General features: G+C 40.2%; 2 protein-coding genes across 5 annotated transcripts; one reads left to right on the forward strand and one right to left on the reverse strand.

Moving 5' to 3' along the window:
* Positions 1–417: 417 nt before the first annotated feature.
* Positions 418–72537, reverse strand: brd9 (bromodomain containing 9). Of its 4 annotated transcripts, none has more exons than XM_059945344.1 (17): positions 72256–72537; positions 54259–54473; positions 51053–51188; positions 47599–47659; positions 46670–46814; positions 41343–41453; positions 39338–39453; positions 37314–37446; positions 34971–35046; positions 32952–33056; positions 29007–29139; positions 27266–27377; positions 26413–26472; positions 25220–25291; positions 23796–23904; positions 22206–22376; positions 418–2819 (listed from the first exon to the last, which is right to left on the reverse strand). In XM_059945344.1, exons 1-17 carry the CDS (start codon positions 72302–72304, stop codon positions 2698–2700), a joined length of 1926 nt encoding a protein of 641 aa, XP_059801327.1. In that variant the 5' UTR covers positions 72305–72537; the 3' UTR covers positions 418–2697. The 4 variants fall into 4 exon arrangements, with proteins under 4 accessions (XP_059801327.1, XP_059801326.1, XP_059801325.1 ...); XM_059945343.1 differs by having other exon boundaries at positions 39338–39456; XM_059945342.1 differs by having other exon boundaries at positions 39338–39516.
* Positions 72538–72752: 215 nt separating this feature from the next.
* Positions 72753–131250, forward strand: trip13 (thyroid hormone receptor interactor 13). Its single transcript, XM_059945788.1, has 14 exons — positions 72753–72821; positions 73793–73890; positions 75600–75765; positions 110910–111039; positions 114674–114729; positions 115408–115498; positions 117297–117369; positions 118228–118291; positions 119259–119345; positions 120143–120249; positions 126615–126768; positions 126897–127009; positions 127743–127812; positions 128802–131250. Exons 2-14 carry the CDS (start codon positions 73802–73804, stop codon positions 128904–128906), a joined length of 1305 nt encoding a protein of 434 aa, XP_059801771.1. The 5' UTR covers positions 72753–72821; positions 73793–73801; the 3' UTR covers positions 128907–131250.
* The last annotated feature ends 157108 nt before the right edge of the window (positions 131251–288358 follow it).

The following is a 288358-nucleotide window of genomic DNA, read 5'->3' on the forward strand; positions in this document are numbered from 1 at the left end:
CAGTTCTATTAGCAGCCTTCTTTCAGCCAAACAGTAGACAGCAATGTAATTTAGACATATTCAGATATTTTTTGATTAAACTGCTTCCTTAAGAAAGTGGAAATTTATTGTATGCTTAAAAACAGTAAAATACTAATCCACATCTGTTGTAAAAAGAGTAGAGAGAAAAGGAAGAAATAAATGCACAAAAAGATGAGCATTTTTCAGTAACATGTTATTGAACTGAAAACAAGTCATGATCATTATGAATCTAATTTAGAAACATCTGCATTTATACAATGTCATTCATACCTTCAAGGCACCCGAAAGTGCTTTATGCCCAATTACGTATTTTTGAAAAGGAGTAACTGATGTTAATCAAGCAAATGTGGATGAAAACTTGTGCATTGGAGGTCTTTCAAATAGCAATGAGAGAAATGAGCAACAATTTTTCTTTATTGTTTGGTGAAGGATAATTGTTGGGACAATTGCGAAGAGAATTCAAATAGCGCCAGGGAATCTTTACACACACCATTTAACAGAAGCAGTTTAATAACTCAGCTCAAAGATGACACCTCTGACAACACATCAATCCCTTAATAATTCAATGACTATAGGTCTGACTAGATGATATGCTTCGTTCCCAGAGTGGGGCTTGAGCTCTCAATGTTCTGATTCATCAGCATAACGATTAAAAAAAAGCAAGAATTTGAAAGAATGCATCCTGCAATGATGAAAGTTCTTGCTCAGTTTTAAATTAATTTGGATTGGAACATTTAATTCTAAAGTTTGCATAAAATTCTATTCATCAGATAATTTCAATAAAAATTAAATTTTTATCAAATATAAAACCACAGTAATAAGAGAAAGCAGGTGTGAATAGTAATTCAAAGTAAACTTATAATTTAACAGCAAGGACAATGACTGAATCATTTTTAAAGATATCTTTGCTGAATCAAATACTTACAAAATCAGCCTAACTGGCACAAATCAGATGTAAAGAACAGATAAATTAGAAAGTCTATACCCTGACCACATGACCCAAAAGAAAACAACATTTCAAGGAAGAAAATCTCAAATTTCATAATCAAAGCAATTTGGTCATTGTCAAAATGTTAAGATAAAATTCAATGCTTTATTGCATAGCTTTCTGGTTCAATTTAACTGTGGTTTTGTTCTGGTTTATTGCTCAGTGGTAACTGTCTTTAGATACTGATAAAACAGTAAAATTCATATTAGGAATATAATGTACACATCAACAGAATCTAATTGATTATATTTATTCAATAAAAAATATTACTTGTAAGTACTCTTTATATTATTGTCAGCAAATCTTTGAAACCTGTGCTCCAATGTTTGTGCTTCCTTTCTTGGACTGAATCTAAAATATTTTGTGTATACTGCTCACTGGAATAAGGAAAGGAATAAATTAGCACAGCCCAAGAAAACAAAAACTATGGAAGAGACATTAAGCTGCATGTGAATTTTCCCAAACAATACAAAATATCACCAGTATGTTAAGCCAGCCCAGTATTAAATGTCTACTTCATTAAAAATACAGGTAATTGTGAAACCAGTAGCAGTGCTGGGGATCTGAAATACAGATAAAAAGGATGATGTTTCTTGGACTGAATGAAAGCAAATATAATGTCAAAAGACATCCTTGTAAAAGGCTGTTCCCAATTATTTCCATTTAAATTAAGGACAGAAAATTGGAAAGGTCTGTTGAGGGTACTGCTGTCAGTTTCTTACAATTGCTGTCTGTAGGAGATCCACTGCACAAATCTGGGACAGCCTCCCTTTATTATGCATAGTTTTATGACCACATACTCCACGCAAAGTTAGATCTTCAAATGACTGGTAAATGTTGGTTGATGGGGTGCATCACAACAATTACAATCTTAGATCAGCACCTTGTAGAAGTGGGAGTTTACATAAGAAGTCACAAGATTGGTATAAAATCTGTTATTAACAATATTTGAAAAATCCATCACTGCTTCAATAAATCAATTTAGATTTTCTGTTAAAATGATTTGTTCTCTACAAATAGCACACCCAGTGGTATACTCTTTAAAAATTACAATAAATACATAGTGAAACAAACTTCTACAGAATCTGTAAATTAGTTTAACTCTTTGGGTGTCATTATTTTTCAGACTTACCTTTTAAAGATATTTGCAAGTACTGACATAGTTTGCACTAGCACTCCAGAATACTATCTGGAATATAGGGGTGTGCAGACAAGAATCAAAGGAAATGATGTACAAATTTACATTCTTCATCGTGATGTATTATCCTCAAGTATGGTTTTGAAAAAGGTAAGCAGACATATGATAATGCATACTATTGCTAACAACAAGATTAAGGCAAGACCATTCTATATACAAATTTTTTTTCTAAAGTCTATACATATTTTGAAAACTGCTAAACATATACCAACTAGACCAAACCAAGCGAAAATTCTGGAATCCATGTAGCCTGAATATCTTTGTTCTGTACAAACTGGACAAGATCACGACTATACAATTCAATAAACTTTGCCCATTCAATTCACGCTAAACCAGAAAACAGGAGACAACCTGAGTTCAGTAGATTTCAGACTACATTAGAAAGACACTTGAAGGTCAGTTTCCTCTTATAAGAGTCTTTGTGGGAAAAAAGAAGAAAAATCCATTTTTTCATTCAACAAAGTGGCTCACTTCCACTATTGTGAATGCTCTAGGAGTTTTCAGCACTTCGACTCAGGCTGCCTGCAGCTGTATTACTTGGAGACTGAAGAAATTCACGGAAGTCTTGCACTATATCCCGTTGCTCTCCAACATTCAGGTTATGAGGACTCCCTAAGGGCAGAACACAAAAAATCAGTTTTCCATTCTAATAAAAGCCAGCCAAAAATCTATAACCAGCAGGTCAAATACAACTCAAAAACAAGAGAAAATCTGCAGATGCTGGAAATCCAAGTGACACACACAAAATGCTGGAGGAACTCAGCAGGCCAGGCAGTATCTGTCTTGCTGAACGGTTTTGGCCCGAAATATCGACTGTACTCTTTTCCATAGATGTTGCCAGGCTGCTGAGTACCTCCAGCACCTTTTGTGTGTTGCTCAGTCAAATACAAATACTGATTTTGGAAAAGCATAATCAGGTGTAACTGCTTAAGCAACCCTACAACAAAAGCTTTTGTAAAACTTCCTTAATTTAGCAAAATATGGAAAGGTGTTTCACAAAAACATTAACAAATAGAAGTTTGAAATCAAGTGATTGCAAAAGTTTTGGTCAGAAGTAAAGGAATAGTGGGAAGAATTCAGTAAAGTGTTGGTAGTGAAACATCAGTGCTTGAATTCATAATGAGTAAGAACAACAGTGGAGTTGGAATAATTTGTAAGACAGAGTCAGTAGGGATGGTGAAAGTGAAACCATGGAGGGCTTTAAAGTTGAGAGGAAGAACCTATTTAATTGAGAGCAATGGTAAGCAAATAGAGCTGCTGTACATTAGGTCATGTTCAGCAGAGTTATGAAGACCTCAAGCTTACAGAGGGTATACCTTGGTTTAGTGTAATCATAAACAGTACTGTGCTTTCTTAATTCTGTTCTTAAACATTTATGACTCCAGATCCTCTGTAGAGTAACAGAACACCCTATTAATATTTAAGCACAATCCATGGAAGGTCTGTAACCCAAATAAAAATAATTCTAGTTCATACACAATAGCGAAGATATTGCTGAAAAATTGCATGTAAACAATGCACAACATCATAAATGTTTATTAGCTAGCAACATAATGATGAAAAGACAGCCCTTGAACTATAAACCATTTGTCACTTGGCCATTTACACCACTCCAGTCAGCTTTGTGAAAATGCATCCCAGTCCTTAAACTCCCAATGATTTTCAGGACATTGAATTTCTGTTTAAACTCACAAAATGATGACCAATTAATAATATAAGTATACTTTTGATAATGTGCTAGATATTAACTGACTGACCTAACAACTAACTGACCTCTCCTGCCTTGAAAATAATTATAAATATGGAGTTTCATACCTTTCAGTCATGAATTAACCTAGAATTTTTCTTTTTTCCCCCTTTTGTTTCTTACTTTCCTTCCTACTTTTTACTTTCCTATCACTCACACTTTCATGATTAAATCTTTTTTTTCTTTCTATTCCAATTACCAACAATAATTTCAGCCAGTCCTTTTCACCTTAATTTTCATCCATACTAAACTTTCTGTTCCTGTCTCTCATTGGTCAGAGAGGCCATTCACCAAGATGGCAGATGCCCCATGCAGTTATTCACTTGCAAGTTTAAATGCAAATATTCTTAAAAACCAAACACTTAGGAACAAGTCTAATTAATACTACAATGTAATGCTCTGGAGAAATTAAGTTTCTAATCAAACAACAGGCAGGATGATGTCACATTATACTGAATCTTCCCATTCAAAAGTTAAGGGAGAAAATAGTACAGATTTCAGCTGCAAGAGTACTCAGAAGGGCAGCAACTCATAATTTATCAATTTCAACGTAATGTGCTAACCAGCTGTAACTTCACACAGGATCTCTCCTGCTGCCTTTTCCCATCAAGCATTTAACCAATTTTCATGCAAACATTATTACAGACTATGTTTCAATCAACATACAAAAATTGCTGGAGATCAGGCAGTGTCTATGGAAAAGAGTAAACAGTCAATGTTTCAGGCCAAGATAGAACGGATGGGGGAAGATGTCTGAATAAAGAGGTGGGGGAGGGGAAAGAAGCTGGCTGGAAGGTGATAGTGACAGGTAGGCGGGAAAGGTCAAGGGCTGACGAAGAAAGAATCTGACAGAATAGGAGAGAGCACAATAAGAGAAAGGGAAGGAGGAGGGGACCCAGGAGAAAGCAAGACAGGTGAGAGAAGTCAAATGTCAGAGTGGGAATAGAGGAAGTGAGGGTCAGTGGGAGGAGGGGCAAAATTGGTTCACTGGAAGGAGAAATCGATATTCATTCCATCAGGTTGGAGGGTACCCAAAGGGAATATAAGGTATTGTCCTCCACCTTGAGGGTGGTGTCATCATGGCACACAAGGAGGCCATGGATTGACATGTTGCCACAGGAATGGGTATCAGAATTAACATGTTTGGCCACTGGGATGTCATGCTTGTGGCAGATGGAGTGGAAGTGCTCGACATAGTGGTTGCCCAATTTACAGCGGGTCTCACCAATGTAAACCAGGCCTCTTTGGGAACACTGGACACAACAGATGACCCTAGCAGGTTTACATGTGAAATGCTACCTCTCCTGGAAAGACCGTTTGGGACTCTGAATCGAGGTGAGGGAGGAATGCATGGGCAGGTATAGCATAATAAATGCTTGGAGGAAGATTAGGGGAAGGGATGATTGAACAACAGAATCGCGAAGAGAGTGATCCTTGCGGAAAGCCGGTGGGGGGGGGGGGGGGTGGGTGGAGGAGAGGTAAAGATATGCTCAGTGTTAGGATCCTTTTAGAGATGGCTGAAGTTGCAGAGGGTAATGGGATTGTAGGTAAGGACATGAGAGACTCTACCACTATTGCAACTGCAGTAAGTTGGGGTGAGGACAGCGTTAATAACAGAGGGAGAGAAACCAAATTCTTTGAAGAAGGACACCTCTGATGTTCTGGAATGGAAAGCTGCATCTTGGGATCAGATGTGGTGGAGGTGAAGAAAATATGAAAAGAGATAGCATTTTTACAGGAGATAGGATGCAAAGAGGTATAGTCGAGGTAGCATAGGAATCAGTAGGTTTATAAAAGATGTTGGATGACAGTTTGTCTCCAGAGATGGCAACAGAGATATCAATAAAAGGCAGTGAGGTGTCAGAGATAGACCAAGTGAATCTAAGGGCAAGGTGGAAGTTAAGAATAAAAAATTGATAAAATTGACAACCTCAACGTGGTTGCTTGAAGCACAGCAATGTCAATGTAGCTGAGGAAGAGTTGGGAAGTATAAATGGGGAAGGCTTTGAACATAGATTGTTCTACATTGCCGATGAAGAGATGAGCATAGCTTGGGTTGGGTTGATTTGGTTCTGGAGCAGGGTAGTAGTCGGGGGGGGGGGGGGGGGAAATTGGTTGCTTCCTTTCTCAGAAAAGAAGCAGAGGACTTTGAGGCCTTCCTGATGGGGGACAGAAGTGTATAGGGACTGAACATCCATGGTGAAGATGAGGTGGTTAGGGTCAAGCAATTAAAGTTACTAAGAAAATTGAGGGTATGAGAAGTGTCACGGATGTAGGTGGGAAGGGACTGAACCAAGCAGGATAGAATAGAATTCAGATATGAGGACATCAGTTCAGTAGGGTAGGAGCAGGCAGAGACAATAGGCCTTCCAGGACAGTGTGCTTAATAGATCTTGGGTAGAAGGTAATCATCCTTTCCAATGTATTTTAAATCATAACACAAACTCAAGGGATAATTTCACTTTAACTATTTTGTTCTTTAAGCAATTATCCTAAGCCTGTATCCTCTTGAAAATAGCTTTCTATAACTTGTTCATTTCATTAGAACCTTTACTGATTTTGAGCACATCTCTGTACTATGAATTCCACTTGTCTCCAGCATCATTCCATGAATTCTCCCAATATTTTGGAACTTATCTAAATTGCAATGCCCAGAATCACTGGAGGCAGAGTGAAGTCGCAATGGTGCTAACTGGCGACACTTCTGTTTCTATCTTCGGAAATAGAGCCATTTCTATCTTTGATATCTATGTTTTCATTTTCTGGGTGTCGGGGGGGGGGGAGGGGGGTTATTCTGAAGACCCTGACCTGGAGTTACACTCTGACTTGGGTTCTTTGCGGCAATGGGACCTGCTCTCAGGGCCTCGAGACTAGTCACGTTTTGATATCCCATGGATGCGGCCTGGAAGACAAACGCGCCTTCAGGGTTCCGGGATTTCATGGTTCTGGGGCGTGCTGATTCTAGGCTGGTGCCCCTGACTGAAGCATCACGGGAGAACACAGACATCAGGAGCAGTGGGTTAGCTACCGAGAGCTGCGTGTCCAGAGAGCTGCACCCTTCTGGTGCGGACTCTCTGGGCACCAAGCTCGGAAACAGTGACTCAACAGACTTTTAACATCAAAGATCAGCCAGCTGTTTGTTACGTCTCCCCTCTCACTGTGAAACAGGGACACCTCTTTTTCCCTTATTAGAGAGTGAGAGAGTCTGTGGTATGTCAAATTACTGGGTGAATGAGTTGTCTTTGGGGTATGGCAAGTCTGTGTCTTTACTGATGCTTTGCTGCAAGTTTGAGTGCTTGGTGGAAGGTGCTGATGCTTTTTTGATGGTGGGGGGGGCTGTTGCCTTGCTGCTGCTCATGTGTGAGAGGGGAAGATGGGGAGGCAGGCATTGGGGTTCTAACATTTAACTGTCATTCATTCTTTGGGGCACCTCTGTTTTGTGGATGTTTGCAAAGAAAAAGAATTTCAGGATGTATATTGTATATGTTTCTGATATCAAATGTACCTACTGAATCCTATTGATCTGTCAACCTCTACATAATTTCTGTACTATGAATTCCACTTGTCTCCAGCATCATTCTATGCATTCTCCCAATATCCTGGAACTTTTCTAAATTGCAACGGCCAAAATTAAACAGATTGCTCTAGATGTCATTGACTAACGCTGAACTACTGCATTTAGCTACTTCAATGGAAGTTTCGGACTTCTACACTTGCACTGTCTTAGACAAATCAGCAGATTTGAAGTGTTTAATTTGTTAGTTCATTCAGCTACTTAACGCCACTTGGGAAGTGGATCCTGCATCAGGTTAAACTTTCAATGTTTAGTGATCTCAGTGATTTCAAAGGGCAGTGGAATTAGAGGTTATGAGGAAGATATTTTTAAAAATATGTTTCAGATTTTTGAATTTTAAGGGCGGAGCTAAGACGGCACCAAATGGCTGCTTCTTCAAGCTCATCTGCGGAAACAACTTAATTTCCTCTCTTCAGTGTCTCTTTATTTTCTTTTTAAGGTGGCTGGGGTTCTATTGAAGTCCCTGATCTGCAAGCACTCAAATAGCAGATGAGTTCCTGCTCTTGCTCACTGACCGGCATTTTCTGACATTCTCCAGCAGCAGCCTGGAAAACACCGGTGTGCCACCCCGTAGACAACCGATTAAAGGTGGATGCTGCTAATTGAGGCATTGGGGATGGAACAACAAGATTTAGGGAACTGCATGCTGCAGATGGACGTCTCTAGTTTCTCTCTCTCTCTTTCTCACACACTTGAGTTTGCTGCCGATTCTTTATTCAGAGAATTTTAGAATAAAAGTGATTTGGCAGACTTCAACATCGTAACAGCGACTGTTTGTTGGTCTCTTCTTTTTCTGTGAAATGGGTGATATCTCTGTGTCCCTTGTTAGAGAGAGAGAACCTGTGGCATGCCGAACTGTCAGGTAAACAAGTTTTTTTTGGACCGCAGATCATGATCTCTCTTTGGAGGCTTTGCTGTTGTTTGGTGGGTGGTAAAGCTTTCTGCTGGAATGAGTGGGAGGGAGGGGGAGGTCGATGCATTGCTGCTGCTTGTGCAGGAGGAGGAGAGGGGGCTTGTGGGTTCTATCATTTTCTATTCATTCCTCAGGGATCTCTTCTGGTTTTTTTTTGTGGATGCCTGCGAAGAGCAAGAACTTCAGGTCATATACTGTATATATTCTCCAATGATAATAAAACAAAACCATTTAAACCATTTGAAACAGGCTAATTTCTAAATGTTATCGGGTGTTTTGTTAAATACAACTTTATTTTAAAAGTCATTTAAACAATGTAGCTTTAAAATTATCTACTTCGATCTAGTACTTCATGAACTGTTTTAAAATACCAGAGATGTAAAAAAAAATCAACTTTTACAAGATGACAAAATTGGAGGCAAGGCTTTGCTGTCTGCAAAACATTCAAGGCAAGTTTATGAGATGAAGTCATCTGATTGCACTGCAGGCATTAGCTCAGACCAAAAGACTAACATAAAGAAACCTTCAAGCTTGGAAAGTATGGATCTTGCATTCATATTAGATATTCCCAACACTGAACAATTACAAATGTTAATTCTGGGCAGGGAAACCAGCTGAACAAGATCTAGACTAATATTCTAGTTGAGGCTCAGCTGGGAATTCTTGAAGGTTTTGGAAAACAAAATACAAAATCATTAAGATCTATGAAGCTGAAAAAAATCTAGATGTTATCTTCTACAATTTTTCAATTTTCTGGAGCCATCTTTAAGGACCCCATCACCCAGCACATTTCCACTTCTCATTGCAACTATCAGGTAAGAAATACAGGAGCCTCAAGACACACACTCAACGCTTTAGGAATAGCTTCTTCCCATCCACCTTCAGATTTCTGAATGGACAATTGAACAACCCACGTATACAATCTCACTACTTTTGGTCACGTATTGTAATATTTAAATAAATTATTTTTAAAAATATATATTTTTATTGCAATTTATATTTTTTTAATATATTGCATGCAGTGCTGTTGCAAACCAACAAATTTTACGACGTATGTTAGTGATATTAAACCTGATTCAATGCAGCTCCAACAGCTCTCATGCAACTTTGATGCTTTCAAGGACATGATTGCTGACTTCACTGGTATACTATCTGCCATTATTGTTATAGCGGCTGCTGTATATGCCATCTCAAAGTTCAAAGTAAATTTATTAAAATACATACATGCTTGAGATTCATTGTCTTGCAGGCATTTACAGGAAAAAGAACAACAAAACTTTATAAACAATTAAACCAGTTCAGGAGCCTAACTCTCTACCAAATGGACTGCATTATTCCTCCTGGCTTCTCTGACAGCACATACTAAGGACAAGGGCCTGCAGTGCATGGGGACACCACCAGCAACCTTTTAGGCCCCAAGTTGCATGCCATCTTGCCTTGGAAGTATTGTCTTACTTTCAAAGTCACTAGATCTAAATCTTGGAATTCCGCCTTCAAGACCAATGTGGGAGTACTTTAATCAGAATGACTGTTCTGTTCAAAAAGGTGGATCATCAACAAATTTTCAAGGGCAATCAGAGATTGATAATAAATGCTAGCTTTTCCAGTGATACACTGATTCCAAAAAAAATAGGAAAATATTATCTTTTCAAAGGATATCATTCTGAATTTGTTACAATTTAAATACCATAGGGATAAACTATCATTTCACCTTACTTTAAAAAAAAATTCCAGTCATATATTCATGTGAATTTAAAATTTTAATCAGATTTCCCATTGTAATCTGAAGACAACCATATAATTCAGTGATTGTGTTGAGGACATATCATTGAAAGGGATGGAATACATTGCATTGCACTTAACAACTGAGAATTAATGCTACAAATTTGGAATAATGAATTCACATGTTTAATGCATTGCTGAGAAACTAAAAAGCTCTTCATGGGAGAAGAAAAAAATGCACATTACACAAAGTACTAAATTTGCAAATAAACAAAAGTACAATGAAAGCAGATGCAAACTGCATGGAGACCTCAGGATGTTACTCAAATACACTACATAATCCATTAACCATGGCAATAACAAGTAAACGAGAGCAAATTATCAAGTAATTTATCCTAGTTCACTCTTCAGATACCATAGTAACGTAATTACTTAGTAGCCATCTGCTGGACCAGAATATGTTTAAAGTAAGAATTCAGATTCATTTTAATTGTCACATGCACATTGAAACATACAGTGAAATGTGTTATTTGCATTAACAATCATATCAACCTAAGGATGTGCTGAGGGCAGTCCACAAGAGTTGCCACACATTCTGGTTCCAACATAGCATGCCCACAATGTTCAGAAGAACATCATGGAACACAATAAGCAACAACAAAAATAGCAAAACAAGCCTTGTTCCTTCTTCCCAATGTACATACATTGTCCTCCAACCCCAGGGCAGGCCGTCTCTGCCTCGAGCAGACTCGCGGATTCATAGACAATAATGTTCGACGTATTGTGCAACAAAACCAGAGATAGTCACAGAAAAACATAAGCCACACAAGTTTAAGCCCATCAAAAAAACCCTCCCTACTACAATATTTTAGATAGCAATTTTATCTGGTGATCTTTGCATGAAGAACTTGCCAATATTAATTTTTAAAACATATTTATTAACTGGAAGCTGTTTTTCATCTTACTCCAACTGTTTATTATCTAATATTTCAGGATTTTCTTTACAAATTCACTTACTATTGTAAACAACTGATCTTGACAACATCTCTGGTTCCTCACTTCTAAGCTGAAAAGTTCAAATCTCTCTTAATCAATAGCTGACAGTGTACACGCCCAGTGTAGTGGAATAGAAAAAAAACCAACTGACCACAAAATGCCAGATGGAGTGCATCTGGCTTTCTAATGCAGCACTACAACATCTACAGTAATTCCACTACAGCACAAATATAAAGGATCATGTAATTTTTAAAAATGCAAATAGGATTAATTGTTGTGCTCATAATTAAACAGGAACATAGAACTAATATCCAATAGCCTATTCAAATTGAACAGAAAAGAAGTTTTACAACATTGGAGCACAGGCAAATCTTGAATTAATTGAAGAGATGAGGCATATTATAATAAAAAGGAAGATACTACACAAGGTAGTTAAGGAAGAATAAAATAAAGTGGGCTATTCACAGAATCTCAGAAATAAGAGAAGCAGCACCTGGAAGTTATTTTGTTAGCTGACAGACTCTATTCACTGCATACCATGAACAATTCAGTTATAGGAATGAAACTGATGAATGGCTCAGCATTTGCAATAAGGCTGTGGAATGCGCAAAAAATGCAGAATTCAATGGCAGTAAATGTGTGGTGGTCTTTATTACTTGCATAAAAATATATAAGGATTTATAACAAGACTGCTTGAGAAATAAAAGAGGGTGGTTTACAAGAACTAAAGGATTTAGGCATTCAGGCTCACACGTCATTCAAACCAATTCCTTATGCTGATAACGTGATAAAAATACAACAATTAAGGGAATTCTGAGTTCTATGACAAAGATATTTAAACAATTTGAAATATAAAGATGTTTCCTACCATTGGTCTTTAGTTTTAGTTCTATGATGATGTCAATGAAATTAATAGACCATAAAGCAAATATTGTTGGTATCAAGAAAATGAAAATAGAAACCAGGACCGCCTTTAAATATCTGGGTTGGCTATTTGCATTTAAACAAAGGTAATGGATTAAGAGTATAGACTGTGTGGAGGATAACCACTAATATGGATAGATTGGCTCAATAACCTTTCACATTTCAATTTCTTTGTAATTTCAAGTTGAGCAGAGAGATAGGAGCTACAGTATCTGTCATCAGAAAGCAGGAATAATATTACAGCATCACATCTTTATACTAAAATTACGTGGGAAACATTAATGATAGTTTATATTCAAACAGCAATTAGAAGTATAAAAATTGTACAACTGCTTTCTGTTCTGGCAGGTTTTCATCATGCTCAATTACAATCTGCAAAATGATGTGACTCTCACGTTTAACAATCTGCTACTCAGTGATTTAGGAGAACTGAAATTGGACCTTTACTCGAGGGGGATGATGTACATAAATAAAGAATATAGCAAGTCCTTGAACTATTCAGTTTAGTAGAAACAAAACAGAAATGCTGGAAGAACTCAGCCAGTCAGTGGAAAGAGGATCTATTTAATGTTTTGTGTCTCAAAGACCTTTCAGAAGAACTGATGGCAAACTGGTTATAATTGACTATGAACATACAATTTCATAAATTTCAGTTTAGCTACCCATGGAGTCAGTAAGACACGAAAGAGAGATAATACCAAAAGAAAAATGCGGAAAAAAGTCAACTGAACTAAAACAAAACGGGAAAATTTAAGCACTGGGAATATCCAAGGCTGAGATGCATTTTTGGATAATGAGGAAAACAAAGGTTTGGAGCAAAAATAAATAAATCTGGGCAAAAAAAAAGTTGAATTGATGAATTAGATCACTCAATATTTTAATGAACAGAACAGGTTTAAAACTCCGCCACGGATGGCCCCAAGCCTAGCTGTTTAAGGAGAAGGGTTGGGCATGGGGCAATCAACTCCATCCTGTAAAAGTTTAAAGTCTCAGAAAGTTTCAGAAGACAGAAGTTTCAGGACAGAAGACTCTGGCAATCCGCTGTTGGCAACCTTTTAAGCCCCAGTCGGAGGAACCGGCTTAAGTATGTAACTACACTTGGCAAGAACAGATTTAAGGGGATATATGGCCTCCTCATACTCTCATGTATTATTTACTATCAGAAATAATTGCAAAATAAATCTGCTAGTAACTAGCACAATTTAATTTTAAATTTGAGTTTTCCATGAGTAGCTTCAATCTATTACACTAACAAGAATTTTTAGAGCCTTCCTCTCTAAGCACTCCCAGCTAAAGGTGGTGTTATACATTGGCAGGGACCATCAGTTCTTTGCCAATGGGCCCAGCTATTCAATACTGGATGTCAAGCCCGTCCTTGTCCTCAGCCCTTGGCTACCCATGCCAATTACACATTGTCTATACACACCTCCTCCCAATAAAATAAAAATAATCAGAAACTAAATACATTAATATTTTTTGGCACTGTCATAAAGACAATGGATCTAGCAGCCTTAGAAGATAATGAAAACTGCTTCCATTTGAAGAACCTCTATACAACTTAAGACAAATTAAAGCTGTATTTTGACTTCATGTAACACAGAGTTAGGTGTGGCATTACAATCTCAAAAAATGATTGCCCCTTTGAAGGATTAAACTAGCAACAGGAAGAGATCTTTGATTTTTTTTTAGGACTACCAAAAGATGCTGCCCTGGACATTGAACATTCCTACTTTTCATGTACTAAATAAAAATCACCTGTAAGCTCAACACAGATCTTAGCCAAATAGCCTACAATTTTTCTCTCACCCTCAAGTAAATCTGAAGTCTAATTTCACGTGACTTTTTTTGACATCAATAATTTAAGAAGTACTTATGGACAGAAGAGAAGTCCACTACTTTTGGCTTGTAACTTCACAAACTCAATGGAGGATCTCTGAATTCACATTTTTTTGTAGTCCTGATGAAGGGTCTCAGCCTGAAAAGACGACTTTTTACTCTTTTCAACAGATGCTACCTGGCCTGCTGAGATTCTTCAGCATTTTGTGTGTGTTGATCTGGATTTCCAGCATCTCCAGATTTTATTGTGTTTGGAGGAAAATCAATGTCACTTTTGAAGCTGGTCAAATTATGTCTTCCCAATAATCTTGAGATGTAGTAGCTTAGATTTTTCACTTTTCCTGGTGACAAATAAGTGGCCATTTGGCCCCTATTCCTCTGCTTAGTTTCCCTGTAGCCTATTTTCTCTCAAAGGGAATGTTGGATGATAAGACGTTTACGATATAAACTTGAGTTTACTGATGCTATAAAGAGCGTTAATATCTTAACACCTTTTATGCTCGAATAATTATCAAGCAGTTTATTCAGGTTCTCACTTAAACTGAGAACAAACTCCTTTATTAACTACAGAGGGAGCATTTAACAGTCCGATAAATTTTGTCAATACAACTTGTCACTAAATGTTTGCACAGCCAAGTGTCTAAATCACAACTATCAAATACAGGGTGATCCTGCCCTTATGTACCCGAATTTGCATTATGAAGTGTGTATAGACAAAATATAGACAGTTTCAGGAAACAAATACCTCTTTAATCCAAAAACTGCTCGACATATTGGTAACTATGTTTTATAATTAACAACTACAGTTACTAATTTTCACAACTATTTTCTTTTACATTGGGCAATACTTGAATGGCGAGTTTTATCTCAAGGCACACCAAATGAATTTGCAACTGGAGCTCATTAACACTGACATTACTATTGAGCTGGGAAAGGAAATGTCAGTGTCCTAAATATCCCTCCTCTTGGGAATTGGGTGATTCCTCTAATATTTTATTAGTTTACCAGTTTAACTCTGTGTTGCTGCTTTGATGGATCCACTCTTTCTTATAAAATATTAATTTATAGCCTGGATTTGATTTGCACCTAAGCCAGCATGCAACTTTCAATGGACTTCACGGTTCAGGTTTAGACTTTCATCCACGATTTCAATGCTACCTCCAAAATGACATGATCCAATTTATAATTCATACAAAATTTATCAAAATTTTTATATTTATTTCAGAATATTCCTGTTTTTTTGACTAAGAAGTTTTTTGATCAGATTGATTTTATTATTCTATCTTTTATTTGGGATAATAAAAGACCAAGAATTGGTAAATGTCATTTGCAAAAGTTGAAAAAGGACGGAGGTCTTGCTTTGCCTAATCTAAGAATGTATTATTGGGCTGTTAATTTGCGGTATATGTCCTTTTGATTATACTGGGGTGATAGGAATGATCGGTGTTGGCGTGTGGCATAGTGGATAAAGGCATCGAACTAGTACCCTGAAGGTCATTGGTTCGAGCCTCAGCTGAGGCAGTGTGTTTGTGTCCTTGAGCAAGGCACTTAACAACACATTGCTCTGCGACAACACTGGTGCCAAGCTGCTTGGGTCCTAGCACCCTGGGCAACTGCCAGTCTCCCATACAACCCTGCCCAGGCCTGCGCACTGGAAACCTTCCAAGGCACAAATCCATGGTCTCATGAGACTAACGGATGCCTAAGAAGAGGAATGATCGGCCAATTTGAGTAGACCTAGAACTGAGAGCTGTGAAACAGTTTTATTTAACTTCGTTATTAGGAGTTGCTCTACCTATACAATTAGCTAAAGTTGCTAATTTCAACCTACATCCTGTGGTTAAGCACTCTTTACAAATTTGGCTCCAGTTCCGCAATTTTTTTTAATCTTAAAAAATTTAAACTTTGTACTATAATTATCGTAATTACTTTTTTAAACCTTCTTGGATCCAATTTTCTTACTTTGGAAAAATAAAAGTATTAATTCTTTTTTGGATTTATTTAAAGAAGGCAGATTGACATCTTTTGAATAATTAGTCGATAAATATTCTCTCTCATATTCACACTATTTTACAATATCTTTGAGTTAGACATTTTTTTTACAAAAATATTTAAGTACTTTTCCTTACATATTGGAGGCTGACTTATTAGATACTATTATGAATATGAAGGTTCTATTGGAAGAATTTATAATTTATTATTACAATGGGATAAGTGTCCTTTACTTAAAATTAAACAGGAGTGGGAGAAGGAACTCAATTTGACTTTTATATGGAAGGATTGGATGTGGATTTTGAAGCTGGTTAACTCTTCTTCGATCTGTGCTAGTCATTTACTGATCCAATTTAAAATTGTACATCGTTACCATTTGACAAAGGAGAAACTTTCTGAAATATTTCCCAATGTTGACAAGTATTGTGATAGATGTAAAACTGAGATAGCCACACTGACACATATGTTCTGGTCATGTTCTATATATTGGAAGTCAGTCTTTTCGACAATTTCTAAAGCACTCAGAATCAACTTACAACCTAATAAATTGACTGCTTTTTAGAATAATTCCTCAAAATATCCATGGTATTTCTGTGTCTATTGGAGAATAAAGTTGCATCATTTGTTGTGTGGCCAGAACTATGTGGCCAGCCTTGTGTTTGCTATTTGCTATGTATCCAATTTATTAGCCAGAATGTAATCTCTGTATTGTCTCTGTACTATTGAACGCATCAGTGCCTTAAGAATGTAGCTAACAGTGAAAGTAAGCATCTAGAGATAACAGTGGTAGACGGGATCATGGAGTAGTGTGATGGTATGAAAACCAGTCAAAGCCGGGAAGGGGGACACGTGTTCCAAGGAGTAGACTAGAACAAGTATAAGCTACTGAACAAAATGTTGGTGGCGAATCGAGAAGCTAATGTGCTGGTGATAAGCGTTGCAAGCGGATAGGGTATGCTAATATAACTGAGATAGGAGTCAAGGTGAATACTGTGTACTAGGCTCGGCGGGCAATTAGTGACACGTTCATTAATTGTCTCAGCTTTTGTTTGCAAATAAAGGCTTAAATTTCTCTAAGAATCTTCTGCGTCTCCTAGTTATTTCAAGAAACCACGACATGTCTGACCAACATGTTATTGTGTTTGTTACATTGATAGCCAGGAGGGCCATCTTGTTGAAATGGAAGGATGTATTAGCTCCTACTTTGTCTTTCTTTCTTTCTTTCTTTCTTTCTAAATCTTTTTATTAATATTAGTAATATGGACAGAATACAGATGATATATTGATAAAGAAATTACCAACATACACATTCCATTACATATGAAAAAAAACATACATAATAGTTACAATATAAATGAGTTTACCAAGACATAAGCCATAAGATATATGTATGGACATAGTAAATCTAAATATTTCATAATGTATAATATAAAAAAAACAGAAAAAAGAAAGAAAAAAAACAAAAAAAAAATTATATAATGCAGAACCAGCTAATCTAATCTAATAACTATAACTAATAAGTAATATAAAAGAAAAAAAAACAAAAGAGAAGGAAAAAAAAAGCGGGCTGTTTATAATATCTCACAAAAATAAGTATTCATCAATGCCGTCACTTCCGGTCCTCTCAAAATACATAAGCTGAAAGCTGGGAAATCAAATGAACTTGGCACAGGGTCATATTACATCATATGAAAATGTTGAATAAATGGTCTCCATAACTTTTCAAATTTAATAGAGGTCTCAAAAGTACCACTTCTAATTTTTTCTAAATTTAAACATAACATAGTTTGAGACCTACTTTGTCACAATGCTTCTCTCAAGTGATGCTATGTCTTAGCTTGGAGAAAATTAGAAGTCGAACCTTTGAACCTTTATTTGATTTTGAGAAGAAATGGGGCTCATTTGCTCGTTATTATCATTTCAGTTAACTGATAGATTTCTTCTGTGATCTAAATGTAAATTTTTTTTGATACATCTTTCTTTCTTGTTGGCGGTTTGATGTTTATTTTTAGAAGCTTTCTGTATGACGTATGGCTCTGGGGTTGTGCCCCCAGTGGGTTTCTTTTTTTCTTCTCACTTTTCTTGCTCAGTAGGGTTTTTATTTATTCACAAAAATTTTCAATCTTTAAGATAACTTCTTTTTTTTTGAGGCATTGTAAGTGTTGTTACTTCGATGTACTGGCACTATTTTTGAATATTTTTGTATAATAGTATAATTTTGTATAATTGTATAATTTGTATAATTTTTGAATAATAATAATAGTAAAATGATTCAAAAAGAATAATTCATACAAATACAACAGGAATATTTTTTAAAATGTTATTACTATTATTATCCTCATTAATCTTAGTTTCATCCAAACCAGTGAGTCAATCTGTTGCACACAAGTCTGCCTCCATCCCTCATTATCCAATCCTATCAGCATTACCTTCTATTCCTTTCTCTTCTGTGTAACCATCTACCTTCTCCTTGACTGGAACAAAAGCAATGGATCAAATGCTTAGATAGATATTTTAGTTTCGATACCTGAAGCTGAAACTGGACTAAAAACAACACACTGCAAAAGAGGCATGTGAGGTCATCAAAGGACTGAGAAAAGGCAACTAAAGATCTGGTGCAGGAACATTAGATCTTTGTATTGCACCCACTGCTACTACTCCTTTAGGGTTTGGAGTTATTAACAAAATATAGATTGACAACAGTTTACAATAATATACCTGCAATTCCCAAACTAACAGCATAAATTCAAAATGCAGATGTTAGCATTAATTTCTGTGTGTGCTTTACTTGCAAAGCAATACTACCAGGATAAGGTTATAATTAATCTTATCAGTGCCAATGCTACCTTGCTTAGGGCTCTGGATGCATTACCAGGAAGGAGAGTGATAATGAAATTAGTCCGAAACAGGGTTATTAGAGCACTATACATAGGGTCTCATTACCGACAACACTGCTGTGCTGGAACCTGGTGAGAACCCTTCTACCCCTGCTGCTGTATTGAGAACAGGACATGAAGCCCTCCTTTCCTGCTGGTAGGATGGCTCCAGCAGATGACTTCTCCCAGCTCATCAGCGGAACAGTAAAAATCTTCCTATTCTAATGTCTCTATTTTCCCTTTCAGAGTGGTTGGGGTCCTACCAGGATCTTCGATCTACAGCGACACTCAAAAACTGCTTGTTCGTCAATGGAACTACGTTAGAAAATTCACTACGTAATTAATCAAAGATTGCACTTTATTATCTCTGAACAAACAGCAACGTAACTATGTTGACCTCGGGCCAACAATGGTTCTGCACGACGGCACTTTCCCATTCCTGGAGCTCGCCAATCGGCTGCATTTCAGTATGTCCAGGTTCAGCCTGAAGTCAGGTGACTTCGGGGCCTGCGTGGCCCTGGGGACGCAAATTCTTGCCAGTGTCATGCACTAAAGCGTAGCGGGAGTCAGAACATCGAAGACAAGGCTCTGCACTCATTAATCAATTTGCTGATTCTTGAGTTGGAGAACTTGAAATAAAGAGCAACGTTTCAGACTGCATTAAAACAGCGACTGTTGTCTTCCCTATCAATGTGGAAGGAGTGATATCTCCCTTGTGAAAGTGAGAATGAGAGCGGGGGAATGAGGGAGGGCGCAGGGGGGAGATGGGGAGGGTGAGAGAGAGTGCATGCGCGTGTGGGATGTCAAAAACGTTGGAGTGGACAGTTAGTTTCTGACGTACTGTAGAGTATGGTCTCTCTTTGAGGACTTTCCTGTTGCTGGCATATTGGGTGGTGGGAATATTAATGCCTTACGCTAGAATAAGTGGGGGGAGGGGTTGATGCTGCTTGTGTGTGGGAGGGGTTCTTACATCTTTTTTCTATTATTCATTCTTTGTTTATTTGTTTATTATTTGTCTGAAGAGAGTAAGAATTTCAGGTCATATATTGTAAACATTCTCTGATATTAAATGGAACTATCGTAATTCCTGCCCTCTATTGTGCTCCAGCAACAATGCATTGTTCCAAAGCTCAGCGTGAACAATGACATTCCAAGATGGTGGCACGACGCAGCTTGCAGCGGCCACTCCGGAACTGATTATCTGTTATTTGTGAAGTGGGGTGCCGTGCGCAATCATAATCAATTGAAAACGGATGTGGGAGCACGGAGGAACATCGGGAAATTCCAGGAAGACCGTCTTCGTTGCTGCTGCTGCTGCGAGGTCTGGGACTCTGCTGGGAAGAATAGGCTCCCAGTCCTCGGGGTCGTGTTGCTGATGGCCCTTTGCGGGGCCGTCATAATATGCTTGGCAGAGGATGGTGCTCGGAGAAGCTGTGCCGGAGGGGATGGTCGTTGGCTCGGAGGTTCGACGGACTCAGGTCGCTTTCAGTGTGTGCTGCGTCTGCGAGGCTGGTTTCGACGGAGCTTCCATTGTGTGCTGCGTCTGCGAGGCTGAGTCGGGCAGCGCCTTGGAAGTCCATAGTGGGGGTATTCCCTTCTGCCGCCGGCGTGGGATGGCGAGTCTGCCGGGACCCTGGGGACTTGTGGAAACTGTGGTGATTCCTTTTGAACTTACAGTCCTTTAACATCTTGGACTATTTTTACTTTGCCCATAGTCTGCTTTTTTTTTTAATCAATTATGCTATTGTGTGCACTGTTGGAACTATATGTTGTAATTATGTGGTTTTGTTCAGGTCTTGTAGCTTTAGTTTTTGGTCTTGTTTTTGTCTGGTGGATTTGGAGCTCCTTTCCGGGGAACTCCCTAGACTGTAGCGCGATATTAATACGCAGCAGCCTCTCCGGACTCTGGATTGGGGATTGCCAAACGTTACGTGGATTTTCTGGTGTAGTCTGTTTTGTCGTATGCTTTTGTAATATCATTCTGGGGGAATGTTGTCTCATTTTTTAACTGCATTGCATTTGTGGTTTCTAAATGACAATAAACTGAATCTGAAGAGACCAATCTGTGAGGGGTGATGAGAATGTCTGCTGGATCCAAGCGACCTGTCAACACATGAAATAAGTGCTGCTGGTCCCATGCAAAGGCTTCTACTCCTCTTGCCAACTCAAGAGGAGTTGTACTGCTCCATGTGGCTTGCCCAAGACCAGCCCTCAGCAATTCATTACTCGTATGCCATTGAAAAACATGGGTCTTTCAATGATTCTTGGCACAGCTCTGCATAGCCGGTGTAACAGGCAGGAGCTAGATACCCAACACAGCTGCGCTTTTCCTAAACAGAGACCCTTTTTTAAAAAAATGGAGTAGACATACATATCTGGAGGGCCAAGTGTACTACAACACATCAGTGGTGTGAGTAGCATTAAGCAAGGTGACAGGAAACTAACAAATAATTTTTACTCATTCGCTTCCATGTCATTGTGGTTTTGATGAGAGGAAATGTTTTTTTTAATCTAAAGTTCAAACATCTTTTAAAATATGCTACAATAATAACCAGAAAACAACTTACTTGTACACCAAGTTGTCCTATTAAACTTTTGAAACAGCATATATAATAGATATAAATAGATAGATATAAACAAAAATGAACCAGAGGAAAATACTTTAGACTTTTAGAAATGCATCTCAGACAAAGGTGATCTTATATTTTATACAAATATGATTTTTTAAAATCCGTAATATCTCTCATGTGGGAACAGGGCTTTGTGCAAGTATAGCGTAGACAAAATGAGTTAAATAATATAACATGAATTGCACTGGACAGAAGACATAGAGAATATAAATGGAGTATTAAACCCTAAGATTTGGCAGAAACATTACTAGCAGCAAAGGTTTGACTCCTACTGACAAAAGTATTTCAACAGGCAAACTCCACTTCTTCAATCATTAAAGTAATTGAGAATGACCTTAAAGAATCAGAAATTTTAAATTCAATCTCCACAGCAAAGTTAAGCGAGAGAGGTGTACAAGGCAATTTCAGAAATGATACCTGAATACATTTCTTCACAGAAATTAATAATGCATGGAATAATCTTCTGTGCTGGTTAGTGGAGACATTAGCTCTGGAATCATTCAAATATCAACTGAATTAGTGAGGAAGCAGAAGAGTGGGGTGAAGAACAGAAAGAATAAATAGCAATAGGATTCAAAAGGAAGAGTATCAAGTTTAAATAGCCTCCATCATCTGCATTTTATCTTCAACTTTTAAGTCTACAGTAGGGCAGAACATGCTGAGACACAAATATTGCATACTTTTCCCCAAACAGCTAAAGAGGGTTTTGTTGAAACATTACTGAAGAATAATCTATTTATATTCATCAGGTGCAGACTGGACCAAAATTATTTTAACTTAGCTTATACCTAGGTGGTGCTGCTCACGGTCGGAGTTGCTGGAGATTGAGCTGAGATTTGAAGAAGGTCGGGAACCGACACGTTCTGTCTGAGCCTCATGCAAATCCTGCAACAATTTGGTGGTCTCATCTAGATTTCTCTGGTTATCATCGTGATCAGGCTCCTTCTTCACTACTTTCCCTAAAATGTGACAAATTTTAAATTAAAGTACAGTTTAAGTAGCTTTAGAAAGCTGGTTAAACTCTCAAGGGATAAGGTAAATAAAATTCTGACTGCACAAATGAGCAAAATATAAAAGCTTTTTTTCCCAGAAAACCAGGAATTTTTCTGCTCATTAGAACAGGTTGTTAGAAGTGAGAAATAAAACATTTCTCATTTCAGTAACCACCATTACTATAAGAAACCAGTTATTATCTGGCCTAATGAGGAACATCGCTCAGTTAATAAACAAATTACAGATCCCAGATCAATCTACAAATCAAACGCATCAGCAACATGATTGCCAGCTCAATTTTTTTTAATGGAAACAATGCAGACATGAAGAGAATGACTTTCAACTCAACTGTGTCAACTGGTTTCAAAGTTGTATTCCAGGGTAACTTAATGAGCTAATCAAATAACTAAACAATTTACAGAAGTCACAGTATTTCACTGTTTGGATTTTGTTAGGTAAATATTTTATCTATATTCATATAAAATTTGCCAATGTTGGACATTACTTTTTGCTGAAATGATTGAGAACAAGAAGTTTTCAACCTACTGAAGCACAGAAATTATTTAGTATTGGATCTGCAGTGCTGTGAAAACTAAGATGAATATTAGCTCTACTGTTCAAGAAATAATACAGGAAAGCAACAACAAAAAATCAAGCAAGAAATTCTCATTTGAGAAGACCTGAAAATTCCATAGATCAGAAAAAGGTGTGCCTGTAAGAAACAGCAATTCCAACAGACATCAAAAGGTATTAATTTTGCAATTTAACTATGAAGGCCAAAATTAAAACAACTCAGAGAAACTGCTTTGAATTTACTGTTCGGTATTGGTAATTTTTACGCAGTCAATAAAAACTCCATTTTGCGTTCTTGACACAAATTGCAAGTAAACAGAGTGTATGCTACATCCTTAAGAAACTTAATAGCTCAATGTTTACAGCCGGCAAGTTGGAAAGTCAGCAAATCATAGTTTTGCTAATTAAAAAAAAATACTATTGCAACATAAATACCTTCATGCTTCTATTAGTTGACCTGCTTGCATTACTGAAGTTGTTAGATTATATAAAGGCCAAGATGACACTGTTGAGAAACTTCCATCAAGCCCTGTTGACAGCATCCCTCAGAAGTTGAACAAAGTTTAAATATACTCCAGTCCATCATATGTGACAATGAAAAGCAAAAGTTAATTCTGGCAATCCCAATTAAGACTTTGCAACAAGATGATCTACTTTTGGTTTCATAAGATTAATTCCCCTAAGGAAAAGGTTTGGATATTCATGACTCTTATGAAAAAGTATTTCTTTATTTGATGGTTGCTGTTTACATTAGGATTAAGATGGAACCAACCAACATGAAAGGCCATGTTCCAAGTGCAGCATGCACTTACCTAGTGAGTTCAGTAAAGAAATATCTAAGGAAACATCAGAATAAGACTTCACAGGAATGAAATCCAGACCAGGCCGGTTGTCGCCTGCACTCCCATTTGCCTCTCCGGCCTATAGAAAAGAACAAAGTACAATTTTTAAAATCACAGCATGGAACCTTGATTATTAACCAGTAACTCTCATAAGTTCTAGATAAATATACCACTTTCCAGTTTGAAAATATTCTACACAATACTGAAGATCCATTTGCATTAACCCACTAATACAGATAAACTTTTGTTAAGTAGTCTCAATTCAGGAAGATGAAGATCTTTCCAAAACCAGGTAATACGTGCAAATATAGTTACATATTTCTCACAAGCCTGCTTTTGAAACACTCTGCTGGTTCGCCATTATTAAAAGAATTGGCCCAAATTGGCCTTTTTGATCAATAATGTATATTAGAATGCAGAATAAAAATCATCAACTAAATAATGGATAACTGAAAAGTGAAACACTGAATTCTATTGAAGTGACATATTGACTTTGCTGAGCTGCTAATCGGCCAACTGTGAGTTAATTTTTTCTTAAAAATTAACTTTTGCAGATATGTAGGTGGCAAATATATAATCCTATTTAAATTTGTGCTTAAATATTTCATACAAGGTGCAAGTCCGACATTCATGATAAAGTTTTGCATTTCAGCTTCCTAAACTGCCTATCCTTCACCTGAATTTTATGTGCACAGTTCTCAAAAAATATTTTTGTACTTTCTGAAGGTATTTTTTCTTCCAAACTATTAAACATTTTGATCAAGACATTTATAGATATATAAACAGCTTTGGCCCAACCCATCCCTCTCCATTCATTTCCCAGTTGCTGCTGAAACATTCAGTGGTTGTTGGGCACTTCACCAGTGTGACATTTTTTTTTGCTCAGCAGCTTCTAAACAAATAACCACAGTCATGGTCACAGGATTGGCCAGCACGTCTGATATCATTAGCTCAACAGCCACAGAATGTTGTACATGTTGAGCGTTATAGATGATGGGATGAAATAATTTCCATGCTACATCAGCTTAATTCTCAAACTAAAGTACCAGACAGTTCCACCATCTTCACAAGACCTACCCAAATATGCCTAAAAACAAAAAAATCCACCTCTTCAAAAATTAAACATTTTGGACAAATGTGTGTTGTACGTAATGGAATTGAATGATTTCACTGTTCTGTATTATAGCATCATCCTACCTTCTGTTCATTATGAGAGCTTATTCCAAGCAAACTGGCCACTAAATACACCCGTCACTTTTTAAAGTACTTAATGTGATCTAAAGTGGGTTCAGTAGTCTTGAACTTGTGAAAGGCATGAATAAGCTAAGTCTTTTAGTCAAATTTATTACTTGTGGTGTTTTTATTATAGTTACTGTACATTCTAATTCTCTTACCATTATTGGCTTTGATATCTCTGTACAGACAGGTTGCATCTTGGGTTCCTCTTTTATAAAAATAGCTGGAGCCTACAAAAAACATAGTTGAGGCATTGAAGCAGTAGCAGAAAAGATAAATACACTTGAATTAGAAAACAGAGGCAGTGAAAGACTGAAATAGAGATTCATTGCTTTGTAAAGCTGGAATAATGCCAGGGATGTTACCACCGTATGACAACAGCTGCAGGAAAAGCTGGCACAATTGAATCTACACCTACTATCCACAACTACGTGTTTAGCCTCTGCCAGAAATGGCTGCTTATGTAGGTAGTGTTCTACAATAGAGTTACCATCAATATAGATTAATTTTTCCTGCATCTGATCAGGTAGGCTGGTGAAGAACTGTTTTGCTGATGTTTAGGGCTTGCTTGGGATAGTGAACCTCGAAGTAATAGTTAAAAGCTGCTTGTAGATCTTCTTTTGATGTGCAACTAAAAACAATTGTCTGCATACCAGAGTTCAATCAATCAGCACCAAAGTTACTTTGGTTCTTGCACAGAGATGACAATAGCATCAGTCTAATATTATAAGCTATTACCCTGTTGTGCCCCATTTCCATTGGCAACTGGCTTACACGGAGATCTGTTGCATAGGATGGAAGCAGTCACCTGATTTGTAGAAGAATCTTGAAACTGAGATAAATTTGTTTGGTACTCTTAAGGATATTCAATTGACTCTCATTTTATGAAAGACAGTCAAAGGCTTTAGTCATATCAAGGAAGGCTAAACAGAGCTTCAGGTGTTCTCGATGTTTTTTCCCCCGAATGTGCCTGGCTGAGAAAAAATCATGTCGCTGTTGCTTCATGACACTCTGAGTACTTCCTACACTGGGGGGGGGGGGGGGGGGGCAGCTTGCAGGAAACTACACAAGTTTCTAAAAATAATCTTCCCAGTGAAGAACAGAGGTGTCAAAGTCTCAACGGTTGTAACCCTTCGACCCATTTATCTTGTGAAAACAGTGGCAATGTTAGTCAGTGGGAATATCTTCAGATTTTCAGGAGCAACAAAAGGAGGTGTTTACCAGAGCTTCTACCTACTCAATTTCAGTGTTTTAACTAGTTTGCCATCATGACTTAATTTGCATCTCATGGTTAGTATTGATATCAAATTTTTAGTTTCCTGTAAAGAAAATCTTACGGCAAGCCACGCACCTGCACTTCATCAAGATTCATTTTGGTATCTTTATTTGTTTTTTGCTCAATATTTCTTTTCTGAAAAAGAAAGGATTCAAACACTGTTAAAATATTATAAAGTTTTTGTAGTTCATACAGCTCAATTGCTTTTTGCAATATTTATGCTACACATCAGTTTTTACTTCCTAATCTGCCAGCATAATCTTCTGTCTCTTTCTTTCATAGGTTCTGGGATAGGCCTGTCCAGGTCGGATCAATACTTTTCATTCCAATCAATGCAAATGGCAGCAAACTACATGTTCTAATTACTGCCTGCATATATTAAAAAAACAGGATTTCCTGGTCTCAGCTATGAAGTGCAGCCATTTGTTAAAGGGGTCTCTGAGTGGCACGAACCTCGATCCTTCAAAATAGATCTGTGGCGTCAAATGCTCAGAAGAGCAGGGCCTGCAGAGCATGGGAATGCAAGCTGTTCCATAAAACATAAGGTATATTACCCTTTTTGGCAAATTATTCATTTCCTTTCATTGTCAGTGTTTCTGAGTAATAGAACTGCACTACGGGAGTGTCTTTCTCAAAAGACAGTGGCAATCCAACTGGGCAGCGCCACATTCTCAAATGCAATTGGGAATGGGGAATAAATGCTGACCCTGCCTGCCATAAGGATCATTATAGATATTTGTCCAAATGTAAATGGCTACGCTTAGTTGCGCAACTTGAATCCACTCTGGAGCTGTGCTAGAAAGGTGGATATTCCAATGCCCTATTAAATCAAACAAATTTTGCACTCTTTCTAGAGATGTTGCATGATCCACTAGATAACCTGCAGTCCTTATCAATGTCTATTACAGCCCCGCAAAGTTGTTCTTACCTGTGATAAGTGGTAGATGGTCTTGGAATGTTCCCCTGCTGTGATTTGATTCAATAAATCATCAACCATTTTCTTCGTGGAGCTTCCACAATCTTTAACAAACTCTTGCAAACTGCAGAAATTTTTTTTAAATACACAATGGAAAGGAAATTTAGACTCTCCTTTAAAAAACCTGAAAAATTACATTCAAAACTTAAAATGTCATAGTACAATTTTCTGCTGTTTCTGAATTTTGACGTTGTAGAATCTTAAGAGTATTTACTAAAATAAATGTAAAATCTAGCAGTAAACATACATAGTGAAATTTAGTCAAGACTATCTTCTATATGTTAACTGTTGCTGCCATCTGCTGGACATTTTTTACATTTTAGGAATATACTGCACAGCAGCACCATTTGTGATTCATGAATAAGAATCAGAATCAGGTTTATTATCACTGGCATGCGTCGTGAAATTTGTTAACTCATCAGCAGCAGTTCAACGCAATACATAATATAGAAGAAAAAAATAGTAAGTAAATTACAGTAATACTGAATAGATTAAAAATCATGCAAAAACCAGAATATATATTAAAAAAGATAGTGTTCGTGGGTTCAATGTCCATTTAGGAAATGGATGGCAGAGGGAAAGAAGTGTTCCTGAATCACTGAGTGTGTGCCTTCAGGCTTCTATATCTCCTACCTGATAATAATAGTGAGAAAAGGGCATGTCCTGGGTGCTGGAGGTCCTTAATAATGGACACTGCCTTTCTGAGACACTGCTCCTTGAATATGTCCTGGATACTTTGTAGGCTAGTACCCAAGATGGAGCTGACTAGATTTACAACTCTCTGCAGCCTCTTTCGGTCTTGTGCAGTAGCCCCTCCATACCAGACAGTGATGCAGCCTGTCAGAATGATCTCTACAGTACATGACCATCCACATTCAAATAAGGTAGGATGTGAAGTTGATAGGTGGCAAGTAACATACGCATACATGTAGCAGGCAATGGCAACATGCAACAAGAGCCTCCTCTTAACAGTCCTTTCGCAATGCTGAGTGGGCAGCAAGTGGTAATAAGGCTTCATTGATGTGGCTTCACTCCCAATATACACTGGTAGTTTTTGACAATTCAAAGTCGTTCAAGATAATTTCACCATTTTAAAATATCTTGCATATTTAGGTATTAAGGAACAACTAAAGTGGTTAAATTTCATAAATTAACAATGGTCAATTGTGTATAGTTTATGTTTTTGCTGCTTATATACTATGTACCTGTGATGCTGCAAGTAAGCTTTTCACTTCAGCTGTGCATACATTTAAGTGCATATGACAATAAACTTGACTCAGACGTGATTTACTTGTGTTTACAACTTGATTGTAAGTATTTTTCTACACGCAATATTAAAGTAATCAACCATCAGGCTCTTTAATCAAAGTGAATAACTACGCTCATTTGATGCCTGATTGAAATGTTCCCACAACCAATGATCTCACCATTAAGGACTCTTTATCTCATGTTCTTGTAATTGATTGCTATTTATTTATATTTGCATTTGCACAGTTGGTTTGTCTTCTGCACTCTGATTGATATTTCACTGATACTGTTATAGTTACTATTCTCTAGACTTGCTGAGTATACCCCACAGGAAAATTAATCCTAGGGCTGTATATGGTGACATAAGTACTTCGATAATAAAATTTACTTTGAACTTTGAAAACTAAATGCTTACTCAATAGCATGTATCTATGACTTGTATTACCTTAAGGCACACTGAACCCCAGTTTCTTCTCCATATGTGGAATACAGCAATTCTGTCTCCTCTGGAGTCAAATTTGGGAAGATGGTGTTGTTTTGGATGGACTGTGCAGTGTACACACAGTTGAGATAAGTAACTGCAGTGGATAAAGATAAGTCTTAATGCTGTTGCATTCAATATGTTTCATATTAAACATGAAAGCAAGAAACACTTGTATTACCACTTGCACTGGCTGCTTGTTTCACACTCTCACCACCCTAAGTAAAGAAGTTTCCCATAATGTTCCCCTTAAACACTTCACTTTTCACCCTTAAACCATGGCGTCTATTTGTAGTTTCACCCAACTTAGTGAAAAAAGCCTGCTTGTGTTTAACCTATCTATACTGCTCGTTATTTTGTATCCTGCTATCGAATATCCCCTCAATCTTCTATGTTCAAGGTAATAAAGTCCTAACCTATTCAACATTTCCCTGTAACTGAGGTCAAGCACCAGCGACATCCTAGTAAATTTTCACTGCACTCTTTCAATCTTATTTATGTCCTTCCTATAGGTAGGTGACCAAAACTGCACACAATACAAAACTTCCCAACTCCTGTACTCAGTATATTGATTTATGAAGGCTAATGTGCTAAAAGCTTTCTTTGTGATCCCATCTATCTGTGACCCCTTTCACCTACTCTAGTTGGTCCTCCCTTCATGCAACTTGTCTGCATTAAATTCCATTTGCCATTTTCCCAACTAGTGCAGATCCTACTGCAAGCTTTGACAGACCTCTTGATGCTCACTTACACCCCTGACCTTGGCATCATGCACAAATCTGCTGATCCACTTTACCACATTATCATCCAGATTGTTGCACAGATGATAAACAACAAACCCAACACCGATCCCTGTGGCACACCACTAGTCACAGACCTTCAGTCAGAAGGGCAATCATCTACTACCACTCTTTGACTTCTCCTGCGAAGCCAATGTCTAATCCAATTTACTACTCCATCTTGAATGCCAAGGGCCTTGTGTTTTCTTTTAGCCCTCCAGATCAACCTTTTGACCGACCTCCTAACGACCTCCTAACCTCTCAATGGTCTCACCAAAGTCCAAGCAGACAACAGCCACTGCCTTACCTTCAACTTTTCTGGTAACTTCCTCGAAAACTCTGTAAGATATGACCTACCACAAAGCCATGTTGACTATTCCTAATCAGTTCCTGTCTATACAAGTACTTACGTGTCCAGTCCCTTAGAATACCTTCCCTTCCAATAACTTTTCCACTACTGACGTCAGACTCACCAGCCTATAAATCCTGGCTTATTCCTAGAGCCTTTCTTAAAAGATCAAACATTAACTATCCTCCAATCCTCTGGCACTTCACTGGTGGCTAAGGATTTTTTAAACAATTCTGTTAGGGTCCCTGCAATTTTTTTTTTTTACTTGCGCCCCACAGGGTGTAAGGGAACACCCTGATTGGTCCTATGGATTTATCAACCCTGATTTGACCTCACGACAGCAAACAGCTCCTCCTCTATAACTTGTATAGGTTCCATGACCTCAGTGCTGCTTTGCTTCACTACTTACAGACTCTGTGTCCATCTCTCAAGTAAATATAGTTGCAAAACTTCCATTTAAGATCTCCCCATCTCTTTTGGCTCCATGCACAGATTACCACTCTGATTTTCCAGAGAGCCAATTTTGTCCCTTGCTATCCTTTTGCTCTTAGTAGGACCCCTTAGAATTCTCCATCACCTTGTCTACTAGAGCAACCTCATGCCTTCTTTAAGCCTTCCTGATTTCCTTAAGTGTTCTCTTGCATTTCTTATACTCCTCAAGTATCTCACTTGTTCCTACCTGCTTATTCCTGCTATGCACCTCCTACTTTTTCTTAACTGGTGCCTCAATATCTCTCGAAAACCAAGATTCCCTAAATCCATTATCCTTGCTTTTTTACTCTGACAAGAACGTACAAACTATACTCTCAGAATTTCACTTTGGATGACCCACTTACCAAGTAGATCTTTGCCAGAAAACAATATGTCTCAATCCACATTTGCTAGGTTCTTTCTGATACCCAAAACTGTCCTTTCTTCAATTTAGGACCTCAACCTGAGGACCAGTCCCATCCTTTTCCATAATTACATTGAAACTAATGGCACTATGATCACTAGATGCAAAGCGTTCCCCTACAAATTTGCATTACCTGCCCTGTCTCATTCTCTAAAAGGACATCTAATATTGCTTCCTCTCATTGGGACTTCTGTGTACTGATTAAGAAAACTTCCCTGAACACATTTGACAAACTTTCCCATCCAGATCTTTTACAGTATGGATGCCTCAGTCAATGTGTGGAAAGTTAAAATCAGCTACCAACCCAGTCTTGTTTCTTGCAACAGACTGTGACCTTTCTACAAACTTCTTTCTCTAAATCCCATGAACTGTTGTGTGATGTTTAATATAATCTCATTAATGTGGACATAAATTTCTTATTCCTCAATTCTACCTATAAAGTCTTACTAGACGAGCTCTCCAGCCTGAGCACTGCCATGACATTTTCCCTGACTAGTAATGTCACCCCTTCTGCCTTTAACCCCACCTGCTCTATCACATATAAAACAATGGAGCCCTGGTACATTGAGTTGCCTGCTCCGCCCCTCCTGGAACCAAGTCTCACTAATGTCTACGAAGTCATAATTCCACGTGCTAATCCATGCTCTAAGCTTATCCACCTTTCCTACAATACTCCTTGCATTGAAATATACGCAGTTTACACCACAAGCCTCAGCATTCTCAACCTTATGATTCCTGACATTGTATATAAGCTGAACAACATCTTTCTCCACAACCACTCCACTATCTGTTCCAGCACTCTGGTTCCCATTCCCTTACAACTCTAGTTTAAACCTCTCTGTGCAGCCCTAGCAAGTCTTTCCACTACAATAGTAGTCCCCCTCCAGTTCAGGTGCCAAATGTCCCTACTGTACAGGTCCCACCTTCTCTGGAAGAGAGCGCAATGATACAAAAATCTGAAGCCCTCCTACCTGCACTATTGCCACGTATTTCTAGCCTCACTGGTACATGGCATAGGTAGCAATTGTGGGATCATGTCCCTGGAGGTCCTATCCTTTAACTTTAACACACAAGTCTCTGAACTCACTTTGCAGGACCTCGTCACCCCTCCTCCCCATAAGACATATGGGGCATTGCTGATCTGATAGGAATAGAATAAATGGATGCATGGACCACAACCTCTGATTGCTCACCCTCTCAATTTAAGAGTGCTATGGAATCGATCTAAGATGTCCCTGACCCTGGTGCAAGGGAGGCCAGATACCATCAGGAAATCTCATTCTCATCCACAGAATCTCCTTTCTGTTCCCCTAACTAACAAATCACCTATCACTACAACTTGCTTCTTCTACCCCCCCCCCCCCCCAAACCCATTCCCTTCTAAGGCAAAGAGCCAGGCTCACTGCCAAAAGCCTAACTAACATCTATGGCTTTCGTGTGGTTGTTTCTGGCAATGGCCCCAAGATACTCTCCACTGGCTGCCTATCTCTTTTACCCCTCCTGACGGTCACCTAGTTACCTGTGTCCTGCATCTGGGGTGTAACTACCTCTCTGTATGTCCTGTCTATCAACCCCTCAGCCTCCCAAATGATGTGGAGGTCACCCAGTTTCAGCTCCAACTCTTTAACATCCACTAATTTTCCTTTCCTATCTTGCTGTATACGTTCCATAAAATAGATTAATTAAAGACTAGGCTGATCTTTTAAACAGGCTAACATGAAGTCCACCATTTTGCTGACTGCTGATGTGAGGCTGACTATTCAACATATTTCCATACTCTCTCCTCCCTTTTATTCAAAGCACCTCCCAATCTATCAGCCTATTCCAGAAACTAGAACAGCCATTCACAAAAATTAGTTCAGGATGCAGCAGGGGAGAGGTCTTACCAGATAACGCTTTGTTTCTCCGATCATCTTTAAATCCCATTGTATTGATGCCTGGTTGGAGTTTAGTTGTAAGGGAACTCAGATCCACTGGGTGAACCTCTTCCTCTGCAATGTTAACAGGAACATTTAATCACATTTTCAACCCAGATACATATATATTACAAGTGATAAATCAGAAGAGGTTCTCAAGACATGAACAGTCAATGGCCACTTCATTAGGGACACCTACTCATTAATGTAAATATCTAATTAGCTAATCATCTGGCAGTAACTCAATGCATAAGAGCATGCAGATATGGGCAAGTGGTTCATTTGCTGTTCAGACCACACATCAGAATGGAGAAGAGAGATAAACTAAGTGACTTTGGCTGTGGAATGATTGTTGGTGCCAGACAGGTGATCTGAGTATCTCAGAAAAGGCTAATCTCAACAGTGATGTGCAGAAGAGCATCACTGAATGCACAACACATTGAACTTTGAAGTGGATGAGCTACAGCAGAACCACACTGTGTTCCACTACTACTTAGCGTACATCCACATTACAACCCTGTGCTAATTTCCCCATGGCAAATTGATTACGGTTGATGTGGAGTTGCATTTACCATGGCAGCAGTGAAGTAGAAGTACTAACCTTCAGTGAAACTCAACTAAAACAGCAATACAGTGGTTAAAAATATTTGAAACTAGGCTTTCTGTGGCATGCAATTCATCATGACCCTTGAGCACTTTCAACAATATGCAAGGTACAGCAGGTGTGAGGTAAAGTGGTCTCCATGATAAAATAGTAAGAATACTAGTTAACATCGTAGTATCACAGATAGCTGGATGAAAACAGGACATGAATCAGGAGTTCCTTAGGGTAATGGCTTAGGTACAATCATTTTCAGCTGCTTCATCAATGACCTTCCTTCAATTGCAAGGTAAGAGGTTCACTGACGGTTGCACAGCATTTAAGACCATCTGTGACTCATCATATAACAAAGCAGACAATATCCAAGTGGAGCAAGACCTGGACTATATCTATGGCTGGGTTGCTAGGTGGCAAGTAACATTCACACCCAAGTGCCAGGCAATAACAATATCCAAAAAGAAGATTTCCAGCTTTTATCCCCTGACATTTAACAGCATTACCATCAATCAATTCCCAACTCAAAATATTCCTGGGTAGGTTACCATTCACCAGGAACTATATACTCAATGTAGCTACAGAGTCAAAAGACAAAGGACCTGAGGAAAATAATTCACTTCCTAACTTACTAAACCCAAAACAACAATTACATAGCTCAAATCAGGATTAAGATGGAATATCCTCCAATTGCCTGGATAAGTGCAATTTCAAAAACATTTTTTTGAACATTTTGATCACCAGGTCAAAATCCTGGAACTCCTTAAAAGCTTTTTGGGTTTACTCACACTTACCTGATCCAACAATCTGGCTGATAACTGAATTACCAAGCAAGTAATTGAATTCAAAAGAAATTAGAATTAAAGAATAATTACTGGTCTTACAAGCATTGCCCAATTCATTGTAAGGATCAATTAAATCAATTTAGTTAACAGCCTATCCACCAATCTCAGCCTTCACTTTGTGGCGACCATATGTTCCATCTACAAAGTTAACTGCAGCAAATTTACCAAGACCTTTTGAAGAGTACTAGCCACCTGTCCCACTGAAAAGGGCAAAAAACACTTGGAAATGCCAACCTACAAATTCTCCACCAAGCTGCACAATCCTGAATTTGAAGTATGGGTCTTGTTCCTTGGCTGAAAATAATGGAATTCTTTGCAATATACAGATTTATAGAAGATCCTTCACCAAAAGACTACAATAGTTCATGGTGACTGTCAGCTTCTCAATTAGGTATGGGCATTAAAGGATGACCTTTTCAGTAATAACCCCACCAATGAGTGAATGAAAAGAAAATTAGACATGGTGTCAAAATTGCTGTCAATTCAAAATCTCTTGCTTTATGGCACTCTGGATCATTTTAAGAATTGCAAGCACCAGAGGCAACTTGCCTTCAGTCTCTGGATCGGACTGGTTTACGACAGCAAAGAGTAAAGGACCATCACCATCCTTTTTGAGGTAGCCAATCTGGAATGAAATACAAACATAGTTAGATCAAATACATTTATTTCAGTTATCAACAAAGTGTACTAAAGCTAACAATCCATTTTGTCGATTAAAATTTGCATGAAACAAGAACTTTCATGTCAAAACATTGTTGGTTTCCTAAATTCTAAAGGATCAGTAGATTCTCTCAATTAATGATAACCAAGGTTTTTAATATCATGAATCCTTACAAGAATGCCCCATTTAAAATCTAATGCAGATTGTTTATGCAACTTTTTCATTTTAAATTGTTAATTATTGAAAGCAATCTTATCTGAAGACTGGGTCACATATGCTCCTCTCCCTACTGCCCTCCCATCTCACAAAAACGTGAAACTCCCATGACAACTATTTTTCGCAGCTTTGTGGGATTAACAATCTGAAAACCTTATTCTGTAGCTGTCTTGCAAGACAGAACGTAATAGAAGTAGTGACATTGCCTCAGCTTGTGCATCCCAAGGTAGTGCTTTTGGAAAGTCTTGGCATCTGACCCTCCCCCGCCCATAAAATTTTGACTTTAGCAATCAAATACCAGAAGTCAGATTCAGCCTGACTCACAAACAGCTGGACACCATCCACACTCGATGAAGGCAAATAAGTTTTAGCCCACTTCACTGATGAAGATGCAGTCTACTGAATCAATATAAATCTCAAAACAATATCAAAGAGCAAATTAGGTTTGCATTGTTTCCACAGAAATAAACAATTATCAATTACTGAGCTGGCAGAAGGACCTAGACATATTAGGACAATGGGCAAAGAAGTGGCAGATGGAACACTGTGTAGGGAAGTGTATGATTATACACCTTGGTAGAAGGAATAAAGACGTAGACTATTTTCTAAATGGGGAGAAAATTCAGAAATCAGGCATGTAAAGAGACTTGGGAATCCCCTGTAGGATTCCCTAAAGGTTAATTTCCAGGTTGAATCGGTGATAAGAAAGGCAAGTGCAATGTTAGTATTCATTTCAAGAGGTCTAGATTATAAAAACAAGATGTAATGCCAAGGTCATGACTGAATGGTCAGACTGCTCTAGGGAGTATTCACAGTTTTGGGCTGCTTTCTATGAAAGGATGGGCTGGTATTGGAGCAGGTCCAGAGAGATTTACAAGACCAATCACAGGGAAAGAGATCCTGGAAAGGTGTAATAATAACAGAGTTGTCGTGATGGGAGATTTTAATTTCCCAAATATAGATTGGCATCTCCCTAGAGCAAGGGATTTAGATGGGGTGGAGTTTGTTAGGCATGTTCAGGAAGGTGTCTTGAAACAATATGTAGTTAAGTCTACAAGAGGAAAGGCTGTACTTGATTTGGTATTGGGAAATGAACCTGGTCAGGTGTCAGATCTCTCAGTGGGAGAGCATTTTGGAGATAATGATCATAATTCTATTTCCTTTACCAAAACATCGGAGAAAGATAGGAACAGATAAGTTAGAAAAGCGTTTAATTGGAGTAAGGGGAATTATGAGGCTATCGGGCAAGAAATTGGAAGCTTAAATTGGAAACAGATGTTCTCAAGGAAAAGTACGGAAGAAATGTGGCAAATGTTCAGGGAGTATTTGTACGAAGTTCTGCATAGGTAATGTTAGAGATCTAGAAGATTATAAGGCTAAAAGGAAGGAGCTTAAGAAGGAAATTAGGAGAACCAGAAGGGGCCATGAGAAGGCCTTGGTGGGCAGAATTGAGGAAAACCCTCAAGGCATTTAAGCCATGATAGTATGGCAGACAGACTTGATGTGCCGAATGGCCTAGTTCTGCCTGTCTTATGGCCTAAGCCATCCACACCTAAAGGGTGTTTGTTCCTCTGCAGAGATTTATCAAGACATAAAATATCTACAATGACAGAGGGAGGTTTGTTCCTCTGCAGAGATTTATCAAGACATAAAATATCTACAATGACAGAGGGAGGTTTGTTCCTCTGCAGAGATTTATCAAGACATAAAATATCTACAATGACAGATGGAGGATCCACAGCAGTTTTTACAATGGAAACAAACAACTAGATGGGAGGAAGAATGGAAATGTTAAACTGTGTGATGAAGAGGAGGTATGAGACCATTCTGATTTTTTTTTTTGCACAGGAATTCAGGTGCAGATACTTTCCTTCTGTACTGTTTATGAATCATCTTACAAATATATATGGTTCCAGTCAGAAGACATAGAGATGCAGTCAGGAATGCTTTCACACCATTTCAAATTGTATTCTCAGGCACAGTATATCCTTTATCCAACTGACTTACTGATATACCTTAGAATTAGCAGCACTTCTGCTAATTCTATCTCGGGCTTCATCCGCTGCATGTTCCACCAATGCCAAGACGTGTTCCTCAGCAGTGCTGTCAGTTGAACTGCATGCATTTCCTTCTGGCTCATATAAGTAACTGAAATATTATAAAAAGGGAGGTAATAGGAAGCGAGAAATCTAATAAATCAGCTCCACCAACACTATGCAACTATTAGTACATAAGTTCTATTTAGGACTAAAGATAGGATCAAGATATTACAAGATAAGATTTCAAAATGTAAATTATAATCTCTTAAAAATATAATGCAATTGGATAAAGGTGATCGGTACTATGCAACCATAGTATACAAGGAATCACTGGGCTGGATCTTACTGAACTGCTTACATATTTACAGCTGTGGTCCTTAACCATTTGGGCTCATCTGTACTAGATGTGAAATGTCACTCCTGCTAATTCCAAGCACTCAAGGATGAGGCAGTGAGATGGAGTGAGACCTCAAGAGGTATTGCTGTTTTACCATTACCCTGGAATACTCTCACAGCAACAGGCAAAGCAGTGAAAAGCACTTCATCTCCTGTCAAAGTCAGAACTGTAATTGCAAGTTTACATGTCTCCAGAAGACCATAAGACATAGGAGCAGAATTAGGCCATTCAGTTCATCAAGATTTTTTATTCCCTCTCAACCCTATTCTCCAGTATTCTCACTGCAACACTTGACACCCTTACTAATAAAGAACTTATCAACCTCGCTTTAAGTATACCTAATGACTTGGCTTTTAAAGACATCTGTGGCATGATTTCCACAGATATACCACCCTCTTGCTTCCTCATCTTTCTGAAGGGATGTCCTTTTATTCCAAAGCTGTACCTCAAGTCCTAGATTCATCCACTATAGAAAACATCCTCTCCACAACTGCTCTATTTAGGCCTTTCAATATTAAGTTAACTTCAATGAGAAACCCCCTCGCGCTTCTAAATTCCAGAGCCACTAAATGTTCCTCAAAAAACATGTAAATCCTTTCATTCCTCAGGAGTGTTCTTGTAAACTTACTATGCATCATTTCTTTGGCAAGCAGATCCATCCTTAGATATGGGGCCCAAAACTGCTCACAGTACCCAAATGTGTTCTGACCAATGCCATATAAAGTCTCAGCATTGCATCCTTGCTCTTACATTCTTGTCCTCTAGAAATGAATGCTAACATTGTCATTGCCTTCATTACTACTGACTGAAACTGCAAGTTAACCCATTGCGAATCTTGCACTAGGACGCTCAAGTCCCTCTGCACTTTCTCTGAATTCTCTCCCCATTTAGAAAACAGTATATCCCTCCATTCTTTCCATCAAAGTGCATAATACACTTCCCTGAACTGCATTCTGACAGATCTAGGAGAGACGGGATGTTCATTTAGTTTAGAGATACAGCTGCACCGCCCAGCAACCCAGCTATTAACATTGGCCTAATCACAGGACAATATACAGTGACCAATTATCCTACGGTTTTGGACTGTGGGAGGAAACCCATGTGATCATGGAAAGGACATACTCTTCTTACAGAGGACGTCGGAATTAAACTCCAAGGACCTGAGCTGTAATAGAATTGCACTAACCGCTACGTTACTCTGGCACCCCACAGATAGAAAGACAAGGGTCTTAGAGAAAAAAGAATAATTATTTGTGGCTGCTAAGAAGTCATTAGGAAGAATAATCTCAATAAAACACAATACAAGAAACCTGAATCATCACTTCTTTGGCATTCTTATCAAATTATCAGGCTATCCAATGCTAGAAGATCATTCTGAGATAATGTTACAGAACAAAATAAAATGTTGTGGGATATATAAATTTACTACCAACCATTCAAGTGTCCCTAATATTTCAGTGACTCTTTGTTAAGGGCTTTTAAAAATAAATCTAACATATTTCTAACTTGGATCTTTGAAAAGTTCATTGTCCAGAAACTTTCTTTAAAAGAGACCACCCAATTTACAAAGTGCCAAAGTGCAGCAATTTCAAACTGAACTTACCTGATGACCTCTTTACTTTGCTTCTTGGATTTTTTGGTTGTTGTTTCGACAGGTACTATAGTAACTTCTGTAACAGTTTCTTCTTGTGCTACATCTTCATCGCCTAACAGTGCTGCCTGCTGAGAAAAATCGATCTCCTGCATGAATGTCATGCTGCGCTTCAAAGCTAACAGACGCTCCTGTAAGCAAAGAACATAGAAGGGCACGCTTTTTACTTCTCCCCAAGTCCTGGGGTGAACTGCATGCACATGCACAGCATTTAGTAGTTGCTGGTCATTGATGTTTGTTCAGTTTAATGACTGACACTCTTGTGAATGAGAGTGATTACAGATGAGCATTGTTAGGGCTCAATGGTGAAGGATACTAGAAGTGACAAAGTAAATGGATCATAAACTATGGTGTGCCCTGTGACAAAGACATGACAACCATCAACACAATAAGGCACAGCCACAGAAATACAATGATGGAAATAGTTAATGATGCAAAATAAACTAAATAACATTCTATCTCTCCCAAATGAGAAAATGCATAATAAATGAATAGTGCATAAACACAATGAGATCATCTAATTTTAACTTACTTTAATTTTGCATTGTAATAAAATGCAACTGAAGTATACTTTGTTCATATTTGTTCTCTTTTGTTATTCCTAGCAACACAAACTGTGGTCGATTAAATCAATACCTTCGAGGAGCATTCCTTAAACTGGTGAAAGCTTATCAATTCTTTAATCTCATTGAAGTGCACTTAGGACAGTCCTAAATGGAAGGATCTGTTATGCGCAAAGCCTATTCTAAAACTGTTGTAATACCAGAGAAAAGTCGTGATTCATAATCATCCTTTCTCTTTATTTAGACCATAAGATATAGTTGCAGAATTAGGCCATTTGGCCCATCAAGTCTGATCCACTATTTCATCATCGCTAATCCGTTTTCCCCCTCAGCCCTAATCTCCTGTCTTCTTCCCGTATCCCTTTATGCCCTGGCCAATCAAGAATCTATCAACCTCTGCCTTAAATATATGTAAAGATTTGGCCACCAGAGATTCACCACTCTCTGACTAAAGAAATTCCTCCTCATCTCTGTTCTAAAAGGATGCCCCTCTTCTGGTCCTAGTTTCTCCCAGCATAGGACACATCCTCTCCACATCCACTCTATCGAGGCCTTTCAACATTCGATAGGTTTCAATGAGGTCATCCCCCATTTTTCTGAATTTCAGTGAATACAAGCCCAGATCCATCAAACATTCTTCATATGATGAGCTGTTCAACCCTGGAATAATTTTCGTGAACCTCCTTTGAACCCTCTCCAGTTTCAGCACATCCTTTCTAAGATAAGGGGCCCAAAACTGCTCATAAGGCCTCAAGTGAGGCCTCACCAGTGCTTTATAAAGCTTCAACATTACACCTTTGCTTTTATTTTCTAGTCCTCTTCAAATGAATGCTAACATTGCATTTGCCTTCTTCAACACTACTCAACCAACAAAAATAACTTTCAGGGAACCCTGCACAACCACTCCCAAGTCCCTTTGCACCTCAGGTTATTGAACTTTCTCTCCATTTAGAAAATAGTTAACCCGTTTACTTCTTCTATCAAAACGTATGACTATATACTTCCTGATACTTATTCCATCTGCCATAGTTAGCATATCTCTCAGCACTCAACATAAGCTACTTCACTGAATTAATCATTTAATCACCAGATGTTCAAAATCTAGGAAATTCCTGCCTAACAGCTTTGCCAGAAGAAAATCTGTGATTCAGAAAGGAATCTTATTTTGAGCTACCTATCACATGCAGATTGAGCTACTTACAGACACTGATCTTGTTGGCAATGCCCACAAGCCAAAATATGAGTAAGTTAATAAAAATCAGTTATGGGACCAATATTAACAAGAAGCAAAATGGAGCACGCAATTTATGTCTGTTTTAGTAAAATACTATACTGATCCACCACTAGACACACCTTCTATCAGATAACCAGATGAAGAAAATAAATCATCTTACTTTACTCATCATCTTAAATCCTGTGTGAAGCAGCTTTTTTGCAGCTTTGTAGTACACAGTTTCAGGTCGGTTGTAAGTCATTGCATTATCGCACATCAGCTTGAAGTCACCCTTGGAGAAGAAAAAGAATCAAAATTACTTCAAGTTAATGCATATACCTCCCTGGGTTTTGACTGCAGTTCTGTATGGAACTGCCAACCTTTGTCAGCAATTTGGTACAACCACACAAATACAAAAGATCCATAATCTGCTGACAATTTCTTAAATCAAGAAGTGGACAAGAACATACTGAAATTCCTTAACTTTACACTGGAGAACCTACTTCTGGATCTGTGAACCCATTAGTTTGAATTGAGATATTAGACTCATTTGAAAGCCAAAAGTACAGGTTTTTGCCTTTGCACGAAGAAATCTTTAAAGTGCTTTTTCATATAAGGTCTTTTAAAAATGATTTCATTTATTTCTTTAAAAAGATAAATTAAGGTCAGACTGCTTGAGGCTCTATTAGCCTTGGGATTTCTGTTCAACTGAAGCAGCCTGCTGACAACAATATATTGAGCTTCTTAAGTATTATCAGAACAATGGTCATCAAGTCAAGTATTAGCTATTCCATTATATTCCCGATCTATGTTGTGATGACGGATCAGGAGTTAATAACTGTATCACTTGCTGCTGGATACTTAACCTAGGAAGCTGAGCTGGGTTGAGGTGCTCTGTACAAAGAGGATGGATTGCATCTAAACCTGATGGGGCCAAAATCCTAGCAGAGGGATTTGCTTGTACTATTTGAGAGGGTTTAAGCTAGATTGACGAGGGTGGAATGCTGATCAGAGCAGAAGCCAATGGGAAGTCAGAGAAATATACAATAGTCAATGAGAGGAGGTTTAGAAGCAAGGATTGCGAGGAGCTTAATATACAGAATGGAAAGACCACTGGTTTAAACTGCTTTAATTTAACTATGAGACATTAACAGGTAAAGTAGATGATCCTGTTAAGTTCCAGGTGAGCAACTACTGTCTGTAACAGCAGCAGACATAAGAAGAACTCTGCAGAGAGTCAACCCCAAATGGTGGCTGGGCCAGACCACATCACAGGCCAAGTACTCAGGGAGTGTGCACACCAGCTCACTGATGTCTTTATGGGCATCTTCAAGCCTTCGCTCATCCAGGCTACTGCTCCCACATGCTTCAAATCAGCAATCATCATCCCTGTACCAAAGCACTCTGCACCTTCAGAGCTAAATACTACCACCAAGTGGCACTGATGTCTATCATCGTGAAGTAATTTGAGCAGATGATAATGGCACATATCAAAAACTACATTTCTGCCACACTGGACACTTGCCAATATGCTTAATGTTATTTATCAGGCACTGGCCCTATCATATCTAGAAAACAAGGACAGTTATTTCAGAATGCTGTTTCCGGGTTTCAGTTCGGCATTCGACAATAGTCTCAAGGACCTTGGTCAACAAACTCCTTCGCCTCTGTTTAAATACATCACTGCAACTAGTGAACAGATCCCAGATAGTTAGGATGCAGAACCACTCCACCCTCTCCATCATCCTCAAAACAAGTGCCTCCCAGGACAGTATGCTGAGCTCATTGCCAAACACAGGAGCAATCATATTGTGAAATTCAACAATGACATGACTGTGGCAGGCTTTATCACCAACAATGATGAGACAGCCCACAGAGAGGAGGAGGAAGACCTTGATGCCTAGGGCCAGGCAAATAATTGCTTCCTTAATGTCAACAAGACAAAGGAGATGTTTATTGACTTCAGGAGAACTCACACCACTTACATCCCCTTTTATCCTTGTGGTGGAAACTGCAAGAAGTTTCAAACTCCTGGAAATGCACATCACACACAATCTCTCATGGTCCCAAAACAGGAAAGCTCACCAATGTCTCTATTTTCTGAGGAGGCAGAAGAGAGCTGGACTTCATACATCCATACTCCTGTGACATTCTACAGATGTGCAGCAGAGAGAATCCTAACAGTCATCAAAACTACCCAACACATCACCAGCACGAGCCTGGAGGAACTCAGCAGGTTGGGCAGTCAACGTTTTGGGCTGAGACCCTTCGTCATGACTGAAGACGGAGAGGGCAGGGGCCCTTTAAAGAAGGTGAGGGGAAGGTGGGAAGGAGAAGGCTAGTGGGTGCCATGTGAAAAACCATTAAGAGGAAAGATCAAGGGGTGGGGAAGGGGAAGCAGGGAGGGGGATAGGCAGGAAAGATGAAGGAACGTGAGGGGAAAGCACTATGTATAGTAGAAGAAGGTGGAATCATGAGAGAGGTGAAAGGCAGCTGAAAGAGGAAGCAGAGTGAAACTGGGATTGGGGAAGGGAGAGGGAGGGAGTTACCAGAAGTTGGAGAACTCGATGTTCATACGAAGGGGCTGGAGACTACCCAGACGGTATATGAGGTGTTGTTCCTCCAACCTGAGTTTGATCTCATCATGGCAGTAGAGGAGGCCATGTATGTACATATCCAAATGGGAATGTGAAGCAGAGTTGAAGTGGGTGGCAACCGGGAGATCCTGTCTGTTGTGGCGGACAGAGCGGAGGTGCTCGATGAAGCGGTCCCCAGCATCTAATTGTGTTTACCAGCACCAGCCTACCTCCTATCAAGGATATATGTACAGAAAAGTACTGGAAAAGGGCCAGTAACATTATGTAGGATCCCCCACACCCCGCTTATGGACTGTTTGTCTCACTCCCATCAGAAAGGAGGCTTTGTAGCATCCACGCCAGGACCACTAGTCTCAAAAACAGATACTTCCTCTAAGCAGAAAGGCTGATCAACACCTTCGCCCACTAACCCCACCGTTAGTTTATTATTTTGTGTCAGTCACCTTATGTACAGCCTAGCCTCACTTTATGGACATACAATCAATCTATGTGTATAAGTTACCTTATGTATTTATATCCATTGTGGGTTTTTTTTTCATTATTATTGTTCTTTATTTTTTGTGTTTTCTTTGTGCTACATCAGATCTGGAGTAACAATTATTTTGGTCTCCTTACACTTGTGTACTGGAAATAACGTTAAGCAATCTTGAATACTGAACTCAGAGCATGGGTTGGTTCTGGGAATCAGATTGCTATTGCCATAACAGAAACATGCCTAAGAAAAGGGCAAGACTTGCAGCTCAGTGTTCCAGGATACCAATGCTGTAGTCATGACAGAGATTCAGGTAGAAAGGTGAATTAACTTTTTGTTGAGGGAGTACATAACAAAATATCTTTGACAGGATATTCCCTAAGTAACCACCCGGTGAGGCCTTTTGGGTAGAACTTAGAAGCAATGGGATGGTCACATTGATGGGACTGTAATAGAATAGTCAGCAGTAATTAGAGGAGCAGATCTGTGAAGACTGCAGGTAGTTGTGATAATAACTGGGTAGTATTAGTGGAGTGGGAAATCTAAATTTTCCTGATGTTGGCTGCACTATCTATAATATAAAGGGCTTGGATAGGGTTGAATTTGTTAAATGTGTTCAATAAAGTATCCTTCATCAATATATAGAGGGTTCTACTAGAGAGACAGAGTGCAGCACTGGCCCCCTCAGAGAACAAGGTGGGGCAATTTTCTTAAATGTCCTTTGGGGAACACTTTGGATCCAGAGATCATAATAATATCACATTTTAAATAGTTATAGAGAAAGATAGGACTGCTCCACTGGTTAAGGTCCTACATTGGGACAGGGCCAATTTTCGAGGCATTAAGGAGGATTTTACAGAGGTCGACTGGGTTAAACTGTTTGCTGATAAAGCGATGATTAGCAAGTGGGAGGCTTTTAAAATGTGATATCAAGAGTCCAGATGCAGTATAGGGTGAAGGTCAAGGCTGGCAACACTGACTGATGAGAGATACTGAAGCTATGGTGTATAAGGTGATGACAGGTATTGATCATGTAGATAGCCAGAGGCTTTTACCCAGGGCTGAAATGGCTAGCACAAGAGGGCACAGTTTTAAGGTGCTTGGAAGTAGGTATAGAGGAGTTGTCAGGGGTATATTTTTTATGCAGAGAGTGGAGTGCATGGAATGGGCTGCCAGCAACAGTGGTGGAGACGGATTTGATAGGATTTTTTAAGAGACTGCTGGACAGGTACATGGAACTAAGAAAAATAGATGGCTATGGGTAAGCCAAGGTAATTTCTAAGGTAAGGACATGTTCGGCACAGCTTTGTGGGCTGAAGGGCCTGTATTGTACTGTAGATTTTCTATGTTTCTATGGTCAGTAAAAAGGAGTATTGATTTTAGGCTATAAGAAACAAAGGAATTATTTGAAGACTAGAATGTGTAGGAGTACAGTTAGGAGGGAAATTTGAAGGGTAATAAGAGGGTATGTAATGGATCAGGCAGGCAGAGTTGAGAAAAATCCCAAGATATATTCTCTAGGTACAGTATATTGAGTGTAACTCAAGTACATAGCTCCCTGAAAGTGGTATGGCAGTTAGATAGGTGGTGAAGAAGACATTTGGCACACTGGCCTTCTGTAATCAGGACACTTGAGTTTAGGAGTTGGGACATTAGGGTGCAGTTGTTTTGCTTTTCTAATTATAGCAAAGACAGGATGCATGAAAGAAAGGCATGAAGTCCAAAGTCCAGATTTTGGTAAGATGAAGAGGGAAATGCATTGTCAGACCTTTCTCTCTCCACCTCCTCCACTAAAACCTTTGTGTCATGTTTGGAAGAGCACTCCAGATATGCACAATTTATCAGTGTCTCTCAAGTCTAAAACTACCAGCATCTGATCCTGCCAAAATACCTTTCATACTTAAAGCACTTAGAAGTTATATATTTAGTAGTCTACAACAAAATTATGCTTCTCAATCATAAAAGAGGCATGCTCTTTGCAACAGTGCAGGTTAATAATGCATTCCAATTGACAAGCATATTTTGAACTTCATCTAATTTAGCCTCTTCAATTTTATAAAACCAAGTTCTGATACAAATCCTCTCAAAGTACATTTGATTATCTGAGAGACTCAATTACCCACATCCCCAGTCCAGAAATGGAGCAAATCTAGTCTGTTTGAATCAGAATCAGATTTATTATCAGTTACATGACATGAAATGTGTTGTTTTACAGAAACAGTACATGCAAAAACATAAAATTGCTATTGGATTGTTCATTCAGATTCTATTAACAAAATACTTTTAAAGTAAGTATGTCAAAACTAAGAGGCCGTAACTGACAGTATTTAAAAGAAAAACCATTAACTGTAAAATTATGGAAACACAGCATTCTTCAAACATTTCTTTCCACTTTCTCAGTATTTACAGGTACTCATATATAGCCAATATCAATCTTACCTTGAATTCTGTAATGGAGTTATATTCATTTGCCAGAATTTTATCCTTCATAGTACTGAAATCCATTGGATGTTTTATTATCATAGAATAACCAGGTGCAATACTATCCGTAACAGGGAATGCAAAAAATCCATGAGGATCTTTCCTAAAAGTAAAAATCAGTGATTTTCTTTTGGTAAGTGTTTAAGTATCATCAATTTCATTTATTCTTTCCTTATCTTCAAGTACTTCTTCAATGTCTAAAAGTAGAAACTTAGAAGAAAATTGTATGTTGTTTACACTATACAATATCATTGATCTCTGCTGGTTAGCTGATCTCCTTAAGCCCAGTGATAATTTTATTGTGGTTGGTTTAATGGTTTATACCATGGTAGACAAAAATAATTAACCAGGATTCACTACTTCTGGGTAAGATTTCCTCAGGTTTTAATATGTTCCCAAAAGTTTAAACATGAAGGGAATTATCTATTAGAATGCAGTTATGATAGAATGAATGCAGCCTGATTGTTCTGTTTGCACCGTCTTAGCAAATTAAATCAACTAAACAGACTGTAATTTAGAGTATCAAAATCACAAGCATGGTTACAACTGTGGGGTTGAGGAGAGAAATATTCTTGACTGCAATTGCGAAATTCCAGCAAACTACACTAGAAACAATACACTAGACTAAAATTACTGCCTACTATACATATTGAAAAAATCCTTCCTGAAGGTGAATATAATTGACAAATAAAAGCTACATTCTGCCTCAAAGAGAAGGAAGTGAAAATTCTCATGAACATTTTAACATAACACTGAAGCCCATTTATCCTCCTAAGCACGTAAGAACATATATAGTTGAAGGTGTTGCAAAAATGAAAGTTATCCATTATTACTGTACTGTGGTAAATTTTTATATTACATGGTGGTTAGTTATGACTGAAACTTACCGCTGTAACTGGCGTAAAAAGTGCTCTAATAATTGCTGCAGGGGTGTATTCTCACTTTCAGCTTTTAATACAAAGAAAATTTTCCATTAGCAGAGACATATGACAATCTGTATCACATAAATCATTACATTATAAATATAATGCATTACATTAAGTGCTTTTAACTATATATAGTCTACGATATACAGGTGAACCCCATTTTTCAAATGTTCACTTTATGACAGCTTGCTGTTATGAAAGATCTACATTAATACCTGTTTTCACTAACGAAAGAGGATTTTCACTTTTACGAAAAAAGACGCCTGCTTTATACGTGTGTTTACCCTGAAAAAACTACCATGACCGTGAAGCCTTGCACAGGCAGTTGTGTGCGCATGTACGTGTGTATGCTTGTACGTGCCGATTTTTTTTCTCCAAATTGATTTTGACTCACTGTCTTCCCAATTTTGATAAGTGAAACTACACCGTAAATACAATATTTCTAATTTATATAGGCTGTATATTTCCTGCTTTTACTATATGTTTGTGTTATTTTGGATTTTATGTGTTATTTGGTATGATTTGGTAGGTTATTTTCTGTATCTGGGAAAGCTCAAAAAATTTTCCCATATAAATTAATGGTAATTGCTTCTTCGCTTTACGGCATTTCAGCTTACAAACGGTTTCATAGGAGCGCTCTACGTTCAGATAGCGGGGAAAATCTGTAAACACACGTAAAGTTAACTGAAAAACTTCAAGCAATTAGTGATAATTTGGTGGTCTGAATGTATTTTGGCCTATGCATATTGAAGCAAATAAAAACTAAAGACAGGTTAAGTTTGTGAGTTATCCGCCTAATAAACTGACCAACAAAAAATACAATATAAATTTAGTGTCCTCCTAAAGAGTCAGAATGTAATTGCGAATGCTATGTCATTCTTACCATCTCCAATGTCAGTGTGGTGACATCCTTGCCAAAGGTCGCAAAGCATTTGAATATAATTAATAACAGCTTTTAAAGACCTATGATTAATACTGTGAAGTAATTTGACATCACACTTTTGTTCAGTATATCACAAGACATAGGAGCAGAAGTAGGCCATTCGGCCCATCAAGTCTGCTCCACCACTCCACCATGAGCTAAACTATTCTCCCGTCTAGGTCCAATTTCTGGCTTTTTTCCCATATCCCTTGATACCCTGACTAATTAGATACTTGTCAATCTCCTCCTTAAAAACCCTCAATGATTGGGCCTTCACAGCTGTATGTGGCAATGAATTCCATAAATCCATGACCCTCTGGATAAAAAAATTTCTCCTCATAAAGCAGTATCATTAGATCTTTCAAATCAATCTACATTATTATAATCGCATCAAGGATTTGTTAACAAACTACACATTTACATTATGTCATTAAATTCTGCTTGTAGTTAGTCAAAAAACAGTGGAATGGTGAAATAACATCTTTCTACCAATATTTCTTTATTATCATAAGATAATTCACAAAATTAACATATTTTGTGGTCACACGAGAAAATCTGCAGATGCTGGAAATCCAAGCAACACACACAAGATGCTGGAGGAACTCAGCAGACCAGGCAGCATCTACGGAAAAGAGTATAGTCGACGTTTCAGTCCAAGGCCCTTCATCAGGACTGGAGAAAAAAAAGTGGAGGAGTCAGAGTAAGAAGGTGGGGGGAGGGTGAAGTAAAGAGCTAGGAAGTTAATTGATGCAAGAGATACAGGGCTGGAGAAGGGGGATAATAGGAGAAGACAGAAGGCCATGGAAGAAAAGGAAGATGAGCACCAGAAGGAGGTGATGGGCAGGCAAGAAGAAAGGAAAATGGTAATGGGGAATGGGTCATTACTGGAAATTTGAGAAATCGATGTTCATGCCATCAGGTTGGAGGTTACCCAGTTGGAATACCAAGTGTTGCCTCATCGTGACAGTAGAGGAGGCCATGGATTGACGTGTTGGAATGGGAATGGGAAGTGGAATTAAAATGGGTGGCCACTGGGAGATCCCACTTTTTCTGGTGGATGTAGCATAGGTGATTGACAAAGTGGTCTCACAATCTGTGTCGGGTCTCACTGATATACAAGTCACCACACCAGGAGCGCCAGATACAGTAGATGACCCCAACAGACTCACAGGTGAAGTGTTGCCTCACCTGGGAGGACTGTTTAGGGCGCTGAATGGTCGTGAGGAGTAGGTGCAGGGGCAGGTGTAGCACTTGTTCCCCTTGCTAGGATAAGTGCCAGGAGAGGAATCAATGGGGAGGAATGAATGCACAAGGGAGTTGTGTACGGAAAGATTCCTGTGGAAAGCAGAAAGTAGGTTGGGGGGGGAAGGTGGGCGCAGAAAGTGTGTGGGGGGGGGGGAAGATGCAGAAAGTGTGGGGGGGAAGACGCATAAAGTGGGGGGAATGTGGGCGCAGGAAGTAGGGGGAAGGTGGGTGCAGAAAGTGTGTGGGGGGATGATGCAGACAGTGTGGGGTGGAAGAGGGAAAGACACAGAAAGTGGTACTTTCTGCATCCTGTAGGGATCTCCATTCGTCCCTCCCCACTGAACTCCCTCCTAACACCTACCCTTGCAAGCGGAACAAAAGCACTACACCTGCCCCCACACCTCCTCTCTCACTACCATTCAGGGTCCCAAATAGCCCTTCCAGGTCAAGTGATACTTTACCTGTGAGTCTGTTGTAGCCATCTACTGCATCTGGAGCTTGCAGTGCGACCTCCTGTATATTGGCAAGACCCGACGAAGATAGGAAGATCACTTTGCTGGGCACCTACACTCCACTCTGCCAGAAAAAGCGGGACCTCCTAGTGGCCACCCATTTTAATTTTTTAATTCCATGTCAGTCCATGGCTCCTCTACTGTCGCGGCGAGGCCAAGTTGAGGTTGGAGGAGCAACACCTTATACTCCATCTGGGTAACTTCCAACCTGATGGCGTGAACATTGATTTCTCAAATTTCCAGTAATGCCCCACTCCCCCCTTCTCCATCAGCATTCCCCATTCCCATTTCTCCTTCACCTTATCTCCTTACCCGCCCATCACCTCCCTCTGGCTGTGTTTTCTACCATGACCTTCTATTCTCTCCTATCAGATTGCCCCTTCTCCAGCCCTGTATCTTGTTCACCAATCAACTTCCCAGCCCCTTGTGTTTCTTTCTCCCCTCCCCCACCTTCTTCCTCTGACCCCTCATCTTTTTTTCTCCTATCCTGATGAAGGGTCTTGGCCCGAAACTCCGACTGAACTCTTTTTCACAGATGCTGCCTGGCTTGCTGAGCATTTTGTGTGTGTTGCATGTATTACTGGTATTGTTGAAAATGATAAATTGAGTCTTCTATACCAATAATAATGAATTGCACTGTCGTTCCTGTCTGCGTTCGTCTTCTGTGACACACTTCTCGCATATGACTCTTATCAGTACAGCCAGGATAACTAAATTAAAACCAAGTTTCTCCTACCTTGTTCTTTTGTTCTACAGGATCGTACTGGTCGATCTGTAGGGGGCTCAACTTCAATCCTTTTCCCTGGGTCAAACTCATCAGCATCAGCCTCACTATCTAAATGTTCTTTCTCACGTTTTCGCTTCTTCTCTTCCTGTTATGAGACAACAAACGCCATCTAACAAATGCCGTATTTCCAATATCATCAATGGCAAACAGAGTACAATTAGATGTTCAGCCTCAAAGTCAGAAGGCCATAATTTTGTCACAAAAATGCAACAAGAGTCATCATTCTAAAACAAGATTTTCAAAAGCACATAGAAAATTCTGCTCATTTTAATTTAGAAGTATGTGATACTTTATTTCAAGATAATTTATTAAACCTATTCCATTACACAACACCAGATCCAAAACATCCCATTCCCTGGTTGGCTCCATAACGTATTACTTCAGGAAATTATCCCCAAGCAGTCTGTGAATTCAACCTAATGAATGCCATTTCCAATTTGGTAAACATAAAGTTTAAAGTAACCAATAATGAATACATTATTTTCTATATGCCCCCTTCTTTCTTGAGAAATACTCTTTCCTATAATGTGACTATTGTTTTGGGGCTGATATACTTTCATTCTCATTTACACACACATTCTTCAGTGAACAGTTATCTTGCCTTATCCAAGATGCCTCCTTCAAATCAAGTCCCAGATGTACCAAACTCATTCATTCAGATTCAGATTATTATCATTTAGAAACCACAAGTGCAATGCAGTTAAAAAATGAGACAATGTTCCTCCAGAATGATATCACAAAAGCATATGACAAAACAGACTACACCAGAAAATCCACATAATGTTTGGCAATCCCCAATCCAGAGTCCGGAGAGGCTGCTGCGTATTAGTATCATGCTACTGTCTAGCGAGTTCCCCGGAAAGGAGCTCCAAATCCACCAGACAAAAACAAGATCAAAAACTAAAGCTTCAAGACCTGCACAAAAACACAGTTACAACAGTGCAAACAATAGCATAATTGATTAAAAAAAACAGACCATGGGCACAGTAAAAATAGTCCAAAGATGTTAAAAGACTATAAGTTCAAAAGAAATCACCACACAGTTTCCACAAATCCCCAGGGTCCCGACAGACTCGCCATCCCACGCCAGCGGCAGAAGGGAATACCACCCCCCCCCGCTATGAACTTCCATGGCGCTGCCCGACTCAGCCTTGCAAATGCAGCACACACCAAAAGCAACCTGACCGCAGCGGACTCTCAGTCCGTCGAACCTCCAAGCCGACGACCATCCCCTCCAGCACAGCTTCTCCGAGCACCATCATCAGCCGAGCGTATTAAGATGGCCCCGCCATCGGCAACGCAACCCCAAGGACTGGGGGCCTGTTCTTCCCAGCAGAGTCCCGGACCTTACAGCAGCAGCAGCAACGAAGGAGGTCATCCTAGAGATTTCCCGATGTTCCTCCGTGTTCCCGCAACTGTTTTCAATCGATTATGATTGTGCATGGCACCCCACTTCACAAATAACAGATGATCAGCTCCGGAGTGGCCACTGCAAGCTGCATCGCGCCGCCGTCTTGGAATGTCATTATTGTAATATTACTGAATGCAGGTCACAGAATCATATATCATAAAAAATAGCCCTCAGTCCACAGTCCACATAATCTCAAACACCTACATTAATCTTATTTTATTCTTCTCATGTTACCTTTGATTTACCCAAGTTAACACCTGACAGGGATGTGGGAGGACACTAGAGCATATGAAGGAAATGAGGCAATCACAGGGAGAATACTCAGACTCCATATACTCAGCACAGTTTAGAAATGAACCTCAGTCAATGAAGCTGTGAGACAACAGTTCTAGTAGCAGCACCTCTAGGACACTGTGATTCTAGAATTATGTCTCAATGAGGTATTCATTTCCTCACTCCTCCCAAATATGAGCCAGGAGCAAATAGCTAGAAACCTGTCATTAAAGATTGCTTTAACCACCTCTACTGTTAACTCAACACTTTGTTCTTAGATCCAGAAGTAACTGAACTATTAAAGAGGATGAAAAAGTTTGCTCAAATTAAGGGAACAAAAAAAATAAGGTGACTTATCCACAAGAGGCATTAACAACATAAATAAAGACAATCAAAGTTAAGAAAAGAGCTTCATGGGTTGATATCTCACGATTATTTCACCAGCAGTAGACCAGAAAAGAAAAAAAAGGGAAATCAATTGACTAGATCAAGGTACTGTCAAAAACATCACAGTCTTTAGAAAAATCAAGATTCAAATAAGAAAATTAAAGTAACACATTTTCCACTTTGGAAAATAAACAATTGAGGAAAGGGAGTTGAGGTACACAAGATTATTCTCTCTATTATTTCTCCATCCTTGATGTGCAGAGTTTTATTTTTGTTAAATTTTCAAAGCAGAATAAACAAGAGTGTGCAAGGAAATAGGGGTATGAGCTGCTACTTTGTCCCTCAATCAAATCTGCTCACCTAAGACTATAGCTGATTGATGCTGGCCTCAAACGTGAGAATAACTGTGTCACTTCTTCATAATTCCCAATTCCTCAGTCATTTAAATATTTATCTCATCTTAAATATATCTAATAATCTAACCTCTACAGTTCTCGGGGCAGAGAATTCCATCCAGACAACACTCTAAGAGAAGAAATATACCCATATGTTAAGTTATAAATGATAGATTTCTTACTTTGTAACTATGGCCCTTTGTGACTCTCGCTTATGAAAATATCTCAATATCCATCCTGACAAGTCCCTCAATAATTTCATTCTTCTGAGCTCCAAGGAATGTAGATCCAATGTCAAGCTTCTCTTGACAAAACACTATCATCCAAGGAAATAGCCAGGTGAATCTTCTTTGAACTGCCTCCATCCTAATGTACCTTCTTTTAAATAAAGGGAACAAAACTAAGGCATCACCAACACCCTGTATTATGGTAACAAAACCTCCCTATTCTTAAACTCCAGCCTTTTCATAACAAATGTCAAAATTCCATTTGCCTCATCTATATGTTGGGCCTGCTTACTAATATCTAGTGATTCATCCATTAGAGCACCTAGATTCTCCCAGAACATCACCCATTTGCGATCTCTTGAATTAATAATCTGCTTTGTGATTCTTCTTACTGAAGTTTATGATGTCACACTTCCCCACATAAACACCAGCCTTGATCAAGCAAATAGATTATCATCTTACCTTTCTCCTTCTACGCTCTTCATCTGAAATATGTTTTTCTTTCTCAGATTTCTTTTTCTTCTTCTTTTTCTTGTCTTTGTGCCGTTCTCGCTCATGATCAGATCGATCGTCATAATAACTGGAATCATGGCCTGAGCCAGAAAGCTCAGTTACTTCACTTCCTCCGACTTTCAGCACAAGCTTAAGTGGTTTTTCAGAGGGTTTATCAATAAATCCTAAAATGAACATCACACACACAAGAATTAGGAAAAAACTAATGCAACATCTAAGCAAACATTTCCTCGAAAGAGAAGAAAGTAAAACTAAAGGTCAGTTCTAACAAGATCAATCATTCTATGAAAAATTTAATTTTTAAATTTATATTGTTCTTTTTAATCAAGATAAATGTGTTTTGATTTTTTCTTTATTTACTTAGAATAAAAGGATTCAGAGAAACAACATGGGAGTTTACCACAAACACGAGAAAGTATGCAGATGCTGGAAATCCAGAGCCACACACACAAAACGCTGGAGGAACAAAGCTGGTCAGGCAGCATGTATGGAAAAAGAGTAAGCAGTCAACATTTCGGGCTCAGACTTGAAGGCGGCTCTTGGGCCAAAACATTGACTGTTCATCCTTTTCCATGGAGTTTACTAGATTCCTTCATAACCATTACTTTGTTATAGGAAAATACAGCAGACAGTCTACTTTCAGCAAGATTATTATTTGCAACAATAATATAAGCAACTCAAAGTAATCTGATTGTGCTGTCTTTACGACAGTTATTTAGTTTATAATATTTTCGCTTAGTAATTCATTCAATAGTATTTTCTAGTTAGAATTAGGAGTGTTTAAAGTATATTCATTGCATGTAAAATATATCGGCATGCGATGACGTCACATCCGGTTTCGCCGCGTCTTGTGGGAAAACACCGGTTTGAAATTAGCGCGAGGATGGGGGCTTTCCACGAGGCTCACCTGAGCAGAAGCAGTTTTGCAGGCATGAGAAATCACAGTGAGAGCAACGCTGTAAGTTAATAGATAATTGATATGTTGAACTAAGATGTTAATGCCGATCCTGTTAGAAGTAACGACGGTAGATAATGTTTATGCTTTCGTTAGTTAAAGAGTCGCGGATAGTTGCATGGAAGTGTATTTAAAGTAGTCAATGGAGCAGGTAAACTCTCCCTGTATACTGCACCTTAGTGTAATGTAGTTATAGTCACCTTTGCAAGTATTTACACTTGAAATGTGATATTAAGGAAGGAACAAATACTGTATCAATCTTGTATTGTTTTATCAACAGTTTTCACCATATGTTAATGTGAAGAGTGAACAGTAAATGGTTAATCTTACTGCGATCTGGTTCTTATTAACTGTGGTTTATCCGGACGTTAAATTCGGCGTTTGTTACACCCGAAGGAGAACGTTACACTGATTGTAATGCGTTAGTGAAAGGTAAATATAGTCAGACTGACAACACTTGCTTTTCCCCTTGAAGAGCAGTACCATATAAACAGCGCAATACACTGCACACCAGGGAAGCAGTACCTCAGATTAAAATTGAGAGCAGAATCTCCGATAATGCAAAATTCCTTTATCATTTTGAGAGTGAACAAAAAGAGACAAATCCTGAGATCTACAAAATGATGACATAAAAATAAACCTGAAAAAAACCTTATTAAAAAAAAATAACAAGAACAGTTCTGTAGGCAGAACTGAGTTTTAAAGTAGGGTAGAATATTACAGATGCTCCAACTATAATCAAAGTTCACATAATTTCCAAAATGTTGGAAATACATAACCGGTCCAACAGTATCTGTGACGAAAGACAAGCTAATATTTTAACATGTTCAAACAAGCTGGATGGACTCAGCAGGTCGGGCAGCATTTGTTGAAACGTTGACTGCTTGTTTCAATGGATGCTGCCCGACCTGCTGAGTTCATCCAGCTTGTTTGTACGTGTTGATTTGACCACAGCATCGGCAGTGTACTTTGTGTAAGCTAATATTTTAGAATGGTGTGGTCAGTTCTGATGATAGGTCAACAACAGAAATGTTACATTTGTTCTATCCTTTAAGCTGCTGGGTATTTCAGCCAGTTTTTCTTTTAGATTTCCAGAATCTGTAGTGTTGTGGTTTTCATTTTATTCTTTTGATTAGAAAAGTATGCATATTACCTGTACCACACAATAAAATATGGAAATTCACATAAGTGTAAATATAAGATAATGAACAGGAGCTGGACAAAACCTGCTCTACTACTTGATGCGGTCATAGATGATCATAGACCTCACCTCCACGTTCTTGTTCATATCCTTGATCTAGCAGTCTTGGTTTAGTACAGAAACTCTGATCACCCCAATGTCCCTGGCCCAGAGAATTTCAATACTCTAATATCTATTAAGATATTTACAGTAATCTGTAAATAAAAATGAAGCAACAAAGAGTATTGAAATTTTTTAGCTATTACAGACTGCCAGCTTAGATTGTTTGTGCTAGTTAAACACAAATATGTTTTTCAGTGAATCTGCAGCATAATTTGAGAATTTTAAAAAAACATATTGTGGATTAATCTAGATTAAAATGTTTTTAATATTATCAGATTAATATTAAATTTGATAATATTAGATCATTATATTAATAATATAATAATATATTAATATTATCAATATATTGGTGTAGCTTTTCCCTCATCATTGTGGGGGATTTCTACCAGGCTATCTTGAAGAAGTCTCTGAACAACTGCCACCAACATATCACCTGTGGAACAGAGGTGCTGACACACTTGACGACTGTTACACACAATCGAGTACACTGAATGAGCCATCGCACACCACATTTTGGAAAGTCCAAATACCTGGCTTTACTTCTATTCTCGGCATACAGATTAAAGACCACTGCACTAGTGGTGAAGACCAAGGTATGGTCAAGGGAGGAAGAGGAGCACTTACAGGACTGTTTTGTGTCGGTAGACTGGATAACATTCAGGGATTTGTCTTCAAATCTGAATGAATACACCCCAGTTGAAACCAACTTCAACAAGTTCTGTGTGAATTCAGTGTAGTTTCAAGGACATACCAGACATAACCAAACCAAAAGCTACGGTTCCACATTTATCATCAGCTGAGGACTAAATCTGTGGTATCAAAGAACAGTGATACAGATTGATATAAAAAGTTCAGATGTAACCTACAGAAACCTATTTTAAGAGTGAAGCAACAGCTCTGACTGAAGTTAGAGATGGAACTTCCCCTCAAAACTAATCAGCAAACTTTAAGACCAAGGCCTCAGTAACCTCTCATGATTAAAATCATGGATTTCCTCACTTGCAGACACCAGTCAGTTCGGAATTACAAAAACATCTCCACAACCTCCAAAGCACCACAGGGATGTGTGCTTAGCCCCCTGTTCTATTCGCTTTACACCTATGACTGTGTGGCTAAGTACACCTCCAATACCATATGGAAATTTGCTGATGACACCACTGTTGTGGGCCATGTAAAAGGTGGTGATGAATCAATGTAAAGAAGGGAGATTGAAAATTTGGTTTAATGGTGTAATAACAACTTCTTACAATGTCAATAAGACCAAGGAACTGATTGTAGACTTCAAGAGAGAAAACCAGAGGCCAATAAGCCAGTAATCATTGGCAGATCAGAGTTGGAGAGGGTCCGTAACTCTAAATTACTGGGTGTAACTATCTCAGAGGACATTCCTGGACATATCATATAAATGTAATTGCAAAGGAAAGGCACAGGAAAAGCAAAGCAGCCGATAACATACTACAGTACGAGACTAGATGAGGTGGCTCAGGGTATCCACCCTGTTATCAGGGATTGGCGGCGCTGTACTATGCATATGAAAAGGCATCATCTATAACCCTGGGCTATCCCGTGACTCTGTACACACACCACAAAGTAGCAGAGTTGTTGGAAAGAGGAAAATTTGTGTTGACGCCAGCTAGGATAGCAGCGTATCAGATGCTATTGACATTTCCAGATATAACTATACAGAGATGCACTACCAGTAATATAGCCGATTATGTCCCTTTAGACTATGAAGGAGAACCCCATGATTGTGTAGGGAAGACGATGGCATTTGCCAAATTAAGAGCAGATTTACGGTCAGAACCACTAGAGGATGCAGATAAAAAGGTTCTGTTCGTAGATGGCTCTTGTTATAGGGACTATGATGGAAATCATGCAGGGTTCTCAGTCGTGCAGCAGGATCAGTCGAGCTATAAGATTATTAGGATGGAATCCTGTCCCCAACCGTGTTCCGCCCAACTAGCGGAAATCAAAGCCCTGACAGCTGCATGTGAAATGATGGAAGGTGAGAAAGTAGACATCTATACTGATTCGGCATATGCTCATGAAGTATGTCATTTGTTCGGGGCAGTGTGGAAGCAGAAAGGTTTAAAAAAAAGTAGCAGAGATCCCATACAACATTGTCAGCAAATTCTAGACTTAATAAAAGCCATTATGAAACCTAAAGCATTGGCTATAGTAAAATGCCAGGCACATAAAAAGGGAAACGATGTAATAACAAAGGGAAATCAAGCTGCGGACGAGGCAGCCAGAAAAGCGTCTGGGTGTACGTCAGCTGTCATTGCCCCCCAGGTAAGCCTACCTCCAGAACCTAACGTAGAGGACCTAATTGAAATACAAAGTAAGGCAACTTCGGCAGAACAGACAATGTGGAGAAAAAGGGGGGCCAAGCAGAAGGCTTGTGGAGCACGGAGAAGGTTTGTTGGTAGTGCCCACCCCTCTCCTGACGATTCTGATTTCAGAAGCGCATGGGATGGACCATTGTGCAAGGGGGGAAGTGATAAAGAAAATAAAGAAGGATGGTTTTTGGTCACCTTATTTACAGGCTTCAGTGGACTTTTTCTTGTCACAGTGTGAGGTATGCGCACAGAATAATGTTGGAAAGGGAATTACAACCCCAATAGGCCACATTCCTGTACCTGAAGGACCATTTAAACATCTAGTGATCGATTACGTAGACATGATAAAGACAGTGAGAGGGAAAAGATACATGCTGGTAGTAATTGATCGACTTAGCAGATGGGTGGAGGCGATACCTTCAAAAGGTCAAGGGGCAAATACAGTGGTAAAATTTCTGACAAATGAAGTGATCCCAAGGTTTGGAATACCTACAGAAGTTAGCTCAGACAATGGTTCAGCTTTTATCCAGAAAGTGGTCAAACTGGTACTACAGGCCCTGAGGATAAAGCAAAGATTTGGATGTGTACACCACCCTCAGTCGCAGGGCATGGTAGAGAGAATTAATGGAACCCGGAAAGCCAAACTAAACAAAATTTGTGCAGACACTAAACTTAATTGGGTTGATGCTTTACCATTAGCATTGATGAGTTACCGCATGCAAACTAATCGAATGACATGCCTGACACTGCATGAGATTGCTGCAGGCTGGGAAGCTATCATACCTGTGATAGGGGTGAGCAAAAATGTTGAATGGATAAACTATATTTACCATTGTAACCCTTACCCAACAGGCTGGTATATGTCTAGGGGAAAAAGGGGATCCAGCCACTCTCCAACCCACCTCCCGTACACGCAGGTGCTGTGAGAATCGAGTTAATGCCTCACGCCCGCCAACAGGATCAAATCCACAACAAATACCGTTATGAAATACACTTTAAAGAGTTTACTAAAATTAAAAAGAGTAGTAAGCAATACAATATATATACACAAGGAAAGAAAAAAAAGGCGCCACTTATCAAAGTTCAGTCTGTTTAGTGCACTCGTTGGAGCTCAATCAACGAACCAATCGACCCATCTGGCCGTCGCACCTGGGACCACCCCGGTGATCTTACGAGCAGTCCAGCACACGTCCACCTTCTTCAGTCTCTTCCTCGGCCTCTCCCAAAAAACCCGCGAAAACCCCTCCCCCAAGTTCCCAGCACCACAAGACACAATGACATTCCCCATTGATTAACAAATGAATACAATTACCATATCAGCCATTCTAAAGTGAAACAACGGCTAGAGAAACACTTATCCGACAAAGAAACATTCCTACTTGTAACAAACCAGAGGCCATTTTGAGTAACATACCCAGGACATTGTACATTCTCTCCCCACCAGCAAATGTCATGCCCTCATGGCATTACTAGAGGTCCCCAAAGCTTCTTGCAACACACAAAACCCAACCCAGGTGCAGAAGGCAATGACATAACTACCCAGAGCAGTAGAAATCACACTCGGTTCTCCTGGTACCACATATGTCAACCGCTCCGGGGGGCGCCTAATCCTCTGAGATCTCCATACCCCTTCTGCCCCACTGGGCTCCCTCGTTTACACTCCGGGTCCAGCCCTTGGGAGGCAACCCCTTCTGCGAACACTGCTCGAAACACTGGATGCACCGAGAGGGTCTCCAGAAAGTCTTCCCCCCCTTTCTCCTTACAAGCTCCCAGGAGCCGTCGCACAACTGGGGAGTTAGTCCCCACCAGGAGGGCAGCACCACCGGTTTCCACCGGGTCAGGACACACCAACACCAACGTCTCAATAGCTTCCGACACTCCCACGTCGCCCTCCGAGAACTCCAATCTCACCGATAGGTACCCATCGTACGGGTAGTCACCCTCGCTCACACCCCAAATCTGCAGGGCGTCAAATGGTGTTACGGGCAAATGCTTTAGATGTTGATTGTAGAAAGACCGGTACAATAAGGTCACCTGCGATCCCGTATCAAGAACGGCTTTTGCGTAAATTCCCTCTATCCGTAGACCCACACTGGCACGGGGTCCTACCAGCCCATCCGGAACAGAGGCGTGGGCACCTGGTGGTCTTCCGGCTGATCTCTGGGAACTTGTTCTTCCAGAGGCTCCAGTCCGTTCCCTCACTGAGCCTCTCCTAAGTTTCCCGACACCTCTCCCTTTTTAGTCATAGGGGGGCTTGTCCTCCGCGGGACTCCTTGTCTCTCACAATCCCACCTAAAGTGACCCTCCTCTCCACAGTTATAGCACACCCTCGGCCTTCCACAATCCCGCCTGAAATGCCCCTCTTTCCCACAGTTAAAGCACACACTGCCGGCCGCCCCTCCTCTCCCAGGACGGCTCCTGCTCCCAATCCACTGCACTGATCGCCCCTGAGAGTAGGTACCTCCCCTGTCCCTCCCCTCCAAAGGGGGTTCCCTACTCCCCGGGGGATTGTCATTCCTCCACTCAGCCACCACTTCCTGTATCGCTGAGGATTGCTCCCGTAGGCCCGTGCCCCTTTTCCGCCCCAACGCTCTCTCTTCCTCTCGCACCTCTCTAATCAGTTGCCCGAAGGATGGATGGGGACCTTTCCTATAAGCTTGCCGGATAGTCCACGCCACCTTGTCCTCCTCCAGAGACCCACTGAATAGCTGACTCATCCTCACGCTAGCCACGTCAATTGCCTTCACTACCCCTCGGCGCCGCAGCCCCAAGAGCATCCCCTCCATCCTAAATATGTACTCGGAGAGCTTTTCCCCTCTCCGTTGTTCCAGGCGTTGAAACTCTGCTAAAAGCAGCCAGGGTTCCCCTGACAACCCAAACGCTCCCTCCAAAACTTCTAGGCAGTCCTCCACTGAGGCCCCAGGCTTCTCAGCTTTCAACTCCCGGACGGTTTTGGCTGCTAAACCCCTCAAACTTCCCACCAATCGCTGCCTCTTCTCCTCCTCTGAGCCTGGCCACTCCTCTAACATCAAAGACGTATGCTCGATCCAGGTCTCATAGTCCACCTCCCCGTCTGGAGTAGGCTTGGCTCCAGAGAACACCCCCAGCTTCAGCCGTGGCCTCTCGGCCACCCCCACTAGGGAATTAAGTGCGGCTGCCAGCTCCGAGACTTCCACCCTACCTGGGGAGCGGGGCTTAGTCACGACTCCCTCCTCCCACCTCCCTTTACTAGTGCCGGGCACCTCTCTGGGGTCCACCTCTGGCTCTAACTCCTCCTCCGATGTCTCCTCAGCCTCATCCTTGTAGGAGTGGAGCCCCCACGGCCCCTCCTCCCCCGGTACACTGACCGTCGCCGGCAGTTCCCCCGTCCTGACTTCAGCACTCGTACGAACCAACACCCAGCTAGACTCTACCTCTTTACCACACCGTCTAGCTACCAATTCTACCTGCCCAATACCCTTCACCGAACTTAAACCCCGCACTATCGCGTCTCCCGAAACTCGAAAATCCACTCCGCTCACTACGCATGCGTACTGTACCGGTACATCTTCAAACTGGCACCAACAAACAAACTTGTCTCTGTCCATCTCCGCTCTGCTGCCTGCGCGATTCCACAGCCCCTGACAATCCAATCCGGGACGAGCACCCCACAAATGTAACCCTTACCCAACAGGCTGGTATATGTCTAGGGGAAAAAGGGGATCCAGCCACTCTCCAACCCACCTCCCGTACACGCAGGTGCTGTGAGAATCGAGTTAATGCCTCGCGCCCGCCAACAGGATCAAATCCACAACAAATACCGTTATGAAATACACTTTAAAGAGTTTACTAAAATTAAAAAGAGTAGTAAGCAATACAATATATATACACAAGGAAAGAAAAAAAAGGCGCCACTTATCAAAGTTCAGTCTGTTTAGTGCACTCGTTGGAGCTCAATCAACGAACCAATCGACCCATCTGGCCGTCGCACCTGGGACCACCCCGGTGATCTTACGAGCAGTCCAGCACACGTCCACCTTCTTCAGTCTCTTCCTCGGCCTCTCCCAAAAAACCCGCGAAAACCCCTCCCCCAAGTTCCCAGCACCACAAGACACAATGACATTCCCCATTGATTAACAAATGAATACAATTACCATATCAGCCATTCTAAAGTGAAACAACGGCTAGAGAAACACTTATCCGACAAAGAAACATTCCTACTTGTAACAAACCAGAGGCCATTTTGAGTAACATACCCAGGACATTGTACACCATAATCAGCAGAGATTCATCAACTACACCGATGATGCACTGGAGGCCTTAGGGCAACAGCTGGATGCAACTAGCAGGATGGCGTGGCAAAACAGACAGGTACTGGATTGGCTTTTGGCAGAAAAAGGGGGTGTGTGTTTAATGTTTGGAGAACAATGCTGCACTTTCATACCGAACAATACTAGCCCAGAAGGATCATTTACTAAAGCAATGAATAAATTAAAGAATCTGCGGACGGAGGTCAAACAGAATGCAGGCTTCGGACATCAGTTTTTTGATTGGTTAGAAAGTAGACTCGGAGGATGGGGAGCATGGCTGACTAAAATAGCAATAACTGTCAGTATTGTATTGTTGAGCTGTGCGTTTGTGCTGTGCTGTTTTCTTCCTTGTCTCAAATCTCTTGTAGTGCGTGCTGCAACCAAACAATTTCCGATGCTTGTGGCAATTACTGAAGCAAGCTTAGTGGAGAAAGAAACACTGAAAATGTATCGTTACAGCCTACAACACCTGCAGGATGAACAAGAGCAAAACGACAGTGTGGGAGTAGATTGTAAGGGCTTATGAGTCTTTTTCCCTGACTCAGGTACAAAGGGACAGGTTTTTGGCTCAGCGGCCCAGGGTAACAGGGAGAGAATACTTTGAGGTCTTGGCGCAGAAAATTATAGTTTTGGGAATAAATGCTTGAGTTTATTGAGGCTTTTGTGCGCGGACTCTTAGTCTTTCTCTGTGTCAAAGGGGGGATATATTGGAGTATAAAAATATTATGGAGTATAAAACTTGTATCATTTGCTGTGTAAACAAAACTATGTAGTCAGTTTGCTATGCATGTACTCAATTTAGTAGAATGAAATCTTAGAATGGTGTGTTAATGAGAGGTAGCTAAAGAGCTAAAGAAATGTAGATTAGAACATTGCTCAGTTCTGAGTTTATTATTTGCTATGCAAGTACCCAATTCGGTAGGAGACTGAAGTCTTAAAAATGTAGAAGACACTGGTATGTTAATGAGAGGTAGCTAAGAGATGTAGATTAGAACATGATTAAGTCAGGAAGTAATAAGAATGTAAACTTGCTATTTGCTAGAGAATGAAATCTTGGAATGTAAAAGACAATGGTGTGTTAATGGAAGGTAGCTAAAGAGGTGTGTGTGTGTGTGTGTGTGTCTCTGTGTGTGTGTGTGTGTGTGTGTGTGTGTGTGTGTGTGTGTGTGTGTGACAGAGAGAGAGACCAGACCAGGATTTTGCTATAAAAAATCCTGTGTCCGAGGATCGGTGGGCAATCATCGACTAGCTCACTGACTGTCTCAGCTTTGATTTGCCAATTAAAGTTCAACCCTTCTTCAAGAATCTTCTGTGTCTCCTAGTCATTTGTGAGGCATGAAAAACCAGGACAATCTCAGCACAGGAGCCCATCAGGGCTGTGTACAAAGTCTACTCCTTAACTTCCTGTTTCCCCATGACTGTGTCATCACCCACAGCTCTAATCTGCTAATTAAATTTGCTGATGACACTACATTGCCTTATCTCAAACAATAACATGGTAGCCTACAGGGAAGAAGTCATCTCTCTGACACAATGATGTTAAGAAAATAACCTCCCCCTCAAAAACAAAGGAGCTGGTTGTGGATTACAGGAGGAATTGATACGGTGACATCACCCATTGACATCAATAGATCTGGGGTTGAGAGGATGAACAGCTTTAAGTTCTTCTGCATCCACATCACTGAGGGCCTCATGTGGTCTGTACATACTGGCTGAGTGGTGAAAAAGGCACAACAGCACCTCTTTCACCTCAGACAGTTGAGTAAGTTTGGTATGGGCCCCCAAATCCTAAGAACTTTCTACAGAGGTACAATTGACAGCATCCTGACTGGCTGCATCACTGCCTGGTATGGGAACTGTACCTCCCTTAATCACAGGATAGCCCAGAGCATCTGTAGTTGCGAATTTCCCATGATTCAGGACATTTGCAAAGACGAGTGTGTAAAAAGGGCCGGTAGGATCATGGGTGATCTGTGTCACCCCCACCACAATCTATTCCAGATGCTACCATTTGAGAAATGGTACTGCAGCATAAAAGCCAGGACCAACAGGCTCTGGTACAGCTTTCTTCAGCAAACCATCAGACTGACTAACTCACCCTGATTGAGTGTATTTCTGTATTATGCTGATTATTCTATTTATTATAAATTACTATGATTGCACATTAGACATTTAGACAGACACATAAGAGTTTTAACTCCCCATGTACGTCAAGGATCTAAGAAATAAAGTCAATTTGATTCAATGAGCTGGATGAGTGGTGTTGCAACAACCACCTTGCACTCAATGTCAATAAAGCCAAGGAATTGATTGTCAATTCAAGAAGGAGAAGTTGAGGGAACACACACCAGTCCTCATTGATAGACCAGCAGTGAAAAGTGTGAGCAGTTTCAAGTTCCTGCGTGTCAGCATCTATCCTGGACCCAACCTATTGATGCAATTTTAAAGAAGGCAAGACAGTGGCTATGTCTTATTAGGAGTTTCAGGAGACTTGGTATGTCAACAAAGACTCTCAAATATTTACAGTGGACTGCAGCAAGCATTCTAACTGATTTTATCACTGTCTGGTGTGGAGGGGCCACTGCACAGGTTTGGATGAAGTTGCAAACTCAGTCAGTTCCATCATGGGCATTATTCTCCCCAGCATCAAGGGCATCTTCCAAAGGCAGCATCCGTCATTACGGACCCCACCACTATAGAAATGTCCCCTTCTCATTACTACCATCAAGGAACCTGAAGCCACACATTTGATGTTTTAGGAATAACTTTTTTTCCCATCGCCATCAGATTTCTGAATGGACAATGACCCCATGTACACTATCCCACTTTTTTTCCATTTCTGTTTCTTTTTGCATGATTAATTTTTTTATAAATGTATTTTTATTGTAATATATAGTTTCTATTATGTATTGCAATGTACTGCTGCCACAAAACGACATACTTCACAACAGATGACAGTGATATTAAACCTGATTATGATCCTTTCCATTTTAATATTTGTCTAGGCTGGCAAGCTTTCATGTTATCCCAGTATTTCTCTCAAATTGTAGTGTCAATGCTGCTCTGAAACTGCTTTCAGTACACAGCAGATTTCAAGGTATGTCAGCTCTAAAACTTCAAAGGTGTTTACTAGTGTTTACGTGAGTTTTTATGGCACATCTCATGTTACCACAATATTTTTATTACTGATTTTACAATCAAATTAACCTAAAACTAAATTGAAACAAAGATTTTTAAGACACTGACCTCAATTACAAGACAGTGAGCAATGAATCTAGTAGTGAATATGGATGGAATTGAAGATGAAGGGCAATCACTATAAAATTGGACAGCAAAAAAAATTAAGTATAATTTTTGTTGACGTTAAGTATCTGCAAAGCACTAGTGTTCACAGGGACTTGCTTCTGCTGAATACAAATCACCAAAGGCACAACAAATGAATATGAAAGCAAACATAGAAGATTAAAATACAAAAGTTCCAATGGAACTTGAAAAGATAAGAGGGTGGAATCAGCAATGACAAACTTAGGTCACCTCTAAATGACAGCAAGAGAGCATATCAACTCAGGAAACAAGAACTGGACCAAGTCATTTGCTCCCTTATACCTGCTCAGCCATTCAAAAGAATTGTGGCCAATCTTTTACTTAAATACTATTTTCCCACCCTATTCCCATTTGATTCCTCTGATGTCTAAACCTTGTGATCTCAGTATTGAATGAAATCACTGACTGGTCCACCATAAGTTAGAGAATTCTAAAGACTTACTACTCTTTCCATGAAGGATTTTCTCCACATTTCAATCTGAAATGACCCAGTTATTTTGGGACAGCGAACACTAGTACTAGAATCCTTAGCAAAAAGAAACACCTTTTCTAAATCCACCTCTTGTCAGAATCAGTCAGGCTCCGTATCACCGGCATATGTCATGAAAATTGTTTTTTTTTCCTTCTTTTTTTCTTTTTTTTTCCCCGGGCCCCCCACCACTCGAAAATTGTTAACTTTGCAGCAGCAGTACAATGAATGATATAGAAAAAAAACCTGAATTATAGTAAGTGCACGTATATTAGTTAAAACAAATAGTGCAAAAAACAGAAATAAATAAAGGTAGAAATAAGTAGAAGCAGAAAGAAATAAAACTAGTGAGGTAGTGTTCATGGGTTCAATGTCCACTTAGAAATTAGATGGCAGAGGGGAAGAAGCTATTACTGAATCATGGAGAGTGTGTCTTCAGGCTTCTGTACCTCTTCCCTGATGGTAACAATGAAAAGAACGCATGTTCTGGGTAGTAGTAGTTCTTAATAACGAACGCAGCCTTCCTGAGACACAGCTCCTTGAAGATGTCTTGGATACTACAGAGGCTCATACTCATGATGGAACTGACTAACTTTACAACTTACTTCTATCCTATGCAGTAGCAACCCCTCCCCCAAACCAGCCACCGATACATCTGTGTAAGTTTTTGACTGCTTCAGGTGACAAACCAAATCTTCTCAAAATCCTAATGAAATATAGCTGCAAACCCTCTCAGAACTTAGTACTTTTCAGTCAGCTCAAATTTTATTTTCCTGATGTAAAGGGGGTTTCTTCTTTTTTTTCTTTGTTACTGTATATGTAATAAAAAGGGCTTTTTTGTTTAGTTAAAAGCAGGAATGCTTCTTTGTTGCGAGAGAGTGCTGGAAGCTTGTTTGGGTTAAAATTTACTGATAACGAGAATTGTATTCCTTTGTAAACCAAATGGGGATTAATGTTGTTCTTCTGAGTCTGTAAGCTTTTGGGCAGATCGGCGCGAGGGGGTTGAGAGAGAGGACGCAATGCTGTAAGCTGGGCGAGGAACGGACCCCAAGCGGGGGTCCGAGGCCAGGAGGTACTCCGAGGAGGGGGGATGAAGCTAGATGTGCTTGGTTGACCACTTCGGAGGGTCCTGAGCTGCTAGTCGAGGAGTTCGGAGGGGATTGAATGGTGGCCAGAAGACTTCAGTAATTTAGCTCCAACGGTTGTGCACTAAGTGGTTTGGACTTTGATAAGTTTGGCGCCTTTTCTTTAGTTTTTTCTTCATATATACTGTATCATTATTAATCACTTAGTTATAGTAACCTTTATAAATTGTACTCATTTAATCGCATATGGTGTACTGTCTGTTTTTGGGCGAGGCGGGGACATCACACAGCATCCACACCAGCTGATTACCCAGTTTGGCGGGGCCGAAGGCTGCTCCCCCTAGATGAGAACGAGCTGAGCGAGCCTGAGGTGACCCAGGGGGTTACACTGAATTCTAAATAGAGGCCTAGACAAATCCACCATTCAAGGAATCAGTTTTGCTGCCCTCTCTCAACAGCAACAATAGGTCTTATTAGTTAAGGAGAACAAGAATATAGACTGTTCCAGGTATAGTCTCATCAAAACCCTCAAGAACCCACATGTAACCTTCACTATTTCACTTAATTTTTATCTTCCATTGTACACTGTAGTTCTTCCTGATGGCACAAAGTAAGCAAGGATTGCAACCTTTTTGGATTTATTTTGACTAGAATACTCATTCACTGAGTATATTCTGGTCAAACAGATAAGATTTCCTTAATGAAGAAATCCAGAGATATGGGATTAATGCAGAAAAGTGAGATCAGCCGCCATGATTTTATTAAACGGAAAAGCAGCATCAAGGTGCTGAGTACAGTCGGCCCTCCTTATCCATGAGGGATTGGTTCCGGGAGCTCCCGTGGATCCAAAAAACGCGGATGCTCAAGTCCCTTATATAAAATGGCTTAGTATTTGCATATAACCTACACACATCCTCCCGTATACTTTAAATCATCTCTAGATTACTTACAATACCTAATACAATGTAAATAGTTGTTATACTGTATTTTTTAGGGAATATGAACAAGAATCTGTACATGTTCCTCTCGCTCACAACACAAGCAGCCAACAAACGAGACGCAAGGCGAACAATGATCAAATGATGAGTAAAACTTCTCATCTCTAGATTACAGAACTTATAACACCTAATACAATGGAAATGCTATGTAAATAGTTGTTATACTGTAATGTTTAGGGAATATTGACAAGAAAAAACTACATATTCCTCTCGGTCACAACACAAGCAGCAAACGAACGAGACGTGAGGCGAACAATGATCAAACAACAAGTAAAACTTGTAATACCTGTACAGTAGTTGTTACACTGTCTTGTTTAGGGAATAAGGACGCTTTGGAGGAGGCTCAATAACACTAAAGGTCAGGAACTGTGGAGCTTGAGGGCTGAGGATCTTCAAGTGTTGTACGTTGAGACTTCAGAATTGCAGATGCTTTAGTTAGAAACATTGTTATAGGAAGCTGTCTCTTTTTCCTTGCATCGTCAAACAAATCTTGCAGTGGTTGTAGGCATGTTGTTATCCCTTGGGTGACACAGAAGCTTCATTCCATCGAAGGATCGTAGTCGAGGATCACATCCTTTAACACTTGCGCCTGCTGAAAAACTGCTGCAAATTTTTCAAGTGTCCAAATTGATGGCTCTGCCTCCTCTAAATCTTCATCATCATCTTCTGTAGAGGATTTCAGACCTTCGAGTTCCTTGTTGGTAAGGGTTTCTCTATGCTCTTCTGTGTTCCTTGACGTTGTCCTCGATCATGTCAGAGAAGCCTTCCCTGCCAACCTACCATGCAACATTCAAGAAAACCCTGACTTCTGCATCACTAGTGGGGAAGCCCCTGAAATCATTGACTGCCTCAGGCTTTACGGAATCTAAGCCTCTGCAATTGTGAATTTCTTCCATAAATCCATAATGCTGCAGTCAGGGGTAGCATCAAGGGCAGCACGAATCCTCCCGAAGGTGAGGCGCCTTAATGCAATTGATGATGCCTTAATCAAGTGTCTGCAGCAGTGACGTAGTGTTAGGAGGCAGGAACATCACTTCCACGTTATTGTTGGCGAAGAGAGAGACTGGGGCTGGCTGGGAGCATTGTCAATTATGAGGGCCTTGAATGGCAGCCCCTTCTCTTCGAGATATTTCTTCACTTCAGGAATGAAGCACTGGGTGGAAATGTTCCAAGAACAGGATCACCGTCACCCAAGCCTTCTTGTTGTGTTGCCAGAACATGGGTAGGCAATTTTTGTTTTTGTTCTTAAGGGCCTGGAGATTGTATGCTCAGTAGATGAGTCCTGGCTTGATCATGTGACCAGCTGTGTTGCCACACAGCACCAGAGTAAGGCAATCTTTCCAGTCCTTGAACCCTGGGGCCTGCTGGGCACTCTTATGGACGTAGGTACGATTGGGCATGTTCTTCCAGAACAAGCCCGTTTCATCACAATTGAAGACTTGCTCTGAAACTTAGCCTTTGTCTTCTATGAGTTCCTCACTGCTGATTCTCCCGTGATCTTTAAGTTCTTGAGGCTGTAGCACTTTACATAGCCAGCCAGCATCCCTTACTAGCCTTAAACTCTTTTCACTCGCTCAGATCAACCCCGTCACAGTAGTGCTCATAAAGACTAAGAGCATGTATAATTTCATGTCCTCTAGCCACACACTTAATGCTTTCTCACTCTTCGCAAGCACTTTATCATGAACCAGAGAGACCATTTTTGCCGTTGTAGGGGCAGCACTAACACTTCCATGAATTTCAGCTCCTTTCTGCTTTATTGTGTGAATGCTCGATTCATGCTTACTGACCTTACTGCCCACTTCGGAAAGCGACGTTCCACTTTTCAAAAGACCTAATATTTCTACTTTCTCGGTGAGAGATAGCACTTTACGCTCCCTCTTAGCCTTTGAGAAATTGCTTTGACCACCTAATTGCTTTTTTGGAGCCATTTTTACACAGGACTAAAGTAGCAAACGAATGAGATGCGAGGCAACAATGCTCAAGCAACGAGTGCTGGAACAGCACTTCCAGGTTTTCTCGATTCAAGGTTGGTTGAATTCACACATGCAGAACTCGCGGATAAGGAGGGCTGACTGTACTTCCATCCTATATTACTCTATGCAGTAAAAGGTTTACCAGGATATCACATGGATTTGGGGGTTTGAGTTACAAAGTGAGGTTGCATAGACTAGAACCTTGTTTTCGGAACATAAAAGATTACGGCATGTCCTGATAGAGATAGATAAGATCACAAGCAATTATTTTTCCAGGACAGGGGAATTGAAAATTAGAGAACATAGTTTTAAGATTAGAGGTGATTGAGAAACATCAGGACCGGCTTCTTCACACAGAGGTAGTAGTATCTGGAACGAGCTGCTAAAAGTAGCGGTTGAAGAGGGCACATTAGCAACATTTAAAAGCAATCTAGTAGATGGATAGGGGAGGTTTCCAGATTGTGAGCTAAATGAGGGCAGATGGGACTAGTTTACTGGCAACACAGTTGGTATAGACTAAGCTGAAGGGCCTTTTCTGTTCTGTACGACGCTCTCGTAGAGTTATTATTGATAAAATAGATAGGTTCCCAAATTGATTTTTTTAAAAAAAACTAGAAATTAAAGCGGACTAAAGTTCTGTTAGTGTGAACGGGCATAATGGTCCTTTTTGTGCCTTGACTTGTTAGGTGATTCTATAAATTTAGGAGAAACCTTCTAACGCTCTGCAACAATGATTGATTGGGGATAATGTTATGTATGATTTTAACGGGGAAACTGACCCAGTACGTAACAGAGAAGGTTACGACGATGGGGTGAGAGGGAAAGAGGGGTGATAAAAGGCTCCTGGTTGGGGAAGGTGTGGAAAGGCTCTTTCCCGCGCTGAAAATATGCTTCTTAGTGTATACGGATTAACAACTATTAGGCTTAAGCAATTGAAGCAAAATAAATAAGCAAATGATCCTGCATAAACGAGCAGGCGGAGATTTGCCCTGGTCTGCTCAGCTGGTGCAGGCTCCTTCAGAGATGCCGAGTGTCCACTAAGCTCCGAGTTCAGTAAACAGGAGCCCTTCCCCCCACCCCGCTCCCCAACCTCCGGGCCAGCTCATCCCAAGGAAGTGTTTTGACGGGACGCTGACCCTCCCAAGCTTTCTCGGGAGGGATCTCATCACGTCGCAGCAGGACGGGCCGAGAAAGCCGGCCTCACTCACCGTCGTACGAGCGCCACTCGCACTTCAGCTTCTTGTGTTTCTTCCCCATGTCCGGCCCTGGCGTCGCGCAGGCGCACAAGGCCTGGCGCCCGATCGACCCAACGGCACCAGGCCGGGGAGCTGAGTCAAACGCGCGGGTCTTCTCTCCGATCTACCCAATCCCAGTACGAAAATTAAACAAAATAATTCACAGATCTTGCATCTGCCGGTACTTTGGAATCACATTGCCCTTTCCTCCAACTATGCAGAAGACCCGCCTCTACCTGACCATCAGCCAAGGGGACCAATCAGACTGCAAACCTAGAGCCATTGCCCAATCCAGAATTGAGGAGGGAAAGGAAGACGGTCCGGTGATAATTGATGTAGAGCAAAACCAATAACATCACAGTATTATTTGATCCACATTTTCCTAACCAATGGAAAGAAAGCACTGGGTTGCGACCCCTCCTCCTTTACCTTGCTCCGCCTGCTTGACGTCGAGCGCGATTCTGCCGAGCCGGTGGCGGCGGATTTGACTTGGTGAAGAAAGGAATCGCTCTGAGTGAAGAGCAGTCTGGCAATCGAGTGTGAGTAGGCAGTGACTGAGGGGGTGTTAATGGTGGGGTGAGTGGAACAGACCTTTCTGCAAGTTACCTCGAATCAGGGAGTTGCGAGTTTGTCTTGTTCCCGAAGCTTGAGGCAAAATCTAGGCCGGCGCAACTGGTTTCACGGTTAACCTGCGAGTCCAATCTAATACATCCACAGGTCCTGGACAAGGGTGAGGAGACTTTTCCAGGTTACTTAGCTGATGTTTCTTACTCAGATAAAATCACTAAAGCACTTTGACGAAAAATCATGATGATTTGTAATAATTGTTTTTTTAATTGAGTTGATGGAAGTAAATTTAATATCGAAGTATAATATGTCACTATATACACCCGTTTTCTTGTGGAAAACTCAGTTAATCCAAGAAATATAATATGAAAGGCCGAACTCAATAGGATGGACAAGCAATCAATGAACAAAAGACAACAAGCGGTGCAAATGCAAAAGAGGAAAATAATAAATAAATTACGAAAACATAAGATGATTTGCTCAGGAATGTGAGTCCATAAGTTGTGGGAACAGTTCAGTGATGGGGCGAGTGAGGTGATCCCTACTAGTTCAAGAGCCTGAATATTTGTAACATTTTCTGTATTTTACTGGTTTGCAAATTCTTTAAAGGAAGGTTACTTATCTGGTCAGGCACTTTTAGAATCTAATATGTTTAAATCACCTGTCATTTTCAGTACCAAAGGAGCTTAGTCCCAACCTAGTCGATAAGTTTCTCTGTCCTGCTTTAAATAAAGAAATAAAGACTATATGCAATACTTTGAGAGCAGGCTTGTGCAATTGTGAGAAAACTACATCTTTGCTTTAAAATGGTCAGTTAATTGTGCATATTTAGGTCGTAACAGATTTTTCTGAATGAATGGCTTGTTTTTGAAATGCTGAAATTGAATCTGGGAGTATGTTTTTGTCGGTTGATTGAATAACTTTAAAAAAATATATATTTTAGTAACTGCAAATGGATTCAGCAGCTGGAGAATTAAAGCAGGCTCTACCATCATTTGAATCAATGCAAATACATGTGGAAGTCTGTGTTAAACAGAACAGGTAAGTCATTTTATTTTGCAAAGTAAAATGAGTAATTTTGAGCTTAAACAATTCTGGTGATGAGGCTCAATTGCTTCTATCACTAAGTGCAATTCTTACCCTATTTCTCATGATGTAATAGGATAGAAAAGTGAAGCAGGGAAAGTAAAAATGTACTTAAACATGATACAGAAGTCGATAGAGCACTAATTCAAATCAGAGTGAACCTGGGCCTTCAAATCTGCGGGTGTTGAATATCTCGGCCATGTTACAGAATGTAAAGGAATACTGAGTTTAAAATTTTAGAGGAAAATGGGAAGAATATACAGCAAAGCAATTTGCACTTCAGCCTGTCCTGCCAATGTTTTGGCTGCCCTTTTGGGATCCATATCCAACCTTTTCCCCATAGAGAGAACTTGAGCCTTATTCAGGTGACAGTTGGGAGTACAAGTACACGCTTTGCTGAAAGCAGCTGCACCAGCAGTCAGGATGGTGAGGGGGGCATTTAACAGGCTGGCCTTCAGTCAGGCCATCAAATTGAGGAGCAGGGACATTATATTGCAGTTATCCAAGTTAATGGTGAGACCATGTTTAGAGAGTTATGTACGGATTTGGACACCCTGTTATAAGAAAGATGTCAAGCTGCAAAGAGTGCAGAAGAGATGAGCAAGGATGCTATCTGGGCTTGAGGGCGTACGTTCCTTTGGAGGGGGGGGGGTTGGTTACACTGGATCTTTATTCTTTGAAGCATCAGAAGATTGAGAGGTCGGTTATAAAATCAATAGGGGATATGGATAAAGTAACAGTCATAGTCTTTTCCTCTGGTAGGGGAGTCCAAAACTAGAGAACACAGGTATAAGATAAGAGGGGAGAAATTTTTAAAAAATCTGAGAGGTAACTTTATGCAGAGGGTAATGATTATCTGAAATGAGCTGCCAGAGGAACTGGTTAAGGTGAGTACAATTGTAACATTTAAGAAGCATTTGGATTGGTATAAGCAGGGAAATGTCATGGAGGATAATGGGTTGAATGTAGGTTACTGGTACTAGCAGTGAGGAGGACTAGTGACTAGTCAACGTGGACCGGTTGGTCCAAAGAGCCAGTTTCTGTGTTGACTCTACAATCAGTAGAAACTGCATTTAACAAGAAGTGTTCTATGGATGATGCATCTCCAAACAGAAACTGGTTTTCAGCTAAGCCACAGCACCTGATATCAGTGAACAGTTAAGAGAGAAGAGCAATGCGAAGAGACACAATCTAAAGTGTCATTTATAAGACTTGAGTTGCACAACAAACCACACCTCTAGTCAAGCTTTAGGATACAATTATAACTTTACCACCTACCTGACCATGTAGAATATTGCCCAAGAAACTCCTGTTTGCAAAAAAAGCAGGACAAATCCAATCCAGCTAATTGCTTCTCAGTCATCAGGAAGGTGATTTCTCATGTTTTTAAAAGTGCCACCAAGCAGCATTGTTTATCAATAATCATTAATTTCTGTTTTGGGTTTTACGAGCTCTCATCACAGTTTTGTTTCAAGCATTACATCAGAGAAGTGAACTTGAAAGTGACTGCCTTTAACATCAAGGTGCCATTTGATCAAGTGTTGTGTCAATGTGCTATGATAAAGTCCATTTTAATTTAGCAAGAGAAACAAGCTAAATATCTTGTCTAATAAAAGTATATGTAGTAAATGCAGGTGATTATTTTTACATGGTTTCTATTATAGTACTGTGAAGCATGAAGATGTGCGTTTGAGTGTACTGCAGTTACTAAGTAGGCATCAAGTCGTGTTTGGAGATTACGTATGGATGCAATTTGATGATGAATTTCTGGCAAGGAATGTAAATTCTGTGAGCATTGTGGACACAGACCTTACAGTTAAGGAAAAACAGGTAAGGCAAAACAGTAAGATACTGTAAAAATCCTAATGGAATTTTTTGTAAAATTGAATTTTTTTTACTACATGTGATATGCTTAATATTCTAGAAGGGCTTCTCTTTACTAACCAGCAAGCATGGAGGGAAAGGAAACTTGCTCTTTAATAATCATTTTTATTTCTTTGGTTACTTCTATTTTTGTTCATTATATGCATTGCTAGTTTTGTAAACAATTATTGTGTCACCTTTGAATCGGGGTGCATATTTATGGACAGTGTGTTACTGGGATACTGGAAGTATGATTAGATTAGAAAGATACAATATTTCATAGATCTCTTGAACAGGTAGAGCTGCAATGATTGAACTTTGTGGTGTTTTAATTGCAGTTTGAGAAGCTGCCTAGAAAATTGGATTTTCCTGGATTTTATTGCTAATTTGATATTCAAAAGGAGGCATCTTGGCCATAACTTTTCAATGTTAGTGGATGGTCTTTTACAGTCATTCATTTGTATTTATACCTGAACATTCAAGCAAAACATTTGATGTATGTGTGACAACTGAAGATAATCTTTAATCTTTGAATACTTAGAACAAATGCTTATTTCCAGAAATGCCTTTTGTGAGACATGTTGCACTTGGTACTGGTAAAGTTCTTTTGTGAAATTGTCTTAAGATGGTTCAAGGGCAGGATTAAGGTTGTATCAAAATTTGTTCTCATTCCACTTTGGAGGGAAGTTTTGTTGAGACAGATACATTAATGTGGGTATCAACGACATTTTTAAGTATTGTTTATTAAAAGGAAGACATGCTACCCCTTTTAAAAAGAACATTCTCTGCATTAGACATTGTGTTGTTACAGCTTTCTAGCTTGTATATTTGCAAAAACATATCTTGCAGAACAACAATACAGTATGTATGTCATGCTTCATCTGTTTACAGTGAATCTTATGTTTTGATAATTCCAGAAATGTAAGAAAAACATGGAGCTGCAATAACTTGTGTATGTTCTTAGTTTTACTTTACTGAGATGCATGTATGACGTGGCAGTGCAATGACGTACACTTTCATGTTCTATTACGTATAACCCATAATGAATTATTTGAACAAATAATAAGGAGATTTTTGATTTGCATAAGGGAGAATATATCAAGAGTGTCACCTTTTGTGTATTTCCCTGGTATTTCCTTTTCCAAAGGTAAATGGGACAATCCGTCAGCATTTCCATGATTAGTCATCATCTTGAATTCCATCTTGTAATTGTGTCCTCCAAGAAACAGAGCCCATCTCTGCATTTATGCTGCTACTTTTAATGGAACACCCTTCTGTTGAAAATGGACACTGGTGGCTAATGATCAGTAATGAGGGTAAACTCTCTCCCATACAATTAATCTGGTTTTACACCCCAAACCAGACTCAAGGCCTCTCTGTCAATCTGTGCATAATTTTTCTCTGTAGTGATAAGGGAACATGATACAAAGGCTATGGGGTGTTCACTATCATCACTCGTAACATGTGACATGACTGCACCTGAACCATAAAGTGAGGCATCACAGGCAAGTTTAGTGGATGGTGTGGATCGCAATATGTGAGTACAGTGTCTAATGTCACCATTTCCTCTACTTTTTTGAAAGGCACCTCGCATTGCTTTGTCCATTTAAGTAATCGACAAACCCTGAAAAGGACTGCAAATATGACATGTCCTTTGGCTTTGGGACATCCACCACTAGAATTTTCACAGCACACTTGTGTGTCAGTGTTGTGACCACAGTGAGTGATGCTTGCTCTGAGACTATAAGCTTCTAACCTTTTTAACACTGTTTTCAGATTTTGGAGATGTTCCTCGTCATCTCCAAACATAGATGGCAACGTGCGTATTTCCAGCAGCTTCAAACTCCAAATCAGGCATTTGTTCTACCATACAGCCAACAGGGCCTTCTGAATACTAATATGAGATGTATTAAAAGTAGTAAAAACTCTCAGCTCACTCTCTGAACGCATACCATCAGAGATTGCTGTAATACTGAGGATTGTCACCAGCCCTAACTGGGAGGCATTACAGACGATGCAACAAGAGGAAGCTGAAGGTGATAAGTGAGCTGGGATCCATGCTAGGCTAGACTAAAAGCTACACTTATCAAGCCCCCGCTTCCATTTGTCTTCACTGTAAACAGTTGATCGATCGCTTATAAAATGGATGAAATCTGACTGAGACTTATCACACAAAGGAATTTATTCGACTCCTATGTAATGATCTTCACTGAAATCTGGCTGGATCATAAAGCGTCCAACACAGTTATTGAACTATCAGGCTGCATGGCCTATTGGAGCAACAGAACATGAAATTCTGATAAGAAATCATGCGGTGGCTGATGCATTCATGTTAACAATGACTGGTGTATGAACTGTGTCTCATTGTTGATGGTCACTGCTGTCCCAACCTGGAATATCTCATGCTGAGGTGCAGGCCTCTCCATCTGACAAGAGGAATCACAGTTGTTCACTTCACGGTGGTCTTCATTCCACCTCAAGCCACCGATAAAGTTAGCATTAACACAAGTGTGTGATGTTATTAATAAGCAACTGTCCACCCTGACAGCACCTTCATCGTAGCAGGTGATTTCAACTCAGCCAACTTTAAGACAATATTCCCTAAATTTTGCTGGACTATGAAATGCACCACAAGAGACAACGATACATTGGAGCAGGTTTACACAAATATTGCAGGTGCATACAGGGCTTATCTGTGCCCTCATCTGGGTTTGTTTGACCACCTGTCTTTTATTTCTAATTCGGGCCTAAAGGCCAGTTATAAGCAAGTTAAAACCAATTACTAAGTCAGTTGCATAAGGTCTAAGGGAGCTTCACGACTTTAGGACAGCTTCAACTGCAGCAGCTGGAACTTGTTTGCATGCGAAGCAATGCATGATTTGGAAATTGACATGGGGGAATATATCGCTACAGTCATGTACTATCTCAGATACTGTTCAGGCAATGTCGCCAGCAATAAAAACATCCGTGTATTCACAATTCAGAAGCCATGGATGAACAACATTGTCCAGCACCTGTTCAGGGCTCAGGATATTGCTTACAGTTGCAGCAACGCTGCGGCATACAACATCACAGAGGACCACCAACACCGCCTTGAGAAAGAAAGGCTCAGCAGTGCCTATAGTATCTTTGGAGTTTAAAGAGAGCAAATCTGCCCCAAAACCTGCTGTTAAACCTTTCTCAATGTGTAAGTGAGAGCATACTGACCTACTGCATGTCATTCTGGTTCATTAGCTGCAACAAGATCAACCAAAAGCACTTCAATGAATGATCAGGACTGCACCTAATGTCATTGGGTCACGACTACCAGTTATGAAAGCCATCTACAACTCTCAAATATCTGTGGCAGGCTTGCAAAACTGTGATGGACTCACCCACCCCGGGAAACATCTGTTCAATCTTTACCATGCAGCTGCAGATACAGAAACGTCTCTGTATGTGTAGTGGTTTTTCGTGCCTCACAAATGACTAGGAGACGCAGAAGATACTTCAAGAAGGGTTAAATTTTAATTTGCAAATCAAAGCTGAGACAGTCATTGGTCTAGTTTCACAGGTACCACACATACAGTTCTAATCTACATCTCTTTAGCTACCTTCCATTAACACACCATTGTCTTTTACATTCCAAGATTTCATTCTCTAGCAAATAGCAAGTTTACATTCTTATTACTTCCTGACTTAATCATGTTCTAATCTACATCTCTTAGCTACCTCTCATTAACATACCAGTGTCTTCTACATTTTTAAGACTTCAGTCTCCTACCAAATTGGGTACTTGCATAGCAAATAATAAACTCAGAACTGAGCAATGTTCCAATCTACATTTCTTTAGCTCTTTAGCTACCTCTCATTAACACACCATTCTAAGATTTCATTCTACTAAATTGAGTACATGCATAGCAAACTGACTACATAGCTTTGGTTACACAGCAAATGATACAAGTTTTATACTCCATAATATTTTTATACTCCAATATATCCCCCCTTTGACACAGAGAAAGAAGACTAAGAGTCCGTGCACAAAAGCCCCAATAAGCTCAAGCATTTATTCCCAAAACTATAATTTTCTGCGCCAAGACCTCAAAGTATTTTCTCCCTGTTACCCTGGGCCGCTGAGCCAAAAACCTGACCCTTTGTACCTGAGACAGGGAAAATGACTCATAAGCCCTTACAATCTACTCCCACACTGTCGTTTTGCTCTTGTTCATCCTGCAGGTGTTGTAGGCTGTAACGATACATTTTCGGTGTTTCTTTCTCCACTAAGCTTGCTTCAGTATTTGCCACGAGCATCGGAAATTGTTTGGTTGCAGCACGCACTACAAGAGATTTGAGACAAGGAAGAAAACAGCACAGCACAAACGCACAGCTCAACAATACAATACTGACAGTTATTGCTATTTTAGTCAGCCATGCTCCCCATCCTCCGAGTCTACTTTCTAACCAATCAAAAAACTGATGTTCAAATCCTGCATTCTGTTTGACCTCCGTCCGCAGATTCTTTAATTTATTCATTGCTTTAGTAAATGATCCTTCTGGGCTAGTATTGTTCGGTATGAAAGTGCAGCATTGTTCTCCAAACATTACACACACACCCCCTTTTTCTGCCAAAAGCCAATCCAGTACCTGTCTGTTTTGCCACGCCATCCTGCTAGTTGCATCCAGCTGTTGCCCTAAGGCCTCCAGTGCATCATCAGTGTAGTTGATGAATCTCTGCTGATTATAGTATATATAGTTTATCCATTCAACAGTTTTGCTTACCCCTAACACAGGTATGATAGCTTCCCAGCCTGCAGCAATCTCATTTCATGCCTTGAATTCGTTAGGTGTACCTCTCGGCTGCCCTATACTGTCAATCCGGATTGTCGGGTCCGGGTCATATTTTCTCTTCTGCCGTAGCAGAGTCCGCTGCTCAGGGAAGTTAGCATTGGACTGTACTTCAGGGGACATTATAATTTCCTGAAGCAGCATGACATGCGTACATGTTCCTTCCTACCTGAGGGGGAGCGTAGATCTCAGACCTCCTTCCTGTCCATACAGCCACCAAGGCTCTGCTAATGGGATAGTCTGAGAGTCCATTGCACCCTCAGGAGGAGGGGAACCCATCAAGTGTCTTTTACCTGGGGTTATATCCCACGTCTGAGTGCAGTTGCCTCGGAAGTGGCCAACCGGGTGAGTGCCCACCCGCATGAAACACTCGTAATTCAGATGGTCCTCCTTTATAAGCTGTTACAGTGTAGGTGTCTGGCTTCTTTTATTTATAGCCCATGGTCTGCTGTAATTGCATTCAGAGGCAATCTTGCTTTGATCAAACTGCGAGGAAGCCTGATATAGCATACAGCAATAGGGGCACATTGGTGCATTGTTCAGACAGTTTTGATAGCTGGGATCTGCTTTAACGCAAATCCTCATGAAACAAGCCCTAACCGGACCTGGACACTTGTCGTTCGCATTGTTCCCTGTGCTCTCTTCGCCACTGCATGCAAGTGGAGGAGTTATAAGGCATGGGAACTACATGCTGAGTGGGGCTTTCCCTTGAGCACAGGTAACAATTCTGTCTCTTCATCATTCCTGCCATGTAAGTTGCCCATTGATACCACTGATTAGTACGTGTCTTTAACCATGGCGAGGAGGTAAGTGTCGTGCTCCTCTTACTTCTTTTCTGCAGGTTATTAGTCCCATTCCATATCTGCCCCACTAATGGTTCCCAAGTCTGCACTGGAGTATGTGGGTGCTTTGTCCCCAGGGGCACAACTGGTCATTCCCAGCTCATCTCCATTATCTGAAGAAGCCCTACTATCGACCACCACATCCTGAGGGTCTTGAGGCCCGTCCTCAGAATCAAAAATTTCCCATCCTAATTGATCAAACTCCTGCGGTGCAGTGTCAGCTTCTTGTTCCCCCTGTCTGACTCCCGCTAGCTGCTCTTCCGCATCATTTACCTTGGACACTTCACCTGATTGCCCTTGCAGGACTGCCCTCATGCAATGGTTCAGATGGTATCAGGTGGAGTGGCCTTCTACCTGAACTGCGGTGGGTGATGCCTTGGTTACCGTAAAGGGTCCTTCTCTTCTTGGCTCGTTCCACTTTCTCCGAAAAACTTGCACGTAAACCTGGTCTCCTGTTTTAATCGGTCCTTCCCCTTGTATGGTCTCCGGCTCTTTCTGTTTTTCCTGGGCATAAATAGACCTATGTATCATAGTTAGCTGCTGCATGTATTGTTTCAATTCTATTTCCAATTGTTCCAAACTAGGTCCCTTATACGGCCCTCTCCACTGGGGCACTGGCATGGGCCTCCCAGTGAGCATCTCATGCGGTGTCAAGCATGTCATTCGATTAGTTTGCATGTGGTAACTCATCAATGCTAATGGTAGAGCATCGACCCAATTAAGTTTAGTGTCTGCACAAATTTTGTTTAGTTTGGCGTTTAGGGTTCCATTAATTCTCTCTACCATGCCCTGTGACTGAGGGTGGTATACACATCCAAATCTTTGCTTTATCCTCAGCGTCTGTAGTACCAGTTTGACCACTTTCTGGATAAAAGCTGAACCATTGTCTGAGCTAACTTCTGTAGGTATTCCAAACCTTGGAATCACTTCATTTGTCAGAAATTTTACCACTGTCTTTGCCCCTTGATCTTTTGAAGGTACTGCCTCCACCCATCTGCTAAATCGATCAATTACTACCAGCATGTATCTTTTCCCTTGCACTGTCTTTATCATGTCTACGTAATTGATCACTAGATGTTTAAATGGTCCTTCAGGTACAGGAATGTGGCCTATTGGGGTTGTAATTCCCTTTACAACATTATTCTGTGCGCATACCTCACACTGTGACAAGAAAAAGTCCACTGAAGCCTGTAAATAAGGTGACCAAAAACCATCCTTTATTTTCTTTATCACTTCCCCCCTTGCACAATGGTCCATCCCATGCGCTTCTGAAATCAGAATCGTCAGGAGAGGGGTGGGTGCTACCAACAAACCGTCTTCCGTGCTCCACAAGCCTTCCGGGTTCTGGTTGGCCCCCCTTTTTCTCCACATTGTCTGTTCTGCCAAAGTTGCCTTACCTTGTATTTCAATTAGGTCCTCTACGTTAGGTTCTGGAGTTAGGATGACCTGGGGGGTAATGACAGCTGACGTACACCCAGACGCTTTGCTGGCTGCCTTGTCCGCAGCTTGATTTCCCTTTGTTATTACATCGTTTACCTTTTTATGTGTCTGGCATTTTACTATAGCCAATGCTTTAGGTTTCATTACGGCTTTTATTAAGTCTAGAATTTGCTGACAATGTTGTATGGGATCTCCGCTACTTTTTTTAAAACCTCTCTGCTTCTACACTGCCCTGAACAAATGGCATACTCCATGAGCATATGCCGAATCAGTATAGATGTCTACTTTCTCACCTTCCATCATTTCACACGCAGCTGTCAGGGCTTTGATTTCCGCTAGTTGGGCGGAACACGGTTGGGGACAGGATTCCATCCTAATAATCTTATAGCTCGACTGATCCTGCTGCACGACTGAGAACGCTGCATGATTTCCATCATAGTCCCTATAACAAGAGCCATCTACGAACAGAACCTTTTTATCTGCATCCTCTAGTGGTTCTGACCGTAAATCTGCTCTTAATTTGGCAAATGCCATCGTCTTCCCTACACAATCATGGGGTTCTCCTTCATAGTCTAAAGGGACATAATCGGCTATATTACTGGTAGTGCATCTCTGTATAGTTATATCTGGAAATGTCAATAGCATCTGATACGCTGCTATCCTGGCTGGTGTCAACACAATTTCCCTCTTTCCAGCAATTCTGCTACTTTGTGGTGTGTGTACAGAGTTACGGGATAGCCCAGGGTTAAAGATGATGCCTTTTCATATGCATAGTACAGCGCCGCCAATCCCTGATAACAGGGTGGATACCCCTGAGCCACCTCATCTAGTCTCGTACTGTAGTATGCTATCGGCTAATTTGCTTTTCCTGTGCCTGTCTCTTGTGTTAGAACTGCTGTACCATAACCCTCTTGTCGGTTGGATACATACAAATGAAAAACCTTCTCGTAGTCAGGCAAAGCTAATGCTGGTGCTGACTGCAATTCCTGCTTAAAAGTATTGAAAGCTGTCTCAGCCTCTCCATTCCACTGTAAGCCGTTTTTCAAATTTTTATGTCCTGCTTCTTTCATTATCTTTCTTAAAGGTGCCACAATCTCAGCATATTCTCCTATCCAATCTTAGCTTTACCCTGCCATTCCCAAAAACGTCATCATCTGCCCTACAGTCTGGGGTTTGGGGGCCTTAGTTATTGCCTCAATCTGATCTGGTGCTATTGCCTTCACTCCCTTGGATATTACCCTGCCTAAGTATTCCACTTGTTGAGTGCAAAATTGCAGTTTCTTTTTGGATACTTTATGTCCTCCGTGCGCTAGCTTCTCTAACAATTATAGTGTCCTGCTCACACTGTTCCTTGCTGTGGGAGCAAATCAACAGGTCATCCACATACTGTAACAATGTACTTTCCAATGGCATACCCTCTAGGGCTGCCTTCAATACGATTAAAAACATGTGGTGAATGTTTAAATCAGGGGTGTCAAACTCATTTTAGGTCATGGGCCGGATTGGGCAAAATGCAGCTTCATGCGGGCCGGATCAGTTGGGCGCGTGCGAACGCAGCTTTCATTGCCTCCGTTTTTTCAGCCTGTTCTCATGTGTCTCAGTCTCTGCTATAACTACAAAGTGTTTCACTTCACAAATTCCGTTTCTTATGAAGAAGACTGCTGGGGGATGTCACGTGATGACGTAGGATCGAGACGCTGGAACTCAGCCCTCCCGTAAAAAAGTTAATAAATTAATGTTTAAGTGAAGAAAAGTCAATCAATACTTTTTTAAGGTTACTCATAAACTACTCTGGATTGTTTTAAGCTATGCCTCATAAACAGAGGATGAAGAAAACTACTTCCGCGAAGACCGCTCAAGTTGGAACAGAATCAAGGCCTACTTCTACCGAAGAACCGCGGACTCAGGTACAACACACCACCGGTGAAACAGAAAAGGAGACCGCGGCAGCATCGGCCATTTCTAAAGGAAAGGATCAATGAGAACTGCGCATGCATAAAGGAATGAGCATGCGCAAACGAGTGCAACCAGAACTACAAAACCCAGCAACGACTGAAACCGACAGTGAAAGTGAGTCTGAGAGAGAGCCGGACTCTCTGGAAAAATCAGACGAAGATGGAGATGAAAGTTCCTCTGAAAATACAAAAAAGACTTTGAGGCAAATAATGCATAAATTAGAAAAATTAAATGCATTAAAAGTAATTAAAGAAAAAATAACAAAAATGGAGGCTATGTTTGATAAAATGACAAAGAAACAGGAAAAAATGGAAAAGAAAATTACAGATTTGGAAGTCAAAGTGGAAGAAATGGATGGAAGAATGAAGAAGATGGAAGATGATAATGATGCCTGGACATCAGAAAGAAAACAACTCGTGGGAAAAATTGATAAGCTCGAAAATTTTAGTAGACGCAACAATATTAAAATTGTTGGACTTAAAGAAGGTACCGAAGGAGAAGACCCAATAAATTTTTTTCAAAAATGGATACCTGAAAAATTGGAAATGGGAGAAGAAACTTCAATTGAGATTGAAAGGGTGCACAGAGCCTTAAGACCAAGATCTCAAGATGATCAAAATCCGCAATCAATTTTGATAAGATGTTTAAGATACCAGGATAAAGAAAAGATTTTGAAGGCAGCTGCCCAAGGTGCTAAAAGAAGAAAAGTTCCATTGATGATAGCAGAGAAACCAGTTCTTTTTTATCCTGATATAAGTTATAACCTTTTGAAGAGAAAGAAAGAATTCAATCCAGCTAAAAATGTTTTATGGAAAAAAGGTTATAAGTTTTTAATGCGTCACCCAGCAACACTGATAATTTTTTTGGAGGAGGGAAAAAGATTTTTTTCTGATTATCGAGAAGCGGAGGTGTTCGCACAAAAACTCCCATCTCTTTGCTAATTAAACGTAGAGACTTTTAAATGTAATGGTTAAAGATGAAGACAGAGTTAGCGAATGGAACTGATGGACATTTAAGGATGATATAAGGGAGAAAAGTAAAATTTTAGAAATAATAACTGAGAATAGTATGTTTTTTTATATATATATACTTTTTATGTTGGGGGGGGGCTGGGGAACTTTGAATCGGTTACTATGGGATTCACATGTGTAATCATGGCGATTGCCATGACCCGTACAATAGAGGGGGGTAATGTTGTGTTTTTTTTTCTTTCACATTAGTAGGGGGGTATTTTGTTTTTTTCTTTATTTTCTATTTTTCTTCTATTCTTTTGCCTGGATGATTGGTGGGGACACACATAGCAACATGGAGACTTCTAAAAAGATTTCCCAGGATACAATGAAAGTTGAAAGATTAGATATTATTATAGATTGGAGTAACAATTAAAAATAATGACTAATCTATTGAATTTTTTAAGTTTTAATGTTAATGGGCTTAATGGACCAATAAAAAGAAAAAGAATTTTAACATATTAAAAAAATGAAAATAGATATAGCTTTCTTACAAGAAACTCATTTAACGGATATAGAACATCAGAAATTAAAAAGAGACTGGGTTGGAAATGTTATTGCAGCTTCATTTAACTCAAAGGCGAGAGGAGTTGCAATTTTGGTTAATAAAAATTTACCAATTAAAATACAAAATGTATTAACTGATTCGGCAGGAAGATATTTAATTATACGTTGTCAAATTTTTTCAGAACTATGGACTCTTATGAATATTTATGCACCAAATGAAAATGATGTAAAATTTATACAGGAGGTCTTTTTGAATTTGGCTAACGCACATGATAAAATATTAATAGGTGGAGATTTTAATTTTTGTTTAGATCCAGTTTTAGATAGATCAACAAAGGCTATTACAAAATCAAAAGTAGCAAAATTAACTCTATTATTGATGAAAGATTTAAATTTGATTGATATATGGAGAAGAATCAATCCAAAAGAAGGGGATTATTCATTCTATTCAAATAGACATAAAACATACTCAAGGATAGATTTTTTCCTATTATCAACAAATACTCAAGATAGAGTGAAAAATGTGGAATATAAAGCAAGAATATTGTCTGATCACTCTCCTTTAATAATGACAATGACAATGGTAGATAAAGAGGAATCAATTTATAGATGGAGATTTAATTCAATTCTACTAAAACATCAAGATTTTTGTGATTTTATGAAAAAGCAGATTCAGTTCTTTTTAGATACAAATTTACATTCAGTTGATGATAAATTTATGTTGTGGGAAGCAATGAAAGCATATTTGAGAGGCCAGATAATAAGTTATACTTCTAAAATTAAGAAGGAATATATGATAGAAATAGATCAATTGGAAAAAGAGATTATAAAATTAGAAAAAGAATCTCAAAGAAATATGACAGAAGAAAAATGAAGACAACTTATTAATAAGAAGTTAAAATATAATACACTCCAGACATATCGAACAGAAAAAGCAATTATGAGAACTAAACAGAGATATTATGAACTAGGTGAAAGATCACATAAAGTTCTTGCATGGCAGTTAAAAACAGATCAGATTTCCAAAGCAATAAATGCAATTTGAACAAAAGTGAATGAAATTACTTATAAGCCTCTAGAAATTAATGAGGCTTTTAAGAATTTTTATTCTGAGTTGTATAAATCAGAATCAAAGAATGATGATGTTAAGATAGAAGAATTTTTATCAGAAATAACTCTTCCAAAATTAAATACAGAAGAATAGAAGGGATTAGATACACCTTTTACATTGAAGGAAGTTGAGGAAGCTTTGGGATCACTTCAAAGTAATAAATCTCCAGGAGAAGATGGTTTTCCACCTGCATTTTATAAAAAGTTTAAAGATTTATTAATTCCTCCTTTTATGGAGTTAATATATCAAGCGGAAAGAACGCATAAACTTCCAGAATCTTTTTCAACAGCTATTTTAATAGTATTGCCAAAAAAAGATAGAGACCTTTTAAAACCAGCATCATATAGACCTATTTCTTTATTAAACACTGATTATAAAATAATAGCAAAAATCTTATCTAATAGATTATCTAAATGCTTACCAAAATTAGTGCATATGGATCAAACAGGATTTATCAAAAATAGACAATCGGCAGATAATGTAACCCGGTTATTTAGTATAATCCATTTAGCGCAAAAGAGGGAGGAAATGAGTGTGGCAGTTGCTTTAGATGCAGAAAAAGCATTTGATAGATTGGAATGGGATTTTTTATTTAAGGTATTGGAAAAATATGGATTAGGAACATCATTTATAAAATGGATTAAAACCTTAAATACTAATCCCAAAGCTAAAGTAGTGACAAATGGTCAAATTTCAACATCATTTCAGTTAACAAGATCAACTAGGCAAGGTTGCCCATTATCACCTGCTTTGTTTGTGTTGGCAATAGAACCACTAGCTGAATTAATTAGAATGGATCCAGATATTAAGGGTTTCAGAGTTAATCAGGAAGAATACAGGATTAACTTATTTGCTGATGATGTTCTACTTTATTTAACAGATCCATTACATTCACTACGCAAATTATCCTATAGATTAGAAGAATATGGGAAAATAACGGGTTATAAAATAAATTGGGATAAAAGTGAAATTTTACCTCTTACTAAAGGAGATTATAATCAATGTCGATTAATAACTCAATTTAGATGGCCAGCAAATGGTATAAAATATTTAGGTACAAGAGTTGATAATGACATAAAAAACTTATACAAATTAAATTATTTACCACTTTTGAAAAAAATTCAAGAAGATCTTGATAAATGGATGGCATTACCAATAACATTAGTAGGTAGAGTAAATACTATAAAAATGAATATTGTAACGTTCTCCTTCGCGTGTACTAATAACGCCGAATTCAACGTCAAGATAAACCAGTCAATGAGACCAGATCGCAGTAAGAATAACCATTTACTGTTCACTCTTCACATTAACATATGGTGAAAACTGTTGATAAAACAATACAAGATTGATACAGTATTTGTTCCTTAATATCACATTTCAATTGTAAATACTTGCAAAGGTGACTATAACTACATTACACTAAGGTGCAGTATACAGGGAGAGTTTACCTGCTCCATTGACTACTTTAAATGCACTTCCATGCAAACTATCCGCAACTCTTTAACTAACGAAAGCATAAACATTATCGACCGTCGTTACTTCTAACAGGATCGGCATTAACATCTTAGTTCAATATATCGATTATCTATTAACTTACAGCGTTGCTCTCACTGTGATTTCTCATGCCTGCAAAACAACTTCTGTTCAGGTGTGCCTCGTGGTGAGCCCCCACCCTCGCGCTAATTTCAAACCGGTACTTTCCCACAAGACGCGGCGAAACCGGATGTGACGTCATCGCATGCCGATATATTTTACATGCAATGAATATACTTTAAACACTTCTAATTCTAACTAGAAAATACTATCGAATGAATTACTAAGCAAAAATATTATAAACTAACTGTCGTAAAGACCGCACAAATATATTCCCTAGACTACAATATTTATTTCAATCATTACCAATACAATTACCCCAGAAGTTTTTTCAAGAGTTAAACAAATATGTGAGGAAATTTCTCTGGAAAGGTAAGATGTCAAGAATATCGTTGGAAAAATTGACATGGAAATTTGATCTAGGAGGATTACAACTTCCAAATTTTAAGAATTATTATAAAGCAAATCAACTTAGATTTATTGCATCTTTTTTCGAGAAAGATAAACCGGCATGGGTTAGAATAGAACTAGATAAAATAGGAGAAAACGTACCAGAAGATTTTATATACAAATGGGAATCTAAATGGATACGGGAAAAGAAAGAATCTCCTATATTAAAACATTTGATTGATTTATGGAATAAGATAAATGTTGATGATGAGACAAAAAAATCTTTATTAGCAAAGAGATCTTTAATTCAAAATAGACTTATTCCTTTCACAATGGACAATCAACTTTTATATAATTGGATTCAAAAAGGGATTAGATATATAGGGAATTGTTTTGAAGGAGGTATATTAATGTCATTTGATCAATTAAAGAATAAATATAAAGTATCAAATAATACTTTATTTTGTTACTTTCAATTAAGGGCTTATTTAAGAGAAAAATTAGGTCAAACAATGTTATTGCTGAAACCTAATGAAATAGAAATTTTAATTCAAAAAGGAAATATTAAAAAATTTGTATCTTGTATGTATAATTTGATTCAAAAACAGGCAATTAAACAAGGAGTTCATAAGTGAAGACAAAAATGGGAAAGTGATTTGAATATTAAAATTGAAGAAACAAATTGGTCAAGACTATGTCTTGATAGTATGACAAATACAATAAATGTTAGGTTAAGATTAGTGCAGTATAATTTTCTACATCAATTATATATTACACCACAAAAAATAAATAAATTAAATCCAAACTTATCGGATCAGTGTTTCCGATGTAACCAGGAAACTGGTACTTTTTTACATTCTACATGGTCTTGTTCTAAAATTCAACCTTTTTGGACAAATTTAAGACTTTTACTGGAACAAATTACAGGAACATAATTTCCTCATAATCCAATATTACTCTTATTAGGTGATATTGAAGGGATAAAACCAAAACTCAAGCTAAATAAATACCAGAAAGAATTTATAAAAATTGCACTGGCAGTAGCCAAAAAAGCTATTGCAGTTACTTGGAAATCGGATACATATTTAAGTATAGACTCTTGGAAGAAAGAAATCTATGGTTGTATTCCATTAGAAAAAATTACTTATAATTTAAGAGATAAATATGAAACATTTCTGAAAATTTGGAGCCCTTATTTACAAAAGACAGGATTAAATCTATAAATGTTCTGAAGATGAAACAATTGGTTATTTGGGGAAAGAAATAAATATACATATTAAAGTTATTACGAATTCCATGGAGCATGTGGAGATCTTCCAACAACCAGGCAATCTTTCTGTCTTTTTTTTTCTATAGGGCAGTTAGGGGGGAGGGGATAAGGGGAGGGGGGAAGGGTTATATACATTGTTTTTCCATACTTCATTTTGTAACTACTTAAAAATGCAATAAAAAAAGTTTAAAAAAAGAAGACTGCTGAGCAAGCATTATTTTTATGATTGGTATTAACTTACAATCATAGGCTTCATATCGCTGGGCCATTAATAATTAAAATAATAGATCTATCTAAAATGATCCATCCGGCCCGTGGGCCTTGAGATTGACACCTATGGTTTAAATCCTTGCGGCATTCTGGTATAGGTATACTGAGCACCTCTGTAAGTAAATGCAAACAAATACTGACACTGATTGGCTAGAGGAATGCTGAAGAAAGCTGAACACAAATCAATCACTGAAAAGTAACTTGCTTCTGGTGGAACATTAGTCAAAAGCGTGTGTGGGTTGGGGACTACCGCTGGCTAGTCCTCTACCACATCATTTACCGCTTGCAAGTCATGCACCAATCTCCACTTAGATTTATCTGCTTTTAAGACCGGCAGCAATGGGGTATTGCATGGACTGTTTGTTCTTTTAAGCACTCCTATTTCAAGCAACCCTGCACTGTCGATGCTATTCCCTCTTCCGCTTCTGGTCTTAGAGGGTATTGTGGTCTCCTGGGTGGAATTGCTCCCCTTTTCAGCCTTATTTCCACCAGACTCACTGTTTTTATTTTCCCTACGTCCGTGTCATGCTGTGACCACAGAATAGACGGCAACTCATCTAATCTTTTATCTTTCTGCTGGCCTCTTTCCTTTGCCAGCAAGGGCAGGTGTGGTTGGGGAGTTATTTTGACCTTTCTCACTGTCCCTACCATATCTACACTTACCATTATTTTAATGCAATTGTTGTCTTCTGATATCCACACCTCTGGCGTGATTTTCCTCCACACTGTTACGGTTTCAGCATTCTTAACTAAGGGTCCTAAGTCTTTAGACTGATATCCTATGTTTACCAACAACGTTACGTGGGGCGCAGCCTCCGGTATCCTGTACCATTTTTCTAAAAAGATGTTCCATTTAACTTGTAAAGCTGCCCATTGCTTTCCAATTATCACAGCCTCCCCTTCCAGGCGCTGCTGGGTACATGCCTCTAGGTGCCATTTCTCCTCTAACTCCCTGTTATGAGTCTCGTCAAAAATCACTGTACAATGTAGCTCAGATTTGGGCATTACAGCCCTGGGTAAAATAGCCTGCACGCCCTTTTTTCATTTCTCCCAGGTTTCCTGAACCTGATCTGTGATGTCTCCTATCCAAAAGACATTAGCCTTCTTGTCTTCTCGCACTATCAATTGAGCCCCTGCTCTTTCCACACTCAGCCCATTTCTGGTGCATTCTAATTTTAATTCCAATTTCAATAAGGCATCTCTGCATAACAAATTAATTGGAGTTCCTTTAAATACTAGCACCGGCAAAACAATTTCTTTATTTCCCATTCTCAACCGCACTGGAGCCGTGCGCTGTGTCAACTGTGTTTTCCCCGAGAACCCTACTGTCTTAATAAACTTCCCTGACATGGGAAGGTGAAGGGCATACTGTGGCTGTACACAAGTGTACGTGGCTCCAGTATCTATCATCATTGGTGTCAGTTGCTCTGAACAATGGGTTCCTCATCTACCTCCCTTGTTATCATTGGGTAATGTCCCTTCCCACTCAAGTTCTCCGGGCACCCCTAATACCTCGCATAGGGGTTCACAGGTCTGCTTGGGCCTGTGGGGGCTGGTCCTTGGCTAAACTTTAGTTCCCTTCTTATTGGTTCCTGCTGGTGTATGACAGGCTATAGTGTAAACGGACAATCTCTTCTCATGTGACCTGGCTGATTACATTCCCAGCACAATCTCTGTACTTCTCTTTCCCCGTTTCCTCACTGGTCCCCTTTGCCCATAGCTTCTCTGACCCCTCCTTGGAACTTCCAGTCCTGTCTGGGCTGTTTGAATTTAGTCTGTTCCTGATAGGGCATTTGTGGGAATGCTCCCTCAAAGACAATTATTGGCATGGGATTTTCCAGCCCCTGTCTTACAGTTTGATCGGTCCCTCCATATAGCAGTGCTTTGTCCAGTTCGATGGCTGTACTTGGACTGGTGGTTGCTGGGAACATCTTTTTGCTTTTCTCTTTTTCCTTCTTTTTGAGTTCTTCGAGCTGCATTTGTCTTAACTTTCTTTGCACTTCTTCCTGCTGCTCAGCCAACCTTCGTTTGTCTTTCTGGTATTTCTCAACCGCATGGACTACGTGGTCTCTAAATTCTTGTGGGATCATTGACATTAGCCCAACCACTACCTCCAGTTTGGATTTTACTTGTGGAGGCATTGCATCCAAAATGCTATGTTGGAACATTGAGGTCATAAATAAGCTATTCTTCATCTCTTGCTCAGTCTCCAGTCTCCACCTTTTTAACTGGTTTTCTACGTAGGCTGCTGTGTTTTCAGTGTCTCCCAGTGGATCCCCTTTTAAGGCTTTGGGGTCCACTTTGGGTGGATAAAGCTTTCTGAGGGCCTGCCATACCCTCTGCCTCACTCTGTCAAACCCATCTCCATCAGTTCTTGGGTCGTTTGAGTTTACTATGCCAGCCATTTTCATTAGTTCATTAAATTTGGAGGTTCCCATCAACCTTATCAACAGTGCCTTCAAATCTCCCATAGCCAATAATCGTCCCGCTGTTTCTTCTTCAAAGGGTCTAATCCGTTTCCCTGCTCCTTCATGTAGATTCAGCCCTTCTAGGTCCTGGGATCCCCAAGGGATGTACTGCTCTTGTCCTGATCCTTTTACTAACAACGGCATCATTCTTCCTCCTTCTTCCCAACTGCCCTGGCTCTCCTCCTCACCTGACCCCCCATCTGTCTCAGGGTTTGTCTTTACTGCCTCCCACACAAATGTCTCCGGGGTTCTCTTCTTCCCTCGGTCTCCCTGTGGAGTCCTTCCTTTCTGTCTTAATTCAATACTTGGCTGGCCCCTGGAGTATTTTTCGCATCTCTTCTGGCAACCCCCTCTCAGTAACTTATCTGGCTCTCTCTCTACTTCCGCAAGTCGCTCCCCTACCGCCTCCTTCTGTTCTTCTAGGCTTCTGCCTCCTACCTCTTCCCCACAAATTCTCACATCCTCTCTCTCTCCACTTAACTCTTGCTCCTCCAATGAGTCACCTTCTTTTCTAGTCTGTTTATTTCTATGGTATAATCGATACTCCTCATATTCCTTTTCCTCTCTCAAGTATTTCATCCGTTCAATCTGTTCTTGCATTTCTCTCTGTACCTGTTCTATCTTTATCCTTTCTGCCTGTATCTCCTTCCATATTGCCGCTTTTTCCTTCTCATATTGTTTTTTTTCCTCATTATCCCAAACTTGGACTTCTCCCTGCATGTTTACTGTTCCCATCAGCAGGGGGCACTGCTTAGGGGTTCCTTCCTCATTATAGGGAGGGGGTTTTTCTGTTTCTTTCGCATCCGGGTACGGAGCTGAAGCCAGCTTCTCACCGTATCCTTCTCTCTCTTTAACAGGCTGTTTCTCCATCACCTTAGTGTCTTCCTCACTTGTAATCAATATTCTACCTGTCCTCCTCAGCCTTTCTCCCTCCGTTCTGAAGAGTTTTAGCACTTCCATTTCTCGTTCTCTTTTTTGCTCTCTTTTCTTAGATTTATCTTTTGGTTTGTAATTTTTAATTAGTCCCTCCATTTCTTCGCACAAACTTACATCAAACGTTCCTTCTCTTGGCCACTTTGTGACCAGGTTATTGGTTCTTTTTTTCCCATTTTTCTGAAGTTTTTGTGATCTCATTATTAATTAACGGGAATTTTTTGCTCAGAATCTCTACTGCCGTTCCTTTACCTGTCATGTTATTCTCTCTTTTTAAGGTATTTCAGAGATTCACAGTTCGTTTACTGGATAATATTATTTACTCTAATTCTATGCCTAGTCTATTGGCTATCTACCAGCACTTTAAACTATATATTGGACTGTCCTTGTTTCCTATTCTGTTCTGCCCATGCAGACCTCTATTCAGAGCGGTATCCACAGAACTTTCTCTTTGCACCTCGCCTATTCAGACCCTTATCTCTTAAGGCGGTATCCACGAGGATTTTCTACTCTAATTCTATTCTATTTTCCTTTCCCTGTCTGTTCAGCCCTTCGTTTCATACGAAGCGGTACCTACAGGGATTTACCAACACCACGTGGACCTTTTCTTAACTTAACTTCTTATTAACTTATTTGTACTTACCTTCACTGCAGTGTTCTTGATCAATCCTCTGAGCCTCCTCTGTTAACCCCCAATTCTGCCAGATTCTTTGGACCGGAGAGACCCTTCGGCAGTGGTTCCACACTTCTGAGACTCCAAGACCTCCCCAAAGCCAACAGAATTCTTAGTCCAAATTGTCGCAAAAGTGCTTACCTTTTGTTTGGGTGCACCCTTAACTCTGTTAGCTTTGTGGGGGTCCCGGAGGACTGGGAAGCATCCCCAATCTGCCGTTTCCTTTCCGCGGGTCTTTCCGGTCCTGCCGCGGTCGCCAATTATGTTGTGGTTTTTCTTGCCTCACAAATGACTAGGAGACACAGAAGATTCTTCAAGAAGGGTTAAACTTTAATTTGCAAATCAAAGCTGAGACAATCATTGAGCTAGTCGCTGATTGCCCACCGATCCTCGGACACGGCATTTTTTATAGCAAAAATTCTGTTCTGAGAGGCGGGACTGCGCAGGCGCGTGAAGGAGGCCCGGGAAGGAGGGAAGATATATAAAGAACGCCGCCTTAAGAAGCAGGCAGCGGAGTGAGCCGGGCGCAGAGTGTAGGGCTTGGGCTCAGAGGGCTTAGGCGGAAGAGGACACAGTAGGCTTATCTTTTAGTTCTTGTATTTTCAGTTATTTGGGAGGTATGAGTGTGAGGGCAGCTTGTTGTTCTCGGTGTCGGATGTGGGAGATCCTGGAGTCTTCGAGCCTCCCGGACGTCCACATCTGCGCCAGGTGCGCCGAACTGCAGCTCCTGAGGGACCGAGTTAGGGAACTGGAGCTGCAGCTCGATGACCTACGCCTGGTCAGGGAGAGTGAGGAGGTGATAGAGAGGAGTTGGAGTCAGCTGGAGACGCTCATGGAGTGAGTACCGTTTTGGATTCGCTCCATAACCTTTACTTTTTTTAACCTTTGATCACCCTTATTCAGCTTATTTTTACCTATATCGAAAGTTTCTTTATTCTTTTTTTTGGATTTACTGCCAAGAGTTTGTTGTGAACTTTTGAAGATATGCAAACAGAAATGTCTCTCAGGTCTAAGGGACGGGATCCCGGACGTAATCCGAACGGTAACGGAAAAAAGCAGGCTCCGACACAACAAACACAATTAACTTTTGAATTGTTTATGGAGGTTTTGGATGAAAAATTTGCTGAACTAAAACAATTTTTTAAAGAAGATATAAAGGCTTTTCAAGAGTACATGGTTAAGACGGATTCAGTAATTAAACAGCAACAAGCTCTTACTGCGTCTCTGCAAGAAGAAGCTCGGAAGCGAGATTTGACTATTGGAAAACTGCAACAGGATTTAATTTCGACCATTAAGCTGATGGAAGCCCTTAAAGCCAAGAGTGACGATTTTGAGAATCGGTCCAGAAGACAGAACTTACGTATACTTGGTCTTCCAGACGGCATAGAAAAAGATGACCCTTCGAAATATTTTGCTCAACTTTTAAAAGAAGCGTTTCCGACGATTTTCCCGAATAACCCCCCTTTATTGGATCGGGCACATAGAATTCGGCGTCGATCACCGAGTGTTACAGACAAACCTTCGGTGGTAATTGTCCGGTTCCATTATGTACATGACAAAGAACAAGTTATAAGAGCAGCTCGTCGGGTAGGAATGATTAAAATCAAAGATTTTTGCTTCCGCCTGATCAAAGATTTTAGTTCAGATCTTTTAAAAAGAAGGCTTCTTTTTAAACCGTTGATGGCTGAATGTTATGAGAAAAATCTGAAACCTGCGAAGCTTCGAATTTCTCCGTCGAATGCTCCACGACAGGTTTTCATTTCAACTTCAGAAGCGAGAAAATATCTGGAGGAGAACTTCCCTACTGCTACAGACACTAGTCTTTAATAAATGAATGATTTTGATCGTGTAAGATGGTTCTCGATCTCTTAAACCAGAATTAAAATCTGGTTATTGGTGTAGGTTCGTCCTACACTTCATACTCAAGTTAAAGTGTGTTTGCGTCATGTTAATTGTTTTGCCTTATACACTTTAATCGTTTAACTACATACTTGTCTATTAATTTTGTTCCTTCGAAGGTATATTTTAATTCTTTGAAGGTAAATTTTTCCTTGATTAAGATGGTGGTTTTTTGGTAGAGATTTTTGGTTTTGCTTAAGATGGCATTATGTTTATATTTTTCGCGTTTCTTCCGTACAATGCGTCGCTTATCTTAGCTTAAATATTTTTTGTTTTGTCTGGGCCAGAGCCCGAGTTATAATTGTTTTTTAGTGATTATATTTTTATTCTTTTTACAACTAACTATACTTAGAAATATGGTTTTTATTATAGCGATTTTATTTTTAAAGTTGGGGTGATTCTTTTATATATATCCTTTTTATATGGAGTGTTCTTTAGCTGACATGGGGGTAGGATTAGTCTTACTTTTTCTCTTTTTAAGTCATATTTTGGCTTTTTCTCTTTTTCTCGGGGGGTGGGGGGATGGTCTGTTTTCTAACTCTATTTTTTTTGTACCAGTTTGTGTTAGTTTTTTTATTCGGGCTGTTTTTGAACTTCAAATATGTCTGTGTTGTCGTCACTTCCGGGTTTTCTCACTACTTTTATTCCTCTTCCGGGTGCATGAGTTTATAAGTTGGTTAACCCTTTCTATACCAAAGGGTTGATTTTAGAATTATGGCTCAGACCATTAATTTTGTGTCTTGGAATACTAATGGTTTAAATCATCTAATTAAACGAAAGAAGATTTTCAAAGTATTCCAAAGACTTAATGCTCATATCATTTTTGTACAAAAAACTCATGTGAGGAGGGAGGACAAATTTCATTTTTTTAGATTTTGGCGGGGTCAACAGTATCACGCAAATTCGAATGCTAAAGTAGAAGGAGTTTCAATTTTTATTGACTCCTCTATTTCATTTGTTCAACGTGATATTTTTTCGGATCCGAATGGCAGATTTTTGTTAATTACGGGTTTACTTTGTAATAAAAAGGTTGCTTTGGTTAATGTTTATGCTCCAAATGTGGATTGTCCTGACTTTTTTAAGTCCTTATTTACTTCTTTACCCAATCTAAACGAATATAAGTTAATAATGGGTGGTGACTTTAATTGTTGTTTAAATCCTCTGATGGATAAATCTTTATCTATTCAGACTTTACCTAATAAGTCGGCCACTTGTATTAACTCTTTTTTGACTGACAATGGAGTTTTTGATATTTGGAGATTCCGGTATCCTAAAGACAAAGAGTTTTCTTTTTTCTCACATGTTTATCACTCTTATTCAAGAATTGATTATTTTTTTGTAGACTCTTGTTTTATTCCATTGGTAATCGGTTGTAACTATGATATTATAGCTATCTCTGATCATGCTATTACTTTCTATGAAATTTACGGATACAGCTTCTAATGCTAGACAATGGCGACTTGACTCTACCTTGTTGCAAGACTCTGACTTTATAAAATTTATGGAGGAGCAGATCGACTTCTTCTTCTCAACTAATTCTACAGATGATATTTCCTGCGGAACACTTTGGGACACTTTTAAAGCTTATATACGTGGACAGATTATTTCTTATTCTGCTGGTTTGAGGAAACGTATCAAGATGGAAACTCTTTTATTGGTTGATAAAATTAAAGAGATTGATAAGAAATATTCGATTGCTCCTAGTAAGGAGCTTTACAAACAAAGGATTGAACTTCAAATGGAACATAGTTTATTACTTACATCCTCGATTGAAAATCAATTAATGAAAACTAAATCTGATTTTTATATACATAGTGATAAATCTGGTAAACTGTTAGCTAGTCAATTGAAGAATGCTCTGGTTAAACGTCAAATCACTAAGATTGGTCAGCAGAATGTGAATCTGACAGTTAATCATGATGAGATAAATAAGGCATTTCAAGATTTCTATACCTCCCTGTATCAATCTGAATTTCCTCAAGATTATAATACCATGTCTGATTTTCTTGGAAAATTAAATTTTCCAAGGTTATCATCTGATGATCTTTTAATATTGAATACTCCTATTACGGATGTAGAAATTAAGGGGGCTATTTCCTCAATGGATTCTGGGAAAGCACCGGGTCCAGATGGTTATACAGTTGAATTTTTTAAATTTTTTTCCGCTACTCTTTCCCCTTGGTTAGGTAAGGTTTTTGAGGAGGCCATTAGATTAGGGAATTTGCCACAATCTTTTTATAGAGCTTCCATTTCTCTAATAATTGAAGAAAGATAAGGACCCTACTAATTGTGCTTCTTATAGACCTATATCTTTATTGAATGTAGACTCCAAGATTTTTTCTAAGTTACTGGCATCTAGATTGGAGAAGGTATTACCCAAAATTATTTCAGATGATCAAACTGGCTTTATTAAAAATCGTTATTCTTTTTTTTAACATTAGGAGATTGTTGAATATTGTTTATACTCCCTCACATGATACTTCAGAATGCGTGATTTCATTAGTTGCGGAGAAAGCATTTGACAGAGTTGAATGGCTTTACTTAATGTGTTGGAGAAGTTTAATTTTAGTCCGATATTTATATCATGGATTAAATTGATTTATCATACTCCAGTAGCCTCAGTGGTTACCAATAATCAAAGATCTCCCTTTTTTCGCCTATTTCGGGGCACTAGACAGGGATGTCCTCTTAGTCCATTACTATTTAACATTGCCTTAGAACCTTTGGCAATTGCCATCAGACAATCACAGGATATTTTGGGTATTAATCGTAGGACAGATATTCATAAGTTATCTTTGTATGCAGATGATTTATTATTATTCATTTCTAACCCGGAGAAATCCATTCCAGTAGTTTTATCATTATTGGCTCAATTTAGTGAGTTTTCTGGGTATAAGTTAAATCTTAATAAAAGTGAATTGTTTCCATTGAATAAACGGGTCCCAATTTATGGAAATTTACCCTTTAAATTAGTTAATGACTCTTTTACTTATTTAGGGATCAAAATCACAAAAAACCATAAAGATTTGTTTAGATTTAATTTTTTACCCTTAATTGATCAGATTAAAGGTTTGTTTACTAAGTGGTCACCTTTGTCTCTATCCCTAATAGGTAGGATTAATGCTATTAAGATGGTTATTTTACCTAAGTTTTTATATATTTTTCAAGCGATACCAATTTTTATCCCGAAATCTTTTTTTACTAATGTTGACTCTAAAATTTCTTCATATATATGGCAGTATAAAAATCCCAGGTTAGGTAAAACATATTTACAGAAGACAAAAAAGGAAGGCGGGTTAGCATTACCTAATTTTCGATTTTACTATTGGGCAGTTAATATTAGATATTTGTTATGTTGGTTGAAAGATGGGGGTGGATCTTTTGGCCCTTGTTGGGTGAGTTTAGAAACTAAATCGGTATCAGCTTATGCTTTGGGTTCTATTTTAGGGACTTCTCTCCCTTTTGCTCTTTCTAAATTGCCGAAACGAATTGACAACCCGATAGTTAAACATACATTGCGTATATGGTTTCAATTTCGGAGATTTTTTGGGTTGACTCAATTCGTTTTAAATAGTCCTATTGTATCTAATTGTTTTTTTCACCCTTCCATTATAGATCAAGCTTATTCAGCTTGGAAAACTAAGGGATTACTAAGATTTTCTGATTTATTTTTAGATAATTGTTTCATGTCTTTTGAACAATTATCCAACAAATATAATTTGCCGAGATTTCATTTTTTTAGATATTTACAGATTAGACATTTTTAAGTTCTGTACTCACTACGTTTCCAAATTTTTTGCCTTCAGATACTTTGGAGAGTTTATTTGAATTAGACCCTTTTCAAAAAGGGCTTATTTCAAAACTTTATAATATAATTATGAAGATACGTTCAGAGCCCCTTTATAAGACTAAACAGGATTGGGAAAGAGAGCTTAGTTTTAGTATTTCTAGTGAGAATTGGGATAGAATTCTTCAATTAGTTAATACATCATCGTTATGTGCCAAACATTCACTAATACAATTTAAGGTCGTACATATGTACGTAGGTCGTACATATGTCCAAGGATAAATTAGCTCATTTTTACTCTCATACAAGTCCTATTTGTGATAGATGTCATTCTGAAATTGCGTCTTTAACTCACATGTTTTGGTCGTGTTCATTTTTGGAGAAATATTGGAAAGATATTTTTGATATTATTTCTGTGGTTTTGAATATTGATTTACAACCTCTTCCTATTACCGCAATTTTTGGTTTACCAATGTTAGATTCACTGCATTTATCTTCTTCAGCCTGTCAAATGATTGCATTTCTAACTCTGATAGCTAGAAGATCTATATTGTTGAATTGGAAAGAAATTGATCCTCCCACTGTATTTAATTGGTTCTCTCAAACTATGTTATGTTTAAATTTAGAAAAAATTAGAAGTGGTACTTTTGAGACTTCTATTAAATTTGAAAAGTTATGGAGACCATTTATTCAACATTTTCATATGATGTAATATGACCCTGTGCCAAGTTCATTTGATTTCCCAGTTTTCAGCTTATGTATTTTGAGAGGACCGGAAGTGACGGCATTGATGAATACTTATTTTTGTGAGATATTATAAACAGCCCGTTTTTTTTCCCTTCTTTTTTGTTTTTTTTTCTTTTATATTACTTATTAGTTATAGTTATTAGATTAGATTAGCTAGTTCTGCATTATATAAATTTTTTTTGTTTTTTTTTCTTTCTTTTTTCTGTTTTTTTTTATATTATACATTATGAAATATTTAGATTTACTATGTCCATACATATATCTTATGGCTTATGTCTTGGTAAACTCATTTATATTGTAACTATTATGTATGTTTTTTTTTCATATGTAATGGAATGTCTATGTTGGTAATTTCTTTATCAATATATCATCTGTATTCTGTCCATATTACTAATATTAATAAAAAGATTTAGAAAGAAAGAGAGGAGTTACAGGCAGGTGGTCACTCCGGGACCACGGGAGGCAGATAGGTGGGTTACAGTCAGGAAGGGGAAGAGGCAGGTACTAGAGAGTACCCCAGTGGCTGTACCCCTTGACAATAAGTACTCATGTTTGAGTACTGTTGGGGGGGACAGCCTACCTGGTGGGAGTGACAGTGGCCGAGCCTCCGGCACAGAGGACGGCCCTGTAGCTCAGAAGGGTAGGGTTAGAAGAAAGAGGTCCATAGTAATAGAGGACTCAATAGTCAGGGGCTCAGACAGGTGTTTCTGTGGAGGTGACCGGATGGTAATTTGCCTCCCTGGTGCCAGGGTTCAGGATGTTTCTGATCGCGTCCAAGATATCCTGAAGTGGGAGGGTGAAGAGCCAGAGGTCGTGGTACATGTAGGTACCAATGACATAGGAAGGAAAGGGGAAGAGGTCCTGAAACGTGAGTATAGGGAGTTAGGAAGGCAGTTAAGAAGAAGGACCGCAAAGGTAGTAATCTCGGGATTACTGCCTGTGCCACGCGACAGTGAGAGTAGGAATAGAATTAGGTGGAGGATGAATGCGTGGCTGTGGGATTGGAGCAGGGGGCAGGGATTCAAGTTTCTGGATCATTGGGACCTCTTCTGGGGCAGGAGTGACCTGTTCAAGAAGGACGGGTTACACTTGAATCTTGGGGGGACCAATATCCTAGCGGGGAGGTTTGCTAGGGCTACAGGGCGGACTTTAAACTAGTAAGATGGGGGGGTGGGGGCGGGAGACTATTTGAGGAGACTATGGGAGAGGAGGTTAGTTCACCTGTGGAGCAAGTAAATAGTGTGTGAGGGAGGAAAGGCAGGTGATGGAGAAGGGATGCGCTCAGCCCAAAGATGTAGGGGAGAAGAAAGAAAAAGATAATAAATTTGAATGCATTGTTAGGGATGGAAAGAGAGGAGGAGATGGAGAGTATCTTAAATGTATCTATTTTAATGCTAGGAGCATTGTAAGAAAGGTGGATGAGCTTAAAGCGTGGATTGATACCTGGAATTATGATGTTGTAGCTATTAGTGAAACATGGTTGCAGGAAGGGTGTGATTGGCAACTAAATATTCCTGGATTTAGTTGCTTCAGGTGTGATAGAGTAGGAGTGGCCAGAGGAGGAGGTGTTGCATTGCTTGTCCGAGAAAATCTTATGGCGGTGCTTTGGAAGGATAGATTAGAGAGCTCCTCTAGGGAGGCCATTTGGGTGGAATTGAAGAATGGGAAAGGTGCAGTAACACTGATAGGGGTGTATTATAGGCTACCTAATGGGGCGCGTGAGTTGGAAGAGCAAATGTGTAAGGAGATAGCAGATATTTGTAGTAAACACAAGGTGGTGATTGTGGGAGATTTTAATTTTCCACATGTAGACTGGGAAGCACATTCTGTAAAAGGGCTGGATGGTTTAGAGTTTGTGAAATGTGTGCAGGATAGTTTTTTGCAACAATACATAGAGGTACCGACTAGAGATGGGGCAGTGTTGGATCTCCTGTTAGGGAATGCGATAGGTCAGCTGACAGATGTATGTGTTGGGGAGCACTTCGGGTCCAGTGATCACAATAGCATTAGCTTCAATATAATTATGGAGAAGGACAGGACTGGACCTAGAGTTGAGATTTTTGATTGGAGAAAGGCTAACTTTGAGGGGATGCGAAGGGATTTAGAGAGAGTGGATTGGGCCAAGTTGTTTTATGGGAAGGATGTTGTAACGTTCTCCTTCGCGTGTCACGAACGCCGAATTTAACGTCGAGATAAACCAGTTAATAAGAACCAGATCGCAGTAAGATTAACCATTTACTGTTCACTCTTCACATTAACATATGGTGAAAACTGTTGATAAAACAATACAAGATTGATACAGTATTTGTTCCTTCCTTAATATCACATTTCAAGTGTAAATACTTGCAAAGGTGACTATAACTACATTACACTAAGGTGAAGTATACAGGGAGAGTTTACCTGCTCCATTGACTACTTTAAATACACTTCCATGCAAACTATCCGTGACTCTTTAACTAACGAAAGCATAAACATTATCTACCGTCGTTACTTCTAACAGGATCGGCATTAACATCTTAGTTCAATATATCGATTATCTATTAACTTACAGCGTTGCTCTCACTGTGATTTCTCATGCCTGCAAAACAACTTCTGCAGGTGAGCCTCGTGGTAAGCCCCCACCCTCGCGCTAATTTCAAACCGGTATTTTCCCACAAGACGCGGCGAAACTGGATGTGACGTCATCGCATGCCGATATATTTTACATGCAATGAATATACTTTAAACACTTCTAATTCTAACTAGAAAATTACTATCGAATGAATTACTAAGCAAAAATATTATAAACTAAATAACTGTCGTAAAGACAGCACAGATGTAATAGAGAAATGGAGGTAATTTAAGGGTGAAATTATGAGGGTACAGAATCTTTATGTTCCTGTTAGGGTGAAAGGAAAGGTTAAAGGTTTGAGAGCACCATGGTTTTCAAGGGATATTAGAAATTTGGTTCAGAAAAAGAGGGATGTCTACAATAGATATAGGCAGCATGGAGTAAAGGAATTGCTCGAGGAATACAAAGAATGTAAAAGGAATCTTAAGAAAGAGATTAGAAAAGCTAAAAGAAGATACGAGGTTGGTTTGGCAAATAAGGTGAAAGTAAATCCGAAAGGTTTCTACAGTTATATTAAAAGCAAGAGGATAGTGAGGGATAAAATTGGCCCCTTAGAGAATAGAGGTCAGCTATGTGTGGAGCCGAGGGAGATGGGAGAGATTTTGAACGATTTCTTCTCTTCGGTATTCACTAAGAAGAAGGATATTGAATTGTCTAAGGTGTGGGAAACAAGTAAGGAAGTTATGGAACCTATGACAATTAAAGAGGTGGAGGTACTGGCGCTTTTCAGAAATTTAAAAGTGGATAAATCTCTGGGTCCTGACAGGATATTCCCCAGGACCTTGAGGGAAGTTTGTGTAGAAACAGCAGGAGCTCTGACGGAGATCTTTAATATGTCATTAGAAACGTGGATTGTGCCGGAGGATTGGCGTATTGCTCATGTGGTTCCATTGTTTAAAAAGGGTTCTAGAAGGAAGCCTAACAATTATAGACCTGTCAGTTTGACATCAGTGGTGGGTAAACTAATGGAAAGTATCCTTAGAGATAGTATTTATAATTAGCTGGATAGACGGGATCTGATTAGAAGTAGCCAGCATGGATTTGTGCGTGGAAGGTCATGTTTGACAAACCTTATTGAATTTTTTGAAGAAGTTACGAGGAATGTTGACGAGGGTAAGGCAGTGGATGTAGTCTATATGGACTTCAGCAAAGCCTTTGACAAAGTTCCACATGGAAGGTTAGTTAAGAAGGTTCAGTCTTTAGGTATTAATGCTGGAGTAATAAAATGGATTCAACAGTGGCTAGATGGGAGATGCCAGAGAGTAGTGGTGGATAATTGTTTATCGGGATGGAGGCCGGTGACTAGCGGGGTGCCTCAGGGATCTGTTTTGGGCCCAATGTTGTTTGTAATATACATAAATGATCTGGATGTTGGGGTGGTAAATTGGATTAGTAAGTATGCCGATGATACTAAGGTAGGAGGTGTTGCGGATAATGAGGTGGATTTTCAAAGCTTGCAGGGAGATTTATGCCGGTTAGAAGAATGGGCTTAACGTTGGCAGATGGAGTTTAATGCTGAGAAGTGTGAGGTTCTACATTTTGGCAGGAATAATCTAAATAGAACATACAGAGTAAATGGTAGGGCATTGAGGAATGCAGAGGAACAGAGAGATCTAGGAATAACTGTGCATAGTTCCCTGAAAGTGGAGTCTCATGTAGATAGGGTGGTGAAGAGGGCTTTTGGAACGCTGGCCTTTATAAATCAAAGCATTGAGTACAGAAGTTGGGATGTAATGCTAAAGTTGTACAAGGCATTGGTAAGGCCAAATTTGGAATATTGTGTGCAGTTCTGGTCACCGAATTATAGGAAAGGTATCAATAAATTAGAGAGAGTGCAGAGACGATTTACTAGGATGTTACCTGGGTTTCAGCAATTAAGTTACAGAGAAAAGTTGAACAAGTTAGGTCTCTATTCATTGGAGCGTAGAAGGTTGAGGGGGGATTTGATCGAGGTATTTAAAATTTTGAGAGGGATGGATAGAGTTGATGTGAACAGGCAGTTTCCATTGAGAGTAGGGGAGATTCAAACTAGAGGACATGATTTGAGAGTTAGGGGGCAGAAGTTTAAGGGAAACACGAGGGAGTATTTCTTTACTCAAAGAGTGATAGCTGTGTGGAATGAGCTTCCTGTAGAAGTATAGGAAAGGCCAGTTCAGTTGTGTCATTTAAGGTAAAATTGGATAGGTATATGGACAGGAAAGGAGTGGAGGGTTATGGGCTGAGTGCAGGTAGGTGGGACTAGGTGAGATTAAGGGTTCGGCACGGACTAGGAGGGCCAAGATGGCCTGTTTCCGTGCTGTGATTGTTATATGGTTATAAAAATCCTGGTGTAGTTTCACAGGTACCACATGTACAGTTCTAATCTACATCTCTTTAGCTACCTTCCATTAACACAACATTGTCTTTTACATTCTTAATATTTCATTCTCTTGCTAAATTGGGTACATGCATAGCAAATAGCAAGTTTCAAAGCTGACTACATCTCTTGGCTACCTCTCATTAACATATATTAACACACCATTGTCTTCTACATTCCTAAGATTTCATCTTGGGTACATGCATAGCAAACTGACTACATAGTTTTGGTTACAAAGCAAATGATACAAGTTTTATACTCCATAATATTTTTATACTCCGATACATGCACATCTAGACTGAAAAACAGCTTTTTCTCCAGGGCTGTTGTGTAACTGAACAATAGGTGCTATGTACAATACAGAAACATAATTCTTGATGCTATTTTATATTTAATGTATTTTACAACATTTTCATGGGTGAGCCACTGTTTCTTTTAATTTCAGAGTTGTTTATTTTAATTCATTTGTAACATAAATGTCATTCTAAATAACTGATGTTATTTTAAATCTAGTCATTAGAGTTTTTAGTAATTGATTTGCCAGTCTGCACTGTTCAGTTTTGCACTGAATGGAGTAGCATTGCAATCTTATTGTCCTTAGCAATGACAATAAAGCTCTAACTAACTTGCAATCCTTACCTGTATATATGTCATTCAGGTAGCACTGAGTGCCAGGACAACCTTGCAGCACCTGGTCCATAGCTTTCTGCCACAGCGCAGATCAGATGCTACCCCAAAATTAAGCCTATTATAGTGATAAAGTTCTTTTTGAGTACTGTATTTATGGTGAGAAACACTTTGGACTCTTCCATCTCCATCTGTAGGTAGGTCTCAGTTAAGTCCACTTCGCACTCAGTTAAGTGTTTTCCTCCAGAAAGATTTGCAAAGACATCCTCTATCCTGGGAAACAGGTATTTATCTACTTTCAGTACTGGATTGTGTTACGACTGTGCCCCAACTCTGAGGGGCTGAATGGTACAAAGTAGCCCCCTCCTTTTTGAGAATCGCAAGATCGCTGTTAATTCGGGTCTGGGACCCAGGAAATGAGAAAGAGACATGCAGAATCCTCAAGGTTTGGAATGTGTCCTGGGCCTCTGAAAGACAAAGCCACGGATAACGGCCATTGTCTCTTGGAGACGGAATTGTGTATTGAGTACTGTACTATTTATTTGAAGCCCTCAGGGAATGACCAAAGTGGGCTGGTTGAGGGATGGCATCATTCCAACCTGATTGACATCTGAGACCCTGTGAGTAAGGATAAAAGAAGGTCTGGGGAACAACCCCTTTAGATGCACCAGGAGATTCGCTAGAAATCCCGTGACAGCGTTTAATAGCGACAGCCGGTGGGGCCCGCGTGCGTCCTTTCCCGTTGCCTGGGATTGGCGGGACTGACCACGGAAGAACGGCTTAGCTAAAAGGAAAAGGACACCAACGACATTTCGAAGGATCGACATCATAATAAAGGAAACTGGCAAGTTCCAAAATCTCTCTCTCTTGACTCCAACCAAAGGCTGCAGCCTGAATGAACTTGAGTGACTTTTATATTTCCATCGTACAATACATTATCCTCTAGACAACGATAGAGCTTATTTCTTATTGATTATTATTATACCCGCACTTTTAGATTTAGTATTGACGACATATATTTGTATGTTTGCATTGATATTATTTTTGTGTATTTTTATCAATAAGTACTGTTAAAAATAGTACCATCAGACTTCAACGGACCTCTTTATCTTTGCTGGTAAGTTACCCAGTTACAGGGTACATAACAGTTGATGGTGACCTTAAAGTCACCACAGGTCTAGACAGATCCATTCTCTTTGGCTCCTCTCAGTCTTGGAAAGAATTCCTTCAACCTCCATACAATCTAGCTCACTCGCTACTTTATCATGGGTGGTATAAGGAACTGAAAGGGCTTTGTAAAACTTGGGTGTGGTATTTTCATTCATCAATATTTTACCCTTGATATGTTTGAGTTTTCCAGTGCCATTTTGAACACTGCTGTGGCATCATCTAGTACCTTTCTTAATTTGCTTTCAGTTGACTCTATTACAGGGGATGTGGCATGCACATTGTGAATGGATCTTCAATCAAGTTGTCATTGTCTCAGCCATTCACAGCCCCACTATGTTGGCCCTCCCATTTGTTTTTACCCAATGTGACTTATTGGTTGTTGTATTTAACTGTTACAAATACCATTCCCACATGAGTTATCTTTTCTCCAGTATAGTTTCTTAGTTGGATATCTGTAGGCTTCAGTTTAGTATCTTTGAAATGCCGTTCAAATTCATTTTGTAGAATGACTGAAAACAGCTGAGCCAGTGTCCAATTCCATTTCAATTAAATTTCCTTTCACTTCTGGTATAAGCCATATTGTCCTTTGTTAGTTTTCACATTGTAAATCTCAAGCATAAGCAGCACTGTGTCATTCTCATCATCATAATTATCTTCAACAGCATGCTGATTAGTGCTCTTTTTGAAACTGCAACTTGACTTTTCATCTTTTTCTCTTCCCCGTGCAATGAATGACATGTTCTCTGTACATGTCTTATTTTGTTGCATTTTCTGCAAGTTTCACCCTTAAACCTGCATTGGTCTGGTATATGTGAGCTCCTGCAACAATGATAATGCAATTTGTTTGTTTAGGCCAGTTTCTGTTTAGATGTTGCAATTTTGTTTGTGCTCACTTTCATTCCTGACTCCAACTCAGATATGTCTCTGTCTGCTGTTTCTATTGATACAACCATTTCAACTCTCTCAAATGTAAGTTGTACTTCAGTTAGGAGGAGTTTTTGAATGCTTTCTTGAAAAATTCTACGAAGTAAGTGAACTCTTGGTGCATCATTAAGTCCAACATTAAACTGGCAATGCTCAATCTCTTCAATTCAGTCACATAAGCTTAAATGGACTCCCCTGCCTTCTGATTCTGCGTACGAAGTCTAGAGGGTATTGTAGTCAACAGTAGTTTGGGTTCTAAATGTTCCTGTATTACTTTCACAATATCAGCAAAGTTCATTTCAGCTGGTTTGCTTGAAGCAGTCAAACGTCTAAGTAAACTATGCCTTTCAACCCAATGCACTCAGCATATATGGCACACACTTCTCATTGGCTATTTCATTTGCTTTAAAATACTGCTTAATATGTTCAGTATACATATTTTAGCTAATCTTTTGTGCAATTGAACATGTCTTATCTTTACGATGTAGGCAACCATTTCTGCTTTGTTTTCCAAATTTAAGATTATTTCATCCGGGACTCACTGTTTATGAACCTGCAAATTTGTCAGTTTTCTGCCCTTTCTTTAAACTCTGTCTCACTGAGCTTTTTAAAAAAAAACAACTTGAATGCCTTACTGTGATTTAACAGGTAGGTATTCCTCTCTGATTTGTTTAAAACTTCCTTGTCACTACTGTTATGTTTTGATAACTCCAGACATTAATCAAAAGAAAAACACCAAGTTGGGATAACTCATGTACATTCTTAATTTTACATTTAGCACAAAACACTTATGACGTATGTCATTCATGCACTATTACATAAACCTGTGATAAATTATTTGAACAAAGAATGCTTAATCAAACAATATATTTACAATATTACTCAAATAGTACTGAAATATTAAATGCACAAGTCTGACTGTCATGGAGATGATTGAACCCATTTCAGTTCTTAGTGTTTTGGACACTTAAGAGCTTTTGTGTCTTCCATGTCTGAAACATAATTTATTTACTGAATCTGACAAGTAAAATGTACAGACAGGCACTCTCTAGTGAGAATCAACTCCCTGCTGAACTGATAGAAATCAGGGCAAAAAATTAGCTCCTAGAGGTACTCAGGAGGTCAGGCAGCATATGTAGGGGGAAATAGACAGTTGGTGCTTCAGGTAATGAACCTTCATCTGGACTGGAATTCGAGGGCAGGGCAGAAGTTACAAATCAGGCATTGAATGAAATAGATGAGCATAAACTTTACCACTGCTTTATATCAGAAAATATTATTTTTAATCATGTTTCCTTTTCTGTGATTTATTACCCCATAATGTGAGTGCTGATGACTGTCAGCAGTGCTTAAAATTAAAATAACTATATCTTAACAGATTGATTCCAGAAAAAAAAACTTAGATAATAAATTTTAAATATAACCCATGAATACTATTTTGTGGAGACTTCTAAAAATAATTTATGTTCTATAAATTAATTTAAGAAATATTAGTACAGTATTACCCATGTACATAGGTTAAATGTAAATTAAGTGCAATTTTTAAATTAAAAATAAGTTATTTCTTCATGGGGGGGGGGAGTCATCTTTCGGCAGTGCTAATTTTTTGAGTTATTTCTACTTGCATACAAAACCACAACATTTATCTTTACTTATTAAATATCTCATTGCTCTTATATCATTTTGTTATGTGTCTCTTGCAGCCTATTGACCTGACAAAATCCAATCTTTCAATTTATATATTCCATCTGAATGAAGAAGGTCCATCTGCTGAGGTTCTGGAAGGGGAAGAGGAGAATATGCCTGCATCAAATAACTGGCTCTTACCTGCTGGTATGTACCTCAATACCCAAAGCAATCTCCCAGTTAATACTTGTACAGTGACCGTCAGAGATCCTGATTTGAACAATTTTCAAAAAATATTCAAGCAGCCTATCATAATTCTGCATTTTATTTTAGTAGAACTTATAAATTATAGCAATCCTCATAGAGGGATCAGAAGTGCAGAGAGTGAGCAGCTTCAAGTTCCTGGGTGTCAAGATCTCTGAGGATTTAACGTGGTCCCAACATATTGATGTAGTTCTAAACAAGTCAAGACAGTGGCTATACTTTAATAGGAGTTTGAAGAGATTTGATATGTCAACAAATACACTCAAAAACTTCTATAATTGTACCGTGGAGAGCGTTCTGACAGGCTGCATCACTGTCTGGTATGAAGGGGCTACTTCGGAGTACTGAAAGAAGCTGCAGAAGGTTGTAAATCTAGTCAGCTGCATCCTGGGTACTAGCCTACAAAGTACCCAGGACATCTTCAGGGAGTGATGTCTCAGAAAGGCAGCATCCATTATTAAGGATCTCTAGCACCCAGGGCATGCTCTTTTCTCACTGTTACCATCAGGTAAGAGGTATAGAAGCCTGAAGACACACATTCAGCGATTCAGGAACAGCTTCTTCCCCTCTGCCATCCGATTCTTAAATGAACATTGAATCTTTGGACTCTACCTCACTTTTTAAAAAAATACAGTATTTCTGTTTTTACATGTTTTTAAAATCTATTCAATATATGTAATTGATGTACTTGTTTATTTTTTATATTATTTATTATTGGTATTGTTATTTTTTTCTCTGCTAGATTATTTTTTTCTTCTATATTATGTATTGCATTGAATTGCTGCTGGTAATTTAATAAATTTCACACCACATGCTGGTGATAATAAACCTGATTCTGATTTGAACACTAAATGTATAATGCTGGAAACATTCAACATGTGTATAGAAAAAAAAAGCAATTTAGTACTTCAGATTGTTAAACTTGCATTATTTGTGATCATGTTTATTTATTAGTTATGACCAAACTGTAGTGTTGTCTTGTTCAAAGGTTCTAAAATTCTCCACATGAAAGAGTTAAAAATTAGTTTTGGTACTATCTTTCAAAAGTGTTTGTAACTGGGATTAATATCACTGGAGTGAATTGCGCAATAGTTAATAGAAAACAAAGAATAAACTTGCCATTTTCAGGTTGAGAAGCTGTGTCCAGTGGTTGCCACAGAGACCGATATTTGGGCCTCAGTGGTTAACAATTTATAGCAATGATTTGGATGAGGATACCAGGTGGAATACACTCATTGGCCACTTTATTAGGTACACCGGTACACCTGATTGTTAATGCAAATAGCTACTCAGCCAATCACGTGAAATTGACTAAATACATGAAAACATGCAGGTAAGGTCGAGAGGTTCAGTTATTGTTCAGACCAAATATCAGAATGAGGAAAATGTGATTTAAGTGACTGACCATGGAATGGATGTACGTGTCTGATGGGATGGTTTGAGTATGTCAGAAACTGTTGATCTCCTGGGATTTTAACAGTCTCTAGTTTACAGAAAAAGGTGTGAGAAACAAAAACATGCTGTAAACTTCAGTTCTGTGGGTGGGGGGAAAAAAGGAAATAATAATTAGGCAATCAATATTGAGAACATATGAAGATTAATTGACAGTGAGCCCATAGGTTGTGGGAACAATTCATTGACGTGGCAAGTGAAGTTGAGTAAAGTTATTTATCCCCTCTGATTCAAGGGCCTGATGGTTGAGGGGTAATAACTGTTCCTGAAAATGATAAGAGTCCTAAGACTCCTGTACCACCTTCCTGATGGTAGCAGAAGAGAGCATGACATGGCCGGTGGGGGTTCCTGATGACACATGCTGCTTTGTGTCAACGCTCTGTAGATTTGCTCAATGATGGAGATGGCTTTGCCCATGATGGACTGGGCTGTATCCACTATTTTTTTTTGTAGGATTTTCTGTTCAAGGGCATTGGTGTTTCCACACTAGGCTGTGATGCAGGCATCGCACATCTCTAGAAATTTGTCAAAGTTTTAGATGTCATGCTGAATCTTCACAAACCTCTAAGGAAGTAGAAGTGTGCCAGGCCCAGGACAGTCCTCTGAAGTGATAATACCAAGGAATTTAAAGTTGCTGACTCTTTCCACCTCAGATTTCCCCGATGACTTGGCTCATGGACCTTCGGTTTCCTCCTTCTGAAGTCAATAATTAGCACCTTGATCTTGCTGACATTAACTAAGGGGTTGCTGTTGTGGCACCACTTAGCCAGATTTTCAGTACCTTCAATTCAGGAACGGAAGGGTTATCATATATGGTACATTTGATAGTTCTGGGTCTGTCTTGCTGGAATTCAGAAGTATGAGGGGAGATCTCGTTGAAACCTTTTGGATGTTGAAAGGCCTAGACAGAGTAGATGGAAAGGATGTTTCCCATGGTGGGAAAGTAGGACAGGAGGGCATAGCCTCAGGATAGAGGGGCGCCTTTTCAAAACAGATGTGGGGAAATTTCTTTAGCCAAAGGGTAGTGAATTTGTGGAATTTGTTGCCATATGCAGCTGTGGAGGCCAGGTCGTTGGGTGTATTTAAAGCAGAGGTTGATAGTTTCTTGATTGGACATGGCATTAGAGGTTACAGGGCGAAGGCCAGGAACTGGGGTTGAGGAGGAGATGGATCAGCCATGATTGAATGGCAGAGCAGATCAGATGGGCCAGATGGCCTAAGTCTGCTCCTATGTTTTATGGTCTAATTCCCTCCTATATGCTCTGATTCTGCCTATTTACAGTGGTGTTGTCAACGAACTTGAATATGGCATTGGAGCTGCACTTACCTACACAGTCGAAAGTGTAAAGTGAGTAGAGTACAGGGCTAAGCACACAGCCTTGAGATGCACCTGTGCTGATGGAAATTGTGGAGGAGATGTTGTTGCCAAATGAGGGCATCGAGGATCTAATAACACAAAGAAGTGCTGAGGCCAAGGTCTTAAAAGCTTAATGCAAAACTTTACTACTATTTGGGACAGACTCAATTGATAAGACATCTGTGTTACATGATTCTGTGATTTAGGAACAGTGCCTTTAGTTTATCTCTTTTTCTGCTTTTAGTACCTTGTTAGATCCTTTGCAAGCCTTTCAAATTAATCTTTTGTTGCAATCAGCCATTTTTTCAAGGTAGCAGAACACATTTTGAGGAACAGAATCAAATTGCTTCTTGGTAAAAATAATTAATTATTTATATATTATCTATATATAATTTTTGACGCTCTTAGTTTAAAGATAATTATTAAAATCAAAAATCTTTACAAGATTTTATGAAACTGTTGAAGGTATCCTTCAATTCATATCTGGAAGATGTACAGCACTGACTGTTCAGGCTATTTTTGAATCTAATTGGATTATGCTGACCTGTCTGCAAAGAATAATGGTCAAATTTACTTTAGCTATTTATAAGAATCATGGTATGCATGTTATCTGACTGGTAATTTATTGTGCTAATAATGTGTTATAAAGGAATTTTCCATCATATACAGGAGTACTTATAGAAAAACAGCTATATGTTTTAGAAATTTATGCACTGAAGTTATTGCTATATGTCACTAAATATACTTTTTAAAATCCCATCTTTATAGGTGAATTTCATGGACTCTGGGAGAGTTTGGTATATGATAGTGAAGTTAAATCACAAGTAAGTGATTCCAAAAGTTACAACACTACATTGGTTTTGTAGAGTTTATTTATAGTGTTACTGTTTTAGACTTGTAGATGCATTTAGGAATATTTATTTGGAATACCCTCAAAAATATTAATTTCATTCAAATTGCTTTCTGATATATTTCTAATATTCTATATCAGTCCTTCATGTTGCTATCAATCTCCCCTCATTTCTTTAAAAATAACCTTCGATGCTTCAGTGCCATCAGGAATACTCACTTGCAAAATAATTCCCTGGAAAGTTATCGTTGGTCATGAATTGTAAAGCTCTATTGGGTATTGATAATCATTGGAACAATATCTCAAAAGTGGTCAAATGTGCAGCTGTATAATTGTAGAAATGCAGAGACTGAGAAGAGGACAATAGTTTTAAACTTGAGCCAAAGAACGTCAAGAAGCCAGGAATAATGATATTGATAGGATAAGAAATGGTTAGGGTGGCGGGGCAGCATAGAATTTTCTACATGTACAGTAGGAGCAGGAAGGTGTTTAATAATCAGTACTGTGGATGTTTAAATGCAATAAAACAATTGTTTTTGGCAGTTTTCTCTATTTTTTTAAAAGTCTGATTGAATTTATCTACTTTTTTTTTAAGTATGCTTGAACTGGATATTCTTTTACATGCTAACCTACAATAACTAATTTCTTCCAGTTACTTGACTACGTCTCAACCACCTTGCTGTTTTCTGACAGAAATGTTGACAGCAATCTGATTACATGGAATCGAGTGGTGCTGCTCCATGGTTAGTTAGTCTTGGCGCGTTTGCTGTTATTAATATATTTTGTTTTGGTACCCCAGTCAATTTGACATGCTCCATCTCCTAATATTACTGCCATCAGTGGATCCTCTATGCATCCGGGTATTTGTTCATGTAGATATCGATTTCCTCCAGATTTTAAAACCATTTTGGTAAGGATAATGTATCTAAATTGGAACTTTCAAAATGCAGTGGTTTGTGAGATTAGAAATTATAGTGCATACTACCACATTTAATCTGATATTTTTTAAGTATTTTCTCAGCTTTAGAACCACTATAAAATTGGGTAAAAGAACAGGGTCAAAACTGATGTTTCTTTTCTTTTCAACACTCCAGTCAGTAAAGGGTAAAACTGTTAGGTTTCCTGCTCTTTGTACTTGTCAATGTTTTGTATGGAAAAATATGCCAATGTGACTCCCTCTACACTGAGACCTGATATAAATTGCCAAAAGCAGAACTTTACTGTGGCCAACCATGTTAATTCCCATACCTATTCCTGTTCTGACATGTTGGTCCATGGTCGCTTCTTCCATCACAATGATGCCATTCTGAGGGTGGAAGAGCAACACCTCACATTCTGTCTAGGTAGCCTCCAACCTGATGGCATGCACATCAATTTCTCTTTCTGGTAATTTTTTCCCTCCACCCCCTTCCCTCTTCTTCTTGCCGCCTCTTCTCATTTGCCTATGACCTCCTCCTTGCCTTTTTCTCATGATCCACTCTCCTATCAAATTCTCTTTTCTCCAGCCCTTTACCTTTCCCGCCTGACTTCATTTATCACCTTCTAGCTTGTCCTCCTTCTCCTCGCCCCACCTTTTTATTCTGGTATCTTCCCCTTCCTTTCTAGTCCTGAAGAAGGGTCTCAGCCCAGAATGTCGACTATTCATTTCCATAGATGGTGCCTGACCTGCGTTTCTCCAGCATTTTGTATCTGCTGTGGATTTCCTCATATCTGCAGAATCTCTTGTATTTAGTGTAGATATTTGGTGAACAATGAGTCTGCACTCTGGAAATCATTAGAAAGCGATGATGTAAAACAGGAGTCGAAAATAGAATGCTAGGTAGTTAAGAACACTGCATGTTGGTGTCAAGCACTTTGAGACAGTTAGATTTGAACAACAATGTTATCTTCTGTTTTACAACCATACTATTTGATTTGAGCAACATACACAAAATCTGCTTGACCGATCTGCTTTAGAAACAGTTTAAGATTCTGCATGGATAATGCAGAAAATATTTTCCAGCTGTACAAAGAGCTTTTTAAAAAAAAATTAAAGATTGTCTTTTAAAGGTGAAAAGAAAATGATGAAAATAGAACAGCCAAGTGTATTCTTTGCTTTATTAGATCGTGACCCAAAGGAAATGGACAAATTGTTTAAAGGAACTTAGCTTACAGAAAAATACTTAAGCTTTTTCACAGAGGTACAGAATTTGCGTTCATGACTGCTGCATAAAATCTACACTTTAAGTTGAAATGAGGAAATTTTTTGCGGATTATATGGGCTATTGTGGTTCCTTCTGTGGAAATGAGCTAGCTGGGAGGGAAGTGAAAAAAGTCATTCCAAGATTGATTGCCTCACGCTTCCCTGAGGGTTGGTTACCTGGGTCCTCTGCTCTTAAGAGCCTCATCCTCTCCTATCTTTACCTTTTCTTTCAATTATGCCTCCACTTCCCATTTGAAATTTGCTATTAAATCTGCTTTGTGCAGCGCATTCCTGATCACAATGCAGTAATCACAACAAGATAAGTGTTAATATGATACTGTTTTGTCTCTTTAAAATAGGTCCTCCAGGAACTGGGAAAACGTCTTTATGTAAGGCACTGGCTCAAAAGCTCACTATTCGATTTTCTCACCGGTGAGAGTTCACAAAATTAATGTTATATTGAATTAAGCTATTTCAATAAACTTGAGTGTTCTATGTTTATTTGCTGGCATTTAACAAAAAAAAACTACTGTAAGTGAAGAGCACAACTGGTATTTTTAAGATTCAAGATTCATTTATTATCAAAGAATATATAAATTATAGAAGCTTGAGATTTGTTTGCTCACAGGTAGCCACGAGGCTAGAGACCCGAAAGAGCCTAATTAAAAGGAAAAAATAATAAAAATAAAAGACCAACACTCAATGCACAAGAGAAAGATAAAAATACTAATCATGCAAACAACAGCATTCCAAATGAAAAATTAGTCCTTGGATCTGAACTCAAGAGCAGACCCAAAGCCTAGCTGATCAGTTCATGATATAATCAAGCATGGAACACAGCAGCTGGGGTAGTCTTCATGGCCTCAGTGCCATGGAGATGACCTTTGCAGAGATATGAGTGAAATTGGCTCTCATCTTGACCGACGCCCTGTCTTTTCAGTCTATCTGGGCTGGTGTTTAAGTTGACCCAATGACAAAAAGCGAATGACTCCACGCCTTAGAGAGAGGAGTGAAGATTGTGGAGAGTGAGTGAAATTGGCTCTCACCTCCGATCTGGGCCAGTATTTAAATTGTATAAACAGTGTATAGTACCTCACATTTAGACCCAGTTACCGCTGCTACAAAAGGCACTGGGCCTAGATTGCACTACCCAGCGATTTTATTGAGCCATATTTAATTTAAAGTTGTTAGTGTGAATGACATGAGAAATATGGAGACTTTTCATCAGTAATTGAAAATAATTGAGGAGGCTAATAAAATCAAATATGTTATTGCAACTGTGTCTTTCAGGTACCGGTATGGACAACTAATTGAAATCAACAGCCACAGTCTCTTCTCCAAATGGTTTTCAGAGGTAAATATGTCCAGTACTTTTTCACATTTTTGTGATTATTTTCTTGTAAAACAAAAATGAACTTCCAAACAAGAAATTGCAATCTTACAAGCCTTGCCTTTTACACCCCAGAATCTTGCTTTAAATTGCTCTTGCTAAATATTTTCAGTTTTGATCACTAAAGCTAATTATTTAAGATAATTATGGACTGAAGTTTAGTAAATCTATCATGCCTGCTGGTTATTTTATCAATTCTAAGCTGATATTTGTGTCTAATTTCTCTTTCATATGTCCTAGATGAGTGGAGAAAAAATTAGGCTTCGCAATAGTTGAGCCTAATTATTCATAAGATCATTAGCAGTACTGTCAAGCACATTAAACAAATATATGCAAATGAGCTGCCAGAAATTTAGGAAAATGTCCCATTACTCTCTTTGCCATCCACAAGCTTAGATTTTGCATTCTGTGACTAGTATATTATTGTCAGGGTTTGTACTTGCTGTGTTATCAGCCATGAGTGAACTGTAGCCAATGTTTCTGCTTTGAAGGATTTGATAAAGAATGGAGGGTGATTAGCATAAATCTTGGGTCACTTGCAAGGCCATCTTGAAAGGCTGTGCTCTGAAAAACAGTGAGGGGAGTGCATCCTGATCCTTGCACTCAGATCTGCATAGAACCATACCTTCCAGTGTGGAAACAGTGGAACATTATACCATCTGCGTCACGTGAATTGATATTAATTTTATGTATTTTGGACGTATGCACAAATGTTTGTGATTTAGTGAGGAGTTATCACAGGTATGTTATATTTGGGCATGAGACTAGATCAGAATTGTGCACAAATGAGGGTGTGGAACACATACAGATGCACTGCATAATTTAACTTCTAACCCTGAATTGTTTTATTCCGTGAAACCATTGCTTTCATTTTGCAACAGTGATGTAGTTTCCTACTAACTGAATTTTGATTAAAATATCATTTAAACAGAGTGGAAAACTTGTTTCAAAGATGTTTCAAACTATTCGGGACTTAATAATGGATGCAGAATCCCTTGTATTTGTTTTAATTGATGAGGTAAGATGATTCAACAGTACTACTGAAAATTTCAGATTACCTTGGGTAGATATTTTCTAGATTGTTTTTGCTTTGAATGCAATGATATAAAGTAGAAAGAAAATTCAACAAGAGCACAAGTTCCACCACAGAACATAATTGTCCAAGTACTTCTGTGCTACAAGTTCTGAGTTGTCTTCTAAATCTTATTTATGCAGATATGGCTTAAACTGATTATCTGCCCTTGTACCAACAAAGGGCCAGTTTTACAGTAATTTTATTTCATTCTAATTCACCAGAAATTTACCATTACCATTGAATATTTAGTAACTTGCTTTTGCTTTCCACTTTTCATGTTTGTATTGCTAATCCTTGATTTGTGCTGTTTATCATCATTGGGAACAACAAAAGTGGAGAAAATTCTTTTAATAAATCTAGGTGATTCATTCTAGGTCATGAGTTTCAAAGTTGAATTTGCAATCCTTGGAAATATGAAGAGATCTAAACAGGCTGTCGAATTAATTTTTCTTTCATATTTCAGAGTAACTTCCTCCATTATCCACAGAGGCAGTGCATTGGTAACTTGTAATGTGTTGTTCAATATGCTTTTTTTAAAAAAAGAAGTGATATTCCTGCCCTTCTCTAGTGAAATGTCATTAAAAGCAGAACTTATCAAAGGATGTAAAAATTAAATCTATTATCACAATTATGCTAAAGTTCCTGTGACATTTTTATTTTAACTGAAGGAGAAATTTGATTATAACTTTATTTTTGGAAGAGCAACTGTTTCATGATCTTTGCTGTCTCTTGTGCTGCAGGTTGAAAGTTTGACAGCTGCCAGGAATATTTCAAAGGCTGGCACAGAGCCATCTGATGCCATTCGAGTAGTTAATGCTGTATTGACACAAATAGACCAGATCAAAAGGTAAACATAATTCCTATAGTTTAACTAGATGACTAACCACATATAGTATAACCGCCTCTGCAGTCTCTAATTATTAGTTTTAAAGGTTTTCTCTTTTGTTCTAGTGGTTATATGCTTTGCAGCAGAGTAATCAATCCTCTGGTAGCAGTACAGATAAGCATGCCAACAGTGGCCTAACCTCCTGTTTTGACCTGCAATGCAGCATCACTTACTGTGATGCAGAAGGAGGTTGTACAGTCCATTGGACCTATTTTGGTTCCAAGCAGAACAATCCCATCAGTCTCATTCCTATACCCATCAACAGTTTAGAGTCTCAAGTATGATAACTGATGCCAGGGCAACTGAAGACCGGTTGAAAACATTCATATACAATGGTTTATGAACTTGTAATACTTAAGGCATATGTTGATATTTCTGAGTGTTCAGAATTTAAGTGCCAGCATTGAAAGCCTCATGGTGCATGGGGCCTCTCTTCAGGTGTGAATTCCATGAATTAGTATATTACACTCCTGGTTGGTGAATCTGGGGGCATGCTTCTAACACTCCCTACACATTTGTCATCCCTGGCATCACATCCTTTTTTAGAGTCTGACAAGGTTCAATGCCAACTGCCTTTTTAAATACTGAAGTCCTGCTCAATTAGTTGAAATTGATTATTGGGAAGCTTTGTAACCATAACTGCAAAGTGGTTGTATCTAAACATTCGTATCTGAATGCTTCCAACAAAAACTACAGAATTCTACTTCAACAGTTCTATTAATCAGTTAACAGATACCATTTCCAGGTAGTTTTCTATCTTTTAAATTTATAGGGTTTTAATTGTACTTTTATTTGTATGGTATTTTACACCATATAAGCTTGATAATTATAAATATGATAAAATTGTACTCTTAAGAAACTGAGTTCAATTCATTGCTAGGCTAAAAAGTGTGACAAGTTTATGTATTCAAGCACTGAACTTGATTTTATTTCCATTTTAATTTAAATGTCCCTTACTTGTACATTATCTAGCTTTATCAGTAATAGTTTAAAACAAATGACTTGCTGTATGGTTTTGACTGGAAAGGGACATTTTGCAGGAAGGACAGCAGAGCAGCAATGGCTGGAGTTTCTGCGAAAAATGAGGGAAGTGCAAGACAGATATATTCCAAATAAGAAATTTTTAAAGGGAAGAAAGACACTACTGTGGCAGACAAGTGAAGTCAGAGCCAAAATAAAAGCAAAAGAGAGAGCATACTAGGAAGCCAGAGCTAGTGGGAAGACAGAGGATTGGGAAGCTTTAAAAACTTGGAGAAGGAAACTAAGAAAGGAAGGAAAAGATGAATTATGAAAGGAAGCTGGCGACTTATATCAAAGAAGATACTAAAAGCTTTTTTAAGTATATAAAGGGTAAGAGTAGAGGGTAGATATAGGACCAATACAAAATGACGCTGGAGATATTGTAATGAGAGATGGCAGAGGAAATGAATGCATATTTTGCATCAGTCTTCGCAGTGGAAGATATCTGCAGTATACTGGACATTCAAGAGTGTCAGGGAAGTGAAGTTTGTGTAGTGAGAATTACGACTGAGAAAGTGCTTAGGAAGCTTAATGCTTTGAGGGTGGATAAATCTCCTGGAATGCACCCTCGGGTTCTGAAGGAAGTAGCTGGAGAGACTGTGGAGGCATTAACGGTGATCTTTCAAGCATCGATAGAATCTGGCATTGTACTGGATGACTGAAAAATTGCAAATATTACTCCACTATTTAAGAAGGGTGGGAGGCAGCAGAAAGGAAACTATAGACCTGTTAGCCTGACATCAGTGGTTAGGAAGTTGTTGGAATTGATTGTTAGGGATAAGATTATGGTGTACCTGGAGGTACTTGACAAGATATGACAAGATAGTCCAAAGCCAGCATGGTTTCCTGAAAGGAAAATCCTTCCTGACAAACCTAATGCAATTCTTTTGAGGAAATTAAAAGCAGGGTAGACAAAGGAATACTTGGATTTTCAGAAGGTTTTTGACAAGGTGCCGCACATGAGGCTGCTTAGCAAGATAAGATCTCAAGGAATTACAGGGAAGTTACTAGCATGAGTGGAGCATTGGCTGATTGGCAGAAAACAGAGAGTAGGAATAAACAGATCCTATTCTGGCTTGCTGCCGGTTACCAGTGAAGTTCCACAGGGGGCAGTGTTGGGACCGCTGCTTTTTACGATGTATGCCAATGATTTGGGCTATGAGATGAATGGATTTGTGGCTAAATTTGTCAATGAGATAAAGATAGGTGGAGGAGCGGGTAGTGTTGAGGAAACAGAGTCAGCAAAGAGACTTGGATAGTTTAGGGGAATGGGTAAAGAAGTGGCAAATAAAATACAGTGTTGGAAAGTGTATGGTCATGCACTTTGGTAGAAGAAATTAATGGGCAAACTATTAATTAACTGGGGAGAGAATTCAAAAAGCAAAGGGACTTGGGAGTCCTTGTACAAGGTACCCTAAAGGTTAATCTCCAGGTTGAGTCGGTTGTGAAGAAGGCGAATGCAATGTTGGCATTCATTTCTCAAGAATATAAGAGCAGGGATGTGATGTTGAGGTTCTGTAAGGCACTCGTGAGATGACACTTGGAGTATTGTGTGCAGTTTTGGGCTCCTTATTTTAGAAAGGATATACTGACATTGGAGAGGGTTCAGAGAAGTTTCACGAGAATGTTTCTAGGAATGAAAGGGTTACCTATGAGGAATGTCTGGCAGCTCTTGGGCTGTATTCCCTGGAGTTCAAGAGAATGGGGGGGGGGAGGATCTCATAGAAACATTCTGAATGTTATAAGGCCTGAACTGATTAGATATGGCAAAGTTATTTCCCATGGTAGGGCATTCTAGGACAAGAGGGCACGACTTCAGGATTGAAGGGACGTCCATTTAGAACAGAGATGCGGAGAAATACACTATTCAGAAGGTGGTAAATCTGTGGAATTTGTTGCCACAAACAGCCGTGGAGGCCAAGTTATTGAGTGTATTTAAGGCAGAGATAGATAAGTTCTTGATTTGCCAAGGTATCAAAGGGTATGGGGAGAAGACAGGGGAGTGGGGATGACTGGAAGAATTGGATGGTTGAATGGCGGAGAAGACTCGATGGGCTGAATGGCCTACTTCTATATCTTATGGTCTTAATGTCATATCCATTTTAATAGGAAGTCCACGATTAAGTATTTGAAGAACCAATTACAGTACTTGCTGAATGACATCCTCAAAACTGAATCAAATTAATTTAACTTTAATGTTTGATTAACAGATATTGCCAATTTCTGGTGAGAGGATTTTGAAGCAATGAATAGATGATACTCTAGGAGTTGACTAGAGGAGTTGAAAAATGTATTTTTACTACATCTGACCATTAGACTACGCACATACAAAGCTTATTGACTTGATAGAGAATGCTGGCAGGCATATTGAAATGATTTGTTTACAGTAAGAAAATGTAGTTCACTCAGTTTGCTAATTAATTTTGGTTTCTGAACAATGTTCCCTCTAAGGTGAGCCAATCATTTGCTACTAGCGCACAAAGGAATTTAAACAGTGCACAAAAGGTTGTCACCCTCTATCTCATTGGCATGTTAAGTACATTTTGCGATCATACACAGTCACATTTTCTTTTCTGGTTTCTTTCATGGATGGTGTTGACAATGTGGAGTTTGTGCTGATTTGTCTGCAGATTTCAGAACTGGTTTATTTATACTGTTTTTATTGAAGAAAATATTGATTCACTCTGAATTCCAAAGAAGCAAACGGTGTGAAGCACAGAAGAACTGCTTGTTCATTTAAAGTGGAATGGCTTAATGAAAGAGTAGAAACTGCTACACCGATGACACCTGAGATCAGGAACGTGCAGCTACGAGAAATATTTATATACAATACAGAAACTGGTGTTACCTGTGTGTATTGTCATGATGCAGAAGTTGCTGGAGAAATTGCAAGTGGGAAGAAGTGAAGTGATATTTGGAAACTTTTTAAAGTGTTATTTATCAAGCAAATCTATATGGATAGTGTGTAAAAGTTCCAGCGAGGAAATCCTTCATTACCTGCTACAGGCCTGCTGTTGTGAGAGTGCAGATGAACAAGAGTGAAAACGATGAAACAAAGAGGAGATCGAAGGTCTTGGTGACAGTGCTTTGCTAGTTGTTAGAATGAATACCTCTATATATAAAATTCATGCACACATGTCACTGGGCAAAAAAATTGCACAGCACAGGATTTTTGTGCAGATTGGTGAACTACATATACCCGTCTGGACACGCCCATCTGCTGACTGCTCCTGTGGCTCCTCCCACAGACCCCTGTATAAAGGTGATTGGAGGCACTGCTCCTCCCTCAGTCTCCAAGATGTTGTGTGGTGGTCTCTTGCTACTAATCGTGGTCTCTTGCAGCTAATAAAATTGATGCACCATCAATAACTCAGGACCACGAGCTATAATCCCCGGGGAAATGGACAGGTGGAGAGGGAGAATGCCATGGTGTGGAAGGCCACACTCTTAGCACTTCAGTCAACGGGATTGCTGGTGTCTTGCTGGCAGGCGGTCCTCCCTGAGGCACTCCACTCCATCCGCTCCCTGTTATGCACATCCACCAATGCCACCCCTCATGAGCGACTCTTTTCTTTTCCCAGGAAGTCTGCCACTGGGACCACCCTACCGGTTTGGCTGATGTCCCCAGGGCCAGTGCTGCTCCGGAAACATGCAAGGAGCAATAAATACCCTCCGAAGGTCGAGAGGGTTCACCTCCTTCATGCGAACCCCCAGAATGCCTACATTGTCTTACCTGATGGGCGGGAGGACACGGTCTCCATCCGTGACCTGGCGCCCGCAGGAGCACCAGACCCCTACCCCGAACACTCCGCAGTGACTATGAACCCCGTAACCACCGAGGTGTATACCCACGAGACACTGCGCACACCAAGCTCTACACAGACTCCTCACGACACTCCCATACCGGGTGCCTCGCACACGCATGAGGGATTACTGACGCCTAATGGGCTGACACCTGAAGTCAGGCCGCAGCCAGCATAACCACCGTCACCGGTGCAATCACCACCCACACTGGTGCTACATAGATCGCAACGACAGATTCGACCGCCTGATAGACTTAACCTGTAAACATACTTGTAAGAAACTTCGCTCCATGGGGACTCTCTTTTAAAACAGGGGGGGGGGGATGAATGTGGTGAACTACGTATACCTGTCTGGACACGCCCCTCTGCTGACTGCTCTTGTGGCTCCTCCCACAGACCCCTGTATAAAGGCGGTTGGAGGCACAGCTCCTCCCTCAGTCTCCAGGATGTTGTGTGGTGGTCTTTTGCTACTAATCATGGTCTCTTGCAGCTAATAAAAGCCTATTGTTTGCCTCTTGTCTCCGAGAGCTATTGATGGTGCATCACATTGGTCATTTAAAAATTAGAGGGAACATTGCTTTTAAACTGTACTACCTGGCTTCTTTGGTGACTGGGCAGAGGTTGCAAACTTGTCATGTAAAAATTGCTGCATGATCCTACAGCCCATCATTTTTTAGCATATGACAAGAGTGGTGTAGTGGAGGGAAATTAAGAATAGGAAATAAATTATTTGCCAGATTGTTTTTTAAAAAAGGTGGTAGTGGTTAAGTTTTAAGGACTGAATGATCTGAATTGGATTACCAACTTTAGTATCATGACCCTTGTATTAGCTCCTCTGGGCACATATATTTAAGTCAATGAAAATCTTATTTTCTGAAATAAAAATAGTGAAGTGGTCAGGTATAATGAATTTTGGCACAAAACCAGATTGTGTGAGTGAGGAACTGTCAGAGCAACAAGTTGAATGGCAAAAAGTTGCTTGAGTTATTTGCCAATGAAGAAAAATTAAACACAAACCAGGCCCATGTGAGAATGTAGGTATGAAGTTACTTATGAATAAATCCTTTTGTAGATGAACTAATCTTTCTGATAATTGTGATGATGAATTTTAATTTTATAGAAGTTGCTATTAGTGTTTTAAGCTTTCTAATTAGAAAAATATAGAAACTATGGAAAGTGTAATTACAAAGTAAAATTTATCAATTGCTTTGTAACTAAGTTAAACATGATATCTCCAGTCAATTAAAAATTAACAAATTTGGTAATGATTGACCCATTATGTGCATTTCGCCCTCTATCAGCTTACTTGGGGATGGAGGCAAATAATGGTAAAATTGTTCTGATGCATGATCTTTGTGGTGTAACCACAAACTCAACACTTCAGGATGTAACTCTCTTCCATTTAAATTCTCTGTCTGTGCTATTAAACTAACAAAGCTTTTGTTCACAAGTTGTTAATTTCTCTCTAAAAGATTCCACATTTTTCTCCATTCTGTTGCTTAGATTTCCTAATGTGGTAATTCTAACAACATCAAATATCACAGAAAAAATAGATTTGGCTTTTGTGGACCGAGCAGATATCAAGCAATACATTGGGCCACCATCTGCTGCTGCCATCTTTAAAATTTACCTTGGTTGTCTAGAAGAATTGATGAAGGTATGGTACTGACTGCTAATGTGAAGTATGCATGTCATTTCATGTTTAGATTGTAAAGTGAATTTCTTTTGTGAGGCTAGACCATAACAGCAAGATGAACTACCTTACAGAGTTTTATTTATTTTTAGCGTCAAATCATCTATCCCAGACAGCAACTGCTGACGCTGAGAGAATTGCAGATGATCAGTTTCTTGGAAAATGATGTATCAAGGTTGAGTTTGGCACTCAGGAATATTGCAGCGTGAGTTCCATGTACTGATATTTCCTCATTGGGTATTATTCACAACTTAGTTGCCATGTAACAAATCTGTGAAGACTACATAAATCTTCAATCTATTTTGTTTTCAATATGCTTGATAATAGAAGAAAAATAAGGTACTGCATGGTAATAGTTATATTACTGGATAATTCAAAACTAATTGGTGGTTCTTGATTGATTTCCAAAAGCTATCAAATAATTAGTATTTCCCCTGCCTTCTGTTCCTTGTTATCATTTGTGCATGACAGCAGAAATGCTTCATTTTAAAAACAGTGTTGTAAGGCTAAGTAGCTGGACATTCTTTGCAATTGTCCTGTGAATTTCCCCACACCACCGAATATGAAAATAGCTGACATCTGCTCCTCACTGCTTATGCTGGAAGATTCAGGGGATGTGACTTAACCCTATATCACTCTATCGAACACTTTGTCATGTTGTGATTGAAGCTTCATAGCAGAGTAGTTTTCAGTTTTTTGACCTGAAACATTGAGATTAAATTATCCATTAGTTTGAAGGCAAATGTTAGAGCTGTTGCCCTTCCATTATTAAATAAGCCACAAAAAGATACTGTTATATGATCTTGATACTGTGTCTCATTAGGAATGTACAACCAGGTTCTAGCTGTGACTAACGTGCTATCAACACTTACATAAGATCTGATGTGTGAATTAAAATTTTCATCGTGGTGATTTTTCCATATTTTTGTGAAATTCAGGAAAAGTGAAGGACTTAGCGGACGAGTTTTGCGAAAGCTACCATTTCTAGCTCATGCGCTGTTCATTCGGGTAGGTTTCTTTAGCCATTTGTGATAGATGGATGGATACATGATGTGTAAATATTTTATGTACACTCACCTGAAATGTGGGTGTAGCTAGATACAGTTGACTCTGGTGTTACTTGGCCAGGAAGTGATTCCTTTTAGTTAAATTTGTATAAGCAAAATATTTTGGGTTCTATAGGATGATGGGTGGGGAATATCAAGATGCATTGTCATTGCTCAGCAGTTCTCGGGTAACATCCTTGAAGAGTGACACAGTTTATGGTTCGAATTTGGATAATAGATCTGCAACTTGTAATACTGAACTCCTCACTCTGTAAGTTCTGCTTGTCATGCAGAATTCTTCTGATATTCTGGTAACCCTTCTCTGATATTTTGTTTGATTACTACTGAAGTTCTGCTTTAACATGAAATTTTATTAAGTTGATCAGATTATGCAATGAAAAATATTGCTATGATTCATTGTTCTTAAACACAAGCGTATCAAGAATTCTCAGCTTCTCAGTATTGTCAGTTTTGGTGTGAAATCCTTTATTTGGTGTGACTGCCTTGCAGAAGCATTACTGAGAATTGCGATGTGCCCTCATGAGTTTCATAATTTTCCTTCTACTCCCTTTGTATGGAGTCGTCATATCCACCTCAACTACTTCAATGGATGCTCCATTTGCTTTCTGGTTCAATGAAAGCTGCCAATCAGTATACAATGGCATGTCTGCAATTTTCTGTCCGTAGCAAGTGCTTGCTTCAGATTTTAAAATTCGACCATTGGTATGGGGGTGAGTTTCACTTCAAAATTTCCAGGGTCAGCATTTGCACACAACCATTTAAAATTATCAGAATACATGCATTATTCTTCTGCCAGACAAAAACTAAACAAAATTATGACATTCTGAAAATAATTAGTCTCTCATTCCATTCGTAATTATATTTGTTATATTAATATGTACTGAATTGAACTGCTCTGTATTTTTATCTTATTTTACACTATATTTTCAGTCATCATCTGTAACAGTGGAGAAGTTCCTAGAAGCTCTATCCATGGTGGTGGACAGACAATTTGAAGAAAAGAAAAAACTAAATAATATTAACGGCAAGATTTAGTGCTGCTCTTGACAAGATAGTTGTGTGGCATAAAAACCTATCTTTAAGTATTGATAATATTGCCTTCAATATGCACCATTTTATTTTTTATTACAGTAGAGGTAACTGATATGTATGTTGTTTCTTTCCATGTTAGTAAACAATGTTTCTGTGAAATTACATGTTCTAATCTTTCAATCTCATAGCCCAAAACCCAGAGATATCCCTTTAATCATTGTTTCACCTGCCCCTCCTGCTAAACCTACATGGAATCTACAATGCATAAACAGGCCATTTGGCCACGGTAATGTATTGCATTGGTGCTTGTCCTCTGTACGAGCTTGCCCAATCCAGCAACTATCAGATTTCATTTTATCACTTTCTGCTTAAAGTACTTATTTACATTAATTCAGGAATGATATATAGAAACTATTACCTAAAATATAAAGTAACAGAATTTCTTGATTATGACTACTCAGGCCACATTGATATTTGGAAAAGGATTTTTTTAAATAAGCGCTACGGTATTTTCAGGTAATGGCAGTGCAAGATGTATTTACACACATTAACTCTCCTACTTTTGGAAAAATTCTTGTGGTTTTTAGAATAGTTTTTTTCTCTATTAATTACCTTCTTCAAGCATTAGCCATTGACAGCTATTAGTTGATAATAGATTTACTCATATGGTAGGACCATGGCATGCAGTTATCTCAAATTATTTGCCAGTCACATTTCAGTATGTATGATTGCATGTCTCACCTACCTAGGAAATTAATCTTAAGATTATATACTTATTTCTGAGAAGTGCTGCAGCATAATGAATTTATGTAGAAACAAATTAATCACACTAATTTATGCTGATGGTATTTATGGTGATATTTGTGCTCTGCATGAGTTTTTTTTTGCAACGCATCAGTTTATCCCATTTTTTTAAAGACAGTGCCATCCTGTTAAGTGTCTACTGTACCCATCACAGCAGCTCATTGTCACGTTAAGTTCCACATTTCAGTCTTTTTCTGAGTAAAGACATTTCTTTTGCATTTCCTATTGACATTTCTGAGATTGCTCTTCTGGCCTCCAAAAGATTGGCTGCCCCATTTTCCCCATTAGCAAAAAGATTCTTTAATGTTAAATTGTAGGGATGTGCTAACATTATTAACAGCACGTAATTGTTGAGCTGTGCACAAAATTTCCCCTACATTCAAAGCAAAGGAAATCCCAAGTGATTTCTGTAGTTGAACTTAATGACTTTTTTCAAGAATTTGAGCACCTTGGATCAAGAGGCAGATTCCATTCCTTTTATATTTGAGTAGTTATCTCATTACCATAACACTTAAAATAGAAACATTGACGCTTGGAGTGTTAGGAGATATTTTTTAATTATATCAATAACTCTGTGTTCATTCGCTTGTGCTGTGCAAAATTTGAATTTTGCATATGATTAAGATTCTGTTCTGTAGTTTTGAACTTGGGAATATGTTTGAGGGAAAACTAATGTAACAATGTAACTTTTATAACAAAGTTAAGGTGAATTTTCTGTATGTTTTACCATACTGACTGGATTTAAGTATTTGTGGTGTAATAGTTGAAGTCTTAAGAACTAAAAACAAAAGACTCCAACAAATTCTTCATGTAATTTAATTGTTGGTTTTGGTAACTGGGGCATTGATTTTAAGAAGGGATTTCCCAGTTATTTGGTTAAACAAATGTTCATTGTATCTTATTATGTACATTGTTACTTTGTAAAATACAATGCAGTAATCACTCTTAATTAGTCAATAGATAATCTTGAGGATAAGCATTAGAATTATCCCAAGCCTTGTGTACATCTCATAGTTAATCTTTAAATTGTTGCCAAAAATATTGATATGTTACTTGAATATTGTACTAAGTAAATTAATTATTGATACACGTTATACTGTCTAATCATATTGCTGCACCATGATTAGAAATGTAATTAAAGATGATAAAGTGAAACTACATAAAACTGTATTTATCTACGCAGTATTATGTTGGAGAACCAGACCAGCATTCAAAAAACAAATTAGAAATTTAATTTTACTTTCCACAACTGAATATTTTGTGTTTGTGAAATTTGATTTTTCACAAGCTATATGGTGTGTAAAGAAAGTAATGCTTGTTTAACAAGTTAACTTTAATTTTTTATGTGCAATGTTAAGGAAATTAACTTCCATCTGTTGTCTTATTCCATTAAAACACTTGTTTTCAAAATGTTCCGCAGTATTTTTTCACAGAACATTAGTAGGTGTTGAAATGATTGTTCTTGGCATGTTTCTGATTGTATGTTTTGTATTTGACTGTTTTCTAATATTTTTGATAAATTAAGAATGTTAATAAAAAAAAGTCAAACACAGCGTATGTTTATTTAGCCTAGCATACCTCTGGTGACTGGTTAGAATTGCCTGTCCAATCTGATCTGGCTGCAGTGAAGTTCACAAATTTTCTGTTGGTAATTATGTATTTAGGGCAGCTCAATATCCAGTGCGTATCTGTTTGGGTTCCAGGTATTCTTAATGTTTCTTTAAATGTAGGAGTAGATCACTCTGCTCTTGCCTGTTACACCACTGTCATTGCATGATTGACCAAAATCCCAATTCTGTTTGTGTTGTATTGCCACTGTTGCCTAACATTAACGCCGTTCTCTAATTTTATGCATATGCAGGTTCCTATTAAAAGTTCCAGAGAGGCAGTATTTTCATTGTGGAAAGTTAACTTGCTAATCTAAATGTGGCTTAGCTATGACTTTTATGCATTTTGTGCATACAATATTAAAGGAAAATCTGATTTGTTATTCCAAAACCTTTCAAAATTCCAAGGTCATAAGAAAGATGTTGGCTGGAGGAAACTGAAATGAATTATCTTCAGTGACAATACAAACTTGTTTCAAATGCATTGGGCTAATGGTGCAAAGATTCACAGCTCCAGCTACCTACAAGAAGTCTCTTGACTATTAGATAATGAATGGCGGACACATTTGGAATGGATTATGTTTGACATGGCCTGACTCTTTATGCCATGGCCAAAACTATGGTTCCAAAATTAAATGCCTGGTGTATTTGATAGTGCAATCATGGGCTGTAATCTAAATTGGAAGCCTCACTGTTACAGCCATCTTGCAAAGCAGAGTAATCTTAGTGGCAACTTGCCTCTGTGGATTAATTTCAGAGATAAAACCCATATGTGTTTTGGTACTGAGAGCTCATAATATCAATGCATGTTCTAGTTCTCTAAAATGTCTAAAATTCAGGGGTATTTAGAAAACATTTGTATTAAAAGATTTCATTTTCTACCTTGCAAATTGATCAAAAATATTAACCAATAAATAAACGATCCTTTTAAATGAAGGATTTTAATTAATTCAAATGAAAAGGTTGGTGTTTATTTGAGGAGTTAAGTACAAAGGTTGAGTGTCCTCACAACAATTAGGAAATGCACTGGACCTGGGACAGAATCAAGTGATATCACAGCCGATCAGTTGCACATATAGCTGTAACTGCATCTGAACTTCAGCAAATCCTGCAATTATGTATTGTAGTACATGTCTCTGTAAGTCCAGGTTGTCCTGATATTTGCACTGATTGGTAGTTTGAATGCAATCTAGCCCAAAGTTAAGGATTTGCAAGGCTGGAATATACTTTTCTAAATATTTGCTGGAAATGCTCCTCTACCCATTGTGTGTTAAATAGGTCCAGTAAGCCATGTGCCTGAGAGGCATTTGTTTCTCTTCGTTGTATTCTTGTGTTAGATTTTTGGCAACTGGGTCTCCAAACAGGTAAAACAATTCACCCAACTGAGAAGCTACAATTCAAGGAGAGTTCCCAGAGGAAGCAGGATGGCTGGAAAGAAAATTAGTTTTTGATTTTTTTTTTAAGTACAAAAGTAAACCTTAAATGGGAAATGCTTGATTTTTTCCCCCCTCTGGTGGAACAACCACCAATAGAAAACTGGATAATTTAATTTGGAGTCTAAAGATGAAATTAAGAATGCTGTCAATATTGCTCCACTAGAGGGAGTCTTGAGGTTGGAAATGTATAGGAACTTCTGTTCCACATTGTAGTTTTAGTTTGTGTCAAAAGAAAAGGGTTTTGCATGTTTACTTCCATGAGTGCAAAGCAGTAAGACATTTGTAAAGTTAGACTGAGCAGTCGAAACACTTCTGAAGGCCAGTCATGCTTTATTTAATCATAATCAAATGACTAAAATCTTATCTACAATCACATCTGCAAGGTCATCCCTCAGTCTCCAATGCACTAATCAATACAATTCTAGCCTACCCACCTTCTTCCTATAGCTCAGCCTTTCAAATCCTGGCAATACTTGAATTTATAAACATTTGAAGTCATTTTCTTTATTAAAAAAATTGAAATATAAAAATATTAAAATGCTTGTAAGTAATTGAATAGATTAAAATCAAATCACAACAAAACAGCTGAGTAACTAGCAGACAATAACTGTTGCTGATTGAGTGCTCCAATAAATAAGAACCTTGGGTGTGAAACGAATGTGTGTATGTATGTGTATATATCTTTTTATATTTTTTATTCATTAACTCACCTGAGGTGTGAACTTCTCCTGGTGCTGTCACTCCAGGGATGCATCTATTCCAGTATGCCTTTAATAGATGCTGCAATGGGCAGTGTAACCTCCCCAGTGATTGCCTGTGGAAAGGCATATTTCATCGCCCTGTCTTAGGCTTTGCTGTGCCAATGATGAGAAATGGGTTTTATGTGGCAATTGCTCCACCTGTCTTTGCCCACTCTGCTCCTCATTCCACTCTTGTCAGCAAAGTCTTGGCATGGTCATTGGAGAATCCACACAGGGTAAGTGCAGGTAGCATGTAGGCTACCTCCTGCTTGCCACTGATCAGAAAACCACAGCCAAATGTATTGTTACATTTTGTTAACATGGGCAAAGGGTACATTTAAAAACATAATGAGTTAATTTGGCAATCTAAAAGGGCTAATACCCAATTAGGGTTATATACTGGTAACAGGTTCATAACTAGTATTTCATGTGGTGTATTTATAGCATGATAGTCAATTATCTATTTGGCCAAGGTACAAAAATAAAAGCTAGCAGAAAATAAATGTGGAAGAAAAGGATACAAACTGGGATCCCAGGAATGAAAGGGTTAGCATGAAGTGTTTGATGGCTCTGGGCCTCTATTCAGTGGAGTTTAGAATAATGAAGGGGGATCTCATTGTCACCTATTGAATATTGAAAGTCCTAGGCAGAGGAGGGAGTGGCGGGGGGGGGGGGGGTGGTCTGGGACCACAAAGTACAGTCTCAGAAACGATTTTCCCTCTACAGTCCAAATTCCTACCAGTTTGTAGTTTAATCATTGTAAATTGTCCTGTGATTAGACTAGAATTAAATTAGGAGATTGCCTTAGAACAGAGATGAGAAGAAATTTCTTTAGCCAGGGGTTGGTTTGGTGAATCTGTGGATTTCATTGCCACAGATGGCTGTGGAGGACAAGTCATTAGATATATTTAAAGTGATGATTGATAGGTTCTTGATCAATAAGGATGTCATAGGTTATGAGGAAAATTGAGAGGATGGGAATAATAAATCAGCCATTATATAATGGCAGAGCAGACTCGGTGGGCAGAATGTCCTAATTCTGCTCTTTATGTTTTATAGACTAAACAAAAGCCTGCCAAATTGCAATGAAATTTTAGTTTATCTAATGCATTTCTTTTGTACTCAGCTTCTCTATGAGTTTGCATGTACCACACTGAAGCCACCTAACTTTCAGTGGAGGGGCAGAGACAGGATATTTACATATGATCCGCAGAGCAATTGCTATCCTAGTAATATTCTGTGGGATGATTGCCTGACTGTTGCAACATTCCATGTAGTCATGTAGTCCTTCGAACATTTGTTTTGACAATCAGATTGGCAACAATCTGACATGAATGATTGAAGTTTGATCTTCTGTTATAACACTGAGACACTGATGTATTGGATGCTGGGAAATTCTGTTTTATGCAACATGCACAATATGTTTGATAGCAGGTCGGACACCATCTATGGAGGGAAATGGATAGTTGACATTTTAGACTGAGACCCTTTATCAGAACTGGAAAGGAGGTGGGGAACCAGAGGGATGAAAGTTTAAGTCATGGACAGGTCATGAGGTCAGGGGATTGGAAAGAGAAGAGGTAAAGAGGCCAGAAGGATAAGCCAAAACAAAGGGCAGAGGAGAGTGGTCCCCAGAAGTGTTAGGGGAATCAATGTTGATGCCATCAGATTTGATACTGCGAAGATGGAATACCAAGTGTTGCTCCTCCAAATGCAGCAATAGCGGAGGCTGAGGGTAGACATGTCAAAATGGGAATGGAATGTGGAATTAAGTAGCTGGCCTCTGGTAGAGCCTGGTTGTTTTGGCAGACAGCATAGGTTCTTGACAGAAATCCCCCGGTCTGCATCAGGTCTCACCATTGTAGTGGAGGCCTCACCAGAAACACTGTAAACAATAAATGACTCCGATGGATTCACATGCGAAATACTGCTTCACCTGGCTGAATTGTTTAGGGTCCTGAACTATGATGCTGGTTTCTCCCCTATTTCTTTCCATTCCTGCTGAAGGTTCTCAATCCAAAAATTGACTGTCCATTTCCTTCCACTGAAGCTGCCTGACTTACTGAGCTCCTTCAGCATTTTGTGTGTTTGCTCCAACATCTATAGTCTCTCTTATGTCTAAATTTTGTTTTATGATTGGATGCACAGATGCACTAGTAATGTTCCTCACTTCCATGCTTGCAAGAATAGACCAAGCTCTCTGCAAAGTTGGTGCTGTTCTCCTCCATATTTATTAATACATGGAAGCTTTCTGGTGAACCTGCCAATGCATCAGGCATTTCATAATGCATAACCATCAGTTTTATTCTATTGGCTGACTTATTGAAGTCCTCATCTTGGTCTTCTACTTTGAGGAGCAGGCCACACATGCTTGTAACTTACTATAGGCATATCCTTCTTGTAAGATGGTTGTTTAGTTTCCATAATGAAGTTGATGAGTCAGAGTGCTGATTCAGCAGGTTATATATCAGGAAAGATTGTGTGATAAGAAGTTACTAAGATATGCAGAGGAAGATTGGGTATTCTTCTTGATTTCAGCTCTACATTGGCAGCGTTCTCTGAATGGCAGCACTCTTACCAAACTATCACCAAATAATGTAATGCAGCTGGGATCTCTCTCAAAACTCAGAATGTTGTCTCTTACCTACTGAAGCCCGTTGCACACGTCCAAGAAAGTAGCATTGCCAAGAGCATTCACATCCAGCATACTAAGGAAGCCAAGTGGCCCAAGGCAGTAGTTGAAGTCCATCATCACAACCTGAAGTGTTCAATTAATTGAATCAAAGCACAGAACTAATAAGTAAAACCCATAAATAGCAATTGGCAAGAGATACATACCAAGGTCACTGGAATGAGGGTTCTGAATAAATTGAGGTATTTTAATGAATGGCTTTTTATTCTAAAAGCTATAAATATTTATTAGGAACTTGGCTCATTGTGAGTTACTTTTCATTTCATTTACTGATGAGTTTTAATGTTTTTCCTTTTATTTCCTGCTCTAACAATATTACAAAGAAAATATGTTCATTAAGAAAATCAAATCTGAAAAGTATGATAGATTTATATTGCTTTTTAAGCAACCTCCCCCCCCACCCCCCCCCCCCCCCGTTGAATCCTGTTACAGGTCGTTCAGACAGATGGAAGCAAGATCTTCATCTCTGACTTCTGACAACTGACAGCCATTTCTGATAGGGTCAGTTATCAGAAACGATGGACGAAGATAGGATGTGACGTATACCACAGTGATATAACACCAGCAGGAAAGGAGTGGAGGCCACAAGTGTCACAAACAACAAAGCTGCATTTTAAAGACTGGTTGCAATCAAGAGGACAAATGAATCCAAGAAAAGCCTATTTATTTATTTATTGAAATACTGCATGGAATAGGGCTTTCTGCCCTTTGAGCCATGCAATCTCCTGATTTAATTCTGGCCTAATCGCAGGACAATTTACAATGATTAAACTACCAACTGGTAGGTATTTGGACTATGGGGGGAAACTGGAGCACCCGGAGGAAAGCCATTCAGTCATGGGGAGAACTTACAAACTATTTGCAGAAAGTGCTGGGAATTGAACCCATGTTATGCTCACCACTAAACCCCATTGTATGACCAGATAGGAGTGATAGAGATGATAGATAGAACAGAAGTAGATTCATGAAAGGCATGATAGCAAGTAATTGGAGATCAGATCCAAAGTGAGGGGCATTTTTGCTGTTCCACTTAATTTAATCTTCCTGAAAATTTGGGACTATGGAATTACAGATAGCATAAGTATGGATCAACTAAAATGAGAACCAATCTTCAGGAAATAAAATCTGTACACAATTTAACTTTTAACTGATACTTTGTGGCTGGTGAAACCAATCATGTGGGTATAGGCAACACACACAAATTGCTGGAGGAATTCAGCAGGCCCAACAGCATCTATGGAAAAGAGTAAACAGTTGACATTTCAGGGTGAGATCTTTAATGAGGATTGGAGAAAACTGATGAGAAGTCAGAGTAAGAAAGTGGGGGAAGGGGAAGAAGAAATACAAGATAGTGGGTGATAGGTGAAACTGGGAGAGGGGAGGGGTGAAGTAGAGAGCTGGGAGATCAATTGGTGAAAGAGATAAATGGCTGGAAAAGGGGAATCTGATAGGAGAGGACAGAAAGCCATGGAAGACAGGGAAGGGGGAGGTAATGGGCAAGTAAGGAGATAAGGTGATCAAGGGAAATGTGAATGGGGAATGGTGAAGGGGGGAGGCATTACCAGAAGTTCAGAGAAATTGATGTTCATGCATTAGGTTGGAGGTTACACAGATGAAATTTAAGGAGTTGCACCTCCAACTTGAGTGTGGCCTCATTGCAGCAGTAGAGGAGGCCACGGACTGACAAGTTGAAATGGGAAGTGGAATTAAAATGAGTGGCCACTGGGAGATCCTGCTTTTTCTGGCGGATGGAGCATAGGTGCTCACTGAAGTGCCAAGCTATATTGGGTCTCACTGATATACCGGAGGCCACTCCGGGAGCACCGGATGCAGTAGACTCACAGGTGAAGTGTTGCCTCACCTGTAAGGACTGTTCAGGATCCTGAAGGGTAGTGAGGAAGGAGGTGTGGGGGCAGGAGTAGCGATTGTTCCGCTTGCAAGGATAGTGCCAGGAGGGAGATCATTGGAGAGGGACGAATGGATGAGGGAGTCACATAGGGAGTGATCCCTGTGGAAAGCAGAAAGTGGGGGGAGGGAAAGATGTGCTTGGTGGTGGGATCCTGTTGGAGGTGGTGGAAGTTACAGAAAATTATGTGCTGGACACGGGGGCTGGTGGGGTGCTAGGTGAGGACAAGAGGAACCCCCTATCCCTTGTAGAGTGGCAGGAAGATGGGGTAAGAGCAGACGTGCATGAAATGGAAGAGATATGGTTGAGGCAGTGTTGATGGTGGAGGAAGGGAATCCACTTTCTTTGAAAAAGGAGGACATCTCCTTCATTCTAGAATGAAAAGCCTCATCTGGAGAGATGGAGGAATTGAGAGAAAGAGAGGGCATTTTTACAAGTAACAGGGTGGGAAGAGGTATAGTCCAGTCACTGGGTTTATTAAAGCTATCAGTAAATAAACTGCCTCCAGAGATAAAGACAGTGAGATTGAGAACGGGGGGGGGGGGGGGGGGGGGTGTCAGAAATGGACCAGGTAAATTTGAGGGCAGGGTGGAAACATTTTAGCATTTTGTGTGTGTGTGTCACTTGGATTTCCAATATCTACAGATTTTCTCTTGTATGTGTATATGGGGCATTCTCTGTCCATTGAAACTACATAGGGGAAAAATAATAGATGAATTTTCCTGCTATTAGCATATTGTTAAAGGTATATCCCTGCTATTTAAGGCATAGTTCAGGACAGATTTGTTTTATCACCTAATCTTCTGGTTAGTTGAATATTTACAGAAACATCTTCAATCAAAAGGATATAGTTTGGGTGTTTGTCTTTTGGACAGACACCAATATTGAATACTCAAAGGGGTTCTGCTAGTTGGGATGTAGTACTACTATTGCAAATATGTAATTCTGCAAATTTACCTGACTACATTCCAAATGTTAAAGTTAATAGGTGATTATTACAACTGAAGCTGTAGTTAGTCACTTATTACAAACAAGAGAGAATCTGCAGATGCTGGAAATCCAACCAAAACACACAAAATGCTGGAGGAACTCAGCAGACCAGGCAGCACCTGTGGCAAAAAGTACAGTCGATATTCCGAGCTGAGACCTGCCAAAGGGTCTTGATCTGAACCGTCAACTTTTTACTTTTTCCATGGATGCTACCTGGCTTGCTGAGTCCCTCTAGCATCTAGTGTCTGTTGCTTAGTCTCTTATTATTACCTTTGTATTGAAAAGGCATAAAACATTGCATTAGGAGAGTGAGATTATCTTGGATTCTCCTGGACTCTCTCTTCTAGAGGGTTGATGTGTGAATAAAGACTTTTATATTTCCCAGTTACAGCTTCCGTGTGGCTCAAAAGTCACAATAGACAGTTATGTAGAAATAGTCTTACTTGTGTAGTTGATTCTACTTACTACCCACCATGAAACTGAGGACAGGAGGCTTTTAGTTGCTCAGATAGTTCCGTTTATTATCAGAGAATGTATACAAGCCCAAATACTTAGTGTTCACAGACATCCACGAGAAGTTTTCAAGTGTTTAGGTAACAAACCAAATCTCGTCAAAATCCTAATGAAAACATAGTGGCTGTCTTGTCTTCTTTATAGCTGCATCTACTGTATATGTTGGGACCAGGTTAGATCCTTAGAAATCTTGTCTCCCAGGAACTTGAAATTGCTCACTCTCCCCACTTCAGGATTGCTTCGTGTTCCCCTGTCTTCCCTGTCTGGAAGTATAGGAAACAAAGTATAGCAGGAAATATTTGGATAGGAGACTAAAAGGTTGATCAAATAGACAAGTTTTAAGGAGGTTCTGAAGGAAAGAGAGAAGAGGGAAAAATGAAGGTTACATTGTCAATCACTCTCCCTGTAGGGAAGCATTCGATCTCCATATAGCTCCGAGAAGGACACACTCAGGTTCCTCAACTCTTAGTTTCTTACTCTCAACAGAAGGGAAGTTTTCAAATGATCTAGCAGGGGGATAGCATTGGCCATCACAAAGACCTATGTTGAAATGGAAATCTGCAACTGGAGGGGGTGCATAAGATATTTCCTAAGGAAAACTATCGGAATCCTCCCAAGAAATCTTCAACATGGAAACCTTAGGAAGCAATGTGAACCACTGTAAATATATATTGGTTATAGCAATGTGCATAAGAAAAACTTAGTGTGAGCTATTTTTGCACAATGATTACACTGCCTGATACATGAAACTTTACCAGATCAGCTGTAGGAGTCAGCTTTGGTTCATTGGATAGCAGTCTCGACTCTAAATCAAAAAGATAGGGATACTAATTCTGCCACAGAGACTTGAGCACATAATCCAAACTGTTCTTTTACAGAATTTAGGAAACCCTGCACTACAAAAAAATCGTATTTTGATATGATGTTAAACCAAAGCCCTTAGGTGTTTACTTAATCACTTGATGATGACAAGATTTGCGCTGTTATGTTGTGTCAGACAGCTTGATTGGACTTTAAGCATGATTTCAGGGATTGAAATAATAAAATTGCATCCTATCGCATTAAGGTTTGATTTAAAATAAAATGAAGTAGCTGGGCATTTGTTAAACATTGCGTGAAACTTAATGCATTCCATTTATTACATATACCCAAAGGTATGTTAGGATGTTTTGCACTTGGGAACAAAAATATAATCTTGGTAGCCATAGACTTCTTCAATCCATATAAATGCTATACCTTCACACACAGTACGTAGACTTACAAACTTGATTAGTTTATAAGAAAAATGATCTTCTAATGATCTGTACATGATAACTTTCACGTTTATTAATTTTCTTTCCAAGTATGATGGGAAAAATGTAAAACTATGACATTTATATTAAAATTATGGACAGTTTTGCTTTAAATCCAGCTTTGGACATAAAAGTAAAACATTAGGTGATATGGCAGCTGGCTTCAGTGCACCTTGGTTGCATAAAATGAGCAATAAAATGGAGATCAATAAAACCTAAGACACATGTTTTGCAAGGATGCACAATGAAACCTGAGCACTTAGATGAAAGTAACCTGTAATATAATACACGACTGTGCTAGCAGCTGAAGCAGGGTACCATACACTGAACTGACAGACCAAGTAATGTGCATTGTTTTCAATAATGCTGATTAAAATAATATTTGTCAAGTGTAACCAGAACAAGGGTTCCTTTTTATCAGGACTTTCTCAGAACTGGAAAGCAATTATGGAACCATGGAGTGGAATATTAGGCTTCAACACCAGAAATAACTCTTAGCTTTCCCTATAGCGCCCTTTATATGTGTGTCACTTTTAAATTAAAATCTCTCTTATTTAATGGGGCTGGCATTTAATAAGATCTCACACAATAAAAGCTGTTTTCAAGTATTTAATAATTTTTTGGGAGTTACTATTGAGATCACTCTTGCCCTTTTTGCCCACTCCCATCCAAAATGTCATAGAATAAACCAGAGAGTTAGATCTCTCAGGTCTCCAACCCTGCAAGACGCATCTCTGAATTTCATTCAGATACACCAGAAAATCTTGATAGAGCCACCATAGTTGGGAACAGAGGTCGTCTGATGACACAATGTTCAAGTTCCCCGTGATGGATTGGTGTGATTGTTATCAGGAAGGCAGGCTTCATTGATCAGCCAGTTCCTTCTGGAAAAGTATGGTGCATTCTTCCAACTGGCCTACTCAAGTTGACTCCACCAAATTATTCTTGATTTGTTTACTTTTTCAATTTTCTTTTTCATTCTGAAATTCTTGTTCTGTGTGATGGGGTGTTGATCTTGTAGAGGGCATTGAAATCATACAGGATGGTCTGAGTAGTCCAGTTAAGATAAGGCCATAAGATCATAAAAGATAGGATCAGATTTAGGCCATTTAGCCTATTAAATCTGCTCTGCCAGTTAATCACAGCTGATTTTTTTTTCAGGTTGGGAATTAAATATTGGCCGCTAATGATGGAAAATTTCAAGGTTCTTCTTCAAATAGTGTTATGGGACCTTTTGTCAGAAGTGGCCTCAGTTTAACTTCCAGCAAAGCATTATCTTTTCAAGGTTTGAACTCACAATTTATGCACTTGAGGTAAGAACTAATTCAAACAGATATGGGTTCTCATTTAATTGAGAACATTATGCTTAGGCTTTTAAGCCCCTGAGCATAATATCTTTATAGCTCAAGTTTTAGTCCTGAGTTTTCCTTTGTCAGGCCTGCTCCCTCTGACACCTCCTCCTCCGCCCATCCAATAAGATTCACTTGCCGCTCCTTCCAGTCTCATCACCTGCAGTCTGTTTAACCCCAGTTCTCATCCATAGTTTTTGTTCACTCATTGAACCAACCAGTCTCAACCAGTTGCTCCTAGCTTTCATTCTTCCTGCCTAAAGTTTACTGCGTTGCCTGTTGTGTTTAGTTTCTGTTCTCTCATTCTGTGTCCCCTCATGGCTCGTTATTTTGTGGTCTTTTTATTAATGTTATCATTCACCACTGAATCATCTCCATTGCTCTGCTTTTGGGTTAAGGCTTCTCTACATTTCTTTACATCCTTCCTTTCATTCTATATTTTACATACACTTCATAAATTTTTTTGTTGCTAAAATAGTTACCAACTATTGTAGGTACAAATAGAAGAACAACGATCAGCTTCTTTCTGTTATATAGCCAACATAATATCTTTAGCGGGCGCATGCCTCGGGCAGAACATTATGACATCACTGTCTTCCAATGGGCAGCCCACTGCTGGAGCAGCTCTGTGGACAGTACAGAGTAGGTTCTGATTGACAGGCCAAGCGGCCTCAGCATCACCACTCTGAGCAGTAGCATGTCTGCAGTGGAAACAGACTGATAGGAGTGGTAGGTGATGGAGCACAAAAAGGGAATTTGAAACTAGGTGAGAGACAGTTCACACACATTCAGAGATAGAGATGATAAAACTAGTCTTTATTTCCCTTAGCCTTAGAAGGGCTGACAGAAAAGAAAGCTGGAAACCTAACAACTAGGAGGAACCCATTGCTACTGCCTGTCTTCCCTCTGTTTCCATGGATTCTGGAAGGATTGTCAGGATCCTGCAGAATTCCTAGATTAATACCATCCACAGACATGTAAAGAAGCTCAGATTATAGCTTATACAGGTCAAAGATGACCTGGGATTCAGGTTGGCTGGCTTTTACAAGATTCCCTTTGAATGCTGAGCAGCATATATTGACCAGATGGGGCGCATGGTGGAAACCATGCTGACGACACTACACTGATTAGCCTAATCTCAAATAACAATGAGGCAACCTACAGAGAAGAAGTCATCACCCTGACACAGTGGTGTCAAGAAAATAACCTCTCCCTCAATGTTGCAAAAACAAAGGAGTTGGTTGTGGACTACAGGAGGAATGGAGATAGGCCAACCCTCCATTCAATGGATATTCATAGACATCGATGGATCTGGGGTTGAGAGGGTGAACAGCTTTAAGTTCCTTGGCATGAGCATCACCTAGGATATCACATGGTCTGTACAAACTGGCTGTGTGGTGAAAAAAACACAACAGTGCTTCTTTTACCTCAGAAGGTTGATTAAGTTTGGTATGGTCCCCAAATTCCAATGACTTTCTACAGGGGCACAATTGAGAGCATCCTGACTGGCTGCATCATTGTCTGGTATGGGAACTGTACTTCCCTCAATCACAGGATTCTGCAGAGAATGGTGCAGACAACCCAGCGCATCAGTAGATGTGTACTTCTCACTATTCAGGACATTTACAAAGGCAGGTGTCTAAAAGGGCCCAAAGGATCAATGGAGACCTGAGTCACCCCAACTACAAACTATTCCAGCTGCTACCATCCGGGAAACACCACCGCAGCATAAAAGCCGGACCAACAGTCTCCAGGACAGCTTCTTCCACCGCTTAATGCTGCTTAATTTATGCTGATGCAACTGTATTTCTGTTATTTTGACTATCTTGTTGTACATAATATTTATTATAAATTACTATAATTGCACATTTGAACAGAGGCGTAATGTAAAGATTGTTACTTCTCATGTACAGTGTATATGAAAGATGTAAGTAATAAAGTCAATTCATTTCAATTCATTTGGGTCACCCAGAGAAATCGGTGGTAGCAGAATATTGTATTCTCAGTGGCCATAAGATTGACTTTGACAGCGCAAAACTACTGTGCTACGCAAATAGCTTTTGGGAGCACCTGGTGAAGGAAGCTATGAAATAAAACTAGAGGAAAAGAATTTTTATCAAAGATGAAGGTCTCACTCTAAGTAAGAACTGGAATTCAATTGTAAACGAGGTGGGACAGCGGAAGCCTGATCGGATGAGGACTTACCAATCAGGAGCGATGGACAATGGAGCGATAAATACCTCCGGACTAGGCATGTCCAGGCATCAACCCCGATGAAGATGGCAGAGTTTGTCATCAAAACTTCTGTTAAAATCAATACCTGTACCTGGCTGGAAGCACAAGAAGAGTTTATTCATTAATACTCTGGACAGCATTAGATCCTTTTCCACCTGGAGGTACATTTCTGCAGGTATTGGAGTTTACATGAAGTATAAGCTGAATGGTAAATATGAGCAGGCACTTCATCCATCTGTGATCAAAGGCAGGCTATGGTCTCAGCTCACTTCCATAATTACCGGATTTCTCTTGGGTAATTGCTCAGAATTTATAGTCAGAAATAGACCGTTCAGCTTAGCTGGACTGTGTTGGTGAACATGACACAAACCTACTTCGAGCATATTTAATGTATTCCTTATCAATCTTCAATTCCCTTCATCCTTGTACTTAACTAGGCTCCCTTGAAATATGTCCATGCTGCTCGACACAATCACACCAGGGCAGTAAATCCAAATGAAGGGTCTCAACCTGAAATGCCAACTGTCCCATTTCCCTCCACAGATGCTGCCTGACCTGTTGACTTTCTCCAGTGTCTTGTTTGCTGCTTTCTTAAGGTAATAAGTTCCACATTCTAATTACTCTCTGGGTGAAGAAATTTCTTTTTCCTTGCAAATTTGATTTGAGAAAATTTCTCTTGACTTATGGACAATTAAACCACATTGGCAGGCCAATCCTCAATACAACCTGATATTCCATTGTGCAATCTATTTTCCTAAAAATTAACAATTGTACTCTTTGTCTGTTATTTGGAGCAACAAACCCAGGGGAAGGTAGATGGGGAGAATTTTATTTCCTTAAGCATAGGGATCTTTAAAATTAGAACTTGATAACATAAAGCCTAATATCATTAAATACTAAATCTCAAAAAAGATTGCAGAAATCTCTAACACTCCCACCCTATAAAAATTTACCTTTGTTGGGACTATTCTAAATTTGAAACCTGTTATAACAGTAACATTTCTTATTCTAGTCTATCTTTTAATATTTAGCTCCAAAAGATTCAACATAAATGAATTTTGGAAGCAGAAAAATAACAACAATGGAATGGGGTTAATATTAACAACTGCAGGTGAATTTCTGGCCTTGGAAATTTGGTAGATAAATGATTGAAACAAAGGGGCATAAAAGGAATAGACTGAAGGTATGATTTAACTGAGAGGTTATACTCCCATTCCTCATCTTTAATTGTTTTTCAATATTACTATTTTTATTGGAGTTTTTGATAGAAAACTGAGTGCAAATAGAATAACAGTTGAGTCTAGAAGTTATACAAACCTGTGGTAGAATAAATCATATTGCTTGCTTGCAATTATTTTTGGTTTCTGTATTTGTGGGAGGAAATTTACAAGAGATTGCTTCTGGACTATTGAAGCTTTTTTCCAACGATATTAAAAGGATAAAGAAAAGACTGCTTCTTCAAGAGTCATAATTTTCCAAATAATTCTCTACCTGTAATTGTATGTACTGAAGGAAAAGATTTAGTTTTCTTAACAGCAGTGGTCCCTCAAAATTACTCATCTCTTGCAGAATTACGTATCTAGGATAGCTTTTGAGTGAGAACTCAGTTTTAAGAATTGGAGACACAATTCCATGGAATTCTGTAGTATGCAATGTAAGTCACAAATTTCTGAAGGTTCCAGGGCAATCCTGGAAGGTTGGTGATCTGAAGGAGGGCACATTCTTAACTAGACACCATAATGTATTCCATGTTTTGCTAAACCCAGTGTACGTAAACTGTCATTTTGTAAAAGGAAGACCTGCAAGTTAACATTTAGGGTGTTCTGCACAGGAACTCCCAAGACCGTTTGGATTTTCTCTCCACTTAGAAAATAGTCTGCACATTTATTTCTAACTGCATGACCATGCATTTTCAAACATTGTATTTCATTTGCCACTTTCTTGCCCATTCTCTTATTCTAAGTCCTTCTGAAGCCTATCTGTTTCCTCAACACTACCTGCCCCTCCACCAATCTTTGCATCATCTGCAAGCTTGGCAACAAAACCATCCATTTCATCATCTAAATCATTGATATACAGCATAAAAAGATGTGGTCTCATCACTGACCCCTGAAAAACACCACTAGTCACTAGCAGCCAACTAGACAAGTATCCTTTTATGTCCACTCGCTGCCTCCTACCAATCAGCCAATGCTCTAACCATGTTAGTGACTTTCCCGTAATACCATGTGCTCTTAACTTGATAAGCAGCCTCATGTGTGGCACCTTGTCAAAGGCCTTCTGAAAGTATATGCAAAAGGTGCTAGTGATTTGCCAGCCCACTTTTTTATTCTCATGATGTTTTTCTTACTGTTGCTTTTACTAGGGAGAACAGTAAAGTGGGCAGTTGATTTGCAGTTACAAACATAGCCTAACTCCTTCACCCATCACTTCTGGCTTGGCACTTGACCTAGCCACTCCTTGATTAAAACATTCTTCTTATTTTTAAATTCCTCTGTGCTCATGCCCCTCCTTGTCTTAATCCCAGCTCTAAATCCCACTGAGATTTCTGAACTTCTCTGTTTCTGGCTCTTTGCACACTTCTGTTTTTCATCATCTAACTATTGGCAGCCATGCCTTCATTTGTCAAGGGTATAAACTCTGTAATTCCCTCCCGATACATTTCTACTTCCTTAGCTGGCATGTTCCTTAAAAATCTTCCGCTTAACCAAATAGACTTTTTTTTCATATAGTGGTTCTATGAAAAATTATGGAATGTTTTACTATAATAAAGCTCTTGAAGTGTCTTTCAAGGTGACGTTTACTCTTGCTTGTTTGTAGAGAAGTAATGTCACCTCCTCCATTGTCATCTCCAGTTCATGGAGACCAAGAGCACCCAGACGATAGTTGACATTCATGACAATGACTTTTTCCCAGTGGACCAGTGCATTGCCTCCATACAACGAGCTGTTTATGAGGCTGATGCCATGATCTGATCCAATGATCCAATGATTTCTCTATGAATCCAGGACGTGATGACTTTTCTTCTTGAATGCCTCTGAAAGTATAACATAGCAACAGCTGTGAGTGAGATGGCAAACTTAATCCTGTTTATACCTCAAAGCAACTGTGCATCTTCCAAAAAGAGCCTCTTTCCAGGTGGTTTGCCAGTCTTAAATGACAATTATGACCTAGTGGGCAACAGTCTTACTTGTGAATCAGAACTTTGTGATGTGCCTGATTCCTCATGAGCAAATATTCTAAATTAATAGTCAGAACTGAATATAAAGTGAGCTATTAGAAGTATAGTCCTTCAGATGTGGCAAGGCATAGCTGACTTTGATATAACAGATCCTACAGACAGATTTGAATAAAATGCAATTAAGTTCTCCCTGGTAGACTGGCATACATTTGTCTTTAGAATTATGACTGGAAGAGATTATGTTCTTATTAAAATATAGCTTTTTCCATGTCTACTTATTTCCTAATTTACTGTATCAGGGTAGTAACTCAGAGAAGTGTATACTGAATGTGCAACTGTGACTTAATATGAACAAGGACCCCACAGTGAAGTCTCCTTTCCATATCACTGCAACTGCTTGAGGCAGATTGGCAAGGATGAAGTGAAAGATGCCTTTCTATTGGTTTGGTTCTCAGTTCAGAAGCCACAGGCCCAGATGTGGAAGTATGTTCTTCAGGATCCGGCTAGCTTGGTCAATGGCAGTTAGTGTTGGATACTGAAGCCATTCACCTTGAGTACACTGCGTGTTCTTGCTACTTTTAGTGTTTCTTCCAACCGGAGTTCAGCAAAGAAGATTAGTAACACATCCACTGTCAGAGTGCAGTAGATCATAACCAGAAGAGGTTTCTTTGCTCACATTTGTCCAAACTTCATGAGACTTCGCAGAGTCCAGAATCAATATTGAGGACTCCCTCCTTCCCTTCTTCCCTCATGTTTCAGTGTGCCTAGAGATCAGTTCTAATTGTACTAATTTCTTCCACAAGGATCACCTGTGAACCAGATGGCTTTTTAATATAGGAGTTTAGTGCTTTTATGGTATCACTGAAAGTAAGCAAAGACCTTTTCTTTTAAACTTTCTTTTGAGGATGAGACAATCACTAGGTTGACTTGCATTTATTGTCAAACTTCAGTCCTTTGACTTTTATTCCAGAACACTGTTTCTTTTAGTGTGAAAAAAAAGCTCTCTGACTTCCTTTTTAATTTCCCAATTCTTATCTCCTGAGGTTTTGAATTATTCACTTTTGTGAACAATTTGCCTGAATCAACTTTGTCAAATCCCTTCAATGAGATCACCTCAAATCCTCTCACCCAAAGAAAACAAACCCAATTCCTTTAACTTCCCCACATAAAGCAATTTCACCATGGAATTGCTCAGCACAGTTCACTTAAATCTTTGGCTCTATTGTAAAGAGAGTTTGTTATACTTTACAAATACGCTCAATTCAAACCAGTCACATAAATGAAATTCATTATCAATCTTTTTTTAAAATCTAAGAATGAATGGAAACAGTTTTAAAGGAGGCCCAATGTACAATAAGGAAGGATATCTGAAACTTACTGCATAACATTCCAGCAGGGTCAGGACTTGATGCTTCAGTGATATGACGTGTTTTTCATGTTACCTCATTGAGCCTGTATATATAAACCAGAGTTCGCCAAATACTTTCAGAATTTAAAAAAAAAGTCCTTTTCATCTCAATGTTATTCTCTCTGGGAATTAAAGTTGAAAAGGTAAGAGTTTGCACAGACTAGAAAAATAGAAGCAGAGAACTGAAAGACCTACACAAAGATCTCACATTACCACATAACAAATGTGTTTCCACTTGGCAGAAAAGGATTCAAATTACTGAGCTATTCGGAGGACTCAGATTTCCTCTGATTTGCACATTTTGATTGGCTCCATTTCCTCTCTGTAAGGTCCTCACTCCATTTGCAAGAATGATCACGGAGGTGTTATTAATTGTGAAATAAATACTATCAAATTTAGCACAGAAAGGTAAACGAGAAGAAGTACTAGAAAGTGCCAGATACGGCTTTTGAGTTCATTAAATAGAACTTATTGCTTTCAAGTAAAACACACTAAGCATGTCTGCCAATTGTATTCACCTTGTATACTTCCAGCTCCACTGAAGTCAGTGGATGATACCCTCAGATGTACTCTGCACTGGCGTATTTGTTAAAGTTATTCTCCTTTGAACTGTATATCACACAACAGGAGAGCTTTTGCCCCATCAGACCTGTCCCAGGCCTTTGAATCAAGAAGCTAGGACAGACCAATTAGTCCAGCTCTCCTGCTCATCCACACTGCAATAAGCTCCTCTTGAGCTTTTATCTCATTTTCCTTTCAAAGTAGCTGCTGACTCTGCTTCTTTCTTGCAAGCAATGCATTCCAGATCATAGTAATTAGTTGCCCAACTAAAAATTCTACTCAACACACACAAAATGCTGGAGGAACTCAGCAGGCCAGGTGACATCTATGGAAAAGAGTGCAGTCAACGTTTTGGGCCGTAACCCCTTGGCAGGATGTGTTTCCAGCATCTGCAGATTTTCTCTTCTTTGTAAAAATTCTACGCATTTCCCACTAGTTCTTATGCTAATTATCTATATTGGTTTGGTATGGCAACGGCACATGTTGTGGATGCTGCTCAGCAAAACACAGGGACCAACTTACCCTTTATGGGCTTTGTCTACACTTCTCACTGCCTCTCTGATAGCCTCCATTAACTTCAAATCTTCTCTTCTCTGTGGAAAATAATCCTCAGCCTTACTAGGATCTCTGCATGTTGAAACCCTCATCACTGATGCCATTCCAGTACAATTCCTCTGAACCTTCTCCAAAGTGTGCACATCATCCTAATAATGTGCTGATCAATTACCTATGGTATTGAGTTTGTTTCCAAAAGCCCCACTTGTTCTACTGGGTGTGCAAATTTGAGCTTGTTCATTCCTGAGGGAAACGCCACCATGGACGGTCCCAAACCCCGCTACAAACAGAAGAGCATAGCAATCCTATCCTGTGAAAACCCAGAGCTACTGAAGTTGCCAATAGAAGCTCTGTAGACCTCATCCCTGGGAGACGAAAGATCTTCAAAGATGGGCTACACGAGGACAGCTTGAGAGACTGGCCCAGGACAGAGGACTCTGGCAAGCTCCTGTTGGCAGCCTATGCCCCAGCAGCGGCGAAAGGCTTAATCCATTCCTGAGGGAAGAGTATTTGCCCTGGCATCCCTGGTGGGTGGGTTTCACAGCAGCATTTCTGAGTTAAATGCATCATTTGGAAACAAATAATTGATCAATTAGAATATATTTCCTTATAATGATAATGTGTGGTTGACAATGGCAAGGGCGCTGTTAATTGCCCTTTCTTCAGTTCCCCTAAGCCACAGGACAGAGTTCTTGACCCCTAAGTAACAGCTTGATAAAGTCACTTCAGAAGGGAGCTTAGAACCAGACAAGGACCAGATAGGACAAAATAAAACAGATTTACCTTCCAAAAGAATCAGGACATTTCTCATGGCACTCTAAGTTTCATAGTCAATTTGACTTTTGCTATGGCTAGTTACTTTATCACACTGTGGTGAGGTAGGTCTTGCGCTCAGGTCAACTGTGTGATGATAGTTACTGCTGCGCAGCTCCAGTATGGAATTTGAACCTTTGTCCTATGACGGTGCAGTTTTCTGCTGGGGTTTCTAGTTTCCTCCCATATCCTAAACACTTACAGGTTGGTGGATTAAGTAGCTACTGTAAATGACCACAACTGTAGAGGGGTTGCAAGAGAATTGGGAGTGGCTGATTGGTTTGCGGGAGAAAATAGGTAATAGAATAAGGAAATATCTAGGGGAATGAGACTGATGAGGTCACTTTAAGGGCTGGCATAGACTTGATGGGCCAAATGAAACATGTCAAGAGAATACATATCATGAGAACTCATGCCATGCAGTGAGAATACTAGTTTGTCCATTGACAAACCCATTGCAAATCATTCCATTCTGTGACTCCTGGAAGGGACAATCTTCCAAGTTCTTGAGTTGTTAGGGTCGCAAACAATGGTTATACATGATGATGATGGAGATACAATGATTGATCATAAAACAACCCTTTGGGCAAGGCAGCTAATAGACTGCATGCAGCTATTTACATATATTCTTGCATCCTAAATAATGTTCCATGGGTTTTTTATGGTCTTGGCTTTGGAAACAAAATTCCCCAATAGATGGCTGTGTGAAAATATCTGTCAGCTTACTATTCTGCTGAACCTTGCTGCTCTGTAAAAAAGGCTATTTTGGGTCCATATTAAGGGATTACATCTGGGCTGGCAAATGAGAAAAAGAGCAAGAGAAATTTTCAAGCAATAGTTCTTTATTATGTTTATCAGGTCTCTCTGACTCAGAACATATGGATGGTCATTCCATTGCAAATATACTTCCCAAGGTAACCATCTGGTCTAATTTAAGAAATATAATTTCCTACCCCATAAGCAATCAAAAATATTAGGTTTGATATTTCTAAAATATTCCTTCTCAGCATGTATCAATCTAGGTCCCCAATGTGTCAATTAACTTAAAATTAATTCAAGTTTCAATGAGTTTTTCCATGTGTATTTGTAGCCAACTTCTCAAATTTGTTTCTTGCCTAGTGCGACACCAAAACCAGACCTGTCCTAGGTTCCTCAACAATGCTGCTGTTCCAGGATACACAATAAACCCATAATGAAAATGATTAGAGTTTAACACAACTACAACTTTGTAAGCAGACAAACTCCTGCAAGGTACCGATGAGCTGGCTGTAGAAAGTAACCTGCCAGGGTCAGGTGTTTCTTTATATTCACTTTTAACAGCCTGATACAGTGTCTATATAAAGTATTCACCCCACCCTTGAAAGTTTTCATGTTTTATTGTTTTAAAATATTGAATTATAATGGATTTAATTTGGCTTTTTTTTGACACTAATCAACAGAAAAAGATTCTTTCAGAGTAAAAACAGATCTCTACAAAGTGATCTAAATTAATTACAAATATAAAACACAAAATAATTGATCGCATAAATATTTACCCCCTTTAATGTGACACACCAAATCATCACCAGTATAGCTAATTGGTTTTAGAAGTCACGTAATTAGTTAAATAGAAATCACCACGTGCAGACAAGGTGTTTCAATTGATTGTAGTAAAAATACACAGGTATCTGGAAAGTCCAACTGCTGGTGAGTCAGTATCCCAGCAAAAACTAGGCCATGAAGACGAAAGCTCACTCCAAGCAACTCCATGAAAAGGTTATTGAAAGTCAGGAGATGGGTACAAGAAAATTTCCAAGTATCTGAATGTCCCTTGGACTGCAGTTAAGTCAATCTTTGAGAAATGAAAAGAATATGACACAATTGTTAATCTGCCTAGAGTAGGCTGCCCTCAAAAATTGAGTGACCATGCAATAAGGGGACTAGTGAGGGAGGCCTCCAAGAGACCTATGACAACTGTGGAGGAGTTACAAGCTTCAGTGGCTGAGATGGGAGAGACTATGCATACAACAACTGTTGCCCGGGTGCCTCACCAGTCGCGGCTTTATGGGAGAGTGGCAAAGAGAAAGCTGAAAAAAAACCTCACAGGAAATCTCAGCTAGAGTTTGTCAGAAGGCATGTGGGAGCCTCTGAATTCTGCTGGAAGAAAGATCTATGGTCTGTTGAAACCAAAATTGAACTTTTTGGCCATCAGATTAAATGCTATGTTTGGCGTAAGCAGGTTCTGGAAGGCTTGTGAAGGTAGAGGGTAGAATGAATGCGGCAAAATACAGGGAATTCCTGGAGGAAAACCTACTGCAGTCTGCAAAAGAACTGCGATTTGGGGGAAGATTTGTTTTACAGCAAGACAATGACCCCAAGCAAAAAGTCAAAGCTACACAGGAATGGCTTCAAAACAACAAAGTTAATACCCTGGAGTGACCAATTCAGAGACTAGACCTCAATCCAATTGAGAATTTGTGGCTGGACTGGAAAAGGGCTGTTCACTCACAATCCCCATGCAATCTGGCAGAGCTTGAGCAGTTTAGTAAAGAAGAATGGGGAAAAATTGCAGTGTCTGTATGTGAAAAGCTGATAGAGACCTATCCACACAGACTCAAGTCTGTATTTGCTGCTAAAGGTGCAACTAGATCAATACTGGTTTTGGGGGGGGGGGGGAGGGTGAATACTTATGCAATCAATTATTTTGTGTTTTATATTTGTAATTAATTTAGATCGCTTTATAGAGATCTGTTTTCACTTCAACACAACTCTTTTTCTGCTGATCAGTGTCAAAAAACAAATTAAATCCACTGTGTTTCAATGTTGTAAACCAATAAAACATGAAAACTTCTAAGAGACGGTGAATACTCTTTATAGGCACTGTGTCCAATTCGAGATAGTGAGGGGTTATCCTGTACTTCAGCCAATTAACTAGCAAATTTATGGGTGAATCTGGATTACTAGAGGACAAATAAATCAAATATTTTCTCAAATGTTTGGCTGAAAACTGTTGTGGGAGGTCTTTACAGTATTTGGTATTTTCTAACTATTTTTCAATCCAGACTTTAAGTGAGCTGTTATTTAATGGTTCAGAGTCTGATACCTGAGCTGGCATGACAACATTCTGAGCCAATGAATAGACTGCAGTGTTGAATTTACTATTCTGTTGCTTGTTGAGGAATTATTTATTTGGCCACTTTATACATTATTTACAAAGCATGAAAGGGAAACTTGTGTGTACAGTCATGTAATCTCCCCAAGGGCAACCTTAGTTCAAATTAACTACCTTTTCAAAATGATTAACTAGAACATTACATTAAAAATAGGTGACATAGTGTACTAATTTTATGGATGGGCTTGTTCTGACCCCACCTGTTTGCCAGTTTTACCACACGGGAGACCTCGATGGTGTACAGAGAATTGGCAAATAATCCAGTTGGTTGTGAACTCTAAGTTCTAGTAACTGCTAAGAATGTTCCTAAGAGTATTTCCCCCCTCAAACTGCAATATATTGTTTAAAGATGGTGGGATGAGAACAGATGATCAGGTTCCAATATGACCAGGTTTTTTTTTTGATTTTTTTTATTGAGTTTTCAAACGATTACAGAAAGAAAAAAAAATATCTATCCTTACCCCCCTCCCTTAACCCCTCCCCCCTAACATCCCTATAGAAGAAAAGAAAAAGAAAAAGAAGAAAAAAGAAAGAAAAAAAGAAAGAAAGAAAGAAAGAATGCCTGGATATTGGAAGATCCCCACATGCTCCACGGAGTTCATAATAACTTTAGTATATATATTTATTTCTTTCCCCAAATAACTAATTTTTTAATCTTCGGAGCACCTATATATTTAATCCTGTCTTTTGTAAATAAAGGTGCCAAATTTTCAAAAATGTTTCATATTTATCTCTTAAATTATAAGTAATTTTTTCAAGTGGAATACAGCTCGAAATTTCATTCTTCCAACGATCTTTACTTAAGTATGAATCGGATTTCCAAGTAACTGCAATAGCCTTTTTGGCTACTGCCAGTGCAATTTTTATGAATTCTTTCTGATATTTGTTCAATTTGGGTATATAATTGGTTTCAAAAAGGGATTAGATATATAGGAGATTGTATTGAAGGAGTTATATTAATGTCATTTGATCAATTAAAGAATAAATATAAAATATCAAACAACACTTTTTTATTACTCCCAATTAAGGGCTTATTTAAGAGAAAAATTGGGTCAAACAATCTTATTGCCGAAATCTAATGAAATAGAAACTTTAATTCAAAAAGGAAAAACTAAAGAATTTATTTCTTGTATGTATAGTTTGATTCAAAAACTGGCAATTAAACAAGGAATCCATAAGTCAAGACACAAATGGGAAATTGACTTGAATATTAAAATTGAAGAAACAAATTAGTCAAGACTATGTCTTGATAGTATGACAAATACAATAAATGTCCAGTTAAGATTAGTGCAATATAATTTTTTACATCAATTATATATTACACCACAAAAAATAAATAAATTAAACCCAAATTTATCTGATCACTGTTTCCAATGTAACCAAGAAATTGGTACTTTTTAACATTCTACTTGGTCTTGTTCTAATATTCAACCTTTTTGGACAAATTTAAGAGTTTCACTGGAACAAATTATTGGAACACAACTTCCACATAACCCAATATTATTTTTATTATGTGATATTGAAGGGATAAGACCAGATTCTTAAAGGTACAGAAAATTTCATAAACATAAAAACAAACACACTGTATAAATAGAGTCACTTAGCTGCTTATGCCTGCTCTAGATTTAATTATATCATGTCTGATCTGATATAGTATGTGCATTCCTTTGACCCATCATAACCTTTCATTCCTATTGCTATACCTATCTAACTCTACCTTAAAATACCAACGATTCAACATGAAGAGGGTTTCAAAGATTTATAACTTGCTGAGGATTTTTTCTTGTTTTACCTTGGTCATCAATGGGCGTTCTTATTTTTAAACCCTGTATTTTAGAAAATGTCCTCTCTGCTACGATTTGTCAAGAACCCTCAGGCTCATCTTGCATACTTCAAAGAGTCCCTCTCCTTCTTTTAAACCTCAACCTTTCCTCCTGATAACAAAATATTCCATGTATTAAATCCTTTCTGACCAGTTTCTGATGCTTTAACATCTTTCCTTCTGCCAGTACTAGTTACATTTGGTTTGGCATTGAATCTCCTAATCAAAATGGAGATGAGTGGGTTAATGTTGAAGTTGTGTAGATAACAATCCTGTGGTCTCTATTTCTGCTGCCTCTCTTCACTCTGTGCTACCTCCAGCTTGTTGTTTCTCCAGTAACCTACACTCTCCATCCCGCCTACAGTCATTCAGCATGGGACTGGGACAGGACTGTTTTAAACTGTCTGTTTTCCATGTACCTCCCCCACCCGCTGAGAGATTTTACAAGCTTCTGAATGTTATCTTCTGACATTGTTTGGCAAAATCCCAAGGAATTTAGTTCCTCAGCAAAGGCTTCTTCAGTTGAATTTTATTCTGTTAAATTAATTTCCATTCTTTTCCATAGTTTTCAATATCTCACTCCAAGTAATCTTGATATCCCACCCAACAAAGTTCCATTCTTCCAACATCCTTCTAGATCCTACACATTGTTACCTCTTTTTCCTTGTGGCCCTTAATGTCTCAGCCAGTCTAATTTATCTGTTCACTCTTTGCATTCTTCAATTTAATCTAATGCTAAGTTCCTCTCATTTACTCTGAGAAACTATTGTTGTAAATTCCTCTGGTGTACTGCTACTCCATACCACTACCACTGTCACTTCCAGTCCTTACTTTTTCCACAGGGCCCCCATTCCTATATCCATTGCCTGCAGTATCCATTCCAGCCACAACCAAATCGAGGACCCAGCTCCCAGAGCTCTCACCTCATTGGTACATGAGAAACTAAAACAAGAGTGGACCATGCAGTCCCTTGTGTCTGCTCTAACTGCCCTTCAATTAGATCATGGCCAATACATTACCTTGGTGTCACTTTCCTGTACTAATTAATTTCCTCTGATTCCTTTAATAACCAATGACCTTCTGGTGTTTGCCTTGACTATAAGCAGTAATTGAGCCTCCCCAGCTCTCTTGGATCTCGTGCAGAAAGGTTGACTCTTTATTTTGAAGTGATGACCCTCGATTTCTTGACATCCTGGTAAGGGAGAACAACTATTCTGCCAAGCCCCCCCTAACAGGTTTAGAAGTTTCATTAATATCACACCACATTCTTCAGGACGCTTGAAAATATTGATCCAGCCTTGCTTAATCTCTCCTCACTGAGCATTTATCCCCTTCCCTGCATTCCCCCTGTCATAAATATGGCCTTGTTTAAGTTGAAAGAACAAGTCAAACATTATTACAGCTGATGTCTCACCGGGGCTCCATGTATTTGCAGAACGGCATGGTAAAGCCTGTGCTCAGATTCTTTTACAATAAAGGCTAACGTACCATTTGCCTTCCGAAGCCCTTGTTCTATCTGCACAGTAACTTTCTGTGATTCATTTTAAAAAGAAACCCGTTCCTCAAAGTGCGCTATCAGAAACCGTGGATATGTTATGCCTGGTTGTATTGCATTGTGATAGTTGTGAAAAGTGGGGATCCAGCTTCGAGCTCCTTGATAACCGATGGTGTCAGTTTTCAAACTCAAAAATGGCCAATTTATTCCCTACTCGTTGTTTTCTTTTAATCAATTCTTACACTATTCAGCATAACTACAATACTGTACACCATAATTTTATTTACTTACTATATGGCAATCTGTCAAAGCTTTCTGAATGTCCAATAACTGATTAGTGATTCCCTTTCACTATACTGTCAATCTCAACCTCAGAAAATGAACAGATCTGTGCCTGCTCTATTCCTGTTCTTGTTCCTGGTGGGATCCTAATGATTCCATCTTAGGGAGGTTGCCTACAAGCTGTTGCATCTGGGAATCCTGCTCGTGTAATGGTGACAACACCACATGGCTGATGGCTCCCTTTGACACAAATCTGCTTCTGTCGCTGCCACCTCCTCGATGAATCTTCTGGAGGAAAGTTCCTGTCCAGACTTGGGACACGATTTGTCCCACAGTCAGCCAGTATGGAACCACTACCTAACTTTACAGGTTGCAATTGTCCCAGTGTGGTGAACTACATATACCTGTCTGGACACACCCCCCCTGCTGACTGCTCCTGTGCCTCCTCCCACTGACCATGGCTCCTCTCACAAAGGCAATTGAGGCCTGAGCCCTGCCTTCAGCCTCCAGGATGTAGCATGGTGGTCAATTGCTGCTTGTTCTTTCTTCCAGTCAATAAAAGCCAATATCTCGCCTCACGTCTCGGAGAGTTATTGATGGTGCATCACCCAGCAAATAGGGAAAGATGTTCACCCTGCTTAGCTTCTAAATTGGTGGCCAAACCCAACTCTCCAAATTGGAGCACATTACCCAGTCTGATGTTTCGGACTAGCACAGAGTTTTGCATCTTCAGAAAAGGTTTTCTTTTAATAGAAGAGCCAAGGCACCCTCTGAAGTATGCACGGAGCTTTTGCAAGTCTGTCAGTTTTCCAGTGTTTTGGCTGTATGGGATCCGTGGTGAGTTACTGGCAAGTGTACAGAGGATGGATAAATGGGTCTGTGCTAAAGTAAATACTAAACCATCTTTTACATCTAAAAGCAAATGAACAACAACATGGAATTACACCCAGAGCACAAAGCAATGAAATATTTGGGCAGGTAACTGATAAAGAGGTACATTATATGGACTATCTACGGAAGGATACTGGTGAGTGCAGTGTTAGCATTCATTTCAAGAGGACTAGATTATAAAAGTAGGGATGCAATGTTGAGGCTTTATAAAGTACTGGTGAGGCCTCACTTCGAGCAGTTTTAGGCCCCTTATCTTAGAAAGGATGTGCTGAAACTGGAGAGGGTTCAAAGGAAGTTCACAAAAATGCTTCCAGGATTGAATGACTTGTCATATAAAGAGTGTTTGATGGCTCTGGGCCTGAATTCTCTAGAATTCAGAAGAACGATGGGTAACCGCATTGAAACCTATCGACCGGTGAAAGGCCTTGATAGAGTGGATGTGGAGAGGATATTTCCTATGGTGGGTGTGTCTAAAACCACAGGACACAATCTCAGAACAGAGGGGTGTCATTTTAGAATGGAGATTAGGAGGGACTTCTTTACCCAGAGAGTGATGAATCTGTAGAATTCTTTGCCACATGTGGCTGTGGAGGCCAAGCATTTATGTATATGTAAGGCAGATATTGATAGATTCTTAATTGGTGAGGGCATGAAGGAATATGGGGAGAAAGGAGGAGATTTGGGCTGAGATGAAAATTGGATCGGCCATGATGAAATGGCGGAACAGACTCATTGGGCCAAATGGCCTAATTCTGTGCCTATCTCTTATGGTATTCTAGATACTTAGATAGAAAGACAGAGATGTTTAGCCTGTCTCTTTGGGAGGTGAAATCAAGGCAAACAAAGGAAGAGCAGATAAATTTGGGAATAATCCAGAGTCTGGAATGTTTTAGGTGTGAAGCAGATTACAGAGATAAGAAGGTGTGTGACAATAAAGAGATTTGCTAACAAAGATGAAGATTTTAAAGTCAAAGTGTTTGGAGTGTGTGAAAAGGACTCCTTGTGAGTTAGGTCTCAGGCTGTAGACCTCATATTTACATAGGGCAGTACAAAGGAGAAAATCCAGAAGCGAACTGGAATATCAAGTCTAAACATAGGTGTAAAGAGATGGGTAGATATGGAAAAGAATATTTGTTCCACTTCCTCATCAAACATGTCTACTGCAAAATGTAGAAATTATTCACAAACACAAGAAATACTGCACATTCTGGAAATCCAGAGTAACATGCACAAAATGCTGCAGGAACCTCACATGTCAAGCAGAATCTATGGAAAGGAATAAAAAGTCACCATTTTGGGCCAAGATCCTTCACCAAAATTATTCATGTTGTTTTAGAAAAGCATAATCAGGCGGACATAAGTTTATATGTCATGGAGACAATGAAAATTCAGTGAGGAAATCTGAGTGTATATATTAGACTTCTTAAGTCACAGCTGGACATTGGGAGGAAAAGGATTGGATGGTATACCAGGGACCAGATTTTGAGAAACGTTGAAGATAACAGGTTAGGTGTAAATCACAGACTTCCTTCTGACCTGAGCACAACTTTTAGCACAGTTTACTGATGCTTATGTTTAATATCGGGAAGTTCAGATATATTACAATAAAAACCTGTTATGTGCACTGCTGACAGTTAAGTACCATGTAATCTATTACTTTTCCGATGTTATACTAGTTCTGTCCCTAAAAGTATATTGATAAAATGATCATGCAACTTACGCAGTTACAGCAAAGTTTGTCTGATAGTTCATTATTTGTCTTAGGGCCAAGTCTTTTTTCTCCTACAAGTGTGACCCTCCCATGACTGGAATTCCAAATACAAACACAAGCTCAGCTCCATACCCTGCTCCCATCCATTCAGGCAATAAAGATTTTCTAGGGTGTTTAGTTAAGTAATATATATGAACATGCTGTCTTGCATTAACTATGAAGTCACCTCTCATCACTAGTGGTTTTGTGAAACCTGCCTCACTAACAGCATTGAAGCTGGAACAAGATGTGGTTAAGATTTTTCCATTCCTTGTATTCCCACAAAAATAACATCAGATACCACTTCCACTTTATTTGATGTCAGTTGAATGAAATTGAATAAAGCCAGCTTTGGGAATTGATCTTCCTCGTCACCAGGCAAGCTTCCCTTTTGACTTTTAACTCCTGCCACACGGGCAAATCAATTGACCAAGCTTATGCTTCTGGAGAGTTCTTGTTGTGTTTTGGGAAGGAGTAAACCATCCACAGTCAGAACAGATTTAAAATTAAAGTTTTTTTTGTTTATGACAGCTTATTAGAATGAAGCTGTCATTGACTGGGCAGGTAATAACTTTGCATATTATTTTAGTCCAGAAGGAGGGATTACCCAACATCAGAGACCCAGATAAAATATGAAATTTACCCTGTAAACTTGCTTGACTAAAGACCAGTATTGAGAGATGACAGACTATCCAAATGCTACTATGGCCACTGGATTACCACCAAAGTATTTGATGTTGGTCCTTACTCATGATATTGCAAATCGTTGGTCAAGAGGTCCTCTACTTCCAGTTGCTGTGTTGTCCCTTGACAAAAGAGATCCAGACACCTCATATTGATTGCCGCTACAATAACCTGGCCAAAGTCAGCTCACACGTGCACCTTGTAATTCCCAGAGCCAAGGACAAAGGCTCCTCTGTTAGGCCATGTCATCACCGTTTGCAGTTTGTTAGAAAGAACTGCTTTATGGGGCACATAACGTCGATGCTCAGCTCGATGCAGTCCTCGTTGCCATGTGTTTGACTGGCGTCAAGAAATTCTTGAGGGCACAATGGTCCAATTGTTTTTGCATTTAGGGTGTTAATTGAAGAATGTTCACTGGAAGTACAACTTCGAGGATTCCAAGATAACATTCCATGCTTCTATATCCTATTGTTCTAATTTGTCGAATGAGATCAGCAGATGCTAATAATCCATTAAAACAGCAAAGAATGAAAAATTCACAAATCACGGTGCAAAATCTGTAGTCTTAAATCATTCAAAACACCTCATGGCCTGTTAAATAATTCCCCTGTATACTTCCTCCTTTTATCAGTAACACCTTTAACCTTTGCAACATGCATTAGCTCATGTTCTTATGCAATGTTGGTTATTACGATTATTCAAGAGCTTAGATAAGATTAAATCATTTTTTTGCAGAACAGAAAGGCACAAAATTAAAGGATGAGGAGACTACAAAAATAAAATTTTTCTTTCTCAGAATCATTCAGAGAGCTGTCTTGGACATCCAGTAGAAAATTAAAACTATTGATAGAATTTGTTTCCAAATCTGTTCAACACAATTGCTAATTTTAAGCCTGTATTTATCAGAGGTAAAAAAGATTTCAGTTCAATTGAGCATTCCATGATTCAGATTCATTTACTTATCACAAATATATCGAAACACACACTGAAATGTGTAATTTGCGTCAACAACCAACATGAGCTAACGATGTGCTGGGGGCAGCCCGCAAGTGTCACCGCACAGTCCAGCAGCAATACAGCATTCCCACAATGTTCAGCAGAACAGCACAAGTAACACCAGCAGGACAATAGTGACAAAACACCCACTTACTCTTACACACAGGCAGCTCTCCAATGCAGGACAGGCTGCTTCTGGGCTTCCAGACACCATAAAAGCACTGCATGCATAGCTCTCATTAGTACCAATCCTGCCTCCATGCTAAGCTGCATGCATTATACAGTTGTACTCAGCACCCTAAAATGCATTTGTTCCACATTCTAACAATGGCAGATCATTACTTAGTTCTCTAATATCCTTGCCAAGAAAATATTGTTAGGCTAACTGAAACAAATGTAAGCACACTCCAATAAATAAGAGCTTTGCATATTTATGACTTAGTACTGAACAATTAATTTCAAAATTAACAATTAATTTTAATCCTAAAAGAGCTGTTGGGAAATCCTCCAAATCACAGTGAGAAGTGACTAGGTTAACTCCTCATTCGATAAAGCAAAGCTTAACTAAAGATGTTGCCTTCACAATGTAAAAAGGAATAAAAGGTTCAGAATTTAACTGGACGCAAGTGGGAATTGTTGACTGCGAGAACTTTAATCTTCCAACACTTTTCCATTCACTTTGTGAGTTGAGGTGAGATAAATTGTTGTCCAATTCACAGGAAGAAATTCTTGGTCAAAAATACCTTACTAATCAAAATGACAATGAACATAAGGAATCGTATTATAGATTGAATGTGGTCTTGAGTAAGCGAGGAGATTAAAGAAATTATCAGGTGCAAACTCCAATTTCTGGTGCTCTTACTGAAATCTCATACTTGGTTCCTAAGATTTGCAAAGAAGAACTGACCCCCTGAAGACACAGGGTGGATATGGTCTCCAGCTGAGAGCAACACTCCTGAAACAGAAGTAATAAGAGTAGGAGTAAGGCAAGTCACCTTTCAGTCCTAATCTTCGTTCAGTAAGATCATGATTGCTCCATTTTTGGCCTCAACACTACTATCCTGCATTCTGCAGAGAACCCAGTTCTCTGGGTTTGAGAATTACAAATATTCATGACTCTTCCGGAGAAGAAATGCCTTCCTCATCTGAAAGGGGAGAACACGTTTTCTGATACCATGCCTTTTAGTTCTAAATAACCCACATTCTCTCAGCATGTTTCAATAACATCACTTCCATATTCCAATGAATACTGGCCCAGCCTGCCATTTCTTCTTCAAATATCAGCAACTTCATCCCATGAATTAACCTAATAATCTATCTCCGTACTGCCTCCAAAGAAGGCATATTCTCTAATACATATTGGCACCAAAACTGTAAGCTACTGATGCACCAAATCTAGTAAAGTTATATCGAAACTGCCCTATTATACTTAATGTCAATTGCAACATAGGCTATATTTCATTAGCTTTCCTAATTACTTGCAAAATCTGTAAAGGGAATTTGATGGAGCCCCAGATCCCTTTGCATTGTGACACGTCGCAATCTCCCTCCATTTAAATGGTAATTAGATTTTTTTTAACCTTCTCTTTCCAAAAGTAGATATCCTCATATCCTCCCACACTCTTCTGTAGCTGCCAGCTTCTAGATATCTAATGTTTATGTTAGATACTCTCTTTTTTACATCAGAATCAGGATTTGTGGCAGAAGTACAGTGAAAAACATAAGAATGACTACCAGTTACAATACGTAAACAGTGCAAAAGAAGATCAGTGAGGCAGGGTCTATAGGTTCAGAAATCTGAAGGCAGAGGGGAAGAAGCTGTGTGTAAAACATTCAGCGTGAATCCTCAGGCTCTTAGATTTCCTCCCCAGTGATACTAATGAGGAGAGGTTATGTCCTGGATGGTGAGGGTCCTTAATGATGAATGACAACTTGTTGAGGCACTGCCTTTTGAAAATGTCTACAGTGGATATTTTCACTTGTGGAACCATATATGCTGTACTTATGGAAACAAATGATTACCATTGTGAAAATGTTGTAATAGTGTAAACTATTGCTTGTCTTTTTAATACTTTCCTGTTTGTCTCATAATCTATCATCTACCTTTTTACTCAGTCATATTTGGTGCATTTTTAAAATTACCCAATTCTCCAGCCTATCACTAATCTTTTTCAATTTGATAACATGGTTAAATACCTTTGTTAGCCACAGATTGTGCATACTTTTGATAAAGCCCATCTTCCTGACTAAAATATATTCTTGCTGACTTATATCTCCTTAAATATCTATCATGGTCGATTGACCATTTTACTGTTTAATCTACTATATTTTCCTATTCCACTTTAGCTCAGACTTCACATATTGTAATTGCCTGTGTTTAAATTCAAGGCACATAATTTCAAAGTCAGATTTCTCACATCAAGGTGAAATTCCATCATGCTCTTAATGTTCAGTTTTAAGTGATCTTCTACCATGAAATCATTAATTAATCCTGTGTCACTACATCATTCCAAATTTAAAACACTGTATTTATAAGAAACTGTCCCAAATACACTGTGTGAACATCCCCCCCCCCCAACTCCTCATCCATCTTCCAGCTCCCTGCCATGTTCTGCGTGCCCCTCATTCATTGTCCCAGTCATGCTTAGTCCAAGGGGAGTGGCTACCATTTACCCATGTTAGGAGTATGTGTACAGTATCTCTCTCTCTCTCTCTCTCGCTCTCTCTCTCTCTCTCTCTCTCTCTCTCTCTCTCTCCCTCTCTTTCTCTCGTGCAAAAACAAAAATAAAAAAGTAGTGTTCATGGGTTCAACATCCTTTCTGAAATCAGATGGCAGAGGGGAAGGAGCTGTTCTTGAATTGCTGAGTGTGTGCCTTTAGGCTTCTGTACCTTCTTGTTGATGGTAACAATGTGAAGAGGGCATGTCCTAGGTGGTGGGGGTCGTTGAATATATCTTGGATACTATGGAAACTAATACCCAAGGTGGAACTGACCAAGTTTACAAAGCTCTGCAGCCTACTTCGTTCCTGTGCAGTAGCCACCTCCCCCCCTTTACCAGACAGTGATGCAGCCAGTTAGAATGCTCTTCATGGTACATCTGTAGAAATTTGAAGGTTGTTTTGGTGACATACCAAATCTCCTCAAACTCCTAATGAAATATAGCTACTGACTTCCTTTTTTATAGCTGCATCAATATGTTGAGACCAGGTTAGATCCTCAAAGATATGAACACTACTTCTGATCCCCCTATGAGGACTGGTTTGTGTTCCCTTGTCTTCTCCTTTCTGAAGCCCACAATCAGCTCTTTGGTCTTACTGACACTGGGTGTAAAGTTGTTATACTCAACAAGCTGGTATATCTCACTCCTGCATGCCCTCTCGTCACCATCTGAGATTCTGCATCATCAGCAAATTTATAGATGGAATTTGAGATGAGCTTAGCCACAGAGTCATGGGTGTAGGGAGAGTAGAACTGTGGGCTAAGCACACATCCCTGAGGTGTGCCAGTATTGATTGTCAGTGAGGTGAAGATGTTATTTCCAATCTGTAAAGATGGTGGTCTTCCAGCTAGGAAGTCAAGGATCCAGTTGCAAAGAGAAGTAAAGATGCCCATGTTCTGTAGCCTTTCAATCAGAACTGTAGGAATGATGGTGTTAAACATTGAGCTGTAGTCAATAAACAAGGATCCTGACAAAGGTATTTGTGTTGGCCAGGTGATCCAAGGTATGGAGAGCTAATACGATGGCATTCGCTGTAGACATATTATGGCAATATGCAAGTTGCAGTGGGACCAGGTGCTTGCTGAGGCAGGAATTGATTCAATCTATGACCAACCTCTCAAACCATTTCATCATGTAGATGTGATTGCTACTGAACGGTTGTTATGGCAGCTCACCTTGCTCTTCCAGGGCACTGGTATTCATTACAGAACCAAAACTGCATGGAATTATAGCAATAGCCAATAACAGCCAGTCCACAACTAACTTGAAAGCAGTTGTAGATATTTCTCTACCATGCTGGGATGGGAGAAGGGGATGATTGGAGAGGAGGGGGATTTTTTTGTTATTTTGTGATGTTAAGAGAAAGGATTAACTGAAACACTGACCTCCCAAATGAGGCTCAGTTACCTGGGGTGGCTGTGTAATGATTAGAGTAACACTTTATAGTTGTAGCTCTAAGATCAAGGTTCAATTCCCGCCACCGTCTGTAAGGAGTTTGTATGTTCCCCAGAGACTGCGTGCATTTCTTCTGGGTGCTCTGGCTTTCTTTGACAAACCAAAGACATACAATTTAGGGTTAGTAACTGGAAGCATGGCGACACTGCGGCTGCCCAAGGATATCTCAGACTGTGTTGATCATTGATGCAGACAATGCATTTCACTGTATGGTTGGATGATTTCAAGTACATGAGATAAATAAAGGTAAGCTCAAACCTAATCTTATCTTAATAAATCAGTGATAGACTGAGATTTCAGTCTTCCTATTCTGCATACATCGAGCAGGCAACCATTGCATACAGGCTCACATCTCATGGATATGTTGCCCTGTGTGACTTGCATCTAAATTAATTGAACAAGTGCAATAGAACTTATTTCTTTCCTTACAAGTAAAGAAAAAGTTTAGTGCAAAAGTATTTATGCTTGACCACTCACATTGGGAAAACTGTACTCAGAGCATAAGCCTTTCATCTCCACCCCTCTGGGTTTAGATTACGTTGAGAGGAACTAAACCAACATCATATTTCTGATAATCGTAATGTGTGAGCACTGTGAGAGATGTATTTTTCACAAGAACTGAGCCCTGTGTGTATTAACTTGTACTTATGGCCAAATGAATGAGTGGACTGCTTGACAGGTAACTTTATTCGACTGGATTGTCAGGCTAATTACACTGTATCATTGCTAATAACCCATCTTTAATAATCTGGCAATGTTAGGACAGATTGCCAAGGCACATTGAAAGTAATAGTTTTAAAGGAGCATCTGACAGGAGAAACTGGAAGAGAAGAGGTGACGATGAAAAGATCCTAGACTCTAGAACATGGCTAACAGAGCTCACGTGATCAATGGACAGATGAAGGAAATCAGACCTGCAGAAGGGGCCGGAAATGGAGCAATACGGAACTCTACTGAGCTCTGTTAACTGAGCATATGTGAATTCTATAAGTTCTTTCCCTTCCTTATCTGATAACCTGCACTGTCTCCTTGGCTATTGCTCTGACCTAGAAATATATAAAGTATGTGAGCTTAATTATGTTCAAAAATGATTACTTCAGCTCTGTAAACCAAAGGGTACTTGCAACTCTGCAATGTGTCCTTAGAGTCCTGAATTAAAACAAAAGGTTATTTCTGTAAAGAACTTTGAAAGGATTACCTTTTCATCTTATCTGTAGTAAAAATACGATTTCTGTGTATGAAGAATAGGTTTTACAATATTACTATGGAGAAAACCTACTTCACTCCCAAAAAAATTTCTTTGAACTTCTACAATATGAGCACAGCACAATGAATATCATGGAATGATTAAAAGGCTGTAAACTCAGTAAAGTACAGTTGTGGACATCTGGGAGTTATTTTATTAAGTCTTGTATCACAAAGACCTGAGTAAAAGAATAGTTTATCAGATAAATTCCCCTTTCTACAAGGTTGGGGAGGGATAGGGATGTAAATTTTGGGTGATGGGAGAGGTCATAAATGTTAGTGCTAATTATTGACAGATATTTTTAGCAATTACAGTAGCTCCATATGAAGAAACTGCCATCACTGAAATTATTATGGATGGATGGTCCATATAAACGGAGACTTTCTAAACTCTTTGGCAATGTTCTTCTAGCTCAAGGGTTCCCAACTCTTTTTATGCCATTACCATTAATTAATTAATTACCATTAATTACCAGTACCATTAAATAAGTGGTCCATGGACCCCAGGTTGGGAACCCTTGTTCTATCAAAGATATTGTACATATCAAAGATACGCATTCAGCATGATCTTCTCCATGTGATTGGAGAGCTGCATGAAGTAGTAGAAAAATTCATGTAACCATTGTCATACCAGCCAATAGCATGTGATACGAGGAGTGTCAAGGGTTGGAAAGCTCCTGGGGCAAAAAGTCCATACTGTCTGGGAGTGACCATCCTAATATTGATTCACTAGCAGACGACCAACCCAACACTAACCTTCCATAATCTGGTCCAACCACCACACATCAGTCTCAGCCCTTGACCCTGATTGATCACCTCTGGGCTCATCAATCTAAATGTCAGACAGAATACTCTGATAGTTGTCCTGATGCTCAGTTCACAGTCCCTTACTCTTGTAGATCTGATTTGCAGGCAACAGGTTTCACCCTCTCCAGCTCCAGTGCATTGATCTTCCACCCTTATGCTAGCTGCCCAACCTTTAATTCCCAGACTGGACCCAACAGCCTTTCCCAAGTCCCAATGCATCACTCTTTGGCCCAGCTCTGATTTTTGACATTTATTACCTCATCCCCCAGCCCCAATACCCTGCTCTTTGCCCACAACCCCTGCTCCTGACACCAATTGTAGTGATTTTTCATTTCAATATTCATTAACCTTGGCTTCAATATTCTTATTTTCAACCCCAACACTCCCAGTGCTCTGACCTCTGACCCTTGCACCCACGACTCTTGATCTTCTGTACTCAGAGTGATCATTCTCTCTGTATTTAGTTTCTCCAATGTTGTACATGTAATGTGGTTTCCTCCACACCAGCAAAACCAAATACAGACTAAATGATTAGAACAGCCTCATTCAGTCTGCACGAGTGACCCTTAGTTACATAATTTGCCATTCCCCTCCCTTTCTGATCTGTCTGTGGACTTCCGTCTTGTTACTATAAGGCCTACGACATGCTTGAGAAATAACACCTTGGCTCATTGGAGCCTTTGAATTTGATATCAAAGCTCCAGCTTCGGCTAGCTCTTTTTCTCTTGTTAAAGTCTGAACGGGGCATTTCTGCTGTAGTTCATCTTCTGTAATATTGACTCATATTCTATCTCTTCATTAACACAGCCTTGCCTGCTGCTCATAGCTTGTAGCCCTGCTATTAGTGACACCTTTCACTTCTTGCGATAACAGCCATGAACCCATTTGATCAGATGACTACAACAATTCATCCTCACAGCAATTCTGGCCTCACACGATCACAGATTTTCCTTTTCTCCTATCCCATCCCCGTTGACACTTCTTCTGCAACCCAATGCAACCCTTTCTTTAATCCTGAGCACAAGAGATTCTGCAGCTGCTAGAAATCTTGAACAACAGACACAAAATATTGGAGGAACTCAGCAAGCCAGGCAGCATCTATAGAGTCACATTTTGGGCTGAGTCCCCTAATCAGGACAGATGAAATCCTTCCTGATTCTAACAATGATGCTAGGGCATATTTCGGGTTTAGGCCATATAGCAAAATATTGATTTCAGCTATCAACCTTCAGATATGGATATGCATTGTAGATTAAATTTAAAATGCCACTCAGAACTGTAAAATGCAGACCAGACAGACCAGGAAACAGGCACTTATCTAATTTTCTACATATGCATGAATTAAATGAACATCCCATTGCAGGGATACACCAGTAATTAACACTTATTGTGAGTGTGATGGTGGGAAGATCCAGGCACTTGAAACAGGTTGCATGTATTTCAAATGGAGCATTGTAAATATGGAATTGTTTAAATTGTTCTTCTTGTGTGAACAAAGTCAGTGGAGAGAAATACTGATCGAAATGATCAGTATATCGATTTCTCAATATGAGAGAGGGAGAGAAAAGAGAAAGAAGAGAGGGGGAGGAAACGGGAGGGGAGGGGAGGAGAGGTGCTTTCTTTGAAACTACACATAAACATCACACCTCCTGATTCACACCCCCACCACAGATATCTGAATGAATTTTAATCAGCATTGTCTGGTCTATGATCCAAGGCTTTGAGGAATCCATTGTTCAGAGCTGCACTTTAAATTTAATCTACAATCTCTTTTCAGATTTGAAGATTGGCGGCTGAAGTTATTTGGTATATGTGCTAAGCCCAAAAATCGTTCTAACAATCCTAACTTTCCTTTGATCTTTAGCGCATAAAATGCCGTGTAGTGTTGGGGCCAGGTAGACCTTGCTTCGAAAGGGTCTCACTCTTTCTCTCGTGACTCCAAAGGTTGTTTGTGATATTTAGTTGAATAAAGTGACTGCTTTATGTCTATCAGTACTTCTCTCTGGTAACTTCATTCAACCTGAAATTTTAACTTTTTTGCTCTGTCCACATTTGCTGCCCAGTCCACATTTTCAATTATTGTCTAATCTTTGACCACTACATCAACTTCCTTCATGCTCATTTCTCTAATTCTGTACTGCTCCCACTTTCATCCAGAGTCCCAATAATTGAGCCTGTTACCCATTGCTTGTGGCCCAAGTTTTCTCATCATTTTCATCATCAGCCTCATCACTTTTGTAGTCTGACCACTGTATTGCTGACCAATACCTTGGACCCTGATTCTAATCATCTCCTTTATCTGATCCTTCTCTCCTGACTTTGAGCCAAATAAGGCCTCTGACCATTGATTCTCTCTCTCTGTCTTCCAGGTGTCACATTTTCTTTTGTGTTCTCCATAGTAAAAGAAAAGTCCATCATCCACTCAATGGAGACTCAAGCCTTGGAGGTGGAGGTGGATCTATATCCCAAGACTCTTCGCAGGAGCATTCACGGACACAAAAAAAGAGTAACCAATGTTCTTGAGATAATTCCAGAACAGATAGTCAAAGAGAAGAGTTTTAAGCACTATCTTAAAGTAAGTAGAGTGTAGGGAAAGTATTGAGAAAGAACTTCAGAACTTAAATTTGCAAATCTCTTACCTTGATATGTTGACAAACAGCTATATATTTTTTTCCTTAATCTACTGTATATACTGATCTAATCCATTTTGAGCCTTGGCACATTCTATTGCCACTTTTGGATAGGAAGAGAGACATAGGATACAATGCATTAACAATCAAATCTTTTCAGTCACCTTCATTTGGTCTTGAGCAGGTACAATCAAATCTAGGTTGATAAATGAACAGATACTTTTCCAAATTAATTTTCAGAAAATTGTTGAGTATAGGAACAAAACAAAATGATTGTGGCCTTCAGAAAGGGTAAAGTGAGGGAACACACATCAGTCCTCATTGATGGATCACAAGTGGAAAAGGTGAGCAATATGAAGCTCCTGGGTGTCAACGTCTCTGAGTAATTATCGAGGGCCCAAGATATTGATGCATTAACAAAGAAGACATGACAGCAGCTATATTTCATTAGGAGGTTGAGGAGGTTTGGTATGTCTGCAAAGACACTCACAAATTTCTACAGATGTACCATGGAGAGCATTCTAACTGGCTGCATCATCTTCTGGTATGGGGGTGGTTCTGCATAGGATCGAAATAAGCTGTGGAAAGTTGTGAACTTAGTCAGCTCCATCATGGACAGTAGCCTCACTAGTATACAGGACATCTTCAGGGAACAATGCCTCAAAAAGGTGATGCCATCATTAAGGACCCGCTATCACCCAGGGTATGCCACTTCTCATCGCTATCATCAGGGAGGAGATGCAGGAACTTGAAGGCAGACAGTCAATGATTCAGGAACAGCTTCTTGCCCTCTGCCATCAGATTTTTTGAAAGGACATTGAACCCATGAATACTACTGCACTACTTTTTTTTCTCTTTTTGCGGTAATTTAACTTTTTTTTAAATAAACTTTTTTTATTGAGTTTTCAAAAAATTACAGAAATAAAAGAAAATATATGAAAAAAATATATATATACCCTACCCCCCTCCCCTTAACCCCTCCCCCCTAACATCCCTATATAAAAAAGAAAGAAAGAAAGGGAAAAAAAAGAAAGAAAGAATGCTTGGATATCGGAAGATCCCCACATGCTCCATGGAGTTCGTAATAACTTTAGTATATATATTTATTTCTTTCCCTGAATAACCAATTATTTCATCTTTGGAGCACCTATATATTTAATCCTGTCTTTTGTAAATAAGGGCGCCACATTTTCAAAAGTGTTTCATATTTATCTCTTAAATTGTAAGTAATTTTTTCAAGTGGAATACAGCCATAAATTTCCTTCTTCCAACGATCTATACTTAAGTATGTATCTGATTTCCAAGTAACTGCAATAGCCTTTTGCGGTAATTTAACTTTAAAAAATATATGTATATACTACTTATTGTAATTTACTGTTTTATTATTATATATTGCAATGTACCACATAACAACAACTTTAATGACATATGCCAGTGATATTAAACCTGATTCTAACGCTGAATACTGACTTACCACATCAATGTACGTAACTGCACAGTGGTTAATGCTATTCATATTCACTAGATGGCAATGTTGTGTCTAAGAAAAAAACAATGTTCCACTTGAAGTTTTGTTAAGTGTTACACATTTTAATCCTAGATTTGCTGTTTTATAAACAGTGTTTTCATAGCACTGAACAGTGTTTCTCTGGTTTCCTTTTGCTCTATTTGTTTTATAGTCAGGCTCTGTGAGGTAGAGCAGGATTGAAAAACAGGAAATTTTAACATGGACTAGGGCCATATGGCCCAATCACTAGAAGTTGACTTTTACATTCCATACAAACAATAGTTCTAATCAAATTCACCTATCCTGTTTCCTCAGTCCTTCGTCCCTTCACTTGTCCAACTAACATTGAATAGTGATGAAGCTTGTATATGAATTCTGCTGCTTCTCAACTCATCTGAAGAAATTTATCATGTCATTTTGCTTTACTTCCTTGGAGTTAAGTTAGCATTTCTAATTATTCTTGAATCAATAATTGCTACCACTGTCAAACATTGCAAACCTCTACATTTTTTATTTCCATATGACATAGGAGGTCATTTGCCCATTGAGTCTATTCCAGACCCAAGAACAATATCATGCTTGCACTGATATTTCCCTCTGAACCATCCTGTGCACATTTGTATAATTTCACTACTGCTTCAGATCTTGCTCTCCTGAACCGATCATACTACGATTTCCGACTTCTGCCATGTTTTATATCCCTCCTGATCTTCATGTCTGTGATGCTGAATAATCAGATCTCAACAGAAGCCTCACTTCATTTCTCAGCCTGATGAGTTCCAAGCCCAGCACAACATTGCCCCCTGCTTTGTTGCCAACCTTATCCCAGACAGGGGTTTTTCTGTTGTCTCCAGAATACCAAATCTGCCTTGATCCCTCCATCTGGCCTCTAACCCATCTATCTCTATTCATTGCTAACAGCCATCTTTGACCATCTCAATTTTTTACTCATTTGAAGACTCACTCTCTGAACTTGTTCCTGTCAACTAAGGACCAACCCTGAAACCATTATTACCATATCCTTACCTTCACATGGTCCATCCCTGACTCTTGCCTTCTCATTTTGGATCTGCCTCCATCTCAGGGGCTAGGCCAGCCTCAAACATCCATGATAAACCCACAGTTACGTTGACAGTGTCCCCCCCCCCCCGTCTCCTGTAAGACTAACTAATTCTCCCAGTTCCACCATCGCCATTACATTTGCTCCTATGAAGTGACTTACATTTTACCCGAACCATTGCATCCCTGCCACTATAGTGGACAGCCCATGATCACATCTCATTTATTTTCTATTCCTGTCCTCCTGGACAGAGCAAGAACAGAGATACCCTAGTTCTCCCAATCCCCCTAACCAGCCTCTGCATCCACTGGATTATCCTTCACAAGTTCTATTGGCATCAACAAGATTCACTCACCAGGTGCATCTTCCCCTCCCCTTCCAGAATTCCGAAGGGAAACATTCCCTTTGCAACTCCCTGAGTGGTTCTTATATCTCCATCATCCAAATCCTCTCAATTGCAACTGCCAATGAGATGTAACACATACTCTTTCAGTTTAGCTTTTAGCTGCACTTCACAGCTTTTCCTTTAGCTTTATTCCTTTTTAGCTGCTATCCTTAAATTATCGACCAGATTGCTTTACAAACTGGGCATACCTATTGCACCCATACTCATTTTGTCCTATCAATCTGTCTCCCACTGCATGAGACTTAAAATAGTGTTTTTCCAATTTCCTCATTCTGCCGAAGGAACTTTGACAACTACTCTGTTTTTAATTCAACAAATGCTGTCCTAACTGCTGAGTTTTTTTCCCAGCATTTTCTGATTTAGTTGCTTGGAACATCTGATTCTATTTACTCAGTTCCACCTTTGAATAATTTTATTCTTTTATTCTCTTTAATTATATGAAAGAATAAAGGAATTCCTATTTTTTTCACTTAATACAACCTCAGGATATTCTAAAGCACTCTGCAGCAGCCAAATGTCCCAGAAGATGTGTGAACAACCTTCCAATTCAGTGAACCTTGCTGTTTCATTCTTTTAATAACTCTTTATATATGGAAATCTATTCACTTAGCTTGAAAAATTCAATCAAAAGTCAAAGCCTTGTAATTACATAAAAAAACAGGTATGAAAAACATCTTCAGAAGATCTGATCCAATTGGGAGTTTGGGCCAAAGGATCAGATCAATTGTACTGTCTGACTTCCCTAATTTTTTTACCATTAGATACTGTTCATTTGATGAGATTGTCAATATGCATGATGCAGATTTTTGACCTATCAGCAGAAATTGTATCCTAAATGTGTGACCCACAGCTGTCATCTGAACTCTCAGTAAACCATAAAGTAAAGCATGCATGACATGTCCAGTAAGTTCTACATTTTGACCATCTCTAAGTTTGCACACTGCATCTGTCTAACACATGGTCAATTGGTGCACCAGATGGCACCCATAGGGTTTGGCCTTTTACACAGATTTGTACTCAATTTATTGTGCAGTTACTGGCCATTGGCATTGCTTGGACTTGTATTAGCTTCTTCTTCCTAGTCCTGGGTTTAATTAGTGGCCTGACATTATCCAACTCCATTTCATAACAGGTGCTGGCAATCATCAAACAGTAAATATCTCATACTGTTTGTCAGGGATGGATCTGAAGCCAGTTGCCCAACAATTAAGACTTAAGACCTAGAAATCGCCATGGCTCAATCATTCTTAATCCATAATCTTCAAGGCTTCTGCACAAACACCATATACGAATACACTTTTAGGCTCCAAGCTCAGGAGCCATCTTTAAACCCTTTCTGCTCTCTTGCCCAGCTCCTTTAATCACTTCTTCAACTATTAGTCCCATCACCTGCTTATGTAGCCAAATTTCTTTCTTTGTCAGTATGTCAGAAAGATCCTTGGGACAACTTCTTAGGTTAATGGTGCAAAAGTAAATGCATATTTTTGTGAGAAACATAATATGCCCCCAATCTGTATAAAGTTCCTGGCTGCTGTATCAGTCACCCATAGATTATATTGGAAAAGAATTGTACCCTGCATGTTTGTTGTACCTGCAGTGTCTGCACCAAACTCCCGTGCATTTTAGGATTCATTTAGGGTTGAAATTAACCCACGGGAGGGGAGTGAGTAAAGTTCAATGGAGCCTCTTCATCCAGAGATGCCTCCTTCCTCATGGGAAGCTCTTGTATGTTATTCGAAGCCTCTTCACAGTGGGTGGTTGACTCTGAGAGCTATGCAGGAAATGACTGGTGTAAAACCACATCCCATCAGCCGCTGTGACCACACAGTTGAAAAGTAACTGTGATCTGCTCTGGAATGTATTCCTTCTTTTCTATATCATGGAAATACGTCCTGGAAAAACAGAACTCTCACAACCTCAGAAGATCCCAAGCACGTCTCAGCCAATGAAATAGTTGTCAACTTCAGTTGCCGTCTGTCGCAAAATGGGAGCATCTTCTTGTACACGACAGCTAAGAAAGAAATGGGAATCACTTCCAGTGGTCAGGAATAAGTATTGGCTAGGACATCTGGAGAAAGACGTGAGTAAGTGAGCTACCTTGCTATTTAGATTGTTTCCTTGTTTCTTTGCTCTTTTCCAGAAAGAATTTGTTCACTAATAACTTGCACTCTCTTCTTTGATTTACAGCACACACTTGATTTATCTGCCTCAGTATCAGCCACATTGTGTTTGCACCAAATGTGTTGGGATGAACACCAGCTGTCAGGAGGATAATTTGAATCCAATTTACCTGAAAGAGTCAGGAATAAGCTGGCCACCAACTTCACACTAACCTGTTTTAACTCCCCATTGAAGAACACCAAATTTCTTGGTGTTCACCTGGCGGAGAATCTCACCTGGTCCCTCAAACCAGCTCCATAGCAAAGAAAGCCCAGCAGCGTCTCTACTTTCTGCAAAGGCTGAGGAAAGACCATCTCCCACACCACCATCCTCATCACATTCTACAGGGGTTGTATTGAGAACATCCTGAGCAGCTGCATCACTGCCTGGTTCAGAAATTGCACCATCTCAGATCGCAAGACCCTGCAGTGGATAGTGAGGTCAGCTGAGAAGATCATCGGGGTCTCTCTTCCCGCCATCATGGACACTTACACTACATGCTGCATCTGCAAAGCAAACAGCATTATGAAGGACCCCACACACCCCTCATACAATCTCTTCTCCCTCCTGCCGTCTGGGAAAAAAGCACCGAAGCATTCGGGCTCTCACGACCAGACTATGTAACAGTTTCTTCCCCCAAACTATCAGACTCCTCAATACCCAGAGCCTAGACTGACACCTTACTGCCCTATTGTCTTGTTTATTATTTATTGTAATGCCTGCACTGTTTTCTGCACTTTATGCAGTCCTGGGTAGGTCTGTAGTCTAGTGTAGTTGTTTTCTGTGTTGTTTTTTACGTAGTTCAGTCTAGTTTTGTTACATGGTGTCATGTAACACCATGGTCCTGAAAAATGTTGTCTCATTTTTTCTATGTACTGTACCTGCAGTTATGGTCAAAATGACAATAAAAGTGATTTGACTTGACTTGAAATAGAAGTGATACCTCAACTCTGGTGAAAAGTCTTTGATGTAATTCATTTACTCCATCCTTCTCACTACAGATGCTGTTAGACCCATTGACAATTTACAGGATTTTCATTTTTTTTTAAATCACTGTTGTAAGGAAAAGTTGCCACCTTGGTTATATTTTAGTAAGTTACGTCACTCCAAATTGCCAGAAAAATTTCCCCCCATCACCAATCCACTTACAAAAAATGAAGTGATATTTTAAAGAAAGTGAAGGAAAGAAACCATGCATTTGATTTTACTGCGCGCTTGATCTTTCTCCCCAAGTTGCTGGCAGCAGAATAATCTCTAATGCCTTGCAGACTGCAGGATAGTCACTGAGTAATGCCAGCTTTGGGGTGTGAAATAGAGAGCCAGGCAAAAAATAAAGAAAGGCTTGCACTTACAGAGTGACTTTCATAACCCACAGACTCCCCAAAACACTTTATAAATAAACACCTTGAAATTTGATCACCGCTGAAAAACAAACTATTTTACACACAAACAGTAATAATAGCAATTTCTTAAAGAGAGGATATACCAAAATATCAAAGCCACAGTTTGACTCTTTGATCAAAAAATCTGTTTTCTTTTAAAATGATATTGGTGCAGAGATAAATTTGGATAGGACATTAGAGAGTAATCTAGGATAATATCATGAGACCAAGAGGGAAGTCTCAGTTTAACATTTCTACTCTGTCACCTGGAATTTGCGCTCAATTTTATGGAGTGGTTTGACTTCATAACATTCTATGAGAGAAGGAGAGTGGGAGAGAGGGAGAGTGAGTGAGTGTATTATGGAGAGGTCATATGGACACTAACTGGAGCTAATATCACCTAAGCATTTTCATTGCTTTTTCTACATCACAAATCTGGATAGGCCTGTTGGCTGATCAACAGATTGACCCCAGTCTTTCAGCAATAGCATTCTGGAATTTGTTGAGATTTGGTGTAAGACCAAAAATTGAATCAACAACTTTATTTTTCCATTTCACCTCTCATAAATGGGAAATATAAAACAGCGGGGAAGGAAGAAAATGGTGTTAGAGTAAATGTTTCCACATTTCACATTGTCTGTATGTATACCCCCTACCTGTTCAAGCCCATTATGTTAACAAGAGCAACATGAAACTTGTGTCTAATACTCATCCTCTTCCCCCGCACCTTCCCTAGGACTGAGAAAAACGAATCATGTTTGAAAGCTTGTTCCTGGACGTGGATTGATTCTCATAATAAACGAAGGGTATTTTGGGCAGTGACCAGCTACGCTTATATGGTACGAGGAATATCAATATCCTTTACAGACTGAGAAGTGATTTGCAAGAGTTATGCAGTATACATTTTCTGCACTGTCATGCCCGCAAAGCAGCGACGTGATATTGACCAAATGATCTGGTCGTAGCTGAGTGATAATATTAGACAAACTCTCCTGTTCTTCCTTGAATTAAATGTAAAATCTTTTACTTTCATCTGCGAGGTCAAATTTGATGGCAAAAACCACCCCCCCGACCACTAAAACTACCGTATGTGAGAAGGTGAAGAGGGTCTATGTTGCCAGAACCCACCCAAAATTCTTATTTATGTAAATAATTTATTAATGAAATAAGAAACATTTTATGGGCCTGTGATTATTTTGTTCCTGCTATTGCCACTTGAAGTTACTAATTACACCATTAAATGTAAAATAAGCGCTTTTGTTATGTATACTTAATAAAAAATCGTACTAACAGCCATGCTTTGTTTAACTTGGTCCATCTCTAACATCTCCCACCCCTTTCTTGATCTCTCTGTCTCCATCTCTGCAGACAAACTGTCAACCGGCATCCTTTATAAACCTACTGATTCCCATGGTTACCTCAACTCTACCTCTTCCCACCCTACCTCCTGTAAAAATGCAATTCCTTTTTCTCAGTTTCTTTGCCTCTGCCATATCTGTTCCCAGAAGGTGGCTTTCCTTCCCAGGGCATGTCCTCCTTCTTTAAAGAGTGGGTTTCCCTTCCTCTACTATTGATGCTGTCCTCACCCACATCTCTTCCATCTTCCGTACATCTGCGCTCTGCTGTGTAATACTGATAGAGTCCTTCTTGTCCTTACCTACCACCCTGTTAGCCTCTGCATCCAACACACTATCCTCCACAGCGTCCACCATCTCCAAAGGGATCCTTCTACTAAATGTATTTTTACCTCCACCTCTTCCGCTTCCCACAGGGATTGCTCCCTCTGCTATTCCCTTGTCCATTCGTCCCTCTCCTCTAATCTCCCTCCTGGTACTTATCCCTGCAGATGGCCTTAGTATTACACCTGCCTATGCACCTCCTCCCTCACCTCCATTCAAGGCCCCAAACAGTCCTTCCAGCTGAGGCAATGCTTCACCTTTGAATCTGCTGTGGTCACCTATTGTGTCTGGTGCTCCCGATGCAGCCTCCTCTACGTTGGTGAGACCTGTCAAAAATTGGGGAACTACTTCGCTCTGCACCTTCGCAACATCCATCACAAGCCGGCCTTCCCAGTGGCCAAGCATATTAATTCCAATTCCAATTCCCATTCTGACATGTCAATCCATGGTCTCCTCTTGTGCCAAGAGGAAGCCACCCTCAGGATGGAGGAGCAACATCTTATATTCTGTGTGGGTACCCTCCAACGTGATGGAATAAATATTGATTTCTTCTTCTGGTGAACAACTTCCACCCCTCCCCTTCCTCTATGCCCCACTCTGATCTTTCACTTCTTGTCAACTGCCTATTACTTTCTCCTGTGTCCCCTCCTCCTTCCCTTTCTCCTATTGTCCACTCTCCTCTCCTATCAGATTCTTTCTTCTCCTGCCCTTGACATTTCCCACCCACCTGGCTTCACCTATCACCTTTCAGCTAGCCTCTTTCCCCTCTCCCCACCTTTTAATTCTGGCATCTTCCCCTTTCCTTCTCAGTCCTGATGAAGGGCCTCGGCCCAAAAAGTCGACTGTTTACTATTTTCCATTGATGCTACCTGACCTGCTGAGTTCCTCCACCAGTCTGTGTGCATTGCTTTGTTTGACACATGTCACAGCTGTCAGTTTGGTAAAATCAGTACAATCTGCATTTCTGTATCTCTGTGCTTAAAATCAGGAACTACAAATAGGTCCAATAGGTACATTTAATGTCAGAGAAATGTCACATGTCACAGCTGTCAGTTTGGTAAAATCAGTACAATTTGCATTTCTGTATCTCTGTGCTTAAAATCAGGAACTACAAATAGGTCCAATAGGTACATTTAATGTCAGAGAAATGTATACATCCTGAAATTCTTTTTCTTCACCAACATCCATGAAAACAGAGGAGTGCCCCAAAGAATGAATGACAGTTAAATGTTAGAACCCCAAAGTGCCCCCATCTCCCCCTCCCATATACAAGCAGCAGCGAGGCAACAATGCCCCCTCCCCCTCCAATAAAAAAGCACTGATGCCCTCCACCGAGCGCTCCAGCATGCAGTAAAGCATCAATAAAGACACAGACTTGCAGTATCCCAAAGACTACTCATTCACCCGGTAATTCGATATTTTTCAGGTTTTTTTCTCTGCCTAATAAGGGAAAAGGGGTGTCTCTGTTTCACAGCGAGAGGGGAGACATAACAAACAACTCACTGATTTATGGTGTTATAAGTTGTGGCGCTTTTTCCGAGCTCTGCGCCCAGAGAGCTCAGCTCTCTGGACACACAGCCAGCAGCCAGCACGCTGCTCCCAATCTTCTGTGTTCTCCCACGATGCCTCAGGCAGCGATGAAATTAATGATCGGGTTATCTGTTTTCATGTGCTTTTGCAGAAAATAAACAGCAAGCAGAACACTTCATTGCTCTTCCTAAATTAATGAGGTGGGTCTTTTGCATCCTTCAGAGAGAACAAGTAAGGTCTTGGTTCACGCCCCATATTGTATCAGTGTCATTGACTTAAGTCTCTCCAATAGGACAACACTCTGCCTTTAAGGAGAATAAAAGAAAAAATGTGGAAGACGTCAGGTGGTGGTGAAATTTGCAAGGACTTTGTAGGTTTCCAGACATAATCAGAATTTTACTACAATTTGAAGACTTTGCTTAAATATATCACGTAAAAACTTGAGCTGTATATGTAACATATATTGATCTATTTTATTGCCTCACCATGTGTTCATCAATCGTGTAGTGTTCAAGATGTTTCATGCCTAACAGTCGGGTCCAGTGGCCTTACAGTATTGACATTACTTCACAAAGTGTTCTTGTACAAGTGTCAATTGAAAGGGATTGTGGTTTTAGTTCCCAAAGCATACCTAAACCTCCCTCAGAAAGCATCTTGAGCCTTCCAGAGACTTCAGAACAACTAGACAGCGGAAGGTGCTAAGCAACCCTATTCAAGCTGGCAAAGGGATAGTGTCCCAATACATTCCATTGGCTGGTATCCAACATTGATCTCAACAGAAATAAATATCTGTACCTATTTTCCACAGTTCATGTTACCTTTTATTTTCTTGTCTCTCTGAAAGACATATTTTATTGCTGGAGGAGAAAATCCATATTTTAATTGATGGCCTAAATATATGATATAACACTGCAGGCAAAACAAATTCAGTTGGCCATCGATCAAGGGAGAATCTAGTTTTCTATATTCAGTCGAGTTGTTGCTGGCATGAACAGTTGAAATGTAGGATCTAAGTTCCGCCTGAGTCCTTGGGAGCTGAGAACACTTCGCCTTGTGCCTATATTTAATCTGTGTCACTTCTTTGCTTCAGTCATTCCCTTTCCGTGTTGAACAACTGCACTGACCTTCATCACAGCTGCCAGGTACTTTATTTTTAGCATTCGTTAGAAGTGACTGTGCAAACTAATTCCTGTCCTCTCCTTTCATCAAGACTTCAAACACCCTGTAGAAAAGAAAAATAGAACATTATTGCCACAGAACAGGGATGTGTTTCAGACAATGGAAAAAGGAACCATTGTTTCAAAGAAGATGCACTTTGCTAAACCATAGGTATAAATACACCAGGAAAAGTTCATATTTCGAGCGTGAACTCAAGTCATGAGCATATCACTGCCAATTAAGTTCTTTTGAAGTTCAGTAATCGCGTGCAGCAAATAAATGGGCAGCAAGATCCCACTGGCAGCAACTTGATAACCATGAGATTATCTGTTTTACTAATGTTAATACAATGGTATTATTTATGTCAGGTTTTAAACATGGTGATGAGAGGCATAAGTAATAACATTTTATGAAGGAATGTGAGCAAATCTTTGGTTGGGGGGTAAAGTTTAGGAAACCTATTAGAGAAGGAAAGTGAGACACAAAGGTTTTGAAGGAATTCCAGAGATAAGGCCTCAGCAGCTGATGATGTCTGCTGATGATGGCATGGTTAAATTCAGGTTTGCCAAACAGAATCGAATTTGGAGAGGTGCAGGTGTCTTGGAGGCTTATGGTGCTGGAATGAATAGAGAAGCATGAGATCATGGCTTGATCTGAAAATAAAGCTAAGAATTTTAAAACTAAGGCGTTGCTTAACTGGGAAATTATACAGGTCAATGAACACAGGCGAAATGGACAACTGTGGCTGAGTATAAGATGGGACATATTTTATTACCTCAAGGTTTCTGTGGGCAGAACAAGAGGGTGTTAATGTAGTCTAGAGGTTTAAAAATAAACATGGATGGAGATTTCATCAGCTGGTGAAATTGAGCAGAGTTGGATAATGTTACAGAGGTAAAAGAGATGGTCATAATGATAGTCCAGATATGTGATTAGAACTTCCTCACTGAGTCAGATATGTAGTGGAATATAGGTTTAATTCAGATTACTTACAGGAAGAGGTTTAGAATGAATATCATTAAGGTGTTAACCAAAGCTAATGGGAGAAAATCAATAATTATCTTCTAAGTAATCTGACAATGGAAAGATTGAGAGTTCCAGTGTAAAGAAATGTTAGTTGGAAGTTCAAAATTCACAGAAAATGTATAATCAAAGTACATATATGTCACCATATGCTACCCTGAGATTCATTTTCTTGTAGGCATTCACAGTAGAACTAAGAAATAAAAAGTATAGATGAAAAACTACACATACAAAACAACTGACAAATATCGAAAGTGCAAAAGAAGACAAACCGTGCAAATACAAAAAAAAAATACAAATAAAAATCATAAATTAGTGAGGACCTGGACCCATTGTAATTTCCCTATCACCACAATGGCAGATGCAATCTCAATGGCTCTTCATATGGCTTTAGACAACCTGGACAACACAAACACCTATGTCAGTATATTGTTCATCAAGTATAGCTCAGCATTTAATACTGTCATTCCCACAATCCTGATTGAGAAGTTGCAGAACCTGGGCCTCTGTACCTCCCCCTGCAATTGAATCCTTGACTTCCTAACTGGAAGACCACAATCTCTGTGCATTGGTGATAACTTCTCCTCCTTGCTGATGATCTACACTGGTGCACCTCAGGGGTGTGTGCTTAGCCCACTGCTCTACTCTCTCCCTATATCCATGACTATGTGGCTGGACATAGCCCAAATACCATCTATAAATTTGCTGACGATACAATCTCAGGTGGTGATGAGAGAACGTACAAGAGTGAGACATGCTAACTAGTAGAGTGGTGCTGCAGCAACATCCTGGCACTCAATGTCAGTAAAATGAAAGAGCTGATTATGGACTTCTGGAAGGGTAAGACGAAGGAACACATACCAATCCTCATAGAGGGAGCAGAAGTGGAGAGAGTGAGTAGTTTCAAGTTCTTGGATGTCAAGATCTCTGACGATCTAATCTGATGCAGTTATAAAGAAGGCAAGACAGCCACTACACTTCATTAGGAGTTTGAAGAGATTTGGTATGTCAACAAATACACTCCAAAACTTCTATAGATGTACAGTGGAGAGCATTCTGACAGGCTGCATCACTGTCTTGTATGGAGGGGCTACTGCACAGGACCGAAAGAAGTTGCAGAAGGTTGTAAATCTAGTCAGCTCCATCTTGGGTACTAGCCTACAAAGTACCCAGGACATCTTCATGGAGCAGTGTCTCAGAAAGGCAGTGTCCATTATTAAGGACCTCCAGAACCCAGGGCATGCCCTTTTCTCACTGTTACCATCAGATAGGAGGTACAGAAGCCTGAAGGCACACACTCAGTGATTCGGACCAGCTTCTTCCCCTCTGCCATCCAATTCCTAAATAGACATTGAACCCTTAGACATTGCCTCACTTTTTTAGAATATATGGTATTTTTGCTTTTTCAATGATTTTAATCTGTTCAATATACATATACTGTAATTGATTTGATTATTTATTTATCTATCATTATTATTAATTTATTTTGTTTTATTTTCTATATTATATATTGCATTGTACCGCTGCTGCTAAGTTAACAAATTTCACATCACGTGCCGGTGATAATAAACCTGATTTTGATTTTGTATTGACTACTTTTTTCACAGCTTTTCCTTATTTGGGCATTGGTGTTTCTATACCAGGCAGTGATGCAGCCAGTGTTAATATTAGTGTTAATAGTGTACACCTAGCCTGAGATATTAGATGATGCTGCAGAGGTTAGAGAGTGAAGGAATGAAATGGGGAGGTTGAAGAATGATTCGTTAGATAAATGAAGTAATCCTGTGGTGGCAGACTGAGAAGCCAATGTAGATGTCCATCTGATCACAGAAGTACATTAATGGGAGCAAGTGAACATGGCTGATCCAGGCTGAACGTGGTGAAAATGGTTTGGAGGAGTATGGTGTATTCAGCACCATACTCCAGTACTGGATAGTGAAACATGTTCATTCATCGCTGTCATTGTCAAGTGCACCACTGTTGTTGCATTGAAATGCATTTCATTCAGTACCTGTGGGATGGAAGCATAATCAAAGGGATTAAAACTTTCAGTTATTGATAACATGGGCTTAGCTTTGTGCTCATTGAAATAGCTGGGAAAGACTTGGATGACTATATTAGGTGAATAAAAAAGGGAGGTTCATTTGCTGGATTTGCAAGGAAGAATTTGTTGAGGGGAATGACAACGGATTTAAAAGCTTTTGCATTGAACCTGAGGAGAAAGAATCATTTTCAAAACCAGGCAATACAGATGCTAGGGAAAGGACACAAGGTGGACAGTGTTTAGTGGGAATAGGTTAGAGGGAGTGGATATATCTCATGGACATAATGATCTAAGATTCAAGTGATGGAAGAGAAACCATCAAAAGATTTGAGTTTAGGGCTAGGGAAAGGATAAATCTTTGAAGTTTTGGTCAGTGGTAATGTTCACCAATCAGCTACTCTTAATCTCACTAACAAAGAAATTTATGAATTCTTCCCATGTGTTACAGGTGAGGGTGGAGAGGGGAAATAAGTTTTTCAGGATGGTAAGACAGGAGCAATGCTGGAATTTCTGTTTACATTCTTTAGTGATCCTTAAATGGTGAGTAGTTTTGGTAGATTGCATGGTCCAGCCATAACCAGATGATGAATCAGTTGCTTGCTAAGTCTGTGTTCCTTGATTTAAGGATGGAGAAGAGGGCCATATTCGGTGAACAGCCATGCTGAAATTAACCACTGGTTTTAATGAGGAGCTGAAAAAGTAGGGATGCTTTGACTGAACCAATTCATAATTGCGTTGAAGTTAAAAGTGAAGGAAAACCAGAGAGATGTTAAGATTTTAAATGCATGTAAAGAAAAGAGTTTTCCCCAGGATAGACAGTTCAAAATGCCCACAGGGAGTTTGTTAAAGACTTTAATAAACTGAAATTTGTTTCTCTGTAGATGTAGTGACATTAAGGGATAAGTGTACAGTGGGGGAAAAAAATCTGTCACCCTTCAGGAGGTAAAGCACACAACTTTGTCCACCACAGAGGCCAAGGCCTAAGTCATTTGTTGTCAGACTTGCACCACTCTAACTTGGTCATGGAGGCACTAAAGTGCTCCCTGCTTATCAGGAGAGAAATGTTATATCAGATTTTGGTAGACTGATACTGGTGAGTGAATGTTACGACCACTGAACTGCAAACAAATGCAAAGCCAAACACTGATTAGTGGAATGCTGTTACAAGGTTATTTTAAGAGTAAGACGCACAACTGTTTACATTCTTGTAGCTCGATTTTAAGACATAACTAATGACAGGTGTGCTGTGTTGTTGCCAATGATCCAGGTTGTTATTTTGCAGATAAAACCTGTAGTGACTCAGAATAAATTGTACTCAGACCAGCGCTACAGATGTGAAAATATTCAACATGACAACTGGACTTTCAGGAGGTGACTTGGAGAAAGAATCCTAATCATTCTGAACTCAAAAGTACATGGAGGTCATGTACTCATTAAACATACAGATATTAACAGGTGATTAAATATTGTTTGAATAGTTACAGTTTCATAGATTGCTTCAATTTTATCGAGTGTAGACAAGAGATTCTGTAGAATTATATATTTACAAGGGGAGCATGTGTTAACGAACTCATTATCAAACATTTTTGTTGGCACAAGGTAATTCACATCGATGGAATAAAAATTACTCTGCACAAACCCCCAGACGCTCAAATTAGTGTTCTGAGGGCTGATTTGCTGGATACGCTGGAGCAAAATTTCTTAGTTAAGAATGTCTGATGCCTGCTTTGATCAAGGTCATTTTGCACAGCTCTGTTTTCTGTAGGTTTGACTTGTGTTTACACTCACAGTCATGGCACTTTCTAAACCACTTCCCCTGAGTGGTCGCCTGCTCTGAGGTACTCGCCTGCTCACTTTGTAGATGAGCGCGAGTTCCTTGTGCTTCCATCCTTATAATTTTAAACTCAATCGCAGCTTGTAGGCGTAACATTTGAAGTGATTTGCAGATTGGTTCTCATTTGTTCTAATGGATTCTACTCCACACAGTTCCTAAAAAAAAACATGTTGTTTTCCAAAGAGACGGCGCCTGTACCCATTGGAGGTGAAGTGCCCAGACTAGGCCCTGCTGCTCAATAAGGCAAAGACGCAACCACCTTCGCTGCACTGGAATAAAAACCCAAACTGTTAGAAGCTATATCTGCGGAAAGAGAAATAAAGTTAACATTTCAAGCTGAAGAGCCTTTAGCAGATTTCCTGCCACAGATGTTGCCTGACCTTTCAGGTGCTTCCAGCACTTTATACGTATAATTCAGATCTCCAGCTTCTGTGGATTTATTATGTTTCTTCTCAAGACTGGCCCTTTGCCTACACATCATAAAGAGTCACCTTCTGATCAGCCATGCCGCTGATAGTACAGAAAGCAGCACTTCACCGTTCTTGCTGATTTGTTCCTCAGTGACATTCTCCCATTGTCTTGAAATTTTTTTTACCCTATCACTTGACTTTCTGGATCTAGAGATTCCAATTACTAGATTTTGAACATGTTCTTCCATTAAACTATAAACAACAGTGATTCATAGTACAAAAGATTGAAGGGATGTGAAAGGGGACAGCTCTGGTTTGTGTAACACTATTACAGTGCCAGTGTCCTGGGTTTAATATCTGTAAGGAATTTCTACGTTCTCCCTGTGAGTACATGGGTTTGCTCAGTGTGCTCTGGTATCCTCCCACATTCCAAAGATATAGGGGTTAGTAGGTTAATTGGTCACATGGATACAATTGGGCGGTGCGGACTCATTGGGATAGAAGGGCTTGTTACTGTGTGTAAATAGGCATCTGTTAGACCCGTGAGACCATGGATCTGCGCCTTGGAAGGTTTCCAGGGTTGTATGGGAGACCGACAGCTGCCCAAGCTGCAGGCCTTCCCCTCTCTATGCCACCGATGTTGTCCAAGGGAAGGGCACTAGGACCCAAGCAGCTTGGCACCAGTGTCGTCGCAGAGCAATGTGTTGTTAAGTGCCTTGCTCAAGGACACAAACACACTGCCTCAGCTGAGGCTTGAACCAATGACCTTCAGATCACTAGACCGATGCCGCATCCACTAGGCCACGTGCCAACACTACTGCCTAATACTGTGTGTAATCTCTAAAAATAAATAAATAAATAGATAGATAGATAGATAGATAGATAAATAAATAGATAAGTTGGTTATATACAAAAGCACCTATTTTTCTTATTCTTTTACATATGTTAAAATATATATTGAAAGCCATTTGCACTGTCATTAATTTATTGGCTATCCTGCATTCCTCGCGTGGAAACTAATTCCTCTTGCATCTCGACAGCCTGTTAGCTGAGAAGTTCTAGTGACAATGAAGAGGCTGCATATCCACGGTGCATACTAGGTCACTGAGGATGTGGGTTTGGAAAGTAGACAGAGGATACAAGAGAGAAAGATTTGTGTGATGCAAAAATGTCAGGTCTGGAGAGTTTGTGGTCCTGAGCTTTAGTAGGAATATTTCCTTTGATCGTAAATGTACTTATAAATATAAATAGCATTTGTATGCATTATTATACAAATATGATTAACCCTGTTGAGCATAGAAGCAAAGATTAGAACATTTCTTTTCACATTTTGTTGATCCTTCAGTTCTGTACTGGCCATTCCTCATAACAGGCATCGTTGTTGAACTAATTTAGCCAATGGCAGTAAAATAAATAATTGAAGTAATTTAGTTTGTTCTGGAACTACTTGAAGAAGTGAGAGGTGATACTTCACTAGGCAGGTTTTGTTGAGCAATCACAAGTGGACGATGAAGGGTTAAATGGCTAGTACTTGGAATCCAATCATCCATTTGCACAAGACCAACCAGATTTAATGTGATGAACAAAGATGAGGTATGAGTACTCTTTCCTGAATCATGGGCAACTCATCCCTGAAGAAAGGGGATATTACTACCTCTCCTGATACAAGTTCAGATTGTCAGCACATATTTCAGCCTGAACCCTTAACACTCAACAGCAGCAAGTGATCATTCCAAAATTGCTGATACCTAGGGTGTGTTCAGCAGGATTGCAACATTGCAGTGTCAGGCTTTTAGCACTGGAATATTGAATATTCTGCTTTTTCCCTGTAGTGTAACTTGTTTGTATCTGATCTGTTGATAGAAGTTCTACCTTCAAGATGTCTCTCAAAGTCCTTCCAAAGCTTAAGTATTAGTAGTAATGGAGTAACATATTTTTACAATTGACTACACTCTCAAGGAAAGCTTTGACACTGACTTCAATCTTTTTCTGGTATTGAGGGAACCTGGAGACCAAATATAAAACACTGGATTGGGGAACTTTTACCTAATTTGTGAAAGAAAAATACGTACCAAGTCAAAACCAGGCAATTATCAAATGATAATGTAATAAAAACAATTATATTCATATCGTGCTCTTAATGTAAAATAAAGACTCGGAATGTTTGTTGAACAAACTGGAGAATGAACAAAAGAAATAATAAGGCAGATGAACATAGTTTTATGAAATGGTTGATAATCAGGAACTTAGAGGAAAAGGTAGAGACTCAAAATATTCTAAACTGAGCTTGTTCTCTGAAATACTTGAGGCCAGGAGTGTTTCAGGTTTCAGATTTTTTTCGTATTTTGTCATATATAATGCGATCGTTTGGGATTGCTATCATTTCAGATTATAAATTTATGAGTTACTTGTTCATCATGTATATGTACTTAACAGTAAAAATTATTACATACCATTAATTTAATGAAAATATAATGTGTGCCGGGTAGCCAAGGCAGTACAGCAGCATGGACAGAATACCTGAAGCAGTTGTTGAACAACAATAACAAACAATGGCAGGATTTCAGTCTGCACCTACGATGCCATGTTCTGATGAAAAGGTTGCAATACACTGTATTTGTATTTTACTTTTTTTTAGGTTTTATGTAAAAAGCAATCAGCATTGTAGACTTGCTCAGGTGTTAGATTTTCATCAGTGATGATCTTCGTAAATTCATCAATGAATTTCCCTGCTGCCTCATGATCAGCAGACATGTTAACTTCAAAATTTTTTAAATCTTTTAAAATTTAATACCATACATTTTCTCAAGACTGCAATTTTCAGTTCATTGTGATTGATCTTTGCTAATTCCATGATGAGCATACAATTAAACAACATATATTCACTCCATTGCTGATGAATCCACTCCTTCAATACACACCTGAGGCTTTAATTTTTTTGCTTTCTGGAGTGTTTTTCTATTTTTCATTCACTTCTGTTCATTACGTATGTGAGGTCACTTGGCAGAACTGTCCGTGGTGCGCTGAGAACTGTGCATTGCCCGCGAATCTTCCCAGCGCCTTGGAATTTTCCATTTGTGACATCGTGTCAGCACTCAAAAAAATTTCAGATTTTGGAGGTTTTTGGATTTTGGAATTTCAGATACTCAGCCTGTATTAGTTTCATCATATTATACAAGGTTTTCAGAATCAGAATCAGGTTTATTTTTATCACCGGCTGTGTTGTGAAAGATAACTTAGCAGCAGTAATACAATGCAATGCACGATAATATATAAAGAAAAAAAAAGGTAAATTAATTACAGTAGGTATATATATGTGTATTGAATAGATTAAAAATAGTGCAAAAATAGAAGTAATACATATTTAAAAAAAGAAAAAAAAATGTGAGGTAGTGTTCACAGGTTCAATGTCCTTTTAGGAATCGGATGGCAGAGAGGAAGAAGCTGTTCCTGAATCGCTGAGTGTGTGCCTTCAGGCTTTTGTATCTCCTTTCTGATGATAACAATGAGAAGAGGCCATGTCCTGGGTGATGGTGGTCTTTAATAATGGACATTGCCTTTCTGAGGTACCGCTCCTGGAAGATATCTTGGAAACGCCAGCGGCTCTTATCCAATCCGGAACAAACTAATTTTATAACTTTCTGTACCTTCTTTCGGTCCTGTGCAGTAGCATTGCCACCTCATACCAGACAGTGATGCAGCCTGTCAGAATGCTCTCCACTGTACATCTATAGAAGTTTTGAATGACAAAACCGAATCTCTTCAAACTCCTAATAAAATTTAGTCATTGTCTTGCCTTCTTTATAGCTGCATCAATATGTTGGGACCAGGTTAGATCCTCAAAGATCTTGACACTCACTCTCTCCTCTTCTGATCCCTCTGTGAGGATCATAAATATGAAGGTAGAGATTGAGCATCAGATGCCATAGATGCACAGAAAAAGGCGAAAAAGTTAACAGAACTGTATTCCATTCAAAATTAATCATCATGCACAAAATGTCTCAAATGATTCAACCTGCCAAAACTTTCTTCTGGCTGATATAACTTTGCATGGTAAGCCCTGCCAGGATCTCCCCTCTGGTGTAACTGTGACTGTCCATTAATAATGGGGTGCACTTCATTACAGCTGTTTACAGTTTGTCTTGGGTGAGAAACAAAGTCTTTTGGGTTCTCAGTCCAGATATACTGTATGAACAGATGATGGGTAGAAGAGAAAAGAACTTGCATTTTTATACCTTTCAAGGCTTTGGGGCTTTCCAGAAAGCTAACGTTTTTTTAAGCAATATTGTTTTGGTAAAATAAAAGATAGCAGCTAATTTGAGCATAAGTTCTCGCCACCATCAATGTGATACTCTATTTTAATAACATTGAGTGAGGGGATAAACATTGGTCAGGATATCAGAGAAAACTGTGAAATTGAATCTTTAATCTTCAGCAGCAAGGATAGAAGGGATTTTGGAAGAACATTTAATTGAGTCAAGGTGTATATCAAGCATTGGTACTTTATATAATGCAAGGATGCTTCATCATCATGTTATTAATTGATGTGAATGGAAGATGAAATGTCTATTTACATGTGTATGTAAGTGGGTAACTATTTAGCATGACAACTAGATAGCTCTGAGAAAGTGTATGGGGTGGAATATAAATTCAATGAGTGTAAAAGTGCGAGCAACAGGTAGACCACCCAAATTTCAAGATTCAAGATTATTTAATGTCATTTCCAGTGCTCAGAGTAAAGGAGAACAAAATAATTGTTACTCTGGATCCAATGCAGAACCAAAAAAAAACCACAATAAGACAAAGAACACAACGTTACTACATTTGTATATAAACATTAATAAACTCAAAGTATCTGTTCTTCCTTATTCTCACTCGGTTATATTCTTCACTGTTGGTCTTCACTGTGGAAGACCCCAGCAGTATGCCAGAAATTCAAGAGTGTCAGTCAACAGAAGTGAGGGTAGTTCCTATTACTAAGGAGAAAGTGCTTGGGAGGCTGAAATTCTGAAGGTAGTTAAGTCAACTGCACCCAATGGACTACACCCCAGGGTTCTGAGAGAGGTAGCTGAAGAGATTGTAGAGGCATTAGTAGTGATCTTACAAGAATCTCTAGATTCTGGAATGGTTCCAGAGGACTGAAAAATTGCAAATGTCTCTCCACCCTTTAAGAAGGGACGAAGGCAAAATACAAGAAATTATAGGCCAGTTCGCCTGACTTTGGTGGTTGCAAAGATGTAGGAGTCCATTATTAAGGATGATGTTTTGGGGTACCAGGAGGCACATGACAAAATAGGCTGAAGTCAGTGTGGTTTCCTTAAGGGGAAACCTTTCCTGACAAATCTGTTGGAATCCTTGGAGAAATAACAGGCAGGATAGACAAAGGAGAGTTGGTGAATGTCGTTTACTTGGATTTTCAGAAGGCTTTGACAAGGACCACACATGGCACTGCAAAACAAAATTAGAGCCTATGGTATTACAAGAAAGATACAAACACAATAGAAGATTGGAAGGAGGCAAAAGTGGGAATAAAGGGGGCCTTTTCTGGTTGGCTGCACTGACTAGTGGTGTTCTTCAGGGACAGTGTTGTGACCACTTCTTTTCAGGTCACATATCAACGATTTGGATGATAGAATTGACGGCTTTGTGGCCATTTTTGCAGATAATACAAAGATAGATGGAGGGTGGAGTCTGCAGAAGAACCTAGGCAGATTAGGAGAATGGGCAAAGAAGTGGCAGATGGAATACAGTTTAGGGAAGTATAAAGTTGTGTACTTTGGAAGAAGAAATTAGGATGTAGACTATTTTCTAAATGGAAAGAAAATTCAGCAATCAGAACTGCAAAGAGACTTGGAGTCCTTATGCAGAATTCCCTAAAGGTTAGCTTGCAGTCTGAATAAGGAAGACAAATGCAATTTAACATTCATTTCAAGAGGACTAGAATATAATGCTGAGGATTTATAAGTCATTGGTCAGACCACACTTGGAGTATTGTCAGCAGTACCTCTTATCTAAGAAAAGATGTGCTGGCATTAGAGAGGGTCCAGAGAACGTTCTCAAGAATTATTCTGGAAATGAAAGCATTAACGTATGAGGAGCTCTGGGCCTGTACTCACTAGAGTTTTGAAGAAGTTGGGGGGATCTCATTGAAACCTATCGAATATTGGAACACCTAGATAGTGTGCTTTTGGAGAGGATATTTCCTACTGTGGGGGAGTTTAGAAGGAACAGCCTCAGGGTTGAAGGACATTCCATTAGAACAGAGATGAAGAGGTGTTTCTTTAGCCAGAGCGTGGAGCATCTGTGGAACTCATTGCCACAGATGGGTGAGGAGGCCAAGTCATTGGGTATACTTAATAGAGTTTGATAGGTTCTTGATTACTAAGGATGTCAAAGTATATGGGGAGAAGGCAGGAGAGTAGGGTTGAGAGGGATAATAAATCAGCCATGATGGAATGGCGGAGCAGACTCGATGGGTCAAATAGCCTAATTTGCTCCAATGTCTTGTGGTCTTATATCATTGAAAACACTTTTTTTCTGTAGAATAAGAATGCATGAAAACCAACTAAGCAAGAATTTACTGTATTTTTCTTTAACCTGAGGTTTTGCCTTAAATTTGTTATTTACTACAAGCCTTGACACATTATATTAATTGTCCATTACTGTTACTATCCAACTGCATTGTAATGGTTAGATTCAGAATCAGGATCAAGTTCACTATCACTGACATAGATCATGAAATTTGTTGTTTCATAGCTGCAATATAGTGCAAGATGAAAAAATTACTGTAAGTTACAATAAACAACAGAAACCTGATTGGATGTGGATTAACCAATCAGGAGAGCTGGGTGATGGGATATAAATACCACTGGACTAGATATGCCCAGTCATCATCTCTGATGAAGATGACAGAGTTTGTCATCAAAACGTTGGTTAAAATTGATACCTGTACCTGGCTGGAAGCCCGAGAAGAGTTTATTCGTCGTATATGCCGAGAAAGCACTAGATCCTTTCTCAAATACAATAGAATTTATGAAAAGCAATAAAAAAACAAAGATTGACCACCAACCAATGAGCAAAAGAAGACAAACTATGCAAATAAAAAAATAATACTGAGAACATGAGTTGTAGAGTCCTTGAAAGTGAGTCAATCTTTAGGTTGTGGGAAGCAGTTCAGAGTTGAGGCACTCAGTTATCCACACAGATTCAAGAGCCTGGTAGTTGTAGTAACAGTTCCTGAACCTGACGGTGTGGGACCTGAAGCTCCCGTACCTCCTGCCTGATTGTTGTAGTGAGAAGAGAGCATGGCTGGTATGGTGGGAGTCATTGATGAAGGATCTCAGATCTAAAACATTGGCTCTTCCTCTTCCCACAGATGTGGTCTGACCTGTTGAGTGTTTCTGGCTTTTATTTCACCCTCAGTAAATCATCATGCCAGCGTGCTGTTCTCTGCCTTTCATTTACTGTTCATTTGACTGAGGCTCTGGGCTGCACGTATAGACCCTGTTGAAAAACCGACGGCCAGTTATGTTTGCCTTCAGATTTTTACTCAGCTATGCACTCCATATTAAATTAATTGTAAAATTGCTTATGGTGCCTTATTTTTGGCAATTTTGTACAAACTGAGGATGGGTGGTTAGCTTAAAAAAGCCAGATGATCGTTTCAATGCCATGTGTTAGTTGTTATAATGTAATTTATCCAAAACATAATCACAAATTTTGATTCAAATCATATGGAAGTATGAAGCAACAATGGCAAGGAAGGTATTTCTTTACTTTTGAATGCTTTAGCATAAATATCTCATTTAGAGTAATTATTCATGCTGTCATTGTAATTTTCTTGTTTTCTTTTAAAGAGGAATGACCATAATGGGCACTTTTTCAGCCCAAGAGGATCTCAAGGGAAGTGTAGGCTGCAGCCTTGTCACTTGATATTCATCGAATCTTGGAAAGATGCAGCACAAGTGAAGACCATGAAACTTACCACCCTTCTGACGGCACCTGGAAGGTTTCTATCCCCAGTACCATCCCACCCCTCTTTCTTCATACCGCCACAAGATTTCCTATTTGATTTATTCCATTTGCTTTCAAAAGCTTCTCTTGAACCTACTTCCACAATTCTTTCGGACAATGTATTCCAGGACATAATAAACCATAGCATGAAAAAGGAGTGCTCTGGTTCTGAAGTCAATCTGTCCGACAGCATTTGTGGAGTGCAAGGGAAATTTTTAAGTATTCAGGGATGTTTAGAAACAAATGAAAAGGCTTTCAGACAGTACTGCTTGTGGAGCTGATCCAATCTCTTCTTGCAGAATGACTGGGGGCACCAAGGCCTTTAGAAAGCTGTGAGTCCCTGGCCTTAATGCCATGAATACAATCATCCCATGACAGACAATACTAGGTTGAACACGATCTTTTCCAAAAATATATCTTGAGCTAAACAATTATTTATAAACATTCAGTATGACTTAATGTTTTCCTCCTTTCTTGTATGGGGTTGTTGGATCACAATAGGGCTGTAGGATTTGTTTCACCTAAGAGTGGAGAAAATAAGATTATTAGTTCTAGAAATTCAGTTTTAAGTGTCTTTAAATCTATGAAGTTGCATTCTTCATTCCTTATTTAAATATGTGTCCTTTTCTAGCCTCTTTATTCTCATTAAAATAAAGACAAACTTAATTAATTGATCTTGAATAAATTCCCTCTCTGTTTTTGAGCACAAAGCTCATTTCTCACAGTGCAGTAAGTAATCCAAAGGTACAATATGGAAGACCATTGTGAATTTATTCTTCAGTTATCTTTAGGAAAGTACAGTGATGACTACAAGTTTGGCCAAAGTGTGAGATTTTAAGGGGAATCTCAAAAGTGAAACACTCAAACCTTTGGTTTCTGGGTTAGGAGTTCAGAGTGAGCAGCCCAAATGGCTGAAGGCATGACTGACCTTGGGAGGTTGGGTGAAGTGTGGGCTGCATAAAGTGAAGATGTAACCAACCAGCCAAATACTTAGAAAAATTGAGGTAGTGCTGAGTATATAGGAATTCAGTACACATCTTGTTTAGTTGCTCCAACTTACTAATGGGTTAGATTTTGGGAAAAGTCACCTATCCTGAAGTAATTTTCCTTTCACCTGAAAACAAATTTTGGCAGAAACTGATTCTGCACTGAGCCTTGGGGTAATTTGCTCTTTAGGAGCACCTTGAGGGTTAATCTTCAAAACCACTCTACAAGTTTGAATGTATTCAAATCACCAGTTTTTTTTGGTTCTGATTCTTACTGAGGCAATTACAAAATAAATTATTTCTAAAATTGGCTGTCAGAATCTGAATTAGAATCAGGTTTATTATTACTGACATGCACTATGTTGTGAAATCTGTTGATTCTGAGGCAGCAGTACAGTGCAAGACATAAAAATTACAATATTTCACAAATGAAGTACATAAATTGTTCAAGAGGAATAGTGAGGTTGTGTTCATGGGTTCATGAACTGGTCAGAAATCTGATGGTGTATAGGAAGAAGCTGTTCCTAAAACATTGAGTGTGTATCTTCAGACTCCTGTATCTCCTCCCTGATGGTAGTAGTGAGAACAGGTCATAGCCCAGATGATGAGAGTCATTAGTGATGGATGCTGCCTTCTTGAGGCATTGCCTTTTGAAGATGTCCTTGATGATGGGACTGGCTGAGTCTCACAGCCACTTTCCATCCTATGCATTGGTGGTAATGCAACCTGTCTGATTGCTCTCCACCATACATCTGTAGAAATTTGCTACCCAGTCTTTGGTGACATACCAAATCTCCTCAAATCCCTAAAGAAGTGTTGCTGGTGGTTGCAATCTCAAACTTGGTTTCTGTATCTTTCAAATGCTTAGCGAACATATCGCTTTTCCAGCATCTCCTTTGTGGAAAAAAGAATAGGTTGTTATTTTTGGTTCACAAGACCAAATGGAAGTTCTTGATCTTGAATAAGTAAAAAAACACAGGATATTTATTTTATAAATATACCACAAAATCTTTACTTCCTTAAACAAAAGATTAGTCCTTATTATTTCCAACTCTGGATGTCAATTTTCAGAATTTTGCCAAGGCCTTCTTGGAGAGATCAGTTAAGCTAAGGTCATTGTCAACTGTGAAATCAATAGCAAATGAGAAGGATAAAAAGTGATGTAGGTAGAATGGGAGCAACCTTCATGAGAGGGGCTGTGACTTAGAAGAGATCCTCTTTGACAGCATAGATTAGTTAGAGCTGTGGTTGGACTCACTATGGAACAGAACACTTTGGATCTAGAAGATAAGGGAGATAATTTAGTGAGTTGGTAATACCGCAAGTAAAAAAACAGCGGAGACTGGCACCCGCCAAGAAAAGCAGTAAGTGCAGACTCCCCTAAGGTCATTCCCCTCTCAGAATAGTATCCATTTTGGATACTATTAGGAAGCTGGTCTCTCAGAGGAAGGCAGCAGCAGCAGCAGAAGCCAAGTTTATGGCTGCATGCTTGGCTCTGGTGCTGCCCAGAGCTTTTGGAGTGGTAGGAGATTTGTTTCTGAGGGGAATGGGCAAATGCTTTGTTGTTAGGAATGAAATGCCAGAATGTTATGTTGCCTCCCTGACTGTCAAGGTTAAGTATGTCTCAAATCATGGATAGAACATTCTGAAGGGGTCAGCAGTTGTAGTACACACTGGTGCCATTGACACTGGTAGAAAGAGAAGATAAGTTTCTGCAAAGTGAGTCTATGGAATCAGGCAGAATGTTAAAAAGAAGAACCTTTAGAGTCATAATTGCAGGATTATTCCCTGTACTAGGTTCTAGAGAGGGAAGAAATAGGCAGATGATGCAGGAGAGAGGACCATTGGTATTTCAATCTTTGAGATCACTTCTTGGTTAGGTGACACCTGTACGAGAAGGATGGGTTGCTTCTAACTTGGGGGGGGGGGGCGTTTACCAATATCCTTGCATGGAGTTTTGCTCACAAGACTGAAGAAAGTCCAGTGGACAGAGCAGACAGGGGTAGGTTAGGGAGTATGGGAGGACTGGCAGACTCAACCGTTTTTACTTCCATACAAAGAACCTCACTGATATGATCTTATGATATGTATCTGCACTTGGAATTAAGATGTGGTTGAGAGAGGGGCATGACTAGCAGCTTAAGGGCATGACTGGGCCATAGAGGTTTCAGACATGTCAGAGGGCAATTTTGAAGGAGGACGGGGAATTGCACAGCTGATTAGGGAGGACATAGTGACAATATTTGGAGAGTATATCCTAGAGGGACATCCAATAAGACAACATTGGTAGCACCTAGGAATAAGATCACTTTGGCAGGGCTATAATATCAGTCTCTCAGTAGTTGCAGGAATTAGAGAAATAGAAATGTAAACAAGTGGCAGAAAGGTATAAAAGCAATACGAGAGTGATGCAATTTTCCCTGCATTTTATTGGGATTGTCTTAGTACACAGTGCTTAGACTTTCAAAAAAGAAATGATGTTCTCGAAGGGAAAAGGTTTGTAAAATGAAGGGTCCAGGTCAAGGCCTTTCAAAGAGCTGATACAGATCCAATAAGCCAACGCTCTCACTGTACTGCACGATTCTGCATTTTGGCAAACCCTCACTTTCTGGTGCATTCGTGTACGTCAAAGTGATGGCCAAAATAGTGGAAATTACTCAGTGGTGCATAATCCCATTGGTGTCTCTGAGGGAAAATTTGCAGTTAATAAATCAATAGGATGTGCTAGAGAATGCTTCATGTCTTGTAATAATCACAGAAGTACAACTGCTTACATAATACCACGTGAACTTATTGTCACCATCTTGCACAGAGACGTACTGGTTTCACAGACATCAACAAGCCACTCAGAGAAAACTAATATTATTGTTTGGGCCAGTGACCCTTAGCTGAAATTTGAATTTCTTAGCATTTACCTTTGACTCATACTAAAATAAAATCAGTTCATTCATATTCTGCTGTAGAGGATAATGGAAAAAAAACATAATTTAAATAGTAGAGCAGAAAGTATACTCATTAAAGCAAAACAGGATGGCTATGTTTTGAGAAAATAATTTTGCATCTACAGTATATTATTGGGATTGAACCTTCTGGTTTTGCTAATATGTATCCATGTCACAAGAAGACTGTAACCTTGCTAAAATTTGCCATCACTTACCTTAGGGAATCTGTCTTCAGAACTTGTGAGAGGCAAGCCCTGGCATGGAAGTACTGACTCCATCTATGGTTAAAGTATATGTGCTCAGGGATTTTTAAAGCATTTCATAATTGTGAAAATAGCTTAATCATTTCATTGTTAGTGTCCTTTGAATGTTTCTGAGCACAAAGTACACTGCAGATGCTGGGGTCAAAGCAACACTTGCAACATACTGGAGGAACTCAGCAGGTCGGGCAGCATCCGTGGAAAGGAGCAGTCAATGTTACTGTTTGTTTCCACGTATGCTGCCTGACCTGCTGAGTTCCTCCAGCGTGTTGTACGTGAATGTTTCTGAGACCTGGGTTACCTACGGCAGCAATGTCACGTCACTGGAAAAACATCATCAGTACAAAATCATCCCAGTTCACTGGCGGGATTGGGGAACCAAATCCGAAGAAGTAAGACAGGTCATGGGTTTGCATTCCCGACACTGGACTCCCTAAGTAAATACACTATTTCAAACTCCGTTGTGGGAAGTAATTGCTGAGTGGACCCGGAGGGGAAAATGCACTCATACCTTCCTTGAAGAAATGCAATAACTCCAACAACATCTGAGAACCTTTGGCCTACAACTATTCAAAGACAGAGTAGCATTTGGGATGAATCGATGGCACACAGAAACCCTGACTATCTTCAAGTGACTTGGTCATCTTATGAACTACCTACATGACATTTAATAGTTACTAAAACTAGAGTGTATCGTCCTTGTGCAGAAATAGAACAACTATGCTGTTAAGTAAGAATTAATGTAAGACTCATTTGAAACATTCATATTTCTAAAATATTTGGTTTTTCCAAAGAATCTGTGTAAAATGATTTTGTGTGGATAACACTATTAGGCAGAGGAAATTAACTAGAAAGTCATAGAGTGCAGAAGAGTATCGAAAATAAATGATCTCTGCATTCTGTTATAAAATTTTAAATGTTGAATTTTTAGAAAAAACTTTTATTCATCAATGTGTTAGTAGGAATCTTTTATGGGCCCCAGTGGATGGTCCATTTTAAAGATCTGGCAATACAATGAGCTTTCATCTAACTTTGCTCAGACTCTCTGCCTTTAATAGAGTTATGTTTTAATGTGGCCAGCCTGGTTTTAATTTGTACATTCAGAAGTAACTCCAAAGTGGCTTTCTACCAAGCAAAGGTGAGGTGTTTGAACCAGTGAACTGGATATCTGATTGCCAGTACTGTGGAATTATTGGCTTCGAGATCAGAGAGGTTTGCTTTCAGGTCTGATTGAACTGATGATATCAAATCATTTATGTGGGAGTCTTGAGCTGTTTCAAAAATCTCTGAAGTCACTGCTCAATGGAACTTCTTCAAATTAAAGTTGTAAGAACTAAACAACACTGGGTGATATTTAAAACTGCTTTCGCAGAAATAAAGGCATTGAGGAAAGATTTTAACCTCCCTTGCCTGGCAGAATGGAGGAAGAGTTAAAGTGGAGGTCCTGCACTTGCCTCCATTGTGACTCTACTGCTGTTTTTTAACCAAAGCCTAGTCCTGTGCCCGTGTTCAACTCAATAGGTGGGCTTCTCATTAACTCATGCAACTGACCCCGTACCCCTGGCACAACTGACAGGAGTTATTTTTGCCGGCTTTTGATGTGGAACCCACTGCCTGAAAAGGTGGTGGAAAGGGCGCGGAGAGTGGGACTAATCTTAAAATACTTTCAGCGCTGTGATTGTGCAATGAGTTCTTTCCTTGTGGTAGGATTCTATCACATAGATAAGACTGCAGATTAATTTAACTGCCTTGTGGGAACTTGTGTGTTCAGGCAGAACAGGACTAGATAGGCAGCAGCAATTAAACACTCCAGTCTCATTCATTTAGCAGGCATTACATAGTTTGCAATATTTTTAACTGAGACACAAAAAAATTCACACATTAGTCAAAAAACCATTATTATTCAAAACTAAAATTCTCTGTCAATGGTCTTGATGTGCTGGATAGTTCGTTGTAAGCATTTTAACACAAAAATTGCATACCATTTTGATTCAGTTTCTCCTCAATGTTGGTAATTGTTAACCATTTCTAATTGCCATGATTTGAAGAGGAACTTAAGAGTCAACCACATTTCCTGGAATCGCATTTAGAAAAGATCAGGAAAGTATTTCTTCCCTGAAGGATATTAATGGACCAAATAGTTCTTTTTCCTTCCCAACAATCCAGTAATTTCATGATTACTGTTACTGAGATTAGCTTTTCTTCTTTTTGTAACTTCAGATTTAATTATTTGAATTCAAATTTTGCAGTTGCCATCTTGGTGTTCAGAATCATTGGTTCAGAAGCCTGGCAAATGGTTTGGCAAATTAACTCCAGTGCAATCATGGCTCAATGAATATTTTTGGTGGTGTCCCTGCAAGTTATTGTTGTTTATATTCAGCACAGATTTAACCAGCAGTTGTGGTTTAAATCCACTGAGAACAAATTAACTTGCATTTACAGAGTAGCTTCAGGTTTATAAATGGCGTTTCATAGGAGTGTCAAAATAAAAATTTACCTGAAAACATATTTTGAAAAGGGTCTGAAGGTTTTTGTCGATATTCTGTCAAAAATTACCCCTCAAATCAAGAAATAAAACAGATTCTTATCATTTACCTCATAATCCTATCTAAAGTATTCTTAAGTAAATCACCACATTTCTTATATTAAAATAGAAATAGCTAACTGTATACAGTAAATGTTCTTCAACTATGGTGTACCATAATACCCAGGAGTGTATAATCATAAATAAGAGCTTGGCCAGCCAAAAGTGAAGTCAAGATATTTGAGATGGAAGAGTGATTCAGTATTGGGAACGCAGGAGACACTTTCATTTGCAGATGCTGGAATCTGGAGCAGTAAAACAACCTGTTGAGGAACTTGGGTCAAGCAACATCTGTGGGGACAAAAGATTTGGTGATGTGTTGGGTCAATATCAGGACCTACATTTAACATGGGGATCATTGATAAACCACACGTGATCGTAGAATTTAGGAAAAGGGCATGTGAACTTTAAAAATTGAAGCCAGTCAGGAGCATCTTTTCGCACAATGAAGGGTGGATCTCTTAAAAAAGACTGAGTAGTAAGACTGGGACTGGTAGAATTTTGTTAGATTATGTGATCACAGAATATGATATAATGATAAGTAGTCTGTTGTAATATAAATTATGGAACTAGATCAAATAATTCAAATATTTTTTATTATACATTTCTGTAGAAATGTGTAGACTGAAGAAAGATGGTAGCTGGGTGAGATTTAAGTTAGCCTGTGTTAAAATATCAATATTGACATCATGTAGAAATTTAATTGGCAGCAATGGAAATTGCTCGAGTTAGATCGTTGCACTTCAGGTATTGTTTTCTTTTCCCAGATCTATTCCAGGCTTTACAGCTGAAGAAATTTTGTTTGTGTGCTCTTTTGAATTTTAACTATAAGTAAACTTCATCCATTTGGATTAGGCTACACCTTTGGATATGGTTTTCCAACCTCAGTTTAAAACAGTAGGAAATCTATTTAAAACATGCTCCCAAGGTTCTCATGTATGCTTTCAGAGGATAAGGATCTTTTGCTGAAATTAAATTATAAACATTTTTAATATAATAGACAAATTATGCACCAAATCTGTAATATCAATTTAAAGGGAATCAACCTCACCCTTATACAGTTTACATTTAAAAAACTGGGCGTTTAATTCCTCAACATCACCTTCTGTAAAGAAATCTCTTCATGTTCATGTAAGGGGATGTTAACACTTTAACACTTTAACATTTATTGTCTAAAGTAAAGGGATAAACATTTACATTTCCTGACATATGTTCAAACAAAATCAAAGGGAAAATATACTTTGTTCTTTATCCAAAACAGGAAGTGAGCAGAAGTTCTTTTGAATGAAAAAGAATGGCACAAACAAGTTTTCAACAAGCACACAATAGCGACTTGAGGAAGCAGAAGGTATATGGGAATTCCGGACATAATATTCTCAAAGGAAGTCCAGCAGAACTGAACATTCGTGTCCCAAGCTCACCTTCATGTAAATGAAGGGTGAATAGGGAAGGTACAAAATACACGTTTGGCGAAACCTGTGCAAAATACAACAATAAATGTGGATGTATAAATACTATTGACGCTGTTACATTGAATGACTTCACACTTTATCTCCATCTCCTACTTTTACTCGTGGTTGCACGATATATCCATTATCACGACTCTCTAAGCAAACAGATGCTTCCTTGCCTCTTGGCATGATTCTTGATTGCCACTGAAAGTGATATTTTCTCATAGTTGTACAACATTTCTTCAAGGTTGCTGCAGCTGTGTCTGAGAGAATATTCATTAATTCCTGAAGCCCCAGGAATCTTTTGGGAAGATTGTCTACATAACATGACTATGACTTAAATTAAGAGGCATAAGAGTAAAATTCCATTGAGTTTTACAGCATGGAATCAGGCATCTTGGAACACCATTTCTATCCCAACCAACATGCCTATCTGTACTCTGCAATTTTCCCGCATTAATTCCATATTCCTCTATGCCCTGTTCATACAAGATTCCGTCCAGATGTAGCTTAAATGTTGCTACTGCTTCTGCCTCTACCAGCACCACGTCTGGCAGTTTATTCCTGATGCCAGCTACTCTGCCTGAAATATTTACTTGCATTCTCTAACCTCAAACCTTTGCCCTTAGTTTTAGACACCCCTATCATTCTCTGGTTATTTACCTCATCTGCACCTCACATAACTTTATATACTTGCATCATGTCACCGCTCAGCTTCCTCATCTCCAGAGAAAACAGGTACAATCTCTCCTGGTAATTCAAGCCCTCCAATCCTGGCAGCACCCTTGTGAACCCTTTAGGCACCCTCTTTAGCTCCATCACAAATGTTCCTGTAGCGAGATACAATTCTCCAAGGATAGCCTAACCAAAATTTAGTTCAACTGTCTGAGCTCTTGTACTTGATGCCAAAAAAGCCAAACACACCATATGCCTTCTTAACCACCTTGTCTACCAGTGTTTCCATTTTCATAAAAGCATGCTATGTACCACTGCTCATTGTGTAACAACACAGCCCTGTCCCAGCTATTCATGATGTAGCTTCATAAAATTCATCACTTTGCACCTATATGGGTTAAAATCAATCTCCCATACCTTTGCCCAATTACCCAGTTGATTAATACCCTGATGTAAACTTTGACAACCTTCTTAACTGTACACAATGCCATCAATTTGGATATTGTCTACAAAATAATTACACTATCAACTGAATCATTAATGTATATGACAAAAACAAAGGACTCAGAAGTGATCCATGAAGTATATCACTGGTCACAATCTACAGTCTGAAACTCAACCCTCCCTTTTCACCAATCCAATTACATATCCAGTTTGTTAGTTCACCCTGATCCCATTTGTTCTGCTCAGCCTCTCAGGTAGAACCTTGTTAAGAGCTTTGCTGAAGTCTACATAGGCAATGTTTATCACCCTGTCCTTGACAATCCTGTCGGTCACCTCTTCAAGAGACTTGGTCAAATTTATGAGACGATTTCCCACACACAAAGCCCTGTTGGTGATCCCCAGTCAGTCCTTGCCTTTCCTAATGCAGGTAAATCCCGTCTCTCAGAATCACTTCCAACAATTTTGCCTGCACTGGTATATGGCCCACTGCCTATTAGTTCCCTGGTTTAGTAATTTAGTAGAACTATTCACCCTCTAAGAGGACCACAACCTAGTTGTGCTTTTAATGTTTCCATACCTCAATGACCTTAAGACTTATGTTGGCTGGAATCAGAGCTCTATGATTTGGCTCTTGGTAGGGTCACCCATGCCAAACAGGTCAAAGGGTAGAGGCCAGACTACGAGTGATCTACTGGTCCTACAGGTTCAGGGTTTCAACCTCAGGGTGAACAACACTGACTGGTAAAACAGAACTTACAGGCAATGAAAAATCCTTCTACATCTGATTGGCCCAGGACAGACAGATGATGGAGGACCTTCATTGCTGCCCTAAATGCCAGAAGGCATTACAGGCAGAGAGTAAACTATTCACATAAGTATGAGAACCAAGATGACTTAAATAGATCAGGGTACCAGATCACTAATATCATTAATATTCGAGGTGTGATTGATAAGTTTGTGGCCTAAGATAGAAAGAGTCAATTTTGGAAAACCTAGCACATTTATTTTTCAACATAGTCCCCTCCTACATTTACACACTTAGTCCAGTGGTCATGGAGCATATAGATCTTGGACCTCCAGGAAGTGTCCACAACATGGGTGATTGATAAGTTGGTGGCCTAAGGTAGAAGGAGATGAGTTATACAGCTCTCGTTACATGCACGTGCAGGTCAACTCTTTGAGTGATTATGCAGAAAGTTTGAAGTTAATAACATCAGTTAATAACTCATCAGGGTGATTGATAAGTTTGTGGCCTAAGGTAGAAGGAGATGAGTTATTAACTTCAAACTTTCTGCATAATCACTCAGAGTTGACCTGCATGTGCATGTAACAAGAGCTGTATAACTCATTCCTTTCCACCTTAGGCCACGAACGTATCAATCACCCATGTTGTGGACACTTTCTGGAGGTCCAAGTTCCGTATGCTCCATGACCGCTGGACTAAGTGTGTAAATGTAGGAGGGGGCTATGTTGAAAAATAAATGTGTTCAGTTTTCTAAAATTGACTCCTTCTACCTTAGGCCATGAACTTATCAATCACCCCTCATAGTTTTGTCCTTCTTATTGAAAAATATCAAACATGTTTAGAAATATTTTATACTTATCAACAAATGTACATTTCATTGAAATATAAAACTCCATGAGAAAGATGATTCATCCATGGTTTGCTACAAAATAATAGAGTTGTACTAGATTAGGGGCAACACAGTGGTACAGCCAGTGGATCTATTGTATCACAGCTCCAGCCACCTGAGATCATGCTGTTTCTGTGTGGAGATCTTCCTGTAAATCCATTGGTCTCTTCTGGGCACTCCGATTTCCCCCCACAGTCCAAAGATGTGCAGATGGTATGTTAATTGGTCATTGTACTGGACAACAAATTTTTTCCAAAGTGTTGATTCCTTGAATTTTCTTTTTGTACATGATAGACCTCTTGAAGCTGAATACAAATATAATTTCAGACTGCTTGTATCGTTTAGGAATGTGGCTGAACAAGAAATGAACTTTTATTGAATATAATGCATTTACTTGCATAATTACTATAGTTCAACTAAGCTAAAAATGTTTTGTTGATGATTTTCATTTGTACTCAGTGTCTGAAGCATTTTGTTAAATGTCCAACGATAATCAGCCAGCATTGATGGATTCCAACTGCCCTGATACCGTTTCTTCATGACCACAATGTCCTTCCACTATGCTGTTCACTGACAGCACCAAGATTTGTAGGGAATACGTCTAAATGGGAATGCAGAGAATGAATATTTAATGACGTGTTGCACTTCATAGTTTTGTATGCCTGAAGCATGTTGTCAACCAGCTGCATGTAGTTTGGTGCTCGGTAATTCAACAACATCCTTGAATGCCTTCCATGCGATTTTCTCTGGTCCCACTAGAAGTTCTTCAAATTGCCTATCATTGATGACCTGTTTGATTTGTGGACCAACAAAAAATGCCTTCCTTCATATTGGCATCAGTTACTCTCGACACCGAGGGGAAAATATCACTGCTGTATGTCTCAATGCCATCAATTAAAAAGGAGGCTCATAATGTTAGAATAAAAAAAGCTGAGATTAGAAATCAGTAGTGAATGATAAGAAAACAATTAACATGGAGAAGGAAAAGAGAGTGCAAGACAAAGCAGGAAATGTGAAAAACATTTATAAGAAGTTCCAATATATATAAAGAAAGGAAGAAAGCAGTGAAAGCAGATATGGATTCCTTACAAGTTGAAAAAGGTACAAAAATCTAATTGGAACATGACTGAGAGTAGAAGCAATTAGTTTTCATGGTAAAGGATGCAAATAACATTCAACAAATTAGTCAGAATCAAAGAAATTAATATTTTGGTAGTTTACTAGATTACCTTGAAAATTAATGTAATTAAAACATAATGATTTATATTTTAGGATTCAATAAGAGGTGGCTGCAAGTCAAGTGTATGGGATCGAGAGTGACTTTTCACAATGCTCTAAATTCTCAGCAGTCTGAAAGATGTCAATGTCAAAACATAAAGAGCCAGCTAGCCCGTTTGGTTAATAGCAGAGTCTTCTAATGTGGTCTGAAACAATGGCAAACGTCAATGGTTAGAACATTTTTAAAAAGCAACGGAACATTAGCAAAAGAGAGGGAGAGATGAACGGATTACCAAAGTAAATAGGCAATTTAAGAATGAACTGGAATCTTCCATTAATTTCAATGTGTTCTACATTACAAAAGTGGGCCTATCTTCAGTTGTAAAGTCATTTGAAGCAACAGAATCAGAAAATACACTGCATGCATCTATATTTTCTTTACCACTTGATCGAAAAAGGAAGGCTCACATGAAATTGATTATAGTAAGGAATCAGCACTGAAAGACCAGCAAAGTACAAAAACATTTTGACTCCTAACGGACTGGATAGTTGCTGATGTTGAGCAAAAAGTCAGCTCACCATTGTATTTCCTCTTTTATATTGTGAAAAGCTCTTCCAACTCGTTTGAAATATATTGACTTTTTGGGCCAAAAGCAACATTCCATTTCTTCTTCTTTAATGGCACTTCAAAGACTATTGTGAAACAAGACCACCTCCTTCTCCCACTGTTTGTTCTGTCAGCTGCCAGAAAGCTTGCATGGCAGGCTGAAGAGTGGGTGTACAAGTTGGATTGACAATATCCTCCCCAGAGAGATGCCTGATATAAGGACCATGGAATGACAAAAACAGGCTGACACATGAATCACTAGAAGTAGCAATACAAGAGAAAAGACCATACAGAAAGGAAACAAAACACTCAGTGCATTTCAAGTGGAATTGAAAGCAGGAGCAAGGAGGCAGTGCTCCTTTTGTCGGGAATTTTGGATGGACCACACTTGCAGTGCAGTGTACAGTTCCAGACATCATTCCATTTTATAGAAGGGCTGTTGAAAAAGTGGGGAAGTGTACAAAATAAACAATGTTCCTAGAATCAAAAGGATGTTATTGTCAGGAAAGATTTTACAGTTTAGGTCTGCTTTTTCTGGAAAAGAGGCAAATAATGGGCTTTAGAATTATGATGGAATTCAATGGCGAGGATGTGGAATATGAGCTTCCACTTGTGATAGAATCCAGAACAAGGTGTTATCGAAATTAAAATAGGTGTGAGGTAAATTTATGACGAAGTTCTTTTTATAGAGTGTATTAAGTATGTGAAAAGTATTACCACACAGAGTGGTTAAAGCAAATGGCAAATACGCATTTAAAAGGAGTTGCTGCATAAAAGACACAAAGTGGAGTATGAGGGAAGGTGTGTAAAGAGGTAATCACAGCGGGAAATGGCCGATTATGAGGACTGCACCAACATTTACCAGTTGTATTGTATATTTTATGTAATCAGAGAAGATGGGAACAAGCAATGTTAAATAGCTAGCTGTGGGGATAAACATTTACTGATTGCCTGTCAAAGGACCCTGAGTTAACTGTGCAGCCTTAATCCTCTTCTAACATTAATGAAGCTAATCCCAAAAGTTTCTCTCATTTGTTTACTAATTGATGGATGTATTCGTTACAGATTGAAGAACAACTGCAGTAATTAATAGGAACATTCATGGTCACGCAGATGACGTTGTTTATCAGAGACACAGGTATTTTTCCAGGATGGAGTCAACACATTTTTGCTTTGCTTCTAAAAAGTCTGGTGCTGGATCTGTCTGATGTGGGTGCTGCACTGGAAAAGGAGAGCTAGCTGCCATTGAGGCAATACTGTTGTATATAGCGGACAGCCAGAGACATCCCCCCCCCCACCCCCCACAATGACGATGGCTAATGAGAAAAGGCATAATTTTAAGGTGATTGGAGACAAGTACAGTGGGGCTGCAGGATGTCAGAGACAGGATTTTTACTCAGAGGGTGAGTGGTAAGTGTGTGGAATGCAATACCAGGAGTAGGGTAGAGGCAGATACATTAGGGACATTTAAGAAACTCTTAGGTACAAGAATGAAAGAAAAGTGGAGGGCTATGTGGAGGGTTAGGTTGATCTTGGAGTAGTTTAAAAACCTGGCATAATATCATGGACAATGGTCTCCAGTATGAAGTGTCCCATCTGCATCAAAGTAGCTCCAAGATGTGAAGAGCCTGCAAGCTGCACTCTTTGCCCCTGAATCCTCCCAAGATCATCCAGCAGTACAAAACCCATTTTGTGGAGAAGGATGGGCTGTGCTCATTTTTCTCCTTCCAAAAGGCTCAGTACAGGAGCTCTGTTGATTCCCCAGACTTAAGAAAGATAATGGCTCAATAACACCCTCGCAGGCAGACACACTAAGGATCGGCAGATCCTTCCCCCAGGAGATTTTGCAGATGCTGGAAATCCATAGTAACACATACATACAAAATGCAGGAGGAACTGAGCAGGTCAGAAAGCATCTATGGAAAAGAAGAAACAGTCAATGTTTTGGGCTGGGATCCTTCATCAGGACTCATTTAGTCTCTGGTTGAAGTATTGGCTGTTTATTCTTTTCCATAGATGTTTCCTGACTCTTGGAGTTCCTCCAGCATTTTGTTTGTGTTATTCTACACATTCTTCTATGGTTATCTGAATACACAAAGGCTATAGACAACACAGCCTCCCAGAACTTCCTATACTCTATCTTATAGGTGCTAGATGTGGATGAGATGAGGACCTACAAGTACCTGGGTTGCACCTGGATGACATACTTGAGTGGAGCATCAACACAGAGGCCATGTACAAGAAAGGCCAGAGTCACCTCTACTTCCTGAGGAGACTTGGGTTATCTGGAGTATGCAGGCCTCTCCTTCACATATTCTACCGGTCTGTTGTCGCCAATACAATCTTCTATATGGTGGTGTGCTGTGGCAATGGCATCAACATGGGTGATGCCAACAGACTCAGTGAACTGATTAGAAAGGCTGGCACTGTTATAGGAGTCAAACTGGACACGCTGGAGGCAGCGGTAGAACAAATGACCCTATGGAAAATGATCCTATGACAATTCTGGACAATGTTTCTCACCCTCTGCATGCCACCTTGGCTGAACAGAGGAGCACTTTCAGTAATAGACTAAAACAACTGTGTTGCTCTAAAGAGCACTGTATGAGGTCATTCTTACCCTTGGCCACCTCTATAATGAGTCAACCTATAGCCAGGAGTGATGACCCCCTCCTGTAGGACTGCCTAAAATAACTTATTTTCATTTTTTCTTCTTTTCTAATATTGCATATTTGTGAACTTGTAATGCTACTGTGGCACTGTAATTTCCTCTGGGATCAATATATTATCTATCTATCTAGACAATGCAAGTATGAGAGTCTGGATCTGCCACTGATGCTGGAGGTGCTGACTGGCTGCATCCATTCCCATGACACAAATAAATCTCCTGGAAGTGACGGCTCACCAGCAGAGTTGTACCCAGCTCTTTAGAAATGTTAAGGCCCCGACCTGCTGGAAGTGTATAATGATATGCTTCTGGCTGACTGCATCAGACTCCATGAGGAAATACATAACTACCTTCAATAACAAGCAGAAGGGGAAGAGCAGGGGCATCAGGAATCAGACATCCATTTCACTGTTGATCCTGTCTAAGGCTATTGCACTCTGGGTCAAGCCTGCTGTGGGACAGATGATCCACCCAAATCAAATCTGCGCTGTTGCAAGCAGGAAAACATCTGACAGCTTTGTACTATCATCGTCCATGTGCGGGAGGTATGGAGACCTGCTTGGTTAGCTTGGACTCGGAAAAAGCCTTCAAAGGCCTATCACTCGGATACATGATGGACACACTTTCCAAAGTGGGTTTTGGAGAGGGAATGAGAAGTTAGTTCCAACTGCTCTACACAGATATCTGTAGTGCAGTCTGAATTAATGGGGGGGATGAAAGACCGTTTCCCCACCAAGTCTGGAGTAAAAAATTAATTCAAGATACAAGATTTATTATTGTTTAATGACATTTCCAGTACACAAGTTCAAAGGAGGACAAAATAATTGTTACTCCGAATCCTATACAGCACAAAAAAGATAAAGAACACAATAATTAAAAAAACACAACAAATACAAATACATATGATTTTATATAGGTGTATAATTAAAGAAATAATAAAGGCCAGGAATTTAATTTTTTCATAGTTAATAAATACTGTTTGCTTTTGCCTCCCAATTCAGATGTTTGGAATCCCTAGTGAAATAATAAGACCTTCAATCCCTCGATGGGTCTAGCTGAAGTTTCTGAGAGGAACTGCAAACTCTAATCAAGAAAGCTGGATAGAGGGAGTGAGAGAGATTGATTGTGCAGTTTACACTACTGAATACTGGTACAAGATTTTCTGCACTGCTCCTTCCTTTCTATATAATTCTTATGAGTAAAGTCTATTTTTGAAAGTTAAAGGTCAAACTATCTTTAACAGACAAAACATGTTATCAAACCATAGAAGAGGCTTATGGACATGAGCTAAAACTTTATCCAGGAGCCTGCACTATCAGAATCAACTTAAAGAGGAGAAACAGCTGGAGCTCATGCAGCCAGGAGAATGCCCAGCAGAAGAAATGGTGGTAACACAAAAATGAATGGATTGGAGGAACCAGTGATATTGGAAGATTAGTGTAGAACCTAGTTGTAATGACAGGGAGAAACACATAGCTTCCTTTCATCAATTATTGGCATCCACATCTGAACAGATCTATTGCTTTCAAATGGAAATCAAATTCTTTGAATTTTGATTAGTTGGTTTTCTTACTTACATGACTGTTATGCACATTTTTGGTGATCTATTCACATTAACTGAATATTGGAATAGTGCCTGCAGAATCTAAATACTAAATGGCTAACGATGATCCAAGTACACAAGGCTTTACTCAACATACATAAGCTGAAGAGAACTTGACATCTTATTGTGCACCATACTAATGTCAAGAGTTTAAAAATGGTCACTGCAATTTTGTCAACAGGTTGACCACGAGACCTCTGGTCTCCAAATCACCATCCAATTTTCCTAGACCGGGGGTCGGCAACCCGCGGCTCTGGAGCCACATGCGACTCTTTTACCTCTGTGCTGCGGCTCCCTGTTGCTTTGGGAAATAATTGGTCAGTATTTAATTAAAATGTATTTTATGTTAGTTTGTTAGTTTTTGAAACGTAATTCTAAATTTGAAGATTATGGTGATCTTGTACAATCTAAATAAGATGTTGTGGCGACCCATTTCCTGGCACATTGGAACCGGCTCACAATTAGCCAGCATTCAGGCTAAGGGAGATAGCCTACGGGGGTTTGTGAGTACGTGTCTTTTGCAGCATCCGCGCTCATGAGGGGGCGGGTTGAGGGAGGCTTTAAAGCAAGGCTGTTTAGTTCAAATAAAGCTATCTTTGACTGCATTTTACTGACTGCGTGTAGCACACCGCTACAACGTGTTTTTATCGCTGGCTGTCCAGAGGGGAGGTGCTGAAACGCTTTGTCGCATGTCTGGAAGAAGTGAAAACTTTCCTGGGCAGCAAAGGGCTCACCTTTCCTGAGCTGGAACAGCCAGAGTGGCTGGAAAAGCTACACTTCATGGTAGACATGACAGCACACCTGAACACGCTGAACACAGCTCTTCAGGGGTAAGGACGTACAGCCCTACACATGTTGGAGGATGTTTTGGCATTCGAGCGCAAGTTGACAGTGCTTGCCAGAGATTTACAGAAAGGCACATTGTCTCACTTCCCCAATTTGAGAGAGTTCAAACAAGGTCACGACATGATAAATTCGGAGTATTTACATTCTGCAATCATCGCAATGCAAACATCGTTTGGGAAACGCTTCTGTGAGTTCAGAGAGGAAAAAAACACATTATCCTTCCCGGTCACTCCCCTAAGCATCGATCCATCCCTACTGAATACGACTGCATTGTCAGGTGTGAGTCAACCTGACCAAGTATGATAAATATTTTAATTTCCTATTATTTTACGTACATTCATATGTTTTCATTGTTCAGTGAAATAGTCCTTTTATTTTTCAGGTTGACAGCTGGCTGACGTTATTTTTGGTTTGCTGCTGGCGGCAAATTTAAGTTTGGCATTTTTCATAAATACAAGAAGGACTCAAATAGACATTGAGTATTTTACTTAAAAGTAACCTTCAACCCAACGTCTTTTTTTCGGAGTTCAAAATGTTTTTGTTGCATGCAGAAATGTAATTTCGTTTTCTCTGCAGGAGTTCATCAATTTCATAAATGCAACACATTATAGTTTGTTTATACATAGCATAAAGGCAAAAAAAAACGTTGTATGCAGTGTTATTTCATTTTAAATGTCAAACGGGTTTTGCGGCTCCCAGTGTTTTCTTTTCTGTGGGAAACGGGTCCAAGTGGCTCTTTCAGTGGTAAAGGTTGCTGACCCCTGATCTAGACAGATCCTCAAGAAAATGTATTCCTTTATATCTACAATGTCAAATCATGTTGAGTTGAGGGCTGCCTGACATACTGAGTTTATTCTCTTGTCAGGTGACTACAATTAGAGCTTTACCGTTGATTGTCCACTTGATTAACTCACATGGTCTGAACTGAAAGGGAATTTTAACATGTCCCTGTTCACTCCATGATGAGCATATGAGGAACAGTGTTGACAAGTGAGGATCTGTCAGACATGTGAGCATCGAACAGTTGCAGTGGGGGACTGCCAGGCGGTGTTTCATGCATTTTATTGATGTGTATTTCAGTAAAATGCTAACAATGGCAATTGAGGACAATACTGAGAATTGTTTAGTTGCCTGAAGCATAATCAGATTACATAAGGACTGGGTGAGTGGGGTGGTGGAAGTACATGAAAGTGGATATATGGGTGGTGCTGAAACTTAATTCACTGCGAGGACTCAACTGCAGTCACCTTTCCTGGTCATTGAACTGTTTCTTGATTTATGTTCATATTCAGTGCACTACTGCCCACTACCGACCCCCTGCTCCATCTATTCCCTCAAGCTATAAACACAAGCATTTCTGCAGATGCTGGGAATCTAGGAGTTTCACCTATTACTTAACTTCCAACTACCCCACTGATCTACCTTCCCCCTCGCCTGGTCTCACCTATCACCTTCCAGTACTCCTTCCCCTTGCCCTTACCAGTTCGGACGAACTTTCAGCCTGAAATTTCTGCTTCTTTATTCCTCTCCATAGATGCTGCTTGAACTGCGGAGTTCCTTCAGCATTTTGTGTGTGCTACCTTGTTACCAACAACTGCAGATTTTCTCTTGATCATTATCAAACTTAATTGGATAGCAATGGATACCTTATGAAACTGTGATGAAACCATTGCCTTTTTGGTTCCATTATTAAATTTTCCTTCCTTTATGCTATGTATCCAGTCCCTGCAAATTCTCTCCTTGCATTAGTCTGTTAAATGCCACACAGCTCTTAATCTTCCTTCAAAATTGACTCTGAAGGTTTTTTGGTGAAACAGTGAAGGACATGGGAAATATGAACTGCTTTACATTGCTGTAGGCAGTTGACTCTTGTTTGAACTCAACACTTTTGCTGTATCCAGGCTTGGGCATGCAGTGAGGAAGACTCTAGCCAGGGTCCATCCACATAAAGCAATAACATACCTGGTCGAGTGCTGAGAGACTGTGCAGTCCAGTTAACCGAGGCTCCAAAAGGCATTTTCAACATCTCTCTGGAACAGTCCACTTTCTCTCCAGGCTTCAAGGTGGGCGCTGTCATCCCAGTGCCCAAGATGCCGACAGTAACCTGCCTGAATGACTGCTGTCCAGTGGCACTGACCTCAAAAATAATGAAGTACTTTGAGAGGCTAGTTATGGATTGCATTAAATCCCATCCTCCTGTTACATTGTATCCTTTCCAGTTTTTTTTATCACTCAAATCAGCCCTCTGATGATGCCATAGCCTCTGCACTCTACTCCATCATATCCCACCTCATATGGTAGGATGCTCTTTTATTGACTTCAGCTCAGCATTCACTATTATGGTACCTCAGAAACTGATAGGTAAGCTGGCCTTGTTGGGTCTCAACATCTCTAACTGGATCCTGGACTTCTAGACAAAAAGGCCATAAGGCAGGTTGACTCTGTGGTTAAGGAGGCATACGGTGCGTTGGCCTTCATCAATCGTGGGATTGAGTTTAAGAGCCGAGAGGTAATGTTGCAGCTATAAACAGGTCAGACCCCATTTGGAGTACTGTGCTCAGTTCTGGTCACCTCACTACAGGAAGGATGTGGAAGCCAGAGAAAGGGTGCAGAGGAGATTTACAAGGATGTTGCCTGGATTGGGGAGCATGTCTTATGAGAATAGGTTGACTGAACTCAGCCCTTTTTCATTGGAGAGACGGAGGATGAGAGGTGACTTGTTAGAGGTGTATAAGATGATGAGAGGTATTGATCGTGTGGATAATCAGAGGCTTTTTCCCCAGGGCTGAAATGGCTAGCACGAGAGAGTACAGTTTTAAGGCGCTCAGAAGTAGGTACAGAGGAGGTGTCAGTGGTAAGTTTTTTACGCAGAGAGTGGTGAGTGCATGGAATGGGCTGCTGGCAACGGTGGTGGAGGCGGATACGATAGGGTCTTTTAAGGGACTCCTGGACAGGTACATGGGGTTCAGATAAATAGAGGGCTATGGGTAACCCTAGGTAATTTCTAAGGTAAGGACTTGTTCAGCACAGCTTTCTGGACCAAAGGGCCTGTATTGTGCTGTAGGTTTTCTATGCTTCTCATCAGTCACCGTTGGCAGAAAGATCTCTAGCTCCATCATGCTGAGCACTGGCGATCCGAGGGCTGGTTGCTCAGCCCACTGCTATTCATGCTACTGATGCATGACTGCATTACTAGATCCCATTCAAAATGAATCAGCAAGTTTGCTGACGGTTTTCCCTTTGGAGACTGCATACAGACACGAGGTAGAGTGACTTGAGTCTCAACGTGGACAAGACCAATGAGATGATTGTGGACTTTAGGACGGTGCAGGCTGACCACTCCTCACTGCACACACCGCTCCTCCGTAGAAAGAGTAAGGAGCACCAAGTTTCTGGGAGTGTAAATAACTGATGACCTCACCTCCCCCACCACCATTTTAGCCAATTTTTAGAGGAGCACCATTGAGCATGTTGCTTGAAACCTATAGAATATTAAAAGAGCGGATATGGAGAGAATGTCTAGTTCCCTCATCCTGTCATCTAGAGGATGGTTGTGGATGAGTCTAGACCAGAGGGCATAACCTCAGAGTAGAGGTACTTCCATTTAGAACAGAGATGAGAAGGAATTTCTTTAGCAAGAGGGTGGTGAATCTGTGAAATTCATTGGCATAGATGGCCGTGGAGGCCAAATTACTGACTATATTTAAAGCATTTAGGTTCTTGGTTAGTCGGGGTGTCAAAGATTATGGGGAGAAGCGAGGAGAATGGGGTTGAGAAAGATGATAAATATGCCATGGAATGGTAGAGTAGACTCGATAGGCCAAGCAGCCTAACTCTGCACATATGGACTTGTGGACGTATCGAGTGTCCTGACCAGCTCCATCATGATCTGGTACAAGAATTGCAAGGCATCTGACTGCGAGTCCCTACAAAGGATTGGGAGGACTGCTGAGAGGATCATCGGGGTTTCCCTTCCACCCATTAGAGATATTTATCAAGAGCTCTGCTTGTGCAGGGCCCTTAGCAATGTCAATGATCCCTCCCATCCATCCAACAATCTATTTGACCTCGTCACCGTCAGGCTGGAGTTACTGTAGAGTTAAGACAAGAACTGTTAGTATGAGAAGCAGCTTCATCCCCCTGGCTATGAGACTACTGAACTCCTTGCCACCACCCAGGTCTTATCATGTATGAAGTGCTAGTAGCATTAAACAGTTTACTTTTTAACTTTTATTGTATATGCAACATTATTTGTTAATTTATTTGTGGTAATGATACTTCATGTGTTATAAGTATGAGTTATATGTACTGCATTGTGCCCCTGGTCTGGGGGATTGCAGCCTCGGTTGGTGGAACATGTGTAAGGTTCAATGACAATAAATTCTAACTTGCAGTTGAAATCCTGCAAGGGAATGATTCTAAATCCATAGTGTATTAGTGAAATAAAGCTAAAACTTCAGCAAAAGTTACAACTGAATTCTAGATAGCTCTAAAACAATTAATACAAATAATTCTTTCCTCCTTTTCCAAGACTTACTGCAACCCTGTTGATCATGGTGATTAACTCAGAGGGTCACTTTTATCTCCACTCTGGAAGGATGCACTGGTGACGCAGAGATCAGTTCTCAAATGGGGTTATTGTTTAAGGGACTGAACAGCGGTCTTTGTGTAGCAATTCGCCAGTTTATATGAAAGGCATTAGAGTTTGGCTGAGGTCAACAGAAATCACCTGCACTTGGTTTAAAATAATGATGGTCTTTGTTGCAGGGATAATTGGCAAAGTATGGAAGGGACCTGGCTGGACAGGAAGAAACTTCAAGCTGATATATCTCTTCAGGTCGATGTTTAGCTGAAAAATGACATATACATCTGAGTGAAAGGAATAGAAAAGATAATCGGAGTACAACAGCAAAAGAACTCTTGATTGTTTAAATACAGATGGTAGGTATCGTGACAGCTGTGTTACTCATCAGTGGGAATAAAATGAATCTATCAGTATGAGAAAACATGGGAACAAGTGTGGTCATTCAACCTCATTTGAGCATGTTCTGCCAATCAGTCATATCACGATAGATTTATTTTGCAACTCTAATATTGTCATGATATAAAATGAGCAGAAGAATATCGATATGGTGTATACTATAAAAGACAATATTTACTGTAATGCTGTAGGTACTGTAGCCATCGGGATCACATTTCAATACTGCCACTAAATTAAATTTAACTACATTCCCCTGAAGAATCTCCACCATTTTTGATTTCACCTCTATTAAAACTCAGCTGTCTATATTCAAATAAGCACTAGGTCTCATACATTCATCTAACCTCCCTTATAGAACCGTTTCTCCTTAAAATCCTGCACTCCTTTTAATTGTAATCTCCTCCAGCCTTCCCTACCTCACTACTAACCTGCACAGTTCTCCATTAACCTGAACTTTGCCTTCTGTGTATCCCTCATGACCCACAACTGCAGGCAGATTCCTTCGTCTTACCTCTAGTAGATGTGCTTTCCTAAATTCTGGAGTCTTCTTTCTTCTTTATTCTTCTTTGGGATATGTGTGTTGTTGGTGTCCATGGTTAACTACCTTGTTGAACCACTGCTCTTTTAATGAAGGCAGACCTTCAGTGCTATTGGTGAGGGAGTTCCAGGCTTCTGACGCACGAACAATGAAGGAATGGTGATACAGTATATTTCCAAGTCAGAATATCTGCAGGAGGTAGTATCCCCACATAGCTGCTACCCTTGTTTTTCATGATGACAGAAATCACAAAATTGGAGGCTGGGGGGTCGTGCTCAGGGACCCATTACAATCTAAGGCAATCAACAGTCACAGATGACCCAGTAAACTAAAGGAAATATAGATTGATCTGACATTATTGAGACAAACATCCTAGGAGCAATTTTTTAAAAAATGTTTCACTCCTTCCTTTTGTTTTTATTTAAGCATTGATAATAGGGAGTGAAGACTATTTGACTTAAGAAGCAGTTATACTTTGTGAGGTAAAAACAGAAAATGATAGAACTACTCAGTAGGTCAGGCAGCATCTGTAGAAATACAAACAAAGTTAATGTTCCAGGCCAAGGACTTTTCATCAGAAATTTGTTTCTCTCTCCATAGACATTGCCTGGACCCCTATGTGTTTCCAGGTTTTTGTCCTTCAGATTTCCAGATGTTTTATTTTATTTCAATATATTTTATGAGTCATGCCACGTGGCTATGTTTCTGACACTTAAATATTCACATGATCCTGATTATCCTTATTAGCTTTTAAGGTTTCAAAGGTACATTTAATGTCAGAGAAATGTATACAATATACGAGGGGTGATTGATAAGTTCGTGGCTTAAGGTAGAAGGAGTCAATTTTAGAAAACCTAGCACTCTTATTTTTCACCCTCCCCTAGTGTTGCCACCATGTCCTTGTGGATCTCCTTGGGTAATAAGCCCTTGAGACGAAGGTAGCGGACAACTGCACGAAGGCCGATGTTGACCATTTTCTCAGACGGTGTTTACTTGCAATTTTCAATTATCTGAAACAGAAATACCACAAAGATTATTAACTTCAAACTTTCTGCATAATGACTCAAAGAGTTGAACTGCACGTGCATGTAACTTACCAATCACCACTACTGTGGACCACTTTCTGGAGGTCCAGGACACCAACTTCTACAAAGAAGGGATCTGTATGCTCCACGACCGCTGGACTAAGTGTGTAAATGTAGGAGGGGACTATGTTAAAAAATAAATGTGCTAGGTTTTCTAAAATTGACTCCTTCTACCTTAGGCCACGAACTTATCAATCACCCCTCGTACATTCTAAAATGCTTTTTCTTTGCAACCATCCATGAAAGCCGAGGAGTACCCCCGAAGAATGATTAACAGTTAAATGTTAGAACCACAAAATCCCCCTTCTAGCTCCCCAATTAGGACCCTAATTTGCCATTGCTCATGTGATCTACATTTGACTAACATCAGGCAGTAGTTACTGCTGGAGAAAAACTGAAAGGCCTATTTTATGTGACCAAGGTAAATGCCCCCCTTCCCAGTTTTTGCCTCCATTGCTCCCGTAATTCCCATAAGGCCATAAGATATAGGAGCAGAATTAGGCCATTCAGCCGATCGACTGCCACTCCACAATTAAATTAAATTTAATTCAGTTTTGTTAATCGTTGGGGAAAGGAAATGGGCATCAGTAAAAGTGTCCAGGAATTAATTAAAGAATTTTATTTTATTTCGAGATATGTTGTGGAATAGGCCTTTCTAGCCTAATGAGCCACAGCACCCAGTAATGCCACCTACTTTATACCTAACACTAACCTAATCACAGGACAATTTACCATGACCAATTACCCTGCTAACTGGTACGTCTGTGGACTGTGGGGAAAAACCGGAGCACCCGGAGGAAACCTATACCGTTCACAGACAGAACATACAAGCTCCCTAATGACAGTGCAGGAATTGATAATAAGGCTCGAAGGTTCAAAGGCTCATTTAGTATCAAAGTATACAACACCGAAATTCTTCTTCTCCAGATAATAAAACCAAGAAAGAAAAGAACAGCAGCACGATCATCAACCCCCAAGTTCCTCCTCCCCACACAAAAAAATGAACAAAAAAGGAACAGGCACATTGACCCCAAAATCCCCCTCCCCCCATAAAAAACAAGAAAGATCGGGTGAAAAACGCAGAATATAAAAAAACTATAAGGCTGAAAAAAACTCTATAGAACAAGTCCATATCCAAAACGTAGAAAAGCTGGGTAACATTCTCCGGGCAGAGCGGCAGGCCTTTCCTTCTCAGCCAGCAATTGAGCCCACCAGCGACAAAAAGGCAGTTTTCCCTCTCTGCTTACTGAGTGATTTTACCAGCGAAAAAAAGACAGGCAGCCAGCACTGACCTTTTGCATTTGCCTAAATGTTTCAATCTCCCTCGTTGCTTCAACTGGCAAACAATGGAAGCTTTAATTGGAGAAATGGAGTCGAGCATCGGCTTGCAGCCTTCTTGCTGCAAGGTTTCCACATGCTGCCTCTGCCTCCCAGAATCCTCTCGGAGCCTGTAGAGCTCTGAAATACCTAAACAATCCCCAAACTGCAAATCCCTGGCTCCAGCAGTTCAGAATCACATTCAAAATGAAAACTGAACATAAAAGACATAAAAGAAGTGGAATATATGATTTCATGGTCTATCCAGAAGATGTCAACTGAAGGCACCATCTTGACCAAATTGAACTCTGAACTCTGGCATGCTCATAGCTGTAATAATGTTGCACTAACCGCTGCGTTACCAATTCTATGGAGCAGCACAAACACTGACCACTTGGCTCAACACATCTAGATCAGTGCTAATGCCTCCCACAGAATTCCTTCCACCTTTGTTTCATCCAACCCTTACTGCAGTTATTTCCATTCTTTTTTCCCAAGCAATTCGAAAGGAAGGGAGGAATTTTGTGAGAGACATTAGCACTGATCGAGGATGTGTTGAGCCAAGTAGCTTTTCCTGACCATTTATAAAACTGTATTAGTTAACTGCACAGCTATAATATCTGGAGCAATGGAGGCAAAAAACAGAGGGGGGCACTCCACCTGGGCAATGAGGTAACAAAAGCCTCAACAAAATATGTCTTTCAGCTTTTGTTTAGCAGAAATTACTGCCTGATGTTTGTTGAATGTAGATCACATGAGCAATGGCAAGTTGAGGTCCTAAAAGCTAATAAAGGTATTCAAGATCCTATGAAACTTTTAGAATCTGAAACAAGGTTACATCACATGACTGATAAAATATATTGAAATAAGATGAAAAATGGAAAGGAGAAAACCAGAAATAAGCTGAATTGTCATTGAAAACATAACTGCTTCATCAATGTCCCTTACAGAAGGAACTTCAGTAGTTTACAACGAAGGCCCATCAGTATCTCCTCAGGATAACTAAGGTTAGGCAATAAGTTCACAATGATGTCCACCTCCAGAAAAAGGCTCAAACTGAGGAACAGTTTCATGAGCAAAGAACCAAACATTGAGAGTTCCTTGCACAAATCACTCCACAGAGGGCAAAATAGGAAGATAAGAGAAAAAGGTTGAAGTCAAATTTAGTCCCTCATGAAAGTAAGTTTAAACATTTGACTGAACAAGCTGATGAGCTGGTTTATGACTTTGCCTCGGGGATGATATTTGGCAAAAGATATAAAGATCTCTTGGTGCCACAATGAACGAGTAGTTAATAAATCAATCGCATAGCTGCAGTAAATATGAAAGAGATTCAAAATGACTGGCTCTGGTATGTTAGGAAACAAAAGCCTGTCTTTAGGATATTTGGCTCAGTATTTGTAAGAATAGCACAATACATTAGTATAGGACAATTATAATTAGGAAAGCGGGGGCACTTTTCTGCAGCACATGTTATGGAAAATTAAGTGAAAACCAGTAACAGCCTCAGGACATTTCCATTGCTTTAAAATCTAATTGCCAGTGTAGCCCATTCCAACTCTCTAACAATGAACAGCACATAAAACTTCCAGTGCTCAGAGCACAACAGCACCTTTTGTATCTCCACTCCGAACATAAATCCTAACTATTCAAAACCCTCAACGTCTTAATACTAGACATTTTAAGAAGTTCCAAAAGATACCGACTTCTTTGATTGCTGTCTCACTGATGCCTCTTCCAAAAGCCAAGAGATTTGTAAAGCTGATTCTTTGAAGATCTTTAACATTTGGAAAGCAATGCAGTATTCATAAAAGAATTTTGAAGTTCTTTATTAATGGAGTTTGAATGGGGAGTTTTTGTTCTGAAGGATCTGAAGTCCAGAAAGGCAGAAAGCTGTAAACATTAAAGAGGCAATAGTTTTCCAACAGCAGTATAGTTCATCTGTGGAACACAGAGACGAGTATAGACTACTCAGCCCTTTGATTATTTTATTATTCAATCGGATTATGGCTAACATGCATCTTCTCTCCGTTGTTAGCTTTTGCTTCACACCTCATAATAAAGTCCAAAAATAAAATTTTATCAAATTCTATTCTGCAAAGAAGATCCCAATTTTCATGACCACTTGTGAAATTATTCTATAACTAATCCAGGAAGAGCAACTGACCGATGAACAGAAGATGTAAAACGGGCTTCTGATAAAATATGCTGACCTAAAAATTCAGAGTCCAAACCAGAATCAGATGTATTAACAGCAACACATGACGTGAAGTTTGTTGCTTTACAGGCACAGTACAGTGCAAAGATTCTCTCAGAAAATGGCTGTCATGGACTTTATAAAAACAGCTATGGATGAATGTGTCCTCACAAAATTATTCAGAGTCTTCCCCAGCCAGAAGCCCTGAATGAACCAAGGGATCCACAATTAGTTGAGGGCCAGGTCAGAATTATTTGGGTCTGGCGAACAAGAGAGTTACAAGAGGACCAGGTACGATCTCCGGAAAGCCGTCTGGTGGGCAAAGTAGCAATTCTGGACTAATCAAAGGATATTCGACACTTGTGATAGGGCTTGAATGCTATCTCCTCTTATAAAGTAAGATCAGATGATATAGGTTACAACAGGGCTTCATTGCCAGATGAGCTCAATGCCTTCTATGCTCACTTTGACCATCGGAATGTGGAGGAACCATTGTGAACTCCCGCTGCCCCCGATGACCCTGTGATTTCAGTCTCTGAGACCAACATGTGGGCATCCATCAGGAGGGTGAGCCCACAGAAAGTATCCGGCCCAGATGGAGTACCTGGCCAAAAACTAAAGCCCTGAGCTGATCATTATTATGATTATCTGTTCTTTCCTTTTGTATTTGCACACTTTGTTGCCTTTTGCACACAGGTTCCATGCCCAGCTGGTGCAGTCTTTGATAGATTCTATTATGGTTATTGGATTTATTGAATATGCCTGTAAGAAAGTGAATCTCATGCTTGTATATGATGATGTATATGCACTTTGATAGTAAATTACATTGAATTTTACTGTGAACTTTGAACTTAAACATCAAAATTTATAAATTAGAAAAATAAATAAATAGCGCAAAAAAGGAATAATGAGGTAGTATTCATGGGCTTATAGAGAGTTCAGAAATCTGATGGTGAGGGGAAAAAATATTCCTAAATCATTGAGTGAGGGTTTTCAGACAGCTGTACCTTCTCCCAGATGGTGATAGTCCATAATGAAGGTTGCTATCTTTTTGAGGCACTGCTTCCTGAAATTGTGCTCGAGGGTGGGGATGGCTGTGCTCATGATGGAACTGACCAAGTCTAAAACCTCTGCAGCCTCTAGCAATCATTTTCATTGGAGTTTTCATATCAGGTGTGATGTAACCAGTCAGAATGCTCTTCTTCTTACATCTATAGAAATGTGCATGTCAATGAGATATACCAAATCTCCTCAATCTAACAAAGTAGACCTGCTGGTGTGTGTCCTTCATGATTACATCAATGTGTTTGTTCCAGGATAGACTCTCTGAGATGCTGAAGCCCAGGAGCTTGAAGCTGCTAACCTTTTTCACCACTGATTCTCCAATGAGAAATGGTCTGGATTCTCCCGAATTTCCCTTCCTGAAATCCAGAATCATTCCCTTGGTCTTGCTATGTTGAGTATGAGGTGGTTTTTGAGACACCAGACACCACTCACCTTGTTGAGTAGTGTCAAAAGCAGGCCATGAGGTCATTGCAGGAAAGTCATTAACCATTCTGTCCATGAGATCGTCAAGGGAAACTTATGCCAAGGCCTTGTGCACTTTGGAACATGTATGGAAAATGCACAATCTGGAAGCAAGTTCACTCTGAAGGATACTGAGGGGATAAGAGGATCAGTGGTCAGAGAGAGAGTTGAGTTAAGTATCTAATAATCAGGGTCTAGAGAACTGGGCAATGCTTGGTCACCTATTAGAGCACTGGAGTGGGGATGGGGGTGGCTGGGATGTGGAAACCAGGAGATCAGAACCTCCAAGTGATTGGTTGATCAGATACATTAGGCCGTAAGTGAGCCTCATCATCAGGAGTGCGTTGAACAATCAGGAAGTCAGGAGTGCATGGATTGGTAGTAGTAATGTGCATGAGGAGAGGAGAGTAGATTAAAATACTGAAAGTGGAACTATTAATTCTAGGTCTTAGTCCAGCAATATACCTTAAAAATAATTATCCTGTAAATAACAAAGAATGGTCATTCCAGGGATAAAGTGATCCAAATGCTACTAGCAACATTCTTAAAGGAGCAATGTGTGACATCATTAAGTGCACATCCAATCCAAATGTTGTATTTGATGAATGTGCTTGACTTAAGCAGAGCAAATTTCCAGGGTAATGGGAAAGGAAATGGTCTTTATCGTTTTTAATTTCATTCAAAGTGCTCTTCCAGTCACAATGTTGAAAGAGAAAGCATTTTCCAGTTTTATTTCTGGGTGCACAGATTCAACTCAAAGTCAAGTTCATTGTCAAATGCACAAGTACATTGAAAACTTACTTGCAATAGCATCTCAGGCATATGGCATCAGACATGCAATGTTCACAAAGAACATAAATTAAACATAAATAATTCATAATGTTTCCAAAAAACATGATTAGAACAACAAAAAGTAGTCCATTGTAGTGCAAAATAGTCAATACTCAAGAAAGAATACTCTATTAGAGAGGTGACAGAACACAGAACATAAAAGCATACAGAGCAGTGTAGGCCCTTCAACCCACAATGTCATGCTGACCTGTGTAAATCTACTCCATGATCAATCTAAAAATTCCCTCCTACACAGTCCATAGCCCTCCAATTTTCTTAAATCCACGTGCCTATCTAAGAGTCTCTAAAATGTTCCTATTATATCAGCCGCCACCACCACCACCCCCGACAGTGCACGCAACACTTTCTGTGTGAAAAAGCAGCCAAAATTTTCCTCTGCTCATATTAAATGAATGTCCTCTGTTAATGGCCATTGCCACCCTGGAGAAAAAAAAGTGCTGGCTTTAAGTCAAAGTCAAGTTTATTGTCATATGCACTTTCTAATCTTTCATAATCTTGTACACCTCTATCAAGTTAATTCGCAGCTTCCTTCACTATCTCCTTCCCTCTTCGAGTTGAAAAATCAGGAGAATTGCTGTGTGTTTTTATTGGATATATATACCAAAAGACTTCGCGTGACCCTTGAATAGGCTTGAATGATGACTGTCTTACATCATATATGGTTAATGCAATAAAATAAACATTAATAGTTCATATCTATGTATAAAACTAATGTCCTGTTTGTCAATGTATCAAAGCATCACTTTCTCCCACTGGCTAAAATTACATTTGAGACCTGACCGACACATTTGAAAAGGGAATCTGCTACCCTCTGGCAGACATTGTCTGCTTAAGGGATGATTGGGAAATCATAAGGGTTAGTTGTTGCCATTTTTAAGCTGTTTTATCTGCCCAGGTAGCCAGACACTTAAAATCACCCCAAGACTTGCCATTGTCTCTTGTTCACAGCTGGGAGTTTTGATCAACAAGACCCTGGGTCAGTAATTGACTGACTTAGAAAAGGTTACTTCCAAACAGAAACATCTTGGAAGTTATTCCCAGGTCCTGTGCCCCAAAACGAGAAAGCTCTCTTTTATGGTTTAATTCAAATCTGATTTCTAGTTTGGACGAATATTTTCTTCCATATTTTGGACTTGAACATCACAGATTGCTAAGTTATAAAACATGTTTATTTGGAGAAGTATTTGAGCCACGTGTCGTCTTGGGGCAATGAATATCTTTTGTACTGTTTGTACTTTACAGTTTCAATAAGATTTTGTTTTAAATAATTGACTGGGATTTTCCAGTGGGCATGGGATTCTTGTAGACACAAAACAGTCACGGTCTTCACCACAGCTATCACAGTCTGGCTGTGGTAAACCCATAACATCAAAGAGTGACTTTTTATTTTCTGAGAAGGAAATCTCTGTCAAATGCTTAGAGGAAGGGATGATCAGCCTACTTATTCATGCAGACTAGATATCCATCAAGAGCCTTACAATCCACATTTAAAAATACCTTTAGAAAGGACAACTTCGATTCTGTAAAAGAGGAAAATAAAGTAGTACTGTTCATAAGAACATGAGAATATCAGAAATTGCAGCAGGAGTAGGCTCCTTCATTCAATTAGACTGATCTGGCCATGGACTCAGCTCCCCTTACCTGCCTTTCACCCATAACCCTTAATCCATTGCTTTGCAAACTCTATCTAACTCTGTCTTAAGAGTATTTAATGAGCTAGTCTCTACTGCTTCCCTGGAGAGAACTCCACGGATTCACTCCTCTCTCCGAGAGCTGCAGTTTCTCCTCATGTCGGTCCTAAATCGATTTCCCTGAATCTTGAGGCGTTGTCCTCTAGTTCAAAGTGCTTCAGCAAATATTTTTTGAAATAAAGTTATTGTTGCGATACGGAAATCAATTTGAGCACAGCAAGTTCTTTAATGTGGCTAGCACGCCACTGTTACAACGTTGGATTTCGGAGTTCATTTCCAATAGTGTCTGTAAGAAGTTTGTACGTCCTTCCCGGGAGCAAGTGGTTTTCCTCGGGGTGTTCTGGTTTCTTCCTGGTTAATTGGTAATTATAAATTGTCCTTTGATTAGGCTAGGATAAAGTAGCTGGGTTGCTTGATGATGTGGCTTGTTGGGTTGGAAGGGCCTGTTCCATACTGTATCTCTAAATAAAAATTAACAGAATATATAATACTAAGCTCAGTCAGCCAGTCAAATTGATTACCTCAATCAATGGCTAATGTAAATCAACTCCATGAACTGATTTGTTAGAGTATCCCATGGATTTTCTCGCTTTCTATATATCTATTCATCTTAGTCATGAAAATTTCAGTAACTGTTGGATGAGATTTTTGGAAAAGAAAGTTCCAGCTTTTCTGATGTTACTCCTATTTTCTGATTTTCCTATGCCCTCTTGCGCTGTATTTCCCCAGAGAGGAAGATGAACTGTCTCTTTGATATTTGTTGAGGAATATACAGCATAATCCCCAAGAACTGTGGAAATCTTCCCTGCTCGTCTTTGAAACAATGCCATGCATCTTTTATTTGCACTTGAGAGGGCAAACAGGCTCTCGACGCAATACCTAATCCAAAATTATCACACAACACTTTCGAGAATGTAATTCTCTCCATGCTGGACCACCAGCTAGAATCTATCCTTAAAGTCCTGGATTTTATCTAAGAGATTAAAGTGCCAATCCTGAGCAGGACGCACACCATGTTAATGCAGAATCAAAACTGAAGGACATTGAACCATTTGTCCTTAACTGTGCTAATCCCCTGTAGATTCTGTTCTACGCAGGTATACGAAATGTCCTTGCTTTTCTACAGTGAGTTAAAAGCAGATGCCACATGTAAGCTGTGCTCACCCTTTCTCCCCGGACATCTCAGGAAACAGCTCACTAGCCGTCGCTGGCGGTCTCCCAACTCAGCACCAAGAAACCCACCATTCCCCGGCCTCGTCTGTCTAGGGTTTGCACACCCGGATCTGCCACATCCGTGAGGCTGGGATGTCTCTCCCTGCCAAGCCGTGGTTTGTGTGATTTGCTGCCCTGATACAACTCACCGGCAGGAAAGAACAGACCTTACACTGCATACAATTAAAGGAAGTATATTTATGAGTATTAACTTAACTAAAGAGTTAGTAAAGAGAAAAAAATGAAAAGGAGCCATTATAATTAAACAGTTAAATGGGCACAAGTTGGGGCTCAGGTCTTCTAAAACTCACATTCACCAATTCTTAGTAGACTCCCACAAATCACAGTCCCCGCCAGATCGAATCCTACCACAGGTTCTCCCCAGCATCTTCTCTCTTCATCTCCTGCTGAACAAACACAAAGGCTCACACCCATGTCAGGCATAAAACCCCTTCTTCCCCAGCCTCCACTCCTGATTGGATGACCTACACTCCTAAGCACCCATTATCTCTAACAATAAACCATACACTGCTTCTACTGAAAAACCCTACAACATTAGCAGTGAAACTTTTATCAGGGCGTTACAACTGCACAGAAAAATAAAGTTTAAATTTAATCAGTTTGTGATAGAGGAAAGAGGCCAACCTCTGCCAACCTGCCATTTATGGGTTGCAATGTCACAGTATGCCTTGTTTGTAATAAGTCATAAATACAAGCTTATGGCATTGTGGCAGACTGATTTGGAAGATCTGGTCTCATGGGATTCAGGGAGAGCTAACGAGGTGGAGTCAGAATTGGAAGCTGAGAAGTGATGGCTGAAGGTCACTTCTTCAACTGAAGACCTGTGAGTAGTGACTTCCATTCAATAAGCAAGCTGCTGATGGTACCACGGGAAGGGCTCTTGTCGATAGTGAAGTGAATCAAGATACAATGAACTGCAAAGAGATCTTGATCAGTTAGAGAGACAGGCTGAGAAATGGCAATGGATTTCAACTTAGATAAATGTCAGGTGGTGGATTTTGGATAAACAAACCAGGGTAGGACCTATATAGCAAATAAATGATAGGGCACTGATGAGTGCTTTGGAACAGAGAGACCTGGGAGTACAAGAGCACAGTTCACTTAAAGCGGTGATGAAGAAGGTATTTAATGTGCTCCCCTTAATCAATCGGAGTATCGTGTTTCAGAGTAGGGGCATTGTGGTGAACTACATATACCTGTCTGGACACGCCCCCCCCCCCCTGCTGTCTTTTCCTTTTGCTCCTCCCACTGACCGTGGCTCCTCCCATGGACCCCAGTATAAAGGCCATTGGAGCCTGGGCCCCAGCCTCAGTCTCCAGGATGTAGTATGGTGGTCAATTGCTGCTTGTTCTTTCTTCCAGCCAATAAAAGCCTATATCTCGCCTCACGTCTCCGAGAGTTATTGATGGTGCATCAATTTTATTGGCTGCAAGTTTTAAAACGTGGAAAGTATTTTACATCTGGAAAAATTAGACTTGGACCCCCAAGCTCCAGAAGCAGCTCTTGCCTTTGAACTCTGGCTTGCATGCTTCCAAACATACTTGGAACAGATTCCCGTGACTGAGCCTGCCACAATGCACAAAATCCTCCTTTCGTGGGTCAGCCCGAAAGTTTACTCCCTTATCAGGGACCTGCCGACCTACCAAGGGGCACTGGATGCCCTCAAAAGACCGTACCTGCGGCCGGTGAATACCGTCTACGCAAGACATCGCTTAGCGACGCGGTGGCAGTGAACCGGCGAGTCGAGCGGGGAGTTTCTTCGAGCCCTACAGACACTCATGCGGGCCTGCGACTGCAGGGAACTGACGGCGGAACAGCATGCGGAGCTCCTGGTACGAGACGCCTTCGTTATGGCGATCAGGACAGTGTACGTGTGCCAGTGGCTGCTTGAAAATGCCGATCTTACTTTACGCTTGGCGATCGAGATGGCTGACACGCTGGAGGCTGCTCTGCATAATGCTGACACTGTCCAGCCGCGTGATCCCCAGCCGGTTCCATGGACGTTGCAGACCCTGCCACCCGCAAGCGAATCCACCACTGCCACTGCCAGTCGTGAGTCCACGAACTCCCCGAAACCAACCACAGCTGCTTCCAGTTGCAAGTCCGTGCAGCTTTACTTCTGCAGACTCGAAAAGCATCCCCGAAAACGCTGCCCGGCCCGAGAAGCTACCTGCTCCAGCTGCGGGAAGAAGGGCCATTTCACCAAGGTCTGTAAGTCGGAACCACGAGTGGGGTCGGGCAGCGCTGCATGTGAGGCATGGGGGCTGCCATCTTGGTTGCCGCCATCTTGCCTGCCCGCCTCGTGCGAGGCATGGGGGCCGCCATCTTGGTCGCTGCCATCTTGCCTGCCCATCTCGTGCGAGACATGGGGGCGGCTATCTTTGTCGGTGCCACCTCACCCCTCCCCCGACCCACTGGTGCTTACCGGGCACCAAGACGGCGGTTCAACTCTGGTCTCCGTAACCCTCGACCAAAGCACCCCACACCAGCTTGCAAGGTCAATGATGGACATCCTGGTGGAGGGGCACAGGACTAGCTGCCTGTTTGACACGGGAAGCATTGAGAGTTTTATTAACCCGGACATGGTGCAAAGCTGCGGACCTGTGACACAGCCGGTAAGCCAGAGGGTCACCATGGCTTCTGGATCGCATTCCACTGACATCCGGGGGGGTTGTGTAGCGATATTGTTGGTGCAGGGCACTGAATATCAGGACTTCGCGTTACTGGTCATGCCTCAACTGTGTGCCCCTGTGCTATTGGGGCTGGACTTCCAGAGCCACCTGAAAAGTGTGACTATGGCATATGACGGGCCCCTCCCACCAGTCATGGTCAGGAACCCTCAGTTTTGTGGGACTTCATCATATACCCCGCTACTGACCACACACACACACCGACCCACACATCCCACCCAGCACCATGCCGACAGCTGCGCTACTGACACCACTTGCAGCCTCTCCACCCTCAAGATCCCTCCCCCACTGCTGTTCGCCAACCTGACCCCCGACTGTAAACCTGTGGCAACTAAAAGCAGGAGGTACAGCGCGGGGGACAGGGCCTTCATTCAGCCGGAGGTGCAGCAGCTGCTCAGGGAGGGGATCATTGAGCCAAGCACAAGTCCTTGGAGGGTCCAGGTGGTCGTTGTTCAGACAGGGCAGAAAAATAGGATGGTCGTGGACTGTAGCCAGACCATCAATAGGTTCACGCAGCTTGACACGTACCCCTTATCCCGCATCGTGGATATGGTCAACCAGATAGCTCAGTACAAGGTGTACTCGACAATAGATCTGAAATCCGCTTATCACCAGCTCCCCATCCACCCAGAGGACTGCCCCTACACCACCTTCGAGGCAGGCGGCAGGCTCTATCACTTCCTGCGCGTCCCCTTCGGTGTCACAAATGGTGTCTCGGTCTTCCAGAGGGAAATGGACCGGATGGTGGACCAGTACCAACTGAAGGCCACATTTCCCTATCTGGATAACATCACCATCTGTGGTCACAACTGGCCGGATCACAACGCCAACCTCCAACGATTTTTCCAAGTGGCCAAAGCCCTGAACCTTACTTATAACAGGGACAAGTGTGTGTTTGGAACCACCTGACTCGCTATCCTTGGGTATGTCCTGGAGAACGGGATCATTGGCCCTGATCCTGATCGTATGCGCCCCCTGTTAGAACTCCCTCTTCCCACCACCCTCAGAGACCTCAGACGGTGCCTGGGCTTCTTTTCCTATTGCGCCCAATGGGTCCCCATTCCACAGACAAGGCCCGCCCCTGGTCAAGTCTACCACATTTCCCCTCTTTGCCGAGGCCCGTGCGGCCTTCAGCCGAATTAAAGGGGACATTGCCAAAGCAACGATGCATGCGGGGGACGAGACCATTCCCTTCCAAGTAGAGAGCGACGCCTTCGATTTCACGCTGGCTGTTACCCTCAATCAGGCAGGCAGGCCAGTAGCATTCTTTTCTCGTACCCTTCAAGGCTCTGAAATTCGGCACTCCGCGGTGGAGAAAGAAGCCCAGGCCATAGTGGAAGTTATTAGGCACTGGAGCTACTATCTCGCCGGCAAAAGGTTCACCTTGCTGACTGACCAGCGCTCAGTTGCATTCATGTTCAGCAATCAACAGTGGGGCAAAATCAAAAATGATAAAATTTTGCGGTGGAGAATAAAACTCTCCATCTAAAACTATGATATCCTGTACCGGCCTGGAAGGCTCAATGAGCCCCCTGATGCCCTATCCCGGGGAGCATGTGCCAGCGCACAGCTCGACCAGCTGTACGCCCTCCATGCACATCTTTGCCACCCGGGGGTCACCCGATTTTACCATTTCGTGAAAGCCCGGAACCTGCCTTACTCCCTTGAGGACATTAGGACGATGACCATGGACTGCCAAGTCTGCGCTGAGTGCAAACCGCACTTCTACCATCCTGAAAAGGTGCAACTTATCAAGGCCACTCGCCCCTTTGAGCGACTGAGTGTTGACTTTAAGGGCCCCCTTCCCTCCACCAACCGCTATGTCTACTTCCTCAACATCATCGACGAGTACTTGTGGTTCCCATTTGCCATCCCCTGCCCCGACACCACTGCCACATCCGTCATAAAAGCCCTGCACCAGCTCTTCACTCTGTTCGGATATCCCTGCTATATCCACAGTGATAGAGGGTCCTCCTTTATGAGTGACGAGCTGCGCCAGTACCTGCTGGCTAGGGGCATTGCTACTAGTAGGACCACGAGTTATAATCCCTGGGGAAATGGACAGGTGGAGAGGGAGAATGCCACAGTGTGGAACGCCACACTTTTAGCCCTTAAGTCAGAAGGGTGGCTGGTCTCTCGATGGCAGGAGGTCCTCCCCGAGGCACTCCACTCTATCCGCTCCCTGTTATGTACGTCCACCAATGCCACCCCTCACGAGAGCCTATTTTCTTTTCCCAGGAAGTCTGCCACTGGGACCACCCAACCGGCTTGGCTGACGTCCCCAGGGCCAGTGCTGCTCTGGAAACATGCAAAGAGCAATAAATACTCCCCACTGGTAGAGAGGATTCACCCCCTACATGCGAACCCCCAGTATGCCTACGTGGTCTCACCCGATGGGCGGGAGGACACGGTCTCTGTCCGCGACCTGGCGCCCGCAGGAGCAGCAGACCACTACCCCGAACACTCCACGGTAACTATGAACCCTATACCTGAGGTGACACTGCGCACACCAAGCCCTACACAGACTCCTCACGACACTCCCATAACCGGGCACCTCGCACATGCATGAGGGATCACTGACGCCTAGTGGGCTGACACCTCCAGTCAGGCCGGAACCAGCACAACCACCGGCACTGGTGCAATCACCACCGGCACCTGTGCAATCACGGCCGGTGCTACGTAGATCGCAGCGACAGATTCAACCACCTGATAGACTTAACCTGTAAATATACTTGTAAGAAACTTCGCCCCATGGGGACTCCCTTTTAAAGCAAAGAGGGGGGGTGAATGTGGTGAACTACATATACCTGTCTGGACACGCCCCCCCCCCCCCCCCCATTGACTGCTCCTGTGGTTCCTCCCACAGACCCTGGCCTCAGTCTCCAGGATGTAGCATGGTGGTCAATTGCTGCTTGTTCTTTCTTCCAGCCAATAAAACCTTATATCTCGCCTCACGTCTCCGAGAGTTATTGATGGTGCATCAGGCATGATGCTGCAGTTATGCAAATCATTGGTGAGGCCACACTTGGTCAACCTATTATAGGAAAGTCATTGTCAAGTCGGATAGGGTGCAGAAGAGGTTTACGAGGATACTGCCTTGACTAGAGGGCCTCAGTTCAAGGGAGAAGTTGGTCGTGCTGCACCTTTACTTCTTGAAGCGTAGGTGACCTCGGAGGTGTATAGAATTATGAGGGATAAGGTTAAGTTTGATGGTCAAAGTCTTTTCCCCAGGTTTGGGCAGTGCAAAACTAGAGGACACAGATACAAGATAAAACGGGATAAGTTTGAAAGAGATCTGAGAGGTAACTTATTTAGTCAAGGATAGATGTCATCTCGTGCCCCAGCCAGAAGCCCCGGCTGAGCGCAGACGTGCACTCCCTATTAAAAGCCTGGGCTGCTGCCTTCAAATCTGGGTTCAGAACGGATCTCAGAGAAGCTGGGAGAAGCCTCATTTTAGTCATCAGGAGGGCAAAGGCCACCTTTGGACAAAAATTCAGGAACGATTGCCTGATAATGATCCCCTGTATATGTGGCTGGACATCAAGGACGTTACAGACCGCACAGGAAAAACAGCATTGACTGTGCCAGTGACGCCTCCTTCCTGATGCTCCAGACAACGTTTGTGCACGCTTTGCGTCATGCAGCGCACTGCCAGCCACAAAAGCCACCCTCTCCCAGGTGAGCAGTCAGTGTCTGCAGCAGCAGGTGTGAGAAGCACTCGGCAGAGAGTCAATCGCAGTTGGGCGGCTGAGCCAGACAACGTCCCAGGGGACGTTCTCAGGAGGTGTGCACAGCAGCTCATCACGGGCATCTTCAACACTTCACCCATCCAGGACGGTGTCCCCACATACTTGAAATCAGACCCCATCATCCCTGTTCTGAAGAACGCTAGACTTTCAGAACTAAACAGCTATCGCCCAGCGGCACTGATGCCAAAGCTCATGAAGTGCTTTGAATGGCTGCTATTGGCCCATAGCAACGACTCCATTCCAGCCACACTGGACAGTCTTCATAATGCTTACCAACAGGACCACTCCACTACAGAATAGAATGCCATTTTCCGACACTCTCCAGTTATGGCTTGGAAGATGGCGCCTCCGCGGTGTGGTCCAGTGGACGACCAATTCCAGGTCGGTGTAGCCAACTGAAGCTTCGTGGGACATGAAATATCCCGGCGGATGGGCGGATGGAGTCTCTGTAGCCTCTCTTTCTCTCGATGGTGGGGGAGAGTTTGCTGCAGATTATCGAGTCGGACAATCTCGGAATAAAAAGTGATGTGGCAGACTGATGCTGTAACAGCGACTGTTAATCTCCTGTTTTGCTGTGAAATGGGTGACATCTCTGTCTCTTGAGAGAGAGAGAGAGAGATTTGCTGTTGCTTGGTGGGTGGTTGGCGATGATGCTTTTTTGCTGAAATACATGAGGGGGAGGTGGGGGAGTTTGATGCATTGATGCTTGCTGCTGCTGGTGCAGGGGAGAGGGGAGAGAGTCTTCGGGGTTGTAGCATTCTTCTGTCATTCATCCTACTGGGGTTCTTCTGTTTTCATGAATGTCTGTGAAGTCTAAGTGTTTTAGGTTGTATACTGCACACATTCTCTGATGATAAACAGAACCATATGAAGATACAATACAGTCCGTTGCTGCAAAAAAAGACAATTCAGAGAACGACTATTCCTATACCCAAGCGGTCGGATCAAAGATCCGCAGGTTTGTTACATCCCTCAGGAATGGTGGTGGCAAACAATTAAAAACATCGGTGGGGTGGGGGCTTCAGGGTGTGGGGCAGAGGTCCATAAACATCTGTCAAAGCAGAGCTCCGTATATGAGTGGAAAAGGGAAAGGCTGAAAATGTCAGAACGATCTTCAGCCAGCTGTGCAGGATAGGCAGTGTATCTCAGCTTCCCTTGCTGGTACTGGGCTTCATAGAAATCAGGCTGCAGATCTTTCCATTCACTACAAAAAGAAGAGGAAATTGCTGAGATCCCTGGATACATCAAAAGGTATGGCACCAGGCAGTATCCTAGCTGCTGTACGGAAGATTTATTCTCCATAGTTAGCCATACTTCTCAGTGAACAACTGCAGTGGAGGACAAAGCAAATATATTCTCTACAGTGTAGACAGTTGCTTAGCTATGTTCTGCGTACAGCAAAAGAATAGATCCAGTCAAAAGCAATTACCGCATTATGTACTTGTAACTGTCTGCAAAGTTTCAGCAGACAATGCTGCCTACCAGAACTGACCATTTAAAAGACAAAGATAAAGTCAGGAATCAAAAGGCTGAAGATGGTGGGAGTAATGTTCTGAGTTGCATATATTTCAGTGCAAAAAGTATTGTAGGAAAGGCAGATGAGCTCAGGGCATGGATCAACACATTAAATTATGATATTGTAGCCATTAGTGAGACTTGGTTGCAGGAGTGGCAGCTCAGTATTCTGCAGCTCTCTCGGTTTAGATGCCAAAGAGAGGGAGAGATTAAGGGGGTAGAGGTGGTATAACTAGTCATGGAAAATGCCTGGCAGTGCTCAGTCAGGATAGACTGGAAAATTTGTCTAGTAAGGTTTATATGTAGAACTGAAGAATAAGAAAGTCATGACCACATTAATGAGGCTATATTATAGACCAAACAACAGTCCAAAGGATTTAGAAGGACAGATCTGTAGAAAGATCACAGACTGTTACAAGGAACCTAATGTTGTGATTTTAACTTTCCACATATTGACTGGGATCCCATACTGTAAAAGGACTGGATGGGAGAGAGTTTGTCAAATGTGTTCAGGAAAGTTTCCTTAATCAGTACATTGAACTCCCAATGAGAGAGTGTGCGATACCTGATCTCCTGTTAGGGATTGTGACAGGGCAGGTGTCAGAAGTTTGTGTAGGGGAAAACTACGCACCTAGAGATCACTTTGCCACTCGTTTCAAGGCAATTATGAAGAAGAATATGTCTGGTCCTTGGATTGAGATTCTAAACTGGAGAAAGGCCAGTTTTGATGATATCAGGAAGGACTTGGCAAGAGTGGATTAGGACAGGTTGTTTTCTGGCAAAGGTGTACTCAGTAAGTGGGAGGTCTTCAAAAATGAAATCTTGAGAGTTTAAAGCTTGCATGTGTGGTGAACTACGTGTGCCTGTCTGGACACACCCCCTGCTGACTGCTCCTGTGGCTCCTCCCACAGGCCCCTGTATAAAGGCGATTCAGGTCTAATCCTCTGCCTCATTCTCCAGGATGTAATATGATGGTCACTCACTGCTGGTTCCTTCTTCAGTCAATAAAAGCCGATATCTTGCCTTACGTCTCAGAGTGAGTTATTGATGGTGCATCAATTTTATTGACTGAAAGTTTTAAAACATGGAAACCGTTTTACGTTTGGACAGATTGGATTTGGACCCTCAAGACCCTGAAGCAGCTCTTGCTTTTGAACTCTGGCTTGCATGCTTCCAATCATACTTGGCGGAGCTTCGTGCGACTGACCCTGCCGTTATGCACAGAATTCTACTCTCGAGGGTCACCCCCAAAGTTTACTCCATTATCCGGGACCTGCCGACCTACGAAGGGGCACTGGACGCCCTCAAAAGATAGTACCTGTGGCCGGTGAACACCATTTACGCAAGACATCGTTTAGCTACCCGGCGACAGCGGCCTGGTGAATCGGGCGCTGAGTTTCTCCGAGCACTACAGACACTCGTCCGAGCTTGTGACTGCAAGACGCTCACGGCAGAACAACATGCGGAGCTGCTAGTGCGAGATGCCTTTGTGACGGGACTGAGGTCAGTGTACGTGCGCCAGCAGCTGCTGGAACACTCAGATCTTACCTTACACTCGGTGATCGAGACGGCCAATGCTCTGGAAGCTGCGCTGCACTACGCCGACGCTGTCCAGTCGCGCGATTCCCCACCAGTTCCGTGGACGCTTCAGACCCCACCACCGCCGGCTCCCGCAAGCGAAATCGCCGCTGCCAGTCGCGATTCCACGAGCTCCCCGAACCCGACCACAGCGGCAGCCCATCAGAAGCCTGTGCTTTGTTATTTCTGTGGCCATAAAAAACATCCTCGACAACGCTGTCCAGCGCGAGAAGCGACTTGCTCCAGCTGCGGAAAGCGGGGCCATTTCGCCAAGGTCTGTAAGTCTAAACTGCGAGCGGAGTGCAGCGCTGCGGGTGAAACGTGGGGGCCGCCATCTTGCATGCCTGGATGTGGGCGGCCATCTTTGTCGACGTCAGCATGCCCCGTCCCCGACCCTCCGATGCTGACCGGGCACCCCGACGGCGATTCAACTCTGGCCACTGTGACCCTCGACCAAAGCGCCCCACACCAGCTTGCAAGGTCCATGATGGACATCCGGGTGGAGGGGCACAGGACTAGATGCCTGTTTGCCATGGGCAGCACTAAGAGTTTCATTCACCCGGACACAGTGCAACGCTGTGGACTCGCAACACGGCCAGTAAGTCAGAAGATCCATTTGGTTTCTGGGTCGCATTCCACAGACATCCGGGCCAGTTGTGTAGTGACATTGGTGGTGCAAGGCACAGAATATCGGAACTTTGCGCTACTGGTCATGCCTAATCTGTGCGCACCTGTGCTATTGGGGCTGGACTTCCAGAGCCATCTCGAAAGTGTGACTATGGTATATGACGGGCCCCTCCCACCACTCACTGTCCGGAATCCTCAGTTCTGTGGGCCTTCATCACTACTGACCACACACACACAGCAACACACACATCCCATCCAGCACGACAGCTGCGCTACCGACACCACTTGCAGTCTCTCCACTCTCAAGGTCCCTCCCCTGCCGCTGTTCGCCAACCTGACCCCGACTGTAAACTGGTGCAGTGGTTGCTCAGGGAGGGGATCATTGAGCCAAGCACAAGCCCTTGGAGGGCCCAGGTGGTCGGATGGTGGCCCCACCCCCCCCCTCACGAACTCCTATTCTCTTTTCCCAGGAAGTCTGTCACTGGGACCGCTCTACCAGTTTGGCTGATGTCCCCGGGGCCAGTGCTGCTCCGGAAACATGTGAGGAGCAATAAATACTCCCCGCTGGTCGAGAGGGTTCACCTTCTGCATGCGAACCCCTAGTATGCTTACGTGGTCTTACCTGATGGGCGGGAGGACACGGTCTCCGTCCGCGACCTGGCGCCCGCAGGTGCAGCAGACCACTACCCTGAACACTCTCCAGTAACTATGAACCCTGTACCCGAGGTGACACCGCGCTCACCAGGCCCTACATGGACTCCTCATGACACTTATATACCAGGTGCCTCACACATGCATGAGCTGGAACCAGCACAACTTCCATCTCCTGTGCAATCACCAATGCCGCCGGCGTCTGTGCAATCACAGCCGGTGCTACGTAGATCGCAGCGACAGGTTCGACCACCTGATAGACTTGACCTGTAAGAAACTTCGCCACATAGGGACTCTTTCAAACAAAGGGGGGGTGAATGTGGTGAACTACGTGTGCCTGTCTGGACACACCCCCTGCTGACTGCTCCTGTGGCTCCTCCCACAGGCCCCTGTATAAAGGCGATTCAGGTCTAATCCTCTGCCTCATTCTCCAGGATGTAATATGATGGTCACTCACTGCTGGTTCCTTCTTCAGTCAATAAAAGCCGATATCTCGCCTTACGTCTCAGAGTGAGTTATTGATGGTGCATCAGCATGTGGCTGTCAGAATAAAAAACAAGATTTATGGAACCTTGGTTTCAACAGGTATTGAGTCCATGGCTAAGAAAATAATGGGAGATGCATTGCAGGTATAGACAGGAGGAAACAAATGAGGTGTTTGAACAGCCTAAGAACTGCAAGGGAACATTTAAGAAAGAATCACGAAGGTAAAAAGAAGACATGTCTGCTAGAGTAATCTCAAGCTGAAGGAGAATCCTAAGTGGTTCTACAGGTATGTTAACAGTAAAAGAATTGCAAGGGACAAAATTGGTCCTCTGGAAGATTAGAATGGTAATCTATGTGTGGAGCCAAAAGAGATGGGGAAGATATTAAATAGATTTCTTGCATCAAGATTTGCTTGAAAGACAGATAGAGTTTGTAGAAGTGAGGCAAAGCAGTGGCGAGGTCAGAGACCCTGTACAGGTTTCAGAGGTGGAGGAGTTTGCAGCAAACCTTGAGGCAAATCAGGTTGGACTCATGCCCAGGGCCCGACAAGGTGTTCCCTCAGACTCTATGGGAGGCAAGTGCTGAAATTGCAGGGACCCTAGCAGAGATATTCAAATTATTCTTAGTGACAGGTGAGGTACCGGAGGATTGGAGGATAGCTAAAGTTGTTCCACTATTTAAAAAAGGCACTAAGAATAAATCAAGAAATTATAGGCTGGTGGGCTTGACATCAGTAGTAGGAAAGTGTTGGAAGATTCAAAGATTAAAATTACATTTAACATCAAAGATATTCGAAGGGACCGGTCATATGAGTACTCGGATAGACGTGGACTGATAAGGGATAGTCAGCATGGCTTTGTGTGTGGTAGGTCATGTCTAAGAGCTTTTTGAGGAAGTTACCAGGAAGGTTGATGAAGCCCTTATCTCTACTAGTTCTTTCTCCACTATGCTCATGCTCTTGGGGTGGGGGTGGGGGTAGGGAGCTCACCTACCTGCAGGGGTTCTGGAAGCATTGCTGATGAGGTTCCTGCAGCCTGAAATGGTTCCGGGAATGGAACTGGATTCCATTCCGCCTGATGATCTGACGGGTCATTCCTTAAGACACCTGACAATTCACAAGGGCAGACTGATGAGGCTTTTGCAGTCCGTGGGCACCTCCTGGTTGGACAGCTCATCTTTCATGCACTCTGAGAGGCTATGACACTCCAACAGCTCTTCTGCACTCCAGCTGCACTTTGCTGCAAGGCTGCTGAATTCCACGATGTAATCCAGCACCCAGTGTGAACCTTGACACAGACAAAGTATCTGATCCTCTGCCTTCTTTCCACTTCCTAGATGGTAGAAAGCCCGGTGCATCACTGCAGGGAATTCCTCATATTTGTTGCAAATGGTGGTTTTATTGTCCCAGTTCAAAACTTAACCAGTCAGGACATGGGTGACAAAGGGAATTTTGGCTCGGTCTGTGGAATCCAGAGACGGCTGGAGCACCAAGCGTAAGATGCCCTGGGACAGGAATACGCAGCGTCAAGTTGGGGATCCCTCAAAGCATTTAGTCACCAGGATCCAGGGAGGAGGTTGACTGGCATGGGGTTGCTGTATCAAGATGGAGAGTTGGTTCAGAGTGGCAGGCAGATGGTCAATGGTGTCCAGCTGTTTTGGGATTGTGTCGACAGACTTCATTTAGGCGAGCACACCCTGCTGGGTGAATTGTTAGTTCACCCATCATATTAGGAAATGTAGAGGAGGCTTGACCCAAAAGCCGATTGGCAGAGATGAATTAGTAGTAAACAATATTTTACAAACAAGCCATGGGGACCCACAAAACAAGAGAGAACAGATGCTTAACACGACAAGGCAACAAGGTAACTGAAAACTAGGATCATTTGGTTGAGGCTGGCTAGTTGAATGGGTGAACAAAGGATGAGCGCTGGGTTTAAATAGGCTGTAGGTGGTGAGTTAGAAGTGAGTGGCAGGTAACTCCTGTTAGCTGGGTGGAGTGTCCAGGATGTGCCTGCTTGTAAAGGCCTGGCATGTGTGGTTGGCTGTCAGTCATGAATAACATTTTGGCAATCAGTAAAAGGCTAATAATACTTACACAATAAGTCACAGGCAGATAAGAGGTTATTGAAGTGTGTTTAGGTGTGTGGGAAAGTTAAGCACCAATTGTGACTGAAGTGGACAGTATAAGGATTGAAAATTGGCAGTGTGCCAACAGAGAAAGAGAAGGACAACTTAATGCCAAGAAACATATTATGTTCATAAATAGAATCCTCCCAAAATGTAAGAGTCAGCTGATTTATATTAATGCTGCTGGAAGCTGAGGACAGTTTGTTCATTTGGATTCTTTTATCCCTTTCTTGGAGTTCCAGCATATAGCTCATTCTAAGGAAGAGAAATAATGGCCAATAAACAAGCCTAAAAGAGTCCAGCAATATTTCAAGTATCTATTTGCATTAAAGGATCCTTAATAGATAGCTTTAATTAAATAAATATAAAAGGTTCATTAGGAACGTTGAAATTATATCTCAGCCTTGGAAGGAATACAAAACTGATTTACCAGAATCATACCATGATTTGGAGTGTTAAATAATGAAGTCAAGTTGAATAACTTTGGCTTCTTTTACCCTGAATTTAAAAGACTAATGGGGGCAATCTATTTGTAGACTTCAAAATGTTAAAACATTTAACATACGTGGCGAACATTTCCTGCAGTGGGGACACTGAGAAGAAGAGGATACGATTTCATTATTAGAGTTTGTGGGTTTTCAGAGTCAAAGCAGGAAACACATGAATGAAATTATGGAACTCTGTTCTATAAAGGAGTGTGGATGCAGAGACAATTTATATTTTCAAGAAGGAGTTCCTTAAATCTGACTATTCCAAAGTTCTCATCCCTTGTTTCTTGAAACTTCAGAACATCTCAAGTATTCTTGTGTGTTCTTGTTCCAATTTGCAAATCAATCCAGTCAACCCACCGAAGGAAGCAAGAATTTGCCTGAGTAGACTTCCCAAACAGGCTCAAAAACTCATTATCTTCCCCCTTTTCCTCAAATTCTCTGAATTAATGTTCAATATATCTCCTTCTTGGATTCATTAAATCTGGCATAATTTTTCTAAATGGTGCATCTGTGAAATGCTTAGGGATGCTTTTCCTATGTCAAATCACTGTTAAATTTTAAGTTATAGGCTTAATCTGTAATAGTGACAGAATTAAAACCATGTAAAACTGGTGTCAAGCAGTAAAATAATTTAAGAACTCGGTCTCCTCTCTTCTTTGATCTTGTAATTGAGCTTGGCCTTCTGTTTTTTTAAAGAGCATTCCTAAAAAAATAAATCTCACAAGAGTAAATATTTAAACATAAATGAGAGGGAAAAAAATCTTCACAAGATCACAGTGCTAATTATTTATTCCTCTCCTTCTAATCTAAGATGTATTTAAATGATTAGTTCTTGCTGGACCAACTCCAACTGTAAGGCAAGAATGATGAAGTCAATCCCCAAGTGGGAGTGATTGAGTTTTAAAGAACATGTTTCCACAGGGTAATTTTCAGGCTGGAAGCAATTTGGATTTCAGTTCTGGAGCCAAGTGCTGAAGGAACTGTGAGGAAACAATCAAGCAGAAAAGTTTACTGATGCAACATAAAGCCACAAGAAGTAATGAATAAGTGCCTTTTGGTTACAAGCTGTTGCAGGTATTATTCTTCAATGGAAAAACTTTGAGGGAGAACAACTTTAAACTGCTACACTAAAAGATGTGCATAATTTAGGCAGGAAATGTGATGCAGTATTGAAAGCAGCACTCTTTTTTTTTGAGGAAGCTTAGGAATACATATACAAGAGTGATACATTTAGTCTCCTAGGGCTGTCCTACCATTCAGTTAGATCATGGATGGATCTGTGTCGTAACTCCAGCCACTCACCTTGGCTCTGGAATCCATCGTACGCTCACTCATTAATAAATGATCACAACTGCTGCTTGATCAATTCCCTCACCAATAATAAGTTTAAACTAAGGCCACCGTGGTTCCTATTTGTGGGCGGTCAGATGAATTCACCATGAATTAATGGCTACGCGTTAACATACTGCATCAGGACTTTGATACCATTGATTGGCAAGCTCTTTGTCCCGTGGTGGATGCTTTGAAAGGAAGGTAAACAGAGGGCTGTAGAGTCAATCATGGGCACAATTATCCCCACCACTGAGAGTTTCTTTAAGAGTTGGTAGCTCAAGAAGGCAGCATCCATCATGAAAGATGCTCAGCGTTCCGGGCATGTCTTCTTCATATTACTACCACTGGGGAGGAGGTACAGGAGCCTTAAGGCTCACATTCAGTACTTGAAGTATAGCTTCTTCCCCTCTGCCGTCAGATTTCTGAATGATTCATGAACCCCGGAACACTATCCCACTTTTCGTCTTTTGCACTATTTTTTAATTCTGTAGCTTATAGTAATTTTCATGCCTTGTACTGTAACGCTGCTGCAAAACAAAAAGTTTTATGACATACACCAGCGAGAATAAATCTGATTCTGATCCAGAGATGACACTCTCCTGAAGTGGTTTCTCTGCAACCTTGCCAGAGATTAGATTGCCATACTGTTATGAGACCATGCACTTTGTAAGCTGCAACATGAAAGGAGCTGTCAGAGCTGGCAGATTTACATCAATGTCCCCTTACAAGCCGTCTGGCTCATTAGGTGGTCTTGAGCAAGTCGGTGAGCCTTGTTGATGGAGAGGAGGTGAAGTTATAAACTCTAAAGTGAGTTCAGTGAGGTATCAGAATTGGGGGATGATGGGGGTCAGTCTCAGGAAGCAAACAGAAAGAGAAATACAGCGGACACATGGGAAAGAATGACTGAAGACAATAGTTTCCATTTATTGGATATATAATTGGAAAAATACTGTATTTGCTCATCAAAAACTGCGTGTTGGTTAGGCAACAGAATGAATCAGAAGGCGAAAACTTGAGAACAATGATTGAGATGATTACATTGTTGACTGTTTCATTTTGCTTTTTTTTAATCTTTGAGCTCCTTTACTATCTGCAAAATAAGTGCGATATTTTTTCTCCCCCTTGTTTCCCCAAAGGAATGAATTAAACACTTAGAAACCAGAAGCCTCTTGAAATAAGAATCAAACAATCTTATCAAAAACATCTGAACATTTGTTCTTTAACCACCACATTTTTAGAAAACTAAGAAAAGTGCTTACAAATGGGTTTCACTTCTTAAAAATACTTACACTAGCAAGTTGATGCAAAATCAAGTAATTGCCTTGCTCTGGCACACATTCCCTTAGCTTTAGACTTAAGATTTTGAGTGAAAGCCTTCTTTAGATGTACTATTTTGGCTTCTTTGACTGAAGGGGCGTGAGTGGACTTTATGCAAAAATAAACAAACATGTTTTAACTGATCACATTTACTTCACTTTATTTATAATTTGGGTGCTTTCTGTTGGTGGTCCTTAAAATAAAGAACACTTTTAATTGATGAACTACAGGAAATCCAGTGTGATCCAAACTGACAATTAAGAGTGAAATTTGAACTTCAAATATCTGCATGGACTTCGAGAAAATGAATAAAGGCATAAACTATTTTCTAAATGGGGAGTGAATTCAGAAATCGAAGGTGCAAAGGGACATGGAAGTCCTCGTGCAGGACTCCCAAAAGGTTAACATGTGGGATGAGTCAGAGGTAGGGAAGGAAAACTCAACGTTTGCATTCATTTTGAGAGGACTAGAATATAAAAGCAAGGATGTACAGTTGCGCTTTATAAAGTGTTGGTTAGACCACACTTGGAGTATTGTGAGCAGATTTGAGCCCCTTATCTAAGAAAGGATGTGCTGGCATTGGAGAGGGTCCAGAGGAGGTTCATAAGAATGATCCCGGGAGTGAAAGGGTTAATGTATGATGAGGCATTTGAAAGGTCTAGGCCTATACTCACTTGAGTTTAGAAGAATGACGGGAGATCTTATTGAAAGCTATCATATATAGGTGGACTGGACTGTATTCAGGGATTCATCTTCGAATGAGTATGCTGCAGTTGTTACCGACTTTATTAAAACCTGTGTGGATGAGTTTGTGTCCACAAAGACTTACAGTACATTCCCAAACCAAAAGCTGTGGATGAACCAGGTCTGCTGAAGGCTAGATCTGTGGCATTCAAGTCTGGTGACCCAGGCTTGTATCAGAAAACCAGGTATGATTTGCGGAGGGCTATCTCAAGGGCAAAGAGACAATTTTGAATGAGGTTGGAGGCAACATCAGATGCACGGCGACTCTGTTAGGGTCTACAAGACATTACTTCATATAAAGCAAAACCCAATAGCATGGATGGCAGCAATGTTTCACTACCAAATGAACTCAGTGACTTCTATGCACGCTTTGAGAGGGAGAACACAACTACAGCTGTGAAGATCCCTGCTGCACCTGATGACCCTGTGATCTCTGTCTCAGAGGCTGATGTTAGGCTGTCTTTAAAGAGAGTGAACCCTCGCAAAGCAGAAGGTCCTTATGGAGTACCTGGCAAGTCTCTGAAAACTTGTGCCAACCAACTAGTGGGAGTAGTCAGGGATATTTTCAACCTCTCACTGCTACGGGTGGAAGTTCCCACTTGCTTCAGAAAGTGCCAGTGCCTAAAAAGAATAATGTAAGCTGCCTTAATGACTATCGCCCGGTAGCACTCACATCAACAGTGATGAAATGCTTTGAGAGGTTGGTCATCACTAGACAGAACTCTTGCCTCAGCAAGGACCTGGACCCATTGCAATTTGCCTATCGTCACAATAGGTCAACGGCAGATGCAATCTCAATGGCTCTTCACATGACTTTAGACCACCCAGACAACACAAAAACCTACATCAGGATGCTGTTCATCAACTATAGCTCAGCATTTAATACCATCATTCCCACAATCCTGATTGAGAAATTGCAGAACCTGGGCCTCTGTATCTCCCTCTGCAATTGGATCCTTGACTTCCTAACTGGAAGACTACAATCTGTGGGGATTGGTGATAACATTCCCTCCTTGCTGACATTCAACACTGGTGCACCTCAGGGGTGTGTGCTTAGCCCACTGCTCTACTCTCTATATTAACATAACTGTGTGGCTAGGCATAGCTCCAATGCCATCTAAAAATTTACTGACGATACAACCATTGTTGGTAGAATTTCAGGTGATGACGAGAGGGCGTACAGGAGAGAGATATGCCAACTAGTGGAATGGTGCTGCAGCAACTACTTGGCACTCAGTATCAGTAAGACGGAAGAGCTGACTGTGGACTTCAGGAAGGGTAAGACGAAGGAACACATACCAATCCTCATAGAGGGATCAGAAGTGGAGAGAGTGAGCAGTTTCAAGTTCCTAGGTGTCAAGATCTCTGAGGATCTAACCCGGTCCCATCATATCGATGTAGATATAAAGAAGGCAAGACAGTAGCTATACTGTATTAGGAATTTGAAAAGATTTGGCATGTCAACAAATACACTCCAAAATTTCTATAGTTGTACCATGGAGAGATTTCTGACAGGCTGCATCACTGTCTGGTATGGAGGGGCTATTGCACAGGACTGAAAAAAGTTGCAGATGGTTGTAAATCTAGTCAGCTCCATCTTGGGTATTAGCCTACAAAGTACCCAGGACATCTTTAGGGAGCGGTGTCTCAGAAAGGCAGCATCCATTATTAAGGACCCCCAGCACCCAGGGCATGCCCTTTTCTCACTATTACCATCAGGTAGGAGGTACAGAAGCCTGAAGGCACACACTCAGCGATTCAGGAACAGCTTCTTCCCCTCTGCCACCCGATTCCTAAATGGACATTGAAGTTTTGGACACTACCTCACTTTTTAAAAAAATATACAGAATTTCTGTTTTTGCACATTTTTAAAAATCTAATCAATATAATTTATTATTATTATTATTATTATTATTATTATTATTATTAAAAATTATTATTATTTTTCTCTCTGCTAGATTATGTGTTGCATTGAAATGCTGTTGCTAAGTTAACAAATTTCACGTCACATGCCGGAGATAATAAACCTGATTCTGATTCTGATATATTGAAAGGCCAAGATAGAGTGGACAGGGAGAGAATGCTTGCTATAGCAGGGAAGTCTAGACTAGAGGGCCCAGACTCAGTATAGAAGATATCCTTTTGGAACAGAGATGAGGAGGAATTTTTTAGCCGGGGAGTGGTGAATAGGTGGAATTCATTGCCACAGATGTCCATTGAGGCCAAGTCATTGGGTTTATTTAAAGTGGAGGTTAATCAATACTTTATTCATAAGGACATCAAAGGTTACGGGGAAAAGGTCGGAGAATGGGGTTGAGAGGGCTAATAATTCTGCCTTGATGGAATAGCAGAGCAGACTCACTGAGCCATTCAGCCTAATTTTGCGCCTGTGTCTTATGGTCTTAAGACCTGTTCATTGTTCAGAACATAGATGCAAATCAATCTTACTTCTATCCTCTAATCATGAAGAAGGCTTGTCCTGGACCTGCCAATTTTACACGCTTTATTCTCTTCACTTTACCATCAATCTTTGATGGATGCAAGCTCCTGGTTCTACTTGCCTCTCTTCCCACTTGTATTATTGTTGAATTAATTTGGCAGTAAGCTGCTTTGTCTGTGTCATGTGCTGTTGATGTTGCTCGGTCTACATGATGTTGTACTTGGCCTACTGGGATATGCCTAGCAGGCCTGACTGAACAGATAAAGAAAAAGGTGAAAAGGGATGGCTGGCAAAAATGTCCAATCATGATACCAACAAAAAGAAAGAGCGATTTACTGTATATTAAGGCAGAAAATTCAAATTGAGTCCTTCAGTTTGCAATATGCCCCCAAAAGAAAAAAAATTGTGGTTCCTGAAGGCTGCTTTGGGCCTCATTGTAACAGTGCAGGAGGTCACAGACCAATAGGTCAGAGTGGAAGTAGGATGGCGAATTACAGTCGCAGGCTACCAAAAGCTCTGGCTCACTCCTATGGATGATCACAGCTGTTTCCTCATATTTCTTTTTTCCAGGATCATCTTTGGGGAGTCCAGAATTTACTGTCCCTCCCTAATTGCTCTTGAGAAGCTCTTTTGAGGAGCTGTTTTCTTAAACCACTCGAGTATGTGTACGACAAAGTCGGTGTAAGGAATAGTACAGTGCTCTCAAAGGGCAGACAATAAGTTTCCAAGCTGATTCACGTTGGGACATCCTGGAATGTCTATGGTGGGCTATGATCCCAGTGCAGGTCGATGGGAGTAGGCCGTTTAAATAGTTTGGCACGTACTAGATGAGCCGAATGGCCTGTTTCTGTGTTGTGCATTTCTATGACTCTGACTAATGCTTCTGAACCCAATGTAGAGCATGTTTGTCCAGCTATTGGTTCACAAATGCTAAAGTACATCACATTTCACAGACTCTGGATGTTCTTGAAATGTGGTCATCATTACCCATCAATGAATTTTGACTTTTCTACCAATTGAAAATGGAAGCTACAGGCAGCAAAATCATTTATGCAAAGCTAGCAGGTTCCATTTTTTTATAATAAGATCAGGAATATGGGTCCTTGTGACACCATTGGGGTACAACAGCAATATTTACATCTGAGGCAAGCTGCTTCTCTGCCAGTGCAAGCCATACCAGAATAGCTGCTCAGACCAAGAAGAGTTGTCACAAAAGTTCAGTGACCATCCTCTGTTTTGGGCGTAATTCGCATCTGGACATCGATTTCCCAATTCCCCTCTTACCCCATCGTGTTCTCTTACCTCCAGCAGACCTCCCCATCTTTCATTCAGGGTGCAGGACCTTTGTTACAAGTGGTTTACTTACCTGAAACTGAACTCCCAGGTGCAGGCGAGAGTCTTTCCTGCAAGAACATAATAAGAAGTTTCACTCATTCAAAGATTCAAAGATTTAAAGTAAAATTATTATCAAATTATTTATACAGAGTATAACTCTGACATTTGTCCTCCCACGGGCAGCCATGGAACAAAGGAATGCCACGGAACCTGTTCAAGAAAACCTCAACACCCAACACATGAGAAAAGAGAACAAACTGAACAAATGGCCAAAAGCAAGCGAATTACACAGTGAATATCAAAGATCAAACCAGAACCCAATAGTATTCAGTTGAGTTCAGTTCAGCGCCATGCCGCTAGCCAATGCAGACCGCAGGGCTGTTCTTCGTCAAAGTGCCCCAGTCCACATCAATTGCCCCAATCAAGCTGCTCAATAAAAGAAAGATTAACCAAAATCCAGGAGTAAATGCAATATGAAACCCAAGGTCCCCCAAAATGAATCCACAGCCTTGTTGATCAATCCTGGCAATGGGGACCCCCAAGACTCCTGCACTTTCCTCTGAAAGCAGCTCGCAAAAGACCGGTCAAATGCAGGTGGATGGCACTGAACACCCACTCATCCTCCACTCTTGTCCTTGTCAACTTCAACCTTGCTCGACGCCTCAATCAGAGAGAAGCAATGGGGTCAATCGTGAGCTCGTTCCCTCGACACCTTAATTGGAGAGAAGCAATGGAGTTGGTCATGGGCTCACACCCTCAATGCCTCAATCGGAGAGAAGCAATGGAGTTGATCATGGGCTCACACCCTCAGTGCCTCAATTAGAGAGAAGCAATGGAGTTGGTCATGGGCTCACACCCTCAATGCCTCAATCGGAGAGAAGCAATGGAGTTGATCATGGGCTCACACCCTCAGTGCCTCAATTAGAGAGAAGCAATGGAGTTGGTCATGGGCTCACACCCTCAATGCCTCAATCGGAGAGAAGCAATGGAGTTGATCATGGGCTCACACCCTCAGTGCCTCAATTAGAGAGAAGCAATGGAGTTGGTCATGGGCTCACACCCTCAATGCCTCAATTAGAGAGAAGCAATGGAGTTGATCATGGGCTTGCACCCCCAATGCCTCTGTCGGAGAGAAACAATGGAGTTGATCATGGGTTTCCGGGCCTCTAGTCCCTAATGTCAGCACCAAACCACACCAAAGTTCCTTGGAGAGAGTAAAGTCTTGGATCACGCAATGAGCCCCAAAACACACCAGCAAAACGTGAATCATAGTTTCCAACTGCATGCAGCTGAGGAGTAGAATCATATTTGAAGGCTGTCATTATTGGTCACTTTCTTCATTGGCACCATCATGATCTTTAAATCAAAATCTGTTTGGCCTCCAAGACATTATTCTGAATAGTTGATAGCTTGCTATCTCTTTTCTATCTTAAAGTGCACGTCAGCCCAAACTGTAAGATCTTCATTTTTCATTTTGCCCACAAGCCAAGCTTCACTGCACAATTAAAAGACTTTTTCTAATCAGGCAGAGTAAATTCTGAAATTCTTCATACAGATTTACATAGAAAATGTACAGTACTGTGCAAAAGTCTCAGGCACATATATATTGCTAGGATGCTAAAGAATTTTGCACAGCCCTGTAGTAATTTTATGTATTACTCTGTACTGCTGCTGTGGAAAAAACAACATATTTCCTGACATATGAGAGTGATGACAAACCTGTTTCTGATATGTGCTTCTATTGTGGACTGAGAAGGGGAAGGGGGCAAGGAGAGGGGAATCATGATTGAGAAAAGAGGAAGGGAGAGGGGAGGAAACAGAAAGACCCAGACAGAGATTTTGTAATAATCAATAAACCAATTGCTTGGGATCAAATGACCTTGCCTGGTGTCTCAATGCTGGGATTGCCAGAGCCTGCTCCACCCCCCACCCCTGGCCACCTGTCCCACGTCCTTCCTGTCACGCTCCACACTCATTATTCCCAACATCCTTTGCTCCTGCCAGATTCACAAACTCGCTCTCTGCTCCATGTTGACAAATACAGTATTGTGTAAAAGTCTTAGGCACCCCAGCTATATATACAGTATGTGCCGAAAGCTTTTGCACAGTACTGCATATTACAAAAGCTCGTTAAAGCACATTTGCAATTTAGGCAAACAATAAAATAGACAAGGCATAGAAGAATACAGAACTAGTGCAGGCAAATGGGATTAGTTTTGATGGGCTTATAGGCCAGTGTGATTATGGTGAGCTATAGGACACATTCCCATGATATGCAGCTCTATGATTCTATAATATTCTGTTCAAATATTTGTAAACATTTCTTATTTTGTCATAGAAAAATCTGCGGTGTTTGAAATATTGAACCATGCACATGTTAAATGGTAAAAGACTGCACTTGCCAAAGGATACTTAGTAGTCATGAAATTGTTGCAAGCATTCAAATTAGTGGCAATCTTGGCTCCTGTTAAGTTTGTTCTTTGTCTGAATTTATATAGTAATTAGTAATAAGCCTAGCATTGCTGCTGGTATAGATATGGCTTATAATTGAAAGATTTGATTTAAGTTTTAAATTGTTATTACAGTGTTTAAGCAGATAAATGCAAACAATCTCTGTGTGGTGGGCACTTTCCTTAGGAATTTCAACCTCACCAGAATGGTAGACTCAGAACTAATGCATGAAGATTCAAATCCCATGAAAGGCAAATATTGCCTCTTAAAAAAAGACGTATTTACTGTCTTCAAGTATTTGGAAAAAATGCATGGAAAGGGCATTCCATCCAGAGCAATTATTTGATTCATTTTGAAAGCACTTTAGGTTATATTTAACCTCTCTTTGGAGTCTTTCATTATGATGAATGTGGACAATTGCAGAAAAAAAACTAACATTAAAAAGCAGTCGTATTTCAGATTTAAACATTTTTAGGGTCATATATGGCAGGCCACATGCAGATGAGGAGTGGACAACACTGCTGTATTTTGAGGACTAATAAAGAACTTAGGAAGAGGAAATGAGTGGGTTTTGAGTATCATAATGGGTTTAGCCTCCTTAACATTCAAGAAATAAGAGGCAAAAGTTGTTACGAATTATTTGTTTATGTGCTTAAAACCTCAGATCAGTAAGACTGCAAATGAACCATGTCAGTATAAAATATGATATGGGTAAGGCAGGAATCAAATGTGCTGTTTATTTTCTTTTAATTGTTTGTTGCTTTTGCAAAGCAGGATCTGAGCTAGGCCAAGTCAAATCAATATAGTACAAATTTCTCAGGCCCAGAAGAGGGACAGGCATTTTCAGTTTTTAGAAAGCGGAAACCACTACTCCAAAATCAAGACTAGGAAATCCCTCGCAGTTACTCCTGATGCATAAATGAGGCTGTTGGCTGCACTCCTGGTAAAGTAATGTTGGTGAGCTGGGAACAGCTGTGAGGAGTTTATTGGCCTGATATATATATATTCCCTAATATCATTCATAGGCTTGGTTCAGGTTGGCAAATTCATTTTGAATTTCCTGCAATCAGCAATCCCTGCCTCCAGCAACTTCACAACATGGACTTGCAGAAATTTAAGAAACGTGGCTCACCTGTAACTTATTCAATGGTAAATAAAGTCAGTCAAGAACTGACAGCTCTGACAGAAATGTCCACATCCCAAGTTTTAACAAGGATCACAGCCTTGTACATTTTAATTTGCAAAGCACATGTGTTTCCTAGGATAACATATTAATTACACAAACTATATAGAGATTTTTTTTCCACTTGGGGCTATCCATTCCAGTAGAGGAGACAATAATTCATTACTTGTATCCAGTTGATAACTAGCTTCAAAGTATTTCCTTAATTATTCATCTGAAGAAGAACAATCTTACCTGAGTATTAAATGTCTATAGAACATCATTTTGACTCTGTACCGTTCTGCGTTACAGCACAGTTTATTTTGAAGTACGTTTTAGAAGTAGCACAAACAAGTTTCGCATTCATATTCTCTGCAATCTTTATTCCATAATTATATAGCTTAAAACAGATGTGCCTTGGAATTGGATTGTACCCATTTCTGTTGCTCTAAACATGACTTATTTTGTACTTGTGTGTACTCAATTAGGTTCCCTGCAACAACATCACTAAATTAGCCAAAATCCAATTTGAAATGGTACTATGACGGAATGCACCCTGAAACAAGTGTTAACATAGGATCTACAAGAGTTACAAAGGAGCCTTAGCTAATTTCATGTATCTCCCTGAATTCTGCTGTGTAATAACCAAAGCAGGACATTATCCTTCAAAGACAGATTGTTGATGGCAGCTACTCAGGAGCAACATGCACTTTGTCATGGAGGAGACAGGAGCTACAAGGGAAAGGGATATTGCTTCCACATACACTATAGGCTCTCTGGCTGATTGCTGGTACGCTCTGCAGTTGTTAAGGAATGTCTCACTTGGTTTGCATTATGTGATCTATAATTTGCAGGATTCTTTAAAAATATGTAATTATTAGAGAATTTATATTCTGTGTTGCCAGGGTCTGCCTCTTCTTCTCAGTTGGGATGTGAGGTATTCCATAATGAAAAGGGTCACTCCCTTCTTCTGCCTCTTGCTTTGCATATTCCTATTAGTATAGAGATTCACTGGTAAGGGGAACAAAGAAGAGGTTCCATGGACAAGTCTGAGATTTCCCGATGCTATGTTACCTTCCAGGTGCCAGGGTCAGGGACATCCCAGATCGAGTCCATGGCATTCTTAAGCGAGATGGTGAGCAGCCAGAGGTCATGGTCCATGTTAGTACCAGTGGCACAGACAGGAAGGGTGATCAGGTCATGCAAAGTGAGTTCAGCGAGTTAGGTGCTAAGTTAAAGGACAGGGCCATATATGTTTGGATCATTCCAGGGAAGGTGGACCTGTGCAAGCAGGCTGGTTTGCTGCTGAACTAGAGGGCAAATTATATCCTTGAATGAAAGGTGGCTAGTGTTGTTCTGGGAAGTTTAGACAAGAATTGCAGAGGGTTGAGAATCTGAGAACCACAGTGCTGGGCAGTGAGTAGAGTGGTTATGGAGAAAGAAGATCTTAAGCCTACATAAAAAGACAAAGACAGGAACTGAAATGTTGAGCATGGTGGGATTAATGTTCTGGGTAGCATCTATTTCAATGAAAAGAGTATTGTAGGTGAGGCAGATAAACTTAGAGCATGGATCAACACATGGAATTATGATATTGTAGTCATTAGTGAGACTCAGTGACAGAAATGGTAGCTCAAATTTCTGGAGTTTGGTGGGTTTATACATGATAGAGGCTTTATTCATCAGGAAAAATGTCACTACAGATCCTAAATAGGTCAGACTTGCCTATTGAGGCTATATGGATGGAATTGAGGAATAAGAAAAGCATGACCACACTAATGAGATTAGATTATAGACCTCCCAATAGTCAGTGGGATTTAGAGGAGCAAATTTTTAGAGAGGTAGACTGTTACAAGACAAATAAGGTTGTGAGTGGAGGAGATTTTGACTTTCCATATATTGACTGGGAATTCTATAGCATTAAATGACTGGATGAGACGGAGTTAATCAAATGTGTTCAGGAAAGTTTCCTTAATCAATATACCGAGTTCCCATTTAGAGAGAATGTGATACTGGAAACCGCTGTCAAGGAAGGAGACAGGGCAGGTGACAGAAGTGTGTGTAGGGGAACACTTTGGATCCAGTGATGATAATTTCATTATTTTCAAGATAATTATGGAGAAGGATAGGATTTGTCCTCAGGCTGAGCTTTTAAATTGAAGTAAGGCCAATTTTGATGCCATCAGAGAGGATCTGGCAGGTGGGGGATTGGATAGGTTGTTTTCTGGCAAAGGTGTGCTTGGTAAGTGGGACCCTTCAGAAGTGAAATATTGAGAGCACAGACTGTAGACATTCCTGTTAGAATAAAATGCAAGGCTAATAGATTCAGGGATCCTTGATTTTTGAGGGATATTAAGACTGTAGTTAAGAAGAAGGAGGCACAGGGAAAGTATAGGCAGAAAGGAACAAATAAGGTACTGGGGGAGTATAAGAAATGCAAGAAAACATTAAGAGGTATATCAGAGGCTGTAAGAATGTATGAGGTTGCTCTGGTAGACAAGATGAAGGAGAACCCCAAAGGCTTCTACAGATATATGTATAAAGAGGAAATGGATAGCAAGGGGTAAAATTGGTCCACTTGAAGGTCAGTGATGTAATCTATGCATGGATCCGAAAGAGATAGGGGAGAACTTAAACTGATGTTTTACATCTATATTTACTTGGGGGACAGACACAGAGTCTATAGAACTGGGGCTACCATTTCCAGGTTACAGAACAGGAGGTTCTAGATGTCTTGAGGCAAATTAGGGTGGGTAAGTCCTCAGGATGTGACGAGGTACTCCCTTGGACATTGTGGAAGGCTAGAGCAGCAATTGCAGGAGCCTTGGAAGGGCTATTAAAATATCCTTTGCCACAGGTGAGGTACGATAAGACTGGAAGATAGCTGATGTCATTCTATTGTTCAAGAAAAGCTTTGAGATTAAACCAGGAACTTACAGGCGGGAGAGCCCGATGTAAGCAGTGGTTTAATTTTTGGAAGATATTCAAAGGGATAGGATATATGAGTATTTGGATAGATAAGGCCAGAATAGGGATAGTCAACATGGCTTTGTGCTTGACAGACCATGTCTAACCAATCTTATAGTGCTGTTTGAAGTGGTTACCAGGGAAGTTGATGAAGGAAATGCAGTGGACATGTCTACCTGGACCTTTACAAGGTCTTTGACAAAGACTTACATGGGAGCCAGTATTCAGGGTGAAGTAGTAAATTGGATTCAACATTGACTTATCAAGAGAAGCCAGAGAGTGTTAGTAGATTGGATCGGAGGCCTGTGACAAGTGGTGTGCTGCAGGGATCATTGTTGTTTGTCATGTATATTAATGATTGGATGATAATGTGGTAAACAGGATCAGGAAGTTTGTGGATGACACTGGGATTGGTGGTTGACAGTGAGCATGGCTATCAAAGCTTGGAGTGGGTTTTGGACCAGCTGGAAAAATCAACAGAGAAATGGTAGATGGAATTTAATGCAGCCAAGTACTTCAGAAGGACAAACCAGGGTAGGACTTACACAATTAATGGCAGGCCACTGGGGAGTGTGGAAGTACAAATACATCTGGAAACACAGATCCATAATTCCTCGTAAATGGCATCGCATGTAGGGTCATAAAGGAAACTTTTGGCACGTTAGCCTTAGTAAATCAAAGTATTGAGCGCAGGAGTAGGGACTGAATGTTGAAGCTGTGTAAGATGTCAGTGATTTGCTACATTGTGTGCAGTTTTGGTCACCTGCTTACAAGAAAGATTGAATGAGTACAGGGAAAACTTACAAGGATGTTACTGGGACTTGAGGACCACAGTTATAGGGAAATATTGAATGGGACAGGACTTTACTTCTGGAGTGTAGGAGAATGAGGAGTGATTTCTTAGAGGTATTCAGAGTTATGAGGGACATGGTAAATGCAAGCAGACATCTCCCTCTGAGGTTGAGTGAGACTAGAACTAGAGGTCATGGGTTAGGGGGCAAAGGTGAAATATTTAAGGGGAACTTCTTCGGATCCAAGGGCGGTGAGTGTGTGAAACCACCGGCCAGCAGAAATGGTGGATGTGGGCTTGACTGCAATGTTTAACGGAAGTTGGGATAAATACATCAATGGGTGTGCTCTGGAGGGCTATAGATGAGGTGCAGGTCAATGGGACCAGGTAGAATAACAGGTCTATACAGATAGATGGGCCAAAGGGCCTGTTTCTGTGCTATAATGCACTGTAACTATTGCTGTTTTAGCTCAGTCTCACAGCCATCAGGGCCTGGACCCTTTACTCTTCAGTAATGGTTGGCAATGTTGGACAAGATGCAAAAAATAATTATTAAATCTTCATGTCTGCAAGTAAAGAAGTCTCACCTTCAATAGGCCTAAGTGTTTTCCTCTGCTCTGCTGTTACTTAGGTGACAGCAATCATCTGGAGTATGCGCAGGGCACATTGGCGTGAAGAGCCAGGAGAGAAGTCCAGTGGGCGGTACCAATCTCAAAACATGCCCAGGATGAGGAGGTTATGTGTGTGCTTCCTGGAACTGTGATGTACATCTTGAGGAAATTCTTCTTGTGACCTCAGTGACTTGTACGTTGTGAGATTGCAAAACATTACTGGAAGTTGAGATGGGAACATGAGTGCAGAGAATGTCTATTTGCAATACTGAGCAGTCACAGTGCTAGCGAAACTCAGTTTCTGAGATGTCAGCTGACCCTCATTGAAGTAAAAGTCGATGAAATCATTTCTCCGCGAATATATGACCTCAAATAGGGAGCAGAAAATTAGAAGACAAGACAAAGATCTCCTGCAGCTGCTTGAGATAATCATGTGGTGAGAAGGCTGAGAATCAGCGCAAACTTGACCTCCAAAGAGAGAGCAGTGTTCTCACCACATGATTCTTCCCATAAATTGTCACATATCTTGGTGATGGCAGCTGTGAAAAATCTGAATCCAGCAAATAGATAGTTGGATAGATCCAAATAGGATGTTTTGTCTCTGAAACGAGTCAATCCAGTTCTGTATACTCTGGGTGAAGTCAAAATTGTTTATGAATTGTTGTGTACAAATTGCCAAAATACAACTGTGATTTCTGTACAGAGTTTTCTTTGATACCAAGCATTTTGAGTCATCATATGTAACTTACATAGTCTTTCTCACACAGTATCTGTTTCCCAAGTCATCCCTTCATTGATCCAAGAGCATTCATTAATTTAACACATGAAATTACATTTTCATGACCATTTTCAATGTGTTCATTGCATGTCTTTTTTCATTCAGCTCACAAGATACCAGCCTTCAGGATGTAATCAAATATGCAAAAAATCAAACATGTTCTCTTAAGTTGTTCAGCATTTAGTTGTATTGAATACGATCTACAATAATGAACTTGATTTATTATGAAGAGGCTACTTAAATTGGAAATATATGTAATTCATTTTAAAACTCTACCACTGTTCTTCCTGTCTTGTTAAATGTCCATTTTTCTATTTAATTTTCATTGGAATGTATTTGATTGGTAGATACCTTTGGTTGATGTGTCAATCATAGAAAGCCTAGTGATATGTTGTCACGACCGCAACCTTTCCCTCCATGTCAGCAAAACAAAAGAGATGGTCATTGATTTCAAGAATGAGGCACTGCACATATAAACAACTGCAGGCGTTGTTTATATATCAATGGTGCTGAGGTCAAGATGGTTGAAAGCTTCAAATTCCTGGGAGTGAACATTACCAATAGCCTGTCCTGGTCTAACCACATTAACATCACAGTCAAGAGAGCCCAACAGTGCCTATACTTCCACAGAAGAATAAAGAGATTTATCATGTCCCCTTTGACCCTTACAAATTTTTATCAATACATCAAAGAAACCATCCTATCTAGATACCTCTCAGCTTTCGTGAGTTCACTGCTCTACTGGTGTCTGCAAGAAACCAAAGGGAGTTGTGGATACAGCTCAGCATATCACAGGAGCCGGCCTTCTCTCCATGGACGCTGCCTTCCCTCCATGACACTTCTTGCTGCCTCGGTCAAGATCCCACCCACCCCAGACATTCTCTCTTCTCCTCCCTGCCATTGGGCAGAAGATACAAAAGCTTGAATGCATGTACTAATATGCTCAGACAATTTCTCCCCCTCTGTAATAAGAATACTGAATGGTTCCCTGTGATGATTGGATGGAATCTTGATCTCAAAATCTACCTCATTGTTTCCTTGCACCTATCCATCTACCAGCATGGTGCTTTCATCTTTACTTTGCATTCTGTTATTGTTTTACCTTGCTTCACCTCAATGTACTGTTTTAATTAATTGATCTACACAGCTTATTAGGTACACCAGTACACCTGCTCGCTGATGCTAATATCTAATCAGTCAATCACATGGAGGCAATTCAATGCATAAGAACACACAAACATTAAAGATCCTGATGGACATTAAGAACTTAAAGTACTGCAGGTCTACCCCATCAGTGAGTTGCTCATTGGCGGAGAGACTGAAGGAGCTGGACTAGGTGTGGGTCGTGCTGCTGTTTGCGGCAGAGAGGCATCGGTGCTCGAAGGTGGTGTGCAGTCTAGTTTCAGTCACTTTTCTTGTGATCTCAAGGCTCTGTTGGATTCTCTGTTTTATTGGTGAGCAACGGGGATGGATAGTAGGGGAGCTGCGTGGTCTCAGTCGTGGCGAGGACTAGGCCTCAAACCACGGTGTTGCCTGTTTGCAGCTGCCCAGGAGAGAGGTATTGGAGTTAGTGTACTCCAACAGATTGCTGGAGGCAGTGTGGCACAGTGCCGATGCTGGAGTTGGTGCTGCCCTCCAGTGTTAGCTTGGCAGGAGATAAGATGTACTGTGTTCAACTGCAGACTGCTGCCACATGCATGGACTCAGGGACTATATTTTTTGAGTGTTACTGTGTTTTGGACCTTGGCCCCCGATTAATGCTGTTTTGTTTGGCTGTATTCAGATATTGGTTGAATGACAATTAAACTTGAACTTGAGGTTCAGTTGTTCTTCAGACCAAAAAGACTGGGAAATAAATGTGATCTAAGCGACTATGACCATGGAATGATGGTTGGTGCCAGATGGGATGGTCTGAGTATCTCAGAAACCGCTGAACTCCTGGGATTTTCACGCACAACAGTCTCCAATATTTATAAAGGATACAGTGAAAAACAAAATAAAAATCCAGTGTGGCAGTTCCATGGGTGAAAGTGAGACAGATCTGAAGAAGATGGCCAGATTGGTTCAAGCAGGCAGGAATAGTAACTGAAATAACCACACCTTACAACAGTGTGCACAGAAGCATGTCTCTGAATGCACAATACATCGAAACTTGAAGTGGATGGGCTACAGCAGCAGAAGTCCATGAACAGGAGTTACCTAATAAAGTGGTCACTGAGCATATAAGGATGGTATGCAAGAGAAGTTTTTTTTACAGTATCTTGGTATATGTGACAATAATTAATTAATTTAGTAGCAGTTTACCAACAATGATATAAACTGCATGGCGATAACAAGCCCATAGCATATGGTATACTCAATAAGCTTTTCTCATTGTCCCCTGAAAGTCATTGCAAACACAATGCAAAGATCACAGGATCGTGTCACTTCAGAGTCTTAGCAGCATGATCTTTTGAGCCCTGTATAAAAAAAGAAATGGAGAAATAAAGATCCTGCTGGCAGAGAGCCTTGAGAGAGAGAGCAACGTTTGATCTCTGCTATTCAAAGGCCTGTTCCTGGAAGACGCTGCCACAAGTGATACAAAGCAGAACAGTTATGTACAGTGCCTCATTACAAAGTTGAATATCAGTCTCTGCTCACGCCGACTTGCTGTGGATGCTTCTAATTGGAAAACATCTGAAGAATCTTTTTTAAGTCTTACTTTTAACTTGTTGGCTCTGCAGCTCACAGACTCCGTGTGCTTGATGCTCAAGTTCACAGAGTGTCAGAGAAAATTAATGCAATCATAAATAAATCATTGGACCATCACTCCCTAAAGTTCAATATAATCCTATTTAGAATGATGAGCTTGCAATTATTCTGGGTAGATCCAACGGCTGTTGATAAAGTTTCCTTCATACACTGTCAACATATACATAACATTTATTTGTACTTCTTTCACAGGCCTAATGTAATGAACAGATCAGGGACCATTAGCTTAAATGATAGAACAGAGATGAGAAGCTGCATGGTCTTCTCATACAAATTTTCCCTGCTTGCCAACCCTTAAATTTCTAGATTTATGTAGTAATACTTTACAGTTCACCATAGTGACATTTGAACAGATGATTTTTAGTTTAACAATCCAGTTCCGCAACCTTGTGTCAAACTCCTCAAAGGGTCTACATTGATGTATATCAAAAATGATTTTAAAAAAGATAATCAATAAGGCAACATCTCTGATATACTAACTTTTTATGGGGCTTAAAGTTCTGGCAAAATTAAGTTAACTCTTGATACTATATGGATTTTATTTCAGTTCCCTGGAACTGTACCATGTGCAAAATAAATTTTAAAAAGAACGGCAGACCCCAGCCACTGTCAAAAAAAGCACATTAATAGTGCCTCAAAGATAAGGTGATGGCATGATACAGTTCAGAGGAAAGCCCTGGCTCACAGCTCATCAAAGCGACTTCACATAGTTGTGGTCTAGACTTGTGCTATTATAAAAATACACTGAACCTTTTATCAACCGTGGAATTTGCAGTTTATCAGGTGAAGAAGTCAACTGAAAAGATTTAAATCACTGATCTTTCTGTGCACTCAATCCAAAACTAACTTTCAGCTTAAGAAATGTCACATAGATTTTTCTTTGTTTTTTCCCTTCTCTTCCTTAAGGTCTGTATGTCCGTCCTGGTGTTACGACTACTGCCATGGAAACAGGCATCAAGAAATTGCATGCAAAGAGAAAGCTGAGAAGTCCAAAACTTCGCCATCGTCCCTAACTGACTCTCCCTTGCAAACAGCCCCTCCACTGAGTCAGTGACTTCCAGGACTATTTCCATAGGTTTTCAGATGCACCCTCTTCCTTAAATCCCATGAGCCAGCCTAAGCCATTGATACTGGGCTGAGACAGCAGTTGGGATGGATGTGAGGGCTTGGGGTTAAATAGACCAGGCCTCAGGCTGGCATGTTCAGTGCTCTCCTGCTAAACCCTGAGGTAAAATTGGGTGAGTTACATCACACAGCAAAGGAGCATAAGTGAATCTTATACTGAGAACTTAAACATGTACAAGGGTAGCTTGTACATGGTACTATGGTAGTTGAATATCCCAATGGCCTCTGATGAGAATTATGAGATAAAATTTAACTCAAAGGAAATATGGACTTTTAACAAAGTAAAATGCCATAGATTGATGAAACGGAATGAAACAGTAAACACCGTAGTATTTTGTGTATTTTGTCACCACACTATTAGTAGAATCATAGAAATATATGCCACAGAAATGAGCTCTTTCAGTGCACCTTACCTAGTCTAACCGTGATCCCTGCCTACACTAATCCCATTAGCTTGTATTAGGTCCATAAGCCTCTGTGCCTTTCTTATCCAACTAAAGTGATCAATGTGGAGACCATCCAGAGCAGTTTCACCAGGATATTGGGAGGATTGGTGCATTGCAACTATAAGGAGAGATTGGATAGACTATGTTTGTTTTCTCCGTAGCAGAGAATGGCCTGATTAAATATACTGTACTGCATTTAGAATTATGAGGGAGACAGAGTAGAGCATTAGCTCAAAGGAAGAAGTAGGATATGGGGGGAAATTTATTTCCCAAACAGAGGGTGGTTGAAGAGTGGAATACACTGACTGAAGAGGTGATGGTGGGAGTTTGTTACTTGGACTGGAGGCCTATGACTAATGATGTGCATTAGGGGCTGGTGTTTTTGGTCTATGTCAACAACTTGAATACAAGGTAGTTCAATCACAAACATGAGAAAATCTGCAGATGCTGGAAATCCGAGCCACACGTGAAATGCTGGAGGAACTTAGCAGGCCAGGCAGCATCTACGGAAAAGAGTACAGTCGACGTTTCAGGCCGAGACCCTTCGGCAGGACTTAGAAAAAAATAAGATTTTTTTTTCTCCAAGGTAGGTTAGTAAGTTTGCAGATGGCTGTATAGTGGACAAAGAAGAAGGTTAACAAATATTACAAGAGAATCTTAACCAAATGAGTAAATGGGCTGAGCAATGGCAAATGGAATTTTAATTTGCTTAAGTGTTATTTGTTGCATTTTGTAAAGTCAAATCCAGGTAGGATTTATAAAGAGTTCTGAAGAGCATTGTAGAACAGAGGCTCATTGGAGTACAAGAAGCGTCTCCCTGAATGTGGAGTCAGAGACGGACTGGATGATGAAGAAGGCCTTTGAAATGCGCCCTGCATGAGTCAGAGTATAAATATTGGGAGATCATGGTGCAGTTGTACCACATCCTTGGACTATTGTGTCCAGTTTTGTTCTTCCCGCTATAGGAGAGGTGCTATTAAACTGGAAAGAATGCAGAAAAGATTTACAAGTATCTTGCCAGGACTTGAGGTACTGAGTTACAGAGAGAGATTGGATAGACTAGGTCTCTATTCCATTGAGTGTAGGATACTGAGAGATGATCTTTAAGAGGTGCAGAGATAGATTGACGTACACAGTCTTTAGCTGCACTCTCTCACTTATTTCTCTATTATCTACTCTCTCTCTCACTTGCTCTGCCACCCACAAACATCAGGGTCAATTTACAGTAAAAGCAATGAAACACAGCAACCAAACACTGGGAAATTAATCAACCATAAGGAAACCCTAAAGGTCAACGGGTAAATGTTCAAGCTCCATTTAGACAGGATAGGAGGTCAGAGTTAAACCTGGGTTGGGGGGGGGGATAAAGCACTAAATGCTGCACCGCTGTCCATCCTTACTTCGTTGTAGCCTTGCAACTTCTTGTTTTCAAAAGCCCACCAACTCCCTTTTGAATCTTCAGAACACTAGGGGATAATTTACTGTAGCTAATCAACTGGACACCATGCCTTTGAGAGAATTTGAGAGAACACCAGTCTTCCATGGGACAGAAGAACATGCAAAGTCTACAAGGACATCATCTAAAGTCGGGATCAACTGAGGGTTCCTAGAGCTGTGAGTTGCTTACATTAACTGCTGTACCACTGTTTCCATCCACCTGCCTAACAGATTGACTCAGTATAACTTCTGAAACATCCATGCTGAACACCTTTTTCCAATCCTCCAGAATGATTCCAGGAATGAAAGGGTTACTGTATGAGGAATGTCTGGCAGCTCTTTGACTATATTCTCTGGAGATCAGGAGAATGAGGGGGGATCTCATAGAAATATTCCAAATGTTAAAAGGCCTGAACAGATTAGATATGGCAAAGTTATTTCCCATGGTAGGGGATTCTAGGACAAGAGGGTACGACTTCCAGATTAAAGGACGTCCCTTTAGAACTGAGATGCAGAGAAATTACTTTAGTCAGAGGGTGATAAATCTGTGGAATTTGTTGCCACGAGGGGCTGTGGAGGCCAAGTCATTGGGCATATTTAAGGCAGAGATAGATAGGTTTTTGATTTGCCAGGGCATCAAAGGGTATGGGGTGCAAGCAGGGGATTGGGGATGACAGGAAGAATTGGATCAGTCCATGATTGATTGGCGGAGCAGACTCGATGGGCTGAATACTCTACTTTTGCTCCTATATCTTAACATCCTTTAACATCTGCCAGATGATGCTGAGGATGTTCTACGAGGCTGTGGTGGCCAGTGCTATTATGTTTGCTGTTGTGTGCTGGGGCAGCAGGCTGAGGGGAGCAGACACCAACAGAATCAACAAACTCATTCGTAAGGCCAGTGATGCTGTGGGGGTGGAACTGGACTCTCTGACAGTGGTGTCTGAAAAGAGGATGCTGTCCAAGTTGCATGCCATCTTGGACAATGACTCCCATCCTCTCCATAATGTACTGGTTAGGCACAGGAGTACATTCAGCAAGAGACTCATTCCACTGAGATGTAACACTGAGCGACATAGGAAGTCATTCCTACCTGTGGCCATCAAACTTTACAACTCCTCCCTCAGAGTGTCAGACACCCTGAGCCAATAGGCTGGTCCTGGACTTATTTCCACGTGGCATGATTAACATTATTATTTAATTATTTATGGTTTTATATTGCTATATTTCTTCACTATTCGTGTTTGGTGCGGCTGTAACAAAACCCAATTTCTCTCGGGATCAATAAAGTATGTCTGTCTGTCTGCCTGTTATGGTCTTATGGTCTATAGAAGGAGAAAGTATGGTGCAGAATCATTGCTATGCAGTTGTATTATGATGAACTCTTTTCATTAATTTAAACAAAAAATTAATATGTAATTCACCATTGAAATGCATTTCATTAGCTTGACATTTGGTGAGACATTGAGTTTCTGAATAGTAACAATCTTCATGGGAGTTGCCCTGACACTTGCGATGAAGCGATTATTTTGCTTTTAATGTGCTAAGAAGAATGCTGAGCAAAGAATATTGGTAAAAAGCAACTTTACATCAGTCACAAAGCCCGCACTACAATCACTGTTATGCTAAGGCAGGGTGAGAGTGACAGAAGAGCCTGTAATTGATTTTCCTCTGAAAGAAATGCTGCTCCAGTGCCTTGGTTTATCTTGAAGGATGGCTTTGAAAGATCTGAGGTCTGTCGAGAAGCATTTGCCTCCTATAAGCTGCCACATTCAAAGTCATCTCAATGCATGAAATCGGAGTGGGCTGCTTGTGGGTGAGCGCAGGATTTGAATGATCTTTCTATGTTGGGGGGGGGGTCATCGATTATATCTCATGCTCCTGCTTTAGTCTCCTCTACATCAATGAGATCCGATGAAGATTGAGAACCACTTTGTTGAGCAATTAGTCCCCCACGAAAGGCATGATCTCCTGGTGACTATCTATTTCAATTAAACTTCTCAGGCACATTCTGATAGCCCTGTCCATGACCTCCTTTACTGCCATGATGAAAATGATCTCAGATTGGACAAGGACCACCTCCTACTCTGTCTGAGTAATCTCCAACCTGATGGCATGAGCATTGATTTCTCTAACCTCTGGATATATCTTCCCCCCACCACCCCTTTTTCTCTCTTTTCCTATTTCCTATTCTGGTTATCATCTCACCTCTTCTCTTCTCACCTCCATCTGGTTCTCTCCTCCTTCCCGTTATTCCATGATCCACTGCCTACTCCTATTAGATTCCTTCTTCCTCAGCCCTATAACTCTTTCAGTTATCACCTCTGAGCATCTTATGTCATGTTCCCTTTCCTCCCATCATCCCCCACTCCTCACATGGTTCACCTATCACCTGCCAGCTTCTACTCCACCTGCCCTGGACATACCACTATCCTTTTCTATCAAGCAGAAGACACAAAATCCTCTAACTATGTACCACCAGGTTCAAAGACAGCTTCTACCCCACTGTCATAAGACATTTGAGTATTTTTTTCTGGTATGATAAGTTGGGCCCTTAACCTCATAATCTATCTCATTATGATTTTGTGCCTTATTGTTAACCTGCATTTTTACACTTTCACTATAATTGTTATAGTTTATTCTGCATTGTTACTGTTTTACATGGTTCTACCTCAATATGCTGTGTTATGATCCAATCTGTGTGAACAGTATGCAAGACAACAATTCACTGTGTCTTGATGCATGTCGCAATGATAGACAGATTCCTATCCCAATTCCATATGTCCGTTAAAGATCCTACTCCATTCTTTGAATGAAGAGGAGGTGAGTTCTCTTGATGTCCAAACTAACAATTTTTGGAATCAGAATCAGATTTATTATCACTGGCATATGACATGAAAGGTGTTATACGGCAGCAGTACAGGGCAAAGAGATAAAATCAATAAATTACAAAACTGAATGACTTGTGCAAAAATCCATCTCCATCTCAATTACTGGCTAAAGGGTATCACTGGCAAAATTAATAATGGATGAAGAAAACTCAACACATCATCTTCTCCACTGAGCTCAGTGACAGCTAATTACATTTGTTCAACTACTCAGGTGAATAAATGAATAAATTCTATAGCTGTCTTGGTGGGGTAGATCATGCTCAGATCTCCAAGGCGAAGTAGCAGCTACATCTTCGAAGTTCTATCTGCCAATTTCCTTTTTGTCCCCAAGGGACAAAAGTTAAAATGTGTTTCAGAGTACTCTGCACATTAGTGTTCAAGTGCTTAGTGAGAGCCTTTAGACATGATTAGATCTTGTCTTCAGACGTACCAATGGTTCGGTGACATACTTGCTTTGAGATATCCCTTTCTAATTTGAGAACAGAGATGAGAGAAACTGCATGTAAAGATAAATCAGTTTTCACACAGAAGACACTTTCTAACGCCAGGTCAGAGTAACTTCACAGAAGTTCTGGCATTCAGAACTGATGATGAATGAAGCACAGGGACAATCCTCAGCTGCAGCTCATCACAACCTGCAATGTCATGGCTCTGCACACCCCCCTCTGTATGATTTTAATCAAACCATGACATCAGTTCACATTCAATGGAGAATGGAGCATTCTGGAAGTACACACGATTGCTTCCTCTTTCTTCTCTGGCAGCCCCTCCAAACTCGGTACTTCTTTCCACTCTAATTTTGTAAGTTCTGAGCTGGCTGGTGTCTTTAATGTAGGATCCACAGTCACTGCTGGAGGTGGGGCAGAAGATGCTTGGTGGTGTGAGCAGAGGGTAATTTTTGAACACTTGCTCTTCTTCCATTGTTTCTACTGGGCTCTCATGTGCTTTTGACAAGTAACACAAGATTCTCAACAATATCCTAAATTCTCTGTTAGATTAGAGGGCAGAACTGTTACTTTTCTTGTAGTTAATTTTCCAATGTTTGTTTTTAATTTTTATATAATCACTTGCGTGTGTGTAAAAGTTCAGTGAATTTTCACTACTTGTACTACAGCTGATTTTGTTTTTTTTAGAAGTTCCTTGGCAGGCTATGTGACACATTGAACAAGATTATTTAATAGGTTATTTCTTATCAGTGAAATGTCTTGTTATCTCTCTTGTCTGAGCTAGTTTTTTGTATAAGATGACCATGACTTCTCTGTTTTTTTTCTTTCTTTTTTTGTTCTTCGCTTGTGCAACACTTCATAAACAGCCGTACCACCAAGTCATAGGCTTCATTCTTTACTTCTGACGAGCCCCTGGATCACAATATTACCAGATCCAACTTCTCCTTCTCCCATTTTGACCAGTCATGGGCGAGAGATTCTCATGAGATTGTAGTGATGTTACACCTTATTAACAATGTTTTGAGAACTTGGAATCTTTTCCTCTGTCCACTTGGCAATTTCTTGCTGTGACAGATTTCAGAATAGAGTATCTAATTTGGGAATATGGAACTATCCTTTGGATGCATCTGGGATGTTGGCCTTGATAGGACAGGGATTTGCTTACATTGCCATTGGAGTTGGAGAATTGTCTGAAGACAGCATGGGTGATACCTCTCCAGTCAGTGACTGCCTTTGCTGAGACATGGCTCCTCATATATAGAAAGTGCTCCATATTTTCCAAGCCATCGTGGTGGAAGTTTATTATTGGAATATGGAGTTGTGAAGAGGGTGCTACTAGATCGAGGCATTCAATTTGTGACTTAACAAAATAATGGTGTTTCTCCAGCATTTTGTGTATGTAGATGATGGTGTTACTAATGTTCTCTCTACCACTTATGCCAAAAGTTGCAGAAATTTCAGATGATAGGGAGATGAAAAAATGCTTAAACACAAATATCAAAGAGTCTGTCAAACTTATTCACCCCTTCTAGCCCAATTGAAATGCCGATTTGCCTCATCATTGGAATGCATTTATTGGCGAGAATCTGCTTTTGGTCAGTGGTGGAAATGAGTTAAACTTGTTTCTGAAGGTCATGCTTTTCCTATTCCATAGTGAGTGTCTTTTAACGATGTGATCATAGTTAATTTTTCCTATCTATATATTTTTAAGTTTCCTCACAACTTCAAAGGAGAGTAATAACAACCAGCCTTCCTGCTAGTAAAAATTTGCTACTCACAAATATGGAAATCTTGCATCAGATTTGAAATGATCTTCAGAAATTTTTGAATGGAATTTTTATCTTTTAAAAATATTTTTAAATTTCCCTTTTGATTTTCCTTACTATTTTTATCCAAACATCTGTTCCTTCTTTATTTTTATTTTTCAGAACATAATTTAACATTAAATGCACCCGTTCAGACTTGTAACTCTCAGGTCTATGCACCTAACGGTAAAATCTGATGAAGTAGTGAGAATAAAGCTGTCATATTCCATATACCTGACATTCTACATCCTAAATGAGCTAACTGCAGTGAAAGTGGATAGAATGGTTTTGAGCTTTCAGAATCCCCTTCATTGTAGATTGTGGAATGGAAGATAATAGAAACATACACCCACAATACTGTGCTGAGCATGTACAAACGTACTTACGGTACTTTAAAAATTACCTAGGGTTACCCATAGCCCTCTATTTTTCTAAACTCCATGTACCTATCCGGGAGTCTCTTAAAAGACCCTATCGTATCTGTCACCACCATTGTTGCCAGCAGCCCATTACACGCACTCACCACTCTCTGCGTAAAAAACTTACCCCTGACATCTCCTCTGTACCTATTTCCAAGCACTTTAAAATGGTCCATCCATGTTAGCCGTTTCAGCCCCGGGAAAAAACCTCTGACTATCCACACGATCAATGCCCCTCATCATCTTTTACACCTCTATCAGGTCACCTCTCATCCTCCGTCACTTCAAGAAAAAAAGGCCAAGTTCACGCAACCTGTTTTTACAAGGCATGCTCTGCAATCCAGGCAACATCCTTGTAAATCTCCTCTGCACCCTTTCTATGGTTTCCACATCCTTCCTGTAATTAGGTGACCAGAACTGAGCACAGTACTCCAACTGGGGTCTGACTAGGGTCCTATATTGCTGTAACATTACCTCTCAGCTCTTGAACTCAATCCCATGGTTGATGAAGGCCAATGCACCGTTTGGCTTCTTAACCATAGAGTCAACCTGTGCAGCAGCTTTGAGTGTCCTATGGACTTGGATCCCAAGATCCCTCTGATCTTCCACACTGTTAAGAGTCTTAACATTAATACTATATTCTACCATCATTTTTGACCTACCAAAATGAACCACTTCACACTTGAAGTGATAGGGTTGATAGGGTTGAACGTTGATAGGGTTGAACTCTATCTGCCACTTCTCAGACCAGTTTTGCACCTGATCAACATCCCGTTGTAACCTCTGACAGCCCTCCACACTATCCACAACACCCCCAACCTTTGTGTCATCAGCAAAATTACTAATCCATCCCTCCACTTCCTCATCCAGATCACTTATAAAAATCAGGAAGAGAAGGGGTCCCAGAACAGATCCCAGAGGCATACCAGTGGTCACCGGTCTCCATGCAGAATATGACCCGGATACAACCACTCTTTGCCTTTTGTGGGGAAGCCAGTTCTGAATCCAAAAAGCAATGTACCCTTGGATCCCATGCCTCCTCACTTTCTCAATAAGCCTGGCATGGGGTACCTTGTCAAATGCCTTGCTGAAATCCATATACACTACAGCTACTGCTCTACCTTCAACAATATGTTTAGTCACATCCTCAAAACATTCAATCGGGCTCGTAAGGCATGACCTGCCTTTGACAATGCCATGCTGACTATTCCTAATCATATTATGCCTCTCCAAATGTTCATAAATCCTGCCTCTCAGGATCTTTTCCATCAACTTACCAACCACTGAAGTAAGACTCACTGGTCTATAATTTTCTGGGCTATCTCTACTCCCTTTCTTGAATAAGGGAACATCTGCAACCTTCCAATCCTCCGGAACCTCTCCCGTTCCCACTGATGATGCAAAGATCATTGCCAGAGGCTCAGTGATCTCCTCCCTCACCTCCCACAGTAGCCTGGGGTACATCTCATCTGGTTCCATAGACTTATCCAACTTGATGCTTTCCAATAGCTCCAGCACATCCTCTTTCTTAATGTCTATATGCTCAAACTTATCAATCCACTGTAAGTCATCCCTACAATCAACAAGATCCTTTCCCGTAGTGAATACTAAAGCAAAGTAGTCATTAAGTATCTCTGCTATTTCCTCCAGTTCCAAATGCACTTTTTCACTGTCACACTTGATTGGTCCTATTTTCTCACATCTTATCCTCTTGCTCTTCACATACTTGTAGAATGCCTTGGGGTTTTCCTTAATCCTGCTCAGCAAGGCCTTCTCATGGCCCCTTCTGGCTCCGCTAATTTCATTCTTAAGCTCCTTCCTGCTAGCCTTATAATCTTCTAGATCTCTATCATTACCTAGTTTTTTTGAACCTTTCATAAGCTTTTCTTTTCTTCTTGATTAGATTTTCAAAAGCCTTTGTACACCATGGTTCCTGTACACAACCATCCTTTTCCTGTCTCATTGGAATGTACCTATGCAGAACTCCACACAAATATCCCCTGAGCATTTGGCATATTTCTGCCGTACGTTTCCCTGAGAACATCTGATCCCAATTTTAGCGTTCCTTCTAAGTTCCTACCTGATAGCTTAATATTTCCCTTTACTCCAATATTTCCCTTTCCTAACTTGTCTGTTCCTATCTCTCTCTAATGCGATGGTAAAGGAGATAGAATTGTGATTACTATCTCCAAAATGCTCTCCCATTGAGAGACCTGACACTTGACCATTTCTCAATACCAGATCAAGTACAGCCTCTCCTCTTGTAGGCTTATCTACATATTGTGTCAGGAAACCTTCCTGAACACATCTAACAAACTCCTCCCCATCCAAACCCCTTGCTCTAGGGAGATGCCAATCGATAGTTGGGAAATTAAAATCTCCCACCACAACAACCCTGTTATTATTACACCCTTCCAGAATCTGTCTCCCTATCTGCTCCTTAACATCTCTGTTACTATTGGGTAATCAAATAAACCACCCAGTAGAGCTATTGACCCCTTTCTGTTTCTAATTTCCACCCACAGAGACTCCGTAGATAATCCCTCCATGACTTCCTCCTTTTCTGCAACCGGGACACTATCTCTGATCAACAGTGCCATGCCCCCACCTCTTTTGCCTCCCTCCCTGTCCTTTCTGAAACATTTAAAGCCTGGCACTCCAAGTAACCATTCCTGCCCCTGAGCCATCCAGATCACAACATCATACCTCCTGGTACTGATCCACGCTCTAAGCTCATCCGTCTTGTTCAAGATGCTTTTTGCATTAAAATAGACACATTAAAAACCATTGGTCTGAGTGCATCTCTTCTCTGTTACCTGCCTATCCTCCCTCTCGTACTGTCTCCAAGCTTTCTCTATTTGTGAGCCAACAGCCCCTTCCTCTGTCTCCTTAGTTTGGTTCCCACCCCCCAGCAAATCCAGTTTAAATTCTCTCCAATAGCCTTAGTAAACCTTCCTGCCAGGATATTGGTCCCCCTTGGATTCAAATGCAATCTTTCCTTTTTGAACAGGTCACACCCACCCCAAAAAAGGTCTCAATGATCCAGAAATCTGAATCCTTGTCCCCTGTTCCAATCCCTCAGCCACGCATTTGTCCTCCACCTCATTCTATTTCTATACTCACTGTCGCGTGGCACAGGCAGTAATCCCGAGATTGCTACCTTTGAGGTCCTGCTTCTCAACTTCCTTCCCAACTCCTTGTAGTCTGTTTTCTGGACCTCCTCCCTTTTCCTTCCTATGTCGTTGGTACCAATATGTACCACGGCCTCTGGCTGTTCTCCTTCCCACTTCAAGATATCATGGACACGATCAGAAACATCCTGGACCCTGGCACCTGGGAGGCAAACTACTATTCACATTTCTTTTCTGCATCTACAGGATTGCTTGTCTGACCCCCTAACTATAGAGTCCTCTATCACTGCTGCCTTCTTCCTTTCCCTACCCTTCTGAGCCACAGGGCCAGACTCTGTGCCAGAGGAGCAACCACTGTTGCTTCCCCCAGTTAGGTTGTTTCCCCTCCAACAGTACTCAAGCAGGACTACTTATTGTTAAGGGGGACAGACACAGGGGTACTCTCTAGTATCTGACTCTTGTCCTTCCCTTTCCTGACCAATACCTGTCTCTCGAGGCCCCAGTGTGACTCCTTGCCTATAGCTCCTCTCCATTACCTCCTGTCTTTCCCTAATAACAAGTACACTGTTGTTTAAGAAAGGAGGAAGAGAAAAATCAGGAACTATTTGGCAAGTCATAAGTAATAGATGAAACACTAGAATCTATTATTAGGGACAGTAACATATATTTAGCACTCATAATTTAAAACTTGAGTTGCAGGGGGACAGGAGCCAGTGTGCCAGAACAGTTACTGGAGAGGTTCTGTAGGCAGATGTTGTTAAGACCTCAAACAAACTTAGGAATTAAAAGGTTGAGCATGGTGCAACTAGTGTTCTGAGCTGCATATAATTCAATGCAAGATGCATTGTAGGAAAGGTGGATAATAGCGCTAAAGATGGTTTACAAACAGAGGCAATGGGTAGTGAGCAGAGACTGTTGATAGGGCAAAATTGCAGTCAACTGGATGAGTTGCAACGTAAGAGGCAGCCAAAATCGGAAAGGGTGAATACAGGACTGAAGGTGTTATATTTGAATGCACGCAGTATACAGAATAAGGTAGATAAACTTGCAGCACAGTAGCATATTGGCAGGTATGATGTTGTAGGCACCATCAAATCATGGCTGAAACTTTATGGCTGGGAGCTTAATGTCTAAGGAAACACATTGTATCAAAAGGATAGGCAGGAAGGCAGAGGGGGTGGTGTGGCTCTGTTGGCAATGAACAAAACCAAATCATTAGAAAGAGGTGGCATAAGGTCGAAAGATGTTGAATCATTGCAAAGGAACTGCAAGGGTTTAAAAATCCTGATGGGAGTTGTACGCTGACCCCAACAGTAGTAAGCACGTTACAAAGGTAGATAGAAAATGCATCCCAGAAGGATGACACTGCAATAATCATTGGGGACTTCAATATGCAGGTAGATTGGGAAAATCAGGTTGGTGCTGGATTCCCACAGGAGGGGGGTGGGTTTCGAGAGTGCCTATGAGGTGGCTTTTTAGGGCAACTAATGGTGAGCCCACTAGGGGATCATCTTTTCTGGATTAGGTGTTGAGCAATGAAACAGAATAGATTAGTGAGCTTAAAGTAAAAGAACCCTGAGGGGTGAGTGATCATAATATGATCAAATTCACCCTGGGATTTGAGAAAGAGAAGCTAAAGTCAGATGTGTCAGTATTACAGTGGAGTAAATGGAATTACAGAGGCATGAGAGAGAGGAATTAGCCAGAATTGATTGGAAAAGAACACTGGCAGGGATGATGGCAGAGCAGCAATACCTGGAATTTCTGGAAGCAATTTAAAAGGCACAGGCTATATACATCCCAAATAGGAAGAAGGATTCTAAAGGAAAGATGACACAACTGTGGCTAACAAGAGAAGTCAAAGCTAACATAAAAGCCAAAGAGGGGCATATAATAGAGCAAAAATTAGTGGGAAGTAAGTTAGAAGATTGGGAATCTTTTAAAAACTAACAAAAGCCTTCTAAAAAGTCATTAAGAGGATAAAGATGGAATGCAAAAGTAAGCTTCTCTATAATATTAAAGAGAACACCAAAAGTTTCTTCAGATACATAAAGTGTAAAAGAGAGGTGACTGCTAGAAAACAATGCTGGAGAGGTAGTAATGGGGGACAATGATATGGCAGATGAACTGAATGAGTATTTTGCATAAGACTTCACTAGCAGTATGGTGGAAGTTCTAGGTGTCAGGGGTCATGAAGTGTGCAAAGTTACCATAACTAGAGAGAAGGTTCTTGGGAAACTGAAAGGTCTGAAGGTAGATTGAGTCACCTGGATGAGATGGTATACACCCCAGGTTTCTGAAAGAGGTGGCTGAAGAGATTGTGGAGATATTAGGCATTAGTAATGAGCTTTCAAGAATCACTGGATTCTGGAATGGTTTCAGAAGACTGGAAAATTGCAAATGTCACTCCACGCTTCAAGAAGGGAGAGAGGAAGGAACTGGAAACTATAGGCCAGTTAGTCCGACCTCAGTGGTTGGGAAGATATTGGAGTCAGTTATTCAGGATGAAGTCCCAGTTTACTTGGAGGCACTAATTAGTCAGCAGGGTTTCCTCAAGGGAAAATCTTTCCTGACAAATCTGCTGGAATTCTTTGAAGAAATAACAAGCTGGATAGACAAAAGAGAATCAGTTGGTGTTGTGTACTTGGGTTTTCAGAAGGACCTTGACAAGGTGCCACACATGTGGCTGCTTAACAAGCTATGAGCCCATGGTATTACAGGAAAGGTTCTAATGTGGATAAAGCTGATCGGAAAGAGGCAAAGCGTGGGAATAAAAGGAGCCTTTCTGATTGGTTGTCAGTGACTAGCAGTGTTCCACAGGGGCCTGTGGTGGGACTGATTCTTTTTACACTATATGTCAATGATCTGGATGATGGAATTGATGGCTTTATTGCAAGGTTTGCAGACATTATGAAGATAAATGGAGGGACAGGTAAGATTGAGGAAGTAGAGAGGCTCAGAAGAACTTGGGAGAATGGGCAAAGAAATGGCAGATGGAATACAACATTGGGAATTGTATGGTCATGTACTTTGGTAGAAGAAATAAAAGAGTTGGCTATTCCTTAAGTGCAGAAAAAATACAAAAAATATTGAAGCGCAAAGGGATTTGGGAGTCCTTGTGCAGGATTTGCAGCTTGAGTTTGTGGTGAGGAAGGCAAATGCAATGTTAGCATTCATTTCAAGGGGACTGGAATATAAAAGCAAAGGTGTAATCTTGAAACTTTATAATGCTGTAGTGAAGCCTCACTTGGAGTATTGTGAACAGTTTTCGGCGCCTTATCTTAGAAAGTGTGTGTTGAAACTGGAGAGGGTTCAAAGGAGGTTCACAAAAATGATTCTAGGAATGAATGGCTTGTCATATGAAGAGGGTTTGATGGCTCTGGGCTGCTTATTCACTAGAATTCAGAAGAATGAGAGGATCTAATTGAAACCTATCGAAAGGCCTAGTTAGAGTGGATGTAGAGAGGATGCTTCCTATGGTGGGAGAGGATACAGCCTTAGAATTGAGGGGCATCCTTTTATAATGGAGCTAAGGAGGAAACCTTTTAGGCAGAGAGTGGTGAATTAGTGGAATTCTTTGCCACAGGCAGCTGTGGAGGCCAAGTCTTCATGTATGTTTATGGCAGAGGTTAATAGGTTCTTGATTGGGCATGAAGGGATATGGGGAGAAGGCAGGAGACTGGGGCGAAGAGAAAAATTGGATCAGTAACAATGAAATTGCGGAGTAGACTTGATGGGCCAAATGGCCTAATTCTACTCCTATATCTTATGGTCTTTTGGTCTATAATGTAAGAACAAAAAGTTGCAGAGGCTAGAAAGCAGAAATAAAAATAGGAACTGCTGGAAACATTCAATGGGTCAACCAGAAAAGTAATGCTAATGTTTCAGGTTGATAACAGTTCACTGGAACTGGGAAATTCTCGAGATCAAAGTTGTTTTATGCTTCAAGGAAAATGGGGATGAGCAATGAATAAAATAGGAAAGGTCTGTGATAAGATGGAGCTAACAGAGGTATTGAAAGGTATACACAGTCATGGATACATACCTTCATAGAAACATAGAAAATAGGTGCAGGAGTAGGCCATTCGGCCCTTTGAGCCTTATTTAGTATGTTCATGGCTGATCATCCAACTCAAAACCCTGTACCTGCTTTCTCTCCTTACCCCCTGATCCCTTTAGCCACAAGGGCCATATCTAACTTCCTCTTAAATATAGCCAATGAACCGGCCTCAACTGTTTCCTGTGGCAGAGAATTCCACAGATTCGCCACTCTCTATGTGAAGAAGTTTTTCCTCATCTCGGTCCTAAAAGGCTTCCCCTTTATCCTTAAACTGTGACCCCTCGTTCTGGACTTCCCCAACGTCGGAAACAATCTTCCTGCATCCAGCCTGTCCGATCCCTTTAGAATTTTATACGTTTCAATAAGATCCCCCCTTCAATAAGATTCATCATCTAACCATCCTTCTCCACATTCAGTGGGTCACCCTATGGAGTTTTCACACAGTTAATGTAATGCTACTGTTGTGTATTTAATATTTCAATTGTCTTTCAGTAATCTTGCGTGTGTTCGTGTGTATGTGTGTATAATAGTTTGATTATGTATTCTTGTTTGTTTAAATAATTAATTACAGGTTATATATAACAATACATTAATTACATATGTCATCACATTACCGCATGATATGTGCACACCTTGCTTAAAGTAAATCTGAAGTTAAATTTATATTTCGGACTCCCATGTCACCCTTTGAATTAATTTGATGTTTTGAAGTTACAACACGTAACAGCTACCATCAGACTTCAACTTCCTTCCGCCTCTGCTTCATTGCTCAAGTTGCAAACAAACTTTCCTCTTTTAACCACCTTACCATACAGCTACACCATTAAATAAACCCCTAAGATTTCTACCACTTCTCTTCCTGTTGCCCAGAGTGTGAGCCCTGGGACATCAAACATTATTTACCGTACTCCCCACAATTCAAATCCTTCTTCCAGTGCTTACAATGCAGTCTCCTTTCCATTGGAAAAACCAAATGGGAACTGGGTCACCACTTGGAAGAACATCTCCATTCGGCCCACGAGCTTCTGATAGGCGTCTATTACTTTAAATTCTCATCCTACTTTCGCTCTAGTTTCTTCTTTCGTACTTCATTGAAGCTGAACATAAGCTCAAGGTACAGCTCTTCAACTTTCAATTGCAGGTAATGCATCCTTCATGATCATTCATTCAGCAATAGCAGATGAGCAGCTATTCCAGGCTTTTGTGACATTTCCCCCCCCTCAACACTGCCAGTAATTTTAAAGCTCATTCAATTTATGACATCCTTTTAGTTATTTGGTTTCCTTTTCATGCCGCTTCATTTATCAAGCGGTCTCTCCTGTCCACCCCCTTCACTTCCTCCAAAACCTAGTGCAGACTTTTCTTTGTCCCCCACCCTCGATCATCCCCTATTTCTGTGCAGCTTAGAACTAGTCTTAACTCTATATTTTTCCCAGCTCTGAAAGATTAACTCTGATGTTGCCTGACCTGCTAAGCATTCACTGTGATTATTTCAGCTCATAATGAGACGTTTGCATATACACAGCTACCAGTTAGTGAGGCAGAGCAGTTCTCTTTTTAAAAAGACGTGACATTTCATTGATCTGTAAAGTTCTTTAAAACTGGAGAAAAACACATCTTAATAAGTCATTTTAGATGTGTCCAAAATATGCCCCTTTTAATTTATTTCCGTTCTGACAGTGATCATTGGCAGTACCTTCATCCCAACAGGGAAAAAATGACTTGGCAATAAAACAGAATAATTAAACGCTTAGAAAACTTGAATGCATTCAGCCCACGTAAGTGGCAAATGCTCATTAATTAAATATTTGACAGCCTATTATAATGAAAACTTCCCCATTTACTGATGAAGACCTTCTGTTGGGGATCAGAATGAGGAGTGGCCCATTCTAACCCTTGTATCTGCTCAACCATTCAATGAGAGAACCAGTGCCAATTTCCTGTAGTAACCACCAATCCTTAAAGTCCAAGATATTTGCATCCTTGTGCCTATTCAGCTCCCGAACCTCTACATTTGCCTGGATTTATTATATTCCTTGTGAAGATCTTTCCTTTTAGCTTCGTGCCGATTGGTTGGCCCCATATTTTCAGACCATGACTACTGAACATCTCCCAACTAGGAGTCATGTTTTCCTTACATTTAAGCTGTCAAACCTCATTAGAATTATGGATGTTTCAGTGTGATCTGCTCTGAGATGGTAAGATGGGAGGAAAGATTAAGTAGACCCTGCCTGCTTATTCATTCCTCCCATCCTCCCATCTTGGAGCCAATCTGATAAACCTACACTGCACTTCCTCCTTTGCAAATATATCCTTCCTTAGATGTAATGTATACTGTACCATTTATACTCTCAGCATGATCTGATTGCAATACAACTTCTTTACTCTTGCACTCAAATCTTTTGTAATTAAAACCAACATATCATTCCTTTCCTAATTGCGCAGGAACTCCCAGCTCCTTCTTTGCATCATATTCTTCATTCTTTCACCACATATAAAAAAAATACTCTGCTGTTCTAATACTCCTGCCGAAGGAGATAATGTTACATTTTCCAAACTATAACCAATCTACCATTTCCTCAACCAATCACTTAACCTGCCTAAGTCCCTGAAACAGCCTCACAACGCACACTACTGCACAGTACTAGGTCCACATATCCATATAGATTGTGAATTGCTTGGGTCCTGTCACTGATCCCTGTAGCACCTTCCAGTCACAACCTCCCAACCAGGAACTGGGTTTTTATCTTCTTAATTCTAATTTCTAAAATGATCATTTTCATTAGGATTTCCATTTCATAAACCTACATTGACCTGGCTCATCCGAATTGTCCCATTACTGTGCCCTAACAGATTCTCACATTTTTCCAGCGAACACATTGATGTCCAGCTAATAGGTCTATAGTTCTTTACCCTTTCTTAAATAATGGAATTATATTTGCCAGTTCTTTCAGCTCCTCACTTATTCTAGGCTTCTGGCTTTCCATTGTTTCCTGAAAGCCCTTTATGCTTTCTTCTGGGAGGATTGACACAAAATATTTCTTTAAATTCACTACATATTCTATAGCTTTTGACTAAGTCTATAAAGGATCTGAGTTATAGAGAACAGGCCAGGGCTTTATTCCCAGGAGCATGGGGAACATGAGCGGAGATTTGATAGAGGTATAGATAGGGCAAATGCAAGCTGGCCTTCCCACTGAGGTTCGGTGAGATGAGAACTAGAGATCGTAGGTTGAGGGTGAAAGGTGAAATGTTTAAGGGGAACCCGAGGGAGAATGTCTTCACTCAGAAGAAGGTGTGAGGGTGGAACAAGTGGCCAGTGGAAACGGAGGGTGTGGGTTCAATTGCAACACCTAAGAGAAGTTTGGATAAGTACATGGATGGGAGGGGTACAGAAGGCTATGGTCCAGGTATGGATTGAGGGGAATAGGTAGAATAACTGTTCAGCACAGACTAGATGGGCCAATAGGCCTGTTTCTGTACTGTAGTGCTCTACGACTCTATGATCTACATCTTCATTAAGTCTAAATTGTGGAATTGCACCACTGGAGTTCCAGCTTTCTAAAGAGTCGTTAGAGAAGGGCAGCAAGTGCTGGTCCAGCCTGTGATGTCCAGATGCTGAAAAGCAATAAATTGAAAAAAAACATCTTTTTCACATAATGTGCAGAAGCTTTTAGAATCTATTTTTGATTCTTGCTTTCTTACTCTCCAATTCTACATTACATTTCCTTTACAGGTTTATTGCTCTTTTGCTGAATTCTGAAAAATTTCCAATCCTCTGGTTCGCTGTTCTCTTTGGCAACACTGAAAGCCTTTCCTTTTGACCTTCCACTGTTTTTAACTTGTTAGCCATGGTTGGAATAGGTCTTTTGTTGTTTATTTTTTGCCCTAAGGGATATATATTTTCTGTAAACTATACATTAACTTGTTAAGCTATTGTATGCTCACTGTCATATATTTTAATGAAATTTCCCAAAATATTGTGGCCAACAAATAGCCATATCTTCATATTTTATCTTGTTGGGTTTAAGACACTCACTTCAGATTGAATGAAATTACTCTCAATTATTATGTAAATACTTTTACATTATCTTTCCTCTAAAGGCCCTTTATCTACAAGTTTTAATTAACCCCTTCTCATTAGATGTAAAGTAGCCTTACTCTCTAACTGATCCTTCAACATACTGATTAAGGAAAACATCTATGGATTAATCTGCCATACTTTTACAGTTAATTAAGTTTGTCTAGTCCTTGTGTAGATCAGATCATTATATTATCATTGCTACAAGTGCCTCTAATTCTCTGACCTATGTATTATCACTACTGTCTGAGAGCTGTAGACAGCTCCACCCAAACTGATTTTCGGTTCTGATTATTTTAAATAAGCTCCTCGCTCTACTGACTTTATCCCATCCTTTATTTCAGAAGGGCGTCCCTGCTCCTCAGAGATACAAGAGACTGCAGATTTTGGAATCTGCAGCAGAAATCAGTCCGCTGGAGGAACTCAGTGGGCCAGACACGATCTGTGGAGGCAAAGCGATAGTTAATGCATCAGAATTCAGAGTCTCGAGCCAAAGCCATGTCTATCCCTTTGCCTTTACAGACGCTGTCTGACCTGCTGAGTACCTCCAACAGTCTTTTTTTAATGCTCCAGATCCCAGCATCTGTAGTCTCTTGTGCCACCAGTTTCTTCTCCAATGTGAAGTCCACTTTGAAGAGTTTTTCCTTCCCTCTTCAAGTCCTGAAGCAGGGTCTCAATCCAATGTATTGAATATCCTTTTCCCTCACAGAAGCTGCCTGACCTGTTGATTTCCTCCAGCAATTTGTTTTATTAGGCCTTTCTCTTTGCCAATTTGACTCTTAGCTAAATATTAAGTATCCTGGAATATTTAATCCCTAGCCCTGGTCGTTTTGCTGAAAAGTTTTAATAATGTCTCTTGTATCGTACCCTTTCATTTGAAGATATACTATTAATTTAATTTCTTGTCACAAATGGTGTATGTATTCAGATAAAGGAGCATTCTTTCTTTTCTTTTTACTATTTTTCACTACTCTGATTCTATTTGGAAGTGTCCTTTTTTATATACTGACACACTCTGATTATCATTATCTATACCTCTGTTTTTTGATTTTTCTTCAACTTTCTAAACCTCCACAATAGAACCATCTTTCTCACTCACAACTCCAACGCCACTAAATTTAAAGCTTTGTACTGTATATAGACATTTGATTTACTAGGACACTATTTGATTCAAATACAGTAAAGCGCACCCCATTACAACAGCTCTCCTTTTCTCCAGTACTACTATTATTTGGTTGGATAAAAAGGAAAGAGAGGAGACTGTATAGTTATTGGAATGTATACTGAGCTCTACAGTCACCTGCCAGCCTGGTATCAGTGTTAAGAACATTAATTCGGGCCCACTTAGGAACTTGGAACTGGAAGGAAAGATACCCATCTTCATGGTCTGTGTAGGAAGCAATGATAGGCATTGGACGAAGGGTCTGCTGAACAGAAACCCATTTCTCTCACATGATCCCATGGTTCTTTGAGCTACAGAGTCAACTCCTGTGGCAGTTTGTGTTTGCCCAGATGAGAATAAAGGGATTTCTAGCTGTGTGGATAGGATATTCATTTTGAAACCCAGCTGCCCATTCTACTTCAGCAGGCTTATGGTCCTATCTCTGTCACTGGTTTCCACGTGAATTGTCCCCTCCTACTCTAGCTGCTCTCTAGACCTGAGCACGTCTACTCCTAGCGTTGGGCAGGCAACTGAGCCTTCAGCACTCATTCTCTAGGCTACAGAGGTCTTTGTCCATCAACATAATTATACTGTCGGCTGACATTGCTCCATTTATTTCCACTTCATCAGCTTGAATGGTGGATCACCTGTACAGCAATGAGTACTGATTTTGTTCATCCTTGCTCCGGGCTCTGCTCTCTTCAATGCAGACAGAACCTCCTCTAATGCTACCTCCTGGAAACATTTACCACTCTTATCTATAGCCATGCCTTCTTGTAATTCTTGGCCCACCAATTAGCAGTAACATTGATAGTTGTGTGGACATGATGGACATTAAGGATGTTTCTGTGATGTGTAACTGCGGCTCCATGAGCGCGGCTGCCTCTTCGAATAAAATGATCAGATGATCTTTCCCCTCTCAGACTCCGGCATATCAGCTCTGAGCTAAAGTTCTTTGAGCTGTCACCACTTATGCTTGATGAGATCATTGACCCCATCACTTCCCTCACCTTCCACATATTATCACTGCAATGTATCACCTGTCTCTACCTGTTCTCATTTCATTAATTTACTTAGTTAATAAGCTTTCAAGTGACTATTTGCTATCTGTCTCCAGTGTTCTAACTTTAGCATTGTGGATTGAATAGCAGTTAACATGAAGAGCAGTGGAAGACCACAAGTTTTTCATTCATTCAGTTAAAAGGCTTTAGCAAGCAGATAGTAGTTTCTAAATTATGCTCACTCTCCAACCCTCAGTTTTCTACATAACAAACAACACAATAAATGCTCAGTAAGGTAGCAGAATATAGTGGGAGCTGAGGGACCACTTCAGTCCTGTGCCAAACAATATTGGCAATGATGCCCATGGATAAGGGTGCTGACATGCCCATGTCCATGTAACTAAACTTGAAGGAACCAATGGTAAGAAAGTTTTGAAGACAAACAAATCCTCTATTTTGCATCTAGTGATACTAAAATGAAAGTATTTCCATCTATATCATATTTTTCACAACTTCAAGATGTCTCAGACCACCCCAGAACCAAAGTTCATTGGCTCAAGTGATGCAGTGCCTGTTTTTTTATGTAATTTGTTGATGAAAACTCAAACTCAGAGCTGAGTACAACATGATTGTCAATTCCAGGGGGTTTGAAGATTCTTCTGGTTGCCTCTATACATAACTGCTGTTCCTCAGAGAGCAACCATTCTCTTAACAAGCCTCAATCTTCTTTTAACGGCTGATACAAAATACACTTAATTGGGGAAAAGATTAAAGACCTAAGGGAACATTTCCAAATCAGATCCCACCAGGATTATTTTTCTGATCAAGTGGCCGACCATACTAATTTTCAGACTGGAGGGGGTGAACCCAGTGTGGTCGGAGGAAGGGGGAGACAGGAGAGGAGGTCATGGTATCACTTGATTCATAATAGTACCGGGGGGGGGGTGGAATGTAAAATCACAAAAGATATCTCTTGAAGTTGGGGCTGACTGGAATAGACATGTAGACATGACGTTTGTAGTACAGCTTTGTGTATCATGATTTTCTTCAGCTGATCTTTTTCAAAAATCAGGAAGTCTACACCACAAATTCAGTAATCTCCAAATTGGAGGCATAAGCGTCCAATTCCAAAACTTCTGATAAGTGCTCGTCCTCCATCCCTTTACCACTGGTTTCTTTTTTTTTGCTTCTACTTTAATTTTTTATTCCTCCAAATGACCACCATCACATTCTTCCCTTTCCCCTTCCCACCTCCTGCTTCTAATTCCAGGCTCTAATTCCTCTCTCATTGTATCCCGTTATCTTCAGCCTATCTATCACCTCCCAGCTTTTGGCATCATCCCAGCCCTCACTTCCTATCATTCACCTTCAACTCGCATCCACCTATCACCTCCCAGCTCTTGTTCCACCCCTTCTCTTCACCTTTTTATGCAGCCTATCTTCCACTTTTGTTCCAGTAAGATGAAGGGGCTCAAGCCAAAACATCAACTATTTATTTCCCTCCATTGACGCTACCTGACTTGTTGAGTTCCTTCAACATGTTTAGTGTTACTCTTGATTCCAATATACATCGCCAGAATTACAATGTATTTTCATCTGTTGCTCAATCTTCCAACAAAGATAGATGCTATCTGGCCCATCAAGTCATTGCCAGTTTTCTGAGGCATCCTGTTCTCTCACATGCCCATAAGATCAGAGATATATCTCCTACCAGCCATCTACACTAGGGGTAATTTACATAGGACATTTAATCTACCAACTCACACAGCTTTCAGATGATGGAAGAAGCCAGGTCATGTGGGAAAATTACACTGAAATTCCACATTGGGACAAGATGGGAGCTGGATTGCTGGGACTGTAATAATGTATACAACATGCTGTTTGCTGTTCAATACCTCTAACAGCAATAACAACTAAATAAGAAGGAGATGATGGACAGATAGAATCAGATTTGGGAAGGGTTCTGAGAGGGTGGAAGGATTGTAAGCTATATGAGCAACCAAGTGGGGAGAAGATGATTGACATATGGAATCAGGTGGGAGAGGATGAGAGGGAAGAGGAAAAGGAAAACACAGTAGGTGGGGAGAAGGGGGAAGTGTGTCAGAGGAGGGCACTGGGGGTGGGGGTTACTTGAAACTGGAAAAGTCAATATTCATACCACTGGGTTGTAAACTGCATACACACAATATGAGATGTTGTTCTTCAAATTTACTTTTGGCTTCTCTGTGACAATGGAGAATTCCAGTAACAGACAGGCCGGTAAGGACGTGAGAGGGAGTGTTAAAATGACATTTATTTCTTATTGTAATTTATAATATTTTTTATGTATTACACTGCACTGCTGCTACAAAACAACAAACTTCACACAAAGTCAGTGCTAACAAACCTGATTCTGACATGCAACAGGTAGCTTGAGAAGGGTATTGTGGTCAGAGCGCAGGCACTCTGCAAAACCATATGCACTGGTTCATGAATTTTGAGTTAAAAAGGTCAAGCTTTCTCTCAAATGTGTTTTGATTAGGGTCACTGAAGTGCTTCGGAGTTAGAATGCTAAGGGTAGTTGTCAAGTGTGAAAACATGGATGAGTGGAGAGCAGTGAAATAGGTTGTTATCAGATTGTCAGCTGGTGCTGCCCTCAAACAAGAGCAATAATTCCAAGTCCTGTGTGCGATCAAAGGAGAGCTACAGTCAGCAATCAGAGATATCTTACCCTGCGGAACAAAATGATGGATTTCAAGTCGACCCAAAATAAACCTGAGAAGGACCCATCTTATGAATTCTGGAAAGCGGGAAACTGATGTTCTCTGCTAATTTCTTTTTTTCACTTTATGCAGTATACAAGAAGAACAACTTGTATCTACATAACGTCTTTACAGTGGTTTCAGTGCATTTCATGGGAGTGTGACCAATGAAAACTTGACACTGAACCATGTTTTTGAACAGCTAATGAAAAGACACTGAACCATGTTTTTGAACAGCTAATGAAAAGTTTGATCAAAGAGTTCGGTTTCATGGAGAATTTTCAAAGGTAAGAAAGAAGATGGAGAGGTTTAGAAAGGGAAGATCAGTGCTCAGAGCCGCTTAAGATGAAGGAGTGGACACCAGTGGTGGAATAATTAGCCTTGGCAGTGATTATAGGATCATAAGACCATAAGATATAGGAGCAGAATTAGGCCATTTGGCCCATCGAGTCTGCTCCGCCATTCAATCATGGGCTGATCCAATTCTTCCAGTCATCCCCACTCCCCTGCTTTCACCCCATACCCTTTAATGCCCTGGCTAATCAAGAATCTATCTATCTCTGCCTTAAATACACCCAATGACTTGGCCTCCACAACTGCTTGTGGCAACAAATTCCACAGATTTACCACCCTCTGACTAAAGTAATTTCTTTAAGACATTAGAGCACAACTAGGCCATTAAGTCTGCTCCTCCATTTCATCATGGCTGATCAATTTCCCTCTCAACCCCATTCTCCTGCCTCCTCTCTGTAATCTTTCACAGCCTGACTAATCAGGAACCTATCAAACTCTGCCTTAAATAAACCCAATGACCTGGTTTCCACTGCGGCCTGTGGCAAAGAATTTCACAGATTCACCACTCTCTGGCTAAAGAAATTCTTCCTCACCTACATTCTAGAGCACACCCCTCTATTCTGAGATAGTGCCCTCTGGTCTGACCATAGGAAACATCCCCTCCACGTCCACGTTATCTAGGCATTTCACCACTTGATGGGCTTCAGTGAGATCCCCTTCATTCCTTTAAGTTCCAGTGAATAAAACCCCTGAGTGATCAATTGCTCCTCATATGAAAAGTCTTTCATTCTTGGAATCATTCTCAATAAACTCCTTTGAACACTCTCCAACGTAAGCATATCCTTTCTTAAATAAGGGGCTCAAAACTGCCCACAATACTCTAAATGAGGCTTCACCAGTGCCTTATAAACCCTTAACATAACAACCTGGCTTTTATATTTCAGTTCTCTCAAAATGAAAGTTAACATTGCATTTGCCTTCCTTACCCTCGACTCAACCTGCAAATTAACCTTTAAGGAATCCTGCATGAGGACTCCCTAGTCCCTTTGCACCTTGAATGTTCTCTCTGCTTAGAAAATAGTCTGCTTTTATTCCATCTACCAAAGTGCATGACCATACACTTCCCAACACTATATTCCATTTGCAAACTCTTTGCCTATTCTCTATCTACATCTTCTAATCCTATGTCATCTAAAAATTAGATTTCATTTTTTGCTACACCCTCTGCTTACCTGTCTGTCCTTCCAATACAATATGTATCCTTGGATACTAAACTCCAAACTATAAACTTCTTTCATCCATGATTCAGTGATGTCAACAACATCATACCTGCCAATCTCTAACTGTGCTACAAGATCATCCACCTTATTCCATATACCGAGTGGTCTTTGAATATAACGCCTTCAGTCTTGTATCCATCACTCTTTTCAATTCTGTTCCCTTTGAACACGACAACTCATCCCCCTGAATAGTCCAGGTAGCTGTGAGAGTCTGTAGGCTTATAGTAGATATCAGTAGATAAGCCGACTCCAGAGATGGAGACAGAAAGATCAAGAAAGGGGAGGGAGGTATCAGAAATGGACCAGGTAAATCTGAGGGCAGGGTGAAAGTTGGAGGCAAAGTTAATGAAGTCAACGAGCTCAGCATGCGTGCAGGAGGCAGCGCCAATGCAGTCATCGTTGTAGTGAAGGAAAAGAGGGGGACGGATACCTGTATAGACTTGAAACATGGACTGTTCCACAAAGCCAACAAAAAGGCAGCCATAACTGGGACCAATGTGGGTGCCCATGGCTACACCCTTGGTTTGGAGGAAGTGGGAGGAGCCAAAGGAGAAACTATTGAGAGTAAGAACTAATTCCACTAGACGGAGGAGAGTGGTGGTAGAGGGGAATTGGTTAGGTCTGGAATCCAAAAAGAAGTGAAGAGCTTTGAGACCGTCCGGGTAGGGAGTGGAGGTATATAGGGACTGGACGTCCATGGTGAAAATAAGCCGGTGGGGGCCAGGGAACTTACAATCATTGAAAAAATTCAAAGCATGAGAAGCGTCACGAACATAGGTGGGAAGAGATTGAACAAGGGGGGATAAGACAGTGTCAAGGTATGCAGAAATCAGTTCGGTGGGACAGAAGCAAGCTGAGACAATAGGTCTACCTGGACAGGCAGGTTTGTGGATCAAGGGTAGGAGGTAGAAACGAGAAGTGCGGGGTGTGGGAACTATGAGGTTGGTGGCAGTGGATGGGAGATCCCCGGAGCTGATAAGGTTGATGATG

Source organism: Hypanus sabinus, chromosome 20 (assembly GCF_030144855.1).
Source record: "Hypanus sabinus isolate sHypSab1 chromosome 20, sHypSab1.hap1, whole genome shotgun sequence".
Lineage (NCBI taxonomy): Eukaryota > Metazoa > Chordata > Chondrichthyes > Myliobatiformes > Dasyatidae > Hypanus > Hypanus sabinus.

Coding starts and splice junctions, on each gene's coding strand:
- brd9 (XM_059945342.1), bottom strand. CDS start 72,304: ATGGGGAAGAAACACAAGAAGCTGAAGTGCGAGTGGCGCTCGTACGAC. Junction 35,047..37,313: donor GAAGTGCTGCTAATTCTAAG/GTATATCAGTAA, acceptor ATTTCATTCCAG/ATTGGCTACCTCAAAAAGGA. Junction 27,378..29,006: donor GGGGTTCAGTGTGCCTTAAG/GTAATACAAGTC, acceptor AAATTTCTGCAG/TTTGCAAGAGTTTGTTAAAG.
- trip13 (XM_059945788.1), top strand. CDS start 73,802: ATGGATTCAGCAGCTGGAGAATTAAAGCAGGCTCTACCATCATTTGAA. Junction 111,040..114,673: donor TAACTGGCTCTTACCTGCTG/GTATGTACCTCA, acceptor CCATCTTTATAG/GTGAATTTCATGGACTCTGG. Junction 119,346..120,142: donor TATTTGTTTTAATTGATGAG/GTAAGATGATTC, acceptor CTTGTGCTGCAG/GTTGAAAGTTTGACAGCTGC.